The 254,049-nt window shown below is 41.6% G+C and overlaps 1 protein-coding gene across 6 annotated transcripts; it reads right to left on the bottom strand.

The window, feature by feature from the left end:
* Positions 1 to 25,615: 25,615 nt before the first annotated feature.
* On the bottom strand, positions 25,616 to 245,301 carry DGKI (diacylglycerol kinase iota). 6 transcript variants are annotated; one of them, XM_075755694.1, is made up of 34 exons: positions 244,916 to 245,301; positions 164,034 to 164,142; positions 153,131 to 153,226; positions 149,800 to 149,874; positions 147,355 to 147,411; positions 146,048 to 146,113; positions 139,294 to 139,365; positions 138,769 to 138,885; positions 132,355 to 132,450; positions 131,979 to 132,053; positions 130,667 to 130,762; positions 128,749 to 128,831; positions 127,232 to 127,292; positions 123,557 to 123,670; positions 122,843 to 122,980; positions 121,531 to 121,609; positions 117,770 to 117,825; positions 116,860 to 116,922; positions 116,561 to 116,634; positions 114,948 to 115,059; positions 112,103 to 112,302; positions 94,760 to 94,860; positions 84,940 to 85,019; positions 83,077 to 83,121; positions 77,663 to 77,732; positions 76,111 to 76,151; positions 74,386 to 74,513; positions 73,687 to 73,812; positions 54,953 to 54,978; positions 38,560 to 38,597; positions 36,901 to 37,021; positions 29,454 to 29,490; positions 27,476 to 27,575; positions 25,616 to 26,056 (listed from the first exon to the last, which is right to left on the bottom strand). In XM_075755694.1, the coding sequence occupies exons 1-34, from the start codon at positions 245,299 to 245,301 to the stop codon at positions 25,940 to 25,942; spliced, it is 3,255 nt and encodes a 1,084-aa protein (XP_075611809.1). In that variant the 3' UTR covers positions 25,616 to 25,939. The 6 variants fall into 6 exon arrangements, with proteins under 6 accessions (XP_075611809.1, XP_075611849.1, XP_075611815.1 ...); XM_075755700.1 differs by having other exon boundaries at positions 25,800 to 26,056; positions 138,784 to 138,885; positions 244,916 to 245,233; XM_075755734.1 differs by lacking the exon at positions 164,034 to 164,142 and having other exon boundaries at positions 244,916 to 245,038.
* Positions 245,302 to 254,049: the final 8,748 nt, after the last annotated feature.

The following is a 254,049-nucleotide window of genomic DNA, read 5'->3' as shown; positions in this document are numbered from 1 at the left end:
CAAAGGTGTGCATGACGTTAGAAGCCTCATTTGTCCACTAAATTTTAGAAGCAATGTCAATAGACAACTTTTGACCAAATTTGCTCACAGCTTTTCTCCATACCTAGTTTTCCATAGCTCGGAAATTCATTTCCTGAAACTGAGTTTCCATGCACAGAAACTAGTTTTGTGCAATACGCCTTGGGTTTTGATTCAGAAAGTCCAAAATAAAACTGTGGACGGGGTTAACATAGATGCTCAGAGGACAAATTATGGTCTGAAGCAGCTATGACTGAAAAAGAAAGCATCTCAGCTTTCGACTGACAAAAAGTAAGTCTGTTTTAATGTTAATATTATTTCTGTCTCAATGGCACCTGAGGCTTAACTGAGGTTTCCATTGCAATAAACACTGTACTAATACAGAAGGATATTCTTTGCCCCATATTGCCCGCTGTGTTTGACGCCATTGATCATTAATGGAGTATAACACTTGAATTTCTTGACTGAACCTTTGCTATTGAGATGGAACTTGTAAAGACATAGAAGGAGGTGAGATGGTGAATACAGCAATCTTGGGTGGACCAACGTAACTTCTCTTGACAAGAAAAAGCCATCAACTATATATTAATCACAGCCTCAAAGGTGCCTATCGTGCTGGTTCCCGGTCAGAAAGAGCAGGACAGTATGGAGAAAAGGGATTGATGGAAGGTAAGCTATGACCATTTACTTGTCACAGGGATATTTTCCTTATTAAAAGAACTGTGAAGTTGGAGAGGTTTATCTCAAGAAATTCTCTGCTCTTTTGTCTGTCCTGACTTTGTTTTCTAGCCAATGCTTTAATTCCTACACGATCTCTGGAACTACAGCCTAATCTACATTTCTTGTGACATACAGAAAAACACATACTGAAAAAATAGTCTTTGGCTATTACTTTTCTAGGCTGGACACTTGGATAACCTAGAAAGGAGAATTTGCTTGCAGATTGCCAGTGATACCTATTTTTAAAATCCTTGACATTTGTTTACAGCTGCTGGTTCCACTCCAATCAAAAAACAGAGATGAGGATTGGACCGGCAGATGTAGAAGTCCAATTTCTACTTTCATGCATCCTCTTTACTACCCAAACCAAAGACTGGCAACCTAATGAAAGACAGAGATGGGGCTGAATTTTCTTTTAAGAAGGAAAAGTGAGGGTTAGGGCTATAAGAAGTTATAAAAGGACAAGGCTTTATGCAATTTGCTCCCAAGAAGCGCTTCACTGTTTTTGGTCCCACTGCTGAGTAGAATGAGGCTGTACTTTTCAAAAAGAAAACAGCACCCCTTGTGCACCAGTTAAAAGGTCAGCTCAAGCTGAGTTTGCTTTGTTTGTTTCAGATACACTGTAAATATCAATTTCTTTTTCTCGCCCTCCCTAGCCATCAGCAACAGCAGCTCCAGGAAGATGTAACGTGATTACAGGAAAGCAAAGAAGAGAACTCGACAATAGTTTAAAGATTTTTTCACCTTTTGCTCCATTGTTGTTCCCAAGCCATTGAGCTGCCAAATCCTGGCGACTGAGTGCCTCGCATCCCCACTCCTGTGCTAAGATCAGATTTCCATTAGTGATACTGAATTATTTAGTGAATGCATCGAAGATTGAAATCAACTACTTCTGAGCTGTGTACCTTCTCGCTCTATCTTTCAAGTCCACACAGTGCCAGGTGTATTGTCACAGAGACCATCAATCCTATAATTAGAATAGAAAAATCCATGGACTTCAAAAATAATAATTCATACCTCACTTTCTAGTATTAAAGTAATCCAGTATATAAAAAATCAGATTTCCCAGATGTATGCAGAAGGCAAAAAGAGATCATGAACCCAGAAGAGTTATTCTTTCATGCACATATGCTAAAAAACTTAAGATACTTGAAAATAAACTCAGTGTCCCAGAACTTGGTCTTAAGCTTCAGTCACCAAACCATGAATACATGTTGTAACTTTACACATTTGACTGATTCTATTTTCTACACGGGGATTAAAGCTCTTGTGCTCAAAATTATTCATGTGCATACATCTGAATGTTGCAGTTTGAAATCCACAAATATAATGTGACACAGCAGGCCTTTCCAGATCCCCAGCATTTAAAAGACTGCCATTCATATGTTGGCTTCTCTCACTATTTTCATCTTTTGTGCTGGCAATCCTGGGAATGGAAGTTCTACATATCTAGAATTTGAAGTCTATTATATTTTTTTTAAAAAAAAAAAACCTTAGCTATGGTAAAAAAAATTATCCTTTGAGTACACTATCACTTTTTTTTTTTTTCCTGTTTAAATAAACATGTTCATTTCACTCCAGTTTTACTGGTTTGGGGTGAAGTACAAACCAAAACAAAACGTCATTTTATTTTGAAGGGCTGAGTAAAAGCTACCATTTTTGTTCTGGGTTTTTTTGTCACTATATATTTCTAGGTAAAAATCAAAGCAAAATGCAGAAACAAAATGTTCTTCCATTGAAACAGAACCAATACAATTGACATTTTGATTTGGTTTCAAACTTCTGGCAGAAAATTACTGAACAAACAGAATACAAATTTCCTTTTCAGTTTCAGGAAGAAATTGATTTGCTAATATCTATTTTTTCTCAAGGGACTATACCCACATGCCTAACTACTCTATGAAAGGACTGGCTTGAGAAGCAGAGAAGGTAGTGTTTATAATCCCACTGAATCAGTCCTTGATACTTCATTAAGATGGTCAGCTATTATCAGTCGTAGTACTAAATAGCTTTCCCCTAGGCACTGAACTGAAATGGTCAATTTTATTCTCAGTGACAAGCCAGCGATAACAAATTTGAGGCGCTAACTACATTGCGTGCAAGTGATTGGAGAATGAAAAGCATTCTGATCTTTTGCCTATGAGCTGAATCGTAACACACAATCATTTTCCAGTTAAAACTATGATAACCACGTTTTGAAATACATAATCAGTACCTTTCATTCTAATGATGCTTATATAATTAAATAAATATTTCTTAAGATATTCCCTTAAGAATGAATTGCTACTATTGTGGGGAGCAACCATTAGGACACTCTCTGCATCCACAGTATGATGCAACCAGCACAACTCTGAGCTGACTGTACGAACAAAGAAGAAATTCCACTTATCCAAATGTTCTCTTACCTTTTAAAATGATTTGTTTGTCAACTTGTAAAGGGTTCACCTGTGTAATTATGATGATGCTAAACTTCACGTTTAAAGACAAATATAAGTGGTTTTGACAAGTGTTCCTTACGTGCAATCAAATGATGAGATGTTCTTCTCAGTGCAGAACAGACAGCTAAATCCTTGATTATGAATTTTAGTGAAATCACAGCAATAAAAGGAACACTGAGAATATAATATTGACAAGTAATTATCAAACATGCTCAGAAATACCATTACCAAGACTTATGTATAGCGGGCTCTTCCAAGACATCGGTGGCTTAGCCTCAGTCCACACCGTTTTGCTCAGCAGCTGACTGTTTCAGTGGTTACAGTACAAGCTTGCATATACTAAAGGAGGGGTTTTTCTTTACTTTAGCTAGTAGCACTCGCTGCAGTAAAGTCAAGCCTGCACTGAGACTGACAGTTGCTGAAGTAACAGCAACTCATCCATAAAGTAGGACATAATAAAATTCAGGCCCTAAAAATGGTCGCTCCCGAGGATGATAGGGTTGCACAGCTCTTCAGGTGATAGCTTGCTAGCTAGCTATTTTCAGAAGAGCATAAAATAAAAAGTGAAATTGTATTAAAGCAGTAACCTTTCCCTGCTACTTTTTTTTAGAAATAACTATGGCAAATGGGAAATTTAGGAGATATATAATGTATCGATACAGTCACACACACATATCATGAGAAACCAACATAAAGGTCTGTTGTTAGAAACGTAGGAACTGCAAGACGAATAGCTGCGCATGTGCAATGCCTCATTAGTTAATGTAATGGCCAAGATTTTACCCCCATAAGAACAAAATTAGGTACATCTGTTCTTAACTTACTGGCAATTTCTTGCTTGAGATTTGAGCCAGTTGCATGGCCCTCATAAAGCACAATACATCTTTGATGGAAATTCCTGTGGGATGCTGTTGGCTTCAACGTCAGCTTGATCTAGGTTTTCACACTCAGGAGTTTAACAAAACGTGGCATCATCATTCACAGACCTAGACCTGGACTGGTTGTTATTAAAAAAAAAAAAATGAACACATTAAAACGCTTTAACATTCACATTAAAGATTTCGTACTGATGTCGAAGTATGGGGGTGACTGTGGGCAATGCTAGCAGTTCTTGCTAAATTATATGAGTTTTTCCCCAAAGACCAAGTTCCCAGCATTATGTGATTGCATTAGACACGCAGTTTTCAATAGCAAAAAGTGAACAAGCAAACAATGGGGAGAATATCCTGATTCTTCCACTTCTGCTTTTTTACGGGAAAAGAACAGAATATAAATGTTAAAGGCTGTTAAAAAAATCCAAAGTTAATAAAAACATTCAGAATATGTGTTAAAATCTATAACATAAACTTATATATTATCATATATAATACATATAAAGGTTTGAAATTTGGAGCCTGAGATTTTTTTTTTTCACATTTTTAAATCTTGGAACTGTCAATATAGTGAGAAAGACTTAAGAAAATAGCCATACTTACATTACATGATTTTTCTTTTGTTTTCTCCTCCAGCCCAATCTTCACTTCTGCACATCAGGAATTTGAAGGGGGTAGAACACAGGTGAAGATATCTTCCCGTGCAGAATAAATTCTGATATCACTCAAACAATCCTAATTTTAGGCTCATTTTGACAAAACCACTATAGCTATTGCTGGTAGTCATTTTGCCTATATCATTCATTTTTAGAGTGAAATTATGGAGATTTTAAAAGGAGGTGGGTCTGATCCAACATACTTGGTTCTACTTTGAGGAGCAGGATCAGTCGGGGTAACTGTACAATCCACAGCTCTTTTGGTCTTTGGGCTTATTATTTCTACTGAGAAATGGCTAGGAAGCAGGGTCTCATCCTCCATCTTCTGAGATCCATCAGGAACTTTATAACTTTTGAAGATCCCGTGATCTTTTAGTATTATATATGCAATGTTTAAAACAAAGGAACACAGTCATAGCTAAGGTCTGTAGTCCCTTTTGTCCTAATTTTAGTATTAACGCTAATTAGTGTACACCATTATTGATGAAATTATATTAATGGGCTTGCAGAACCTAAGAGGGCAGATGAACTTGTACTTCGGTAGCAATATTCTTGTTTTTTCAATTTGTTTTTCAACACTACGAGAGATTGCATATACTTCTACTTACAGTTCTTCAGAATTGTTTTTGCCACCTGAGGCTACTCCTTTTCCAATTATTCGGGCTAAACACTAAGGTATTGCAAAGTAGACCTTTCCAGTTAGACTGAGCTCTGCCTCCCTCTCTGCATCTCCAGCCTCTTCAGCACCCTCTCTTTGTCTAAATGATGCTAATATAAGATCCTATTCGGACAGCGTAAATAATGCATATCTAGAAATTGCAGCATCGTCAAGGAGTTGAAAGCAGCAACACCACAAGATTTGTTTTAGGAACCACAGTTAACTGCCTAAAGGCAGTATGATATTTAATGAAATGTTTGCAATATTTAACAAAATGCTCATGCTCCTGGTAAAATTTGCCTATTTATGTTTCCTCCATCATATTTTTTCAGGAGGTAGAATACATGAGTCTTTAACAAGGAGTTTGTATGAGTCTATGGCCCTGCATCACTACTGCTATCTGAACTTTTTCTTTAATGACATGGTTTAGACTTTTTTTTTTTTTTTTTTTTGGTGCGACATCTGTTTTGTTTCAGCTGTCTGGGGTAGGAAATGAGGAGCACTTTCATAGTTGGATTGCCTGTCTTTACTCTAGCATCTACAGGTACCATTCATTTTCCAGCTGAAATATTGTTTTGGAATGTTGTAAAATGATACTCCCTTTATGTCTCAAATTATTCCTACAGTGTTGGTCAAAAAACTGAGAAACACCTAATTTTGAGGCATAGTCATAGGACCAGATCTCAAGTGTAATTCAATGCTCTTATTATAATGTTTTTCCCTTGGTTGTTCTGATGATGAAAGAAGTGCTGGGAATTTATGAACTTGTTTAGCAAGCATGGTTTTTGTGTTTTATTTTATTCATGAAATTGAAAAGTGAAGATGGGAGAAGTCCCTGCAAACTGATACACTACCTGATCTGGCCAGGAAAAAGTCATCCTTCGTGGAGTCCTGGTTTATTAACAGGAATAACATTTTTATTCAATCCTATATGAACCCACACAGCTGGATTTTTCCTCACAGCCTGTCATACTCAGATTCATTCTGTAAGGAATGTCTAGATCAGACTGTAGGCAGACATGCATTCAAACTCTCCTCTCTGTGGCACCTTTTCTCACCTATGATTTTCCCCAGTAACATAATAAACCAGCCATGTTAGCGAGTCAGAAAAATTACCGAGCATTTTGCTAGAAGATCTAGGAAGGGGGTTTAAGGCAAATTTTGCTGGATTTACTGTTATTAAAGAAAAAAACCAAAACACAACAGGTAAATTCATTCAAATTTACACCCTCTCAGGCTCTGATAACGTGTTCAGAAAACTTCAAGACCGCAGGTACTTGGATTCACTGAACATCAAGCTATCGCTCAAGATGTCACAAAACTGTTATTGACTCAAACTGTTCTCTGATTACAACTTTTCAAAATTAAAATCTCACCCACTAAGATTATTGAACAGAATTTGAGAAAGTCCAACAATACCATTTTAACATTCAGGTGCTTTGTTATTTGGGACAGTTTGAGAAGAGGAAGAGCATTGAATCTGGAACCACTTCAGAATACAGACCACTGTTAAGCTCAGGCTGTCTAAAAAATGAAGACAAATTTAAGAAAATGGAAAGTGATTTCCTGTTCCCTGTGTGCAGAATTACTTGACCAACATTGTGAAAACTCTAACATTCATAACTGTAAAAGTTATTAACCAAATGTCCTCCAGCTTGAAGGTCTTGTTTCCTACATCTCATCCATACTTAAGATGTGGGGCAATACTGAACTGCTATTTTTGACCACCATTCTTATGCCAAATTTTGCACTATGATCTCTGAAAAGCATTTGCTTAAATAACATATGAAGCAGATTAAATTAGTCACTTGTACTCAAGGTTTGTTTCTTTGTGGTAGAGAACAGTTTTTCATGTTTTTTTACTGGTGGTAAAACTGATGGTTAAGAAAAGTTAAATCCAGCATTTTTTTTTTTTTTTTTTTTTTTTTTTTTTTTTTTTAAGATTAGTAAGTGAAATAAGGATAGTAAGTGGATAAGGAATTGCTTGGGTGGTCACACTCCAACACTTGTGGTCAATGACTCGATGTCCAAGTGGAGACCAGTGACAAGTGACATTCCTCACCAGTTGGTACTGGAACCAGTACTGTTTAACTTCTTTGTTGGCGACGAGGACAGTGGGATGGAGTGGATCCTCAGCAAGTTTGCCAATGACACCAAGCTGTGTGGAAGAGCCAACACACTGGAGGGAAGGGATGCCATCCAGAGGGACCTTGACAGGCTGGAGAGGTGGGCCTGTGCAAACCACATGAAGTTCAACAAGGCCAAATGCAAGGTCCTGCACGTGAATCAGAGCAATCCCAAGCACAGCTACAGGCTGGGTGGAGAATTGATTGAGAACAGCACTGAGAAGAAGGACTTAGGGGTGTTGGTGGACGAGAAGCTAAACATGACCTGACAATGTGCGCCTGCAGCCCAGAAAGCCAACCATATCCTGGGCTTCATCAAAAGAACCATGACCAGCAGGTCAAGGGAGGGGACTGTCCCCCTCTAGTCTGCTCTTCTGAGACCCTACCTGAAGTACTGCATTCAGCTCTGGGGCCCCCAACATAAGAAGGACATGGAGCTGTTGGAGCCAGTCCAGAGGAGGGCCACAAAGATGATCAGAGGGCTGGAGCACCTCTCCTATGAAGACAGGCTGAGAGAATCAGGATTGTTCGGCCTGGAGAAGAGAAGGCTCCAGGGAGACCTTAGAGTAGCCTTCCAGTACCTGAAAGGGGCCTACAAAGAAAGCTGGAGAGGGACTGTTTACAAAGGCATGTAGCGATAGGACAAGGGGTAGCAGGTTTAAGCTGAAGGAGGCTAGATTTACATTAGATATTAGAAAGAAATTCTTCACTGTGAGGGTGGTGAGGCACTGGAACAGGTTGCTCAGAGAAGTTGTGAATGTCCCTTCCCTGGAAGTGTTCAAGGCCAGGTTGGATGGGGCTTTGGGCAACCTGGTCTAGTGGAGGGTGTCCCTGCCCATAGCAGGTGGGTTGGAACCAGATGATCTTTAAGGTCCCTTCCAACCCAAACCACTCTATGATTCTACGAAATAAACGCTGAGTCTAAGTTCAAGCCTCTGGATGCTAAATGGCTTCTGTGTGTGTATGTGTAGGACATGAACTGGACACTCCCTGCCACCAGAGTTTCAGCCTATGTATTATGCCCACTCCCATCCCATGACAAACAGCAGCAGCACAGCTTGCTCTTCTGTCTTGTGGCTACACCAGACCTCATTAGACTCCTTTGTTCCATGGTTACACAAGAAAATGATGACATGAACATGACTGAAAGATAGTGGTGGTTGAGGCCTGAGTCAGATTGCTGAACTGTACCTACAGCATGACACCTGCATAGGAACCTACACCTAATACACTTGTGGCAGGAAAATGAGGACTGACTTACCTGCTTGCCTGGAAATTGCATTTGCTTCTTCCAGTCAATCACATTACTTCTCCATGGCCACATTTAGGTAAGCATGAGCACAGCTTTACCCTGGAGCAGATAATTTTTGAACTGTTACACTTAGTTCACACTGAGATAAAATCATTATTTTGTTGTTGTTGGCCAGTACACTGGTATTTGAACTTGTGGGGGAAGCAACTCTGTCTTATTCTATGGACTAACAGAGGACATGAGCCCCGGACCAGGCTCTGTAGTGCTTTTCAACACTATGCTTGCTTTAAAAGGGACAGAAGAAAAACAAAACAAAAGAGAAAACATTTCGATATCTATTGTTTTAGGGGCTCAGAATCAGACTTTTGCCTGGTGTCATATGTGTCAATGGAAAGAATGTGGCAGGGCTGCAGGCTGTCTCCTCCTTCTCCTCCCAGTTTCCATTTAAAGGCCCAACACATTTAAGAAGAACAAATCTGTTTCCTATTTTCTGCACAATAGGGATGCAACTTTTAGCTTCAGGGGACAAAAAAACCCCCAACAACTCAAAGCAAAGTGCATAAGTTCATGGAACAAGCCTCAGCACAAGAGACACTGCAGAAACTAGAAAATTCAACAGGTGACACAGTGCAATTAAATTTGCCAGGTGTGAAGTTAACATAGTGGGAGCCAGGAGACTTGCAAGTCTGTTCTTTTTTCTAGCAGTGGGTGCTTTTTTTTCCTGTTTCCTGGGTGTCTTTGAGTGAGAGAAACCTCTCTTTAGCTGGCTGTGGTGTGTTCAATCCCTGACTCTAGAAGTCACACACATTTTGTGTTGCCTCATACTACCAAAGTGGGGGCAGTAACAGTCCATTCATGCTCCCAGTTCCTTATAGCAAGTACTTCTTTCTTTCTTTCTGTTTTTATATAAGCCCAAGACCTTGATAAGACACACATAATGGTCCTAAACACAAGGATCTGACTCTGAGCACCCTGACCTAACTTCAAAGCTGACTCTTGTTTGAGCGTGGGGTTGGACCAGTTGTCACCACCAACCTAAATCAGCCTATGTTTATATTTCACAGCAGCAGAAATTCAACATGTGTTTTAATAAGCAGACAAGTTTGTCATGAAAGTCTACACATTGCCAGACTGCAGCTTTGGGATCCAGACAGCTTTCTACAGTTCCTAAAGTCTTCTTGTGGGAGGTTACTCGTGGTGACTCCCAAATCCATCTTGGGTTCAGCAGGCTCATAGATCTCTGTACAGTTGATGAGCCATAACCCATCTCTCACATTATCAGGAGATGCAGTTAAGCCTATTTCTGAGGTGAGATATATAGGAACAGCAAAGAATTTGTGAAGGCAATCAGTTACGCAGTGAGAGCTAGCCCCTTCCTTCCCACCCAGATAACTGCAGGTAGAGTAACTAGAGATTCTCTGACTTGGAAAGGCTTTGAGCAAGTCTCCAGTGGTGGCAGACCTGGAAACCTTGAGCAAAAAAACTTACTCCCTACAATCAAGAAGCTCATCTGTACTCAGCAGAAGATGCTACATGCATTGCCTGTGAGCAGCCACCAGACAATATACTCAATTTGTAGCCTCCATCTCCCCTCCCCGTGAAACAATCCATCAAGTGTTGACTAAATGCTGTGGCTGCAGAACCTAAGTGAGCTTTTCTTCCACTTGAGTAGAAAAAGCATTTCTTGCTATGTGTCCAAAGGAAGCCCATAGTCACCTGCTTTTTTTTGCTTGCGTTGTTTCTGTGATCTAGTGAGGACACATAGCAAAGAGATGCAAAAACCTCTCATATTGATTGGGAAAGAAGTGAAGCAGCAACAGGGAGGTTCAATATGTCTGGGTAAGATAAAAGTGCAGATCTGAGACAATTACAACTAAGCATTGCAGTCTGGAAGCAGAAAGTTCATTTCTGACATCAAAAAGCTTCCTCTCCCCATGGTAAGCAAGAAAGAATCTAAAGCAGAAAAGCTACATCACAATGATGTTTCTGAATTATTCACCATTCCCAGGTCCTTATATCCGACGCCTTCTATAGTCATAGAATAGTTTAGGCTGGAAAAGACCTTTAAGATCATCAAGTCCAACCGTTAACCTAACACTGCCAAGTCCACCACTAAACCATGTCCCTAAGTGCCGCATCTACACGTCTTTTAAATACCTCCAGGGATGGTGACTCAACCACTTCCCTGGGCAGCCTGTTCCAACGCTTGACAACCCTTCTGTGAACAATTTTTCCCCCTCAGCCTCCTTTTCTCCAGACTAAACAACCCCAGTTCCCTCAGCCACTTCTCATAAGACTTGTGCTCTAGACCCTTCACCTTACACATACATATAGTAATTTTTACAGATGTCTTTTTTTTTTTGGATGACTGAGTTGAGACACTGAAAAAAGCTGTAATTTAGAAGCATCTGTGAATCTATATTCTGGAAAGATTAATATCAGTGTTTGCTAATAATTTTTTTTTAAAAGGATAATCTAGATACTGTATTGCTGGCTTTTCAAAATCAGAATACAGAAAGTTATAGAAACTCTAAAAAAAAATCTTAAATGTGAGAAGGTTGGAGAGTATTAATATTCCAAATTAACCAGCGCCTTGTAATCCCAATTAGCCCTTATTCTCTTTCCTCCACATATGCACACAGATGCTTAACTTCCAGCTACAGATCTGACCTCCTTCATTATTAAAGGGTGAAAAAAAAGTCTCAAATGATCCGCAGAGAACTGCAATACTGAACTAGGTCTCCCAGGAGGAGATGACTTTTTAGAGATGGACACTACAAATAGAATTCAGCTTGACTAGAAATCCAGTGTAAAAATTTCACAGTCACTTGTGGAGTCATGCGCTCATGCGGCTACAGACATACTGCTCACATGAGTTTGAATTAGGGGAAACTTCAAACTACAAGCTTCAATCTACAAGCTGTCCATTGGTTTACCATAACATTAATTCTGGTCATGTCTGTGACTAGATACCAAATTCAGACCCACATTAGGTGGCACATAACTGAAAATTAAAATGGAAAACCTTAAGTGACTGGAAAGACTATGGAGAACTTTTAATAGCTGTGTTGCACTGAGAAACCATTAGTTATCAAGTGACCCCTTATTCTGCAATCATCTGATTCAACTGGACACAACTGATTATACCTGCCCTTCTACCATATATTTGGTAAAAGGCAGAAGGGAGAAACATGGAAAAAGAATGGACAGCCAGAAAAATGACCTCTTGTATTTATATGGAGCCTTGCATCCCAATATTACCTACTTCAGGGATGATACTGAGACCCATTAACAAAAGTCAGATACTCTTGGAGCTAAATATGTATTCATAAATGGAGTGAGAAAGACCAGAGCTTGTTAGAATATCATCAGTTCTGTCAGCAAAGAAATTTATGTGATACATACATGCATTAACAGAAGCAGGCAGGTAATCACACCCTATTTCTAGCAAACACAATGCTCAGCCTGCTGGCTAATTATGTCAGCAACAAACCCCCCCCAAATTCTAGCCACCAAACACTAGTCTGAATCACATAACAGCATTGTTTGACTCACGATGGTTCAGGCTAGATGGAGCATCAGGATCCAAAATACCATTTACAGCTACCTTTGTAATCTTACTATCTCATTTTAAAATCTCTTCTTCATTCTCCTATCACCCTTAAAAAAACCAACCAACCAACAACAACCCCTCCAACTGCTCTGTGCCCTCCACCTTTTGTCCAGCATAACAGAACATCCACCTGAGCTGACCTACACCCACTCCTTGGTGAGAAGCCTCCTGCTTTCCTCTACCTTCTGCAGAACGCTGCATCCAACAGCCAAAAACTCTCAAACAAGGGTGAATTACTCTGTGCAGTTTCTTGCCAAGCCATTAGGCGCTTTGGTGACAAATGTAGAACAAACAAGGGTGCAGTCAAAAGTTCTTCTGACAGCAGTGCTACTGCTTTTTGTTAGCTCCCTGATTAGATAGCAAATTGATTACAGCTATTAACGAGGCAGTGCTTCACCTGGCTTCCTATCACACTACAGGTTGTCCATCTGAGTTTAACTCCCAGCAGGTAGCTCCTGTTTCACATCTGTGGGACACAAAAATCTTTATTTTTCTGGGTTTCGGGATTCACAGCTCACCTTCCTACCTGTGGGATTGCTTGCCTTTCTGAATGAGAGCAGCAGGATCCACGCAGTTGACACACTCATACTTTAACTCCACGTTCACTTAAGATCGGTTCCTGACAAACACACGCACTCACACATCGCTAGTGCCACTTAAGATTATGGACAGATGGGGCAGAAGAAGAGAGGGAGCAGCTCTGAAAGTTTCCTTGTCCTGTGGTATGCTGCTGTGAGCTAATACGGCTGCAAATATAATACTCATGTATCAATATCAACCCTTGAATGTGAAAATAGGAGACCCAACACCTTGAAATTATGGGACCTCTTCCAATATTTACCTATTTTTAAACTTAACAACCTTGGCAACATCTCTTACAAGCATCGCTACCTAGTTTAAAAGATCCCTTGTGAGACAGAACCACATTTTAACTGCAGGGAAATACTGAAGTCACTTGGCTGCAGTGAAACTGCAGGGGTTTTGTGGGGTTTTTTTCCAAAGCAAATGATTCCTGTCAGGATTTTTTTTTTTTCTCCCAAGAATGGATTTTTTTCATTGTAGTTACACTCCCACTATGAAAGGCTTAGCTTTTTAAAGAAACAGTTAAAAGTTATTACATTTCATATGTAAAGAAAGATTGCATGAAAAAGGGAATTCCCTAGCCTATGAGAAAGATATTTATATAAATGTATGTGTGTTTATATATGTATATATGAATTTCACCAGCTTTATGAACGATTTTTGTCGCATAAGTTGGCTAGAAATCAGCCCTGAAGCAGCTAACATAGCTGAAAAGCTGAGGAACAAGGGCAAATTACAACGGATGAGCGAAGCAACAGTTGGACTCTCCAGAACTACATACACGTGCAAAGCCACACACATTCAAGAATTTGGGGTGCAAAACCAGTAGGATGCAAAGCTGTACTCTCTTTTTTTTTTTTTTTAAATGCACCACCGAGCAGCTCGGCCTGCAGGTGGTGGAACACCTCCAGATGTTGCTGTGAGGGCAGCTCTGAGCACATCAAAATCATCTCTTCCCCACGGACGTTCCCAGAGAGCAGCTGGCAGCCATTTGGTGCAGCTTGTTACTGCGAAGGACCCCAGAGGAGTTAGTGCTTTGTACCACAGTGCTGATGAGCGTCAAAGCTGTGCTTGGTAGTGCTTTCTCGCTGTGCAGAAAGCTCCAGTGTACCTCATTACTAGGTTACATCCTCATCCAGCTCCAGCCAGTCCTGCACAGGCAGAACAGTTAGTCTTTTTAGCACTATTATTAGTAATAATAATATTCCTAGGCTGTCTGAGGCAGCAGGAAAAGGGGGCTTAATATATCCTTTAAAAGAGACAAGCACACAGCTGGCTGCTGGCAGCAGCGCTGAGCATCAAAGGGCTTGGAGTGGAGGGGGTAGCCAGGACCATGTGCGAGGGAGGTGGTTTGGTGGCAGGCGCTGTCCCAGAGAGACAGGGCAAAGGAAACATGGCAAAATGATTCAGAAATATGATTTCAGGATGGTAGAGCAGAAGCAAGGGAACTGTTAGGAAATATCGACTTGCATGGGAAAGAGGTCACGAAAACTTGGTGTCAGAAATGGTGCAGAAGCTCCCGAGTGGGGCAGGGAGGGCAGCTGCTGAAGACAAGAAAGCAAGCAATGGCCGTGACAGAAATTTCTTCAATCACACACAGCTGGGCAGAAACAAACAGAGCCATTATATGCTCATGGGTTAGTCTAAAACAGTGCTAAACTGAGAACCTAAGATAATTGGGGAGTGAATCGGAGAGTGTGCTGGAGAAACGGTCCTGAGATGCATAGCTAAGACCCTGAGGTGACCTATATGCCTACGTTACAGTCCTGTTAATCTCTGCTGGATCTCTCCTGCACACGCTGTGCTGTGCTGACAATCAGCTTACTGAGGGACCGAGATTTCCCTGGAAATATTAAGGGTATCATTAACCTTTTTGGTTACCATGAGCTTGAATTCAGCTTGTCCAGAAGCCTTACACTCCTTTCCCATCCCTCCCCTGCCCTGCCACGCACGCAGAATTTTGAGCCTTGCATCCCTGTCCTCTGCTCCCCCTAACTCTTCACAGCTTTCGAGTCACACCAGTCTTTTCACTCTGCCAGAAGCAGCAACCCAGCTCCACTGGCAAATAACACAAGGAAACTCAGCCCAGCCAAGGCATGCGCTTCTTCACGTTTATTCTGTACATTTCCACACAAGTCACAATACAGAAAAAGTGTCCAAAAGGAACAGTAACCAGCTCTTTCACTGTATACACATTTCCTCCTTCCCCCAGTTTAAAATCTCCTTGTTTAGCAACACAGTGATCAAGATACTTTGTATAAATAGGAAATGCAAGAAAATCAGGGAAGAAAATACTTTCTCACTTTGTTACAAAAAAAACCCCTCCCCCTTCCCGTATCCCCCTTCACTGCTGATTACCTGGACCCTGATTCTCTGTTAAACATATAGCTTCATTTCATGGGTGCTGCTGCATGCCTCGGATTCCTTTTGCCAGCTGGCAGCCTCATGATGCACAGCTCCGGGGCATTATGCACGGGGTCAGGCAGCATAAAAGAGCCCTTTGTGATGTTATTACAACTCCTGGAACAGATGTGGGTTCAGATAATAGGATATGTACAAATACTGGAACTCTGGATGCCCATGAAATGTTGGCTGAATATGTGCATTTGTTGTTTGGCTTTACTGCTCTGTTCAGGAGACTAAGCACATTATGGTGAGGTCCAGATTCTGACCTCTATCACACCTTGCTTCACCAGGAGTGAATTCAGTGCAGAGGAGATCAGGATCTGTCCTTTATCCTTCCTCCACCATCACCACGAAGCAGTAAGTGAATATCCACTATACAGCCCAAAGCAAACAGCCTTTCCATCCTGAGCCTGTTCATCACCATCCCATGTGATGGACGACTCCATCTTAGCCTTGTTCTTTGCAGGCGACACTTCCAGTTCCCTAACTCTTTGCTAACTGTTTTCCTCGCTGGTTGATAAAGATCAATTTTCATCTCTCATTTGCCAAACGGCCAGAGGAGATGCTAAAGTGCCAGAGAGTCTGCTCCCTCAGATGTTTGGCTTTGTTCCCCAGAAACCTTTCGCATCAACAAACTCCAGTGGTGATTTCTGGGCAAAAGATTCTGTGATACCTCTATGGTAGGACAGAGCTGAGAAAAAGAGGTGTTTCTGAGATGGGCTCTCCCAAATGAAACACTCTGTCTCAATTAACTCAATATGATGGAATACAACTGCTCTAAAATTCAGCAAAATATTATCCTCTGGAGGGAGGGCAACCACCTGAATGCTTTCACTGACTGGAAAAATCACCTGACTTAAAATTTTTAATACAAGATAGCTCAAACATGGAAATGAAGCATTAGAACGGCAAACTAGCTCATTAGAAACTTGTCATCCTCCAGCACTCTTTACTATCTCAATTTAAGCCAGCTAAACTGAAAAGCATGGGACAAGGCTACTCCCACTGCCCTTCAAAAAATGGTTCCAAAAGAAGCAGGATACTGTATGGAAGCAACATTATAAGGCATGACAAAAACCTCATAAATAGTTATTATACAGCAATTTTTGGCCTCGCCTCACAAAGCACCTTACCTGTGTGTGTATGGGAAGGTGATATTATCCTCATTTTACAAATAAGGACACTGAAGCACAGGAAGGTTAAATGACTTACCCAAACTGACTCAATGACAGTGGCAGGAATAAAACCTCAATCCCTTGATTTGCTGCCTTCTGCTCTATCCCTTTGACCACAGGACCTCCAGAGAGACATGCTGATGAATTCTAACACACAGCACATGCTCTCCCTATTCTGTCACACAACCATGTAACACACAGTTAGACTTGTAAACTGTCATAAGACAGAAGCGTATCATTAAACAGAGTGATCATTTTTTGCATAACCTTTATGTTTTGCAATAAAACAACAGGTCAGTTCTTGCTCATAATAAATCCCCTCTAAGCTAGCAGTGACAGTCTCATAAACCAGGTTCGGTCCTTATATACAGTGCAATTTTATCAGCACACACTTGCAGCTTGATGAATATTTGTGTCCATAGGAGAGTCACGTTTCCCCAGAATGCGTCCTCATTTTTCCCAGTGCAAGCGTGCAAAGCCATAGCTGTTGTAAAAGCTGTGCAGAAGCAGAGTAGCAGTAACAGTGGCACAAAGGCAGGCCTGTAGTTTGTAGCAAAATGTTCTGCTCACTGACTCAGAGAGGACACTGAAACCTCCACAGACTGCCAGAAGGTTTGTGTGGGAGATGCAGAACACGAGTCCTCAGCGATATCATTGGCTAGACTTTCCAAAATCTTTCAAAAGCCTCCTGCTTCCAAAAAGCCGGCTGCATCCAAAAAGACTGTCACAGGGTTTTCAGCGCAAAATAATAGCGGCAGAAGAAAAATAACCTTCGTTTCACACTGTGAAAGCACATTTTATCTTGCTGAGATTTGTACAGAGCAGTCATATTCCACGTTCCCCTCCCCAATGTGCTGCACCCTGACAGGCCAGCGGTCAAGGCTGGCAGCTCCCAAGTCCGTTTGGAAAGGGATTTTAACCCTTGATTCTTTTATTTTCCAACAGAGTTACAGGACACAGAGCATATGCAACCCACGGTGTGAGGGCAGCTAGACAGCACCCATTACAAAGGGCATTCCCACACGGACGCAGGAATCCCCATCCTGGGGCTGCCCCCTGCCCCGCACCTGGAAAAGAAACAAAAAGAGCTTGGAAGAGCCCTTAAGAAAGGAAGGCAGCTCCTAAGGGCTTACTGATGTCTGTATGTATTTTACACTCCACTTGGCACACGGTGGAGTGTCTGGAATAGGTAGCCTCCAAAGAGACGTTACTTTTATCGCCAGTAAGGCGATAGTTGGATCTTTCTGCACATAAAGCATCCCCCCCTTTCCCTTTCCCCAGATCTGTGAGGTGCAGCAGTAAGCTAGAGAGAGACAAAGCTCCCAAGGGCTGCTCAGTGCTTTGAAGGCTCAGCCGCTTATTTTCTTTTCTCCCAAAGCTGTTGTATGATCAAAGGAGGCAGATGGAGGAGAATCACTCTGGAGTGACATGTAAACGGAATAAAAAAACCTGATAAGCCTCTGCTATCGCCCTGTGATTTTTCTGAGATACGTACTGAGCAGAAAGCCATGTGGTAGCAGGGCCAGACATTTTGCACAAGAGACCAGCACACTCACTCTCCAATTGGAAGCAGCTGACACTTCTTACAAGCACATCGTGGAGCAACACAATCACATTTGCCCAGGCAAAGATTATTAAACAGGAAAAGCATAGAGGGAAGGAACATGAGAATAGACCCCTCAAAAAATATTTTTTTCCTATTGATATTAAAACTACACCTGAAAGGGTTGAAATCAGCCCCTCAGGTATGAAATATCCAAGTCCATTATGTTTCTCATCTGCTTAATCCTGAGACATTACAGCTACCCTCAGAGGTGCCTTTAGTGCTGCAGGTCCAACTCACCCCTAGTACAGCAGAATTTCAACATTCCCTACCCATGTCTGGGCATGGCCAGAGGAGATCCAGACATGTATAACTGATCAAGCAGAAGTGTCCCAGAGGCAACCACATGAGCAGGATTTCGACCTTTCCAGTCAAAAATGAAGGTAGCATGAGCTAAGGAAAGTAGATGTGATCAAAGAATGAAGACTTCAGTAAAGAAGGTCTGAAAAGGACAGAGAAAAAAAAAAGGAAAAGCAAAGAGCATGGAAGATTTTTAAAATCAAATTTAAATAAAATTATGTTTCATTTCCTTCCTGCCATTAGCTGCCAGCAAGCTCACTTTTTTCTTAGCTTTGAAATGAATGTAATGCTCCCACATGCCATGGAGGTAAGGACGCTATTAAAACAGAGGCAAGACCGCAGGAGAGAACAACACACAACTGCACCCATCTCCTATTAAAACAGGCACATCAACAACAGTTTTCCTGTTCTGATCAAGAAAAGAGCCCCTGGGAAAAGGGCTGAAGCAGGGGACAGGAGAGGAGAGACACCTATTCACTTTGTCGCCTATAGCAATCATTTCTTTTGATGTGGCATGGTTTCCATTCATTTGGAGTGAAAACCTCCAGTATGGCTAAGGAACAAGGAGGGTCATTGCACAGCTCAGGGCTCATCTCTCTTCACGAAGCCTCATGATTTTCAAATAGAAGGGTGTGCCCCAGCAGCCTGTGTGGTGATCCCCTCAGGAGCAGGAACGGGATGCCCCCTGCAGATGGATTAGATAAATATTGGGAGCAGTGAGCTTGGAGAAGAAATGCACCCATATAACTTTGTTTAAAGTGGATACATCTAATTATGGTACATAATTACTCATTACAGTGATATTCAATAGCTAGCCAGAAAATAGCAATGCTTATGGAAACCATTCTGTAGGGTCCCCATTCCCAGGGCCCAGCTTAGCTTTGCTTTTCTAATTTTGCCTTCTTTCGGTTTTTGTGTGAATGGCATACAGGAAAAAAGTCCTAGAAAAGTGGGACTATGTATTAGAGCCTAATTAGCCAAGTGGAAATCACTCATGTCTGCTGCATCAAGCTCAAGAGCTTCTTGAGCTTTTTCTCCATACCTAAAAACCTAACTGGTTCCCACAGTTCCTAGATTTAGGACCTGGATTCCTGAATACATGTAGGAACAGGGACTGCCTTCTTCCTCTGCTTGGCCACAGGCTGAGGAAAAAATTATAACTGAAGGTCATTAAGTCACTTGGAACCAGAAGGCCATTTTTCTCATTAAAATAAAGTGCAACACTAAGAAATGAATTGCTACTGTGGTTCATGCATTAGTAGTTAGATAATTGCTGCAGCACTTGTCATAACGGAGCACCGGATTGCCACCGCGCACACTTCGCTGAGTAGTAGGTTACACATCAAGCAGCCTCCTAGACAGGGACTAATTGAAGAGCCAGGTGTTACACTTTGCCAGCAAAAGGAGGCTGGCTCTAGATGAAGCAATTATATATGTAGTACTATATTGCTAAAAGAAGGAGTGCTTATTTCCTGCATGTCAAAATACCGCAGCTTCTACATACTTTGTATATGAATGCTGGAGCTGTTAACATATTGGTGAACTCTGAAATAGCATTCTGAAATCAGACTTCTGTTTCTAGTGGATAAGGACAAAATAATACAAAGAAATTTCCAAAGAAAGCATATCTTTTGCTTTCTTAGATATTCACCTTCTTGTGTATGTATGCAAAGAGAATCACTGCCTTCTTAGGTTCACAAAGTCTCCTCCATGTAGGGAATCCAGGAGCATAAGCTGACTGCTTTTAAAGGGCTGAGCATCAAATTATTTCCTGAATTATAGATGTGTTTATGTTGAAACAATTGCTTTTGTTGCAAGGCATCCCCCTGCTTAGACTCTAGAAGTCGTCACGTGCCACATCAGAATGAGGAGTTTTTAAAACGAGCTGCCTGTCTTCCCCACTCTCTGGGTAACTAGATACATGTGTACTGCATAGAATAGATTGTCCTTTTTTTTTTTTTTTTTAAAAAAAAAGCAGTCTGAGAAACAAGAAACTGCAGCTGAGACTGGAATGTGGCACCTTATAAATAAGGCAGGAGACAAGATGCACTCTGATGGCTGAATACAGTAAGGTTATTCAGCTCTAAGCCTGCCTAATCACTGAAGTCAAATGTAATGAATTTACTGGTGTGATCAAGGCCTGCGGGAGGGAATTTTCCCCTTTTGCAGGAATGGCACCATACATGGCCAGGAAATCCCTTGTCCAAGGTGGGGGCCATTGCTCCAGCGCACACGTACAGGGAACGAGAGAATGCCGCTCTCTGTGGGCACCACGATGGGCAGCGGTGCTGGAAACATGCTGGGGAAGGAGAGGGAGGCCCCTGAGCTCTGGTACCTACAGAGGATCTCGGGTAGGCAGCCTGGAGAAGCATGGGGCCATGGCACAACTTAGCCACGGTCACTGCTTGGACCGCTGGGTAGGCCATCCCTCCCAAGCCAGCTTTTAAATAGAATTAGAAGTGAGAAACTGCCCAAGTACTTGGCTTACTTTTGGGCAGCCCAAGCCAAGTGCTGAGCTGCTACAGTCTGTCTGCAACTGTAACTCCTCAGCAAAGGCTGAGACATCCTGACCCCTCTGTAGTCTGTTCGCCCCAAGAGCTGGGTGCTGGGCTGGGTTATAGCTCCACTTGAGGCATTTCCAGAGTGCAGCCATGATCTGCGCCCTGCACTTCCGAAGGGAGTTAAAGCACTGAAGCTCAAGACACATACTCCACATAAAATTCTGGTCTTCATCGATATGCTAGCAAGTCACTTTTAGCACATTACTGAGTCGCCGTTGCAATCAACAGATTTGGACAGGCAACTCACGGGATTTTAAAGCTGTAGCTATCCATTATTAAGAAAAATAATTGCCTGCATTGTTGTTAAGAAAGCAAAATGAAAAGATGAGTACCACAGCGAACCCTGTAATACTGTGTCCTATAGCTTCACAGGTATCCAGAAAGGCACAGGTATATGATAAGCTGTTTCTAGGACTACTGAAATGACCGAAGATGCAATGTCGCTTTGGCTCAGATTCACTGAGGAAAAGAGAGGAAATAATATATGGAAATGCATAGATGTAACGGAGATAGAAATGATACTTTCAACAAGCTTAAACACCATTCTTATAGAATACTTCTCCATGGATATTAGTCTGGTGCAAAAGAAGCAAGAAATGGGGGAAAGAAAATGACAGACTTCAAATGGATCAGCACGAGGAACTGCTTCCTTCTCGGAGTACATGGAGTGCAAGTACCATTAAACCCCCAGCAAGCTTAAGGCTACCAATGCAGCTTGCCCATTCCATAGCTTTTGCCCAGAGTCACATCATCTCAACATGGTCTTGATATACTGAAAGGGTCAACACATAAACACACCCCACAGAAGGCATCTGAGATGGCTGAAAGGAAATAGCCACCTTCTAGGTGAGGTTGTGTGTTAGTGACTTTTACTGCCATGTGTGTCACCATCACAGCAAAAACAAAGACAAAAATGAGCAAAAGAGGCCACTAAATGCTACTCAAACAAACTTCCCATGGCCACACCACCAGAAAAAACATGTGCCCCATCTATTCATCCACAACATCACCAGCTCTGCAAATATAACTGGGAAGATCAATGGCAACAAAACATCAGTTTTGTTCTATTTTCTTTATCTCTCTGGTGCTTCTATATGACAGTCCTCATGTAGCAGGGGACATTTCCTGCAGTCCTAATCCAGGCTACAGCACCATGAGTTGAGATTCAGCAATTCTACTGCTGCTGGGGAAAAGCAAGGGTGACGGGTGTCAGTAAAAAAAATCTAGAGAAATCCAAAAGTGCTAAAACACAGAAAAGCCATCACGTGAAACAGCGAAAGAGCCACTGGAGTCTAAGGCCTGTTTTGTAATGGGTAAAATTTGCCTTGAACTCCTGTCTTACATGGGTCACAGCCTCACACCTCACAATACCAAGGGATGCTACAATTAGTGAGAAATGTATAACATCGCCATGTCTTTCATTTCATTGAAACATGAAATAAGAGTAATTGATGCTATTAAATAACAAAAGTAAGTTTATTTTATCAACATTATAAATATTTTCTTTCCCTCCATTTAACTCCAAAATGAGATAGTAAAATCAGTACAATGGAACAATTTAGGAGCTCCTCAGTTCTACCGAAAAGGGTCCCCTTTAATAACAAATTAAAATGGAAAATGACATTTCGTCAGTCCAGCAACCCCAGTAGCTGAGCAACCCTAGGTACTTTGTCATTCAAATGGCACAGCTCTAAAAGCGTGTGCGTGTATGTGTGTGTGAGTCTATATATATGCATACTGATAATTATAAATATACATATATATAGTAATATACACACATAAATAGACACAGCCACAGGACAGACACTTTTAGTACATCTAAATGTTTTACATGTAATTTAAGTGGGTTGTCAGCTGCACTGAAATTTGGAACTGGTCAGCACAGTGCCGACACAACGATACTGTTACTAAGCTAGACCCCAAGTGCTCAAGAGATTCAATACGTACGTGTCACCTTTAACTGCTGGAGAGTCTGCCTGCTTCTGGTGGCTGTCCAAAATCGAGAATCCCATGGCACTTGAAAAGGGGTAAGAAATAATCTTGCAGCATCCTGGCCCCAGATTCCTTCCTTCAGTGAACCAACTTCTGATACTCCTGGCTGTGTGTGAGCCATCGCAGAAAACAATATACATGCTCTGTTATCTACAAATACATCGCCAGTATCTAATGTATTATGTGTGCAGTGCTTTGGGACACCTTGAATATCAAAGGCACTACCTACAGCCAGCTCCTGTCCTATCTCCAACGCTGGGGTTTATTTTAAGCCTACAGTAACTGCCTCCTGCTGAACACACAGCACGGGCAGCTTTCCAGAGGCACAACAGGCTCACTCTGATCATAGCATCGTACTCCAGCTGCCAGGGAAAAAGGCAAGCCAGACTCTCTCGTGTTCTCTAAGCTCCTTTGAGCAGTCTGAATGGCACAAAGGAGCTCAGGAAATCTGCCCGTCCTGCCCAGCTGCTCCAGAGCCAGCCCCTGCTGCGGCTGCTCCCCGGGCACGAGGGATGTCTCACCGATGGGAGGACCGCTGGGGACAAAGAGGGACCAGACCCAGCTCCCTTGCCATAACTCACATCTGGCCTCTGGAAGCTACCTGTGATTAGGGCAAGCCTTCGCTGCTCCACCTGCTTCACGGGACTAAAGGACCAGGGAGCTGCAACGGGCTCACTGACCATCCTCTGGCCTCAGCACAGGACAGGACCCGGGCCCTGGTGTTATTGAAGCTCCCTCCGTTTCTCACTTCAGTAAATCAAAGCAGAAGGATATAATTCTTATTTTTCATCAAATATATAGAAATATTACAGCAATGTCTTTCCTCACAGCTGGGAAATGATGCAAGGCCTACAATGAAACCACAGCATGAGGATCTTCCTTGTGGAAATTTCACATACACCAAAATTATACTCTGATTTTTTATTTTAACAGTTGCCAAATTCTGTTCTAATATATACACATACTGATCTTCGCCACAAGCCCCTGGATGATTATCAAGGGAAGGAATTTGGCTTTTATATTTTATTTTTTAAACAAGAAAGGTAAAGACAGAAAATAAGACAAAATACATTTCATGTCGCCATTGATCTATAGATTACAAATATATATAGTTTCCTTCCAGAGGAAGAAATACTAAAGAAATATTTTGCTCATATCAAATGAACTTTTGAAAACAGAAAAAAATAAAAAGTATATTTTTCAGCTCCTCCCTCTCTGCCACAACAATTGCTCTTGTTTAACAACAAAAAAAAAAAAAAAAAAAGAAGAAGAAGAAAATAATTGCATTCATTTCATTTCCACAACTTCTACTAAGGAAGAAAAACTTATCTGAATAATGACCTGAGTTATTTTCATGGTTTCCAAACTGCTTGTAATCCCGATAATCACCATCTACCAGAGACCTACACCTAGCAAGGTGTGTGAAAACAAACACCAGTGGGTCTTTCAAAACAAACAACAAAGCAAAATTCAGAAATCTATTGCAAGAATTATGGCAAAAGTAGGCCGTGAGCGTCTTCATGGGAACTGGTCAGATAAAGTGGAAGCTCTGCTGTTTCTGGCAGCTGAGTTGTCTGCAGTGACTGAAAACCTGAAGATGAACATTTTATGTATGCCTGTGTGTATGTCTGCTTGCTTTCTCTTCTTTTGTGGTTATAATCTTTGAGGTAAGACAGGGAACAGATGAGTAGAGAAGACACAGCTGACCTTTACAGCGGCTAAGCAACTTTACGTTTCCAAGCCTACAGTGGGTAACGAGGCAAAAAGCTGCCGCTTGTCCTTCTCCAGTGGGATAGCCTCTCTGAAATTTTGTTCCCTTGGGGACTCAGATAGTTTACAAGTTCAGCCAAAGAAGGTTTTCCTATTCCCAATGCGACCGGGGCAGTGCTCGTTCATTTGTTGATGGCAGCAAGCCTAGGCTGACCACTGATGTTCTAGCGGTCTCCTTCCCACCTCTGGCTGTAATGCAAAGGGGACTGGGTCCAGAAGTCAGTCCATCAGAACACCCTCCATCTTGCACAGATCTCTCCCCATTGTTAACCCCATCTTTTCAAAAGTAAAAAATAATAGCTGTTAACTTTTAGGCAGGCTTGAAATCTGAGCAGAACCAGGTTGGCCTTATGCGCGCAATGACGGTGTGGAGAAACCTGACTGGTAACTTTCTGCTCTGCCATACAACATGGTGTATCCCATGTAACTCCTTTCCGTGCAAATGACTGTCTCATGAAGGTACCGTAACCGCATACCCAGCAACAATGAGGAGGCAAAGTTTTGTTACTGCCATAAATCTAACTGTGCCTCATACCCTAGGAAACAAGGCAATAGGCAGAGTCCTCTTCAAAAGTGAGAAAACTCCCCGGTGATCGAGCACTGAGGACACAGCTTCTGAGAGGACAGCAAGGGAGGGATAGGTGGTAAAAATGTTGGGTTTTTCCTAAGGGCATCCAGAGCTCCTCAAATTTTTTGCTACTGCCTGACCATTTGTGAAGACTTAACACAGAGATAACAGGTATTATTTAACTGATGAGAAGTGAGGGGAATGGGAGAATAAAAGGAATGCAGGAAACTATAGGGATGGAGGAGGGCCTGGGTGGGTGTTTTAATGTCCCAGTTTTGTTCCTCCACACCCTCTATTCTCTTTCCTTTTTTTTTTTTTTTAAATAAATTGTACAGATGAACATGGGAGAAGTTCATGCTACTTGCTGGAAGCAATAAAGGTAAATTTCCGTGGCCCATGGATTCCACAGACCTTTGAGTGTCTCGCCTCATCCATCATGGGCTAACTTATGGAACCTAACTGTTCCGTGGCAAGACTCAGTAGCCCTTAGAAACTGGTGGCATGTCCTCAGGTATTTTCCACGCGAGTGAGAGACACGTTGATTCCATCAGCTTCTTCTTCACATGATGCCCGAGTGCCTCAGGTGCAGCCTTGCGATTTCCGAGGATCCTCTTCGACATTTTCAGACATCAGACTGCTGTCTCCAAATCCTCGTGGGAAACCATTTGGTAGTTTTGTCGACTCTCCAGGTAGGAGGCCAGATCTGGGTCACCAGCTTGCTGAGCCCTGTCACGAGGGGTCTTACCCTACAATAAAGAAACATGAAGATAAAGTCTTATGCTAACATATGTAGAAAAACAGATGAAAGCATGACCCAGAGAATGAAGAATAGAAGCAAATTTGGAGAATTTACTTGTTTGTTCTACAAGTTGGTGTTAAGTCAAGATTTTCTACCACAGTCATGAGATTCTGAAGATTTTCAAAATCCTTGTATGGTTTAGGACAAATCATGCAGTTCTGCAACAACATGCTATTTGATATATCACGCAGAAAGGCTCACATGCTGGAAGGAAGTGATTTTTCATTCTAGGGTTACAATCCCTATGTGAATGAATACGACACACAGTACTGTAGCTAACACTTGAAAAGTGCACTTCACAGACTACACGCTTTGCTAAAGATGTGCAGAGAGATGCCCAACATTTGAGATGAGTTCAACGTGTCTCATTCTATCTCAAGTACAAATCATTCTTTAGTGCATCAGTTTGCTACTCCATTATCTGAGCTACCTTGTGAGTGCTGTTAAATTGGACCATAAGTGTTGAACCTAAACTATGAAAAAATATTGGAAACGCATTAATGTATCTCCAGAAAAACACTCCTGTGCCTTGGATTTCTGGACAGGTGAAGATTAACTAGAAGCCACTTGTCTGGATTTCAGCTGTTGCAGAAATTACCTTTTGCAATGTACAGTATCTCATCTGAAAAAGAGATGTTCTCTCTCCCCCTTATAGGCTACCCCATACAGTATAACATGGTAGGAATTGTTTTTAATTGTCTTGCTGCAGCAAAGGTGCTTCTGACTCTGGAACCCAGAGATCCAACCACCTCTCAGCTGCTGACTGCAGGTTGCTTATGTTCAGAAATGCCAGAGGGGCATCTTCTGGACCTGGTTCCCAAGTGATCAGATTGTTGTATTGACAGAATATCCCTAGGCTTTAATTTTGCCTAGACAACTTTCTCAGCCAAGCGTACACCGAGAGAGGGTTGTGGTTAGTGTCACACCAGTGAGCATAGGGGCAAGCGAGGGCAAAAGAAAATGGTTAGCCATCCTCACAAAGCAAGTCAGCCACAATAATGAAGCCTCACAGATGCTATGCAATCACAAACCAAGGCTCCCCCAGGTGGTCCTTGCCCACAGGCCTCTCTTTTGACCACACAGGAGAAGGAGGATGCTGTGCCATGGCGATGCCTCATTCACACCCAACACACCAAATAGTTTGAGGCCAAGCTCACTATGGTGAAGATGACCCACACTGGGGACTGAACTGAAGTTTCTTGTACTTTTTTAAATCAATACAGTTTTCTAAATAAAAATAGCTTGTTTAAAAAGAGCTGCTCTTGGCACACAAGAGGAAACCTCAATCATGCACACAGCGGGGACGGATGCTGATCGGTCTCGCTTGGCTGCAGCATTTTATAACTGGTTGACGGGGCTGGATTACCTTGGAGTCCGTCTTTCTCAGAGAGGCTCCCGCATCCACCAGGAGCTGGCAGACGGCACGGTGGCGCTGGCAGGCTGCCTTATGTAATGCTGTCTCACCCCTAGACCAAAGTACAGAAACCAGCAGTAAGACACATCACACCAATGTACATTTACGAAGTATGAGGTGCAGAGGACAGAGAGAGAAGGATGCTGTATTTCTGCAAGGTTGCCTCTTGCTGGCAGAGGTAGACTTCTGCACTCTCTCCCTGCATCTACATCCTTTGACTCAGTAGGAAAGCCCACAATGCACAAATAGCAGACGAAGAATTTCTGAGGGATGGGAAAGAAACACGCACTGGTTTTATGTATTCAAAGCACCGAATGTCACTTCCCCATCCAGCCACCAGTTCTGCTAACTGCTGCAAACTAGCCACCTTCTTATTTCACAGTAGGCAACACAGCAACAGTGTTTTTTTCTTCCTGCAATTTCTTTCCTCAACCTCATTCTTGGATGCATCCTAGAAAAATCCTGCCCATCAAAGCCGTGACTGGTGCACTTGCTGCCCTGGTTCTGATACCCTGCTCTCTTGGATGTATGAGAGCAAGAGCTGTGGTTTTGTTTTCCACCACTGGACTGGTGAGCTACTGGGGAAGCTTGAACACATGCTTTTTTAAAAGAGAAGGCTATGTAGTGGGAGCAGATTTATTGCAAAGCTCCTCACTCAGACTGGGGCTATGTGTAACAGGCTTCTGAGACTGACTGTAGTACCGAGGTTAAAGAAATCTATCTAGATTTGCCTATGAAGAGGAGGAAAGTATGCTTTGAGTGGGTTGAAGAGCTGTCCTTAATACTAGTGTCCAGCAAGTAAGGCCGCTACATAACCTCCAAAATAGCAAATCACAAGAAATATGTGTAGCAGGACAAATATTGCACCCACCTACCCAGAAAGTGAGAGTGCATAAAGGAATTTCAGCCTCAGTCCACGACAGGGCAAGTTGAAATATTAACAGACAACCTTGTAATGAATCTGCCTCTACTGCATGAGAACCAAATTCAGAATGGGATACTATCTGCTTTCCTCCTGAGGATCAAAAGACAAATTCATGCTGCCAGTTACGGCTTGAATCTTCCCTTTTCAAGAGTTAGTGGCAGAGGGACCTTTGTAAAGGGAAGCCCTCATAGCCATGTTCACTTGCACTTTATTTCAGTGGCTGTGCTGTGCTACTGGATGAAGAGAAACAGACAGTCCATCCAGGCTCCATCACCCCTGGACTGCACACATGTACCTTGTGCAGAACCCTTCTGTCATTCTCCATTCACAGAGGAGGACAATGTGGGATGAGGAATGGTAGCTTTAACCCCTATGAGAAAGGCTACTTTTGCTTCCTATATATTCCATGTACTTCCCAGGATTATTCATGTTCTCCTTATATACTCTTTGTGACACCTTGATTACATAACAAGATGTAGAGCAGTTGGTAATTAGAAAGTAAAGTCTTTTTTTTTTTATAACAGAGGTAATCGAGGTTCTAACTACTTGAGATAAATATTCAACTGTACAGGTTGTGGCCATTTGGGACACTTAAGGCAGAGCACTCTGGATGAATCAAGAAGGGACTGAAGAAAAGGTGTAGAACAAGAAAAGTAATTTCCTGATTTCTGGAATTTACCCTTCATGTGGCTTCCTCAATAACTGGATTCGGGAAACATCAAAGCACCTTGCAGGATTTGTATTCCTCTAGAAAGATTAAGGAAGTGTGGGAAGCAACAGAGAGGAAGTCCTTTTTGGAGTTCAAGAAATATTTGTTTTAGTTCAGAAAGCCACATATGAGGTGGTTGCTGTTTGGCTTTAGGGGGACTTTTGTTTGCTTATTTGTTTTTGAAGAGATGTGCCACTTTACCAGCTTTTTCATTTGAAAGTTTGCCCTTGAAAAAAACAAGAGAAGTCTGCTAGGGTGATGTATATGATGTGAAGGGCAGAGTAGATTGTACTTACGTTTCACTGTCTGTCATGTCCAGTAATTCAGATGGACCTGCAAAAGACAGGCAGGTATGTCATATAGCATTTGTCTGCATGACTAGAAGAATACGACTACCAGGAGAAGATTCCTGGTGCAAATATGTAAGAGAGGCCAACTGAAAGTTCAATTTGCACAAATACACCAAGCTTCAAGTTAATATTTGCTTGTGCAAGCCTTTGCACTAGCAAAATTCTGAATGCACAGTCACTGCTGGAGTGTCAGCACCAGGGAGTAGCTGCCTCTAAATTATACTGGGAATGAATATTCATGGAGTTTATTTTCTCACTCTTCACCTTGCTCAATTAAGTGGTTCACATAAGTACAGTGCATTGAAAATGCTGATATACTGGAAACCCTGATATATTGCAAGTTAAAATCTATTGTTAGTACTAGAGGGAAAATGTCATTAGGAAGTTGAAATTAGCCAAATTCCGTCCTGAATGACATCTCTGTGCTACTCCATTTAATAGCGTTATACAGAATGTAGATCAGGGTGGAATATTCCCAGCGGTCTTTATATTGATATGCAAATCCTGTACTCTACTGGTTAGCAATGATCAGGAAAGTAAGATTAAGAAAAAAAGAAAAGATTTTTGTTAAGTGGGACAAAATAATGCATTTATGCTAATGTTCTTTTGTCCTTGATATTCTCTACAGGCAGATGTTTATAGCAGCAAATTCCATCACTGAATTACAGTGATATGGAAAGGCTAGGATCTGGATAGCATTTGAAACGAGAAAAACTTTTCCCTTTGCAGTCTGGCTTATTATTCTTCTCTCCACTGCTCTGGAGCGTACTGCCAGATGGTATGGGGCAGTTAGCAAGGGGAACAGTGAAACTTTACAGGAATTTTCCTTCCTGTGCATGAATATTTCTCTTCAGCACACTTTGACTTTGAAATTCAAGAGTCCTCGAGAGCTTACAGCAAATCTCACCTGAAACTGAGGAATTTCACACTACTTGCTTACAAAGGCCTACACACAACCTCTCTACACTTCTTTCACTCTGAGCGTGTGTCAGAATGGATGAGAGCAGCCTGTACGTCCCTCACTGCTTTTACAACATACGCATGCAGTATCACCAGGGACAGCCAGCTGCCTTGGCTCCTGGAGCTGCAGGTAGCTCTTTCACTTCTGTCATCATGAGAAAGGGGTGGTCAAAAAAGTAGCATGCTTAGTCCCCAGTGCACACGGCATTGCATACCTATCATGGCAATTCTCCAAACTCATTAGCCACTGTCAATTTTTAATGCACAGCACCCTGACTCTGCCGCCACGCATCCTCATCTCCGCACTTGGCAGTCGTGTGTTCACTCCTCCCTATCAAAAAGAAGAAACACTCAAAGCCCCTGAGCTCCCATAAGCATGAAGAAGGATACAGGGGGCTAAGCAGGGCCCATTGTTGAGAGGAAAGGAAGATAATGCCTGAGAAACTAAAAAGAGAAGAAAAACAGATGAAGAAAAAGACTCCTTTACATCTCCCAGGAGAAAATCATGTTCTCTCAAAAATAGAGGCAATTCCCTATGGCTTGCTGCAATGCCACATCCCAGCGATAGTAACCAGGAATGGCCTGCAGTGTGTTAGAAAAGACACTGCCAAGTAAACTATGGATGGGATAAGGAAGGTTGTGATGCAAAGGTAGAACAGGACTGGCTGCATTGGACATAGAAGTACTTGCCCTGGTGAGCAGCAAAAGGTGTTAAAATATTAGGAGGAAGGATGGAGAGAAGTTAGAAGAATATGACCTGAGAGGAAGGAGAAGCTGGGGCAGAGCAGGTCTGGAGAGATGGGAAGCCAAGGGTGAAAGAAAACTGGTCTGGAACAGGAAGAAACAGCAAGGCTAGGACAGAGGAGCTGAGCCCTGAGGACTGAGCAGGCAGTCTGCAAGTACAGACCTGAGGAGGTGCCAGGTACATCCTGCCTGCATGCAAAGGATGGTCCCCTGGATGCTGTCCCAAATAAAGCATTTCATGGGACTGCCCTGACTCCATTCCAGTCATACATAAGGGCCAGATACTGGGGTTAATGGATTAGCAGCACAACGTGGTACCAGGATTCATTTGTTTCATTCTTTCTGGCCTATCTCTGAAGCTGGAATGTCCCAACTCACACACAGCCTGAGCTGTATCCTTTACTTCTTTATTTTATTTTCACTTGTGCTTCTCTTAAACCATCTCACGCCCTCCTCCTAATTCCCTTTCCCCTCTTTTTTGGACCTCATTTTTACATCAGTCTCCCTGGCGCTGCCAACCGACCATTCCAAATCCCCCTCTGCCCCGGGACAAAAGCTGCACAGATGTGGGAAGGGCTGGCACTGGGAAAGCTAACGGCACTGTCATCCTGGCCCAGCGGGGAGGCGGCTGTTTTACTCCGGGACAAGAGGCAGAGAAAGAAAAGGGGACCAAGGCGCAGAGAGAGAGAGGACAAAATAACCCAATAGAAATCCGGAAGGGAAATGCATGAGTGAGATTTCTATCAAGGAAAACAGCAGGGGGGGAAATAAAAACAAAAGATAGAAATGTGTGGAGAGGTGGAGGGAGGAAAAAAAAAAAGGAGAGAGAAAGAAAGAGAGCGACTTGGGGGCTAAAGAATGGCAGGATGGGGACCGGGGATGGGAGGGGGGGGAAGAAGTTCGCATGAAAGGAGCTGAAAAGCATGACGCACCGAGGGGAAGCCCAGCTGAGATCACTCTCTTTCCTTAACATCTCCGATAGACTGTCTGTGTAGAATTATTAACTTTTTTCCTTCTCTCCTTCTGCGCCCTTTCACTCCACCAAAGCCTCTCTCCAGTTTCTCAGGAGGCAAAGCAGCCTGAGCTGGGGATGGGAGGAGGGAAGGGAAGGAGACGCTCACAAGCAGCTGCCCTTTAGCTGAGCTCACTACAACATAAAAGAGAGACTAAATGACCATATTTCAGAGGCATTTCCAAAATATACAGCACCATGCAGTCCAAATGGCCTCCAGGCCCTCAGCACACCCTGCCTTCTCCAATGGACATGGTTACAGCTACCCACAGGAGACCCACAGCTATTAACCCCTGCCAGTCCCTTGTCCTGTCAGTCCTTCACAGAACTGGGGAAGGACAGCATTGCTTTAAGCAGTAATATCAGACATTATCAGCAATTCTGGGTGTTTATCTGTCAAAACCCTCTTGGTTTAACAACTTGATTGTTTTCTGGGGTACAAAATTGTAATTGGTTCCTTACCTTCAAAGAGGGAATATTTTTAAAATAATAGTAATCTGCAAAGTCAGAACTATTTCAAGCCTTCCCCCAACTCCACACTCCTCGTTTTTACCTGATGTGAAGATTAACAGTGTCTGTTTTTTACTGCTAGTGTCTTTTAGCTGAGAAGTTCCACTGTAAAACAGAGGGCAGTCACATTATGGGAGCATGCCTTCCATCGTAACTGTCTCTCAACCATGTTGACCTAAAATTTGGTAAAGTTGCTAATTAAAATAGATTATTTTATACCTTGTGCCTTCAAGGAAAACTGAGCTGTTTTCTGTTCACCCCTCACAAATGGCTGGTCTGGATGCAAATCCAAATGCATTGATAGATCTTCACTGTTTACTTTGCAGTGCTAAGAGTAATGAAAGCATCATCTTTTTTACCAGAGGATGCTATATTATGGACTGAGGGCATTGAGGTTCGAGGTCACAGAAATGTTCAGGATGGGATGCTCTACTGATTGTTCCATCAGAAGTTCTCACCACAAACTCCCAAGGCAACTGTAAACACCTTTCCTCTCTTCTGTTTAAAATTAAAATACTCTAAAAGAACTACTGAATTCTTGTTTGTCTTTTGAGTCTCTAGAGAAGAGGATAAGATGAGAAGGCGGCAAACCTTGGAATGTCTTGTTTAACAGTTATAAATTATAAATAGTTCAGAACTGCCAGATAAAGACTGCAAGCCAAGTTTGATTCCAAATACAGATGACGATTTAGGAGGACCTTTTCCTAACGGAGCTTCTTAAGCCTTCCTTAATTCTGTTTGTGTTAAGCACATAAACAGTTAACTCTTCTCTAATATGTATGCATTAGGGTATGAGACAGTTGCTGACTGCAGCAATAAGCAGATGTGGTTCTGATACCTACTGAGTTTGGCCCTCAGTTTCAAGCTAAGCGTTCCCTTAGCCCGGCTACAGACAGATCTTAAAAGGTGACCCTCCTACTACAAGCAAAAGACCGCTGGTTTACAAAGGCAGTCTTGAACAACAGATAGGTCTGTGTATCTGCCCTTCCTGCACAGGGGATAGAAAGAAACTGTTTTGCAGGAACAGCAGCCAACACAACTGTTCCTGCAGCAGTAAGCAGCTGTTGTCCTCACACCTACTACATTGGTGCTTCAGCTGCTATTCCAGGCTTGTGCTAGTCTACTGCTAAGTCTCTGGCACCACTGCACAGCAGTCTCCTTGTGTGACTCATCTCTGCTTTTTCTAATTTAGGAAGCGTCATTTTCCTCCCCTTAACATCTGAAATCATTCTGATCAAGATCACAGAGTAACCTCTTGCTTTAATGTCCCCTGCATGTTTGCAGAAAGCGTAAAGCCATCTCCACAAAGGACAGTCACAGCAAAACTACAAATTTTTCCCTCCTTCATAATCCCAGTGCTATGGGCAGGGAGGGATTCCTTACTCCTGTATTGCATTTGATTCACCCCACTAGTTTCACACTAGGCAGTTAAAATTCCTGGTATGGTGGGGTTTGTCTTGGTTGGTTGTTGTTGGTTTTTAAAGATATTCAGAAGATTTTCCCTGTGTGATTAATAATGGGTTTTTTGTGCTGTGTGCTGGAGGGTATTTTGCAGTGGAACTCTTGTTAATGTTAACTGTCTCCAGCCAAGTATGGGAGGCAGAAAAACTGCAGAGGACGTATGGCTGGGCAGAGGTAATTGCCAGAACAGGAGTAAGACTCATTTTTATCCAGGGTGGATATCAGCAGAAATAAGAAGCTAGGTAGAGGGAAAGCCTCAGATATTAGTAGCATTGGTCTTATACACTAATTAATGTTGAGAAGATGCCAGATGCCAGAGAACGCAACAGAAGAACAAGGACATTATGATGATGATGATTCAGCAAGAGAGCTCGTTTGTGACTGAGAAGTGCCCGGGGTAGAAATGAGTTTCATTAATTGCTTGGTGGGAGAAGAGAGGAGGCCTCTATTAGAGCATTGTCCCATGCACTCTCTGATCCCCAGAGAATGTTAAACAAACAATGCATTTGGAGAAGCCCAGAGGACATATGTCTGGAAAGCTGCAAAAGCTTCCTGCCATCCTTGGGGATAAAGAGGGGAGAGAGGAACTGAGCTGACATTTGCTCAACCTTCTGGTTTGTCTTTGTCTAACAGTCCGTAATCCCTCACATTTCTCTATTCACTTCAAAAATTCCCATGGATTCCCTGCTCACATCCTTACCAGCTTAAATGATCTCATTTTAAACCTTCACCAAAGGAATGGTAACTGGGTCAGACTGTAAGTTAAGCTGTATGTGCCCAGGAATAATCCTGGAGAGGCAGCCATGACAGTGAATTGGCACAGGTCACATGCACTGTGAGGTGAGACCAGAGGCAATAAGAAAATTAAGTGAAATTATGCCTGCCTACAGAATTCAGAGGCATGTATATGCACTGTGACTAATGAGATAATCCAGAGAAGTTAAATAGGAGGTAGAGTTAGCACTGGTAAGACTTTTTACAACTGGGGAGAAAACTAGCCAGCATTTGGATGTAAGGCCAACTGCACTTAGCTGCCCATATGTAGGTATCTATACATGAAAGACTAAAGGAGCAGTTCAGACCCCCTCAGTCAGGTACCTGGGGCACAGTTCAGCTACCCACACACAGATGTTTTGTGCCATTTGATATGACTACGGGCAGGCCTTAGGATGCATTTGGAATGGCAGGGATGCTTGCTTGGGCTCCAGCTGCCAGTCCAGTATGGGTCTCCTACAGGCCTCGTATGTTATCTTGTAGACCCATGCAGATGTCCTGGATATCCAAGGGTAAATTACATTAGATAATTATGTGTAGCTAAATGAATAAAGCGCACAGGTAACTGTCAGCTGAATCGCTCGCTGGGCTGCACTGACCACTTTGACTAGGGTGTCCCTTGAGCTAGTCATGCTAGAAGTCTGCTGCTATTAAAGATGCCCTCCTCACTTCCATCTGCCACCGAAAGAGGACAGGTCTCTAGTATCTCTGTCATACAGGAGCAAATGAATTGAGTCATGGATTGAGTCTGTTGACAGTACAGAAACTTAGACCCATAAATTACATGACATCTGTATGTAAACACCTAAACTTAGGAGTCAAGCTTGAGCTAAATCCCACTCCAATTAACACACAAATGTTAACAGATGGCTTATTGCCTCTTCCTTTCCTGAGTTGTGCTTTTTTCTTCTCTCTGTACAATTTCCGCAGTAACTTTTGAACATTATCTAACATTTATTTCAATTGCCAGTCAGCCTCTGTGTTTAGTCCTAATACTACTGCTGAAATAATATAGCTGATTTTGACATCCAGAGTCAAAATAGCCATTGATATTTTGAAGAGGGATCAGAGAAGAGTTACAAGAATGTTTAAAGGACTAGAAAACTTTTGCTATGGTGCAGGAGGCTGATCACTAGGGCTTTAGCTCTGCATGCAGAGCAGTGACAATATTACTGTACCACACTCCAGCAGCCAGTGAACAAGATTACGGTAGTTCAACAGACAGAAACTCCTAAATGTGACTGCCTCAAACGTACATAGACACAGAAATTGCTGCATAGCCTGAGTAAGCATGCCTACAATCACGTTACTGACAAAGATAAAAAGAGTTGAAAAGAAAAAAGGGAAATGGCATGATCACAGCCTATAAATATAAAATGGACATCATAAATTGTTGTTATTGTATGGTCTTACATCTAACAGAGACATAATACTGGAAGGTTGGAAGGGAAGCTAGGCAAATCCAGTCTAGAAATAAATGCACAGATTCTTAACCAGTGTGTTATTAGATACTGAAATACCACCAATGGTTGGATGGGCTCTCCATTGCTGTAAACATTTTAATGGAGATTAGATGCTTTCTACAACATATGCTGTAATTGAAAAACAAATTAGTTCAGAGGATTCCTATACCAGAGGTTCCAACTAGAGCATCACACTGCTTCTTCACAGTGCCCCCACTGATGCAACTGTGAAAACACCCATTCTTCTCAAAAGCCATCTTTATTTTTGTTTCCACACTTCCCTTTATCTGGAGCCATCACTGTCATTGCTACTGCATTCCTAGCCTCCTGCTTACACATGCTGCAGGTGGACATTCTGCTGAGGATGACCACAGATGAGCGAGGGCACTTCCAGCCGCACGGCGTGGTTTTACCTGACTGACGCTTGGCTGAAGTACAGCTGTCTGTGGCTTTGCCCACTGTGACTCACCATGCTCCAGGATGTATTTCACAATCTCGCCATGCCCAGTCTTGGCAGCATGGTGCAACAAGGAGCAGTGATCCGGTCCTTGCATTAACAAATTGGCTCCTTTTTTACAGCATTCTATGAACTGGAAAAAAAAGCACACAGAAAGATAAGATGGGAAGAGCAGAAAAACAAATATGCAAGCAAATTATTTACTAATCTTCATAGGAGGTCAGCACAAAAATGGAATAAAATGAAATAAAATATTACTTTAAAGCCATCTTTTAGGCCCCAGTGAAAAAATAGCTGAAACTAGAAGTATCAGCAATTCTATGGGTAAAGAAGAACAGTTGTATTTCCTAAACAATGAGACATTGCTACTCTACTGGCAATGAATTATTGCTTGCTAGCAATGCTTGCAAACCACTTCTGGTGAAACTGTTGGGATATTTTAAAATATATGTATTTGATAGAAAATCCGTGCTTCTCTACTGAAAATTCCAATTTTTCCTCAGCACATGAGACACACACTTTCTGACTAAGCCAGGTAACTCCACTCAAAAATCCACAGGGAGGTGGGCTTCAGCTGTCCCAGATCTCCCTTCCTACTCTCTGCCCCCTACCTGGGGATGACGGAGGGGAAAGCACTACATGGGGTAAGAACGGGCAGAGAAGAGCAACTGGCCAGGTCTCAGAAATGCTGCAAACTCTGGGGGGTTTGCAGTACAGATCACTGCAGAAAAGAGAGAGAGGATTGTGACAGTGAGGCATCATTTATGATGCAGTACATCTGAAGAAGGGCAAGAAGTTTCCCTGTCAAACTAAACAGGCAAAAAGTTTTCAAGAAGCAGAAAGGAAACAAAATTTTTATGACTGCTGGTTGAAGAACTGCTCCCTAGATGCTGCAGCCACAAGCGCAAGGGTGGAGGTTTAGAAGGGGCATCTGCAGGCAAAGAGCTGGCCTAACAGTACTGTCATTTTTACAAATGGCTCCAAGCTGGCTTCTCGCAGATAAAATTGCAATCATTAATCACAGTCCTCATCCAAATTTGAGGGCATATTTTCAAATCCTGGCTTGGCTACTGAAAAACGTAGCCTGAATAACTGTCAGACATGGAGCTTCAGACTTTGGGCACAAAACATTTTTTTGCATGGGTGCCTTTTCCTCCCAGTAACTAACAATACCAAGACACTACATGTTTTGAGACATCCATCAGATGATAAAACAACAAGCTGAGGTTTGTACTACCTGGTCTGGTGGTTGCCTAGGTAGAAAATAAGAAGTCTCTAGCAACTCTAGGGGCTTGGCCACCAACCGCAGTGCTGTAAAATATCCTTTACTGTGTAAGGCTGTGTCAGAACTACCCTGCTGTTCAGTGTTGCATTTGCCAGTATAGTAATTTCCCTGTTAGTACCTGACACATAGCTCTGTGCAGTGCGCTATGAATCCTCGGCTGAAAGGTGCTGTCTTAACACCAGGTCCTATTCACTTGAATTTCATATCTCACCTGACTGATGTGTTCCCCTAATACTCAGGGTTTCCTGGAAAGGCTGTAAAATGGCATTTGCCAGCAGTCCCTACAGCAGTCTATTTATGTTTTGAGCAGAGGTGTGATAAAATTTGCAGTATATCAGACCTGCAGAAAGCTGTGAAAAAGTGGACACACAGTGCTCTGTACTTACCTTCAGCAGATCACCAGCTATGACTGCCTGTAAAAGTGCTGCAAAAAACAACAGAAAACTAACGTTAGGCAGAAAGCATTACGCGTATAGCCTCACAGCTGCAAACACAGCTCACAGTATGTGCAAGTTAAGACCAATGCCTCAATCCACTTGCATTCTCATATACTATCAAAACCAATGCACACCCTGCACTGTCAGGCAGGTGGAAGACTGTCCATGTTGCACGAAAGCTCTAGGGACATCAAGTCAGCATTTCCAATGCTGCCCTGAGTCTACTCGAGTTTTTGCCTTGAGACACTTCAGGGACCTTTCAACAGTGTCCACAGGGTGGGCCCAAGTCTCTGGCACCTGAGCTGTCACTGAAGACATCAATGTCAAACAGAGAGAACCTGAAAGCATCCTCAGACCTCTCAGACTTTATTCGTATTGATGATGGAGTGGTCAGTTAGTGTCAAATACATTGAGAGTCTCAAGTTGCACATGATTAGGTAGCAAAATAGAAATTTCTTAATAATTATTTGTATTACAAAGTATTTTGACATGCCAGTGGGCAGCAAGTTCCCAGGTTTGGCAGGCAGGGTCAAACACAGAGCAGGAGCCAGTCCCCACCTTTTTAGCCTTTGTAATTTAAACAGACACAGAAGGAAAGAGACACAAAGACAGGCAAAGTGAACAAAGGCTCACAGCAAGGCAGAACACAGGTGTGCACAGAGCCAGGAGCTGTTCACTATCCACTACTGTCTACCTTGTGCCTATTAAAAAGAAGAAGGAAGACAAAAGCCTGGGACTGTATTGCCCTATGTATAGGCTGCATTCAGCTAAAAACATCATGGTGGCAATAATCACAAACATGAGAAGTTATTACAAATCTACTGCTATGCAGCTATTTCCTCCTCTTCTCCTCCTCCTCCTCCCCATCATGATATATAGTAAAAAACAATTATGAATAATCTTTCTGAGAAAGTACTTACGTGGTTTTCATCTTAGAAAGCATTAAACATCTGCCTCAGTTCATACTTTTTCAAGAGTGCCTAAGCCCATTTCTATCTTCGAGTCTAGGCAGTGCAATCAAGTTAAGCATTTGCTCAAGTGCCATCCTTGATAAAGATGCCAAAAGCTCACATAGGGAGGAACAAGAGGGAAGAAAACCATAGTATAGCTGTGCCTCTGAAAAATAACACAGAGGAAACTGCACAGTGTGAATCCCACCAGGAGCTTGTTACGGCTTCAGAAATGACAACACATCCAACCTAAACACTGCTAAGAGGAACGACATGCAAAGACGACTCAGCAAATGTCCCTGTCTTTGAAAACACCTGGGGTTGTACGTGGCTTCCTGGTCTCAGTAATGCCTCATGCTCTGGCCACACGGCAGCAGGAAAAGCAAAAACCCAGTCCAGCTAAGTTCTGACTTGGGAAAGCAGTAGCAGCAATTCTTGTGACATTGGATTTAGGGCAGTTTTACAGTGACCATGAGTTAAACTAAGTCATGCAAATCCCCCCTGGCATCCGTGGGAGGGAGGGTACATAGATTTGAGGAATGGAAAAACACCAGAAGGTAAGAGCTAGAACTGGAAAAATAACATGTACATCTTTTCTTCAGATTTCATTTTCAGGGGTTTATGTCCTTTTTTCCCCCAATAGTTCTAATAGTAGCTCAGCCCAAATTAATAGCAGAGCAGAATTTAACCCCTGTGTCATTCATTTTATCTTTTTCCTCCTTTTTTTGCCAATCTGGGCTACTACAGTCTGGACTTGTATAAATATTTTGCTCTCCTCACACACACGAAAAACAAATGAACTGGTGACACCAGCTTTTCATTGCCTTCTACATCCAGTGTTTTAAGACATGGCTTCCCTGAATTTACTTCCTAAGAGGCAGAGATCCATTTTCTTACGCAAACCATGCTTAAGATTATTACAGAATCACAGATTGGCAGGGGTTGGAAGGGACCTCTGGAGATCATCTAGTCCAACCCCCCTGCTAAAGCAGGATCACCTAGAGCAGGTTGCACAGGATCGCATCCAGGTGGGTTTTGAATATCTCCAGAGAAGGAGACTCCACAACCCCTCTGGGCAGCCTCTTTCAGTGCTCGGTCACCCTCACAGTGAAGACATTTTTCCTCATGTTCAGGTGGAACTTCCCGTGTTCCAGTTTGTGCCTGTTGCCCCTTGTCCTGTCGCTAGGCACCACTGAAAAGAGTCTGGCCCCATTGTCTTTACACCCACCCTCTAGATATTCATAAGTATTGATGAGATCCCCTCTCAGTCTTCTCAGGGCACGTTGCTGGCTCATGGATAACTTGTTGGCCATCAGGACTCCCAGGTCCTTCTCTGCAGAGTGGCTTTCCAGCAGGTCAACCCCTAACCTGTACAGGTGCATGGGGTTATTTCTCCCTAGGTGCAGGACCCTACACTTGCCCTTGTTGAATTTCATTAGGTTCCTCTCCTAATTATAGTTTAGAAAAGTCAGGAGAGAGATCTAGAAAAGTATGAAGTGAAAAGAAAAGCCTGGCAAGCCATGACAAATCTTCTACGTTGAGTATCCATTACCAGAGGTTGGTCTGGTGATAGGGCCATTAGGATAAAGCAGCTCTAAAACACATTCAACATAATTAGACCAATCTTTTCCTCTCTTTCCTAAGCCTCCAATCCAATAAAGCATTTAGGCAGGTGCTTAGCTTTGAGCTAATAACATTCTTTTCACCAAGTCTACCTGCACACTTAAAATGAAGTGCTTTGCTAGAGTAGAACCTATTGCATAAATGAATACATTACAGATCAGCAAAACCAGCTGGTATAACAAGCAGATTAGACTACAGTAAAATAATTCGGTGCTGTAAGCCAGGATGCTGGAAGACTTAGAAGCTATTGAACTAGAAATGGAGAAAGGTTCTTTAGAATAGGGAACACACTTACATAAACTTATGAATATTGCTTAGCACACTAACCCCATAAACACATATGGGACTCCTGGGCATATTGAGGAGGAGGGTGAAGACGGCAAAAATCACCTGGTTGTTAAAGAGGTGGTAAAACAGGCAAGCAGATGGCATTGACGAGAGAGCAGACTGAGAAATTGGACAAAAATGCTGTTAACATGCAATGCCAGGCTAGCTTAAAATTAAAAACATTAAAGTGAGAATGGTTTTATTTCTACTGAGCAACACTGCACTATTGGTGTAATATATAACATGAATTATGCAATTGTTTTATCATATCATAAAATACCTTCAGGTCTTAAAGATGCCTCAAAATTGCTTGATTTCATAAATATTTAAATCAAGTCATTATTTTCTCAACTTCTCCTAAGACAAGCATTTGTCATGACTAATAAAAATGTTTTATTACATTTTTCATTTATTTAGCAAGCAGATTCATTGCTGATGAAAGGTGACAGCTTGGCAAGACTGGAGACTGAAGTGCTCTGTCCATGTAACGAGGAAGCACTCAGTCTGCCGCAGCGGTAGACTCCCCAGGTTGCCTTCTCAGAGAAGCTCAACCCTCTCTACAAGTACACCCCTGCGGACAGCCCCTCCTCCATCACTGACCTTTCTGCTGAAACTGCCAGCAAATGTGTCAATCACTACCCAGGGTGATGGATACTGACAGAAACAATTACCTGCTAGGATATGGACTGCTAGAAATGAGGACTATGGATGTAACAGCTGCTAGAGAATTACGAATTTTTGTTTCCACTGGGTGAATTTTGAGATGAGGTTCTAACCATGCCTGTGGGCCAACTTACAAAAGAAACCTCATTTAAAACAAACAAACAAAAAAACCCACAAAAAACAACAACAAAACAAAAACCCACAAACAAACAAAAAACCCCACCCAAAAACCTCAAACACTTGACTTTTAAATATTGAACAGCTACAAGTGGATAATGCACTTACAGAAAAAAAAACACCATGTTAAAAAGGCTGCTAATTGAATTCAGGTAATGCTGCAAGTTATTGCAGCTTGAGACACAGAAATAATACCTAGTAGTACCTCCACACATGCCAAAACCAGCACCTTTCCTGTGGCCTGCGTCACTCATGTTATTTCTATGCCCACTCTTTCTATTGGAAACAGCTATTTTTATTTCATATTCTAAAAATATAAGTTAATGCTACTGAGTTACATTAAATATTTTTGTTTCTCAGCCATAGAATTAACCTACTAAATTACAATTGCTCTCTGGTTCTGCATGTGAAGTTCGCAGCATTAAAACAGCATTGTAAAATCAGTCGTTAAACACCAGGAAACAGATAACAAAGGAGTGAGGTATTTGTACCCAGTAACTTCAGAGGCTGCAAGATGCCTAGGAAGCCTCAAAGGGCTGTCTGGATGGTCAGAAGAGAAAATAACCCTGCACAGAAAGCAACCTGGTCTCCCTGCAATAGTTCCTGTTGCGCATCTCCCTCCACGGACTACAGAAGTTCCAGGGAAAATGGCATACCACTTGCAGTACCTAAATTAAGAGTCAAACTAAAACAGAGAGGGGATCCTTCAGAATGGCATGATGCCATGAGACATGTCTGATCACCTGCGAGAAGGACAACCAAACAAGGACAAAATGGGGAGGTTTCCAAGGTATGATACTCCTAAAGCCAGGCAACACTCATGGTCTCAGAAATTTTGGGAGCTATTTGTATAGCATACAGGTGCAACATGAGAACACTTCATAAACATAAGGGCTAACAAAGACAGACCCACGACTCCAATGCTTCAAAAGAAAACAGCAGGAGAGGGACAGAAGTCATCACTGCCATCTTGCTCACTTCAAAAGCAATGAAGATTCTCAGAAGCATTGCGAGTAAGGAAAACCTCAGCCAACAACTACCCGTTCCCATCTGCCCTGCAGGAAAATTCCCTCCTGGTGCCAAAGCTGCTGATCAGCAGCAACACCAAGGACATAAGCAGGGCTCAGCACCAGGCTACTATCATGCCAGAATTTTGCTGCTAAAACACTTTCAGAGAGAACATGGAGAAAGAAATTCTTATAAACCCTTGTAGGTAACATCTCAGGATCACAAGGTTCTTTGTTTAAAGTAGGTTGACATGGAAGGTATTTGGTAAATTAGTTAAATAATCATTAGTGAACCAGTGAGAGGAGTTGGCTTTCACTGGACAGAATCTCAAAGAACAGTACAGTTCTGCAGTCTGCCACTGTCAGTGGTACAGAAGTGTCTTTTTAATTGAGTAAAAGCTATCCATAAACCATAAATATCTTCTAGAATTTACCAGTCAGATTGCACACCTGATCTGACCCTTTCCACACCATATTTGCACCCACTGTTGCTATACAAACTAAGCCACAGTGAATGCTGATAAAAATATATGGCTATGTTGAAGCTTTCACCATCTGCAAGCAATTCTTTAGTGAGGGTCTAAGAACTGTCACTGGATGGAGCAGAATTATTTAAAACTATGTTTTAAAGTATAAGTACTATCCAAATGAGTTGTCACATCCATGATTAAAAAGCAGCCAATTTGAGAGCAATGAACGAAATGCAGTGTGAGAGCAAAGTACTATTTGAAATAATACATCTTACCATGGGTTAAAAAATACCAGGCTAACAATGCATCTGATCAGTGTATGACAATGTTTAAGTACATGGGAAATTATGGCAGAATTCAACTGCTATAACTCCAACAGAATTAGAGCTCCTAATATCTTTAGCTCTTTCAAAAGATACAATAAGACAGCTGATGATCTGAAGTGATAAGGACCTTGTAGAAACCTCATTTATCAGGCAATGCCCGAACTGTTCAGCCCTTTCTAAGACATAGCCGGTGCTCGGATTCAGCACTTGGAATTGGTATGCCATCCGCATTTCAGTGCTGGATGTTTCTTACTGGTTAGAGGAAGCTAAGAAAAAATATTAGTCATTAGAGCTTCGGCGTGGGGCCCCCAGAATGTGAGCCTCAGTGTCCAGCACCATCTCTTGCTAGATGTGCTCAGGGGAACTCTTAAGGAACACCTCATGAAATACTGCCTCACTCAAACCTTGCTGAGCTGATAATGAAGAAAAAACTGCAGCAGAAGGTGACATCATCAAATTTCTTGAGAGTTATTAAACTTAACTTGGCCTATCATTAACTTCCAGAACATTTCCAGCTCTTTACTGCTGTTGTAGACTTTGTGAGATTCATAGAGTCAGAAATTTAAAGTAATTACTGTTTTACACATTGAGAAGTTAAAAGCTGACCCTGACTAGAAGAGTGCTTTTACACAGCTGGAGTCTTCTCAGCTGTTAAAGATCAACATTACAGAAATTATAAGAAAACAAGCCCTCGTTCTTAATTTCCTGCTAAGTTTTATAGAAATCAGTAATAACTTCTATTTCAATCACTCAGAAAGCTATGCTGTCATATGAGTGTGAACTCCATATAGATTATCATTCAGAAATACATTCTTTTCTCTGTAAACAACAATTTGCTTGTCACAGCTTTGTACATTCTAGTAAAGATCAAATCTAATACGAAAAACTGACAGTAACATAACTTACCCAGAAATGTACAGAACTGACTTTTTTCTAGTCTAGCCATGATCTTCAACCTTGGCCTGCAATTGAAAGGGGTGGAGGGCACCACAGGGAATTGGTTTGTGGACTACTTCCTTTCCAAGATGACTATGAAAAACAAGCATCTAAGATACAGAGCAGCCCATACACTTGACATTTATGAAGGGTTTGCCAGTCCCATAGAAAAGTTTTAGGGATCCATGGTGAAGAAAGGTTGCAAATCTCTGCATTTGAGCTTTTGCCAACCCTTTTCCACTTCCCAATATTTAACCTGCTTTTAAAGTTACAGAAAAAAATCCCACCTTTAAAATACATACGGCCAAACTGTCTACATAACTGAGAAATTAAATTAAAAAATTAATAACGCTTTGTTGGAATGACTGTGAGCTCACATGTCTTTGATCTACAGACAATCTCAAGTCTCACCAAAGCTGATGATGCTTAAACATTTCTCTTTGAAGCTAAGCTGAGTGGAAGGAGCAATTAAATGTTTTTTCATGTATTTTATGCACCTGCAAGTACTGGAAGCAACTACTGAAGATGATGAAAAGAAAGTAAAAGGAAGTTAAGCCTTGTGGGTTGAGGGGTCTCCTAGATGCTGGCAAAAAAACCCCAAAATAAATGGTTAAATCTTTGTGTGGGTCTAAGAGAGGCAAAAGGCCAGCAAAAATAAAAACAACAAAAGCAAAAATGCCTACTACGCAGACTTGCTTGAACTTCTGCACAAGAAAAATCATGTCTTCTATGTTCACTGAAAAAGGGCTTTACATCAAACAGCTGTCTGACTCTTAAACCAAATTTTCCTCCTGACAGAATGGGGCAAAGGTCCTTGAATATAGGCTAACTGCTTGGGCCAAAGAACTGCACCAAGCAGCAACAGTGCACAACTTATGCCAAGATAAGGACACAAACATTTGTTCCCATCATAAGCATCAGGACTGAATTTTTCCCTACAGCTATGGACAGAAAAAGCTATGTTCAGACAAAAAAAATGTCCATTTTAATGAGAATACCTTGTAAATACAGCACATGTACAGATGGGCAATCTGCCCAATCCTAAAGCTTGGTAGTGCTATTTGACGGTAAGGCTCTTGAGTATATCTGTGTCAGGTGTTAACCTCCATCTTGTTTTCTTTTTATGCTGATTTTTACCTCCGCATTGAACTAAAGCTGACATAAAAGAAAAAAATTGTTGCACCAAGCAGAAGAATATTTTTGCACAATTTTTGAACTTGGGTGCTGAACAATCAAAATGGAACATCTTCAGCAAAAAGATGGCTAACAGACCAAGAGATTCAGTCTCACGTTTCAACACTCAAGAAAGAGGTTGCATTATAACTAAACAAGGGGCATTTTGACATGGAACTTGATTGCCTTAAGCCTGGGGACACATCAACTTTTAAATACAATTATAGCTTAAAAAGAAAAAAAATATCTCACTAGCTATTTTAGAAAGTCTGGCCCTATATGTCAGCGACATCTCTTTCTAATCTAACATCGGCCATGAGAAAAAAGATCCTGGTGGTCTACATCTGAAGCAGCTGTCTGGCGTGGGAATGGGGACAGGTTCTTGGACTTGCTAGAGGAGTTCTGCCTCAGCCTAATGACTGCATAAGAACCATGATGGAAATATGATAGCAAAACCAGAAGCAGTTTAGAGGCTTGCTGCCTAGAACATAGTATCTCTTGCGCTGGCTAAAGAAAAGGCTTATTGCTTTTTAACATTTTTCCAAAATACAACTGTCTGCTGCCATTACTCACTGTCCTAAAAAAACAGGTGGTAAACAAGATTTCCCCACAGGATTTCAGGTTTGGGAAAGGCTTGAGCTTCTTAGGGAATCCAAGAGCAATATCACCAGTCTAGGTAGCTCACGACAGCAGTGCTGTGAAGGACTACTTCCATGAAAGAAAACCAAATAAAGAGGCTGAGAGCTCAAAATGCTCCCAGGAGACGAAGGAAACCAACAGTGCGACAACCTGCTGCAACCAAAAGCTCAAAAGCACATCAGCTGAACAGCAGCCAGACACAGACATCTGATGACTATTCAGCCAGGGGAATATTATGAAGGCCTTCACATAGCATCTTGAGCTAATCCATCTGTACAGGAAAACGCGTGCACAAGCATACATTCTCCTGTGGTTTGAGAGACACTTTTGAAGCATGCTGGCCCTCTGAATAAGTCATACCTCAATAACATCTATTTCTAGGATTGCACAAAGAGGTAGAAAACCCTTCTAAACATTTGTGGGACGTGCTACAAAGGCACTGCATCCTGTGCAGATTCAAAGGAGAGAACTGACACAGTTTTGGCTGCATCTGTTTGCCTAACTTGGGAATAAAACAAAAATTTTAACATGCAAAAATTCATCCATTACTCAGGTGGTTATAAATATGCATTACAAACCTTTTCCTTTTAAGAATTTTAGATTCAAACAACACACAGCATCAAACCACTGTTTAGAGAGGGGAAAAAAAAGTAAAAATAACCACACAGCCTTGCTGAAGGGAAAGAAAGGCTAAATTCTCACTTACACAGAAGTCCCTTCATACAACTCTAGAAGGATAAAGAGGCTTTCAGGCAGATGTAAATTACACTCAAGCTGCCTTGAAGGCCCCATTTGCACTGTCAGACTAGTTTAAAGGTACTTTGATGCCAATTAGAGTCCACCCTGAATTGTGTATGTGGCACTGGTGCTGAGCTGAGAGTGCAGTTTATAGTTAGGAGTGGAAGTATTCAGACCCTAATGCCGAACTTTTCCTGCAAGACCGTTTAACTCAGATTTACAAAAGGAAGGGATGACCTTAAAGAAAAAAGACTTCCTTTGTAAATGGTCCAAAACCCCAAAGAACAGTTGCAGATAAACTATGTACCATCTGGCAGACATTGTCACTTTTTTTTCTTTCCTTTTTCCTTCCACCATTTTTATTTTTAAGCCAAGACAGGAACAATTAATGTCACTTTCAGGAGCTATGCGGGGGAGGAAAATGTCTCTGATCAAGCAACAACACAAGGCAGGGAAGACTTTGGCTGACTAATGCAGCCACGTTATCAATAGAGTGGCATTACTTTGGCAGGAGGAGAATTCCAGGTAAAATATTTAAGCAATGGTTTATTTTTTATTTAAAAATAAAAATAAAAAGGATAGCAAAACAAGGAGCATTGTGAGCCACCCTTTTCCTCCCCTTTCCTGACTCAGTGGACCATTACTATGACAGGCACTCCTACCATACTCCCTTCAGGTTTTTGCTGGCTGCAGTCCCTTTGCCTGGCAATATCTAATTAACTCTTCCCCAACAAGCTAGGGCTTCACAGTAGGACTAAATAATCTTAAAGTCAAGTTCAAGCATTTATTTGCTGGCCAGAGTCTTCAGTGGGTGGAGCACATTGTTTTCTTGTTTTACTTTAACAAGTTGCCACTCTTATCTGACCATGAGCAGCCTCCATCAGAAACAAAAAACAGGAACGAAGTAGGTTGCAAGGTTACCCAGGGCTTCTGCTTGAAAATAGGTGCCCTGATTCAGACAACACATTCCTTACTCCTCCTTCCTACTGAGGGGAAAGGAATAATGGAGGTGGCCATCTGGAAAAAAGCGTTTCCCAGTTTTCCTCTATGACTCATTCAGACGCCCACATCTGCCAGACCTCTCCCTCCCAGCTGCCTACTGACCCCTCAGCCTGCTTAGATATGATGAGAAGTGGGGTGTAGGCACCTTTTAAAGGTTTTGGGCAGAGAGGACCTTCCTCAGCCTTATCTAAAGTGCTTTGACAGAATGCTGTCTCTTGCTATGGGTACCATGGGTCTGCATCCATGTCAGCCTCTGCTGAGCTGAGAAGTAAATGAACAAACTCAGAGCAGATCCCCAAGCAACCGTTGGCTCAGCTTGCCACAGACGTACTTTCAAAACACTATCCAGGAGGGCTTTCTTCCCAAAGTGGCTAATTAATCAAAATAAATACCTGCAGTCAGGAGTCCCCCCATTGTACTGTCTTTGATTTGTTCAGTGAAAGCATTCCAAGACATCTCAATTTGTTGCTAGGTAAACGGCTGCAACATCACCCTGAAGAATACAGCTTCTCAGCTGGAGCTGCACAAAGCCATCACTCTCTCTTTTGAAGGAATGTAGTGTACAAAACAGAGGTGCCTTTTTTTTTCCCCCCCAAATTCTACCAGCACTGAGATGTTTGGGTTCATCTGTAGTACCCTGCTTGTCCTTTTATTCAGGATGGCAGGATGCTTAAAAAACTCTTGAAGAGAACGTCCCTTTGCAAACTATGACTAGCAAGACTAATGGGCAGTGGCTCCAGAAAGAAGAAAGGAGGTTGGGAGAGTGACGTCCATGTTCCCACAGGCAGCCAGGGACAACAGGAAATCTCATGTATTGGAGGTCCCAGGAAGTGTTCTCAGCATTTGTGGTATTTCTGGGGCTCCTACAGTTATCTTCCTCCTTGCATGGGTTCAGACCTCGTCTCTTTAATGGAGCAGACAGCACTGGAGCAAATACCATAATCCACAGGACATTCTGCCTCCAAGTCAGGAGCAGACACTGCATAGCAAAGCATTTTGCTGTAGGGGATGGAGCTGCCAATGCCTTCCACGCACACACTTGATCACTCCCTTCCTTATAATTAATACAGCAGCTCTCTCCATCTAGAGGGACATCTAGAGACAGAATTACACCTCCTGCCCCAAGCTTCCAGTTTGAACTTGGGACAAGCAATCTCTGTGGAAAACTCTTCTAATAGAGGCTAATTTGAAGGTCACCATTTAAATCTACTTCACTTCTAATGCACTCCTGGATCTGCACAAATCCCTCCTAAGGATAGGATATCCAGTGTGGATGACTCTAAGTATCATGAAACTAACATCTGCCAGAATCTGAAAGATCTTTGAGTGTTGCCATTCATCTTTCCAAGGAGAAATATCATCTTTCATCTTTACCCTTTGTATCATATTATGATGTTGTCATAACCAACTGTCTCAAAATTTTCTCTTTTTAATGTATTTGTCTCTTGTCTTAATTTCTCAGTTGTCCCCTATTCCCTCATGAATTTGGAATCTATTGCAGAAAAAAAAAAAATCAACTGAGTTCAATCAGAACAAAACGTGCTAGAAATTATGCTGATGCAGCAAAAACCCATGTCTGTTACAAGCAAATAAAGGAAAAAGCCCAGTTTCATGGATTTATAGAAAACCAAGAAGAGCAAGAGACCAGAGACATAAATATTTGGAACCTCCTGTCTCCAGATCAGGATGCAACTCAGATGTGTAAGGATTAAGCACCAGGGTAACTGCCACTTGAGGTGCATTAGTATAGCCACTTAAAACTTTGAGTAGTTCCATCAAAGGCAATGTTCCTCTGTTTGAGGTTAGGCAAACAAGTGTTGAGCTGCATCAGCTCTAAGTTGCCATTAGATAAATAACATGCCAATGTCCACGCACCATTCAAGCACCACTCAAGAATTTGCTGGTAGGTTGGTTTTTTTGGTTTTTTGTTGGGTTTTGGTTTTTTTTTCCCAGAAGACTGAAATGGAAACGCAACTCATTGTACTCTTTTTAAGAGCGTTTCCTTCAGTTGCTCAGGTGATGATGAAGAACAGCCAACTCAGTTACACAGGGTCACCAAATAATGGTAAAGATAACCCAGATGAAGCTAGACCAAGAGTGAAAATACAGCAGGTGCTACCATTCACTAACAGGAGAGCTGCCTGTCCTCTCCCTCATGACATCCACCAGGTCCTCTGTGGCCCTGCCAATTGCCCGTTGTTGACTCTCAGCTAGTGCCACACCCAAAGAAAGACCATTTTCCTCCAAGGTATGTAACTGCACCAGAGCCCGCGTGACTGAACAGCTAGCCCTTCCATTTCATTCTTCACAGCCCCCACTCTGATCCCCTGTCTAAACTACCATGCTTTGGTATTTACTTAGCTTGTTCCATTTTGTCAGTCAGTCAGGGAATTTCGGGGTTAGGGGTTCTGTCTGCTTTTTTTGTGGTTTGTTGGGGGTTTTCTTAAATTAAAAAAAAGTAAAGAAGATAGATTTCACTCTTCAGTTATGTATTTCCTAATTACCTGTACCAAGAACAAAGACACAAACCTTCTAAAAATCTTTAAGAGGTTTGGGTTTTTTCTTTTGAAGTTTGAGATTGTCTAGTAGTACTGTTTCCCTTTTTGTGCCAGTTAAAATGGCTCTGGTTTGTAACTGATAAAGGTGCCTTTAATACGTGTCCACAACAAGGAGCATTGTGTGCTTTTACAGTCATTCAGTAGATGCCCAGTCCCAGACAGATGGTGCTTTATCCTCACCCTCTCTTCAAGTCAGCATAATGCATTGTCCTGTCAGGGATTAATGGAAGTGCTACTCACATTAGATGCTAATTCTGGTAGCAACTCTTTTACTACACTGCAGATGCTACAGCTACTGTTGGCAACTAATGCTTGAAGCAGGCAATCCACACTGGAGGAGAAGTAGGACGTCCAGAAACCAAAGTGAGGAGCACAATGCAAGAATCTATGCAGAATGCAACCTCATGTTCAAGGGGAAAGAGACATTTGAAAAGGAAGACAAGGATGATGGAAAGAAAAAAACCCCGAGAAACAGTAGAAGAAAAAATGAGGACTGAAGATTAAAGCAGACAAAATCAATCAGGAACCAAATGGGAAGTTAAAACAGAAGTTCCAACACAACACAGAGAAAGTGTCTTTTCTCAGTAATGACAAACACATCCAGTCATCAGAAAATCAGCACTAGAAAGGTACCTCATAATAGGGAAGAGCAGCTGACACACTGGACACAGAGTGATGCCAGTGAGGGTATGTTATTCTACAGTTGGATCTTGCCCCAAAGCATTTTTGCCTTATAAAACTACAAATGAATGTTTAACTGTGCCTTGCATAGGCACACAGTTGAGTACTGATTATTAATGAAAATAAAAGTCTCAAAACTGGCTCCTGGATACCTACTCCAAGAAAAATATACCAGGAGAGGTCTGCATAAACACTATAAAAGACAGGCAATTCAGAAGTTTTCAGCTCTCTCCTGGATCCTCTCTTTTTTGTTTAAATAAGAGATTTCAGATCAAAGACTAATTTGAGATGCTTCCACATATACATAAAGTGGACTGAGAAGCACCTAGACTCAAAAAAGCTTGTGCTACAGCACTTTTGTCACATTTTCCTTCTAGTATTGTGTTCATTTACCATGGTCCGTATGTGGCATAGTGGGGAGAGGAAATCCAAGTATTGGACCTCTCTTTCTGAAAAGTCACCGGGGCATGGGAAATCTTTTGTGTTTGAGAGAAGCTCCTACATATTTACATGGATGACAAATCTAGTTAGATACTCCACGGTCATTAAACACAAAACTTCTAATAACTAGCACTATCACATCACTAATTGGTCAAGGGAACATAGGGCTTTCACTCTGCATTTCAGAGGAGGTTTCTTATGGGAGAAAGGGAAGAGAGGGAAGGAAGAGGCTATTCAGAGATGTTTATCAAACCTGAAAAGCCAGACCCTGGCAGCAGATGGTAGATGGAAAACAGGAAGATTTTGTGAAAAACTAGAACAGTATAAAAATAGTGGAAAGAAGGAAAGCATTATGACAGCAGGAAATACTGAAGTTTAAAGATTCACAAGGAAATACATTTACACTGTCTGTTGCTACATTAATAGATAAAAATGGAGCAATAGAAGAAATGCAAGGGAAATGAAAAAGCAAGAGCAGTCTTATGCACTGACAAGCAGCTTGGGTCCAGGACTTGAAATAGTATATTAGACCAGAATGTTTTCAAATTTCTTCTGAGGGCTGCAAAAATGGGGTATACTTTAAACTTCTCACAAGTCTCCACGACTTTATATTAAGAAGCTGTGTTCATGATAAAAAAGCAGATGAACTATTAAACAAGAAAACTACCTCTGGTTCACAAACTTAATGAGCTGTAAATCACAGGAAGTTGATAGGGTACTCCAGGAAATAAAAACTGTATACTTCTGCCACTTTCATGCTCTTGTCAGGGGATTCACTGCTACTGAACACTAGGAACGGACTAGATAGGCTAGATATATCTTTGGTCTGACATGTTCGACCATTTTTATGGCTTTCTTTATAACTTTCTTTACTAAGAAATGACATGTCAAGGAGATGGAAGAGAATTTATTAATGACAGTATGTTTGACAGCCACTATACTGGACTAAAAAGATCTTGGCTGGAGCCAAGGACAATGTGGGTTGATACCTAACTATTCACTCCACACTCCAAGCGAACATACTTCAGTGACACAATTCCAGAATCAGACCTCCTTACAACTCCATTTGTAACAGTCCTTACTATTCCCCATCTGGACCTTTCTTGAATAATACTTATTGTATTGTCCAGAAATTTTGCTGATTGTGTAACTTCATACAAATTGAATGCCAGAAGAAAATAGATATTTATTTCTTTTGTCGTCCAAAATAACATTCCCCATTCAGAGCTACATGATGAACTTTCTCCTCTCAGTAACAGGCTCCTTTTTTTTTCTTTTTTTTTTTTCTTTTCTCTCTCTCTCCATTCCTTGTGCAACTCTGCCACTGCAATTACCACCTCATTTGTAGTGTGCCTCTGGATTTCAGTACCAGTACAACCATACTTTAAAGTACTCTAGAGGGATATTTATACCACCTAGCTCTAAGCACCTAAGTTGGTCAAGTTATTAACCAGCTAGTCACTGCAAACTCCCTCTTTAGTCCATAGGGAAAGATCAGATCCTTCCGTCTCCTTCAGAGCAAGCATATTACCACAATCTGCAACTCTTGCTACTCAAGCTATGAGATTTTCACATGTAGAAGCTCCCAGCTGCTCTAAATTCCATGCCATGCTACTGTCCTGGTTTCAGCAGGGACAGAGTTCATTTTCTTCCTAGCAGCTGGTGTAACGCTGGGTTATGGATTTAGGATGAGAATAATGTTGATAACACGCTAATATTTTAGTTGTTGCCAAGCAGTCAAGGACTTTTCAGCTCCTCATGCTGCCCTGCCAATAAGAAGGCTGGAGGGGGTGCCCAAGAAGCTGGGAGGGGACACATCCAGGACAGCTGACCCAAATTGGCCACAGGGATATTCCATACTACATGACATCATGCTCAGTATCTAACTGGGGAGTGGGCCAGGAGGTGGGGCAGCTCAGGAACTAGCTGAGCATCAGCTTCGGGTGGTGAAAAATTGTGCTGTGGATCACTTGTTTTGTATATTCCTCTTATTATTATTATTTTCATCATAATCTTCTTCATTCTCTGTCCTATTAAGTTGTCTTTATCTCAACCCACAGGTTTTACTTTTTTTTTCCCCCCTTTTCTATTGTCTCCCCGGCCCACTGGGGAGTAAGCAAACGGCTGTGTGGTTGTTTTAGCTGCCTGCTGGGTTAAACCATGACAGCTACCAAACCAACTTTAGTGGTAACCCAAGATAGCATGGGTTCAAGCCTTTAAAGCACACTACACTTTCCTCTGCTGCAAAGGTGCTGTTCTATAAGGATCATAAGAGATCATCTCATCTTCACAAAAACCATATATCATCCTTGAAGCCCACACATAATGTTCCATAAGTAAAGCCTTGTGCAGTTGTGTGAATAAATTCCGAACACTTGCAATAGTTCCATTTGATTGAGCAAGATTCATTTTACAAATAACTCAACACAGGCTTAACTTCTGCCAGCCCCAACTAAATCAACTAAATGAACAAGCACTTGATGTCTAGGCGTGAACAACATTTGAGCAACATCAAAGTTTCATTTTTATAAAGTAATTTTTCTCCACCACAACTGTGTTAAAACAGAGCTTATTAGCTAATCTTTAGTCTCATTTTTAATATGCTATTAGTATCGATAAAACAGATCTTACCTTGATCTTCTGAAGAGACCGGTGACCTGGAATAAAACAATAAAGTCCAGTCAATCTTTGGTATGAAATGGCCACAAATAAGGTTCAGTGTCACTGCAGGGAATGGAATATGGACAAATGTGACGGTTTTATTCTTAAGTTTTATTCTTTATTCCTTAGAAGAGAGGGCTGAAAGGCATCTGACAAGAAAAAAGCAGAAAAGGGCAGAGACGTACTCTAGCAACAGGTTCTGCAGACCAGAGTGGCCATATGGAGTCATGTCCATAAGGCAGCTGTTAGCTGCACTGTTAAGCATTCATGCCAAGAGTTTCCACAGGTACTTGGCAAAAAACTTATCCACTACTGTTACTGTTGGAAATAGGTGACATATTACTGGTGAGAAAGTCCTGATCCTCCAGAGATTATTGAAGGGACTATAATTAAGTGTGGGCCAGAAGAAAATCTCACAGCTATGGGTGGTTGAGGAAATTACAGCTTCATGGGAACTCACAGTCATTAAGTTAGCCATTTTTCTTACCATCAGTCAAGGTAGTTGCTAGCATAAAACAGTGGTCATAATTAATAACAGTTCATGCCACCTTCACAAAAGCAACATAAACAGACCAAAACAAAAAAAAAAAAAAAGGTCTGGACGGATGCAAGTACAGTAAAAAGCAACATAACAACAGCAACACAAGAGTTAGATGATACCCTAACCAGTGGCTTGAGCCTCTGATCATACACTCCAAGAGACTGAGGTGTTATAAAACATAAAGGGACCTCTCAGTGCCCCTGCTGAATTCCAGAGATTTGTGTCACAGCTCCCATCACTAAGGATCACACTCCTCAACCTTTTGGTCAGCACCCACAACAAAGGCACATAAAGAGGTGTAAAGTGTTTTTCCTCCATTTTTCCCTTTGCTGCACTAGCGTGGCTTAGCAAACCTGGGGCTAACTGTACACCCAAATCTGGGATGTACCTTGGTTATTTAGACCACATTGACAGCACACAGTGGATTCAACCATTGCCTCAGCACTTCCCCAGCAAAGATTTTCAACTGCATATATTGCCTTCCCACCCAGGTAACAATGAGTTTGTTCCTGTGGTGAATGGGACAACCCACACTTCCTTTCCAAGATATATTTAATTTTGCTCCAATGTACAAAAATAACAAATTACTAAAGATTTAAAAATGTTAATGTTGCCAGCAAACAGATCAAAGCTGACATAAGAAAAGCAGCCACAGAGGGGTGAAGGGAAAAGAAGGAGCAAAGGGGAAAAGAGCACATGTGTATTTAACTGAGTCAGCAGGGGCTGAGGGTTGAAGGCGGGGGAAAGAAGGGTTAGAAACCCTGGATTTAGAGGAATAAAGGAGCTGAGGAAGGAGTCATGATCCCATTCCATAACAGGGGTCTGAAAATGAATGTTGAGGGATTATATGACATCAGAAGCAGATATGCAAATATGTAGATGCAAACAGGAAAGATGGAAAGAAAAGAAGGAAACTTTCCTAATGAGGTATGCAAATTTTTAGTTTTAAAAAAGAGATCTGCAAAGAAAGGAAAGAGTTACAGCACAGCTGGAGCAATGGTCACTGTGAAAGGAAAAAGTGTGATTGCCTAATTAAGATTCTGACTGTGCAAGAAGCCAATGTGTCTGTATGGATCAGAATTAATTAATCCTCTACTCCTGTTAAATCCTGCGATTGCTGCTGAACCTCCTAGGCATGTATCCTGCTCTGCTGCCAACCAGGCCAGCTGTGCCCTTGCACTTTAGCCATGTCTGCGGAAATACAGTAGGAATGCAGGTAACCCAGAGGGTTAGCAGGCATCACTAGGACTCTGTCCCACTGCTTTGACCAGTTCGTTACAGGCCTTTCTCCACAACCCCCAGCAGAACCTCTTCTGAAGGTCAAAACTGAACACAGTGTTTCCTACAAAGTGAAACAGTGCAGAACAGGCCATATCAAGAGGTGCAAATTTTTAGTTTTACATGCAGGAATCATGACAGGTTCCTTAGCTCCCATATTCTGATTCTCTAGCCATTGCTAACACCGTATCCCACAGCATCGGTAGGATTTATTCCTTTGTTTTGTTTCTTAATTACACAGTTTCATCACCTTTCAGATCTTTATTTGAAACAATAAAATAAACAGTAGAGATTATCCTATAATTTGGCTCTTCTTTATGCCTGGTAAAACAGATGTCATTAGTTCCTTAAAGCATCAACAACAGGAGAGACACTGTTGGAATACCACTGCCTTCTCAATTAAAACATTGAAGGAAGAAATGAAAAATCTGTCTGTGCATATTTAATGTGCCCAAAATTTTCAAAATACTTGCTTTGCTGCATGCCTTGAACACAGGGGTTGAACAGTAAGAAATGTAACAGGTTGCTACTAGCAGTGTTTTCATTTGAAAGGCTTCTTCAAGCATCTCTTGGAACTGTGTAGCCTGGTATCATGAGAAAATAAGGTTTATATAATCACAGCATCTTGAAGTGTACATATGCACCTCTCTGCCTCACCCTAATAAAGTTTGAGCTTGTTGGCTCATTTCGCCTATCATTAACGGGGGGTTGGACAGCCAATTCCTGTTTTCACAAGGAAATGCAATACCATTAGCTCAAACTTTCTGACATAGCTGCGAAGATACAAAGAGAGGTTTTGAATATCTCAGCCACAGGAAAGCCTCAATGAGAGCTTCTGCCATTGGAGATACCAAAGGTTCAACCACAATAAACTAGGCTTCTTTTCTTACACTACTGACATAAAGTATTTTGGCGAAGAGTGGAGACAGCTTTCAACATTCTCCTACAATTTCAGGCCATATGTTTTAGCAGGGGGAGGGATTTTTCCAACCTATTCAAGTACTGGCCTAACTACACCAAGGGGAGTCTTGCTTGTAACTATAATGTAAGGAAGTGAGGCTGCTGAAAAGACTGCACTAATAGCGTTGGGCATTTTATGCATTGTCTGGTCTACCCCATGCTTATGACAGGCTCTAAGGGAGGAAAGAAAGAAAGTCTAATGACCTGCTCTAAACCACATACACTCACTCTGCAGCCACAGGGGCCTTTCCTGACAGAAAAAAAGATCCAGTAGATGCTCATATTTCCGGTCACACAACTTTCTCTCGGGTCTGTAAGAAGTGTGAGGGATATACTGTGGCAGCACTGATCGCCAGACGGGTGTCCTGAGAAGGGAGGATTCTCAGCTGCTAATATCCACACAGCAACCATCTATCTAGCACCTCTCAGCTGCCCTCCGAGTGTGATTCTAGCTGTGTGTTCAACTGTCGTGAAGAAGCAAGTTATCATTCTCACAACCTCTATGACTTAAAAAAAAAGTAGAGACAAGTCAGAGATACTTCAGAAAAACTAATATACTGTCAAGATCTGTGGTCCCACCTGGGTCAAAACACTTTGCCAAATGACATCTTGAAGAGATTTTCATTTGGTTAAACAAAACAAAGCAAATCAACCCCCCCAAACCTTCAGGAAAAGGTTCAGGCACTGCAGTATCCTTTTCTTGGCCAACTCAGAATATAATTGCTTAATTTTTTTTTTATTTGTTTTTAATATCAACTGTTACTTTTTCCTGTTTTTATCTTGGTGTAAAATTAACTAGTAGAAAGAAAGGCTCATCACCCCCCCACACCTCCCCAAAAGAGTGAAGACAGGCCACATTGTCTACGACTGGCTACATTTCCAGAATCATGAGATTAAATTAGCTCTTCCACCAACAATGCTCTTTTCCCATGTGTAAGTGTGAAAGGGAAGCCAAATTTTAAATATTTTCACCAAAGGCGTTAATCTGACTTTTATCCTGCCCTGGTTTGACCGATGCTTTATGAAAATCTATTGCTGTAGTGAGTAGCTGAGGGGAAGACAAGTATTACTATGGCGATAGGAAAGGGATTCAGAAGGAAGGAAAAGGGGAAGTATGTTATCATCTCCGGTTTCTTTCCATGCTGTTTATACTCCTCCTTTCACTACAGGTCCTGCAGTAGCATTCTCCGGTTGCAGAGTGGCAAGCTCTCCTCAGAAGAGATAACAGCACTTGCAAGCCTCGGTCCACACGGGGAAGCTGCACATTGCCTGTTCCACCACTCCCTGCGCAAGCAAAGAAGTACCTTTTGTGCTTAACACAAAATGCAGAATGCTCTCCCAAGAAATGAAGTACAAATATTTAGAAATGCATAAAAAAGCCTGAATGATTATGTAAAAAGCCCCTACTCATACATTCACTAGATGCTTCCAGCAAATTGGAAGACTTATGATACTGAAGGCATGAGACATGCCCACCTAAAACACTGTGCCTCAGAGTTCATGGTGTGACCCAAAGCTCACTGGAATTTTTCCACTCACTCTTACAGGCTTTAGATCAATTGCTGGCAAAAATCTAATCCCCAGCATAGCCAAGACAGACTTCAATATCATACAAGCCTTTCCCAAACAGCCAAACACTCACAGCTATTTCCAAGTGCACTTGCCAATGTGCAAGCACTAGATTTATTCAGCACTGGAAGGGTGGAAGAGGGAATATTCATTTCTAAGGAGGGAAGGGCAGGGACTGTCACAACTTTGAGCCTACTCAACTGAGGCTTAGGAACCTAGAGAAATACAGCCAGCCGCCAGCAGATGAATTCTAACAAAATTTCAGCAAATGGGCACATTATTCATGAAGACAAAAGCCTCTGGAGAAACAAACACAGAGCTGATGTAAAGGAGCTATTTTAATCAATAAACCTGTAGCAGAAACCATCTGCACCAGGCCTATTTAAAACCACCCATTTACAATTTAAAGGCTAAATAACAATCTGTGTGCAGCAATTCTGCTGGTTTTTATGACCATTCCCCTTTTTCCCTGCTTAAGCAATGTATTTCTGCAAACTTTCTAATTCAGTCTGACAATAGCTGCCTCTGACGAGGAGAGGCAAAGAGCTTTCAGATTAAACCCATGCCTTCTCATTTTGTGTGTACATCTATTCATAACTGAAAGTGGCATTTCTATTGGGATTTATTTATATATTCTCTGATTGTAATCAAAGAAAATTTTTAGCGCATAAAGTATTTTTAAAATAAAGGTGAGGAAACCCCCTCATTCAGCAATCTGCACCAATACGTCTGGGACTGGTGAGTCCGCTGCACCCCAGCTGCAGACAGTGACTCCTATCTTACTGGCAGAAAGGCAGAACTGCTTGCTCTTCTGGTCCCTCAGCGTCTCCTGCTTAGAGGAGCCCAATCACAGTTAAAGATAATACTTAGCCTGGGCATTACCATTTTCCACTATGGCATTTCATTGGAAAGAAAAGAAAAAAAAAAGCCTAAGAATTACTGAGAGCTTCCCCACACTTCCGCTTTGACCCTATACATGCCCAATTCAGTGACCTTGACAGGCTGGAGAAGAGGGCTAGCAGCAACCTAGCATGTTCAACAAAGGCAAATGCAAAGTCCTGCATCTCAGGAGGAATAAATCCATGCAACAAGACAGGCTGGGGGCCTAACAGCTGGAAAGCAGCTTTGCAGAAAAGGATGTGAGGTGTTAGCAGAGTACAAGTTGAACATCAGTCAGCAGAGTTCCCTGCAAGAGCACAGCCGTATGGACGATGGAAGTGATTTTTACCCTCTACTCAGTACTTGTAAGACTTGAGAACAAGATGGACGTTGACAAACTGGACTGAGTTCCAGAAAGGGCCATGGAGATGGTGAGGGTATATGAGGAGAGACATATGAGGAGAGACTGAGGGAGCTGGGTTCGTTCAGTAAGAAAAGAAGGCTCAGGGAAAAATCTTATTGCCGCCTTCAGCTACCTAATGGGAAGATATAAAGAAGACAGAGCCAGGGTCTGCTTGAAGACAGAGGAGGAAGAAGCAATGGTCACAAGCTGGGATGTGAGAAATTCAGATTGGATATTAGGAAAAACATTTTCACTATGTGGATGACCAAACAGGGGAACAGATTGTACAGTGAGATTGTTGAATCTCCAGCTTTGCGGATATTCAGAACTCATCTGGACAAGACTCTTAACAACTTCATCTAACTGGACCTATTTTGAGTGAGGGTTTGGATTAGATGACCTTCAGAGGTCCTTCCCGACCTAAATTTTTCTGCAATTCTGTGAGTCTCTCTACAAAGTCTTCTGATTTTACTATCCCAGCTTTCCTGCCATTATCTCCTCTCAAATATTTCTCATGCATAACAGCCATACTATCTCACAAATGTGGGAAAATGCTGACTAGCAATGCTCCCTGAATCTAAAAAATTCCATTCAAGTTATTTATTAATTTGCAGAAATTCATTTGGACATGTTCTGTTAATCTGTGATGACAATCTGGAGAGTCTAATTTTTTTCTAATTCTGCTAAAGGCCAAGATCAATACTTTTTCTAGCATCTCTGTAACTTCCTTCTGCAGCCTCAGTCTTTACCTGCACATCAACCAATGCCTCAGGCTGTTCACAGCAACTCCAACATAGAGAAATGTAGCTTGGTGCTTCTTAGGAAAACAAGGGCAGCTCAGATGTATTCCTTGCTGTCTCAGGCATGTCTGTGTCCCTTATATTGTTCCATATCTTTTGTCATTAATGTCTAACTTATTATCTCTTACCATTTCTCTGTCCACTGTAGAATGCTTTGAATGCAGGCTTGGAACACCACAATACAGCTATACCTGACGTTGTACTGACACCCAGAGGAGTTGCCTGGGAATTGCTGCTTAACTAGGGAATAAAAGGTTTTATTGCAAAATCAGCTGTAAACCCAAATATGCTTAACCTTGATTTAAAAAAGAAGAAGAGAGATACACGTTCTAACACGTTCTATCTTGAAAAAGATAGTTCTACCTTGGAATCAAGGTCAAAACATGACCTAAGAAAGCTGGCTTGTTATTTCCTTGAAAAAGAAGGTATGTCCAAATGACCAGTAGGATCACTGTAGGGTGATTGTGGGTTGTTTGTTGGTGTTTCTTTTTTTTTTTTTTTTAATACTTGGCCTTTCTTTCTCATGTCACCATATGACACCACAATATTTCAGAGGAATGTAAAAGACATTCATTTTGAAGAGGGCCTGAGCCAAGCTTCTTTGAAATGCTATTCTTCCATTTCCAGATTTGAATTAAAATTTCAAAATCCTCACTGACCTACCTGCCAATTGCTTGACCAATTTGGAGGGTAAAAGGCAAAGCAAAGGCAGTAGCTGACGTGGTCTAACCTTAAAGGAAATAAAGCGAGGCCTAGCCACACCATGTAATACTTTGGCGAAACAGACTGGATGTCAAGGGACCAGATGCTGTTTGAAACTGCTCTTTATTAAAAAGACCTGGGACAGGAACGAAAGGGGCTAGGTATATGCACTGCTTTAACATCCTACATGAAAAAAAATAAATGTTAGGCACAATCAGGTAACAAATCATTTGACCTCTCTTCTCAACAACAGACCTGTGTACTTTTACTTTTTTCCAGAAAAAGATTAACGTAGAGATCGTTTTGCTCTGACTTTAACTTTTTATTTAACCCAGAGAAAGGAATCGTTTTGGTAACTGCAAAGCCATGACAGCCACACTGCAAGCACATCAGGTATACCCTGATTCAGAAGTCTCATCCCCACTTGGCCCTCAGGTTAGATGGAGATAAAGCACATCAGCTGCTTGGTATCTTGAGATACCACCCAAATAATCTTAAGTCAGTTTGGGTTTCTAAACAATCTAGAAGCTACCCTAAGTGGTGTGTTTGTTACCACAAAGCAAACCAGTCGCTACAGATAAATATCCTTTAGTGGTTTTGGGAGAAGAGAGACTGAAACATAGGAATCCCTCAGAAACAGATTCTTGCAATTATGTTCATAAATAAGTGGCCTGATTTTCACAAGTGCTATGCACTAAGCAATCCTCATTTGTTTCCCATCTTTCAAAAAAAAAAAAAAAAAAAAATCACCTCTGTTAGTGTGCATAACACACAGGTCTTTCTATAGTCCTAGGCAGAGCAGAATTGCTGAGCTCTTTACACCCCTGCTATAAGAGTAATTAATGAAGAATAAAACTTGTAATGGGAGTTTCAGATATAGTTCTGAGCTGCCCTTTTAGACGCATGGCACAGAAACAAGAATCTGGGAGTCAGGGTTATGCTGGCTCCAAGCCACCTCTGGCTCTCTGATTTCAGCTCTTGGCATAATTTAGCCAGGTCCATCTGTCCCTGCTTGCCCACGGGCATCAACACTGCCAGGAACCTCAGCAAGGCTCTGAGTTACGGCCCCGCTCCTCATGTATTTCCCTCCCTTGCACACACCTCTGTGCCAGAACTGCTAAACGCTCGTTCAGTCTCAGCTACCGAGACAAAGCTGTGGGTTTTGGTGCTCCTTTCCCAGTGCAAGGGAGCAGCAAAGCAGAGACAACTTTTCTCCCTCCCTATTTGAACGCTTTTAAGCTTTCAGGATTTTCTCCTCTCACTCGAGAAATCCTTTGGAAGGCATTTTAAGAAGAGACAGTACCTCCTACACCCTGACACATAAGCCCACATCCAGGGGACTAGGACGTGCACCCTAGACACAGTAAAGCAAGGGCAGCTCCCTGCAGAGCAGCCGTGCCAAGACGCACAACCTGGGGAACTTGTTCCCTGTCCCTCAGCAGTTCCCAGGTGAAATGGAGAATCTCTCCCCAGCCCAAACACAGTAAACCCAGCCCACAATCACAGGTACTTTCTATTTCAAGCAACATTTTCCAGAAAAAATAAACTTCTTCCATGCATGACTCCACCAAGCAAAAACAGCTCACCAATATATTTTTCAAGCAGCCCTAGTGAAAAACCTCACTTTTTTGTTTAATGAGTCAAGTGAAGGCTCATGTCAAAATATTGCTCCCAGCCACATCCAAACACTCTGAACTTTGTGGGTCTAAAATACTAAACTGTAAACTTCAAAAGATGACCTATTTTCACATGACTATGCTATGTCTCTGGCTTTTTGTTGCACGGTATATTGACACTTTCCAATTTCCAGCCACAGCTGAAATCCAAACATGCAGGTATCTGAAAAATTAGAGAAAGTTAGCAAAGATTTGACTTTTTGGAGTTTAATGCTGTCAACTCAGGCAAAGTAGTACTTCTGTGTGATAGTCTAGAGCAGTTATTTTACCAAACTACATTCTTCTTCTCCTAGCAAGCCTGTTAAACCAGAACTTAGGAATATGAACAGGGTATTGATAAATACAGTCTGAATGCATATTATGAGATATCCTAGTGTGAAAGCTTGGACGCACTAAGTGTGTGTTACATATGTACAGGACTGTTTCGTAGCCGTACCCTGAAGCATATTAGTTTTGGCTTTGATAAGACAGCTTGGTACTGAGTGACAGCACATTAAGAACCAGTCTCTTCTCTGAGCAGATGGCAGCCCCTTATGGCAGGGACAGAGCACATGGACACAGGCTTGCTATTGCTGTGCAATGCTCAGAAAACTAGCATTGGGAGGGTTTGGGGTGCTTTTTTCTTACTTCAACTCTTATAAATAAGTAATAAGTACACACAAATACAGACATACATATTACCTAAACCTACAAAGTTCACTTCTTTTCCAACTTTTATTGGACTGGAAGCCTGCTGTGCTGGAGGATATTCACCCTACATTTGTAACAGTGCTTAAAGCAAGCCCAGAAGAATGCATGCTTGCTTTCTGTCAATCATCCTATATCACCCGAGTAAACCCCGTTAGCCCATCTTCCAGTGCCTTTAATGTCACTGGGGGCCATAGGTCTGCTGTTTCCACTCCATAAAGCTGATGAGAGGGATATTCACATTCTACAGTGGGATCGTCGGCTCCACTCTCTCCTCTACCCTTCTCTTGCCCGGCACAGTTACCACATGCCTGATGCTTGCAGGAAAGCAGTAGGCCCTAAAGATCAAATTATCAAATGTCATTTTCTCTCACCCAGCCAAATGGAAAACAAGGGTACAAGAAGTGACTGTCTTGATATGTTCCCTGCCTTCTTTGCTGTAGAGCTGCTTTACTTCTCAGTACAGATTCTGCTTCTCAATCCAAGGACTAAAGTAAGCAAGCAAGGATGGAAGAAAAGGGAAAAAAGGGATAAGGAAAGAGTTGTAACAAGAAAAGAGAAAAAAGAAATAACTCTACTGCTTCAGCCTTGGCTATCAGCCATAGAGTGGAAAGTAGATTTATAGCTGTTACACCACTTAAAGAAAACCAAGGCACCCAGCTATCTGTACTCTGTCAACATCAATTTTATCCTTTAAACACATTCCAACAAAAAAAAAACAAACTTAGATTCCACGTGGAAATGTCTTTTTCATCCTCTTATCTACTGAAACTATTCAGAAATCATTTTCAAGCTCGGTGGTAGTTGACTTGTCAACATCCAAGTAGGAAGGTCCCTTTGTCAAGCACATGCAAATTCTGTTGCTTGAAATCACCCCAAGGAAAAGAGGAGAGCTGGACTGCTTGCATTTCCCTTTTGGAAAGCGGGATGTCAGTCAGAAGCAACATCTCTCTAAAGAAGCCAATTTGTAGTCTTATGATGTGTGGGAGTGTTTTGCATGTCACTGTCTGCCAAAATAATTTGTCAGCAGGGTGAATTTCCTCAGCTGTGCATCAGGTGTTGAGATGCTACAAAAATCATTAAGAGCTCTCATTTTGAGGGCTTGGGGGCAGGTTGGTGGGAAAAGAGGAAGCTAAAATCCCACCCAATCCCCTCTGGGGAGCTACATTCTGAATAATAAAATTATTTGGTAGTAAGTACTGATGAGAAAAAAAAAACATCCTACAGGATGTACTCTATTTCCGCCACATATTGAAGGGGCAGAAACACAAACCCACCTCATCAAATGTGCCTACTGTTGTTAAAATCCCTTAGCAATTCAGGACTTCAACAGCAAAGGCTGGAGACTTAATTCTGTAAGAAAACAAACACTATTTGCATTGCAGTCACATACACAAATAAGGCCATACACATGCAAATTTAAACCAAATTCTGATTTCTTCCTTTTCCAATTACAGTTACCAAGAGCAGAAGCAAAAGACGATGTCTTACAGCTCAGTATTACTGGAAAAGTGGTTGCCAGAAGGATGTGTAAGTACCAAATACTAACAACCGTTTCAGAAATTTTAATAAGTAAAACCCATTATTTTTCTACACCTCAGTTCTTTGTAGATAAGGCAGGAGTGACAGTAGTGACATAAAAATTCTACTAATTAACAGGGGAAGAGGTGATTAAATAAGGTTTTCCATGTATTCAGTCACTTCCAGGCAACACCAGAAGTTGCTGAAAGCTCATGTTAAACAGTTTCCAGAACCATCTGATTCTTGCCGTTTGCAAAGATCCCTCAGGTCTGGCAGGTGCAATCACCGTAGAGCTATGGCTCATCCCCTGACATAGCAAGGACGGTGCGTGGTAACACTTTCCCTAATCTGGCTTCCGTATCTTCAGATATTAGAGCAAAGTGCCAGGATCTTCCCATGCCCAGAAGAGCCCTGAGACGGTACCAACATGGCTGAAGTAACGCAAAGCCTCTTGAATCCTGAGTAGAGGACATCTGTTACTGTGTTTACCTCACGTGCACAGTCTGTAGGTGATTCACTCGGAATATACCAAAAACATATCTCATGCGGGCCAGTCTTTGAAGAGATATTTTGGTGCCAACATTCCTCTCCACCCTCTGTGATTTTAGCATTTTTTCCCTCTCTAAACTGTGTTCTGTTTTTCTGCAGTTGTGTCAAGGTGTGTCTACTAATCAGACATGTCCAGGAATCCCTTCTCCTGGCTGTGACAGAGATGAACATCACTAGAACTAAAGACATCGCTTGGGGAAAGTGGGCATGGATTAAGTGACAATGTGGGAGAGGCTCAAAACTAACTTGTGAATTAATGTTTGTCCAGGTAAAAGTCTTATTTCCAGTTTCATGAAAAATCATTTCTCAAATTCATGTATATTCTGTATCTACAGCTGTACTTGAGGTTGCTGTATAAGCAACAGAAGGAAACAGAAAACTTCTAGCAAAATTGTGAGAGCTGGACACTCAAATTAGCTTCCAAATAGTAACAGATACCAGCAGCAGTAGCTGTCCTTAAAGAAATTTTTGAAATCCCACAGGCTGCAAAGCAGCACTGGGCACTAAACGAGATTTTTCTTTGCTGTCAATCTGGAAAGAGCATGAATTTCACTGGGAAGTATTTCTGTCTGCAGTGCTACAGTCTCCAGATTGTTCTTGTATTCAATGATTGTACCACAAAATAAAAATAACTATCCTGGTTTTGAGTAGCCCTGTACTGAACTGACTATACAGACAAAATAAGAGATTCAAACCATTTCTGGAAGGGTTTGATTTTAAAAACATATGGATGTCACGGAGAAAACACGGTCCTTATTGTCAGCCAAATTCTACCATTTTTAAGAGGCCGAAATTGTTTTCTGGATGGCAAGAAATGAAGCTTCAAGACAAATTATTCAAGCAATGCCAAAATTTTGCTAGATTTTCATTGTTACATTTAAAGTCTTTAAGGGAATGAGAAAGGCCAGAAATATATCTTTTTAGAACTGTAGGCACATGTCTTCAAGGTAGAATTCCAAAGGAAACCAATAATTATTCCTTTTTTCCCCACTGAAAATATGCAAAAACAATGAAGGTGGCTAAAAACCTGAGGTATGTGGAGAGAATTAATATTCACCACAGGAACATAAAGTACATGATATTCATTATGTACCACATCTGGGCACTAGAGTGCAAAAAAAAAAAAATTAACAGGTGCCGCCTTTGTCAAGAAAGTCTCCAGAAATGGGGGTAGGGGCAGATTTACAACAGCAGCTGAAGAAAAGATCTCCTAATGGTGGATAAATTGTAGCTTCTAGCCAGAATGTGCACAAGATTGTAAGTGTTGTGACTGTATCATGCTGACAATAGTGAGAGCTTTCAAAATACAGAACCAGACCCCACACTGAGATGCATCACTTTTTCCCACTCAGTCTCACTCAGGGAACTTGCTTTCCTTCAAAACAATTTCTTATCCATTTGCTATATTCTTATAATTGTATTTGGCTTTTTTGCTTTCTCCAAAGTACTTTCCCTATTTAACCCATGTTTACCTTTTTCTGAATCATTCTCAGTTCACTTTACACCACTTTTCCTCTTCTTTGAGTCCAAATCTTTCCTTTCACTAACACCTCCTCCTTTTTAATATCACTTTCATAGCAAGAGATGGAGAACTGCTTTAGGCAAACCTTTCTCATGCTCCGCTTTAAGGTAGTAAGAGTGACGCCTTACAAGCTATTTGTAAAAGCACCTAAGACAACAGAAGGGAAAGAAAAGGGAGAGCTGAGCATAAACAGACACTGCATTTTGTTATGCTCTAACTCTATTGTAAGGACTACACAGGAGTGTACAGTGAAGGTGAGATGATGATTTATGCCTTCACTCAAATAAGATTTATTTGAAAGCAATCTGTACTCATGGAGCCTCATCTGGGATTTTAAACAATGGGAAGTAATTTGTACAGGTGTACAAATAGCTGGTTAAAACATACGCACTTCACTCTTGTGGCTTAATCTTATAAATGCAGCTTGAACTAAATCTGAACCAGAAAACTAATTCAGATTTTGCTATCGAAACACACCAGAGCGGACTACTTTGCCTATTTAAGAGCTGATGCGGAGTTTTCCAATGCAAGAGTTTTGGGGAAACACTTGAATTTTTCCATTCTTCACCAACCTTCACCAAAATTTTAAAGGTTCACTATCACTAGGCAGCTCCTGCCTGGCATGTTCAAATCCTAAGAGTGACCTCTCTATGTTTTCTTAACCTTCCCTAGAGGAACATTCTCTCTCCTTTCTATATGCAAACTTGCATCCCTGATGCTCTTCTCACCTTGTACCACACAAAGATTTCTCTTAAAAAAATAAAAAGAAAACAAAAAAACAAACCACCTTGTAACATCTGTACTGTCACACTGATTTCCTGGGCAATGATCTGATTCTCGTGTCTGAGTTAAAACGGTTGGCATTCAGCCTTTTTCTTCTTCCCTCACAGGAACTAGGTTATTATTGCCTCATAAAGCAGTGCCTGGGTGGTATTACTAGCTAATTAATGTCTATTTAGTGTAAAGGGCTGCAGCCACCTTCCAGGCCCTACAGGCATTTTTTTCCTTCCTCTCCCTGACAGGACCAGATGGCATTCTGGCCAACCTTCGCCCAGCCTTCACGAGCCATGCACTCAATTCAGACAATGCATCTAGCAGCTTTGGAAACACATTACCATCGCTGCTGGACAGATGCTAGAAGAGTGGTTGTTACTGGCCCAAACAATAGGAAAATTAATTACTTCAATTAAAAGATGTAGATTAAACCTCTACCAAGGTATAGTCACCTTTTCATTTTTGTATGCTGTTGTGGTTTTTATATTATTTAATTTTCCAGCTCTCATCACATAACAGATTTAACTTGGAAGAGAAATACACGCCCAACAATGAATGGTTATGGCAGGCTATGAGGCAATGGTCATCCCCATCTCACTGCACCATTTGATCATAGGATAAATCAGGATGATGAACCCACTCATGTTCAAAGGAAGAGTTCAATTACATGTTTCAGTGGAGTCAGCCCACAATACTTAGCTTTTTTCAAGATCAAGAACCAGTAGTCCAAGTAATTGTCTTCCTGTGGTTTTTGTATGCACCATTCTCACTAATTTGATGTTCCTATTAAGCTATGAACTGCCCCAGCTCCTGGTTACTGCATCAAGATGCTGTTTCATGTCCTGCCCACTCCACACATTGGTCACACATCAATGAGCCATCAGAAAGGGAGCAAAACATGAAATACCATCAATCAAAATCCATCTGAAAATTAACTAACATTAAGTTCACTTAATTAAAAACAAAAGCATAAGTAATTTTCTCTCAGAAAGACCCCTGCCTGAAAACCATTACATTCTAATTACTCTTTACCCCAACAGCTTGTCATCAAAAGTAACGCCAAACATCATAATTATTTTTAGATCACATATTCTCTACTTTCATCGACTGAAGTAATTTAAGGGATCTCTCTATTTTCATACTTCTTCTTTTTAGCTATACTCCTCACTTCTCAGAAATAATTACTTCATCTTAAATATTTTTTTTTTATGTATATATATATATAGCAATGCGAGAGACACTCTAAGCAGTCTGCTGCCATGCTATGACCAGCTCTGGTCTAATCTGCTCCCAACATCTGAGGAGGGTCACTACCAACCTCTGTTTGGGAGAAAAACGACCATTGCGAAAACAGCCCCCATGGATCAACTGATGATACTTTCTCTCGCAGCAAGTCCCCTGTCGTCCCCCCCAGCCCTAGTGGCAGGCTATAGGATATTGCACTTTGAGCTGGAAGTGCTGCACAGTATTTTGGACTAGATGTAAAACACTGGGGACTGATGACTCTGGGTGATATTACTAGCTAATAGTAATAAAGACCCATGAGAACTCCATGTGCAGGAGGAATCATCCCTTTTATGTTCTGCCACATTCCTTTTGGGGAGTTTTCCTAAAATCCTTTCTGCAAGTTTTATGCAGAAAAATAATTTCTGAAGGGAGAAACCTCTGTAAAGAACCTGTGAGCTACTTCAGCTGCCAAAATATAATAGTGCTTTCTAAGATTTTCTTTAAAGTGCCAAGTTAGAAAGATTTTTTAGGTTGCAAAATCAAGCACCCAGAAGCTTGGAAATGCTAGAGCTCATGTCACCTGAGCATCATACTCCAACCCTGTTGCACTGAAGCATTTTGACAACCTTTAATCACATTGCCACCTGCTACTTTCTTCTACTGGACTCTTGCCTCAGTGTTTAAGTAGAGACCTGCTTGATATCTTTTTGTATTTTGTATATGCAGTGCACAGCTTCAAGATTTATTTATTCCACACTACCAAAACTGTGAACAGAATGCAAAGTGATTAATTTTCTCCTAAGCATCTCTGACAGAGCTTCCCCATAGTATCCAAGTTTCTTGTGAGCATGAAATTAACCCTCACTGTGCTCCTCTAAGGTGAGCTTGCAATATTATCTGTATTCTGCAACTGGGCAAATGAGAGTCAGAAGGCAGGCAGGCACAAATTTTCCATTAATTTTAGTAATACAACCTGAGGCACACAGAAAGCCTATTTCTCAGTTTACAGCCCTTCACTCTCTTTCAAAGTCTCCTTGTAATGGCCTCCCAGGAACCCATCCTACTTCACAGCAGACATGCGTAGAATGAGGAGCCCATTGTTACCGGCCATTTGTGAAAAGTTTGTTGTAAACCTGCATCATTCAGAAATTCTGTCAGGGAAATTAAGGGGAGAAGCCAGTCCTCCAGAGTAGCATTTAACTGCCTTACCTGTAAAAATATCTTGCTTTCTCCACTGCAATTCCCTGCCTCATTTACTATATACCTTCCAGCTTGGCAGCAAATGAGGCAGCGTCTAAACATACTTCAGAGCTTACCCACCAGTATAATGAATAACCTGTATCAGCCCGCAACTCCAGATTCTGGAGAGAAACAGCCACAGACCATTTCCCCCATGCCCCTAACCCGTCTCACTCATCTTTTACCTATCTGCACCCCACGTCCTCCTCCTTTTTGTTACTCCCGTTCTGATTTCCCAGACATCTGTATGTCCCCTGTGCTAATAATTGCCAACTCTCACCCCCTCACCCTGCTCCCCAAGTTCCTGCACACACTCTCTTTTGCTTCTACTCCTTTGGCTCTTGCAACCTCTTTTCCTTCTTCCTCCATACACCTTTTCCTGACCCATCTTCATTTGATGAGGACGGCTGCTTCCTTTTTCTCCTTGCTACTGGAGAGCAGCTGGAGAGCAACACAGGCCCCCTTCCCTCAGCCCGTTGGGAGGCGTGCAAGCAGGATTAAGCGTAGAAGGGCATAACTCCTCTGTGACCATATGCGGACAGAAACTTTTGAAAGCAAAGCTGTCGAATCTGAGTTATCTGCAAAGTGCACGAACAACCTCATCAGCAAGGCAAACTCAGGAGTACTTTTCTCAAGACAGCAAAAGGCATCTGCCCTGTATTATGGTGACACTTCATTAAATGTCAAGCCTCCAAAACTTCATTCCACTGAAGTTCATTCCACTACCAGTACTAAAATGTCTCAGGAAACAGCTACTGGATTTATTTATTTTAAATGAGGTAATTTAAAGCAGCACATTCCTCACATATCTTGTCTTCAGAAACAACGGACTTTTTTGTTAAAGTTTTTCTCTTACTTAAAAGACAGAGAATCAGTCAAAGACTGAGTCTTACCATGAAAAATCTCAGCCAAAACAATTAAAGTTTAGAGAAGCAATAAAGAAAACAATTCCTTCTAGCAGGCAGTGACAGGTACACTTTACTCTGGGCAGTGCTACTTGACTTTGGTTGTAATTAATAAATCTACCAAACATAATTGTTCCAGTTAAGCAAACATTTCCAGTCACACTCATGTAAACAAAATCATTCTTCATATCAATTAGAAGTTAGTCCACATGTTGTCACCATCCCTCCACAGTACTTAAAAATGTCTAAAAGCATCATTTTTTCCCCAGTTCTGCCAGCTCCAAATTTCAAGCCCTTCCATTCCAGTCTGTGGAAAACTGAACCTGCATTCACCATCCTTCACATTGCAAAGAGCATAAAAACAAGAACTGATCCAGAAGCCCTCAGGGTAATGTGAGAAAACCAGGTGAGTGTCTCCTGGCAGTGCTACCCACGTCACCCTTTCTTACCATGGCATCTCCTCCTCCTGCCAGCAGTTTCCAGTTTGCTGGAAAGTTTCCAATTTGTAGCCACAGGGCTAGACAGCCTCCAATCTATACTGCATCTGCCCTGGAGCTGTACTCAGCAGGCACCTTGCAGCCCCCTTCCACACACATCCAAGAGCGAAAGACAAACTGAAACAAGGACCACATAGTCACTATTTCTAATTTTTCTGTACTAAGTTTTAAAACCCATCCATAGGGATCCAGATACAGTAGAACTACAAACATAAAGCAGAAGTGATATACACAATTATACATTATGTACTTGGGTGGGGGGGAACAACCCCAAAACACTAGAATTTTTCAAAGCCAGCAACAAGGTTTAGACAGGTACTTCCCATCTAAACTTTGGTAGCGATTATGGATCTACTGCTGGTTTTGAAAAGCTAAAGTGAAAGAACCAAAAAGCTGAGAACCACTTCTAAGTGGGAAGAAGAATAAGAGATGCTCTTACACAAATCTGAACGTGGTAAACAGGATTGCAATGGTAGAAATCTCCTACGTGGGGCAATTATCAGCAACAAAACCACTGTTTAGTCATCCTACACTGACAACCATATCTCTGGTTCAAGATTATATGAAAACAATTCCTTACATCTTTGAAAGTAATAGCAGAGGTTTCTGCTTTGTCACGTTGCTTCAGAGCTACCATAAGTGCGAGTGCTTCGGTCTTTCACATAACCAGTTGCCATGAAGGTTCCTTTAGCTGGAACTTCAGGCATCCAAAATACTGTATTTACTTTTGGAAACTTGGATCTAGGTTTATTAAGAGTGCAGGGTGCCCCAGAGAAAAAAAATAATAAAAGCAAGAACATATGATAATGGAGAAAGAGGAAGAAACAGAAGGGAGGAACAAAAGAGAAGAAGTAAAAGGATTTCTGTAATTTCAGCACATCAGCACAATTCATTAAGCTTAGAGGAGCCACTAGGAGTTGTCTGTGGTGATGGTGACAGTGCATCGTCAAGCAGAGAAATGCAGAGGGCTCTTACTGCAGCATATGTGTCTGGCTGGCGTCCTTTTGTTTGTCAGGTACCTCGTAGTGTGGGGAAATCTTGCCGAGGCCGCTGTCGCTCAGCATCCTCTTTCGAACTGCAGGGTTCCACCGATCTGATATTCTAGGGAGGGGAGAAGGAAGAGAAAGGCATTCACCCCTCAGAAATTTCCTCGTGTGCTCCACTTTGAAGCTGTCCTATACTTACTGGTTCCCAGCATTTTTCAGCACATAACAAGCTAAATTAGCTTATTTCACTATAAGTACCAGACTGTTCCTGAGAATGAATAGGAGCATTTCTCGTCTGCCCAGAGGATGAGAAGAAACGTAGACACTTCACCATCATTCTTAGGCACAAAAGACTTCAGGGCCTTATACAGTGGTATCAGAGCCCTGACCATGCAGAGAAGGGTTTGTAACTCCATCAATACAGACTTATGGCGGGGCAAATACAGTCAGGGGGTGTGAGGAGGTTAACAGGTGCTGAAGTCCATTAGCCCTGCTGTGTGTTCCAGGATGCCTAACAGAGCAGATGTCATTCCACTGTTCTTCTATCATTACTACGGCTGCATGTGATCCCCAGCTCCTCATCTAAGATCTGCCCTCCCACATCTTCCAATCCTTCAGAAAAGCAAACCAGAAAAGAGATGCCCAACTCTAATACGGCAGCTGAAAGCCAGATCCCAGCACCACTCACCCAGAGGCCTGCTCCACTACCAGATCAGGCATTCCTGGTGGCGTCCCCACCTGCTGTGACATTACCAGCTCTGGGTCCAGAATAAAAATCTCGTCCTGCGAAATTTCCGTCACAAAGTGCAAATGTTCCTGTTGGAGTGATACAAGGAACAAATAATGAACCTGCGGCATCACTGGTCTCTGAGAGCACCCAGCTGGCCATAGGAAACATTCATGAGACTCTTGTCTGTGTATTTAAGTGCACACATGCACACACACTAAAACCAATGCCACTGAAGTCACCAACAAATACTCATCAATTTCAAGCAAAACAAGATTTCCAACCTGCAAGCTTCACATTCACACAACACTTAAAAAGGCTGCTACTCAGTGACTACGCCATTCATCTGAAAAGTGGAAGTCTACCCCAAAAGCCAAGGCTTGCATTTCAAAATGTGGACCAACATCTATGGTCTGCCCTCCAATGATGGCTGGCAGAAGTTTTCATTGTTTGGGGGTACTCTCCCAGACATCCATTGCTTGTGCATTCTGGTTTCACATCTCCGTTACCAAAGCTCTTTCTCAGTCCTGCTTTTTTGTAATTGACACTGAAGGTTCATTGTCCGTCAAAAAAGGCAGAGTGTGAGTAGGCCTGTCTATGTAGGTGAACGAGCAGGAAACTTCCCATAGTTTATGCGCTGGGACCATCACACAGTATTGATCTTTTCCCCACAGAAACACAGGGCAAAGGAGTCGGAGGGAAAGATGACCGTTTGTATGAGTCAAGTATTAAAGAAATGCAGAATAAGCCAAACAGAGTCACATTACTCAGTTCAACCTGTAGCAGCATCTTCTTCACCCTTGCTTTGCAAATATTAAAGTATAACTTCATCAAAGCATTTATATGACCGTGCGCAAAGAAGTCCCATGGTGGCTACATGCAGATGCTGAACGTGGGACCTCTGAACTAAAGCCACAGCTCCTTCCGCTTTAACTAAACCACCAGCTGCTTTTGCTAGGAAACAGTCATATGTTCATGTGATTCAGAAACAGCTTACACAGTTCTCAGGGGGATCAGATACAAATCACCACCATGTGAAATCAACAGTTTGCACTTAATGTTGAGCCACTAATTGGCCTGTTCTGGCCACAAATCAGAAACACCAAAAGCTCTGTAAAATTTTCAAAGCGTCTTTTAGAAAATATATTCAGATTGTCAAATCTGTACCACAAGTTTGAATCCCATGGAGCTACACGCTGGTTTGGGGTTCCTTGGGAATATTTGATACCAACTTCTAACATCACTTTAATTTCCATAGCTATTCCATGTCACACACACAGGATCAAGACTTCTGGTGACTAAAAGCATCGGTGAAAAGATAAACTCAAATACTCTGGTGCCACACAGATGCCCTTAGACTTGATAAGGATGACAAATGTAGAAAATTCTGATCTGTACATCAGATTGGTAGTAAACAGAAGGGCAGATAGTCAGCAGATATAAAACTTCAGTGAAACAATGTGAATTGCATCAACTAAAAAACAGCCCAGAGTTTTTTGTCTACTTTTCATGAAACATCAGTAGCATTTTAGAATACACATGAGAAATGGCAGATAATTCATTTTAACCTGCATCTGACATAGCTTTAAAAAAAAACCCAAAACAACAACAAAACCACCACACCACCCCACCCCCCAAAAAAAAAACCCCAAAACCTATAGAAATAGTAACCAAATAAAGATTTACCTGAGATCTGTCAATGCGGTAAAAACGATCAGCAGAAGTTGCTGCAGGACAGAGAAAAAACAGAGCCGCAGTGAAGAAAACGGTCTGAGCAGAACTGCATGGATAAGATGGGCTGACCTAACATCACTACCATGTAAGACAACCTCTGTGTCAGTGAAGTCACAGTGGTTTCACAAGAACATAATCCGATTCATTCATTATGTCCATATTGCTATCCCATTATATGGTGAATGTAAAGGTGAGGCTTAACAAAACAATATTCACTGAAATTATTAACTTGAAATAAATATTATAAAAAGTATAAAATGGTTTTCAGGCTCATAAAAAGAATTGATTACATTAAAATATGTGACAGGAAAAGCTGCATTGTTCTGATGAGAGTATAGCAAGCATATAATGAAATTGATAGGTCTAATAGGATTAATTCACATTTTGAATCTAAAGAACAATAACATGCTTGGGAGCTCTTTGTAAATCAAATGCATGGCCACAGATATTCACCCTGAATTACCAATACACTCAAGGAAAATTTATGCTACTCATGAAAAACATATGAAAATAGGGGGATTGACTAAATAAAGCACCTAATATGAATCTTGTCACTGCCAAATAATTTATATTACTAAACCCAGAAGTATTTTATCACCTACAATGTGCTTCATCAGCTGTGATTTTTTTGTTTCGGCTTTGCATTTAGTTTGGCCAGGGAAATCAGATTTGTTCATTCTGGATTTTTGACACAAGAGCAGAGTGATGTAGCATTGTAGGTTTTGGCACTGCAAGGGAATATCAAATCCCTAAAGACAAAAACTGACTGCATCTACCCACCCAGCTTTCTCCAAAAAGCAAACAGATTCTCAATATGTTTTTTAATCAATTTCCCTCATGAGAGACAAGGAAGAGTGATTAGAAATTGCCAAGGAGAAATTGTTTTTGTTTAGAACAATATAAATTTCAGTCTCTCCATGGTGAAGCTTTTGTAAAAGCAGATGCCATCCATTTTAGCTGCTAATTCCAGTGCTCTGGAGTCTGATGTAAAGCCCAGATAAGCCACCTGCTTTGACAAAGCCTGGGTCAAATACGAGTGCAGCTCTCCAGGGAGTTACATGAAGTGCAGTCTTACAGGGAAAGGGAGGTACACTCCCATCACCTAAACACTATACTACCTAAACACTATAGTACTTAAAGAGAAACCAGAGTGAAGAACACAGTTTACCAAGAGCAGAGCATTGCCACCACCAGCTGCACTCTGTGTCCAGGCAATGCCATGCAGCAAATGCTACTCATCACAGCATAGACAAAACAAAACTCTAACCACCCTTAACATGTCCCCTTGGGGTGACAAATCTACATCAGACATTTTGATTGCTAGATGAAGGGCCTGTTTCATTTTTCAGGGGGAAAGGGGGGCACGCAGCTCCTTTTTTACCTGCTCAGTGTAATTAGAAGGAACAGTTGCCCCTCCATAGTAATACTCTCAGATGCACTATCCCTCACATGCACACCAGAAGCAAGCAGCATGCTAGGCACAAGAGAAGGGAGATGCACTTACCATCTAGGAAGCACCATCTAGGAGAGAGCTTCTGAACAGAAAGTACTCTGGGGAAAGAGCTTTCCTGGTCCTGGATAGGGCAGGGAAATGACATTAAAAAAATAACAAACTTTTTTCTCTAAAAAGGAGTATTTTCGAGTCTCTGTTTTTTTCATTTTGCTCTACTGACATTGCACAATGTGCAAAACCTGCGTAACTCTCTTCACTGTGAGGGAGGTGAGGCACTGGAACAGGTTGCCCAGAGAAGTTGTGGATGCCCCATCCCTGGAAGTGTTGAAGGCCAGGTTGGATGGGGCTTTGGTCTAGAGGAGGGTGTCCCTGCCCATGGAACTGGATGATCTTTAAGGTCCCTTCCAACCCAAACCATTCCATGATTCTATACCCCAAACCCACTGGATTAGCTTCTCACTGACAATGTTTGACTGAAATATAGAAAAGAGTAAACTGATATGGTTAGCTTCAGCTACATCCTCAGCTATCCCCTTCCCTTCAGCTCAGCAATACTAAAAAGCTTTGCATCAAAACCAGCTTTCTCAGCTATCTACAGCCCCTCTTATTTGTGGGGACATAGAAACAGAGAGAGGTGAAAGAGGTCAAAGATACACATCAGTATCAAACAACAGCCATGAACTCTATGTTTGTTTCTTGTGTGCCTGTCACCTTCCTTTATTCTAGCTCAGTATTTTTACACTCGTTCCCTTATCTACCAATCTGCCACTCAAAACAATCGCCCACTTTGCCTGTCTCTGGTGTGTGCCAAATGCACGAGGGTAAAAAAAGTGTTATCCTCTGCACCCAGAAAATGGAGTGCAGACCTGGAGAACGCCACCAGCCAAGCAAATGGACCTCCTACATCAACATGTTCCTATTCTGGCTAAAAAGGCCTGCTCCTTGAGAGTCGACAGACGTTACTTCAGGAACCAAATCAAATGACTGGGGAGGAATGAAGACCTTCTTCCTGAACCTGTACTCTACCAAGGAACTGAACAGGCTGCCCCTCACTTTTTCAGCTCTCACTGAGCTGGAGAGGCAAAAGGGATCTCAGAAAGCAGAGGGTGGTCATGGCTGTGCTCCGTGCTGCCAGTGGGTGGCTATCCAACTTCCTAAAGCCACTGGGACGCAATGTTTAAACACAATAGATTTGCACAGGACAAAATGCAACAGCATGGATCTCGGGCACACACCCAAAGTTTGTAGATAGCCAGATTCTATCCTTATTTACATCTTAAGCAGTAAAATCAGCACATCTGCAAATGATGTAAATTCAGGCACATGCTAGTTCAAGATTAAACTTTATTCATCCTTCACAACAGAGTGGTATACCAAATCACAAGGCAAGAAAAGAAAAAGTAGAAGCAATGGGGAGGAAAGGTACTTTTGAGAAAAGTATTGCTCTGCACAGAAAGCACAGAATGTGAATAATGTGTATGTACATATATTCATAACATGGGCATAGATTGGTGAAAGCAGACCAGGATACAATGATACCTCATTGGGACTTCTCAGAATATCACACAGGAGCCCAGCACCTTTCCTGACAGCAGGACACAGGACCAATGACTGTTGTATTGGGAATTGTGCAGCTATATCAGGTCAGTAGTTGTTTGAAGGTCCAACACCAGAAAGTAAAGGCTGGCATAACATTCCAAAAAGAAATTTCAGCAATCATGGGTTTTCAGCCAGAAGGGACAACAGAGCTATGAACGCTTGACCCCTAGCATAACACAGAAATCCACCACTCCAGCCTGAGCTACAGAAGACTTTTAGAAAGGCACCCAGCCTAAGTGAGAGACTCCAGCTGGCACCATGTGCATGGTTTGAAGGAGGAAAGTGAGGCTGCTTTGTATGCAAGAGAATAAGTGCAGAACACCAACACAAAATGAAAGTTTACGGTGTATCATCAGACATGTCCAACACATCTGGAACATTCATACAGAGTCTCAAAGGTTCATAGTTTCCTATTTATTTTCCTCTGTTTATACTGCCTAGCGTTTATATCATTAAGAAAACCTGGAAGTAATGTATATTTCTTAGCAATTTATATTACTGTTTTGCAAATCTGACATATTTCTAAAATACTTACCCGAGTAGACATGTGTGAGAAAAAGTTATGAAAAAAATAAAGAATATATTGACAGAAAAATGGGAGTTTCATCAGTTCAGTTCCCCAGACTGCCCAGACATGTGTCAGTAAGACCATAACGAAGAAGCAGTTTGCTTTCTTCAACTGGGGAAAATCTCAGAATGCTGAAGGAAGTTGTCATTTCAGTCTAACAGGGTAAAACAATTTCCAAACTGGTTACAGAGCAAATAATGCCCTCATACGTTAAGATGCAGACATTGCCCTTCAATTTACACAAAGCTATCTGACACTTTTTTAGCCACCTGAGAAAAAATGAGGTCATGCTGATGTTGTTCAGATACCCACAAGTTCTTAGCTTCCCCAGCTTCCTGGTCAGCAGGGCACCTGCATGCACTATGGGTTGTTTTCAAGCAGTTCTGATGATGATTAGCATTTTGATGGACACTCATTTCTCAGCCAGGTGAGTGCATATCAGTGCCTGGCATGATGCTCCTACAATATGTTATTAATTTCATTTGGTATCATGACAGCTTTTGCAAGACTCATCAGCCTCTGCCTCTGGGATTGACTGGAACCATCTATTGTTGCCTTTCCTTTCTGGTTATGTGGGACAGAAAAGCAAAGACAGCTCCAGAAAACTCATCTGCTGTCTCCTCAGTGCCCTAGAGTTTGGCTATAGTTCTGGCAACAGATCTTGTCTGAAATGTTACTTTGGCAACTTACAGACTTTGATTGACTAAAATGTATATATACACACATATATGTCTTCTGATGCATGATACCTACAGCTACCCTGACAAAAATAAAGCAGCCTCAATTCTCTCATGTTTAGATTTTACTTGATCCCATAAACCTTGCTCTCATGTACAGATTTTTGTCTCCAACCTCTGTACATTGCGGGAGAGATGAAGACAACGACAGCATAACATTCCATAAAGTGAACTATTTCTGCACATGGGGACCAAATTACATATCTCTATGGTTTAAGCATCAGATTTAAAATACACCTATGTCTTTCTCTGATATGGACTTATGGACTTGTGGGATGCTTAGGTTTGCTTGTATCGTAACTGAGGTGTATGTGGGAGAGTCAAGGTTTTTCCGAAATCCACTAGGTTTGCTAATGTCTAGGTATCTACATGCACAAAGCTTTGTGTATCGTAATATTTAGCCTACTCTTTATGGAAAGGTGAGGACTGGGATACAAAGGACAAAAGGAAGGAAACATCCAAAGGTAACAGTGAGTACTAAAAACGTAGATAATACAAAGAGGAGAAATAAGTAAAAATTCACAGATCTAGCAGAGTACATAATGCTGGGAAAATGAAGATAGGGATAACGCTGGTAAATGTAAATTCAAGTCACAAATTGCATATTGTGATATGGTCCTTCCAAGACTTCATTATAGTTCAATGGCAGAACTACCTTGGGAAGTCTCAAGCCCATGAGAATGACATTTTATGAGCATTAAACTCATTAGAGAAACGAAACAGGAATGAAAAAGAACTTTAGCATAATTTTTCTCATTTGCACCTGGGCTTGCTGATGTTTCTGCTGACTCCCCATGTTTTGAGCTGCAGAGGAATCATGCAAGGAACTGCATTAATGAGACCTAAAAGTACCCGTAACACCTTATTAGTGAGGTAAAAAGACAGTTCCATCAACTCAAGTACCTTATCCATGTCCTTTAACCACTGCTTTTCCCCCTTTCTGTAATACATAGAGGGATACCAACAAACATGGAACAAACCTCAAATTAACCTAACAGGAAAGTTTGTAGAAATGACCCACTGAGAATAAACCAATGTTTGAAGAATCCAGGATAAACAAGTATTGAAGACAAAACACAGAGGGGGACGCATTCAAAATGTAGCATCATAAAAAATTGATAGTATGTTAGGGATTTCACACTGATGTGCACTAAAGAAGATGGCTAGGCAATTAATTTATATACTGCTATAACTGCAGAGGTTAGAGCCAAGTATGGGGCCGATTTCCAACAATTCATACTCTCTTTTGGTCCTCCTCATACACACAGATTCAGTTCTTCATTTCACCTCAGGCAGTTTCCTATGCGTGGAGCAGTCAGCAGCCACTTAGGTTAACTTATAATGAATGGAACAGAATAATACATGCTGTTTTATTAGCCAATTCGCTAGACACTAACATTGCTCTAAAACTGAGTTCCAGGGCAATGATTGATACAAATGTCAAAAATATGAGGTTAAAATTGGACAGGGAAATACAGAAACAAAGGCAGCTCCAGGAAAACATGCCAAATGTCATTTTCTCATAGCGTCTCCCTGCATTCAGCGCGCTTACAGGCATTCTTGCCAAACTGGAATTCTGTCTCACCCAGGTAATCATTAAGCCCCAAGAAATATCTGCAATTTCACCGCAGTGGGTTTCCATCAGCTGCATCTCTGTACGCTTTCTCAGTGAACCCGTTCCTGCTGATCCCAACAAGGCTTGTATTGTTAAATCTAGGAAAAGGCTATCAACACCATGCAAACTTGTCTTATAATCCTAGGTGTTGTGTCGGCTGACCATGGTTTGTGTCAAGTCCCTCCCATATTTAGCGCAAGTCTCTGCGATAATTACAGATCAGCTCAGTAGTCAGTAGAGGTAGTCTGAGTTAGTTTACTCCCAATTTAAAGACTGTGCAGCACAACATTTTACTGAAAGAAATATGCATTCTTGAACAGTACTTCCAACTGTAAAGGCAAAATCTGTATTGTATAAGTTGTAGAATAAAGCTGTAAAATGCACAGAGAGACCAATTTTAAAAATTAGCCACCTAAAACTAGAACCTGTTTGTCACATGTAAAAGACACATTTGTGCCCAGGTTGGATTAAAAAACTACTCTGAAGATTATGTTAAACTAAAGGTAGATGACTGTTGTGCACACAATTATTAAGAGGTTAGGCTTGCTAGCACACCTTTTTTCTCAGTGATAGAGTTTAGTGCTACAGCTGTGCAGTATAACATGTTATTGTTCAGTTTCTCAGACAGAGAAACGATTTTCCTGTCGTCATTTGTCCTACAGGACACATTCTCTCATTCATTTCAATATGCAAGACACTGCTATTGCCATACCACTCACATCATCATGCTGTGCTAATTTTAAGGAGGATTCCATGAGGTTTGCAAGGAAAAGTATTGTACGAGGGTAAGCAGAATGAACCTCCAACATTTGAGGGTAATGGTAATCAGAAATTCAGCTAACATATGGGTATCTAACAAAAGAAAACCTGAGTTCAAATGAAAAGAGTGCAGTCCACATTGTAAAGCCTCTTGTTGTTCTGATACTAAAAAGAAAGCTTATCTTACCTGGTAATGAACTCTCTGTGTAGTAGAAGTTACCGACTGTAGGTCCTAGCAGTGAAAGACACAGCAGTGATGAAAAAAATTAAAGCAACAAGAACTGTTTGCAGTTGTACTATCTGAAGTGGCTGGGCAAACACAAATAATTTTGCCAGTATTTCTCACTGGTTTTAAGTGTAGGAAACAAGCACGACAGAATAGTCATGAAAGCTCACTTGAAGTTTAGATTTACAGGCATTTGGTCAAAAACACAGTTTTAAAAATATAGAGATCGTGTTATTGGATCTTTACCATATCACAAACCTATTGTTCCATGAAAACTATCTAAATTTAGAATATCATCAACAAAATGAAAGGAAAGATGCTAAAATATATAAATCTTTTTTGCAAATATTTCTGAGTAATTAATGCACTAAAGAAAACCACTGGCAGTTCTCCCTGTTTTAAGACAATCATCTCACATCAGGGAGGTCATATCAGAATGACCCTGGTATTTAGCAGGGTTCAGGAATCTAATTTATTTTAATAGAGATTTTGTCAAATAGTTTTAGCTCATGACATAGCCTACCAAAAAGCCTGGCCTACAAACTATAGCTCCCCCGTTGGCATGCAAGTTGGCAGAATGCAGAAAACCTTGGCACCTCCATTCCCAGCAAATGGATCTGAGCCAAATCAAGCACACAAAAAAAAGTACTATAAACCCTGCAAAAGGTTGGAGAAACACAGTTCCTTCGCAACCACTATGAGTAATGCAATCAGAACTTCTAGCTGTGTTTCCTCCAGGAGTGTACAAGTACTCGTCACCCAATACGGGACATTAAGTTGCCCAAGCTCAGTATGAGATCACATTTATAATCTGCTGAGAACGTCATCACAATTATTTCATTGTAATTTTCCATCACCGGATACTTCAAATATGCATCATCTTATAACATGGCTTTATGTCTAATAATAATAGCCACACCTCAGGTGTGAAAGTTCAGAAATGCATTTGATGAAGGGAATCCTGGCTGACATACAAGAAAGTGAAAGCCTGTAGTGAGAGACTAAGGCCCGTATTCAGGCTGCAGGTGCACAGTTTCAAAACCACAGGGAAGTCAGTGGCTCCCAAAGAGTTCAATGGGAAGGATGAGGTTCATAGCTCCTATGTAAATTGGACCATATATTTAGAAACCTACGGAATGTCCTCACACTTGTAAATGTTGTTGAAAGAAATCAGTAAAAGATTAAAAACAGTCAGAGACAGCATATTAATGAAAGTCCATTAGTTTTGTCACTAAAGGCATACACACTTAAAATTATTCATGTAATGGGGCATTTGGAGTCCCCATTTCCCAGGCTGTATTGTAGAATGAACTCTCCTGAGGCAAGGTGTTCAAGACAACAAGAGCAACATTATTATTAGCTGCATGAACATACATTTCTGTGTATTTGGAAATATCTAGTTGATATTTGTAGTGTTTATTGGTGTCTCAGATTACTCCACGACAGTATTAGAGAATGGTATTTGCATAATTAGACCCACTCAAATACCACAATGTTTATCCTTACGTAACACACTTTCTAATCAGTAAGTTATGTGATTTCAGCAAGGTATGTGGAGAGGCCTGCTATTCCATTCCAATTCAAGGAGAAGTAAACACATCCATCCACATCAATTCTGTTATCATTTAAAAGGAGTCAGTATGACTTTTCATTTCCTGTTTAGAAAACATTTTTCAGTGCTACTCCTGATTTTATTACCATATCATAACTATAAAGTTTTGTTTTCAGTGATAGACAAACTGCAACTATTAGACTTCTGCACTCAGAACTGAAAGAAGCATAATATGTATTCATAAATGATAGCTGAATTCACAAAAAACTCACCTCTTGTAGACGATCAATGTACATACGACAGGTCTCCAAGTCACAATCTCCTCGTATAACTATAATTCCTAGAGGAATGGCTGGAAAATCAAAAACAAAGAAAAACCTCTTTAACTGAAGTCCCTTGAACTTTAAAAGATTTGCAATATGCTTCAGGGTTAGTTGGTTTATTGGTTGGTTTATTGGTTGGTTTTTTGGTGTTTGTTTTCTAATGTCCTCACAAAAGCTTTCTACTATCATCTAAATCATTTAAATGACGATCAGTCATTTAAAAGCAGGAACATATTATCCATCATTAGTTTCACTCATTTATAATTATCAAAGATTTCAGTTTTCAACTGTCTTTCGTACCGAAGAAGCTAAACCAGATACAGTTAAACTATGTACTTCATTCTCTGATGTCAATATGCATTATTAAATTCAGAGAAAGGAACATACCCCAGAACAAGAGTTTAGGGGGGTGCTCTTATACATTGAAATAAGAGAGTGATATTTCATTTTCAGAACTCTTAAAAGTATACAAAAATGATTTAAAGTAATGAAAGTCATAGCCTGATTTCAGAGAAAACTGTCCAGTGCCATGTTATTTTGATGTAAGGCTGCTTTCAAATCAAAACAGACATTACTCCATCTACACAGAAAATTGACACCTTATCTCCATATTTTCTCAGAGAAGAAACAAAAACTTGTAAAAATGTAGCAAATAATTCCCCTCAGTTGATGGCAGCATTTTTAATAACAGGGGATTTAGGTTTCCACAGTGATTCTGTTCTTGCAGCCAAAAATATCCAAAACTAACCCACAAAGAGAACAAAAGAGGAAAAAAAAGTAAAATTGAGTCCATAAGGAAGGTACCAAGAGAACTACCTGCTAAGATCTCATTAAATATAAAGAAAATAAGTGAAAATTTTTGAGTATCTGATTTTCTAAAACTGAATCAGTGAATGAAGTTCTTTTTTTCTCCCTGGAGGGTCTTTAATCAAACAATGGCCCAAAAAAGTAGGGGAGCAGCAGCAAAGAGATTTAAATCCTCATATGAAGTGTTCCAGAAGGAGAGCAGAATAGCAACTCATAAACAATTTTGGTAACTGGATAACAAGAAGCAACATAATGTCACTGACAGTTCTGAGATAAATAGAAAAAACAATTGTGCTGCAGCCCCTCCTGCCATTCAAAAGAAGTTGATTCAGAGGGAGAGATACTTATCTACTGAGAGATACTTATCTACTGGAAAGCTCTTCATTCTGGAAAGAGAACAAGGCAGCACTGAAAGTTAATGGGGAACATGGCTCATATTTTCGTGACCCACCAAGGCTAGAAGCACAAAGAGAAGCTCAGTGGTTTCAGGGAGGAGAGTAGGAGAGCACCTACAGCAGTCGAGGTCATCACGAGCCACAGCGGCCAGTGCAGGGCTCTGGGCACAATCAGCAATGCTGCCAGCATCGTGTTTGGAAAGCAATTTGAACAGCAGAACAGCTATGAACCCAGGAAAACTAGAAATGGGAAAAAATGGTGGGGAGAAACAAGAACATAAAGAAGGGATAGGCAGTAAGACTAGAGAAAAAGGGAAGAGCTTGCACTTCCCCTGAAGCAACACTGACATCTGATAGTGATGCCAATCCACCTGCACATTTTCAGAAAGGCCAGAAGGGAACAGCACTCATTGTGACCTCCCAGATTTTTTCATTACAGAACAGATGAGACACAAGCAAGTGGAAGAAAGGTCAGTCGCAAGGTTTGCTTTACGCGCTCCAATGCTCTAGGTTACAGAGTGATTCTCTTTGCTTAATGCTTATTATTGCTTAACCTGCTCTGACAGGAGACCCTTAAGCTCTTTGTAGAGAGTACTTAATGCTATCTAGTTTCAATTCAGCAGATCCCTCTGCAGCCCTTACTGAAAGAAGCGTTTGTTAAATTCATTTATAGCTCTAAAAAGTGAATTGCATCAGACACGACTACACTTCCAACAGCTACAGAGCACCAGGGAGCTACAGCACTGGCTTATAAACTGTCACCATAGATTTTGTCTCTTTTCTATTGAATTGCTTCCTTCGTGGAGGAGTATATGCACTTAACGGGGACCAGAGCTTTGACCTGCCAAAACACCACAGATAACCCAGAACTAAATGCTTAACTATCACTATTCATGACAGCCCAAAGGAGAAGGACCTTACAAACATTTGGAATTCTAAAGAAATCCACCAAAATGTCTGAAAACACTAATATGCAATAGATAGCTTAGTGGTGGCATATATGGACCTCATCTAATGAGTGAAGAAGATAGTCATGACTCACAGATTTAGTTAAATTATATCCCTTCTATTCTTGGTGGTCATAGAACAATTCTGGAATTCTGGGCTGAGTGACTTCATCCTTAAAAAGAAATGTACAGCTTTTGCTGCCTGGAAATCGTGAATTATCGTGACGTATGGCTTTTTGGGTCAATGGCTAGCTAAGGGACAAGGTGCATGAGGTAAGTCTCAAATGGTTCAATTCCATATGGTTCATACTTATTTGAAAAACCTTTTAAGTCCTTACAGGATAACACTATAGTATATGCTATAGTGTTGCTTGCCAAAGGCTTTTTTTTTTGTTTGGAATTTTTTGTGGAGGTTTTTTTATTATTATTTGGTTTGGGTTTTTGCAAGACCCATTTGGCTTTCAGCAAGGAAAATGTTCACAGCCCTCATTTTTTGTCATAAACTACAGTAAGTATGTACAATGCACCATGCAGCCAAGATTTTCAAAGTGCTTCACAATAGCTGCTGTTTAAAAACAAAAGGAAATCCTTAATGATTGATAATGGGGTTGAAACTATGGGATTGTTGCTAATTCTAAATATAGGGCAATGCTGTGCAATAGGGACAAAATTAGTTAAGTTATGATAAATCAGTTAAAGGCGTAAAGTTAAACATGCATGGCATTCAATATTATTGTGGACACTTTCATCCAGTAATAAAGGAGCTTCTACTTTTTCTGAATAGCCCTGTGTGGATGAGGACGTGGACAGTACAGAACAGTGCTGTGGGACACAGTGATTGCTAGATATGCCAGATGAGAGATGGGAGGACAATGTTTTACGTTGAGAGCACAGGCACTGCAGAGCAACTTTCTCGTTCACCCACACGCTGTCTGCTCCTGCGAATATATGGATATATCCATACATGGGAATATGCCAAAAATAAGGCATGGTCTCAGATCATGAGCCAAGCCACAGCATTCAAGTGCCAGACATTTTTCTCCTGAGGCGCCTGCTCTTCTGGCCACTTGCATCCAGCTCCCAGTTTCTTTGTGCTCCCTGAATGATGAAAAGGACTTTGTCCAGGGAGCTGTGGATCCAGGCTCTAATGCTGCAGTGATGAGCAGCAGTGCAAGAACCCCAGGAGATGAGACAGGCAGACAGTTGCTTCATAAACCAGTACTGCAGAAAGCTTTTTGTTCCTAGCAACGCTAACCAAAATTGAGTATCAGCAGGAGGAGGGTTGGGTAGATGCAGCAGTATGGCTGGCACGATGCTGTAATTAACTGTAAGATTTGTAGCAATTTCCTAAGTCCTCATGAAATTAGCTATGGAATTTATAAACAAAGAATAAATCTCTCACCTATTAACTGCCCATTATATTGAATACCTAAAGCTAGTGAACTCTTTAATAGTACTGAGGACACAAATGGAAGAGGCCTGAATATACTGCATATGGCATCATGAAGAAAAAAAAAAATCAGTTAACTTCCCCATTTGTTGTTATGAAAGGATTCAATTTATGATCTAAACACCATGATTAACCCACTCAAATCCCAAACAAAACAGCCTCAAGACAGATCATTAAGGTAGATGTGAATGCCAGGAAAACTCATTCTGAGTCTGACATACCTCAGGGGACTGGGGAGATTAGACATTGGGCTGTAAATGTTTAATGTAGCAAATAAAGGATTCTCACTACTGAAGATGTTATAAGAATGTCATTTTCCTGAGGGGTTTCCACTGATAGGAGAAACGTGACGGACCAAGTAAATTCTTGGGAGAAAATTCTAAAATATTCAGACATTTATATTAAGAGGTTTGGCCTTCCCAGTATGGTTTTAATACAACTGAGTTTGTACAAAAGGATTTTCTTACCACACAAATCTAAGCCATGTGTCTCATCAGATCCCTTTTTTTTTAATTATACTGACAAAAACCTAAGCTTCCTTAGGTTCATTGGTTGCTAGCACTAGTGGTCCACTTTTAAAATCCTCACATGTCAGGAGATAAAACACAGTAGTTATCAGACTAAACCAGACCATGTTTGAGAAGGCAGTCATCCCCTCCAGGCTCTCAGTGACATCTTCAATACCATGCCACAAAGAGGAAGAAGCTGTCCAAGTCAAATGAAGAGAGAACTTGTCCCAAACACCACACAAAAGGGAACAGGTCATAGAAAGAAAACTATAAAGAGTTGGGAGTTGAAACTCCAGGGAATGGATATTGGGACTAAGAAATGAAAAAAGAGGTCTGGCTGAACAGTGAATAAGGATTTAGGATTAGGAGAAAGAACAGGAAGCTGAGCTGTGAGATCTGCAGAAACAGATTAAGACATGCAGTAAGGATGTGTGTGGGATGTGATAGCCAAAGGGGACAACCAGGACTGAAAAGGTAAGATGAAATCAAATTGGAACAGCGATAAGAAAAGGAAATGGGAGAAATAGAATATGCACAGAAAAATCTCATGGAAAAGTCTATACCAGAAAGACAAACTATAGCATGATTTCCTGGAAAGTATGAAATGGAATTTAATATTATTGTGTCTCTCTGCTCCTCTAGGGTAAATCTATATTTATATCTATTTGGAATACTGTCCGTCTCTTCTAGTTGAAAGGAGATGGCAAACTTACAGGTGACAGTTTCCCCGCTAGCTCAAAAGGCAGAGGACTGTGTTGAATGTAGATATGCCCCATGTGGTGTCAAAAGAGGGTAGATTTAGATTAGATATAAGGAAGAAATTCTTTACAATGAGGGTGGTGAGACACTGGAACAGGTTGCCCATGGAAGTTGTGGATGTCCCATCCGTGGAAGTGTTCAAGGTCAGGGGCTTTGAGCAATCTAATCTAGCAGAGGGTGTTCCTGCCCATGGCAGGGGTGTTGGAACTAGATGAACTTTAAAGGTCCCTTCCAGCCCAAACCATCTGTGATTCTATAACTCAATGATATGATATGAGATTTCAATGGTTTGGATTTACCCCTTCCCCCAAACCCAGGCAATGACATACCCTGTTAAAGAAATGTTACTATGACTACAAAATCAAGAGCTCAAAGTTAGAAAAAAGCCAAGATGAAAGTTGCCTATTCGAGCACCTGTGTGTATATTCATTGTGCCACTGCCTTTAATTATCTGACCAAAGCCTGTGTTTTCTTCTGTTGGACTCTTGTGTCTTTCTAATCTTTGAATATGTATGTGTGTGTGTGTGTGTGTGTGTGTATGGGTGTGTGTGTATGGGTGTCAGTCAAAAGCGAGAAATGTAATTCACTGTGCTGTCTGGACAAAGCCCACGAGGTCTCAGCCATCAAAAGGCAAACTGAGCTATTTTCCCTGACACAAGCAATGCCTTTGGGAACTTCCTCTTTGTTTCTGTCATTTCTGTTTCAGTTACAAACATTTATCAGTGGTTTGCATCTGTATACACCAGCATGAGAATCTGTGAGCTCAGTGGCAGCAGTTTCCAATATTTAACTCACTACTGACTTCTAACCCCCTTGGTTTCATCTTGCTGGGTTACTTTAAGCAACCCATCCAACCCTCTCAGTTTCAGATCCTATTAAATCACTGTGACAGAGAAATGCATGAATTAGCTAATGCCTACACAACACATATTGAGAAAACAAAGCTATTAGAGCAAGGCAGTGACCTTTAAGCAGGGTGAGATTTAGCACACAGTCTGTAGGTAATGCTGCCTTTTACAGAGCTTCTACAGATAAGCCACCATGTGCCCTAAGAGTCCTCCTGAAAAATAAATGGTCATTGGTGCTTGCTTTACAGGACGGAAGAGAAGGTTTATAGCTACACAACCCATCTCACCTAAATCCACCCAGATCAAAGTTGCTTCCCAACATGAGTACCTTTCCTTCAGTGGCTAATCATCTCCCCTGTCCTGACTCCATCTGCTAATTCAGGTTTCCCTCATCATACCACCTAGCAGGAAGTCCTCTGCTACCCTCTGCCCTTTACATTATGGATATTCATGATGTAAATACAAAGTCCTCAGTGCTGATCTTTTCCTCTTTTCCTAGTTGCTCAGAATCACGTGGAATAGTCTCCAAATTAACCTCACCTGCCATATCCTTGAGTTTTAAAGAGTCAGAATACATTTCATAGATCAAGGATTCTCAAACTGTGGTAAGTGCATTGCTGGTATGAGGAAGCTACAGTATCTCTGTACATGTGCACATCCCACATGACTCACAAGCTTGTCACTCCATGTACCTGATAAGAGCTCCTCGGATGACCCCAAAACCCTCAGATAACCCACAGAAATTAAAGGCAGGGACAGACGCATTATAGACATCTGGCTAGATATAATCAGAGACAGACAAGAATCCGAGGTTAACGTCATATCATGTTACACCAGCCCCCACTCCCCCCCCACACACACACAAAGCAAGGAGGCTGCAGAGAAAAGGATTGTTAGATTACAGATGGTTCAACTGTTATATATATGGAACTAAATTTTCTTCAAAAATTGCTTTTTAATCTAGTGTGCCATTTTATTCAAGAGGAGATAAGGAACGACTGCCTCTGTATAAAAGACAGTGTGGGAGATCCAGAGCTGTTACAGTGCTGAGTTATGTTTGATACTGCCACCACGGCAGCCGGGTATGAATCCTCCTTAATCTTAGTGGTATTGAGCAAAGTAAGATTGTTCACCATGGCTAGGGCATACAAAACAACAAGTTAAGAGTGGTAAGAACTGAGGTATTCTATTTAAAAAAAACCAAACTGTGCAGTTACTGCTGATGGTGAGCTATTTCACCACTCCATCTTCATGGTGCAAATTTACAATAGTGTTGGCAAGGACTAAGAAGGTTTGAAGACCACTTGGTCACTAACTAGTTTGTGGTTGGTTGGTTTGTTGTTGATTTACTTTTTTTTAAATATAATTAATTTCTGCATATCCATCCATTGTCAGGAATTTGTTAGTAACATGAAAAGGGGAAAATAGGGTGTCATAAACAGAAGGATTTTGCTATTTTAAAAATAACTCAATTGTTCCCCCACAATGCTGCTTTGGATCACACTTTTCTGCAATAACAGGAAACCAGAGAGATTGCACAGAAGATATGCAGGCAAGAGACAGAATTAAGGTCTGTTCATCTAGAAACATCAATCCAACTTACTTTTTGAATATGATAGTCTTGTTTATGGTCATGTAATGTACAACTATCTTACTGGGCAGAAGGTGGTGAAGCTGGTGACTAGGGTGACAAGTGCATGGGGCATGTACAGGGAGGTGTTAGAGAAGACAACTACATTTGCAGCAAAGAATATTGCAACATAAATAAAATGCCAACATAAATCCCTTTTTTAAGAGTGCATGGAAGCATTCATCCCTCCTCACTGAAGGATCAATAAGCATCCTCTGTACAATCATCAATCATGCCACAGACAATACTGAGATGCTGACAGAAGAAAGAATGAAGAAGAAAAGAAGGAGCATGGGGAAGGAAGAAAGGCACAATTCAGAAACAGCATCTTGGTTAAATGCCAGCTGCAGTGACAAGAAAAGTAGAAAGCAACAGAAGGAGAATGGGCTAAGAACGGTCATGCCCTTCAGAGGACAGAATGACATTCTTTAATTTCTCAGGAGGTTTTCAAAATGAGGTGTCTACCTCCAGCAGAGTGAAGATTAATCTCCATGCAACAGTTTGTATGGCGAGTTGTTATATGTTGGGAAGTGCAATTTTAGGTGAAGTAGTTGATAGAATCAAATCAGTATTTCAAGCAAACAAGGCGAGTGAAATGTATTTACTGTGAGTTAAAATGATCCAGATTATTACACTGATGCCAGAGCTTTCAAAACTCTATTATGGAGACATGTAACAGGCAAAAAAACCGTAACAGCTTCTTTGCTATTTTTCCTACAGGGATAACAGCATGACTCGTTATTAACTGGCTTCCTTCTCCTGTTCTGATTGCTGTGAGATTCTGGTTGGGTTTTCAAATGATTTAGGGAGGTAAAAATGCTTTTAAATCCTTGTGGGCAGGGAATGGATATTTAGTATAGTATTATGGAATTAAGTTGTAGGTATTCTGCCAAAGCCTGGACAGATATGTAAATTGAGTCTCTTGCAAGCGTCTAGTGAGACACACATGCGCCTGAGAGCTACAGTCATGCTGAAGGAAGCTAACCTCACGCACAGCAACAGGCCTTGTAGAAACAGGGCCCAATACAAGTGCTCTTGTATTTTGTTAGTGCACAAGTATTATCTGCATTTAAATTTTTCATTCAGACAGACAAAATTTCAGCTATTCACCTGCCATGGAAATTTATTTATTTCCACTCCCCTCCTCCCTATAATCACTTTCTTTGGTAAAGAAAGAAGAGGCACTTCTCCTCCTTCAGCACTTCCCTCCTTCCCCAAGTAACTTTTAGTGGCAATGCTCCATAAAATGATGTGGTGATGAGGACATAGTCTCAATTTAAACATGAAGCAAATTCTTCTCCGGCAAGCCATAATCCTCATCCTGTTAAAATTCTTCTCAGTCCAGTGATGAAGGCTTTGATTTCTTAAACTATGACCAAAATCCACTAACAAAAACTTCAGAGAAGGCTGTCAGGACCAATAATAAAATTTAAACCATTTCAGTTCTTTTGTTGCAATGAGAGCTGGTGAATTGGGAGAATAAGGAGGGGTGGGACTAGAGGAATGAGAGTGAAACAGTTTCACTATCTTCCAACAGTAAGATAAGCAAACCAATTAAAAGCATTGTCATCCTGTAATTACCAGGGCACTCTGTATTACAGAGGGAGCTGAAGCTTTGTTGCACAACAAACAGTCATGCTTGTAATTTAATATGAATAATGAGCCAGATGCATGAACAAGACTATTAAATTATCACAAGCAGCCATGTCCCTCATTGAATAACGACTCCGTGTGTCACCAAGGAAAGGAACTCCATTTTTAAGTGTGGATTGTCATCATCAATGTTGCCAAAGCAACCACTGTCTCCTTTTGACTTCCCCCCTGAACATGGCAATTAAACCATTACACGAGGAAACAAAACAGTGATTATTCTCTTATGTGGAAAACTGAAGGCTGTTAAAGAATAAGGGACTGGGGAAGCCAGATTCCTTTCCCCAAGATAAATGCACCTGTGCAAGAACCACGTTCAAGGTCAGAGCACATTCTCAATATGAAATTTATCATGGTGCCCCACTCAGTTTCAAATTTGATAGTAATCATAAAATCTGAAATATCTTCATGCACTAGTAGAAACCAAGCAGAATCAACAGAAAGACATGAATAAAAAAAAAAACCAACTAGTGTGACAAGCACTTATCTTACAGCAAATAAAATCAACTTGCAGAAGGCATAGTTAAATAAGAAAACAGGTGAATTCTCTATATATGCTCTTTATGGAGAGAGTATTTATATATATAGAATATGTATGTGCATATGCACAGATAGATGAATATACACTCCACATGACTCATCCAAAAATGCATGCTTGATCCTATGTTTGAGTGTTGTTATTGTTGTCTTGGTTTTGGAGGGTTTTTTGTTAATGTAAGATTCATACAGAATGTTCTACCAAAAGCAGAAACATCCTGGCTTCTTCCAACTTACAAGCTTCCCGGAGTTTTTCTTTGTCGTAATGTAGCCCCTCATATTCTTGTAAATTAATCCTGTTCACTCTGATCCGCAGGCGATCTGGGATGGAATGAGGGCTGCAAAAAAAGAAGAAACCTTCTTAGATGAAGCGTTCCATGGAAGAATAAATTGAAAACAGGATATGAAGTAATTTTAATCTTCTCTGAAAGAAGAAAAAGAGCCAGCCTCTTCAAAACTGGGCCGACTCCTCACAGGCCCAGCACTGCATTTACAATTATGACTACCCACTGCACAACAACATAGACATTACACCTTAAATGATAAGCAGGATCAAGAAGCCCATTTTCTGGCTGTGTGGTCTGGAATTGCAAAGGTTTTTCTGTTTTCTAACTACCCCTCCTCTCTGCAGTTTGCCTTTTTGTACATCCCTAGGGCCCTATCACAGCCTGTTGGTCTGCCAAGCTGTGGTTCAAGACACGGATGCTTTCTTGGGAAGTCTCTCATGACAACCAGTCCTCTGCCCATGACAGCACGACCCTCATTCCTGGAGGATCCTCATTCAGCATCTCTGTTCTGGGAACCAGGCAACAGGAATGTGGCTAAGAACTGGATTTCCAAAGTAGTGAGTCCAATACACAGAACCCAGGAGGACTTTCAAAAGCAAGTGGCAGTACAGGAACCTAATTTCTACAGATTTCATCCAGATTTAGAAACCTCAACCATCTATATAATTTTGAAACACTCAGTGTGTCCTTATCTATAAATTTAAGTGTCCATAATTAATAGAAAGTTGCCCTGAAAAGCGTTGTTTTGTTTTCATGCCTACTTCCACCTTACCATAACCTAATATTTGATTTTGTAAGTTTAACTGAATGCTATGTTAATTAACGTGGCCACGTTTGCATTTTCCACTTTTAAAGAAAGATAGATAACCTGTGTTATTATAATGCACAGAGCAAATGTCTGTCCTCTAGGAACTGGCCCCTGGGTCAGTTAAAAGTAAATTCTTCATCCTGTGCTTCCACCAAAAGACCATCTTTTTTCTCTGTTTTAATCTAGTTAGTAACAGAATTCTGCCAGTGGTATTATTGCCTAATACACACACTGTCTTTTAAAAGTTAAAATACTGTCCACTGCCATAAATATACAGTTTTGCTTCTTTCTTTGTCTCATTTTTAAAATATTTGACCTACAGCATTTGTACTGCTAGTGCTGACAAACCACATCTCGCAAATGCAAACTTTTTTTTTTTTTTTTTTTTACACTTTTTAAAAAAGCAAGCAACTTTCTTTTTGGCTAGAAAATACTACAGACCTAACAAAACACATGGTTTGTGGCCACCTCTTTGTAGAGCCACTGGGTGTGCAATTAGCAGTTGTTTCAGTGTTAGCTTATTGCATGCTTTCTCTCCGTTAGTATAAACGGCTCTGTCACATCTGGACAGATGAAAATAAAGATTGAAAATCAAGTCCCAGTTTAAAAAAGTTCTATTGGCACAAGTACTCTTTGCCTAAAAAGTGATAAAGGATAATGAATTGAGGGTGCCTCCAAAACTGGAGTGTAAGACAACATGCTAGATGGAGTTGCACTGAAGAAATTCACATTCTGAACAGGAGTTTCTACGTTATTGATGAAAATGAGCCTAAGATACATGAAGAATAGCTTTGAAGAAATCATAAATGATTAATAGCAGCAGTGAGACTGACACACTCAGAAGCATATAGGCTACCCAATGTTTTCCCTGTGCTAAGTGCCCCAAGATATCATCAAACTGCCCCTATTTAAGATAAGTTTTTGCAGTTTGATGACAGACACCTGGGATGGTAACTTCCAGCACAGCTTCAGGAGACAGGTTTCTAAATCAGGTGCCATTATATCATCCTACAGAACAGCACTTTCCACCTGCAGGCTCTACAGCTGGCTCAGCAACCTGGAGAAGATGAGTGCCTGCAAATGGAGGGGAAAGGTGCATAGATGGAACAAGAACATAATTGCACTGAGTCTGACACTTTTTTTTTTTCTTTCTTTGCCTTTTAAAACAAGTTTAAATGTCACATCACTAGCTGAGAAATGAACATAGTCTAAGGAACTATGTTCCCTTCCAAATTCTATAAGACGCAAGTTTCAAAAATGAAAATCATAGGAGATTTTATTTTTAGCCAGGAAAATAGAAGAAAACGTTTAAGTCAGAAAACATAGGAATTTAAATGCGTAGTCTTTGTCTGAGGGGAGAAAAGAAATAATTCACTGCATGTAGTAGGGTTCATGAAAATGACAGACTGACAGCTCTGAAAAGTGAAGTCTTTTATGCATCAGTACAATACAGGAAGAAGCTATGTTGCTTTTCTCATAATGTTCTGCCACTGCACATTTTGGTGAAGGTAGCTCAGTCTTCCAGCTGATCTGTTCACAACCTGGGGATTGTTGGAATGTTTCAGGGAGGAATGCTTGTGAATTATCTCTACTTTGAACTCAGCTGGGAGAGAAAGGGATGGGGAGACGGGAGAATTCAGCTATTTATTTCTGTTCTAACACTCAACCATGCTACAAAGACAGCCATCCTTGCTATGGCCTGAATTAAGCTCAGTGTAAATCCAACCCAAACTGTCTCAAACTGTTGCTTGTCCTGAAACCAGAACCAAATCTGTACTGTTCCGTTGAAATCTTTGAGCAACCCAGGATGGAACTTTATAAAAAGTATGCTTTGCAATCCCCAGTTCGAAATAACCACTTGAACAAAAGCTGATACTCCTGTGCAGGAATTACTCAGCCCAGCACAGGGGATGTTTGCCCTCCAAAGCAGAACCACACCATTGCCTCTCTCTACTTGCTGTTTTCCATTTCTTCCTTGCTACAGAGCTTATCCATGATGCATGATGCTCAGACTCTCCTCTTCCACTCTGTGACCCTGTGCTGTGGTGACCAGTGCTGCTCTCCATACTGAGGGAAAACAGTTTAGTACAGGAACTTTGCATCTTCCCATGGTAAACTGTAATTTTAACTCCTAACAGAAGTTTACCAACTCCTTTTTCTCCTTAATTTGTCCTTTTAGATCTTCTGTAGCAGATATCTGAGTGATACTTGTCTTTCAACCACCCATTGCATCCCATCAGTCTGGCTCCCTCCCACCAGCAACCTACTTGTGTCCTTCACTGTAAGAGATGAATGTGTTTATGTATTTTTGTAGCTCTGCACTGTCTGTGCAGAATTTACTACAGCTACAAGGTGTTTAATACTTCCCACTCACAATTTCACTTCCACACACTGGCCTTTGTCATGTTTGTTAGTCAGGGACAGGGCAGGTAACGCTCTCTCCAGCTTCCATATCTCCCTGTGAGCTTGTCTCAGTCATACAATTGTTTCCACCAATTGTTGAGGTGAAACAACTCCATTAAGCCTGGGATCACTAAAAAAACATGGTTAATGAATTATTTTTTGTCCAATCCAGAACAATCATAATTGAATCAGAGGCAATTTTAAAAGCTGTTGTTTCAAGATTTCTGTTCGATACTTATCCATAACTACCATGTTTGAATTTTCAGAAATTATAATTATTTCTAGAGTACTTGGTTTAGACAAGAGAGGAAGGAAAAAAAAAAAAAGGCAAAGGAGTGATGTAACCAAGTTCACACATCTAATCTTTGACAGAGATAAGAATTCAATAGGACTCCAGCCCAAAATTCAGTCCCCTATTCCCAATGTCATGTACCCATTCCTCCCCAAGGCTACCTTCTTTAAGGTAAAAGTTAGGTTTTCCATAATAGTACAGTGATTTTTTATGTTGCTTAACCCCCCCTCCCCCCCCCCCCCCCCCAAGTCCCACCAAGATATTTTACTTGCAGCTGAAAACTGAATGCCTGAAAATATTTGGATGATTGTCTGAATAGTTATTATTACAAATAATTCTAATAACTGTCTATATTATATACAAAGATTTTTTTTAAATTATCATCCAAACCCAAGACTTTTTAGTTCTCTGGGAAGATAACATAGGAAAAATCAGAAGAACTGTCCTCCTTTTATAGTGTTTTGCTCATAACAACTCATTTGGCATAAAAATACTAGGAAAGCTGTGTAAAAGCAATTATGGTAGGGCTTTTTGCTTCTCAGTTTCTAAGCACTAATAATTCAAGTGTGAACTTTCTTGGCAAACATTATCAATGAATTAGTGGTAGACTTATGTCCTACCATACAACTGGCCTCATTTCAAACACATCATTGCAATGGATAATCTGGATATCTCATGAAATGGGGAGAGGAAAGAAAGACAGGGAAACAGAACAACTTCTCCAAGTTTATGTTTGGAGCCTTTATGTCAAGGTGAAGGGATGGTCACGTTGACCCTATATATTCAGTGCTTGAGATAACCTGAAAAAGGGGGGGGGGGGGATGGATGTTAAGATTCATGCCAACATCTGTCAATCCTTGGTTAATTGCCATCTATCTCCCTACAACCTCCCTGTGAGGACAGGATAGTATTTGGACACCAAGGGGAGAGAAGGACAACACTGACTTCGGCAGCTATGCTGACTCACTAATGCCACGTAAGAAAGAAAAACGTGCACCTTCTCTTTACAAATATTATTTCCTGGCTTGAAGCTGGTGGCAACCTATTGCATTTGCAGCATCACCTTTTTGAATCAAATTAGTCCTTTCACCTGAAAAGGAGAAGTGAGCAAGCCCTTTTTATTTGCTTGGATCTAGAGGAGGAAAAAGATCTAAAAATCAACAGCAAATCTAAAATATTTTTGTTGCTCCAGGAGCCATACACACACTCTCCAAAAGCACATTTTAACTAGAAAATATCTGAGAGAATTCTTCCCATGCTTTTGTAAAAAGTATAATTTTTTTGGTACATCAGTGCACTGTATATCTCCAAATTTGCTTCTGTGGAAAAAACAAGCACACCATCTTAAATGTAATGTATTACCTGAGGAGAAATAGTTCCGTTCCGGGTCAAGTGTGAGAGAGAATTAAACGGCAAGTGTCACTTTCCTGTTCTCCTATTTCTCCCTCATGTTCACCCCCTTTTTATAAAGACAGGGCACTACTACTACACAAGCAAGCTGTGTATGTTAAAACATACAACTGGAGAGAAACAGAACTTAGCCTTTTGTCCATTGGAACAGTTTAGCTTAGTCATAAAAATGTAACCTTAGAAACAGCAGCTTTCTATAGAAAATAAACTATCAGAAATAGGAACACTAAGAAGTCCTTTCTACAGGGCAGAGCTTTTGTGTACTTAGCTAAATCCAGCCACAGGTAATATATTCATAACTCAAATACATATATACGTATATGCATATATACACGCCTATAAATATGTGCATATATACACACACACACTAAAAAAAACCCCATTTCTTCAGTGACTGAAGTTCAATGGTTTTGTTCATGATTTATTTGCAAATACTCTTTTCTCTGTCAGAATACAGTTGTTGGCTGACATTATATTGTGTCTCACTAAATTTTATTACCTATTCAATATAGCTTTGGCTCTAAAATTCACTATGTGAATATTCATCCCTTGTGCTATCAGACTGGCAACTGACACCAGGGGATATTGTCTTCATCATCCAACTAATTAACTCGTTCACTCACAGAACTCATGAGCTCCATACAGAGCCCTATTTAATGCAGCTGAGCAAAACACTTCTACTATTGATACTTCTGTAGTAATAATCCATATTATTATACAAATCACACAATTCATCTTGTTCAGACAAACAGCATATTCAGAAACCACAAAGACTAAGTACATAAGCATGTCTATGTAAAAGCTAATAATAGGGTGATAAATGTCACTGAAAGCAAACATTACTACAGCATTACTAGAAATGGAGGTTTATAACCACTGTATAAAACAACTTGCTCAGCTGTAAGGAAAGGAAGAAAAGCTCTCCAGATAGAGCAGCAGACAATTTATAAATAAATTTAGGGAGATTGCTGCACTGCAATTCAACCTAAAATATTAAAATTTCTTACACCTATTATTCTTCGAAATGGTGTATTACATAGTCAATGAAAAGTAATTTAAAGTACAGATGAATGAATTCCATTACTTCCTAAAGAATCTAATTAAGAACCTCATTCCCCAAACACACCAATCCACAGAATTACATGCTAAAGGTCATATGCCCCATGGGACTATAAATGCAGATTCAGGTCAACTGAAACATTCTGTTCATTCATGTTGATTAGCTATAATGGTTTCATTTAAATACAAACCTAAATATCAATCTTCTCAAATCAGGAGCATAGATAGGCTAGTTTACCATATTGAATTTTATCTGATGAACTTTTGATTAGCATGGACCAGACGTGCACATTCAGGGCACTATTAAATAGCAATCTAAATGAGCCTTGTAGAAAAGCTATGAACATTATTGAGTTGCAACAAACTATGAAAGAGTCTGCAGAGATGTTATGAGGTCCTCTCAAAATTATTCCACTCATATAACAAAAAAAAGTAATTTCAGTAATAGAGAATTATTTTATTTCCTTTTTTAGCTGCAAAATGGCTGAACAGTACAAGGAAATTGCATTACTTTCTATCAGACAAGCAGCATTTGACTTTTCTACCAGAATACAGATGATCACCTAGATATTAAATAATTCCTGTTGTAAAGAATAGGGTATGCTTTCTGGAAATTTTTAAAACTTTTAGACATTCATTAACATAAATAATTAATTTATTATGTTCTTACGTCTACTCTTCTGTGAGAAGATATCCATCTGATGATACACCAGGTTACACATCAGAATCAGAACCACTCTTTTTCATGGAATCATAGAATGGTTTGGTTGGGAAGGAACCTTAAAGATCATCTAGTTCCAACCTCCCTGCCATGGGCAGGAACACCCTCCACTAGACCAGATTGCCCAAAGCCCCATCCAACCTGGCCCTGAACAATTACAGGGAGGGGGCATCCACAACTTCTCTAGGCAACCTGTTCCAGTGTCTCACCACCCTCATCATAAAAAAAATATTCTTTATATCTAATCAAATTCTACCCTCCTTCAACTTAAGACCATTACCCCGTGACCTATTACTACCTGCCCTTGTAAATAGTCCCTCTCCATCTTTCCTGTTGGCTCCCTTTAGGTACTGGAAAGCTGCTATATGGTCTCCCCAGACCCTTCTCTTCTTATCCATGCTGAACAACCCCAACTCTCTCAGCCTGTCCTCATAGGAAATGTGCTCCAGCCCTCTGATCATCTTCGTGGCCCTCCTCTGGACTCACTCCAACAGCTCAATGTCTTTCTCGTACTGGAGACCCCAGGGCTGGATGCAGTACTCCAGGTGGGGTCTCACTAGAGTGGGTAGAGGGATAGAATCACCTCCCTTGACCTGCTGGTCACACATCTTTTGCTGCAGCCTAGGATACAGTTGGCTTTCTGAGCTGCAAACACACATTGCCAGCTCATGTTGAGCTTCTCATCCACCAACACCCCAAGTCCTTCTCCTCAGGGCTGCTCTCAATCAAGCCTGTAGTTGTGCTTGGGATTGCCCTGACCCACGTGCAGGAAATTGCATGTGGCCTTGTTGAACTTAATGAGGTGTGCATGGGCCCACCTCTCAACCCCGTGCAGGGATAGGTCTTAGAAAGTCAACATCATGCTAGATAAACTGTTTATAAGGTAAAAGCCATTTTTAACACCACCCACCCCACTGCTGGAAGTTGCTTACCAAAGAAAAGGTATGCATTTGTTTCCCTCCTATGCCTGAACTATAGCATGTTTGGGATTCTGGAAGTGTTACCACCACCCCCACACACAAAAAAACCACCAAAACGTAAAAACGCAGAGCTTTGACAGGAAAGAATGAGAAGGGCTTTTTTTTTTTTAAATCCCTTTTATTCCACCACTTGTTCAAACCCACAGAAGCAATTCCACACATACCTATTCTGAAACTACCAGCAGAACCTGATCTACTTCCATTCACCAAGAAAACACTTTTGATGAAGCTGTGACTTCCTCTTCTCACCCCTATTAATCATCCAGCAACAGGCAAGAGGATGCCAGCCAACTCACTTGGAGCACCAGCTGTTTTTCCTAAGAAACATGCTCCTACCTCCAGTCATCCCGGAAAGAAAACAGGCAGAGCAAGCTTAGGTCCTGCCCTTGGCGCTCCTGCAGAGCAACCTGATAACACTTCTGCCATGCCATCAGGTTTGATTCAACTAAGACAGACTTCTAAATCATATATGCCCTAATCCCTATTTCAATTATTTATGAACCCTATGAACCATTTCTTATGCTTTGTGTCTGCATAGAGAAAGGAAATAATAACAATAAACAGTCCAACAACTCTACAAAATCCAGATGCAAATTTCTGATTGATCTTCCAGAATACAGCCCACACCAGCCTGCACGCATACAGATTTTACTGATTCAGTAAACAGAAAAGGAAGAGGAAATCTTCTACTGTCCCTCCCTTGCAAAAAATAAACTTTAGGAAAAAAGCATGCTCCTCTGGGGCATATTTGCAGTGACAGATTAATGAATTACCTATCTCCTAGAGAAGAAATAAACATGCAAAATTAATTAAATGTTCCAGTGTTTAGAACAATTGCAAAAAGGAAAGCAGCAACCAGAGGAGAAAGAAATTAACCTTTTGAGATCTTATTGGTAGGGCTTGGAAACGATACATTAAAAATAAGTGTGTTTTTCACAGCATTTATCTACTTAAAACATAAGAACTGCCACAACAGAGCAGAATCATCCAGCCTCTTCTGATGGACAAATTTCAGTGCTTCACAAAAGTCCTCTGCTATTTTAAGGCAAAGCTCTTGCTAAGCTCTTTACCTAAAAAACCACCATTAAAAATATAAGCTCCACCACATGTTTTTTTTTTCCATTTGATGAGTGTTACCCCAGATAAGCCAGGTTAACCCAACCACACTAAACTCTTTTGCACTTTCTTACTTCACACTTGCTTCAGCAAGTGCTTGAGCATTTTCCTTTATAAAGGCTAGAGCCACTCATACACTTAAACACGTGCCAAAGCGCGAGGTAGAATCCTGATCATCGTTTTCTTTCTCCTTCACCATGCTAGCTGTAGTTCTCTCGCACTTTACGCTTCCAAGCACAGTGGATTCTCCAACAGTAATGATCTCACTAAACAGAAGCCCACATGCTAAACAGGACAAACTGACAAAGAAAAGATGAGATTCAATTACCTATAATTCATGTAATGGAGAAAAGGGAAAAAATATATATAAGCATTTTCATCCTTACCTATGCATTTGGAGAATAGCTCACTAACACTTTCTCCCTTATGCCTTGTCTCCTACAATTCTTTATTAGAATCTCCTCCTACAGACAACACTCATATTCAACCTAACCCACAAAGCTGCTTCTGTTTGGCATTTGGATAAAATCAAAAAATTATTTCCTATTACTCCTTTGCTATTCACACAGGTTTTATATGCATACCTTGCTGCAATCATTACTCTGTAAACTGTATAAAAGAGTATAAACTATTTACCAATAAGGTGATACTTGAATTTTCATTTATGTAGACTCTGTAATTAAAAAAATAAAAATCACAGTATATCCACAGTGCTTATTTCACTTGTAAGAGGATGGTAAGGGCTACATAAGTCAATTATGTTTTATTTTCCAAATGGTATTTTTTTTTCAGAACTCCTTTGCATCAACCACACAATGCAAATGTACTCTGACATGTACATCCTTCTCATCTCAACTGAACAGCCAGCTGGAAAATGCAAGCCTTTACCTTCCTTTTAAAAGAGCCTCAATTAAAAATATAACACTTGTATTTACTTATGCACCCTGTATAAACATTTGAAATGGATCACACTACAGTTCTACTGTCTCTGCAACAAAGACCATATGTGCCTAACAATTTTGGCTGCCTCAAATTCCCACTCATATCCTGCTGCAGAAAACCTGAAATTTGTCTAAGACAGGCTGCATCCATCATCAGGTCTTGGCAGAATCTGCCCTGCTGTTCAGTACTAACTAGAAGTCAGGCTCACTCTTTGTTGTTCAACACAAAAAAAAAAAAAAAAAAAAAAAAAAAAAAAAAAAGAACATTTGAATCTCAAAGCCATCACAGTCCAAATCAAATTTCCCTAATACCTCATGGGTTCTTATTTTAATTTGCCAGACACATTAATTGGCAGCCACAGTGCAGCAGCATGTTTAATCTATTTTTACAGATTTTAAGATACAGAACATCTTTGACTTACAAATTAGTTTGGGGCTCACGAGTCTCTCTCTCCCTGCCTTATCCTGACAGCTGATATCAAGTGAGACATTCAAATGAACAGTATCAAAACTTGAAGGTCATTTTCCAAGGGATCTCCCTCAACTTGGAAACAATACCCATTCTCCCAGACCCACAGCTTGCTTAATGTTCTGTCTAAGTAATAACGCTTCAACTTTTTTCTAGAAGCTTGCTTAGCTACTGAATCAGTGAGACAAGTTATCTGTATTACTTTCTCTGCTCCTCAGCAGAGTACAGCAAATATGATCCGGGGGGAAGGCACACTGAATTGGAATCTTTTCTTGTTTGCAAAATAACAATGAGGAACTTGCAGCTTTCTGAAATTTCACAGAATTACAGAATGGTTGAGGTTGGAAGAGACCTCTGAAGGTCATCTAGTCCAACCCCTGCTCAAGCAGGCCACCTAGAGCAGGCTACCCAGGACCAAGTCCAGGCAGCTTTTGAGTATCTCCAAAGATAGACTCCACAGCCTCTCTGGGCAACCTGTGCCAGTGCTCAATCACCCTTACAGTAAGAACATTTTTCCTGGTGTTCACAGAGAACCTCCTGTGTTTCAGTTTGTGCCCATTGTGTTTTGTCCTGTCACTGGGCACCACTGAAAAGAGCCTGATTCAGTCTTCTTTAGACTCTTTCTTGAGATACCTATAGACATTGATGTAATCACACCTGAGCCTTCTCTTCCCCAGGCTAAACAGACCCAGCTCTCTCAGCCTTTCCTTATAGGAGGAATGCTCCTTAGTAATCTTCATTGCCCATCACTGGACTGTCTCAAGTAGCTCCATACCTCTCTTGTACCGGGGAGCCCAGAACTGGATCCAGCACTCCAGGTGTGGCCTCACCAGTGCTGAGTAGAGAGTAAGGATCACCTCCCTTGATCTGCTGGCAACACTCCTGATGCAGCCCAGGATACGATTAGCCTTCTTTGCCACAAGTGCACATTGCTGGCTCATGGTCAAGTGGGTGTCTACCAGGACTCCCAGGTCCTTTTCTATAAAGCTGCCATTTGCTCTTAAAATTATTCAATCAGTTTTCCCAATTAACTCTTAGTATGTAGAACATTTTATACACCATCTATTGCACATGCTCAGTCTTCAGAACAGAGGAGTTTTGGTGGGTTTTCTTTTAGCATATACCATTGACTTTCTTCTATGGTAGAATAGGAATCATTCTTGGAATCAAGTTTCTGCTCTGAATACCTGGATTTATAGCTCTGAAATTTGCTATTTTCCAACATGTCTTTCAAATTCCTTTCTTTGATAGTCCTAACCTGTTTGAAAAGATATCCATCATAAGAGAGGCAAAGCAAGAAGACAAAAGGGATGTCAACACAGAGCAAAACATGTTCTTTTTGACTGAATAGTAAAAAAGCGTTTCTGAAGACAAACGACACTGCCTGAGATGACACGTTATATTAAGCTGGGGTTTGTTTTTTTGTTTGGGTTGGGGGGGTGATGGGGTTTTTGTTTGGGTTTTTTGGGGGGTTTTGTTGTGTGCGTTTGTTTTTTTTTTAAATGTGAACACACACAGGTTTTCAAAATACGGCATGTTTCCATAAATGGGATGAATAAGAAGATACCAACATACAATGGTATAAGTATTCTTAAGTGCCAGTTCACCGCATTTTAAAAAAGATGTTAGACTTTTGAATAATTTAGCTATTATCTAGCAAGTTAGTACAGTGGAGTTGCTGACAATCAAGATACTGCTAAAGTGTGTGTGTGGGTCCTCCATCTTCAACACAGCTGCAGACAACATCATGCTACTCCTCTGGGGAACTAGTTTCCTGTTTTGGTCAGCTCTATCTGAAAAAATGGCTGAGAGATCAGCTCTATCTGGAGATATGGCTTATGACTGAGTTTGTTCACAGTATATTTTTGATTAAAACCAAAGGATGGAAAGCTCTCATCTCAACTGATTCCAGGGATGGTGCCTGGTGCTTAACTTCAGAACTGCCTGCTTCTATGGATTTGACTGGCGAGCAGGACTCTTGGCTGAACCTGGTCACCACCACCAGACATGCCCGGCTCACCTTACTTGGGTATTGTGGAACTGTGCCTTTGCTGGTGAGGCCACTGCCCTATGCCTGCCATGCTGTCACCTGAGCTCCTGCTTCCCACTTGTCACTGGATTTTACTGCCTCATCTCCTGGTTGAATGACACACAGGGTAACAGCAAAAAAAACCAAAACAAACTATGGAACTTCGAAAGTAGAAAAAAGCCAGATACTCACACAGTGAAGGAATCGGGGGGAGCTGAAACTCTCCTCAGGTCAGCAGACTGCACTTTATGGATACTATAGGCAGCAGGAAATGAGTGGCCAGGAGAAAGGCAGGGCACAGTGTGGACAGACAAGGAAAAAGGCAGGGGAGAGAGAGAGAAAGAGTGGAAGAGAAGAAAGAAAAAGACATACAACATTTAAACAGAAACAAAAGGAATGTGTCACATAAAAGTTGAATGAAGAGACATGCAGAGCTCCAAGTTCACACTAGGAAGCCAAAAGCGACAGAAGACATGCAAATGGAGAAAATCACTGCTACATGGCACACAGGAGCTTTCTAAAGACATGAGTGAGGAGTATCAATGACAAGCTAGGCACACAGCTATACGAGGAAGACGAGGAGCCCCAGGACTTGTTCCACAGGCACTGAAAAATTTCAAGGCAGCAGACTTTGGAAGCAGGTCCAGAAATGCAAACAAACATCAAAGCCAAGATCTGAATGGATGGAATTGTCTCCAAAGGTTGGTCAACTTTAGTTAAAGTTTAAGAAGAAAAATACCCTTACTGGAGATTTTGTATCCACAATGACAAATTGCTGTCTCCATTCTTCTGTCATGTACCTTAGGGAAACACGCATTTTATATATAGTGACTCCCAAGACTGACTGTCTTTTAGTGTTTATACTCAGATGGTCCCTCTGTTTCTCTAAAGTGTATGGAATATGTTTTATCTATAAACTCTTGCCTCTTCTTTCTCTTCCATCATGCAGGACATTATTCCTCAACCCAAACTAAAAGCCAGTGAAAGCAAAATACTGTCTTTTGAGGTTCAGAAAGTGATCATTAACTGAAACTTACTGAGCAGCATACTAAAATGTAGTTTCTAATTAGAAAATGATTCCTGGAAAATGGAACCACAGCTTCTCTTCTTATTCCACACACATTTTGCTTATAGCTCACAAGAACCATATTCTTGGCTTGATCACAGAAAACCAGTATGTTGTCTCTTTCACATGTTACCAGGATCAATAGTGGAAAATAGGAATGAGAACTTAGCCAGCAAGTCTCTTAAGGGAAGGAGAATAAGAACATAATTCAATCTTTTCCAGAAAAACTGAGTCTGCTGATCTGGCTGCAGCAAAAATTTGATTTGCTTGTACAAACAGAAAAGACATATGAAAAGAAAATAAACCCACCTTTTTTTTTCTCCCAACCCTGCTATCTGCCATGTTTCAAATCCATAACCAAGAGTAAATAGCATCACCCTATCCTGAACATTCCTTGCACCTAAAAAGTTGCTTCTGGCTTGAAACACTTGATTGGATTGTTACTTATCTCCATTGTAGAGCAATGCATTGTAGCATGAGGAAGAGATTATGCCTGTGTTTGGACAGCCTCCATTAGAAACAAATTAGAAGCACTGTAACTGTATTCACCAAGTAATGATTTTCCTCCACTATGCTTCAAATCAAAATTTTAAAGTTATATCAGAAGAGTACAAACCATAAGCAGATCATCCTCATCTGCTCAAGAGTAGTCATATAATCTGTGTGTCACATCAAAACAGCTTAGCTTTTAAGGAAAAATTAAAAAAAATGAATGCTTGATGAACAGTAAGAAAAAAGATCACTAGCTGCATCAACTAGTTCATGAATAGTTCAGGATAATTAATACACTGAGAATCTTATTTAAAGGCAATTCAGTAGTGAAAGATGAAATAACTGAATAAAATATTAATTGCCAGTACTTTGCCCAGTTATGACAAAATGCAGCACATATTATATTTACTTGTTCCCTAATAGCTTTGATGAAGCTTTTCATGCTGCTGCTGTCAACAGGGAAGGGAGGCTCCTTCAGTTTAAGCAGCCCCACAGAAACACTAGATTTTTATTCCTTAATTCGATTCCATGGCCAACCTTTTTTTTTCCTTGTTTGTTTGTTTTTTAAGACTAGGAAAGACTAGGAACTTTTACACTGTCAAAAATGCTGCTGAATTTTTTCCCCACACCGTGAAAAAGGCGAATTATTCAGTAACAAATAAAACAAGGACTCTCAATATACAGGAGTTTCAACCTTGAAGGTCTGCATAGAACCACATGAGGCACCTCATGCAATTGGAAGGTGCTGGATGCACAAGAGCGGGAAAATGGAAGGAAAAACACGTCAAACAAGGTCAGATCCCTTTTTCTCATATATGTGTGTCCTCTCAGAGCATCTACAGGTTTTAAAGGAGAACAGTTGCAATCAGGAAGATGGGCAATTCTTTCAGCCAGAAGAGAATCATGTTTCTAAAGCTCTCCCACTCCCAAGTGAGAGAAGCATGAAATGTTTGTTCTTCTCACCCAGCTACATTACATATGGGCTCTTCAATTTTAGAATACTATTACTCCCTGGAAACTCAAGTGTATCCACAAGGCAAACAACAAACTCACTATCCTCTCTAAACCCCCTCTCCTTAAAACCTGCAGAACAAAGGAGAACAGAGTAAGAAAACACAAACACAGTATAAGACTTGTTCAGATTAAGTCTTTTTCTATCTATGACACTGGACTAGCTAAAACTCCAAAGAGCATTCCTATTGCTCTTCTTATCTAGCAATAATAGCAAAGCCAAAAATAATAGCAACTCTGCATTACTGTGATGTGAGATAATTTTTTAATCACTTTCCTGGCAAGGAGCTCAAGAACAGCTGTCTAAAAATTAGTGGGATAGCTCCAGACCCACTTACTTATCTCACACATCTAACATTCAGACGACAGTCATAAGAGAACAATCTATCGTGTTCAATCAAATATAAGGCTTTCTGGGAGATTTCAATGGAATAAGGAGATATATTCCAGATATCCAGTTAAGAAATGTAGATAAACATATTTAATTGAAAATTTTCTCTCTTGTGAAATACTGCAAATCAGCATCATATTGAATGAACTTCTTATAATACTAAATACTTCCTAGAGTTTAACCCTTAAATTGCCATTTACTTTTTATCACATCAGGGGATTCAACTCCTGTCTCTCATTCTCCTTCAACACTTGAAAGCAAAGTACACACACACACACAGATATATAGGTATAGAAGTAGATATAAATATATGCACACACCATTTCTGATATGTGAGGCTGAGACTAGAGTCCCTGACAGATCATTTGTATTTTCCCAAGATATGGGTCTGCAGGCAAATATCTCAGCCAAATCAAAGTACTGACAGCAATGTAGTCTACCATAGCACACTGAAATCAAACTAAACCACAAACAAGATCCTCTTGACAACTGACATCATAGACTATGAATCTATATTTCCCTACCACAGTTTAAATTCAGATCTCAAAATCCAAGCCTAACCATGCTAATTATGAGATCAAAATACCAGGAATTTTCATTTTACATTTGCATTAGCCTCTCTCAGTGTAGAAAAAGATGCCCCAGGATTGCTCTCTGCTCGATTCTAGCTTTCGCAAATGGTTGAGTTGTGGCTGGATGAAATCGGGCATTGCTGCCCACAGGCAAGAGTCTGCTATTCTTCACTGCACACAAGAGATGAGTATACCATATGTATTTTCCAGGCAAATAGTAATTGCACATTACAGATATGGGTTTCTACTGAAGCTTCAAGCATTAGTCTCAGTAAGAGAACACAGAGTGCTAAATTGAACAGGAAGATGTGGAAAAGAACCAGGGAGGCTTTGATTACATGAACAGATTGACAACCAGTGGATGACAAGAAGCTCTAAAGGGCTGGAGTCAAAGTTTGAAGTGAAGCAATGTCTGCCACTAGATGATACAGTTGAAAGACACAGGCAACCTTTAAGATACCTGAGGAGAAAAGGTGTGCCTGAGAGCTTGTCTGTTTTTTCCAGTTGTATGGGTTAGTCTAATGAAAGATATTGCATCTCTTCATAAACCTTGCCTCACGTTACAACTGCAACAGCAAAATCCCCCATCCACCTCCCCAGAAAAAATGAAATCCTCAGTACATGGATGTTTGAATGAAATGTGGATCCTTGATAACTTTAGGCTTGGTATCTTTGTAGAAGGGACAGACTGTTTGGCTTCACTTTAAGAATACTTGATGAAAAACAGCAAAGGCACTTACTATGTCACTCACTTTAGCAGCGATGAAGGCCTTCTATATGAGAAATACAATAATCAGCTCTACAAAATAATCTAAATTATTTTATTAGCAGACATTTTCACAGGACAAAATTTGATAGTGTGTATGTGTGCGTGTTAAAATATCTCTGCAGTGCTTACAAATGAGGTTTAATTATGAAAAAGAATGTTAGCCCTGTCTTTTCTTCTTCACATGTTCCTGGTTTCCAGTTATCTTAGCTTTTCTCTATTCATCTTTAGACTACTCATTTCTCATTTGGTTTTTTATACTGGAGCAGAATTCCCTGCAAAGTGAAAACAGCCCTTTGTGGGCCTCCAGGTCCTTCTCCATAAACGGTCCAACAACAGAGACTACAAGATGTCCTGAGTAATTCTTGATTATTGGAATTTGTTACAGGATCTCCATCAGAGGTTAAAAAGCAGCTCAATAACGTTGAGAAAATGAACCAAAAGAACTTCAAAGGCAAATGGCATACACATGCAGAACTGTCAGAATCCAAGAGGCACACTACTAAGCCTGCACAAACTTCTCTAAATAACTGAAAGATACAACACCTTTCTAAAAGCAAGATAGAGGGTAACCCACAAGATAAAAGAATAAAACAAAATCAGGTAAGTATTTACAATATGGTGGAAAGGGAGTTTAGGAGGAGTGAATTTTTTTTTTTTTTTTTTTTGGTAAATGCGCTGCAGGTCCAGTACATGCAAAATCCATGACTGAATATGCTGCCCCAAACAGGCCTCCTGCCATTAGGACATGCACCTATCCAACTCACTCATTCAGCAAAGGCATGGATGTTCTCCTCTTGCTCTTCTGCACCATGTTGGCTTGGTTCCTTAAGGAGATTCGAATGAGTGAGGGAGCCAATCGACATGGTTCACCATCCACTTGCATGGGAATAGACTTGTATGTTAAAAGTGTCACCTCACGGCACTGATGCAATCTCTCTCCGTGACCACCCACCTGGAGAGCAGCCTGAAAAAAAAAAAATCAACAAAACCAAAAAAACAAACATAACAGCCAAAAAAAAAACCAAACCCATAAACAGGAAAGCCAAAGAAAAGACACCTCAGAACAGATAGTTGAGGCAGTTGAATCCGAAATGCAGTTTTAGTGACAGCATCCATTACACAGCATTCCATTTGTAAGGCATTCTAATGAGTGACAGTGAATGTATTTTCACTCCAAAATTGCAACGCAGGACTTAAAATTTCACAAAGAAAAGTGGTGGGCAACAATATCTAACCATATGCCTTGCATGTCTCATCACCTTTGTATATGTCAAGCATATTACACACACATACAAATATGTACACACACATATGTGTATGCACAAATGAATACCTGTGTTTATTCTTAAAGTTTTCAATCTGTTTCGGTTGGTTTGTTTTTACATTAACAGTAATGCTACTAATTATTTCCTCTTTAGAACAACCACCCTAATTGGGTACATCTGTGAGACAGGAAAATGATTTCCCCTTCCTGAACAGAATACAGTCCTTAATCCTTATTATGAAAGTTTACACAGCAATTCAACCTCAAGACTAGACAGGCTGAAAAGAGCAAGCAGAACCACCTTGTTAAAAACAGTTAAATATCATGTTCAAGAATTCATTTCAGAGACATGAAACAAGGAGGGCAATAAGCAAATCCTTCAAGTTCTAAGGAGACATGTTTGGGCAGAAATGTATTTTTTTAATTTCTAGTGTGACTATTAACTCTCAACTATCAGATGCAGAAAAAATCCTATATTAATGCACTACTAACAGAAAGCAGCCTAAACACAAGTCAAGACCTTAATCCTGCTCTGTGCACTCAATATTATGGATCAACTGATAATATCACAGAATCACAGACTGGTAGATGTTGAAAGGCACCCTCTGTAGATTATCTAGCCCAACCCCCCTGCTAAAACAGGATCACCTAGAGCAGGTTGCTCTATATGGTTTAATATGGCCAATAATATTCATAATAACACTTCTTATGAAGTACTTCTCTTCCTCAGTCTCACAGACTTTCTTGGGTATGATCAAGCACATCTGGGAGACATATAGAGCAAGCTAGGTTTATATCAACACAGTCTAGGGTTACAACAATTCCTCAGCATCACAACCAATGTAGAGTTGTAGACCCTCAGTTCTGAACTAGGCTTCCTTTAAAGAGAAATAGCTGCTGAAAGGGACCTACTACTTAAATTCAGTCCTAACTGAAATTGTTGGTAGCTTTGAGATCACTCTAGCTACTGTGAGTGGCTAGAGACACATTAGTGGCAAACCCAAAAAAGATTCCAGCTGAAAATTGCCAATTGGTACATGCTAAATAGACTTTTGACAGCATTTTCAGAAACACACCCTAAAATCTTCAGAGATAAAGTAACAAATGTTCATTCCACGAGATCTACTAGGCTAACACAGAAGTCTACTTACTTGTAGGTTTTTTCCCTAATCCACTAGATCAATTTAAAAAAAAAAAAAAAAAAAAAGACCAAAAAAGAATCCTTAACCCAGACTTCTAAAGAAATAATTGCTGATCAAGGTGACCTTTTGCTTACTTTGAAGAATAAATTTGTCCAAATTTCTCTTTGAGGAAACAAACACCGTTATCATGGGTATTCACTGAATGTGATATGCACTGAGGGCAGGTCACACAACAAATAAATGTGTGAGTTTAGGGAAAAAAGGCTTATCCATGTTAGTTTTAACCTAGTCCACACAGCAGCAAACAAAGGCCTAAGAGTGTAGACTTAAGCATGACCTAAACAAACGTGCCAGGAAGCCCTGATACGTGCCTTCTGTTGGCCAAATTGTTCAAGCTGCAGTGCTGTAGGTAGATTAACACTAGCACGGGGATAACTACCAACTCTCTGATTGCATTTAATCATCCTCTGAAGAGACTATCATTGTGTTTAACCACTGTGATAGTAGGACACTAGGGTATTTACAGTGAGATTGATTTTATAGTAACTCAGCTTTAGTTCACTTTAAGGAAAGCATTGACAGAAAGTGCACTGCCAAATTAAAATTGCTGGTGGAATTTTCTTTCCCTAGCAGAAGAAAAAGAGAGATAACATTTGTTCCAGAAATATTACTAAATTTTCCACAACTATTACTAAATTTTCACAAAGTTTTTAGTGGGCATATGGAAAGTGTTTGGGCATATAATTTTATATAATATTCCATATTTGTTTCCAGTAGCCAGCTTTAAAAAAAAAAAAAAAAAAAAAACCAAACCAAAAAACCCAAACTTTTATATGCCATGGACTGAAATACGCAAAAGCTAAAAAAGAAACAGCAGTAATTTTTTGACCATAGAACATTCCCACAGAAAAAATGTGCATACATGCTGTTTTTACTGTAATAATCTTACTGTTTAACTTGGGAGCACTGCACATGCAAATTAGCCATATTTTGCAGAGAGTACATTTTTATTATCAAATAACACTTATTAGAAATCTATAATTTGTCCCCCTCATTTAAAACCTAATAACAGAGCATGTTTTGACCTTAGCTGACTGAATATATGGAATCACGGTGGTTCAGTAATGAGGACAACTTTGCACTCTCTAACGCCACCCGCAGAATTCACCACATCTGGTAGGGGAGCACCTGCAATGTACTCACCAGTGAGGCCATGGTGAACCCAATGACTTCAATGTAGCCATCATCATGGCGCTGAGGCTCAAAGTCTCTGTGATCTCCAGGGTTTCCCCAGGGCATTGTGCCAGCACAATACCTATAGAAAGAGGTTTGGAAAGCAAGCTTTGAGAAAGCAGTTTGCCCTGATGGTTCCTGACTAGTAGCCTGACTACTAGCCTGTTCTGCTGTCCTCCAGAAGTACCCAGATATCCATTCCAGGATTCAATTCAGGGACAATTAAAAGTTATGCTGGCAAGGACTGGACAAAAGGGAAAATCTGTCTCTTGTTTCCAAGCTGGTCCACCATCCATAAATGTATCCATCATAATCTTTAGCAGGTTCCTTTGTGAGAGGAAAATGGGGAAACACCAGGAAATAGATAACAGAGCAGCAGCACTTTGTTCTCCCCACTTGCTTTGCTTTCTGCAGATGAGCTGTTGAGCCAGAAAGCTGCTTAGCCCCTTTGCTAGGCAGGCATGGGGCTGCAGCAGACACTCCAGCATTGGAGCTCCATTTCCTCTCTTCCCTGCTGGCTCAGAAGCTCTAACAGCATAAGGAATGCAAAACGTTTCGCAGCTTGAGGAGGCAGGGAGAAATAAGAAGCAGGAACAGATGCAGCTGTGGCATCTATCTTTCCCACCATTAAAGACTGGATGTAAAAGTGATCCAAGAGTGATAGAAGGGGGAACTCTGGAGAGGTGACACCAAGTAGAAGCTCACAGCAAGGGCAGTGCAGGACTCTAAAGATCAAGTGCTTGGGACTGCATGTGGAGCAAAGTGGGTAGGCTGTCTAAAGCAGAGATCTCCACAGTGGGGTGCGTGCATCACAGGGAGTGTGCAAGGAAAATCCGCAACTGACAAGACACTTAGGGTGTGTGAAGAAAATATTTTTGTACTTTTAAAAAATAAATTAAAAAACCCATTAAAATAGTGTTTGTTTCATCTTTATCACATCTTTTCTTAATTTCTATTTTTCTGTGTGTTTTATAATGTATGCAATGTATTAGTACAGTAGTAGTACATGTATATAATTTATAAATATGCATATATTGGGGTGATTTTTTTTTTTTAATTGATAGGGATGCACAATCAAAAAAAGTTTGAAGACTACTATTCTAGAGAGCAGGACATAAACAACTTTTAAGAATACAGCTGGATTTCTATTTGGGACACCTTCTAACATATTAAAAACCAGCACTTCTTTCAACTTTTGGTGTTCCTTTACTGGAAAAATATTGATCCTTTTCCCCTCTCCCTTTTTTTCCCCACACTCTGCTTCTAAATAAGTGAAAGACTAGGCATCTGTTTCTTTACTATCTCGTTTGCAGCTTAGGTGCACAACTTTTGAAAGCGTGTTTGATAATCATTTCTACTATCTCTGTATCAGGATACTCAATATTTTAAAGGATAGTTTAGCTGCACCCTGAACTCTGATCCCATTCCATATTGCTAATTATTATAAGCACCTAGCTCCCAAGAAGGCAACACAGTGGCAATACTCTTCCTGCACATCCACCCAGTCTAGGACAACTTGGAGGGTTTTGGTTGGGTTTGGGTTTTTTTTCTTTTATTACTCCAAGCATCTGTCTTGAGCTTACCTGGGTATGTTTAAAAACACTATACACTGGAACTTCAGCTCCTGGATCTTTGGAGTCAGGTCTGTACCATCACACTACAAAGCCAAAGTGACAGAGCACAGAGAAATTGCTGAATGGAGCCACAGACAAGAGAAGTGTTGCTGCTTTGTAACAACTTTCCCAAGACTTTCCTTGGAATGTGTTGCAAATGTCATGCTCAAAACTGAAAAGTAACAGAGCCATTAAACTCTCACCTTACTCTCTCTCCATTCCCCCCTCTTCCCACAATACTTATTTCTTACACAATTTCTTATACTTACCACAACTTTAACATGCTTGGATAAATCTCTTGAGCTTCTTTGCAGAAAGTCTGTAAAGGCTGCCTGCAACAGAAATAAGTGCAGGAAGTCATCAGTGCTTCTTCTCTTCTCTTTTCTCATTTCTTATCTCAACACAGAGCTAATTACCAAAACACCATCCTTTTGTCAAACCTATTCTTTTTTGCTCTCGGAAGATATGATTTATTTTTTTTTTTTAAATCACGATACTTCTCCTTTTTTGAGGTTAAGCAAAGAAGGTCCTTGGGCACCCAAAGATTTAAATACAAATTCTTGCTTGCATATTTGTTCCCGTGTTTAAGGCACACAGGTACAGTGGGAGTCATCATCCAGAATGTCACACATTACCGATTTAGTATTTCCCTCTTAATGACTGCATTTTAGAATAAAAGATTATCCATGTACCTCCAGAATGCAGAATGCAGAATTGGGTAATGAAAATGAATCACTCCAAATAGTTGATCTCTGCCCCCACTCCCTGTGACCCTATATCCAAGACTACTCCTCAAAGCTGCAAAGATACAGGTTAACACTTGGGGAATATCTCTGGGAAAGTCAAAATTAATGTGCTGCCCAAACCCTGAAAGAAGCAGAGCAATTTGTTGAGAAGCCTGTGAGCCAGAAGCAGGGGGAGCAAGACATCACCAGTTCTATGTCTAAAGGAGTATCATTTCTCTCGCCTGCTAAGCACTGCAAAACAACAGTGCCTCGGGCACTTTCCAAGAGACACCTGTGTGTGGCATTACCAGAAATAGTGCATGTGCACTTTAAATTGCAACAGGCAAAATGAACTGGCACGAGCTCCTGATGTGAGAAAGTGAGGGGGAAGGTATTTAAGAAAACATTAAAACATCTAAGTTTGCATCATTCTGTAAGATGAATCACAACTCACCCCTGCATAAAACATTTTATTTCTAAATCGGCTGTTGAATTTCTCTGGATTTGCTTCTGTGAAAGGATAAAAAAGAAAATTATGAACACCTGAATAAAACAAGTAGACTCCATTGTACTTTCACATTCCCTGCTAGCACTATAGTGCTTTTAGCACACATCACTCAGTGAAAATGTTAACGTAAATACAGTTTTCCTGTGTGAGTGCCCCATCTGTGCCATTATCTGCTGTGAGATTTCAAACATTGATATTGAATTCTTCCCCTTTCCTGTAGAGTGAAAATAGATGGAAACATGAGCAAAGAGGTAACAAGAATACAATCAGTTAATTTAGCACCTCTCAGACTATTTATCTTATGATCCCTCAGTACCATTTGTGAGACTCCTATTTCTACCAACGCAGAACAGACCTCTAAGAATTATTAGAAATCCATGAAATACTAACTCATGCGTTGAAGCAGTAGTAAAGCATTAGTAAATTACAAGATGAAACAGATGCTTAAATTCTGATGTGTTACAGAGGTACTGAGGAATAAACATCTCTACCCAAATATTCCTGTAGCAAAAAAAAAGGGGGGGGAGTTATTCTAAAACTAGAGAGCTGTTTCATTTTGATTAGACTGTGTGATGGAAAATTGTAATAGTCCAGAAGTAATGCACATTTAATAGTTAATTATTCTCACTGTTAAAATAAATGTGGGTTTTTTTCCTATTTTGAACTTTTCAGACTTCAGCTGTCAACTGCTAAATCTTATTATACTTCTCTGTTAGATTAAAGAGCCCGCAACTATCAGATATCTTCTTCTTGAGTAAATACTTACAGGCAGTGATTAAATCGCCTCTTAACCTTCTTTCCAATAAGCTAAATGGAGCTCCTTTAATCTCCCAGTATAAGGCATGCTTCCCAGAATACAGGTCATTCTCGTGCTTCCCTGAGAACTGCTTTCCTAGCCTGTGGCATCCAGAAATTTCAGAAGCAGCCCTTCTGACACTGTATTCAGTGGTAGTACCAACCACCTATCCTTGCTCAGTAATGCTCTAGTGAAAGCATCCAAGTATCAAGACAGCCCTGTGGCTAAAGCATCACACTGGTGTGAACACTTCCAGATTGCTTCTTCTCAAATAACCACTTAAAACAATGTTTCTAGTTGTCTTTGAAGTCACTGCTCTCACAATATAATGCTCCATTTTGTAAGAATTAGCTACTTGGTGTTTCTTGTTTGATTGTTTGCCCAGCTACTGATTAATGATTAATTTAACTGCATAAGTGAATCCACCTCCCTCACTGAGCTGCCAGCTCTTTACAGAAAGTCTCAACACGCCATGCAAAGAAGCAGGAGGCTCCTGAAGGCCCAGTGCCTGTGCCGCGCGTTCTTTGATGTGGCTATCCCCTATGGCTCCGGGCAGCAGCCACCAGGGCACTGGCTCTTATGAAAAACACTGACTGGAACCAAAGCACCAGTTTAGAACAGAAAAGGAGCTTTTCTGGGGTCAGAGACTCAGCAGTTCTTCAACATACTGAACTGCTCCTATTTCTGACATAGCAGATGAGCATGAGTAGGGAGGAAGGACTCTTTCTGTGATCTGGAATACAGGCTAAAGTTGATTAGAGTGCAACTCTGATTGTAGAAGTAAATCACTGACTGCATGTCCAAGGCTCACTCCATCCTCACCATTCTCAAGCCGTCAAGGGAGTAGGAAATGGAATGCATTAGACTGGGGTGGGGGGGGGGGGGGGGGGGGGGGTGGGGATGGTGGCATCCTGCAAATGAATAGTCCTGTTCATCTGCTGAGGGATCAAACAGTATGTCAACAGGGATAAAGTAAATTGCATCTCTCTTGATCCACCAAAGCATAAGGATAACAAGGGAGGAAACTATGACTCTGGAAAGAGTTGCTACCCAGAGCACTTCCTGAAGAAGGAGAGCTAAATACATTTGTCTTGGAGCCAACCCTCAAGGCTCAATCTGATTAGTCACAAGAAAACTGTAGAGGTTGTCGTGGAAAAGGCCACGTTCATGTATAGGTTCCTCTGAGACATTGCAATCACTGCTGATTCTAAATATAACAGTTGACCAATTCCTATTGCATAAAAATCCCCTGATAGGCTGAGAATTCAAATTAATCTAATTTATTGGTGGGGGGAAGAGTGGCGGGCATGGTGTTTGTTTGTTTCAGTACTGTATGTAATTACAATAGCTCCACATAAGCAACTGCATGCAACCACTTGTCTTAATGGACCAAGTGCAACAGCCATGAAAGCGCTTTAAGTTTTGCTACGAGTTTCTCTCGATTGACATCAATTATAAATGAGATGAGAATCTGTTTTGCAATGCTTAATTCCACATGAGAAACACAATAAAACTCACACACCAGCAACACCACCAAGGCTACAAGCTTTTCCCTCCTGAAACACACAGGACTCATTTTGTGTATTTTAGCATTTGAGAGGGTAAGGAAGACACCAGCAGTAATGCCTTGTAAGAGCAGACACTTGCCCTATGAAAAGCTCTCCTGGCCACACATACCCACTCACAGACACACAGCTTGCTCTGCCAAGTATTTTTTCACCGATGTAAATTTTTAAAACACTGGCATCTCTGGAATAACATCCACTCTTTATAGGGCTCCATTACTTCATTATTAAGTAATGCCTCCATTATTAAGTAATGCCTCCATTAAGTGAGAAAGTAGCCATGCATTTCATCTATACAGCATATTCACAGTCACATTAGCAATGCATAGTGATATGCATTCATAAAAAAATTCATACAGCTGTCATCGTTTCATTCCTGTGCCCTTTTGTGGCCCCTCATTATTATTCCTAAAGCTTGAAGCAGTCTTAAACTTTATTAAATATGCATTAGCTCATTCCACCATGCATCCTGCTCTTTATTTAGCATGGCATTGCAGTGCTATCTTTCCATCTTGAAATGACACTCTGATAGTATGAAAGTGAAGATAAGGGAGGCTATCATTCAGAAAAAATACCTGCGTATGAAGCTGAAATGACCAAAAGCAGAACACAGATAATTGAACAAGGTTTGTTTATACAAGCATGCTTGCCTAAACCATATAAATAGAGCAGCTGACATCAGTCCTAAGCCCACCTGTTAAGCCATGTTTGGATCTATATGGGGTGGTATAACTGCCATCAGCAAAGGGACAAACAAGATGCTACAACAGCTCAAATTCCTGACAGTTTTGTGGACTTCATTAAAACCTTTCACTGGCACAAAGACACTCTGGGTGTGTACAAAGTCCAATGATATTATGCTATACTCATCCATAGGTAACAGCTGTTCAGTTTGAGAAGACAATTATTCTCCTGCTACCCTGCTACTTCCACAACCTCACAGCTTTTCTCTTCCCTCCACTTCCACACTGGAGGGAAAACTGGCACCTGACTTATATTTGTTTTTCTTCCTGCTCTTATTCTGACACCTCAACGTCAGCATAAATTTCCTTTATATCTGTACTTGGTATCTCCTTTAGAAGATCAAAAACCTTGAAAAGCTCCCCTTTTAGCCCTTTTCCTCCAGTGAATGCCATGTCCCATGTACTTTTTTCATTTCTAAATCATTAAGCCCTTTGGAAACTCATGATACTATCACTTCCTTCCTACTTGTGTCTGTATCTTGGGGTTTTATGTTCCAGCTTTCCTTCCGAATTATAAGAACAAGATGTTAAATCCAACTCCATTTGTAATTCGTAAAACAACAGTCCATTCCCAAGGCTAAGGAAATAAAACATTCCCATTACCTCTAGATTCATGGAACTCCAGCGTAACATGTGCATCAAATCCAAGGCTGAAGTAATTATTGAAGACACTGAGTGGAAGCTGTAATTGGATAATAAAAAGACATGTAAAAATAACACGAATTAAACATTCCATGTCAGACCAAGAATTAACTACTTTAAATTTGGCATCTCATGAAAACCTAAGAAGGAAGTGGAATATATTAGGGAAATGTATGCAGAAGGTTGCTCTGAAGGTTAGTAATAGCTTGTGGAACATGATCAGATATCAGAATAAAGAACACAAACATATCTACAGTGCTTTATGATTATATATGTATCTTTGTAAACACATCAAAGGGTTCCTTATGTTGTCATTGAAATTTCCCATAATGCTGGCACTTTCCCATAATGACATTTCCCATAATGACTTAACATGTCAATACAAAGGTTTTCCTAATTGCTGGCACTTCAAGCTCAGCATGGCGAATGAAACTCAAGCTGTTTTCTTCCTGCTTCAATATATATATTCAATATATAACCGGGAGCAATAGAAGCCCCAGACAAGAAGCCCTAATTCTATTGAGGATGCATGAGGCAGGGAAGCATACATCTGACCTCTTCATCGTTACACACGCCCAGCAGGGTTGTGGAGAGACAACAGTAGCATCTGATAGATAAGCTGGAAATTATAACTGAGAACAGGAAAGTGGTTCACAATATTTATTTTTTTTATGATTGTAACACTTTCAACATTTCGAGTCCAAATGACATATCACGATAAACGTATTCCCCTCACAAAGATTTTCCCATTCCTCAACTATCAAGATCATATGGAGACCCACACACAAAGAAGTTAAATACAAAAATACACTACTCCTTGCTGTAAAGTAGGAAACGGTTGGTATCCATTAGCAAAATCAAAGGAATAAAATTCTACATCCTGTTTTTCAGATTTATATCTCTAATTTAGAAATGGATGGTGGTCACAAGGTTGCTTCTCCTGCCACCCCAGGTTAACTAGAGGAAAAAATAAAGAAAACAACAACAAAAAACCCAACAATGACCTTTCAGATAAGATGCCAGGGTTTTTTGCCAGGACTTGGTTCTTGAGGTAAAAGCTCAATGTCTGAGATTTACAAACAACAAATAAATGGCTGGTATGTATTACGTATCATACACCCCTGGAAGCACTGACACAGGAAAAGAGCAGAAGGAAGAGATGCAAATAGAGAATTTAAAAATTTTAGAGATTCCTCACTCATGCATCTTATGATGTAACCCAAAGACACTCTTAAGCATCCTATAGTCTCCCTGGGAAAAAGAAGGCTCTAACCTTACGTGCCCCATCCTCCAGCTCATCCTGTGGCAAATCAGGGTTGCGCTCAACCTGGAGATTCCAGCGGTCCAGCTGGACAATGGTACCATCTTCTACATGGCACAGGATCTTGGACACTGGCTCATCTGTGTAACCCTGACAGCAGAGGGAGTGTCACCACAGTGTCAGCCGCGGACAGTGAAAGCAAAGCAAGTCACTCCCCAATTACCTGGCAGACTTCCCTCCTTTCATAGAGGCCAGATCAAACGTTCCCAAGAATATCTCAAAATATTGCTAAATTTTGATATATCAAGCATTTTAACAAGCTGTTGCTGAGGTACACAAGTCTTGGGCAGGCAAAGTAAGATCATAAGGAGAGGAACTCTTAAGTGTATTTTCCTTGCCTGGAGTAACTCCAGTAGTGTAGTCAAGGATAAATACAGAGAAATAAAGTTTAAACTATGCTTAAATTAGAAGCCTGCATATCCTCATTACTTGGCCTGAGATACCAGGCAGATACATCTATATACACTTTTATTACAACAACTACATCGTTAGTAATTCAAGATCCCAGACTAGAAATGGAAACAAACCATTCTGCCTAACTGAGGCAGACCTTGGACACAGCCCTGCCTGCTATTTTAGCCAAAATGAAGTTTCACCCTACTAGACCACTAAATCAGACCAGTGAATTGAGAGCCTGAACATAAGGGTACCCCAGCCAGTGCTTACCCCACCCCAGTTGAGGGTGCGGGCAAGGTCATTCCCAGTGCCAAGCGGAAGAACAGCCACAGGAGGCGGGGGGCTGAGTTGCAGCTCATCAAGGATGGAGAGGATCCAGCCCACCTATAAAACAGGAAATGCAGAGAACTGTTAGTCAGGAGGATGAGAAGGGATGGAAAAATGGAAAGAGACATATTTTGATGGTATACCCTTTACAGAGAGGATCAAGTAAAACAAAAGGAAGAAGGAAAAATGAAGATATCGGAAATTTAACTCTACAACTGCCCCATCTGAGGTTTCACCTTTTGGAGAACAGGTTCATGAAGCTCCTGTGCAAGCAGCAGCAGTGGAATGTAAACACTGGCTATTTTTAACAGCACACAGAGTTACTGAGGAAAGAGAGAACGTAAGTTGCTGTTCTTTAAGCAGAAAATGAAAAAGCATAGAATTACACCTGGCTAAGGCTGCCTAACTATTGCTCTGAAAAATACTATATGTAAAAATGAGTGAAGAATAATATGGACAATTTGAGATAATTTTTTAAGTGCCCTTATGCTCAAAGAAACTAAATCTTTGACAACTGTCATGGAAGAATACACACATTAAAACAGCATGGTACCTCAGAACATCCTGGAACTGGAACAGAGGGCCCAGATCAAGTCAAGCATGGACTTACCCACAGGTCTCCCATTCCCCAGAAAAGAGACCTTAGTGCTGAATTATTTCACTCAGTGAAAAGCATAGAATATATATAGTCACACGCACACAGAGATATAAATAGAAGACTAAAAGACTAGAATAAAAGACAAACTCTAATACTCAGGGTTGAAGACTTTGGGTTTGAACAATGAATCTGGCTCTCTTCTATCGTAAACAGATATTTTAGAGAGCTGTTTCTCTCTTCTGTCCCTATTCTAGACTAGATAAAACTTTTAAATAGAAATCTAGCCAGAAGGAACAAATTACTGTAAAATATTTTGTTTTCATTAAATGGTAATTTCCAAGGAGGCAAAAAAGAGTTGCTGAAAATATTCTGAAACTTTTTATGACTGAAATTCTTACTATAAGAGGACTATTTCTTAAACTATTTCTCACCTTTACAAAAAGAAAAACCCTAATTAAAATCTGTGAAAGAACCCACGCTGCATTTTTAAATAAAAAAATAAGAGAAAATAAACATAAGATAAAGTTTGACTTTTTTTTTCCTGATACCAGTGTTCAAAGATGCAGTCTCTACTGGAAATGTGAGCTTTTAAATAAGACATAAAAATGAAATTCTGACTGCAGCTGGACAGGATTTTTCCTCCCCCAAATATGGTGGCAGGAAAAATCCCCAACTCCCCATTACTATGATTTCAAATAGATTCTTACCCCAAACTGGGATGAAACTGGAGCTTCACAAAAGGCACCCAACATAACATGGGTATTGGGAACCACAGTTGGAATCTGAAGGACTGGAGAGGGGGTGGCCTGATAAATAGATCAGCCACCACTCTATTTAGTATTCCAGGGTATGTCTTTCTCCAAGTCTCCTGAAGAACTTTAATTAAGTACAAATAGCATTTATCAGACACTTATTTATCATAACCAATTGTACAATTATTAAAGCATTCATCTGGGATGTGAACCCACATTAGAGCTCATTGTCTGAAAACAGTCATCTGAATCACTTACAACTCTGAACTTGGATGTCATCAAAGGTACTTAGGTCTATCACAGGCATCATGGTAGGATTAAGTACAGTCCTTAAGACATTTTCAGACATAAGTAATCGTCTACCTTTCAAAAATCTATCCTTCAGTATTGATAACAGGAGACAGAATAGAGTCCCAGTAACTTCACTGGGACCAGGACTTCTTAGAAAGTCTTTTGCCATTGGCCCTTTGTCATTGCCACTGACTCAATCCATACATCTGCACCTCAGCCTCCCACTGGTGCAAGCTGCATTACAACACCTACCACTTTTGTAAATGCTTTTAACTTATAAACATAAACTTCAAATTACTAATTTATTAGTACAACATTGCTATTTAACTTGAGGTCATTTCTAAATCTTGCACATTAGTTTTACAATCAAGGATGACAAAGACTTTTATTTCCCTGTAAACAGAAAGCTCCTGACTGCTTTGCAAGCAAAGCTTTCCACTTATGCCCTGGAAAGGAACAGCAAGCAGCGATGATGGGAAAGTTACAATAAGTTCTGATTCACCTCAATAATGCAAGGTAACATCTGGTCTCATTGAATATTCACCAAGTCCGTTTGAACCAGATTTTTCATTTCTAGATGTAATGGCTTTGGGAATAACTAGGTATTAATTTGCTTCAAACTGAGCAGCAGCAAAGGCAATAGCAGAGTGCTGCTCATACTAATGAGCAGGTGCTGCCACCTGTCGCTTGCACTGCTCAAAGGGAAAACAAAAGATGGTCAGACTAAAATGTAGTCGCATTCATTTCTATTTTAATATTTTCAGGATAAAGATTTAATTTTCCCCCTATTAAAATATTGCCTTCCTCAGATGGAAGCTGCAAAGAATTTCAGAAACAGATTGAAACTCTTTCTGGCAGTCATGTCTTCTGCTAAAGCAATGCCTTGCAGGTTTCTGAAGGAACATTCACAATTCAGTAGTACCTTACTGTCCCAGGTACCAGCAAGACAGTAGTCAAATCATGTATTTTCTTCACTCTTGCAGAGAAAGCATTGGAATTAATAACCCCTACAGCTGGTGTTTTAAAAGGACCCACAGAAGCTGAACAGAAAATTCCCCCAGAAATTCAAGCAGAGATGGGTTGAGAGTTGGTTCAGCTCACTACAAAAACAAACAACAAAAAACCTCTCCCTGTGCCCTAAATATCTACGTATATCTATCCTGGCCAGCCGTTGCACCTTGCAACCAGTAATGCATTTTCCTTACCGTACTTCTGGTTACAACTATTATCAAGTGCGTGTTTGGGGAACTGATCTTCAGAGTTAAAGGTCAGTTTTTCAACTATATTTTAAGCACTCAGTAGCACAGACTGAGATTTACCTAATCACTGGAAAGAGTAACACAGTTGTAATGCCTCCATTACCAACTCTTGGCCTCCAGGCCCTGAACCACAAAAATCTGTCTCCAACTGAGGGTGCCTAAATCCTTTAAAGATCTGACCCTTTTCGCTTGTCCAAGAACACCCAGAAATTCAGTAGCAAAGAAGAATACTGACCCTGTATCTGCCAGATCCCAGGCTAGTAGTATGATGAATGCAATAGCCTTCCTTCCAGATGCTTTGTAAATAAAGTGGGGAAACTCACTTTTCTTTAGGCACAGAGGACACCCTATTTGACTGTACTCAAACCATCATGGAGACGATAGCAGGAAGGAACAGAATTAAGATATAATGGCTCCCAGACACTGACTTAACTTAGTAGACTCTCAGATCTGTGTAAATAGTGAGGAGGCCAAAGTTAATCTTTAGGTTTTTATTAAGCTGTACCAAATCTTTAGGCATAAAGCAGATAGGACATTAGCATCTGACCCCATCACTACACAGGCCAGGCCATGCACAGAAAATCTTGAAAAAAGTAGATTTCACAGGCATAAGATACATTATCTGGCTCTGCGGGCATCGCAAGGTAGGGAATCCACAACTGCAAGGAATTTAATCTCTCGACAATGGCCGCGGGGCTGCCAGGCGCCAGCCACCTACCGTCCCGTCCCCGCCGCAGGCCAGGATCCGCAGGTTTGGCACTTTCCTGTACAGCTCCAGCCTGGCCAAGGGAAAAAAGGAGGGGAAAAAAGGTCAGAACTATGGTGCAGGCACTTCTTTTGCATTTTGCTGAGTGACAGTTTAACCTGACACTTATTGCATTTTCAGATATTCATTACTAAGGGTGTGGGTTGAGGCAGAAAAAAATAAAAAACAAATAAAAAATAAAACCAATCACAGTGTTACTGAAAGCCTCGTCAGTGAGGAGGCATCAGCCCTAGCAGCTCCAGGCAGCATCAGCCCCAACACAACCTGAGCCCTGTGGCTCACTTCACATCTTCACACACACACAAAACCAGGAGGATGTGAAATGGGGCCTTCCTCCGTGGCTGGGCAGCACCTCCTGATTGGTTTTGTGTGTTCCCTTGTTAAATCTGAAAGGCCCAGATTCTCATGTTTGCTCTGGAGATGACAAAAATATTTCATTTTTCTATTATCCTAAAGCAAACAAATATAAACATAGAGATTTTTAAGCAAAATGTAATGTTCCTCATCAGGATTTGCTGCGCCACCATCTCTGAAGCGTGTAGAACATGACGGCTCCTTCAGCTGGTAACTGTATTTCTTTAACACCACAGAAGGCAATAACATCTAACAGAGCTCTTTCTCTGGATACCTCATCTAAGACACCAACAAGAGAGCCAAAAAAAGCACCCGTTAAAAACTTGTTCCTTCAGTTGCATGAAAGAGGCATAATGAAATATCTCCCAATGGAGGAGGTACATTCACACTTAGAGACCTGAGTGACCAGAGGATCTAATGCTCCTTTAACTCCATTGCACAGCTCTGAAAATTCTATGTACACTTTAAAACTTCTATACATCATGAAGGGAGCAGCAGTGGAGGTGTTTCAGCAGGGAAAAAGGCTTGTGTGCTCTAGAAGTATGTATAGCAAATACTTGGACTGTTCTTACACAGGTAAATATTTGATTATCCATGATTACTATATTTTTGTGCTGCCTAACTTGTGAAAGTAGAGCTGAACAGATGGTTGACTAAAGCAAGTATCCCTATTTCCAATACCATAGAAGGATGGTCTCTTAACCCTTAGCAGTAAGAATCATCCCTTTTTAAAGACAGGACCTCCATCCTCTGCAAGACGCTTCAGAACTATTGCCCAGAGAAGCTGGGTTAGTACTCAGCAGAGTATGCTGCTCTCATGTATGGAAATCTGAAGACAGCCTCACCCCATTGCAATGCTCAGCCACTAGGGAATGGTCAGGCACTGTGGGACCTGCACTGGGTCCGTCTTGGAGCCATCTGGAACTGTCTGTCTGGGAGCAGCTCCTGAGCTCTTCTCACAGAAGGCACCACTGCAGCCCACCCCACCACCACTACCAAAACCTGGACACGTAAACCCAATGTGCAGTCTACCAATCTATCCACGCTAGACCTTTGACTGCTTTCCTGATAAGAAAAGAATCATGGTCTGCAGCACTGAAAGCTCAAGAACTTACGCATCTCTTGGCCCTTCCTGAGAGAGATCAAAGACCTGGCGTGGATTCAAATACCACATAAACATTTGGAGAACCTTGGTGCCCTGGGAAAAGAGAAAAATCAGAGAAAGGGAAATTATTAATAACTTTATGATTATTAGAAGTAATAGTATTCAATATTCACTATATTTGGACTGCTTTTCTTTCTTCTGTGCTTTACAAAGTAAACAAACCAAGAAAAAGACAAACTAGAAAGCAGCATAGCAGATGACTGCTCTATAGAATAGCGACCCACCAATCTAGGCAGGGTGCATATAAATACATAGAGACAGAGAGAGTAAATTTAACAACACAAATCATTAATGGTTCATAAGAATAGGTATTCAGGGTGAGACCAAAGGTTCAGCTCCCACAGCAACCTATTCTCCTACTTCTCACCAACTGCAACAAGAAACCTCTGTTATTCCACACCACCCTCTGCCATCCATGACAGCAAGAAGTTGAACAAGCTTGTGGGAAAAATCACCATCACATTGAAAAGTGTCCTGCACAACATTCAAGCAACAACATGGCTTTGACTTCCACCATCACCACCATGAAGACTCATAACTGTAGCCCTCTACCATCTAATGAAGCAGAATCAAGGACTCTGGACTACAGCTGTCCCAGTACTGCCTCACTCAGTGCAGCATGGCCAGCCCATCATCTAAAGATATTATTTCTGCCTTCTCAAGCTCTTGGGTCCATATTCCAGATGCTTGATTCCCTTCCTTCACGTTCTGCCCAGACAGAAAATGGCAGGACCTCCTACTAGCAGAAGAGGCCTACGAACCCCATGGGGCAAGTTTGTACTTCTAAGTAATTCAAGAATACATTTCCAACATAGCCTGGGGGTGCAAGCCAGGAATTTTCGATAGCTCCCCCTTCTGAGGGATGGCTCTTCTGTCTGACACCTTCCCCTAAGTGGAGAACCAAGAATAGTAGTCAAAGTGCCTAGGAAAATGTATAAGAACAGAGAAAATAAATAGGATGTTTGCTGTAGTTATTCTCCCAGACTCAGCTATTTGCAGTTTATAGAACTCTTGAGCCAGATCAGAGTCCAGGACTTTAGTAACTTTCATGGTTTCCTCTTCCAAATCTCTCCTTTAGCCCATGTAAATTTTTAGCATTGACAACATCCCGTGGCAAGGAGTGTGAGAAGGACCAACTTTTTTCTTTGTTTTAAATCACTCTCAGCAGTGTCACTTGATATCCTCCCTAATTCTTCTAACAGAGGACAAAGCAAGCAGCAGCTATGTTATTCTCCATGCTCTATAGGCCTCTGCTATATCTTACATCAGTCTTTTCTTTTCAACTAGAAGACCTTGTTTATCAAAAGGCATTCAAATTATTTGATATTCAAAAAGTGGGAGAACTAATCCGCAACAATTTCACTTGGATAAGTTTTAATTTCAAGAACCCTAAGAAAGAAGTCTGATGCATGATAATGTTAGTCATTGAAACTTGGCTCTCTGTGGTACAGCACAAGACTAGTAATGATTCTTTTAAATGACATAGGAATGTGTCATTTCACATTCACTAATTTCACTAGGCTTTCCTAATAAAATTCAAACACTTTTTTGATAAAAGTCTAAGACTTCATTGGCAATCTAAATTTTCTGTGGAGAGATGAAGTCTTCTGAAAACCTCTAACTACCATTTTAGACTCCTTTCAAGTATCTGAAGATAGGAATACAACTGCTTAAATGCTCAAGCATTCATTCTACCCATTCAATTCCACTGAAGTGGACAGGGCATTCAACAGCAAGGACTTCTTTTAAGGACCGCGGTTCAGTTGCATAGAGTTCTTCCCACCTGACTCACCAAAAGCTATTCTCATTTGCAGAAATATTGCTATTAAACTAAAACTTTGTGACCTGGATCCAGATGATGTTCTTACCTGATTCCCTCCACTTTTTGGATTGACAAAGACCAGCAGAGGCTTCATGAGTGGAGAGGAGATAGGCTTTATCACAAATGGCCGCCCCTTGTTATCCTGAGAAACAGAAGCAAGAAACAGCTCTAGCAAAAGCTATGTATGTTTCCCTGGCATAATATGTGCAGGAGACCCAACCTAGCTCTGACAAAACTTCCTCAGGTACTGGAAACAGTATGGCCATGTTAATGGCGTACTCAGCTAAGACTAATTTATGCAGCTGAAACAATTGAATAACATGATGAGAGGGGAAAAAATTATTTCAGGCCAGCACAAAACTATTTTACTCAATACTATTGCCAAAAACCCAATTATTCACAGAGCGCTAATAATGTGTCAGATAAAGTCCTATTTCTAATATGAACAATTTTCCAATGGAAAATAGAATGAGACAAACTACTTATTTCATGAATTCCATCTAACAGACAAGTTGCATCAACACTTACTTGCAGATGGTCTGCTCTTGAATGCTTGGCCTTGCCAGCCCTCTCACTTTTGAACAAATGTCACAGATCAAACATGACATGTCAATGAGGAAGCTATTTGCCTCCCTAACCCTGCAGGACACCAGAGACCCCACTAGTGAGGGCACTCTTCTGGGCTGTGGCAGACACAGATACAAGTTTCTGGTCTGCAGTTCTCCCAACACCCAAGTGAGGACCTTAATAAGAGAGCTCTGGCAATGCAGAGGCACATCTCCTTCCACCTCTCCCCATGAGGCTGTTGTTCATCCATATAACTAAACAACTAAGCAGGGTCTGGAAACAAGGTCTTCTATAAGCTGTGTGGTAAATCAAACCATCAGATCATTCATCTGTTTTCTCTCTCTCTCTGGCCCAATGTCAATTTTCACAGAAACAGAATATTTCCAATATGAGATTTCCTGAGGGAGGGAGACACCCTCAAACTGGACCAGATCCTTGCATCAGTGCACTCACCGTGGATTTCACAACCCCAGTTTCACACCCCTGCTCTGCCTAGTGGAAACCAAGGGTCTGAGCTGAGTCTCTTACATCCCAAGGGAATGCTGTTTCACTAGGCTGCTGACCTTCTGGAGTCTGGTATGTTGTTTCTTGAAAAAAACCCAACTCAGCAAATAAAACTTCTCATACAAGTTTTATCAAAACTAATCTCTTCTCACAACAAATTCAATAGCTTGGAATTTTCCAGTGGGAAAAAAATATATTAAACACTGCAGAAAAAATATTAAACTTTAAAGTCTACATTAGACATTTAGACAAAAGGAGCCTGATTTCCAAAGCACTTGAATACCTACTTCATTGCCTCTTTTGCTGGCTTTTCTTTTAAAAGACGTTCTCTTCTTTCGGCGTGTTGAAGTCTTTAATGAGTTCTACATCAAAAGAAAAAAGAATACATGAAAAGCAAAACAAAATTTAGAAGACAGGCCCAGACAGAGCCCCTTTACGAAGCTCTTCCATGCATGTCCACTTGGAGAATGATAAGAGTATCTGGCACATGCTCGAGATTTAAATTACATGCGCTGCATGCTTTACACTTCCACACCACCGTTTATGGAGAAAGCCACACACGGAGACCAGACTGGTGCTTTGGAACTGGAAACTTTCCCACGCTGTGAGGGGGGCAAAAAGATCAGATGCTCCCATAGACTCACATAACACCACATGTTGTACCTGCCAACCCTCCCAATAGGGGTAGGAGACGCCCGTTTCCCCTTCGGGGCTCCAGTCTCCTGCCCAATCAGGCTCGTCTCCTGGTATGGAGACCACCTGCATAAAGATGTAATAAAAAACATGATAAATGAGATATTTTTCATGTTTTTTTTAGGAAAGAAAACAACAAGTTTTAGCTCTGGCAACCATTATGACTCAACATAACGCAGGCCACCATGTCGTATGATGCTGGCACTGTGGAGTCAGTTCCAGCCTATCAAGAAACTTGTGTAATCATCTGCTAAGGAACAAACTGAATTGTTAACATTTAAGGATTTGGGTGAGGAGAGTGCTTGTGGGAGTTTTGTTTGCTTTGTTTTTAAATAACAATATCACTTAACTACAGGGGAAAAAAACCATAAAACTGCTTGTATTTTTGCAGAACCTATTAAAATAGAACTTGCATAAATCTATTCTCCAGGCTGGCAATAGCCTGCTCAGTGATACTGAATCAAAAGGTGTGATAAGAACAGTCAAAAAAGAGGAATTTTATTTTATTTTTTAAATTATTTTAACAACTAAAAGTCATACCTGCAGGAAACCCTTTCCATATGATTGAAATTTTGTATTATAGGAAATACTGTAAATATTTTCTCAGTATTTCAACTCTTAGTCTAGCCATCACCAGGAAATAAAGTAAGACAGGCAATTAGAAGAAAGTTTATTGATTTTTTTCTGGCTTCAAGAGGGGAGCAACATTCACTCAGCTCATCCAGAAGTTCATTTATGTCCTGACCCTATTCAAAAGTATACCACTACTGAAAGAAGTCAATGACCAGAGATCATCAAATCTGTAAGCAGTAACACCTGTCCTTAATCCTGCTTGTTAATCAACATTTACAAGAACAGCTACTAGATTCTGTTTAATACCCAACCACCTCATCCAGAATTTCAAGTTTTCAGTATGGCACACCAGATATGGAAGGTAAGGTTTCCGCATCTCTGAGAAGTTAAGCTAAACTAACAGCTCTCTAACTCAAATGAGTAAAGACACTGTCCTCTTTCACAGAGACCAAAAGAAGCCTGCTGTAGAGCACAAGGTCCCAAGCTTTTTGTCACCTCTCAACAGTCCATGTGCTTACTGAAAATACTCAAGACAAGACAGCTCTGTGGAGCAATTACAGAACATTTGCCCTTTTAGACTATATTTTGAAAGACCATCTAAAGAAGTGTTTGTACTCTTCCCTACTCTGATACAAAGTGATCTTGAAAGCACGATAAACCACAAAGACTGCACTGACTATGGAAGTGCATCAGCATTATCATCTGCATGGTCTTTCATTGTCTTACCTCAGTAGTCAGACTGACTGCAGACAGAAGTCTTCATCTCAATATAAAGGCACAGGACATTACTCTCAAAGCTGCCTGAGAGTGGGGGCCTTAGCCTAGTTTCTCAGCCATTCTCTACTGAAGGATTCTCCCTGGAGTGGGGCAAAACACATGACAGAGAGAGGAGATCTAGTCTATCTGCAGTCTTGCCAGTTGTCTGCTGAAAGGACACAGGCATATCAAGCCTTCTCCCTGTGCTTCACTCTCTTCAGGTATAAAACTGAAAATACTTATCCTATTGGTAAAGTGCAGTGAATTCAGCTGGTAAATCACAGTCTGTAACCCAAGTTAGGTATTGTACTAGGTAAGTACTTAATTGTACCATTGGAAGAAGAACTGTACTTGTTTTTCTACCTCCACAATGGATGGACCTAAGCCCAGTAAAATTCTTCTGGAAAGGGCAAAGACAGTTAGTAAAAACCTGACTAATTTAAAATAATAATAATAATAATAATTATTATTATTATTATTTAAAGAAGGTTTAAAAGTAGTTGTCATTAAATCCTATTATTTTTTATATATATATTACATATATCTCTTTTATATATATACATATCTCTTTTCTTGCTTATGGGTGGAGTGGGAAGAGGCATATAACTATATTAGGGAAACAGTTTTAGTCTAAGCCTCCATTCATTATTATTACATTTTTCATTTCCACACTTAAAAAGGCAATAAAATATACTATGTCATGACTATGTTATTTCACTTTTTTTTTTAAACATGACTGCACCTATAGTGTTAAGAGAAGTTAAAGCTTTGCTACGATGATTGCAACTGTACGTCCATAGCAGATGAAAGGCAAAAAAGCTGCTTAAACATATGTAGGTTGTCTTTGCAAACATGCAGAAGAATAACAGCCAAGAGTAATCATCAGTCTTTGCACATTAAACTGGAGAAATGGATGCATACTACCTTGTCCACATAACAAGGTGGTAAGTATTTTGTAAACATATAGTGTTATTTAGCGAAGTACCTGATAGCAAAGCATACCTTTAGATGGGCACCATATGTAAATCCTAACTTGCCTCTAGAGAGGAAAGCTTTCCTTTGTGGATGTCAGTTTGGCCATCTTAAAGAGAGATTTTTGGTGTTATTGCACGGTCACTATAATTCTAAGCAAGCTTAGATAGATGAACAGAAGAATTGGAGTCCTTTTTCTATGGTGCTGGGTGGTTTGAGGGCCACAGACTCTCTTGAGCAAATCCAAGGTACCCTTTCAACCTTTTCATTTACAACATTTCAGCCTTCATTTTCAAAGGCTTTTAGCATGCTGGGCTTCAAATGACATAAATAATGAACAGCCTCTGGGAAAGCCAATCTTGACCATCTTCTAGCTGTTCACAAACCACAATCAGACAAGCCAGCCGCACTCAGCAATTGAGGAAATAAAGAAGTAAACTCAGAAGTATAAACATTCTCTAGCACTTTTTCAAGGTCCTCAAAGGAGGAGAAGAAAACACCATGTTTACTCACCTTGAACAGAAAAAAACCCCTGGAATTTTACAGTTACTGCCTTTGCCTTCCCAAACAGAAAACAGACTGAATCAGCCAGATCCTCCTTATTGTCTACTTTTCTCCCATAACATAAGCATAGCAAGTCCATTCTGGAGCTAACACCACTTGGGCTAACAAACCTCACCTATAACAAACCACCACCAGTCAACAGGGGTGATCTACTTCACAAACTAGGAGGTGGAATGGATTTGAACTCCAAGAAATCAGAGCTGGTATCAAAATGCAGCTAACACAGTACAGAAACACTGGAAATCAGTAAAGAAGTAACAGAAGTGGCTCACATTATGAATAACATGGAATAGATACTGGGAGTTTTCCATTCATGTAAATGGGTCATTGCATACAGGGCTACCACCGATCCCAAAGCTATTTGAAACATTCTGAATATCCTTCATCTTGCAATCAATTTCTTGCAAGAAGCGAAAGCTCCTCATTTAGAATGTAGGTTGTCAGCAGAGATTTGTCTTTAACGAATTACACAATAATGTTTCATTACCACAACGTTGCTGGCAATCAGAGGGGGAGCGTTCTCTTTATTCAAGCCCAATATTTGAAAGGTGGTGACCCACGTTGTACAAACTAAGCATGGAAAACCATTTTTGTAGCAATAAAAAGAAATAAAAATTAAAAATCAGGGCAAGGTTTTGCTACAAAAAGCCATCTTATTTGCTTGAAAGAAACAACCAGCAAACAGGATGAAGGCACCACTAAAATCAATTTCATATGAGTAGGGAATTCAGTTCAGGAGTTGCCTGTGACCAATGTAAGTAGTTAATTAGAGCTGAGGAAATAATTTATAACAAAAAGGCTTCCAGTCAAACTTATTCTGATTGTGGAATATGTAAAACAGATTGCTGGCAAGACATTTATTTGCTATCTGAATTAACAAAAATTTCTGAATATTTTGTTTGTATTCTGTGGATTGAATGCAGTCAATATTTGATAGTGTTTACCAAACATGCGTATAGGGTGAAGAGGGTCAAAATACACAGAAGCAGAGCTGGCCAGAAACAGCAGGAGGGGAGAAAATATTTCTAAAAACAAACAAGCAACAACAACAACAAAAAAAAAGCAACAAGACTTCTGCCAAAAATCTGAAAACACATCTGAAAGATGGACTGGTATTTTCTACAGCAATAAGGATGCATTCCCCAGAACTAACACTGTAATGGGTGCTGTTAAGAAGTTTCATGGAAATATGCCCATTGTCTGTGCTAAATATCATTTTGATCTATCTAATGCTTCAATTAGTATAATTTTTTTGCATGCTACTAACCTCAAATTTCAGGGACTTGAGTCATGATGGAAAGGGAATATTAGATTTAAGTACTTCCTCTCCACTCATGACTCAGGCACACAAAGCTAACATTTTCTTAAATTGTAACATTTTAAACCTTTATTTAAAAGCATTTTTGCTATGAATTATAATCAACTGGATCAGATTTATTTTTTTATTTGAACTTTTCTGAAAAATTAATGCACACAAAAATTCTCTAAAAATATTATAAAGAAGGTACCCTGCTTTTACAAAATGCCAAATCAAAAGAAAATTACAAGTGTCAATTTTTAAAATTTTTTTTTACTAAAAATTAAGTTAAATAGACATTAAAAAGCTCAAAGAAAGGCTTCTTTTAGTAAGGTTGGACATGCATACATCTATCTTACCTTAATATATTTTCTTTTTATTAAAATTAGCATTTTTGGTTTTAATATTCTTTTCCTGATTTTGGTTAAGAGTATGGTGACTACAGTGTACTGCCGGCTCACAAAAAGGGATTTGGTAAGCAATAAAATTATATAACTGATACAATAATCTTTCTTTTTTGTAAGAAAATATACTCAATAGCATATGAAAGGGGGGTTGGTTGATTTTTTTAAATTTATTTTTTTTAAAATCATGATTTAAAACAATTTGAATGATAAATAAATTGGAAATGTACTGGGTGAAAAAAAGATTTCATTTTCTTATCAGACCTAGGAAGAGGGTAGCACCTCTGGCCACAGGAAGCTGGTTCTCCTATCAGCAATCTCCCTTCTCCCATGGAGAGTGTGGGGTTAGCTCTAGTTAAATGTTTAGGGTACAGGATGCCCAAGGACCCTAGCAGTACCCAGTTTCCAAGTCTGGATTGCAACAGTTAGGAAGTCCTTCCTAGTGGTTCCCAGCCCAAGAATCTCTACCTCATGGATCCACCTCCAGACCACGAACCCTTAAAGTTACCAATTCTATGGCTAATGCCCAAAGCAGAGCTTCCAGGCAGTCTGCTGTGAAGCCCAGGGACCAAAAGACTTAAGACTAATGGGCCGTACGGTCTCTTTAAGGACACAGAAAAGGCACCAGCCTCATTTATGTGCCAAATACCACAGAGGTGCTGAAAATTAGCCAAGAAGATTAAGTCCCTGCCAAGGACTCAACAAGAGAGGAAAAAAAAAAAAAAAAAAGATTTCGCTAGAGGAGGCTGGAGTAAAACTAACAGTGAAAGAAGAGTGTGAGGGGAAAATGCAAATGCCAAAGAAACCTTTTTTGTCAGGGGAGAGGTGGACAGAGATCTTGCCACTTGCTAGAAGTGCCACTCACAAACTTGAGTCATATCCCTAGACTGTAACTACAGACAGACCAGTGTCCCAACTCAGACCTTTTTCTAGTTCTGAGGGACTATTCGTGTTTTAGTACTTTGCTTACAGCCTGAACTTCTCTGCTTCTTGTTGCCAACCAGGACACAGAGCCAGAAAGCCCTGGGTTACTTCCCAAGGAAGTAGTTGATAAAACCAGCATTGCTGTCAATGCAGAAGAATTGCAAGAAAATGGGAGTGGGGCATTTCAATGTCCCAGACACTATTCATTTCAGAAAGAAAAAAAAAAAAAAAAAAACAAAAAACCACAAAGACGACAACAACAACAAAAACTCAACTTCCATCAGTGCTTCTGAAATAAAATTTTTACCAGCATTTCTGGCTCCCTGGTATGTTCAGAGTGTGTTTTTTTCTTTCAGTTCAACCTGGAGTGAAAACACACTTTCAAAGAACAACATACTTCTTACATGATAGGAATCCCCTTTTAATTTTTGGCCAGCTCTCTTTTGGATACCTTCTCTCCGTGTTGTGTTCACCACAAGAAAGGATACTATCTAAAACTTATGACATCCATTACCAAAACTTCAAGTGAATGTTTTTGAATAGTTTTCCCCATATTTGCTCAGCTCTATTTAATGAAACATGCTTGACTGCCTACAACACGGGATTTCTTGCAGTATGCTCGCTGAAGTCACAGTTAGAGTCACAAACCTGAGCTGGATTTGCTCAGAACAAAGTCATGTTTGGTGCTAATTGTCCCAAACAGGGAAACCTACTGAAGGACTGGATGGAGGGGCAGGAGGATTCAGGTTCATAATCACCATGGATGTATGCTGGGTTTCAGGGATAGAGACGGGGTTGAATGAGCATGCCTTAGGGAAGGAGTACCGAGCGGCAAAGCCAGGCTGGCCCTGCGCAGCCATACAGCTTCAGAAACAGACATCAGCATGCAGTTACCTGAGGTTTCTTCACCTTAATGATCCAGGTGGGAGGCACAATGACAGCAGCGTGAGCCCCCAGGGAACATGGCTCCTCAATGTGATGTAACATGAAACAGGTGACTTTATTATGAAACTGGAAGAGAGGCAAAGAGTAGAGTCAATAAGGAAGCCAAGAAAGACATAGACAAAGGAGAAGGATAGAGAGGAAGAAAAGGGTGAAAACCAGTCACCCTTACTTAAAAACAGATCACAGACTGAAGACCACAGCCTAGTTTGATGCAGCTAAGTGTACTGAGAGCCCTTTGGCTCTCTGAGCTAGCAGTGGCAGGGCATTGATGGGAGGTAGCCAGCGACTACGTTGTGCAGAAACACTCTTCTCCTAGAGAACTTGTGTCAGCCAGGTCAAGTTACAGTGTCTTTGAGCAAAAGAAACAGAAATGGCAAAACCGGGAATGATTCACAGAGAGGGAACCCTGAGAGCCAGGAGAAATGAAATTGCTTGCAGTTTGGTCAGCAGTGATACTGAATATTGTTCACTTACCGCCAGCTTGCACCAGGAACAACTGATGGCCACAATCTCTTTACTATGGAAGGAGAATTTCTGCTGAAAGCCCTAGAACAAGCAGGAAAAATTATTAAATTCCTCCTGACTACAAGAAAATTTACACCTTTAACTCTTGCTAGGTGACTGTGCTAGGTTAAATGAGTTCATTGCAGTCAGATACATTAGTTCAGCCTCAAAGCTCTTAGATACCAAACATTTTGAGGGGCACAAAATAATGACAGAATTCAGAGAAGGTTCAGCTAGGGCATTTTTACACACACATTTTAAACACACTTTTCCAAATTTTTATGCTTTTTCTTAATTTTTGTAGTTAAAAAGAAGGAAAGGGAGAAGCAGCAGAGAAGGTATGCCTATTTCAATAGATTTCTACAGACCTGAAGAAGATTCAGAATTTTCAGTTGAACAGAACATTCTCTCATTGCAGTATTTTTTTACTCTAAATATGAACAATTTGAATTTTCCTTTTTCTTGTCTTTGTTTTTTTGTTGTTTGTTGTTTTAGTTTGATGGTTTTTGTGGGTTTTTTTCTGTTGGTTTTGGGGTTTTTTTGTTTTTTTTTTTAAATACAGAGTGGAATCAACTACAATGTCTGTGTGGAAATGTTCTGATTGGGAAATTGTTTATTGTTTTATTGAGCTGACTCAAATAAAATCTTTTTAGTAAGTTCCAAAAAACCAAGATGGTCTGATTAAAATTTAACAGATATAAAAGCAAATTTTTTTTATAGTTTTAAAGAGAAAAAACACCATTACCAGCAGATATGAGATTTTATTCTCCTATAGAAGAGTTTAGTGTTTGTAGAATGCAATTTCAGCAGACTTATCACTTTGCTCTAAATTCTAAGGCTGGGAAAAACCACTGGGTCATATACATCCTTCCTGCATATAGCACAGGCAACAACTGGTAATTGGAGTTATAGCCTGAAAAATTGTGTTCAGTTAAAGCTTATTTTAGCCAGAGAAAAAATTTAGTTGGGTTAATGCCTGCAGAGATGGAAAGTCCAGAACTCCATTGAACAGGTTGTCATAGTCACCTTCACTGCTTAGATTTCAGATTTGCGGTTGTCTAGATCCTTTATTCATTGGCTTCTATCAAGCCTCTCTACTTGTTCTGATTTCAGCTTCGAGAGAGTTAATTTTTCTTTCTAGCAGCTGGTATAGTGCTGTGCTTTGGATTTAGTATAAGAATAATGTTGATAATGCACTGATGGTTTTAGTTGTTGCTAGGTAGTTGTAGGGTCTACCCCAAGTCAAGGACTTCTCAGCTTCTCATGCTCTGCCTGGTGCACAAGAAGCTGGGAGAGCACAGCCAGGACAGCTGACCCAGACTGGCCAAAGGGATATTCCATACCATAGAATGTCAGGCTCTGTATATAACTGGGGAAGTCAGCCAGGAGGCAGATTTGCTGCTCAGAAACAGACTGGGCAACAGATTGTTTTATTTTCCTTTTGCATGTGGTGGACAATTGCATTTGTGCATCACTTATAGTAGTATTATTATTGTTGTTGTTACCATTATTATTATCATTACTATTCTCTTCCTTTGTTATCCTATTAAACTGTCTTTATCTCAATCCATGAGGGTTTGGGGTTTTTTCATTCTCCTCCCCATCCCCTTGGCAGGATGGGCTGGGGGGGAGGCATGAGCGAGTGGCTGCGTGACGCTTAGCTGCCAGCAGGGACTAAACCACGACACTACCACATTAAGTAGCCCATCACCAACCCAGTGTTTTCTAATTGAAAGTCTCTCTACTGAGTAATGAACTTGTGAGTCAGTTTTCTTTTCAACAAGCTGAGTTCTACCTAAATCTCCTACATGTGGGCAATGCACAAGACCCAGTGCACAGAGTTATAATAATCTGATTTAGTAATATCTAACAGGACATTTCCTCAAAGCTTCTGTAATTAATGTCTTCCTTATCCTAGTTGCTGTGGAAGATGGACATCTGCAGGAAAAAAATGAGCCTATTAGTGCTCAGTGGAATGACAATATCAAGCACACCAAGAAGAAGAATTAAATGAACAACAAAAAACCCATCCAGAGATGCACTGGTTAAGTGAGGGACTGAGCTACAACCTATCCATACATGGCAGTTGAGGAGAACCCTATCAATACTCTGAAGAGGAGGAGACTCTCCCTGTCTGCCCGCCATTCACACCGCAGCTACCCTTTCAGGTGTCCCCAGCACATATTCAAACCAGCTTGCCAGAGGGACCACACCACCAACTAAGGCCTACTCCTAAAGAAACTTGTGTCACCTCTGCCTACAATTTTATATATATTTTTTTTTTTAAATTCTTCCCCTAATGCCTCAGGTTTTACATTCAGAGAAATGCAAAGAGTAGATTCTTCACAATGATGGCGATCTGGCGTACTCAGGTTTAGTAATGGAGCATGGTCAAGTGGCTTCACAAAGGCAAGCTGGCCAGCTGCTTCTGGCTGGGCAGATCTAGTCTGCCATTCGGTGTGAGCACAAGAACAGAGTGACAGGATGATGATATGAGTACTGGAACGGAGGTCTGACGCTGGACAAAACGCTCTATTCTCATTCACTTAGACTAGTGCTGCTTAATGTTTCTCACAAATCTTACTCTTTCTTGTCCCAAAGTATATTAAAAAAAATTATTCCAGCTGCTGATGGGCATGAAATGTTCTGTTTTGTTCTGCTTTGTAACAAGCAGGGGAGAAATTCTGCTTTCCCAAAACCTCCACTAATAAAACCTAAAATTCAGTACATTGATTCCACGGCCCACCAGTGGTGTTTTTTAAACATATGGACTGAGCAGCTTGTCTGGTTCTGGATGGACCATTTTTCATTTATTCAGTAAGCCATTTGGCTGTTAGGGAGTCATTAGAGAAAATGATACAGCAATAAAAACTTATTAATGATAAGTAGCAATAAAACACCACTTTTGTTCCTCAAATTGCTTTAGAAATGTGAGCTAATTCTTCCTAAGGATACGTGTTTGAGGTATGATAGCAATTATTTGAAAGCTAGCTTTACAAATAAAGGAACTGATGAAATAAAGTCATGTACTGCAGGTCACAGTGAGATTTGATGGGGACTATCAGGTTGAAACACCAGAGCCCCCCAAATTCTACCAGAAATCACCTCTTTTGCCTTCTCTCAATGAGAAGGAAAACTAAAATTCATCTATCTTGTTCCTAGGTCATACAAGGAGGTCTTGTGCACAAATTTAGAAATTTTGGGATAGAAAATTAATTTCACCTTTGTGAGAATATCAGCCTAACAGTACCTGATTAGCCCTGATTCACTGGCACGCAATTCCTGTACAACACATGAAATCCCATGCTGGGAGCTACTCCTGTGGAAATAAACAGTTGTGCATACCAGAGAAAATATATTTGAAGGAAAAGAGCACCTGCATCCCCAGCTTGTGTTGGCGATTACAATCTGTCTAAATAATTGGGATCAAAGACCATATTACTGTAGATAACCACTCACACGAACAGAGGACATGGGGATTACTACCTCCAACACGTTTTGGTTATATTCTCAAATGTACTTATTAAAGAGTATTTTTACATCAGTGTTAGGGCTACTAATAATTTATCTTTCCATGTATTTTCCTATGATATTTACTCCCTTTTTAATGCTCTCAGAGAGATTCCAATGTAACATTACTTTTGGAGAACGAGGTGTTATTACAACTTGAATACAAATAGCAACAGAAGCACTTGGATGGCGATCTCTGCTAAAATAGCGAAGAACTAGAATTGCCTTTCAACTACTAGAAATTTCGATCCTGCCATTGTACGCAGGGAAAACATCCAGGTTTGCATCAATCCACAGGCCTTTAAAGAGACCAGTAAGAGGAAGAGATAGACACCGTAGCTGCACGCTGCATGTGTGTAGTGGACACCATAGAAAGTAGAAAGAAGTAAAGTGTCTGTTTAGCATGATGGTCCAGATGCATTCTTAGTCTCAGAAAATCCCTAAGATGCTGGTAACTGGAAGTATATGAAGAAAAGATCACTCTGCATTCATCCTTAAGCTTCTATTACTGCACACAGTCACGGACTGGATGCTGGGCCACATGGTCTGAACGTTCTTATGTTGTATTATGTAAAGAAAAAAAAAAATAATCCCAATTTCACTGATGATCCCAGGTAACAAACATCTAATAACAGCTAAAAGCTACAAAACTGCAAGAGGAAGAAATGAGTTCTTAAATATCATGAATAGTATAGAGAATGTGGTTTGGAAGCTTTTATTTACCACTGCTTCCAACAAAATAGCTATGGAGCATTAGAAAAAACCAGTAACAGATTTGAAACAATCAAAACGTGGTTCTTCTCACAGTATGTATGTAGTTAAGTTTGGGAATTCCTCGCTAAGGGATGTTGTAAATGCTACAACTTTACAGGAACTCAGGGAGAGACTAGACAAGATCACAGGAGAGAAAGTTATCATAGGCTGTTAAATATAAAGGCACCATTCCTGGAAATTCATGAGACAGAAATCGTTAGAGGCCAGGAGACTCTTTTGGAGATGCATCGGTAAACACCTGCCCCTACTTATGCTTTTCCATAATAAGCCACTACTGAATACTGGGCTCAATGGTATTTTGTCTTAAGAGATATGGCCATCCTTCTATTACAATCTCCAGTTTCAAAAATGGGGAAGCATCACAGCAAGTAGAGAGAAACGGATCGTTTGGTTCCGCTGCACTCAGCAAGATTTTGAACAAGACTTTCCAGCCCCCCTCCCCCAGCACTGATTTCTGCATATGGTACTTTTGCAGTACAGTAGTGAAAAAATCCCTGGGGAGGAGAAGAGAACTGAAGTCTGGATGAGATCATGTAAGTTGTATTTGTGCTAGCAAGTAACATGTAACAGTGGGGCACTGTTGGTACTGAGGACGCTATACACAAAGATTTTCAGAGAATTTTATTTTTGACTAGCTATAGTCTGGTCCTCTGAACTGAATGCTCATTAGTAGCCACAGACTTAACTTTCAATGAAGTTTAATCTAAAAGGAATTCAGTTCATTTACTGCACGACTGCTCCACAAGTGAACCATGGTAAGTGATGACAATCAGGAACATTTCTTCCAAACTGCACTTCAGATCTGAGCTGAAACACTGACAGACACCTCCGTTCTCTAGCTCTCAGGAAGTGTCAATGGTGGCACAGAAGGCACACAAAATGTAAAGCCACGCTAAAGATATTGGGGACCATTAATTCCTTTCCACTGGCTTATGACTTGAAGCATGAGATAGAAATTAACATTTAGGATATACCCACTTTCTTTGCTCAAACTATTATTAATGGTTATTAAATATTTAACCACCCAATTCCAGACATGGGATAGGACTAATATTACACAACAAGATCCACCAGAATCATTAGGTATTCCATGAATAATACTTTATTGCTTTAAATTTACTGCCATTCCATTTCAATGATAGTTCCCTTTTTCTTGCATGACAAGAAAATATAAAAGACGGTTCTCACTCAGAGGCATAAGAAATGCAACAGCAGAGCATGAGACAGACAAGTATTTTGCTGTAATAGGAGACTGCTTGGCTAATAAATATAATGGAATTTTTTTCTTGTTATAATTTTCCCTAATCCTTTCTGTTTCTTGACAAGAACTACTCTACTACAATACACCCATGTTAGTCTTAACTGAATATTTCTTATTTAAGGGGAAAACTATTATTTCCTCTGAACTTCTCCTTATCAGTCAGGGCTGAGAGGAATTTTAGGATGGATTGATCATGTTGCCCACATGAACATACCCAGCACAGGTTTTGATATGATAGGCAGTAAATACTACCATTGCAAAATCCACTTGTAATGCCTCTAGGGGAGACCCAGGCCAAAATGGCAGAGGAGCAAGGCAATATGACTGCAAAGTCACACCATAAGAACACTGCATGTAAAGCGCCTTGCTGCACTGTTAGCACGCCACTTGCTATAAAAGGGTATCACATATTTATTGCATGCCTTGTTGCAGCTGGTAGCTGGTGATCTACATCAGTATTCAGATACAAATCTGATTTTCCTCTGACTTAAGTGCTGTGCCATGGAGACAAGACAGTCTTTCTTACTAGTTGATGCTAAGAGGAAGGCAAAAGTAGAATATAGTGCTAGAGAAAGGAAGTTGAACCCCTGTGTTAATTTAATTTTTGAATACCTCTCAACAGATTTCAGAGGCTCCTAGTATTTCAGAAAAAGGGCCTTCAATAGCTAAGGTACTTCTTACCCCTTTTAATAGCTTTTTAGAATTAAACTTTTACAACCTATGCAGCACAGGAAATGTGAAACATTCTCACAAATCTTAGAGTCTGCTGGGACAGAAATAAAGCAACAGCCTTTCTTTTCTCAGATGTCTGAAAAAACAGGCCATCACAATGTTGGCACAGGGGACAGCACTGTGAGAACACCACGTTGGCACAGGGTTAGCTTAACGAAGAAAAAAGCTCAAGGAGCCACAGCCTTCCTCCTCCTCGTTTTCACCAGCCAGTGCAGCGCAATGACCCAGGCCACATGATGTGCTCATTCCTGCAGAGGCAGCTGCCTTTTCTCTGCCCACGTGGGAATCAGGGCCATTACCACTCTGCATATCAGGTTTGTCATTTTCTGCTTTAAGAAACACTCCGAGTGTTTAGGATAGAAAAATTTCAGTGACTAGAAGGACCTGCTGGCTACCCTGAATTCGTAAGTGCCCAGTGTTGTGCTTGTGCTGCACTGGAAGTCTTACCTTTCCACATTGCTTACATTTCCCCTCCTGCCTCCGCCTGTGCACCCAGTGGTGTCGGACAAAGTTCTGCAAAAGGAGGACAAAAAAGTATGTTATAGGAAACAATGACAACTTGAACTCAAAGGTACCATCTGCGTGAAACTGGTTTACAGGCACCAAAGAAAAGGTCCCTTCAGCCAATGCAATCATTTCTGGATCAAAATGCAGCAGTCCCTGTGGGAAACCCCAGACACAACCAAAACTTGCAGGAGGAATAAGGACGAGATGATGTTCTTTATCCACGTTGAAATGTGGCCAGAACTACTCTCTCAGTACTCTTCTACAAAAAGAGGAAAGTTCATTACGTGATGCAGAGATAATCATCACCTAAATACAGAGCACAGAAGTGCCCAAACATTGCTGTGTCCAGCCACAATGCAGGGCCCCGCTCTGTTCTGCTTGCAAATACAGCCTCGTAATGCAAAAAATCACAAGTCTGTGCAGGAGGGACGGGGGGGAAGGAAGGAGCAGGCACTGAAGCAGTCTTTTATCTTTGGACTACTTACACCCTGGATGGCAGCAAGCGGTGGGCAAGAGACGAGAGGGTGAGCAGGACTGCTGCCTCCCTTTCTGCGCAGGCAAGGGGGTCAGAGAGGGTCTGCCTGCACCATGCTATTACACCAGCCAGCTCCAAAGCGCCCATGTGGCAGGGAGTTGAGCTACCTCTGCTAAGAGCAAGCCGGACGCGAAATCAACTATAAAAGTTAAAAGGTGTTTTTGAAACACTGGCTTCTAACTATGTAAGACAGATATCTAAATATATCAATAATAACAATAAATACCCAGCATCTTCAAAGGAGCTGAATTCATATAGTAGCTGGAAGAAAACCATAAGGTTTTTGAATGTTTGGGTTTTTTTTTTTTTCCTCAAAAAATCTTAGGATACTAGAGATACTTGTAGGAAAAAAAAAATAGGAGAGAGGCAAGTGGAAGGGAGGGAAATAGAGAAAAATAAAAAATATTAATTCAAAGGTCAGGAAGAAAAAAAAAGAAATGCTACCACAAAAAAAAAAAAAAAAAAAGACAGAATAGCTGAATGAATGAATGGGAAAAGAGACAACAGAGAGATGAAATGGTTTCTGTCTGTGTAAGTAATGGAGTGCTTCAGCTAGAATTCATTTTACATTTATTCTGGGGAGAAGAACATGTCCCACTGGGAACCAATACTCTAAGACTGCTCTGAATTTAAAAGCACTGCTGCAGCTCCACACCAGGTGGATCAGCACACAAATCAAATGAAAAGCAATCGTTGTTTGTCCATTACTTACTTCTCTTGGAGATCTGGAGCCTCCTTCTCGGAAAGTCGGTTTGCAGCGAAAATTAATCTGGCATTAAAATAAAGCTGTTAGAACTGAAAGTGAGCTGAGAGAGAATTTACTCCAATATGTTGACTTCCAAAATATTCATTATCTATTAAATAAACTTCACTAGCCAAACAAAGTAACTTACCTGGATGCCAAAAAATCTCTTTTCATGTGCCATAATAATTCTCCTTGCTAGATCTCTACGCAGCCTTCATCTTCACTAATGCTATTGCTGCCTGTTCAGTTCAACTATTTAAACTGTCTTCCCCTTGCCTAGAAGGAAACTGCTTCATCTGTTGCAATCAAAGCGGACTTAAGCTGAGGTCTCAAAAGTTAATAGGAGCTGGAAATCTAACTCTGTGAGACCTTTTTGCACATCCCGGCTTTATGTCTTCATAAACAAAATCTGTGGAGAAATCTTCCTTCACATGAGGAACGGTGTGAGTTACCCTAAATTTCTACCTTTTTGCTTAGGTCAGGCTGCTTTTATCCATCTCCCCAGTCACAAACCATTTGGGGAGCATTGAACTGCCTCATGCAGTGCATTTCCAAGTGGGAGAGGAAAGGCAGAAAGAGGACAACAGGAACTTCCATGAACGCAAAACATTTTTAGGAAAATGAAGAGAAAAAAGCATTTAACAAACAACAAGGGAATTCTATGAGAAAAACCCCAAAATCTTTTGAGAAAAGAAAAGCAACAGAAATAAGAGCAGAGGGGATGTAGAGAAAAAAAATATACTGAAGAAGAGAGAGGCATGGGAAAAGACCAAAGGGTATGTGAAGTAAGGATATACAAAATGAAATTAATTCAAGCTTAAGCTGACTATCCTTGAAAGAATAAAATGCTTAAGGATACTGCGCAGCTACGATTTTGTCATGAAGGTGGAAGGATTGAGCTTCCCCAAATTTAAATACGACTCTTCCCATATACGTTCTTCCCTTGTTTAATAACGGCCTTCAAATAAGAGCTCAAGGGAGGGAGGGAGATTTAAAAAAAAAAAAAAAAGAGTAAAAAGTAAACAAAATACTTATTACTTAAGAAGAAATAAAAGCCATAGCAATATTAGTCTTTCTCCATTGCCCTTCACCTGGAATTGCAATTTGTTGTTTCACTGCTGAGTTGTGCCAGGCTGGAAAGACCCCAACTAATATTTATTTTACTTACACCTTTGCAGAGAGGGCCAAACAAAAGACTTATGTACCAGTTTTAAACTCCACAGGGTTTAAGAGGGATGCAGGCTTCATAACAACCCTCTGCCAAGAGGTGAATTTCATGGTCTCCAGAATGGCATAAACAAGCTCGACAGAATGGGTTTTATCTAAGTGCTTATTTGCTTCAGCTGGTAACGCCACTGGCTCGCTGGGCTATGGGGAGTCGGCACTGCTGCTGATGAAGGAAGTCATGAAAAATTCACTGGTAACATTTTGTGCTGAAAGCATGTGCTAATGCTAATTTCACTGTGGGTAAAAGCATCAGGGGTGGAAATGGTACCTCTCCAACTTGGTATTATGGCAATCACTGTGACATTTGTCAACACAAGTCCAAATACTTGGAAAGGAAAAACTCTTTCCAAAGTGTTGCTGCTATAAATTTGTTATGCATCAACTTCTTTTATGGAGAACAACATTGCAAAACATATAGGAGTGAAAGTGAAGCTCTAATGAAATCAATGGGGAAATTCCCACTCATATTTCTTTACACATATCCCAACATGAAAGAAAAACAGTGGGGAGAAATTTCTTTAACACATTAACAGTTAGGCATATTGAAGAAAAATCACTTATGGGAAGAGAACTCAGTGACAGATATTCTATAGGCACTTGGGGGTAAGGAGGACTCCTTGAAGGAACTGCGAAGCAGGACAGATGCTCACAGAAATAATGGTAATATAAAGGAAAAGTTTGATATTTTCCATTTTAAAAACAAGAACTTAATTTCTGAGTTTTGAGGCTAAACCATATAGTCTAGAGTAAACACAGTGAAAAATGTTCATAGTAGTATCTTATGCTGCATTGCTTATAATAAATAGAGCTGTCATAAGATGGATTATGCTGGGTTTAGTTGAGGAATTTTGAAAGGCCAATTTTGTACATGAAAGGATACTGTATTTTCTAGCTTTAATTTTCAATCTAGAAGTAGAAGGAAATTATTTTTTTAATCATAAAAATTGTGAAAGCATTCACTGGTTTTTTGTTGTTGGGTTGGGTTTTTTTAATGGTTCACAGGGTTTGAAGAAATCTATTTTTTAAAAAATGAGCTGCGATTTTAAATCAACTTTTTAACAAATATATTGTCAAAACAGCTATGAAAACCTGCTTTGGCATATGGTGTTTTCCAGACTGAAACCTCAGTACAAGAATTAAAGGAGTGTTGTCTGCATCAGGCTCCAGAAGATGGCAATGTCTTACCTTCTCTAACTGCTCCATGCACGCATTGTGGACCACAATCTTGCAGGCAGCACACTTCCTCCGCAGAGCAGATTTCTGTAAGAGGAAAGGGTGACGTGTGTGCATGGAGGTGCTCTGTTCCCAAGAGGAAAAGAGTTAGCTGTGAAACAGAAGATGTTTCTCTCCTTATGCAACTTCCCCCCCCCCCCCCCGCCCCGTCTTCGTGCTCTCAACTGTTCTGTATATTGAAAAAAGGTCTGAAGCTCTTCCAGTTAAGAATTGAACTTTATGAAAGACAGAGCGCCACAGGCTCCCTTTAGGTAGCAGATAAGGCTGTTACAAGTGAAGATCATGGCTCTAAAAGGGAGCAGCCTATGAAAAGGATGAGCAGAGTCAGTGAAGAGAGAAGAAGAACCGTACGTGCAAATCAGACCAGTTTGGAAGAGTATGTTGTTTCATGCTTATCATATAATATTTAATTTGATGGGCCTGACCATTGCCTTGCAGAAAAACACGTGGGCCATTTAGCAGAGAATGATAACCTTCTCACAGAATGTTGTTATACGCTTATGAAATGTTACAGCAGGGATAAAATTCTCAGCCTAATTATGCTGGTTAGTTTTATTAATTTCAGTAGGATTTTAAAAATAATTTCCACTGAATCCCCTGGGCCAAAGCATATCAAAGGCAAGAGAATGCATCCAGGAGAGAGAGAATATATTTACTTTTTTTCTTGCATATACTCAATTTAATAAACCAGATGGAATTAATTTTCATAGAAGTTTAACTTATAGACCTGTGCTTGAGGGACAGTAAATTTATGAAGACACAGTAAACTGAGATTGATTTGTCTCAGATTTTTACATTCAATTTACTCATGTTTGTTTAAATCTCTAATAAATTATTTCATTAGAATTTTCAATGAATTGTAAATAAACTCAAGAAGAAATTGGGAACACAGCTTCAGCTCACATTATACAATAATTATTATAATTTTACTGAGTCTCATAATTATGTCTCATAATTATCTAAATATACCCTAATTGTGCATGTTCACATGTATATAGAGTGTTGTTCTAATGTTTCATCTGAAGAATCCTGACATTGTATAACAGAGTAAGCTTTCATGTGTTTTGTGACTTGTTAACTTTAAGTATGTTTTTGGTCTCTGTGTTTACCAAGAGGAGTGAGACAACATAAAGGAATTGATCCCTAAGATGAAAAACTGCAAAAGTAAACAAAGGTAATGCCTTACAAGCAACTATTTTTTTTAATATCTTGCTTTTTAAGCTGCTCTAATGATTTTTGAATGCTGGTGGTAGTTACAACCATCTATAGTGAGAGACTAGTAAAAATTCAGACTATCTTTTCCATTACTTCTAACTTCTTTAATTTCTCATGAGAGGTCAGCTCCATATTCCAGAGACTACGAGTTCATGTTCTGTACAGGCTAACATTTTATGCGAAGTCTGTGCAGCTACAGGTTAATTATTTCTCACCACTTCTCCACTGCAAACATTCAGTCTTAAATAGTCTACATGTAAAAGAGCTAAGTCAAAGGAAGATCACACAGGCATAGAAAGATGCTGTGTCTTCAAAAGATTCAAACTGGAGAAGCATTATCCTTTTGACAGATCAGGTTAAACTAACCACAACTAAAGTTAACTGATTTCCATTTCCATCTCTAGTTCTTAAGCTAATGAAACCCCCCATAAACAGTGACGTGTTGTAAACACAGATATCGCTTTCCCCAAAGGGAACCAATACTCTAGTACCTAAAAGTACAAGCAAAGGCCAGGCAATTAAGAACTGAGCAACTTTAAACTCTGCTGCTTCCTAAACATAACTCAACATCTCCAGGTCTATTGGCTGGAAAAGTTTGTCACCATATAAGATGTGTCCCTACATTCCCAGATAGAAGTGTAAGTCAGTCAGTGGGTCGAATTCACCAGCTACTGCAAACAGTCCTTGAACTCCTAGAGAGATACACCTCTAAAGCTAAGACACAGCCATGCAAATCGTATGCAAAAATATTACTAAATTTCCATGCTCCTTTCAACAAGCTAAATCATGAGGAAGTATTTACTCATTTTTAGAAAGGCGAACTTCTATTAAGAACATAAGAACAGTCGTACTGGGTCAGCCCACTCAGCCACACAAATCCTGTCTCAAGCTTTTGCCAAAACCCAGTGCATCAGGACCGATGGAAGTGCAGGGCAAACACACAATGACGCTTCTCTTAAACATCATCCCACAATCAGCAGCCTGTTACTGCTGGGACTTCGCTTCAGTACTCTTTGCAAGCAGGGATAGACCTTCCCAGGCCTGGCCTTAACTTATAATACATAAATTAACCGATTTGCTTGAGAAGTTATGGGGGATGGATATTAAATTGGAGCTATTGAAAGCACTAGTATTTTGGATCAAAGTGCCCCAGATACTAGGGGTGATTAGTGAATTAGCTTTGATTTGGATCAAATGATTATTTTTTTTTTAATAAAAGCAAAAAGGTGGTATTGCTAAAAGTCACGGGCAGTACCCACAAACGCCCCAGAGAAGAGGGACTCCCCTTACACTTTGCAGTCCGAGGGCCAGGATGTTCCCTTGAGCATTGATTCAAAGCAAGGGCTTGAACACAGGATCCCTGCTTTCTCACCAGAGTTCCTGAATATCAAGATAAGAGGGGTTTTTTTCTTCTCTTCTGCTGAAGCAGTTTAACTGAAATTCTATGTGAAGAGTTACTGAAGCAAACTGGAAGTGACTCCCCAGTTAAAGAAGAGACATACACAGGTTAGAGATCTATCTAATGAAACTTTTTCATGCACAGCAGAAAAAGTTTCAATAGAAGGCAAACCTTGAATATGCTCAAACAGGAGAAGGCAAACACTGAAATATGAGTGCACTTGTTGGTGAGTGCATTCAGGAGTTTGGAAAATACAGTTCAAATCCCTGCAGTGATTAAAATCAGAAAAACTTGATCAGACCCTACTCTCAGAGACCCCAGAAAGTGATATATTTGTGTATGTAAATAAAATAGGCTACTTTATTTGAACATTTCTGAAATATCTCAATGTTCTAACCTTTTTTTTCCTTTACCATGTTAATAAAGCTACTCGTTACATCCATTCTCACTGTGTAAATAATCTGCATCACTCAAAATTGTTTGGGCTTTTTTTTCCCAAGCAATAAAGTATTTAACCAGCAGCCTTTTGCCCTTTTTGCATTCCTTCTGGAACACAAGCATCAACAACAGCAGCAAACAATTCAAGCTCGCAAGCGTCTGAGCACTATATCAATCTGAAGACAGGCTTGTTACCTCAGAAAGAGAGAAGGAAATCTGAAAATAACTCACTGAGAATTTGACTTGGCAGCTTTCCTCCCCCAGGTAGCAGAGGTCCCCAGAAACATTTGTCTCCAGCCACAGATGCTCTCCGTTCACAGCATTTTCCTGAGAAAAGATGATTGTCAATATGGTATGTGAAATTCAGCCATGTGAGTACAGAGAAAAAAAAAAGATCTGATATTCACCACAAATTTAGAAGAAAAAAACCAGCAAACAACAACCAAAAAATCCCCACCACACAATCACATGTTGTTTTATTTTTTTACAACGCAAAGCCATAGCAGTATTACCCTGGCTGACCACACCTGCTTAAAGGATGCTGATGACACAATGAATGATGTGTTGCCAATCAGAACCAAATTATTTTTGCGTACTGTTCAGTGAAACTTTGCCCATGTTCTTCCCCCATGCTGGCTAGTTTAACTGGGACTCTAGATTTCATAAGCATGAGATGTACACAGAATTTTAAAGAAACAGAAAATCAAGAGAGATGAAACAAAAACATAACTACTGAACTTTCAACTAGAGAAGCCCAAAAATTTGAGAACCAGGCCCAGAAGTGCAAAATAACACACTCACTATGGCTTTAGAATGATGGGTTAGTTTAAACAAGGAAAAATGCTTTCTTTAAATTGGCTGGATCAACACTGTATGTTTATGAAAACATCTACAAAACATTAAGTGGCCAGGAGAGATCAGACTTTAATTTTATACCTGAAAGAATGATACATTCAACTGAGAACACTCCCAACCTTCCCCCCCCCCCAAAAAAAAACACCCTACCTAGAACACTGACAATTAGTAAAATTAGAATTAACAGGGTAACATCTGATTTTTCTTTGACAGCTTCATTTGACTAAATATGTACCTTAATTCTATAAAAACACTTGTTCTGAGGAAATTCGGTTGTGGAAAGACTACAGTTTTCACTTGATTGTAATCCTGGCTCAACTAAAAAGTCTAAGAAGTCTACTGTACACTGTTCGAGCAAAGTGAATAAACAGGACTTCTGTTCAGCCAGAATTAGAGCATGATGGAAAATGCTCTGACAGTCTCTGACATTTGGTTCCCACACTGCAGAAGTCACAAATGATGACGTTTACCAAACAGATGGCGTCCGACAGCAGGATGCTCTGAAATAGCCATCTTGGTTAAAATAATTTATTTAAAATACCACTGACAGTTTCAAAGTGATGAAATGAGAAAGCTTCTCTTGCCATGCAGATTTCTGAGGTAATACAGAGAAGCAGAAGTGGCAAAATCCTTTGCCTTCTGGAGTATGAGCTCATCCACGATAGCCAAGACCTATGCAAGTCTGCACATGGTGCCTACCACAACTATGGTTCTCACTTCAAATAAACCAAAAGAACAAGAACAACAGGTTGGGTTGTTTCTGGTCAGAGGTCTACCTGTTCACAGGTCTTCTAACTTCATCAGAAACCTTCCCATTGATGTCAGACTCCATATTATCCCCCAAATCAAGGGGCTGGTTAAGATTGAGACTTGGATTCCAGTCTACTGCCATTATACTCTGATTAAACATCGTTTAGTGGCACACCATTCTATACCTCCATTTCTTCTCATCCTTTTGTCTGCCTGTCCACTTGAACTGTAGAGTCCCTGGGACAGAGATTTGCCTAAACTGTACGGTTCAGTGCGTGATAGTTTAGGTGAGGCTTTTCAGCACTTTTATAATGCAAAATAGCTTTTAAGGACTTGAATTAGCTTTAAGAAATTCTTCAAGCCTCACTCAGATGGTAAATTATTCAGATTGTAAATTCTTTCCCTTCAAGTTTATCCTGATATTAAAGCAATTTTCTCTGACAAGAACTTTATCAGTTTTACAGCGCTTCATGGAAGCCTAGTCACATCATACTAATAAAATGACTATGCTTCCAGTATTGCCCAACATATTAACTTCCTGTCTAGTTTATGAGGAGCCAGACAAGAGGACCAAAGCGGAAGGATATAAGCTCATCAAAACGTGTTTGACCTGAGCACATTCTCTGCTAACGAAATGGTGCAAATTCAACATTATAACCCAGAGCTAAATTTTATAGATTATAAAAGATGTTTAGGAAGGATCAACTATGAAAGCTAAGTAAAAAAACCAGACGGCTCCTGGGACATAATTTTTAATGAGGAATCAAAATTACATTAAAGAATAGATTAAACACCCCTTCATTCAGACCATGTCCACATAACTTGCCATCCAAGATTTCTCAAGATGAAGCGGCCTATTTCTATAACCTAGTTGAGACTGATTGAGTTTGTACTCTGTTGTTCCAGACCGGATCACAGATTCATATATCTGACTTTACATCACAGTGTAAATAAAATCAGTAAGTAGTCTACAAGGATGACCTTTGTAGCTCATGGTATGATAGAGTTCTGACAAGACTAGATAATAAAAATGTAAATAACCTGATCTGGTATAAGTGGCACACCTCCAGATACCTACTGCCATGAACAATTTCACAGCACCATGTGTGAAAACTCACAATTTCAATTCCAGCAAACTGACATGTGAAAAATCTTCTTTCATCCTGAATCAGAGCAAAGAGCTAAGACTTCCCAAGATGAAATGCCCTTCCTCAAAAAGCTTTGTCTGTTGATTACTTTGTTTCAATAAGATCAAAAGGGAATTATTTGAACATCACTGTTTTAAATTTTACAGGGCACCATCATTTATATGATGAGACATTCAGTTGCAGCTTATGAAAATATATCAAGATGATACAGTCAAAGGAAAATGTTTTGCCCTTTTCCAAGCCCAATTCTAATAAGAAATTTTGACAAAAATCAATACATTTCTATGAATAATTTTGACTTCAGCAAATCAGTATTTTCTACTCCAAAATTTACAGGCAGTATTCCACAATGTACTGGACAAAAGGGTACTCCATCTACCAACACACAAGCTGACAGAGGTCACTGGGACCACCTCTAGTATGAGCTCCTGTTTAACACAAAACTAAAGCACAGTAAAGGCTACATCATCACTTGTGTATTTAAACACAGATATTTTTCCACAAGAGTTTTGAGTTCAGCAACCTTTTCATAAATAATTTGCCAGTTTGGTTAATTTTGCACTAGATGTCTTTATGTTGGCTTTAGGAGTAAATGGCTACTAAAGAGGCAGTTGTCCTTTTTCTGTCCCTGACCCCTTAAGATCCCAGTCTCATGCTCTTGCCATCTCCCTCGTCCCAGATCTAGTGGCTGTGAAGCTACACATGAAACAGTCAGCTGCTGGAAAAAAATAGATAACTTTTATCTACCAAATCAGCTAGACAAAATGACTCACCCCATGACCGCATAACTGCTGGATCTGACACAAGGAGGGATGGGTTAAAGGTGGGTTCAGCGGGACCGATGCTTTGGTACCAACTCAGTGTCAGAGCAGCTTAGCTGATCTGTCAAATCATGCTTTTAGGCTGATGTGCTTTGCCTTCACTTGCTGTGTAGAAAAGGGATAGTGTCCGTCATCGTGGATAAAACAGTGATGACTGAGGCCTAATATTCTGCAGTTAGAATTGGGAACTAACTCTGTTTCCTTGCCTGGCTTCGCAGCTCTTGTAAGTGTGTGAACTCAGTGTCCTGTGAAGAGAAAGAGCCCCTGCTCACTGAGGCGGAGGCAGCAGTGCTTTCCTGGCAGATGCAGCCTGCCTCACAGGGGACACACAAACTCAATATGCTCTCCCAGATGGAGACCTCCCATTTGATTGCTCCTGATCCGTTACCACCTTAATAGCAAACAAAAATAATTTCAGTATTGCAAACATTCCTTGCATATAAAACAAAAACCACACACGGTCCCCCCTGAAGTGAAAGAGAAATAGGAATTCAAGGACTAGGAGTTTGGGAACAATGTAATTACATGTACGTGATCATAACTTGCTGTGCATATTTCACTAATTCAAGTAGGTTTCTTCTCTTAAGAGCCCCAGCATGGTTAAATGACAGAGCAAGTATTACCATTTTTCTAAAGCCCTTAAGCATCTCCATACCTCACTGTTCTTCAGGCTGCAGTCAGCATGGTTTCAAAAACAATGCAGATAAACCTGGGTAGTTTAATTTGCTGTGCCAAGTCAGCCCGACTTTCTAGTTCAAAGCAGCTGTAACTCCGATTGTAATAGGAGGAAAGGAGTTCTCCTCCATTCCTGCCATGACTGGCGTTCTGCAAAAAATTATGCAAGCCAGACTTCTGAAATAAGCCATTTAGAAATTTTTCCTTTTGTTAACACTCCAGTGAGAAAGATGACTCTTTTTACAAATAGGCATTTGGGTGATAAACTGTGATTAGTGTAAAATGAGTGCTCATCAATCTAATTTTAATTTAATGCATTTGTAAGCAAAAATTATTAGCTTTAGCCCTTTTCTTTATGAGGTCACTATCAAACAGAAACAAGTTAGTTTGGATGTCTTTTCCCCAAATGTCTTTCTCTCATGTTTGGCTTGTGTTTTACCCTTAACTCTGAAATTCCAGAGTTTATAATGCTCATGTTGCAAAAAATAGCAATGTCCCGAATGTTTTTCTGTTGATATATATTCTCAATTTTAACTCCACCTTAGCACATTTTAATTTGGGAATATTCTTCATGTAGAAGTCACCTTTTCTTTAATTATTACAAATCTAATATGTGGACACAAAACAAAACATCACGGAGATATGGTACTACATCATTGCTTTAAAAAAAACCAAACTTTAAGATATGTACGCTCTGATGTTCAGAACTATTTTGGGGTGTTCAACTTTAGGTCTAAGTTCGCCACATTCTCTAGCATTTTCTGCCATTTCTCTAGCATTTTCTGCCATTCTCCTCTCCATGCTTGCCAAGATCCCAGCATCAGTTGCCTACTTCTGTAGTCTCTGCTGAGCTTTTGAAATTGTTGTTACCATCATCTGAAAGATCATCTGTATGCAGAAGCAGAATAACAATGCTTGTCTTCATGAAGGAGCAATGTCCAGATGCTATCAACTGAGATGATGATTCCCTATGTTCTCATGAACCATTATTTTGGCTGACAACAGCTTAAATTCAGTCCTTTTGGCAGTGAGAAGGGCACATTCTGTAATATCACTGCATCCTCTGTACTGCTGGGGAAAAAAAAAAAAAAAAAAGAGATGGCCACCATTTTGAAATATGACAGACCTGCTTTTTCTCTTTAGATTTCTCTGGAAAGAACATTATTCTCAAACCTCGATGAAAAAGAAACAGCAAAGTAGGACTACTGATCCTGAACACATTGCTTCAAGTGCCATCTACACACAACATTTCAGCAATTTTTTAGGATGCATGGGTTTGCATTCATCACCACTTTAGTGGGACTAAAGCTCCCAGCACCTCTACATGTTTTCATGTGACTAATGGGATACCCACACCCCAAGGTTCTCCTTTCTCATGTGAGCATCTGATAATGTACATCTCTTTTCAACTGAATACTCAGTTTCCAATTACAAAACAAAGTCTGGCAGACGCTCTAATATCATTCAGTGTAGTATAGTTTTTAGGAAATGATGATACAGAAGCCAAACTGTTCACATGGAAAAAAAAATATCTATCTAGATGGGAAATATTTCATCATATGTAGAACATGTATTAGCATATTAACATGCATGTTAATTATATAAAGTGTAATGTATCTCTAGGCACTTACTGTCCATGAAAGTAAGTGGACAGCACTGCTGATTAATGCCAAAAAGACACAGAATTCATTGCAAAGTCATATTCACTGTGACATTATAAAAACTTCTCATAGGCCACCTCACTGTCTATTTATACATACTCCATCAGTTTGTGTACAAGGATGTTACGGAAGACAGTGTTGAAAGCCTTGCAAAAGTCAACATAACAGCCATTGCTCTCCCCTCATCTACCAAGCCAGTCACCTCATTACAGAAGGTTGTCAGGTTGGTCAGGCACGATGTCCCCTCCATAAGGCCATGCTGACTACTCTCAATCACTTTCTTATCCTTAATATTTTTGGAAATGGCTTCCAGAAGGGTTTCCTCCATCACCTTCCTAGGAATCAAGGTGAGGCTGATCAGTGGATCCTCCTCTTTGCACTTCTTGAAGACAGGATTGACATCTGCTTTCTTGCAGTCCTCATGAACCTCCTCTGATGATTATGACCTTTCAAAGACCACAGTCTGGCCTTGCAATGATATCAGCATGCATCTCATCAGGTCCCATGGACTTCTGTATGTTCAGTCTGTTTAAATGTTCCCTAACCTGATCATCCTCTACAAAAGGTAAGTCTTTCTTGCTTCAGCCACTGGTGTCAGGGGCCTGGGATTCCTGAAGGTGCATCTTACCAGTAAAAATGGAAGTAAAACAGGCATTAGGCACATTGATTTTTCCGTGTCCTCTGCCACCAAATCCCCTGCCCCTTTCAGCAGTCACCTAACATTTTTCCTAGTGCTCCTACTGCTGTTGATATGCCTACATAAACCATTCTTGCTGCCCTTCATGTTCATGTCAGATTCAACTCCAGATTGGCTCTGGCTTTCCTTACCCCATCCCTGTGAAATTAGGTAGTGCCCTCTACAATCCTCCTGGCTGGCCTGACCCTGCTTCCACCTGTTGTATTGGCGGGGGGGATTTGTTTGGGTTTGGGTGTGAGGGTTTTGGGTTTTTATTTGGAGGGGGAGGGTGTGTTAAAATATTTGAGTTTTGTCTGGAGCTACTTATGCATCCATGCAGACTTCCGGATGCTTTTGCTTGACGTACTGCATGTGATAATGGACTGTTCTCAAATACTGAAGAGGTGATCTTTGATTATCAACTAGTTGTCCTGGAGCCCTTTTCTCTTCAGAGGCATATCACATGTTACGTTCCCAAACAGTCCCTTGAACAGGTCAAAGTCTGCTCTCTTGAAGTCCAGGGATATAATCCTGCTGTTTGCCTCATCATTACTGTGGGCAAGTCTGCCCTGATCTTCACGTTCCCCACCAGTTCTTCCTTGTTCATAAGCATGAGATCCAGCAGAGCATCTCCCCTCATCAGCTCCTCGATCACTTGCCAGGAAGTTCTCATCAATGCATTCCAGAAGTCCCCTGGGTTGATTGTGCCCAGTTGTTCCTTCAGCGGATATCAGGATGGTTCATGTTGTCCACATAAATATCAGGGCCAGCAAACACAAGGCTGCTTCCAGTTGTCTGAATAAGGCCTCATCTTCTACCTCTTCCTGAACAAAGTATCCGTAGCAGACACCCACAACAATGTTGCCTATGTTGGTTTGCCCTCTGATCTTGATCCATAGCTCTTCATAGGCTCATTGTCCATTCCACAGCAGACCTTCAAGCATTCCTGCTTCTCTCATATATGAAGGATAACTCCCCCTCCCTCCTCACCATCCTGGCCTTGCCCTTTCTAAAAAGTCCATATCTATCCATTGTGCCACTCCAGCCACATGTGCTATTGTACTATGTCTCTGTGATCTCAGTGAGATCATAGCCCTGCAATCTTCTGATATTTAGTAGAAAGTATAAAGAACAACTTTTTCCTGCATGCTAAAATATCCTATGCAACTGAATAGGTCCTCTCAACCAACTAATTTTATAGCAGCAGGTAAAAGTAAAACCTATGAAACTGGCACCACATATTGCCAAATGCCAGTTTTCAACATCTACTCAAATGCATAGTTTTCTATTCTTATAAGATCCATAAGATTTTTTTGTGTCTTTAATACATATCATTTATGTTATAAAGTTGTAATATTTCTCCTCTGAAGAACATTCATCTTGCACCCAGAGTACTCTGTGCATTCACAGAACACAAAGCACAGATCAGTCCCAAGTTTTTTCACTGAACTCCAAGAATGGAAGCTGTGTGTCTTCAAATGCTTCTTAATGGACATAATCAGAGTTCTAAAGCTTGTAGTCATGGGCCATAAATGCCTACTAATGAGAAGGCAAGTAAGTGGCATCAACAGACAAATGCATGATGGACAAATAAAATAATGAGAGAATTTTGGCCAGTGGGAAGCTCAACACACTAATATCCTAGGTGGCTGTCAGGATTTTTGTAGGCACCAAAGAAAGCAAAAGCTAGAAGGCAATACTTAAAAGGAAATTACAGGATGACTTTGCACAAAAGCTTATGGTTGTTTTCCTTGGGAGCAAATGGCAATATGAAAATATACAAAGAGCTAGACCCATAATGGTATGCAGGCACTGTATGAGGTGGCTCTGTACTTTAGAATCTGGGCTAGAATTGCTTACTTTATCTTTTAACTTGTAAGAGTGGCAGAAGAGGCTATGCATAAACATATCACAGGGACAAGCAGTTAAGGTGATTCCTTTTTGGTAAGGCATATTCTGCGTTGCCCTCTGGCTATAGTATCACCTACTCCAGAGGATATATTCTGTATGGCCCTGCTGTGAAAAGATAGCATTAAATTAGATAAAGCTACTAGTTAATTTGAATTTGTAGCAAATGTGATGAAACTGGGTATTTGTAAGAACGTGAGAGAAAAGAAACCTCAGGGGTGGTAGATAGTAACAACAACATTAATAAAGCAATACTGTTTCTTATGTAAAGGGTCTTAAGAGACATCAGAATCATCAGCTCCATTTTACAGCTAGAGCAGCTAACGTACTGAGTAGCAAAACAATTTATCTGAGCTTGCTCACAAGGTAAGTGGCAGAGCAGGGAATGGAAATCCCACTCCCCAAATCAGTGTCCTGTTCACAAGATCATCTGATAATGGCAAATCACCTGCAAGGAGTTATCAAAAGTGGAGACTATAGCCAGGGAATTCTCTCCAGTTATTACTGTGAAGATAACAAGGAGGAAACATTTTCTACTGCAAAGTCAAGTGACAACTTATGTTCGTGTCACTTAGACTTTGGAAAGGTCTCCCGTCATGAGTCCTTGGAGAATCAACCTCAGAAACACTGAAGAGCGGGATGATATAGATGGGGATGCGACATGCACTGATTAATGCTGCCTTCTAGTGGTTAAATATGGAGACTTTCTGTCTGGCTCCAATACATCTTAATCCAAACTACCAAATACACCTCTGGAATTAAACATCAGTATTCAAAACTTCAGGGTTTTTTAATTGACCTTCACTACCTATTATAAACTTTGGTCTGTTTCAGCTTCTGCACACCTCCAAATCACCTCCCTTATTATCTCATTTACTTATACTGTGCCGCAGATTTGAGAAATCCCTTTCTCCCCCACATTCACCAGTTATTACAGCTGGTCAGTTCAGGCTCCTCCCAGACACATATGTCTTCCACTCACTATCCTGCCCCTTCCCCACATGCCATGGCATTGCCTCCTTCTCCAATCAAAGGAGAAGAGCAACAAGCAGTAAATCAGCAACACCAATCTGAGAGTGTGAAACTGATCAAAAATCTAAACCATAAGCCAGGAAGTGCAAAGAAACCACACACACAATTAAAACCCAAAATCTATAATCAATATTCACCAACCTATAAAGTCCTGCAGTATTTATGTCCTGGAATCACGTGAGCAACCACATGATAAAATGAGCAGCAATTAACTTTGAAGAAGGGTAAGCTGTGGTTGTTGGGTTTGGGGTTTAAGTTTTTTGTTTTGGGGTTTTGTTGCTGCTGTTGTTGTTTTCTAAGTACAATTTTGAAAAGTGTTTAATTTAGCCTGTGTCTAACCCCTGACGTAGTTGACTGATCCTTCAGATTTCTACTAAACAACATTGATGACTCAAAGCAGACGTGTTTTAATACCGTGCCGAATCAGGACCTGAGTTTTCCTGGAGGGAAAGATCAAGGTATTCTACAAAGCTCCTCCAAGAGGATTCCATGTAAGATTTCAAACTCATTTTAACACTCTTTGTTAAAATACAATACTGTAGAAGAACATAGTAAATCTAATCCAGCTTCCTGCAGCACAGCCTGTAACATTTCATCCCCTTGAACTTTAAATGCAATAGCTGGGGTTGAAGCAGAGCATGCCATATAGAAAATCAGAGATAAACATAAGCCTTATTCATCAAAATGTAAGTTACCTTCACCTAAAAGCCAATTGGGTGGCTGGTGCCTTGATACTTCTTTAAATGGGATGTTAATGTGACCTGCTGGCTTAAAGCTTGAGTCCTTAGCACATACCAGTGCGTAACCACATGGAACATGCACGGGAATGGTTCAAAGCTGTGTCAGCGGAGTTCAGACTTGACATTATGAAACATTTCTATACAGAGAAGGTGGTCAAACACTGGAACAGGCTTCTTATAAAGGTGGTCAATGCCCCAAGCCTGTCAGCATTTAAGAGGCATTTGGACAATGCTCTTAATAACATGCTTTAACTTTTGGTCAGCCCTGAAGTGGTCAGGCGGTTGGACTAGATGATCGTTGTAGGTCCCTTCCAACTGATATAGTCTAGTCTATTCTAGACAGTCCTAAACTGACCACTTCTGAGTCAGCCCAGAAACATAAGTAGGAGAAGCAAGATGGAGGGGATGGAAACATATGCTCTCTGTGTCTACAACCCAGTTTGGGCTCAGAAGAAACCTACCCATAGCTACAAAGCATTGCGACCAGAGATTTCTACTACCTACTCTACAGATCCAGCCAGCTCAACATGTGTCTTCAGCCTTAAATTTTGGCCCATCAAGCAGAGGTACAAAACTGTGCTGTGCTAGAATCAGATCACCTTTGAATAGCAGACCTTGTCAAGAAGGCAGGAAAAAATGTAACCAGGTGGTTCCCAAGCTGGAAAATCCGAACAGTTCTGTCCTGTTCTGCTCAAGTCTCCACAAGTTTTCATGTCTCTGCCTTGTGCTTTTTTTCATAATAGAAGCATGTTCCTATTGACCAGCACTAATTCTGATAGCAATGCAATGTCTTACGTTGAGTTCAGGATGGAAAGAGCACTAGCCAGAGATACTGCTCAAATTAACTGCCAAAAAACCAAACACCTACAGTCCACTCTAAGGCCGCCCTTGGTTCCTTCACAGGTCCATTGGAGACTGCAATGTTGAGGGAATGCACAGGAGCCAAGTGCTGGAGGCCTGACCTGGAGATTGCTTTCCTGCAAATTGAAAAGAAAAAAAAAAAAACAAAAACAAAAACAAAAAACAAAAACAAACAAAAAACAAACAAATAAATGGAGTGTATATCCAATATAATTACCCAAAATAATTATCCACCCCACCCTTCTCCAGAAATCAGAAGAAGCAGTACAGCATCTAATTTCATCTTGGGTGAAACGGTGCTCAAATGCCATCTCCTGCTAAAGCAGTTTAGGAAAAGAATAAAGTAATCTGATCACTGAAAATTACTGTTTAATGAAGATCAGTTACTCATCTGGCACTAAGCTGAAATATCAAATCCAGTGGACTACATATGGTTCCATTTGCCAGTTTCAGTGGAGTCCTCATTTGTTACACCTATTCCTTACATTCCAGCTGAACTACTGAATCAATTTATGCATAATTCCAAATGGCCTTTATTGGAGGAATGAAATATGACTTTATATAAAAAGCACAACATCTGTTGCTTTTACTTCATTTATAGGCTGGGAAAAGTCATCCATTCAGCATCAGACTACATAAAAGAAGACATGGGGACACCACTTAGAAAGGGAAGTCATACACTACTACCTTTTTTGATCATATCAGCATCCCTCAAGGTATTACAGCTTCTTTCCACTTGTATTTCAAATCTATCTCTTTGGTCCAAAATCATTCTTACAGCTCTTGAGGCATAGATACGGCCTCCTTCAAAAGTCACAGATGGTGACCAGAAACACTCCTGGAGCTCCACAAGTGCCAACAGCATATCCACTGCCCGTTTCCCCAGCAGCACCCAGCCCTGCCAGAGCAGCCTCGAACAGTGAGGTATGAGGTGGAAGGAAGCGGAGTACACTGCTGATGCAACGCTCAGCTGCACTTGGACAGTAGGTTTCATAAAGTTTCATAACATTATTGCTTTCGTCATGGTTTAACCTGGCAGGCAGCTAAAACAACCACGCAGCTGTTTGGTCACTCCCCCGCCCCCACAGTGGGATGGGGGAGAGAATCAAAAAGAAATAAAGGTAAAACTCATGGGTTGAGATAAAGACAGTTTACTAGGACAGAAGAGGAAGATTAATAATAGTGACAAAAGAATATACAACAAGTGATGCACAGCACAATTGTTCATCACTCAGAGCTAATGCTCAGCTAGTTCCTGAGCCAAACCTCCTGGCCAGCCTTCAGTTATACACTGGACATGACATCGTATGGTATGGCATAACCCTTTGGCCAGTTTGGGTCAGCTGCCCTGGATGTGTCCCCTCCCAGCTTCTTGGGTGCTTCCTGCCTTCTCGTTGGCAGGGCAGTACAAGAAACCGAAAAGTCCTTGACTGCTTGTCAACAACTAAAATATCAGTGTGTTATCAACATTATTCTCATCCTAAATCCAAAACCCAGCACTATACCAGCTACTAGGAAGAAAATTAACTCCATCCCAGCTGAAACCAGGAGAACATTGTATATTTAACACCTGATGGTGGTGGCCAAAACAATCTCACAGCTTCAGCTGCAGTGATTCAGAAGAGGACAAAACCATCTCAAGGAGACATCTCCTTTTGTAAGCCAAATATACTCATCCCCCATAAAGTGAAATGACAGTCTGTTTGTGTAAAGTGCATTTTTGTGATACCACTCCCACAGTGCAACAGCTATTTATAGCATCTCCTAATCTTACCACTCTCCCAAGGCAATAAAGGTCAATTGAGCCAGTGATGACAATCTAGGTCAGCCATATGCTAAATAAATCTTTTCATTGCCCTGAAAATATACAGTGCAATATATATTCATAGTAAAGGAGCTTGGAAGCCTCATTGCTCCCAGTGCACACCCAGAAAAATCGAGTGGGCTGAATCAGAATCTCTTTAATTCCCTTTCCTGTGGGTAGCATGAACAACTCAGCACATTAACATCAGCCTCTGATCATCCAGTGCCCCCTTTCCACTTAACAACGTGGGGAAGACATTGACATTAAGGGTTTTTTGCAAAATATTTTGCATTTGACTAAAATCTACTAGAGGGAAGGAGCCCAAGGAAAAGACTTTCACTACCTTGCAATCTATCAGGAGAGAAGAATTTAGCTAGAAAGATTTTACGCCATATATGCCAGTACAACATAAGCTACACATCTTCTCAATGAGTGGATTAAGGCCTTAAAGAAATAAACAATGAGAAATAAATTTTAAATTTATTTTTTTTCCCAGAAAACAGTGTCCAATATTTCGCAGTCTCCTTCCATGCTGTTTTGGGTATCAATTCAGTTATTAGTGCTTCTTAAACACAAGAGTACATTCTTGTGTCTATTCATGGTTTATAACACGGTAATTTGTTTTGGTGGAAATGGGGCAGTATCACGTTTACCACTCTGCATCGCTGACAGTCATAAAGCAAACCTACTTAGTCCTGCCCTCATAACAGAGCAAGGTAGCATCCACTTTGTGCAAAGTAATACTTGAGCAAAGGTGGCTGAATAATAAAGCTTTAGCAATTAATTATTATTTGATGAAAAATGCCAACGTTTTCAGCCAACAGGGCTTACAACCCATTACTTGTCAAGCAATACAGCCTGTGAAGTTGGAGGCATCCACTAAGCAAATTCACTAAAGGAAAGTCTGCGATGAATATTCCTAGGAACAAATTTATCTGACCAGTCTGAGGACAAGGCTTCCAGCTGGAAGGCAAGTTCAGCAGAGACTTAAAAGGTAAACATGCCTAATGAACAGCCACAGATATCCCAGCCTCAAGCCTTGGATACTGTTTCAAGCCAGAACGAGATGTGCAAGCCTCCTGCAGCAGAACCTGAGACTTGGCCCATGTCCTTTTAAAAGTGAGCCGAGGTTGACGAGCCTTTTGCGGGAGACTTGGCAGAGTTTTGTGCCAGCAGCCTGCCCTTCCTCTGCACGCCAAGCTGGATTTACGGCTTTGTCTGGAAAGCACACAAAACACAGGCATGACAAGAATGCCTTTTTTTTTCAGGTTTGTTTTAACATAAAAGCCTTAAAATGATCTCAGGAACTGCAAATTGACATCAACTAGTCAGAAATTACCCTTGGGCCCAGGGTCAAGCTAAAAATGCCTACTCTTACACAGCTTCTTATCAGAACTTTATCTCAGAACAAAGAGAGACACAGCATCAAAACACACTACATGCACCGCAGAAGACTTTTCCATGTTTTTTTTTTTTTAAAAAAAAAAGAAAGGAGATCAGGCTAAAGAGCAAACACATGGCCTTCTAACAAGTGTAAGGCAGACAAGAGAGGGGAAAATGGGGGGAAAGGGAAGGTAACACAATTCTGAGAACAGAGCAGATGCTGAGTATCCAGGTGATCTGATCTCATATTACTTTAGCAGATTACATCATCTGGCATTTTTCCAATAGTAAGGTAACACAAGTGGCTTTTAGTTATCTTTCCCAGCAATTTCATCTCCACTGTGCTGAGTGCATGAATGAAAACACAGGCTCGACAGGCAGCCTTTCCCATAGAAGCAAAAGTAATCACTGTTCCCCTGATAAGATAGAGACAGAAAAAATGAATCTGTGCTTTCATGACATATTCCATTCTTCAAACTATAAAGCCTACAACTTAGTTAAAATGGGCACACCAGCCACCTTGCTGACGTAGCAAGCAACAGCAAGGAAATGCTGCATCCTAAGTAGTGACCTATATTTTGATAATTATTTTTTCATATCCAGTAATCAGTAATTTGTAGTAGATGCTATTATCAACTTAGCTAACACACCACCATTGAGAACAAGTATGGGTGCACATACATGTGTATGTCATTAAATATACAACAAACAAAAATATCTGATACTAATTCCATAGTTGATACCATTAAGAAAATTTTTTAGCAAAGCAGTTGACTGTCTTGGAAACCAAAAGCAATCAGACATCCAAGTTATTCAAGTATAACAACTCATTTAAAAAAAAAAAAAAAAAGCATTACATTTTCTTTTTCATTTTGCTGAAAAGTCAGGCGAGACTCAACCTACTTATTAGATCAAAGGATACATATTTGATTAGGGAGGATTTGAGTTTATATCCCAGGCTTTGGCTTTACTGAGCCTTTTCGTCCACCTAAGGCATATAAAAATCCTCCAATGAGTTGTTTAGATGGAATAGTTATGCCTGAATCCTCAAAGACCACAAAAGACAATTAGTCAATAGTATGCAGCTCATTTAAGTGTTAGAAAAATCTATTTGGAGAAGAAAGAGCAAGTTAGTGCTGCACATGGTTAACAGATTTGAGTGTCATTTTAGTTGTCACTGGTGTTGAAGTTGCTGCCTTTCCAGGCTGGGGTTATTACTCTCCTTTCCATAGGGGCGTGAGTTACTATTGGGGTAGTTTCCCAGATGAAAGGTTGAGAGATCATAAAAGTGCAGAGACTGGCTTCCACAGATCCCATCTGCCAGGAGAGAGATTTTTGGGAGTCTTTTCTCCAAGTTGATCCAGATATTTACCAAGAAAAGGACAGTCATTTGTATGACAATGTTTAAGTTACAATAGCTCTGCTTTTCTTTGAATAGGTAGATAAACCTTATGCCTACCAGCCCTCAGCTTTACCGACCACAACTTGAAAATCCCTGTGCAAGGCCAGACAGTACCTGCACACTGTATGAACAATTCATACGCACCCGAGTTTGTTTGGAGGTGGTTTCCACTCCTGCAGTTTGGTGCTTATGAAAATCATGAACAAAATGTACTGGCTAAACTCTGGCATTATTATTTAAGTTTTCCCCACACATCTCTGCTGACTGCACAGCGCTCCTGTGACCTGCTGTTCCCACCTTGCCTTCCAGGCATGTAATGTTCTCCTTTCAAGCTGACCCATGGGGCAATGACTATTTCACTGCAACATCAAGATTCCCAAATTTTTTGCATTCAATACAAAAGGAGTCAACTTCAGTCAAATCGAAACAATCTGTCTGGTCCAGTATCCCATTTCTGACAATGGCCAGTGGCAGGTGTTTAGAGGAGCACTGGCACAAATTGGGTGATCCTTCCCCTGACATACTCCAGCCCCAGTTTCCAGTAATCAGTAGTTTAAGGACTTCCTGAGCTGGAGGCTGCTTCCAGACCTTTGTGCCTAATAGCTTGTAATGTTACTCTAGGAATGTGTTGGTTCTTCCCTGAACCCATTTATACTCTTGGTCTCCATTTATACTCTTGGTCTCCACAGCAGCCTGTATAATGAGCTCCACAATTTAATTATGGGCAGTGTAAAGTACTTCCTTCTGTCTGTTTTAAAAATTCTGCTTGATAATTCAATTTCTATATCATATTGTGAGGAACAGCAAGTAATCATTTGCCTCTCTACACCTTCTGTGATTTTATGAATCTGTATTCATATGCCTCTTCATTCACCCTTCCCCCAACAAGTAGAAGCACCCTAGATGGTATAGGCTTCTGCCGATACTGAAGCTGTTTTATTGTTGTCAATGCTTTCTAGCTCGATTATATCTTTTTTTTGAGGTAGGATTGCCAGAACTAGAACAAACATTCAAGATCTGGCTGCTCCAGAGGTTTATGAGTGATGTCACCTTACTTTCTGCATTGTTCTCTCTTTTTTTTCCTTCCCTCATTCTGAGCCCTTTACTTGCCTTTTTATCACTGTGAGCACTGAACTGATCATTTCATAGCAGTAGTCACAATTATCCAAAGTTCCCTATCCTGAGTGCTAAATGCTAATATAAAGTCCAAACTTTAAAGCTTTTTTTCCCCCATGTGCATTATTTTGCCTTCATCAATCTCACATTTCAACTGCAATTTGCTGCAGAGTCATTCAGCATCATAAGATCATTCTGTAAATTTTCCACAGTCAGCCTGTGCCCACCCCGACTAATTGTGCAGAACAGCAGCAAGCTTTGCCCCTCACGCTTTGCTCCCTGTGAGCAGCACTACTCCCATCACAGATCCCCGGTGGTCCCCCTCGGTACACTCCTAGGTAAAATTAGGAAAACCCCTCACCGATTGCTAACCCCCCCGTTGCTTGTTACATTTAAACTGTTGTTTAACGACATGAAGATCATCCATTTAGCCCTAGTTCCTGTACCAAAATCTTTCTTCCTACCTCACTGGAAGCTTTCTGGAAGCCCGTGTGTGCTCCCATGGCCAGAGCACCCCGGTTCATGGGCCTCATGTCTCTGTCAGCAATTTCTGCAAGACACACAAGTCCTGGCTTCCTTCGGAAAAAGTGTGCTGGCTCTCCTCCAGCACATCACATCCAGCTGTGTATTTACCAACCCTACATTTTATCAGCAGATCTACCAGTTTCTCTGATTAAAACTTGCTGCTGGGTTACCCCATCCGCACTCTGTGAGCCCCTGTGTGACCACCCCACTCCTTCAGGACTGGAGCTGGTTTAAGGGAGCTATTATAAAGCCCTCTTAGCAAATTCTTATTTGAATTCTATCAGAATACTTAGCAAAAATCAAACCCTAGAGATCAGTTATTGGCCCTTTTGTCAATGCGATCTTTAGCCTCTTACATTAACCTTCCCATTTTCCTCAGGTTTATCCACACAAATAGCAGCTCAGCCTAGGACACTCTCAGGCACCCTCAGCAGTAAACACTGATGCAAGAAGTTCAATTAGCACTAAAAGAAACAGACCTTTCAAAACTCCTTGTGAAATACTTGCTTATGCATCTGCTATTGCCTGCTGTTGAAGGAATCAGGGTATGGAAAAACAAAGATTTGGGCAGCTTCCCAGCCACTCAACATCACCACCTCCAAGATCCCAGCAGACCTTTCCTCTCTCTCTCTCAACCCCTCATCACAGACCAGTTTGATAAAAGCTACATGGAAATCGGTACACCTCCACAAAACACTGCAACACTGGCCAGCTTTGCTTTCAGCCTCAAGCCCATCCTCCTGCACCTAATAGGCAGCTCAGAGACCCACCTGAAGACAATGAAACAAATTTCCACTAACAATCTTCCCAAGTACTTCAAACAGCAACCCAAGAACTGAGAAGTAACTACAGTACTTCAACTCTCTGAGTAAGTTCTGGTAGGAGCATTCAGATCTATCACATAAAATACCATATTCAGCTTGTATTCAGGTGCAAGACCAGAGTCGCTTAGACTTTCTGTGACCATCACCTTGAGTAAAGTAACAAATCCAATAGAGACACAAGATCCTCTACCACATGATGTTGTCTTTTCTGAGTCAAAGAAAAAGTCAAAGTCATGTGGAATTCTCTCTGATCTCCTGTAAGAGCTCAGACTTACACATATCACTGGGTATCACTCAGTTCTTGGTCTTACTTCTGCTTGCTTGAGTTTGGGGGGTTTTCCCCTGCTTTACTCTTAATTTATTCCCTAGATTTCTTTCCAAATAGGTTTAAATATCAAGGAGCATTTATGGTAGACGGTAACTAAATTTTAGGACTAACAGGGTCCCTCCCAATCTTTTGTTTCAATGTGTTATTTCCGAAAATATGTATATAAATGTGGTGATTACTCTTACCACAGAAAGTGACAGACCTTGGAGGACTCATTGCAGTAACAGAAATGTCAGCATTAATTTGTGTGAAGAGGAAAGGAATAAAGTGATAGTTGGTGATGTAATAAAGATGAAGAGTATCCTTTATCCCTGTAATTCACCAAGAAAGAGACTAACAAAGGAGCCTAGGAAAGCAGGGAAAAAAATACAAATCCTTTCTTGAACTGTATTATTTTGCTTTATTTTTGCTGCAGTCAAAAATAGTTTGTTTTAGGAGAGGATTTTTATTTTTTTTCTTTTAGCCTTTAGCTTTCAAAGCTATGAATGCCAAGTCTGGAAGAGACCTTCTAGGTCATGAAATCTAGTCTTCTTTCAGGCAAACTTATACATTTGAATTTATAAAGTTATCAAGACCCATCTCAAATTTAGGCTGGTTGTTCCCTCTCTCTCATTCCTACTGAGAAGCTATGCCAGATCTCCACTCTTCTCATCATTAAAATCTTTTTTTTTGTAATGTCCGTCTGATATGCATCCCCTGCACAATCTTCCTTAAGTTCCTATTATTCAGATTTTTTACACTTCCTCCAAAGAGTTAAAATTGAACCTACAACCTATGATTTTTTTTTATTGTCCTTCTACAGAATAGAAGGCACCTGAAAGCCTTGATCTCAAAATCTTTAAGCCTTTGGGTCAAACCCCATTGAGTGAGGTCATGTTAGGACAGAGATGTGCATAGAAGCTCACATTTCAAAGATTCTGGAATCAATTGAGTAACTGGGATGATAAAATTTAATCACTGTCTTTCCAAGTAAACAGCAAGAAATGCTCTAGGGAACTTTGAGCATAAATGATTTCCAGCTGCATCATAGACTGGACATTGGCATTACAGAAGATTGATATGTTTTCACTATTTCAGAAAGCAAAGAAAGTCTAAATGTGAAATATTTTCATGACAATACATTTGATCCAGACAAAATCATAGGATATGCAGAACCTGTATTCTGTAGTTCAAGTGTAGACAAAAAATGATGACAGCAAATTGGATGGACATGACTACAGTATGATCATGCTATTTATTTTTTTTAATCATATACTAAAATACTGATTTTCAAAAGGGGTGCAGATAGTCTATGTTTCTCTGCCAACCAGAGGAAAATAAGAGAAGATCGAGGTGTTTTTTGTTTTTTGTTTTGTTTTGTTTTTTTTTTTTTTGGGGGGGGGGGGGTGTACTTCTCGGTGGCATCAAATAATTTTCATGTGATCTGGAAGATAAAGAAAGGGAAAATATACAATAAAAGACCAGGTGGAAGGTCTTTTAGAAGGAAGCAATTTAGAACAGCAGAGAAAAGATTAAGAGGTATTTTTATTTTTTAACATTAGTCTTGAAATGTCTTCTTGCTTCTCAGATGCTAGCACATTGCTTTCAAAAATAACCTAATTTAAGGTAATTTCTCTATCAGACTAGGATCCTCCATTGGCATAAGCTGTTTACACAAGCTGAAATGTCATTATGACTCAAGAACTATATGGCCTCACACAAACTATATAATGAATTCTTCTGATTTTCGTCTTTTCTACAAATCAAATACATGCCTCACAGTTTTGCACCATAAGCTTCAGAGAGTTGTTTCAAATGTGGATTTTTGGAACCTACTTCCATGCTCCTGAATTGTTAAGTGTCTTGTCTTTGTTTGTGTAGTCTCTCCTGCTTGAAAATGGAAACAGTCAGAAATTCTCACCATCCAGCTCCACATTTTTTTCCCCTTTATAAGCTTCCATTTAGCAAATAAGGGTCTCCCAGAGGTTAAAAATAAAAGCCTTCCATTGCTGAGCATACAAACAAAAATTGAAAAAGGTAATGAAGATCCATACTCACTAGTCAAGTGAAAAATACTTCAAGAGTTTTTTTTTAACTAAAGTTTAAAAAAAAAAGGAATATTATATTTTATACCTGAAGAATTTTTTTTACCACGTATTGATACAAGAATCAAATTCTCTTCTTCCAAGATGCACAAATACCTACGACTCAAGGAATGACCCAGAACAAAACCAAGCTTTTAAACAATCCAAAATAAACAAATTTTTCTAACAAAAAATTTTGAAAGCACACAGGACAGAAAAATACTCTCTTTTGAAAAGGAAGTTAGACTTTCAAATTCCAAACAGAATTTTTACAGGAGGAAGAGATTCCAGATAACAGAGCAGTGAAGGGAGTTCAGGCTTTGCTTGCATAGTTCTTGGCAGGGGAGGCCATGGATGTGTGGAACCTACATTTACTTTTCGTTAGGGTGACACTTGAGAAAGGCGGATAAAAAGTAAAACTACCATTCAATAACCAAATAAATTCTATTTTCTCTCTAAGGAAGGAAGACAGCAACTGCGATAAGACAAAGCTTTTGTCCCCTAACTTCCCTCCCCAGGACTGTGTGAGATACAAAAACAGACCAAAAAAAATTCAACAGGTGCCTTTTTCTTCTTATTCCTCACCACAAAGACTATACAGTTCAATGGTGTATACTGCTGTGCTTGGAAAATCTTGTTTTGAGCACCTGGAAAACAACAGGTCCCTAATTCCTAGCAGGGCTGGAGGCGGCTAGGCTGGAGGAGCACTAACGTGCTCCAACCACTACCATGCTCCAACCACCTGCGCCTTTGTCCCCTCCGTACCATTGCTGACTTTCTTCCATTTCCTCTGGCACGGTTCGTACGCACCAGACTAAGCACGTCCACCGGTTCCAACTCCTCTGTTTGAAACAACCTGAAAGAGTTCAGCAGAGGGTGGAGAAAGAGGACGTATTGCGGTAAGTGAACAGCAGATGAAGAAAACAGAAAGCAAGTGACAATTCCCCAGCAAGTCTGTGCAGCAACCTGTTCCTGCACCATCCCCATCCAAAGCTCAAATTCAATGATAAGGTTTTGATTACTTTTAACAAGTTTTAGGAGCAAAGATTGGGGGGCTTAGGATAAACTTTCAGATCACTATATAAGCCAAAAAAATAAACAAGGAATGAGGGCCTGGGTAGAAAATATAAATCATAACAAATCACCACCTTCTGTCCCCATCACTAACAACTGCCTGGCAATTCAGAAACAAGGAAATAAGTACACCTGATGTGACAATATTCCCTCTTCCTTCAATGCACCAAAAGCAGAAAACTTAACCGCTTAAAATAAACTTCCAGAACTGGAGGAGAAACAGAGCAGGGCTTGAGTCAGAGGCGTTAACCTCAGGATACCCAGTGTGTTTATAAAACATGAATTCATACTCATTTAGCCCTGAATAAAACATGAGTTGTCTACCAAAAATACTTATGTTCGAAGCTTATTCTTGTTAATCAACTTTGGAGTTACGCGTAACCATTCAAAAAAATCAGTCTGTCTGTACCGAACCTTAACATTTCTGCCTGGAAGAGTGTTTCACATCAGATTAAGACGACAACATCGCCTGTGTCACGCAACATTACAAATCTCACTGGCATCGCGTTGAGGGCCTGCTGCCTTCAGCCCCCAGCAGCCACTAAAACGGTGCTGCGGGGAGGGTCCGAGGCGCTCTCAGTCAGGAGGGAGACGATTGCGCTCCCTCCTGACCCCAAGGGACAGCTATCGCAGGGTCGTGCCTAGGTCTGAGCCTTGGAGTAGGAAAGCTTTCAGGGGGACACAGAGGCAGAAAAGTGCAGGCAGTACATCAGCTAGAGCAGTGATCTTCGTGACTGAGAAGAAAGCGGAGATCTTCGGTACCTATTAGCAGCTCTGCTGGATCTAATTAAAGAGATGCTGTAACTGGAGTCTTTTCTTCTTTTTTTCCTTTTGGAACTAATTTCAAAAATGCTCATTTTTCTTATGATCTGCCCTTTAAACAGTTTCTCTTTTTTCCATCTAAATTCTGTTAAAATATACATATGGGGTTTTTCTTCCTCCCTGTTGACTCACCAGTTGTATACAAGCAGGCTAAAAAAACACCCACAATACAAAACACCGTCAAATGCACATAACAAGCAAACAGCAGGGAGGAAGGTTTATTTTTCCTCTAATTTCTTCTTGGCTACAGCAATGCTGGGTTCTGCTTCTGTAGTGCCTATACAGCTTCAGGAAAAGGCATGGCAAGTTGCTGGTGCTCCTTCAGGGTGAGGTAAAACCTCAGACAGCATGACCTAACAGCAGCCTGCTCACTTCAGCCCACCTAGAGCTAGAAGAGATCTGGACATTAACCTCATGCAGGACATGTCACACTACTTGGACATTATTTTAATCTGAAAGAGATTTTGAGACTATAAAAGGGACTTGTAACACCACGCTGTTAGGTCTTGTGCTGGTGTGTTATTTATTTGCTGGAGTCATTGGGAGAAAACAGTAATTTGAAATGAAGTCACTGAACAAGACCACCATGGGATCAAAGGAAAATATTATCTGTTTATGCACTGGTTTTGTTATGACAGACAACGACCAGCTTCTGAGGGTTCTTTCTATCAGTGAGCATTAAGATGTGAAGATGACTGACAGCATGAGAGATTAAAATCTTTTACCGCAAAATCACCAGAGCAAAAGGTATCAACTGTACAAACATCCTGCCCACTCCTAGCCTGGAGCACCTCACCCTCTGCCCAGAAGTAACACTTGTAGTGGGGAGAAATTCAATCCAACTTTGACCTCATCTTTTCTTGGGGCTTTCAACAAGGGAGCCAAATGTCTTTTTCCTCCTGCACACAATAAAAATACATATCTCCTAAGATTTGACCTGTGTGGGAATGCTGCCTCATTTTATGGTGATACACAACTAAATAGTCATTAAATTATGGTGTTTTCAACTAGAACTAATTCTTGCTGGATTAAAATCAACAAGAGAAAGTGGACTGCTCATCATGCCTTGAACTGTCACTCTCTCCAGATACAGCATTATTAAAAGAAAAAATCCAACTCCTCTGAATTAAAACTAAGTAGCATTTTTCTTGAAAACTTGTTTCATTACATCAGCAACACCAGAAGCACCGTAAGGTACAGAAATAAACGCACTGTATTTTTCTCTCCACTTATTTTAATGTCACATCACCTATTCAAAAAGACACACACAGAGGGAAACCATTTCTTTAGATAGTAACCATCTGATGGATGAGATCACACCTTGACAACAAAATGACCATTGCTATAACAAACAGGAGCAAAAAATACCCCAAGTGCTTTTTGTTGCTGACAGCTACAGGAGATGCCAGGCCAGGCTACCCACTGTGAGCTCGCTGCACGTGGGTAACGCAGGAGAGAGAAAACCAGACCTTTTCTTAGCACGGAAATCCAAACTCCTTCAGAACATCTGACCCACTGAGATCATAATATATATGTGGAAAACATGCAAGAGCAGGATGACTAGGTTACTTATGGTTACTTTTTATGCTACTTTCCCAGCACTCAAAAATGCACTGAATCACTAGGTGTTATGCTGATTTTGGTATTAAATCTACTTTAAAAAGAGAAGTAAATTCTCCCTTCAAACTCCATTCTATATATCCCTTGAATAAATAAAGCCTTCACAAAATACTAACGGACAGCGAAGAGAGGTGGGAGAAGAAATATTTTGAATAGGGTGTACTGAAATAGTATTGTTGCCCATCGTCGCCCTCCTTCTAATGATACTCCTCTGCAGAGGTAACAGCAGAGCTCGACCAAACCAACCTGCGTGCCTGGGGACCTGACCCACAGCGTATGAGTCACCGAGGAGGAGAAGATGACTACATGCACACACGCCCTGCATGCCACCGCATCGAGCCGTTCCAGCTTTATTCTTGTAGCTGCCTTTACCAGAGCAGGACAGAGCGAACACAGTGAAGAAGATGAGAGAACATGAACAAACGCCACGTAGCAAAAGATAAATAAATAATGAAATGTTAAGGGGAGCATGCCCAATTTCTGCTCTAGCTAGGATTAAAATTTACTTCTTAGTATTGACTTTTGCTGCCCTTGAGGTGAACATAAACAGTCACTGCTAGTGATAGGGGGTGCCCACAGAGGAACCGGACTGCTGGTACGGACTGGGGAACTGCAGACCAGAACCACTGACAGCCGAAGTGCGTTGCTGTGTGTAGAGCTGGCTAAGAGTTCATGTACCGACACAGCTACATCAGCAATGGGGGAAGAAAGGGGTAATCCAGTGCTTACAAATTTTGCAAAAAAGTACCTAACTGGCAAATTAAATACAACCACAAGACCCATCCTTGCCGGCCGCCCTCACAGCAGGTTGTTATGACAACTCCGCAGGCGATGCTACTTCCTAACAGCCGTGTTCAGGCTTTCAAACCATGAAGTGATACTGAAAGGTTACAAAAAGTTCTTACAGAGAAAAATCCTCCGGGGAGACAATTGCAACTACCCTGTAGGATCCTCACAATTACAGGCTGATAACAGTCTGGGCAGCAAAAGAGGAAAAAAAATTATCTCTTATGTGGGAAAGCAAAACAATCAGACAGAAATACAAAAATAAAGTGAAATACTCTTGCCGTCCTTTCACCCCAGATTTTCTTCAGTACCTTCTCTGTTCCCTGAAATGAACTGGGATGCCCATTCCTCCCTGACGCTTGGAGCCAAGCAGCAGCCTTGCAAGGAGCAAGAGACCAGATCCTCCACTGGCAAACAGGGTGTAACTCTGGACTGCAGTGCAGCAATGCCACTTTGTATCACTGGAGGCATTATCCTCAAAGTAGTCGTTCTTAACTGACTAACAGTAACATACTAAATCAATTATTTAAAAGTAATACCAAGTGAGGATTGCATAAAAAATTTTAAGCACTTTCAGGGAGGATTAAAAAGAACAAGAAACCTCTCCAAGGAAGCACAGAAACAGATAACTTCTATATATGGTGAGAGCTAATAAGACATTATGACCCACACCAAAAAAAAAAAAAAAAAAAAGGCACAGAACACAAAGACATTTTGTTTACCTGAGAAAATTGCACTAGTTCAACTTAAATGAATTTTTAAACTACTTCAGTCTTACTAGTGCAAATCAGAATGTGGAAATTACTTCCTCTTAATAATACCTTATTGTGATTGAGGTCAAATTGTGCCCCTGGGACTTAAGGTAACCTAAAAAACCCCAACCAAACCAACCTGCTAAAGGAGTGCCTACAGAAGAAGTTGTAGGTCACCTGTGGCCATTCAGTTCACACCGATATACAAATCAAGTGTAAACTTCCCACTTAGTAAAGCTCTAAGCAAAACATAATAGTAAATTGGATACAATAATAAAATTCACACAATCCACCATACAATGAATGCTAAATCAGATCCTCATAGGTCCTCCGGAGCCTCCATCTATTTTGTTATTCTGACTGCTTTGGTTTTTAAGGCATCTGGTTGCAAAGAACAAATACTGAAACCACAGCCCATCCATAATGCAGCAATGCCTGCCTGAATTTGCAGAGAAACTGATGCAGTAATTTTGATTATAAAAGGGTCATGATTCAAATGCCAATGACATTACTTCAACACTGTTGACAATGCACTGCTAATCAAAGCATATGATAATAGAGATGAGGATGAATACCTACACGGTCTGTTTGAGTTACTGCTCATGTTGGGTAGGCTTTTAAAACAACATTGCTGGTAGCAGCAATACTGTAAGCTTCATTTTCTTGACAGGTCAAGATCCAACTTTCCAAAGTTAGATAAATGCTGCATTAACTGATGAAGACTGCAATTCTATCTAGGGGAACACGATAAACTTGAGCTTTGTTCTTGTGGTCTATCATGTCACCAGAAACCTTTGCTAGAGTTACAGAAGTACTACATGCAGATGAGAATGCATTACCTCATCAATAAAGTGTTTCAGGAATTTTTCCAGAAGCAGCAGCAGAAAAGCAAAGAATAATTGAGCCTTGAGAGAAACTATTTGTTCTACCTTATGAGTTAATTTATAATGCCAAAATATACCATTAACTAAAGCAACAATTTGTTTGTAACTTCTTTTTAAGCTCATCAGTAACAAAAATGTCTTTACAGCACTATAAATTGTAAAATTTCATTTCTACAGAGTTGTTCATATTGCAGATTTTAAAATGCATTATAAAGCAGGGAGGAAGCCAGCACTATGTAGATATGACCAAGAGATACTTTCCTTGCCCATAATTTGTTTCCATAGAGGTCTGGATTTCAGAATCTGCTTTGGTCAGAGCAGCTAATATTTTCATCAGGTGCTGAGGATAAGGATTTTTTTTTTTCTTTTAAAACAGAAACAAAAGGAATTTGTCATCATATCTCATGCAAATGACTACATCCTAAATTTAGAGCAGTATCTTAACCTTCTAATCTATACGAGGCCTTGTTCTGGGATCGTGTTCACTTTAGTGTGTCCATCTTCACTAGCTTGAAATTGAAATGAGAAGGGAAAGCACTAACAATAGTTTTCTGATAAATACTTCTAGGGAGTATCTATGGGGAGAAGGGAGGATATTTTTATTCAACACTATCATACACATGATCTGTATCACTAACATTACCTTCTTCCAAAAGCCACCTGAAAACAGACTTACTATTGAGCTAATCACCCCTAACTGCAGAGCTCGCCAACCTCATCTCTCCCCATAATTTCATCTGACAGAGACACTCTCAACAAAATGAGGCCAGAGTCTCTACAGAGGGAACCAGACTAACTAGAAACTTGCAGAAAAAGTAGGTTGCCCAGAAGTAAGAGGTCTGTCGCAGGTGCCCTGAGCTTCTCCCTGCAATCCTCACATTTAGGAATTTCCTCTGTCACGCTGAAGATCAAGTGTCAAGTCTGGTGCTAGTCCCCCTCCAGATGGAATATTTTCCCCCCCAGACACCTACACACCCCCTATGTTCTCATAATTTTTAAGAGCTGCCTGACATTGAAGTAAATAAAAATATGCTTGCCATCTTTGGTTCAGCTCCATATGTGATGTCCTATATTCAGGGAGCTCAAAGTGAAATTACGTTACCTCTCTTCACCAGCAAGGTTCAGAGAGGCAAAACATGACTTTATCAGGGTTGCAGTATAAGAGGAGGAATCAGAGGGAGAAAAAAAAAAATTAAAGCCACTGGTGAATCCAAAGCCCTTTCTGTGTTCTCATTTTACTATTTATAGGTGATATATCATGCAGGTATCTTGTCACATTTTAGGTTTAATTATCTGTGCTGCTCCTTTGACACTCTGGCAAGGGACATTTATACATTCACTTCTCATTTTTCCAAATAGGTTTTAATATTTGCAGTTAATATTTAATATTGAGTTTTCTGAAGGTTGTGACAGAACTGAACAAAGTTCAGATGCAGAATAAACAGGAACACCTTCTATGCAAGTGTAGAGAGAAAGAGAGGACATTCTTTAAATCAGAACAGGGATTTGACTTAGATGTGGAAACGATTTGGTAATTTGTAAGAGGAAGCAAGGGGATGTATAATGTTAAAAATCTTTAGTTGAAACAGGTTTCACGTAAGACAATAGGAACATTACCATTGACCTTGATTGGATCAGTATTTTATCCCTCAACTTCAGTAACTGTGTTAAAAACTGTAGTTTCCTATGCCACTAGTTAAGCCTTTTAAACCATATTCTTCGCCTTTTGTGCATTCCATCTTTCCATGCACTGGTCATAGCAACAAGTATGTTATAAAGTATTTTATTAGTCTTTTGCAGTAAACATACTGTAAATACTTAAAATCTAAAATATATATCAAGCCTGAGCATTCACAGTTTTAGAATTATATGTAATTATATGTATGTATGTATTCACTTACAATACCATGTGTCACATACTAAATGGCTACCAATATTGACCTACAGGGAAAAAAAATATCTGCACAGTTACTGGCTTCCGTTGACACTAAACAGTGCCAAAAAAAAAAATAATTAAGTTATTTAGACATAAATAAATCTTGCATCAGGAAATCTGTGAGCATAATAATGAATTAGAAAAAATATTTTAGATGACCTTGTTCATCTAGCAGCTGAAGTAGAACTAATACTTCCAATACATGTTCAGGGATTTATCTTGCCTAGCTATGGCTTTCAAGTGGTGAGCCTCCTGTCTCTTCCCTTGGGAATCTATCCCACAGACTACCAGACCTCCGGGACAAATTCCTGGCTGTTGTAAACTGGTCTAGTTCCATTGGCTTCAGGGTAACTAGGCTGATTTTTTTCACCAGCTGATACATTGTTACAGGATTGCAGAGCAGAGCAAAGTTAAATGTCATTTTTATAACTGTCCACCTCATTTAACACAATATCTTTTAAAAAATTTCAGCACTGTAGGCTTCTTTGTTTTAAATGCTTAAACAAGAGAGAAAATGTTACCCAATAAATAAAGAACCTTTAAGATTCCAAAGCCATTTCCCCATGTTTCCATGGAAATGGGGACCTCACTCCTTAACCAAGATGACATTAATGATCAGGTGCCTGGAGTCACACAAAAGAGGGAAAGAGGACAGAAATTACCAGCTACTCAACAGCGCATCAATCTGGAGCACAACCTCCCCGGTTAGGGGTAGGACTTGATGCCCCTTTTGCAATCTCAAAGCTTCAGCAGAAACAGTTCTCACAGTGTTAGAACAGAGGAGGGTTGCTGCTTTATTTTTAATCTGGCTTGCTAACTAAGTTTGCTAACTATAGAAGTAAAACAAATAAAACAATGTCATCATCGTCTGAGGGAGGAGGAGGAGGAGGAAGAAAGGGCAGCTTTAATAAAAGCAACACTATAAATGTGTTGCTGCGCTCCAGCCCCCTCGCAATGTGTCTATATCTCGGTTTTATCTAGCCCTGCCACCCATGGCTAACTGCCAGGGACTGGAAAGGATCACTCTAGATTGCCGTGTTTGGGATTATCACCATTACAGCACAAGTTGAAACCAAAAATCAAGCTAGGAAAGTATACTGTAAATGAAAGACCCTGCCGTTAAGACCTATTGGTCTAACAGCGAGTGGAAAGGAAAGGAAGGGGAGATGTGAAATTATTTGTTCGGGTTCAATCTTTGCCATGGCCAAGACAAGAGATGCCAGGTTTCCCCGAGACCCTCATCGCATCCCTCAGCCACTGGACAGCACTGCCTCTGTGCTGCGCTGAGAAGACTCAACCCGGCAGATCTGCACTGCAGATGACCAAAGTCATATCCCTTTCTTCGTTCATTTGTGTCAGTGTCCTGACTCCCCAGTTGTCCTAACTGCAACATCATCATTTTTCACTGAGCAGAGCTAGAGCTTTTAAAAGGCTTCAATCGAAGAATGTGCAAGATCAGTTTTCACAGCGCCCACACAAAGGAGAGGACCTGGGCAAAGAAACATCACCACACAAGTGCTAAAGTGTCAAGGAAACAATCTTCCATACTTTGACCAGAGAAATCCTTCAGCGTGTCTTGAGATGCAAAAGAGGAAAAAAGCACTATGCAGGACTAATAAAATCTACGTGTCACACACACGGGTGTACATTTGGCAGAAATTATCTGCCAAATTACTGTTTTTCATTGCATTAAAAAAGGATACCAAAATCCAGTATTTTCTGGTTATTCCTACCTACCTAAGTATTTCTGCTTTGGATCCTCCTGTTCAATGTTGCTCAGAACATGGATCTCTTGAGGTGTCACTGGGACCAATCTCTTGGGAACTGCTGCTGAACTTTGATTTCTAACACAGAATTAATACCAATAAAGTGAAATTAAGTTTGGATCTGTAAGCAGGCTCGCCAAACAGAAGTCACATTGTGGAAATGAAAATCAGACCTCATTTATTAGTATGCTTTTCCAGGCATGCAAAGCCATAGAGAGACTGTACAAAGAAAAAAGCGTTCCCTTTGTCCTCCCAAATTTAGATCCCTAAAAGAGAGTGGCTCCAGTTAGTCTACAAAGCAGACTAGCCTAGGGTCCTTCGCACCATGACAACCCATGAAGTCAAATGCTGAAGGTCTAGGGTAGTAGATCTAGAAGTCTTGGATTTTTTTTTATCAATTCTGTGCCAAATGTGGGTCCTGCCTCAGATGATCTCAGGGTACCACAAGGTAGAAGGAATACCAAAGGTGATTCTTTTGCATAGATTACAATAAAAGACTAGCAAACATTCAAGAGTGTTTAGGCTTGTTTGAACATGAAACTCTCAATAGATTTCACTGTGAACCAGAAACAGAAAATATATGCAGAAGAAATATCTTATATACAGAATATCTCAAATGCTACAGTGATTCTACACATTAATCTGGAAACAATTACCATTTTTCAGAATGCATATATTTACAGTATGTTGTAAAGAGGTAGAACTCTGAGAAAAAGAATAATTTTCAGAGTAATATGCATTGCATATGCATACAGTGCTACCTCCAACAAAAATATTCTGGCAAAAAAGTAAAATTTGGGGGACTCATGGTACAGTTGTGGTGTTTTCTTTTTATTTGAAATATGGTCAAGTCAAAAACCTCCACAGAGGTCCAACCACCAATTGGATTCTGAATCAACCATCATGCAAGTGATCAGCTTGAAGCCTAGTCACAATGAGAGTAAACTAACTCTATGACATTGAAATAAAATTCTCACGACAATGTGATGAAATGGAGTTCTTAATGCAGAGGAAAAGAGCAGTTGTTTTGTTTTAGACTGTACTAATCAAATCAGCAGTGCTTTGCCAACTTGGACTTCAAAACTCAGCTTTGCATAAAGACCAGGACTAGAAATAACTTTATGTTTTGGGTAAACTCAGCGATGATACAAAATGTAAACACTAAACACAATCTGTGATATTGATTACAGTAAATGTATGAATCATGGTGCTATATCTACATGTCAATATATTGTATGCTGTGATTGCCTTTGAAGCTAATATACCTGTAAATCAATTAAAATGTATCAGCTGAGTATAACAACAATCAACTTATTTGGCTTTTGCTGCATTTAGTATTTCAGCATCCTCCGGCATCTATTGATTTTTCTAATAGTACCACTGTGATAGAGAAACAATAATATTTTGACTTTTAGAAATTAAAATGGAAACAAGATTATACTGGTGGCTTGTTCAACCCCCTATGAAAATTCAAGAGCACCGAAGGAAATCAAAGCTAGGCTCTCAGACCATTACGCGAAGCCAGAAGACCCACACATTCTTTTCCACATCTATTACTGCTCACTGGTAACAGAGCGCTGTGCTAACCTACCAATTTAAAGAAAGCTGTTGGATGGTGTTTGCATGTTCTCAAAGCACTACTTAAAGGCAACAAATGGAGAAATTTCACTAAGCAGGCAAGACCAAACACAATGTGAAAAGAGATGGAAAGTGGGTATAAAAACAACTTTCCCTTTCCTGTTCTTTAAGTTTTCTCTCCCCTGTGGTTCTGGAAGCATTAATTTTAGTAGAGACTTGGGGGTCTATTCCGGTACAGGATACCTCCAGAGAGGATTTTAAAACCACGTATAGGTAATGAAACAAAAAATTTACCATATCAATTTACTTTAAAAAACAAGTAAAAGCAAAATGAGCATTAGTCTAGAATGGTGTACAGTTTTGGGGGTAAAAATTAGAAACATGCAGTCCATTACAGTAATCAGATACCATAGTTATGAATGTTGAGGGGTAAAGTAATAAAAGAGACCAAGCTGCTAATGACATTCTTGTCAATTGTGTTTGGAAGACAGGATTTGAGCTACCAGAGCAAGAGTCCGAATAGCAAAGCAGTAAAGGCTTTTTTTTTTTTTTTTTTCAAAATAATCTACTCTTCTTTGCATTCAAACTTAGTTTAGCTAACTATTTTTGTAAGCCACTGGACAAGTACCTCTCAAACATTCAGTTTAAGTCTACACTGCAGCATGCCGTTCCCTATCGAGGACATACAGACGTGTCAGCATGACGCTCTGGCTGACATAACCCATCGTTGCCAAGAAGCCCAGAGCTGCTCTGTGGTAACACAGGCGTGCTGCACCCGGTACCAGCTGCTCATGCCTCTGCATCGCACCGTGCCACGTGGCGTACACACACCAGCCACGTTGCGCCTACCTGCTGAGTAACCTCAGCACGGCCAGCAGAAACGGACACTCCATTTACTGCCCTAGTCCCCAAAGAGACAAATCCTTGCTGTGAAGGCAGCTCTCTTGAAAGGGTGCAGAAAGCACCTCCTTCCCTGCCCAAGCTCACTCAAGTGCATCTAGTGGGAGAGCAGGGATGGTAATCAGGAACAGAAATAGGATGCTACAGCATTGGGCAGACCCAAAAGAGACCTCTTCTGGCTGCTGTGATATGTGCCACTGTTATAAAATGGCTGGAGAAAAAAAAAAAATTAAAAATGTTTAACTTCAATGACACTACTGCAATGTAAAAAGAGATAAAACCAAATCAGAACCCATCAAACAGCCATACTGAGAAAAACTACAGCATTTACTATATCAAATGAAACTGTTTATAGGCCAGACAAAAATTCCCAGTCTAAGGCTCTGGTTTTATTCGCATGTGGGCTGCACTATCCTTTAAACACACAGGTTGAATTTTCCTATAATAAGTTGCTGCCTCAGGATGATGAAGTTTTTTCAATTTTAACAGAAATACTTTAGCTTTAACCCAAAACAAATCCAGTAGAATACATATTGTTTATTTGGTGTTTAAAACATTTACAGACCTTTTCTTTGACCTATTTTTTGCAGCTGTAACTTAAATTTGGCAGAGGACAGGGGACTCTGACAGTTCCTTTGCACCTTTTGTCGTCCTTATGAAAATCCACTTGAACTTGCCCAACGGATAAGCCTTTGAAATTGCATACGTCTCTCACACCTTCTAAAGTTTGGTCTGAACTAAAGAGCTAAACTGACCAAAGACCTGCACTGAGGTTCAACATGCCTTTCCCTACAGTTGCCACTCTGGGCTGCTAAATCCAGGTCCAGATGAAATGAAATTAAGGAGCCAGTCTCTGCTCTGCTGCCCACAATCCTAGCCACATCCAAACGGCATGAAAGACAAAGATCGTTTATGAAGACGTGATGAGACACCAAAATCAACTTGGGCATACCAAGAACTAAAGCCATGCAGGAGAGGAGGAAAAATCTAGAACTGGGGTAATAAAGCAGGACACGAGGAATGGAGGTAAGAAAATCAGAAACACTTGGTAAGGCTGCTTATCCGAGGCAGACACTCAATGTTCTTGTATTCCCAGTTCATGAATGGGGCCAGCACAGCAGCCAGGATCAGACAGGGCCACTGCAAAGAGAGTTCATGAATCACTGGCCACTTATGCTGTGGTGAAGACGAGCAAGAAAACAAAACCATAAGGCCATCAGTAATTCCTCCCTCATTGCATGACCTGAATAATGTCACGAGAAACAATAAGGAGAAAACAAATATTGAATAGCTTCTCATTCAAACAGCAGTGGATGTCCTGTGCACAGAAGGAAGCAGGAATTCTGCGTAAAAACAGCGTGCAACTGTGTAATTAAAGACTGAATCATAATGCATATGCGCAAGCGGGTGGGAAAATTAACGTCCCGGCATTTCCTATTTTTTGCATGTTTGATTTTGCAGTCCTGATAGCACTTTTTCCATAGGGCATGAATGTGTGTCCAGTACGTAAACAAACACTCAAGGCTGTACTTCAGCCTTGTGCTCCCCAAATCGAACGGTTGCACCTCGCTGAACCACTTCCCTGCAGGTGCAGCCCTCAGCTGGCGCACCTGCATCACAGCAAGGATGGCAGTCACCTGGACTACTGCTACTGGGGAGAGACACCAAACCCACACCAATTTTATCCTCACTCTGTAGAAATACCCTGAAACCGAATTATAACAGGTCCATTTCTACAAGCGAAGGATTGACTAGAAAGGTAATAAATACAATGCAAACAGTAGGTAGAGCAAAAATAGCCTTTAAAAGAAGATTGTAGCTAGTGCACAAAGACTAGCACTCACAAGCAACTTGCAGTAACTCAGAAGAAGGGAACCCAGAGGAGAAGTCAGTCACTAAGGGAATAGGTTCCAACATCAAGCCGTCAAAGGGTTGTTGCAGCATCAGTGAGGGGGTTAAGGAAGAAAAAAGGAAAAATCTCAACACTGTCTCTTTTTTAATGGACTTAAATTGGCTGCAGTCACCTATCTCAGCTCACAGGCCATACTTCAGTTCAGGCAAGTTCTCCATCTTCCTCCTGTAACTCCTGCCTGCCAAGAAAACATGTGATAATGAATAATTGGATTCCGATAGTCTGGGGTTTGTCACTTGAAGCACTATGTGAGCAGTTCAGAGGCTGTTGATAGGCATTGTTTCCTTCTTTTCCACCTCAAAGCCAACACAGTGACTCGAGGACTCCAGGGGCTGACTGTACTGTATTCACTTCCAGAAGAAAGGAAGGAGGAAGGTCACATTCTACATTTGGATTACCTATAGAAAAGCTTGCAATTCTTCCAGTCGTTTGATATTAAGCATTATTTAACAATAAGTGAACAATGAATTTATTATATAGCAAGTTTTGTAATTTTCACCTCCTCTGCCTGTGCACTGAATGCATGCGGAGGAGCAGGGAGAACAGAAAATAAGTATCAAGAAACGGAACACCAGCAAATCCTACAAATAGCTGCATTTCTGCTCCCACTCCCAGCTCCTCATGTTTCTGACCAATCTTCCTCAGGCAGCATGTCTCGTCCCCATTTGTCTCAATGACAACCCATCCTCAAACCAAGTTTTGGGGTACAGCGCACCATTCCAACACCCCTACCTTGCTGGTTCAACTAGGACTAGCTAGCAATCTCTCCTTTGGGGAAACTGAGCTGTGGACCACATCAAAACAGAGCATTGGTTAAGATCAGTCTTAGGAACAGAGCAGAGCAAAAAGTACCAGGAGAGGGGAAGGGAAATGACACACAACACAAAATGTCTGGCTAGCACGATCTCTTTACATTGTCATAGGTGGATGTGCTTTAGTATCTAGATAATAGGGGCATCTGTCTGTTCTCCCTCCTCCCTGTGCTTTAAAGCTTGTCTTAAATGCACCCATAATGCTGCCAAAACCACCCTGTGAAATTCAGCAGGTCAAACTAGATCACCAAAATAGATGCACCTCTAGGGCTTTAGGTGTACCATGCATCCATTTCCTCCTTCCAACACACATTTTATGACATTATCTTATTACCTTAACACATACACACAGCAATATGTGCAATAGGCCAGCCAAGACTCCAGTTTAATAGATCACAGTCTGGTCTAAATCAAGTAATTACACATATTTTGCTCAGTACATTCCCAGCTAGTTTTTCCGTATCTCCTAGTATGCAGGATGAAGCGAAGAGTTTGCAGCCTCGTTGCCAAAGCTAATCAATCCTCCATACTACAATAAAAAATATAATGAGCAGCATACTAAGGAATGACAAAATATGTTCAGCAAGAATAAGAGCATCTCCGTGTTGCAAGTCAATTTTGTCTGAGATTATCTTAAGAAAAACGTATTTTTTTCCTTTGCTGCAGGAGCTATCAATTCACATTGGGGCATCAATTCTGACGCAACAGTTTGGCTGGGTCTCCCCAGAAACGTGCCTCTGTTGCTGGTCTGTGTAGACTGCTTCAGAGGAAACACAAAACAGCAGTAATAGCGGATCTGATTCTTTGGGACAGCTCTGTTACAGGTGGAAAAATCCCAGCACAACTAGAACATTCCCATCCCAGTTCCCTGCACTAGCCAATGTATGCCCTCATTGCTGAGATTTCCTTTCCTTCAGCATTAATTCAACCTGCTGCAGTTAACTGCTTTTGGGCTAGTGCCCTCAGCTGTATTTATTTATACAACCACATCCTATCACTAACAATTCATGCTAAACAGTTGAACTCAATACACAAGTGACTGGCAGTCAATGCCACAAAATACTTTCTAGCAATACTTAATCTATTACCAGTTGGTTTCAGTGAGGGAAGTGTGGTTCTACTGGAGTAGAGTCCTGGTGAACAATTTGGTTCTTTTTCAAATAAAAGGCACTATTTTGAAAGAGGTGTACAGTACAGTTTTCAAAAATGCCTAATTACTTGAAAACCTAAAAATAGCCTTAGGAATTTAGTGTAATCACCATGATTTGGCAGTCAAGCCTAGAGTTAGACCTTCAGATTGAGGGCAGATGCAAGAGCCAAAGAGGGCGCAAGTCAAGACAAAGGGAGTCAAACAGGAACACGCAGGGTGAGAGAGGAGGACAGGCTGTGCCACGGGCTCGAGCCCAGCAGTGACCAGACAGCAGTATGACCTCACAGCCACTGTATGTCCATGTCCTGGAGAACCTGCTCTGGGGACAACCCAGGACAGCTCCTAACAGCTCCCAGCACCTCCACGAACCGCTGCGGAGTGTGCTAGGGAGATGCCAGCTCCTTGCCCACACTGAGACAGTGCATGGGGAGACCCAGTTTTAACAAAGAAAGTGAGACCTCTTAAGTCATCTAGTCATTTTTTTTAATTATTTTTTTTTTTAAGCTCTTACCTGTGTCCACCTGGGAAAGCGCCGTTCATCTAGAAGTCACAGGAGAACACATCTCCTGTGTGAAGCCCTGGCTTTGGATTTAAAGTGTTTCATTTAAGCCTGATCCTTATCAGCTAAAGTTACACTAAGAAACATAATGTCAGTAGAAATATTAGTGTCCAGATTAATACTGTGAGTTTAAATTTATCTCAGAAGTTAAAGTGCTACAACCTCCCCTCTCAGCATAACCTTACTTTGCCAAACAATTTGTCTCCTTAATCATCTCTACTTCCTCTTTTCTTTGGAGCTTCCAGAAAAAAAAAATTTAAAACCTCCAAAACTGCCTTATATAAAGCCTTTCCTACTGCATTTAGAAAAGAAGAAGAGCAAAGAACTCAAGTATTTGCAATGGTAATGTGAATGAGAGAGAAACTATAAGAGCTACTTTGACATGTAAGATCTGTTGGAGTCCTAGCTGGTTCCTTTGGGCAGTTTCAGACAAATGAAGTTAATTCCATACAGGTTTGGTAGGAGAAGGGGGAGGATATTCTCACTGAAGAGACCTGGGAAAAAAGAGAGTTTTGATTTTCCACCTAGGCACTTTGAGCTCTAATGAATTTTTCACACACAAAAATGTACCAAATACAGATATCACATAAGAGGTATGAAGTGCCTTTTCTCCCTCCCAAGAAAAGGTTTCTCATCTTTAACAGAGATACGTATGGAATATCTGACCTGTCAAGTTGATTTAAATTGAAATTAAACGCATTATTGACAATAGAATATTTCTTGTATGTGATGTGTTCTTCCATGTCAAAAGTGCTTTATAAAGCATGACTTAGTTTCCTTATAAGCCTCTTTACCAGCGCTCCCTCCAAAAAGACGAGCAACTTGAATATTCCCCTTATTTTCATTACTTCACTCTCCTCGTTATCCACCACAAAGATTAGATTCTGTATCCCCTTATTTTACTTCCTGCACCAGTTTAAATCATTATCCTCTTCCCTGTTAAATCCCCTCTGAAGGCCTACTTCTCCGCTCTTACTTATAGAAAAGTAGGTAAACATAGCTTTTGTTCTCTTTACCTAATTATCATGTGGGCCAAGAGTCAAAGCAGGGGAAACAGGGAGCTGAAGTATGAACAGTGTTGGAAAAAGGGGAACCGAGCACTTTAACAAAAATAAATCAAACGAGGCAATAGCTACAGAACCACACGCCTATCACTTGCTGCCATTGCTAACAAACCACACTGCTTGTACCGGCTTTCACCCCTCCCAGACCTTTCAAATTCAAAACAATGATTACATTTCCCCTTTTTGCCTGGTACCGCATTAGCAATAAATTGCTTTTGTGGGAAAATATTTTTTTAAATACCTAACCAAAAAGATTGGAAGCAAGGAGGTATGTTGCTTTTTTAAGGACAGAACTTTCTGTCAAAGTATCTATTTTCTCTCGGTTTGATGCATTACCTTATGATACATAATGTGCTGGGAGGCTGCTTTATGCGCTGGGTACACCTCAGAAGGGTTCTGAAAATGAGCAGCCAGAAGGCCAGGTCCTTGTGTGAACTTACAGACTTTAAACAGAAAAGAGGGAACCCCATGTAATCAATCTTTCATGTAATTTTCCCAGGTTGCTCATTTCAGGCAAATCAGAATATCCTTATTACTTGCATTACACTAATGACTAACAAATCCCACTCAGCTGGCACCCCCACTGTGAAGAAAAGAATTAAACTCCTCCAAAACTTTGTTTTCATATATATTAGATGAGAGTGATATTTAACAAGACCTACAGCTTTTCTTTTTCTAGGCTGAGGTAGCTGGGAGGAAAACATCTCTCCAGCCAGCTAGAGCAACAAACCGCTCATTCTCCGAGCCCTCGCTGCTAGAGGCCGAGAGGGGAGAGGTGCCAGACAGATGTATGAGATACCTGAGAGCAGGCGAAGGACACTGCCTGCTCCTTTGGCTGGTAGTTACATCCACGGATGTGTCGAGACCTGTTATATTAACCAAGTGCCACCCACTCCATTCCTCAGCTGCTCTCAGGACGGGACAGAGACAGCTCGTGTAGCTCCGGCCTCCACTGACCCAACGCTCCTCGCTCCATACCACACATTACTCGCACCTCCAAAGGCCCCGTGTTCAGCAGGAGTCACCAAGCTAAGGGGGGATGTTCCAAGTCCAACAATCCTGGTCTGCGCAGAGGGTGAGGGACCACTTGTTCCAGGTTAGAAAGGTCAGCCCTGGAGCCCACGGGGAGTGGGGGTGGCAGCCTTCCCCCAACACGCCAGTGCCAGGAAAGGCTGTGTTCCATGGACAAAGATAACCCTCAAAAGACCAGCACAAGAGTGCAGAATACCTCCTTGAAATGAACAATGAATCAGAGACAATATAATCTGATCCCATGCACCTTAGTTTTGGTACTTTATACACAGCTATGAATGAATTCTGTTCTTCAGATACCTTGTTTTCTTCTCTCTCCCACATTTCTTCTTGTAAGGCCTGTTTTCCCTATACTTTGGTGGGGGTTGTTTTGTTTTGCTTTTTATTTTGGGATGGGTTGGGGGAGGGAGTGTTTAGATTTTTCCCTTCCCCATAAACAGCTTTGCATGGGCAAAGCAAAGTATTTTTTCTTTCTAGTTTGGAAGACAATGAGATTCTTGAGATCAGAAGTAGATAGACTAAGGTACCTGGAAAATCACCTGAACCTCTCAAAACTTTCATTTTCTTTATAAGAGCCATATACATCTTGTCGTAGGACTGAGGGGACCACTTTGACTTCTCCTTCAACCCCAGCTAGAACCAGTCAGAGATGTTCACACACACACAAAAAAAAAAAAAAAAAAAAAAGCCAAAAGTCTTCTGAACTGGAAACTGTAGGAAAGAGATGAGGTTTACAACAAGCCAATGTTTTCTTTCTTTAAACCGCATTACCGTTCCTTAATGTAGCAGTCAAACCTCAGAGGACTGGTGGAGGGCACTGTGTACACATATACCGGAACTGGAAAGTACTTTTCATTGTTTTTCCTGGAAACTATGTGCCAGCTTCTATAGAGAATCTCTTTTTGGCACAGATCTCTAGGATGCCACATGCTGAAGGACAAGTGGATATAAACTGAGCTCACTGAAGTCAATGATACTGCCTTGCAACAAAACCTTCACTACAACTTTGACCAAAAAGCAACTGCTGAACGCCTCACAGATCAGGTTTTCAGCTGGTATAAACTTCAACCACAGAACAGAGCAACATTAGAGCGCAGTGACCTGCATCGTTCCACACAGCTCTGCAATGAACACTAGAGCATTAGGAAACTGGGGGCGGGGGGGGGCAGAATCCCAACTTCCATTCTTGTTCTCTTGCTTTTCAAACACAGCAGAAATCTGACAGATGTAACCATTTCTCTGCCTGGCAGGTCAGCAAAATTCCTCCTTTTGCACTGATCTTTATGAAGTTTGAGGCATTTTCTGAGCATGGGCTACATGCTTCAACTGCAAAACTAGAAGCATTTGGGTAACATGGATTATGTCAAGCTTAGTGAACTTTCTTTGCAGTTGCTAACTGGTTTTAGACTATTAAACCATACACAGGCACAGCTAAAATTTCAGCTTTCAGCACAAATTGAAACACTGAAACATAGCAGGAACCATCCGAAAAAAGGCTCGAGCCAGAAGCGGATTCATGTGTTTTGATGCAGAGTTTTGTAACGCATATACATTTTTAGATAACTGGCCCCCACATAGTATATTATGGAGAGGAAAGGAATTAGGTTCTTCCAAGTACCATATCAACTAAGCTAGCTAGTAGGGAAATGCTAGGAGAGCGTGGCAAGGGTGGTTTCCATCTCAGCTCAAAATCCACACACAGTCCTGACTCCTCTGCGACAGCAAGCACCTCCACGTCTGTACCACCTCATGTGGATGGACGTCAGCTCACTCAGCACGCTGAGCCACTCTGAGCCAGCGCAACCCAGCAATCCTGCTAGTAGGGTTTTTGGATCAGTCCCCGTATCATGTCAACATGGTGAGCTGGTTTTCAAGCTCACAGCCTGTACTAGCTCAGGGCAAAGGGTACAATACCATACCCTACTGTAGATAGACACTAAAATAACAATCTTACTGAGAGAGACCAAATGTTTAACTAAGCCAGCAGCTTTTGTCTGCAGCCAACTGGTAATGGATGCTTAAAGACAGAGAACAAGAACATGGCAAGCACAAAGGTGTATTGCTTTCCACATCTCCATCTTGCCTTTAGCAAAGCAAAGCAGAGCTTCGGTCTCCTTGAGATGAGTTGCTTCAAATCCTCCCACTTCATGCTCAACAATGGATTCATTTATTTGGTCTTTTAATACAAGTATGTTTGTCTCCATGACAAATGGGACAATATGTGGTAATGAGATCCACCACATAATATTGAATCGTGAGCAAAAATAATTCCCATTCTTTTAAACCTGTTTGACAAGTTTATTTGATGCTCTCTGGCTCTTACGTCATAGGAAAGAATAAATTTGCATTCCCTACCTGCCTTCTGCTTGCTCCTCATGCCATTCAAGCTGGTATAACTTTTTCTATCGAGTCTTTTCTCATCCATAAACTGTTCTGTTTCACTGATCAAATTACTATTGCTCTATTTGCCTTCTCTGACTCCTATTTGCTTCTCTGAGCAGTAAGCAGAAATATTCATAGAATTATCTACAGTGACTACTAAATCTCTCTCTAAATGGGTAAAAACTAATACACAGTCCATCCTTGCCTGAGATAACTGCAAAGTAATGCAGATGGAGAAAAGCAGCCCTATCAACACAGAATTGCAACCTCCATTTTATAGTCCATTCATTCACTGCAAGTGATCCTTTTGCAACTCGGCAATTAATTCTCATTTTAAATAGCCTAGAGACAAGTTTCATCACCCCACAGTTTATTTCCTGTTTCCAAACAATTTCTAAGAATACATTTAGCAACAACTGTTCTAGCTCCACCTGAATACCTGATGACATCCTTCTAGACCAAAAACTGATCACTTGCCTCTAGTCTTACTCTTTAATCAGTTATTAGACCGAGAATCTTCACCCACAGACCAATGCAATTTAGTTTCCTTTAGACTAAGAACGACGCCCTTCAGGAAAAGAAAAACAAAACCAAATGCAGATACAGTGTGTCACTCAGATCATAAAATAAACAGCTTTGGCAGAGGAACCAGAGGTAGTGTGACTAAATACTGCCACTTCAGCCCATCTCCAGCCTTGAGCAGTTTTCCAGTCAGGCTTAGGGATTTGTCTGCCTATCAATATTAAATCCAAATCCCTAGAAGATTCACAGTTATCTCAAAGCTCACATGTATTGGAAATAAAGCACTAGCTGCTCGCCCTTAAAGCTGTAACATACCACAGCTCTTGCTCACGGGTTAGTTATTGGTGGTCCAAAGAAGGTGGCTGTAAGCGTTTTCATAATTCCTGGAACGTTTCTGGAGGTTAAGGTGTGAGGGAATGACATGCCTTAGCTACATGCAAAATAAGTATCTCCTTTTCTCACAGATGCAACGTAAATACTGTACAAAAACATAGAGGTAGCAAGCATTGCTCAAAGTTTTCTCTGTGTATATTTAGATTAAATAAATTTAAATATACTTAGATTAAATGCAATTAAAGTGTGCCTCAATAGCTGCTTCCACCAGACTGCTCAGACACTTATGCTGTCTTCTAGCTGCCAGTTAATTCTGACACAGTAACTGCCCCGCACCACCTCCCCAGTGAGGCCAGCATGTCCCAGGTGTCTGCAGGAGACTGGGAATGGCTGCACAAATGAGAAAAGAAGTGAAGATGCTCACAGCCCCTACAGCATGAAACTGGGTTGCTACGGAAGATCCACCAAAGAGACTTAAATTATTTTAGCCCACTAGTAAGGCTTCACGAGAAGCACTCACAATGAAGAAAAGAGTCAGGGAACTCAGCTGCATATATATTTTTTTTTATTATTCCTGCAATTCCCCGCAGTTCACTGGGCTGTGCAGACAATCATTTTCTATACAGCCCAATAGCTCCATTTGTTGTCTCAGACTTCTTCCAATTTCAAGCCCTGTAGACTTCAGTTCTGCATTGTTTTAAGAGAAGCATTGTAAATCTATTCAAATTCACACGCATCTCTAAATTAAAGTGCACTTCTGAAGCCTTTCTCACCTTCTCCCCTTAAAAGTATCGGAATCTCTGATCTGAGAGGAAGAGTACAACTACAGTTCTTCTGTGTCGATGATTTTGATCATAGAAAGGATAATACAGACTGAAATTTCTTTTCCATAGAAAGATATTTAAACAGAAATGCAACATAGTTATGAAACAAAAAGGTCCCTCTCCTATAGATGAAAGGCAAAAATTGTTGCTAGGACAGTTTTTCTAGTGCAAACAGCACAGACATGAAGCATTTCCTGGAAATTGCAAATAGGATGTGACTGCAATAAAAAACCAAACCAAACAAACAAAACCAAAACAAACAAAAAAAACCGGACCATTGTGCTAAATAAAACAGCTATAACCTGGGTACACCTCATGGAACAGAAAGTACCATGGTTAACTACGTTTGAATCCTACCCCTCTGCAGCGCTGAGGTAAAATTGAGAAAGAGGTCCAAATGTATGCCAAATAATTTTTAAGAGAACCGAGCCTCATATTGACCAGGACCAAGAAGTGCTGGCTATAACTGATGCCCAGAACATTTGGATTTGTTCTGTGTTTAGGAATACCAAAGTTTATATCAGCAGAAATATTTTCTGAAAATCATGTCCTTCCCACACAGGGAATGGCAGAAGAGGATGCAACCTGGAGAAATGTCGGTATAGATCAATTCAAGAATTTATTGACTCTATAATGACAACAGTTTTGTATTTTCCTGTAGAATGTAATCCTAAACTGCTAAAGGTCTTACTTTGTTCAGGTAAGGCACTATACAGGAAATAATCACATATTTACAAGTTCACCAAATATGAACTGATCCCTAACGTCAATGAGCTTTTAAGTAATAAATAGCAGAGAATCAATTTTGTTCTGTAATTAACTTTAGGCACATCTTTCATGGAAGTCACATCCCAATGCAAGGCCTGCTGGCACAGGGTGATTTATATGAAGACCCAAGGAAGAAACAAAAAACCCCCACAATTCTTTATAATACCATTATGTTAACAATTTTACATGCTAATTTTCTCACCTAAAATATCCTGTAGAGTGCATAGTCCATATTAGGTGAAGCAGCTATACAGAAAGGTCGTCTGTCTACTTTGCTTTGAAGCAGATGAGATCCACCTGGAAATGTACGCAGAAGCATATAGGAAAGTGAACTGAAATATGTCAGGCAGCACATAAGTACTGCAGTGAGATGGCCTCCTTTTCTGTCAAGAGAAGGGAAACCCCAGTGACATGCCTAGACCCAACAGCCTTCCTGAGACAGACCGGCGAATTGCCAATATTGTTAATGAGTCATCAAACCCATCCGTTTGATGGGTTTTTATAACAATAAATAACAAGAGCTTCCCCAGCTTCTCACATTGCTCACCTCCCTGCCTTCACTCACCCCAGCTCACTGGAGTTTGTTCCCAGCCTCATCTCCAGGCAGGCGAGGAGGATGCTGCTCCTACGTAGCATTTTTTCCCTTCGGGCTGAAATTTTTGCCATCAGGAACTGCTGAGTGCTTTTTAGTACTAATTTGTACTAGTCGCACTCATTTTGACACCACCTGCTGAATACAACAACGTGAGACATATTTCTGTTGTAAGCATAATCTCAGCCCCTACACTCATGGGGAGAAATTAAGTCGTGCATCGTCTGCTCCGCCTCTGTATCTTCCCAAAACATCCAGTCTTCCCAAAACATCCAGATGCCTGGCTATTTCTCTCCTGGCAAGAGGCCTATATCCCAACCTAGAACGCAGTAAAGGGTTAAATATATCAATCCCTACACTTTCTCCATGCCCCCACACCTCCAATGCTTTTGCTAAGGGCACAATCTTTGGGTTTAAAATAATCTTTTCAAACCTGATTTAAAATAGCAGTTTCCACTCAAACACAGGGCCACGTGAGCTGCTCTCAGTTCTTCACAATTGCCTACATATTCACCAGAAACGAGAGCACAGGAGTGACAAAATAAAGCATTTCAGATGTTTTCTTTAAATCAAGGTAACAAATAAAGACCTTTGGCAGTAGAGCACTGCAGTCCTTGTAGGAGCTCCTCTCTAGCCAAAGGACTCCAGTGATTCATTCACAATTCAGAATTCTTAGACCAACATTTTCTACCCTGAAGCCGAGGGAAAACCTTGAGTTAAGGGAATTTCAGTAAATATGGAAACACCTGGTGAGTTTCATTCAAGATCTGTGCAGGCGAGGCAAGAGTAGGAGTTAGGCAAAGGTTTCCTACCTCGGTGCTCCTTTTGATTAATTACAGTGGAAGTACATGCTTTCATTGACTATTTTAAAGTAGAATAAGATTATTACAGGACAGACTGATCCCTGAGAAATTACAGAAGAAATGGATGAACCCAGATATCCACTTAAACACAGATTTCTTGTTTGTCCTCTGTGTTCCTCAGAAATCCCTCCTCCTCTCTTTTTCTCCCCCCCCCCCCCCTTTTTTTTTTTCTTTTTCAACTGCAGTAACACTCTCTTTAGATATCCTCACCAAAATACCCATAGTGACTTTTATTCCTTGGAGAACCCCACAGCTTCAGAGCACAAGACTATACATGAATTTAGACCATTTTTGCCAGCACGCATTACTTGACATTTAGAGAACGTCGCCATGATACATAGTCCCTCATGCACTGAAATCTATTTGGAAATTTTTGTTGTCCTTTACAGTCTCTACCAAATACTTTTTCCTCTCCCTTTTTTCAAATACGAATTTACTGCAAGTGAAAACTGCCCTGCTGACAGGCCTATGAAATACCCTGCTTCTTCAAAGAACACACAGGCTGGCAAACAGGTGGAAATCTCCACATTGAGCTTTATCTCTGAACGTGATACCATCATGCAAAGGAATCAACCCCTAAAGGAAGGGGGTGCTCAGAGCCTAAAGCCCATGGAGTTCTTCATCTCCCTTGTTCAGCTGGATTTCCATTTAGCGTCAGCGCTGAGAGCAGGGGGCTACGATGGCATCCAGAGCTGTGAGCTACCCAGCGGCTCCCAGGCTCCTTTAAACGAAGCCACAGCGCTCTGCGTACACATGCTTTCGCGTGCTTGCAGCATCCTGCACGGGCGCAAATATTCATCTGGAGCTTTAAGAGAACAAGTCCTGACTACACTCATCTTTGAGGATTTAATTGCATTGGGATTTTTTGAGATTATTCAAGTGTTAGGAACATTTGATGATGCAGCCCACTGCACACAGATCTCCTAGAAATCAAAGTCTAAGGATACCCTGGTGAGCTATGTTCATCCACCTCCAGGGTGAGATATAAAACATATGTACTACTTCAGACCAAAACAAACAGGAATTTAAGAACCTACTGTCTAAAATGAGCATTTCGTTGGCAGGACAGAGATGAGAGCTGGCAGAAATTATACTCACTTTCTAATTGTTATTGTCACCATTTCATGATACGTATTCCAAGTCCTGACACGTAACTTACTCAAAGGAAAAGTCTTCTGAAAGACCTAGTTACTCAAGTCTACTACACTACACAGTCCTTATTCTGTGTTCATGTGTAATCACACGCCTGTGCAACTTCATTTTACAAAGTCTAACAGGTGTAAGATTCCTCCTTTCAAATGAAATGGTAATTTGACCCTGGACTTACACGCAGCCAGCCATTGCACTACGCTATCCCGAGATTCTCATTCAGCGTCCCTGCACCGACAAGGCAGCTTGCCCATCTCCTAATTTCCGGAACGTTGCTGCTCCATTTTGGAGGCACATCCTACACTGGTGCTTTGTCAATCGTCATGAACAGCTGCTAATTTTTCAGGATATATCACATGTCCTCATCGGTACCTCTGCTATTTCACACGTTACTCCCTGCAGCAACCTGAGATGAGTATCATCCGGTCTAGGTGATCTGTCACCCCTCGGGCTCTCAAGTTGCTTTATATAAACCAGGCACATGCAGATCAAAACCCAGAGTAGTAAGAGTAAGTAACACGGAGTAATGTTTTGTTTCTGATGTAACAAGTTTGCTTGTAACAAGTATTTCCATATGAGGTTTAAAAACTTGATTTTAAATGTGATCGTACTGGAAAACTGAAGTTTGCCTTGAGATCACCACAAAGGCACACAAATCAGTGCTTGCCATCCGAACCTGACTGCAAATTTTGAAATATGAAAATAGAATTAAGCTATGCTTCTCATAGATTAAAGATTTTCATCAGGCTTCAAGCTTCTTCACTGGTATTTCTGATCACTTCTCCTCATTTAAAACAAACAAACCAAAACTAAACAAAATAAAAAAAATTTAAAAATCCAACCAACAGTAGCATGAATCTAGGTTTTGGGCAACCAATGACTGACACAAGTTTCCAGTGCAGAGCACTTACTACCACCATCTTTAAGGAGTTATGGCAAATTAGACTTTCAGTTACAGACCAAGTGGAAAAAAAAGCCTTCCAATTGCCTATACAGTTGCAGTTAATAATTTCACCTGTGATATTACCTTTGGTCAGAGGACACTAAACTTTTTAAACGTATTCAGCCTAAAAACAATTTATGAAATGTTGACCATAATTAACATATACGTGCATTTTAAAGATGAGGAAACAAGTAAACTTCCACTATATATACCATTTCCAAAACAGGGGAAATGAAACTGTCATTTCCCGTTACTTATATTTTCAAAGTTAATTTGAAGTTAAAAGTTCAGCAAATGCACTGACTTGAAAGGGACGCCATTTTCAAAAATGACTACGCATGCAGGCTCAGCAAATTAGCTTATTGGTCTCAACACAGGTATCCAACATGATTGCTGCTTTTTTTTTTTTTTAATATGCAGCATACTCAATTTTAAACTTCATGCACATTCAGAAATTACTTTATTTTCACTAATTAAATCAATAGCAGCAGTGAAGCGTTTATCTCCACAGGGAATAGCACACCTAGCTGTAGTCATCCAAACAGGTGATACAGGTAACACAGCCAGACTTATTCCAAACTGCCAGACCCAGGAGCATGTTCAGCATCCCCCGTTGCCCCTTTTCCCCAACAGTTACTCCCAGTGGTGCAAGGGGAGAGGGAGTCTCAGTTCTCTTTTTTTTGTTTGGGCTTTTCTTTTTTCTTAAGGTTTCAGCTTATCAATAGTGCTGGACAAGCTTGACTGCAATAAGCTGACTAAAGAGCCTTCTGAAATCATGCATTCAGACAACATTGCTCTGCTGACACGCACGAAATCTTTCTGGAAATTGAATCCCAAAATGTCTGGATTTCGTTCCAAACATTCATGCTTTTCCAGGAGTTTATTCAGAATTTTCCAAGCTTTCGACTGCAAGATCAGTCTGTACGTCCCACGAGGACCAGCTTTCCTCCTGGGCTCCTTGCTGCTTGGCTAGAGGCACAAAGGGAATACCTATGCCCAAGGGAATTCCTCATCCCTGCCTGCGTGGGTCTGTCAAAGCCTCAAGGGAAGGTTGGCAAAGGTCTGTGCTTACTAGACACAGTCCCCATGCTGAGGGAGAACAGTAGAGGCACAGAAGCAGAGATGAAACTGGAAAACAACAAATCACTAAACTTTCTAGTACTGAAGGGAGTGATTTCTAATTCCCTAGAGATGTTTTGGCAGCGGAAGGAGTTTGGGGTTTATCTTAGATGACCAATATATCAGTATTAATTGGTAGTCATTAGAAGATATTTTCTACTGGAAAACAAGTGTACTAGGAAAGGAAAGACTTTCTAAACACTATGAATCCAAAATGAGGCACAATTAACACATTACAATTTTTCCATTGCCTTGTAGATACGTATTAGATACATATTTCACTGAAAAATGACTGAATGTTCAAACAAAAAACGTGACTTCAGAAGTCCAGTTCCTCCATGTGCGCACTGCTATTTTCCCTACACGGACAAGTACAAAATGTGAAGGACAACATCCTCTAAACGAAACCACAGCATCACACAGTTCTGCCAGTTCAACTATTACTGTGCCCTGGAGAACCTGTTTTCAAAAATAACCTGAAGCTTGTACGTGTCTTCTTGCAAACAGGATGCGAGCCTACACAAGAGCTGAAACTAGGGTTGGAAGATAAGTTCTTTAATTGATTGTCTTCATCAGATCAATCTTAAATTGCTGGCTGAGGGTGGAGAATTATTCCCCTGCCTCCTTTAGAAGTGGGAAATGAAAGGGATTTTCTGCAGTGGGGAAGGGAGAAAAAATTTTGGGTTTCATCAATACATGCCACTACGGTATTAATATAAACCCCTCTTTGAATATTTCCACAAGTAATCTTAAAGAGTCAAAAAGTCATTTTTCTGTTACAAGAAGAATAAAACGTACTTAGCAAAGAGTGCTGATTAACTAGTTTTTGTATAGAAATCTATCTCCAATTAACATGATGAAGTTCCTTTGCTTTCCTAATTAATGAGCATTATTCAGTACGAAACTCCTTTTTTTTTTTTTTTTTAAGTGTGATTGATGAAACCAAGTGCATCTGAACAGCAGGATTCCTCTGGTCCATACTCTCAGTACAATGCAGAAATTGTTGTGAAGGTCACACGGGCAAATAACTTCCTGCCATTAGTATGTGCCTGGAAAATGAGGGAGAGGATCTACAAAGGCAGATGGAGGGGGGAAAAAATCCAACCACAAAGCAAAGCAGAACGTCACAGGAACTAGCGAGACCTATAACTGAGCCTGATCTAAAGCCCCCTGCAGATGATGACAGTCTTTCCAGATCCACCAGGAAGCTCTGGGTCAAACCCTCTGCATCACACAGCAAAACTCTGTTTGGCTTTAGAGCCTGCAACAAACACACGACTTGAATTCCTGGTCCCTTGCTCGGCAGAGGCAGGGATGTCTTTCCAAAGGCTGTGTTAACTTTTGAAGGGAGTCCTACCCCTTCCTTCTCAGCCGGGAAAGACTCCCAGTCTTTGCAACAGAGACCCTTTCAAATGGGGAGGAAAAGGTTATTCGTGGGCACCCAAAAGGAAGAAATCGCAACGCTCAGGTGTTAGAGCCACCCAGCAGTAAAGAGTGCTACTGTTTTCCAGAAGCTAATTCAAACGTTCATTACCATAGCCTAGAAAAATAGCATAGCTGATGACTACAAGCAAAACGACTGGCATTTCTGAATGCATACTGTGCCATCTGTCCATCCTTCCCAAGGCCCTTCCTCTCTCCCCATCTCAATTCTCACGCCATTTTCCACAGCACTGCATGCACAGAACTGAATGCCACGAGCGAACGTGATCCAGCACAATCAGTGAACTGTGTTGAATACGGTGCATCTAAAAAAGCATCAGCAGATACAGCATCACGCACGATAACTGTCATTCTTCTTGTATTATTAGAGGAAGGAGATATGGAAAGGTTGAAACACATTCAGTGCTTGCAGACAGCAGTCAAACAAGACTGGTCATTATGTCACTGAAAAGCTTAAAATTCAACAGTTCCTGCAAGAGCCCACTTACCAGCTATCCAAGGAGCCTGGCACGCACAATTTACACCTGTTCTGTTTCCTGCTGCTTTTGCTAAAGAAATCCATGCATCCCACACTCATCACTTCCAGGAAAAGTCAAAAAAAAAATAAAATCTGAAAGTCCAGCACCTCAGAGAGGCAGGCTGGGCAGGAAAAGAGAGATGTGTTCAATTTCTGAAGAAATTTTCTCCAGTTTCAACTCATAAGCCCCCTCCCCTCCCTCCCACGACAGTATGTCAAAATGAATCAGGGAAATCTAAAGCAGGAGGAAGAAAAGAAGAAGTATCAAAGGCCAATTCTTGTAAGAGAAATGGCGCTTGTGAGCTGGTCAGCATGAGTCTGCTGAAATGATGTATGGCTAGGTGGGGAGGGTATATGTGCACACACATGCACACAGACGTCAGACCCTTCCTTGGAAGTGGATTAGGTGGCAGATGGTGTCAGAACCTGAGCTGCTGTCAAGAGCAGAGTTCATGCTGTCCTGCTCCCCTGCACTTAGAGAGGAAAGCAGCAAAGACAAGCCATAAAAAAAGAAAAAAAAAAAAAAGGCTGATAAATGGCTGACAGTCAGCTTTGTCATTGGTAATGGGTGGAACCACATCCCTTCACTTGCTCCCTTCTCCCCGCAGAGTCCTTAACAGGCAAAATCCTCTCTGAAATGGAGACAAAAGAGGAAACAAATGTAGACCTGCAACCTCCAAGCTTAAGAAATACCGCAGGCTCAGTTTTTCACGGGGAAACTAGATCCTGCTATTACCAACCCAAATATCAGAACCCGGGACTGAGAAGGGGGAGAACACCCAGCTTAACATCTAGTAAAAGCAAAGGGGTGGGGGGGACCGGGGGGGGGAAGAGAAAAACCCACTGCCTTTGATTGCCAACACAATGAAAATAAATGAGGGAAATAACATTTGGGAGGGACGTAGCAGCTGAAAGCAGTCACAATGACTTTGTGCAGGCACCCCTATTATTAATAATTATTACAGATAATAAGGGTTTTCAGGCTGAGCAAAAGGATCTTTTCCAGTTCCTAAGACCTCATCTCTCCCTCTCCTGTCACCTACCTCCCCTCTGAGCACCTGCTTTACATAGCTTTCCTTCTATTATCATTAGCTTCATGGATAACTGATAGCTGAGCTCGTCCAGCTGCTGCTAAGAAAAGAACTACAAGGTGGTTAGACACACGCTTACTATAAATAGACACACAACATGGCCAGCGTTTGCCAACATCTGATGACGCCTTCCCTCCTGGGTCCTAAAGTTAGCTAGTTTCTGAAAGTCAGGGAAGCAAAGGAGAGCAAGGTAAAATACTTTCAATTAATTTTGCAGAGATTGAAGGGATAAAAATAAGAGTGGGGCTTTATATTTTTATGACATGCTAAAAATACCTATTTTATGAAACCTTTGGCATAGTTTGCACAGCACAGTTTAAAAGCCTTTACTTCTGGTTTGGTTTTTTGGTTTTTTTTTAGCAGCAACCCCTGATGCTCAAAATATTTAGCTGGTGCTGGGGTCTTTGCCGATAGGGCTGAAAGGGGTCACGAGAAGATCTCTTGTCTCTGAGCACAGCATGTGGGAGCTAGACAGAGAATAAAGCAAAACTCCCAATTGCACTAAGCCCCAAGGTATCTCTGCAAAGCACAAGTGCTCATGCTCGGGAGCTCAGAGGGCAAAGGCTGTCGGTCGGTGAGCGCTGAGCAACCACAGCACGGCTGGCAGGAGGCACGGGCTGCCTCGGGCACTGAGTCAGCAGCAAAACCTCCAGCCTCATCACTGGCTGGTTCTGGACACTTCTAGGGCAACCTCCTGAACTGTCCTTGGTCGGATATGCCAGAGGTAGGCTTCCAGCTGGAAAATCCTTGGCCTTGCTTGGCTCATACACCAAAGGCCGGGGGAGGTACGCTAGTCCGCCATGCAGCTGCCTTTTGCCTACGCCTTCCTGCCGATGACCCTCCCCAGCGCCCCTTCCAGTCCTGCATATAGAAATTACCTTTGTGTGATTCGCCCAGACTGACCGGCACGGTCACCCCACCTCTCGACTCAGTCTGCAGAGCACGTGTAAAGAACAACCCGCCTTTCAGAGCAACCTGCCTTGCAGGAGCCAGGTGGTATTTTCTGCCTTTGATCAGGGGAGAAGTGCTGTTAGAAAGGATCCCTCGAGCATTTCTACCTCTGGCTGTGCAAGTCAAGCACAAGTTGCTCTCAGGGCATTTTGTCTTCCTTTTGCAAAAAGCTACTCCAACACAGCGTAGGATCCAAAATTACTTGCTTCTGGATTGGGGCAATTGTTTCTCTCTTTGTCTTAGTCATTGTGTCCAGTTGCACTCTGCAGATCAGATCGATTTTTTTTTTCCTAATGTAAAATGCTTACTTCTGGAAATTCTTAGTGCCTTCCCTCTACAAACACTAATATAGGCTGTTTCTGTTTGCCAGATCTCACTCACCAACAGCCAACTAAGCTTCATCAGTACAAATAAGGCAAGCACTATTTTAAAATTCATCTTGCCTAAGGAAAACAGCTGCAGCTAAGTATTTGCCCAGGCACATGCTGAGGTATCAGCACTGGTTTTGTCCTCTCAGTAGCCACCTTCCTTTTCAGAGCTGATGAACTTGTGCACGCACTCAGGTCTTTCTCATATTTTTTTTCTTGGTGGTAATCTCAGACTGAAAGCCATTTTAGACTGCAGGAGTAGAGCTATGCAAAAACAAACAACTGTTTGTTCTAATTCTCAATCAAAGATTAAGATGGGGAAAATCTGGCACTTCCAATAGGAGAAACCATTTGTCTCTCAATTTACCACAGCAGAGCTGTCATCACACATGGACAGTGCGCAGTCATGACACAAGAGCAGTATCTCAGACCACAGAGAAGGGGAAGAAGAAGAGAACCTAAGTCAAGCCTCCGTGCAGCTCTCTGACAGGCAGCAGGCACACAGCAGGAATGGTGGTACAAAGCCACACAAGTTTGAGGAGTGGGAGGAGGACTTTTTCTTTAAAAAGCTCCAGAGATCTGCATAAGGTGGAGATTTCATCTCGAGAAACTTGTAGCTCAAAGCTACCAAGAAAAGCTGCATAAGGAGCAAAAGAAAAAACCTCCCTTTTATAAAATTGCTTACCTAGCCAGTGCTGGAGGGCAAGCACACTACAGGGGAAACAAAGAAGAAAAGCATTCAAACAGTTTTTCCTCTCACAAAAAATACACACCAAAATGGAAGTTTTAAATATTTAATGTCCAAAACAAACAATAGAATTTCCCAAAACAAGACTGCTGGTTCAACACAAACCAGCAGCACTCACAATTAAGACAACAGAGGTTTTACACGCAGCTGTACTAATACCAGTTGGGGACAGGTAAAACCCATGTAGTGATTAAAAGATGCAAGTTCACTTTACAGTAGCAGAGCACCAGAGATCAGGTAGAGAACGACTGACCTTCCCCATCTTTGTTATGCCTGCACGAAGCGGTTAACGCCACCGAAAGAGTGGGAGGCAGTTTAGCAGGGATCGGTGCTGGGAGTCTCAATAGATTATGCTATTATTTTGAGATTCTGTAAAAGAACAAATTAACCTTCTTTATAACTCTTGGCTTACTTTAATAGATTTAATGGATGTCATAGGCTGGAAATATCATCTTGCATTCCTTTAATTTCTGTACTGCTTGTCCTCCTTACAATGAAAAGACACTATGTGAGACCCGGGGCGGGGGGGTGGTGTGTGTGCTGGTGCTGTTAACCACACGGTCAAACCCTCAGCTGCTTGACTGGTGTCTTGCTCATGCACCCATGACTGAAGCAATCACCACCCCGGGATCAGGAACGCCTTTCCCACAAGCTTAGATCAACAGAAGCCATTGGGATTTTTCCACCTTTCCTTATAGCAGATGGTATCGTACGTTTCCCCAAGATCATCTGGGTATTTTCACCTCCAGATTCCCACTCCTGCAGGGACCCAGGAGGCTGGCAATGTCTAACATCTCTCTTGGTGGCTCCTTGTGGCACAGAATAGTTTTTCAAACGTTGTGCTGAAGGGCTTAATCTTGCTACAGGGATATAAGAGTTCCTTACAATTTGTGATACAAGAAAATTTAGAAATTTTTTTCTCTACAAATCCAGACTGTGCATCTGTTATACGCTCACAGGGACAGGACCCAATGGCCAGCACAGTCCCATCCAAGCCTTTATTTACCCCCCACTTTGTTTTTACATCTCTGTTGTTTCTCACCATCCTTTCAAAAATTTAGAAAAGGGGTTTTTGACAGGCACACAACCCTGCACAACTCACACAAGCAGAAAAGCATTTTTTTCTATAGATTAGCCAAAGGTGTGATTGATTTCCACTCACATTCAGCCCACTACTGAAATTCTGCATTTCAGATGCAGGTCTCATATAACACCTTATTTTACTTCAAATAGGCCGAACACCCAGATGTTACTACTAATACAGAATCCTGGTGCAGAGTACACAGAGAAAACAGGAGTGGAAGGTTTCCAGACGAAGGGAAAAATCATTTCCCAAGGAAAGGGTAAGTCAGAGGAACGATGCACTAAAACTTGCTCCTGATGGTGACAATTGCAGAAGGAAATCTTCTGACTGGAGATCAGAAAGGGCAAGGTGAGCGATCAGGTAGGCTGAAACCAAGCCTGGGAAAGGGAAGCCTCACTTAGAAACTTAGTCATGCCAGTATTAAACACAAACTGCTCAGTCTGCCAGACTCTGTTTAGCTGAAGACCACAGAGGCCTCACCTCATCCACCACTTGCTCTGTCAACTCAATCTTCAACTATAAATACTATAAATGGGAAATTTATAAAAGGTCTGGTAGGCAGAGGGGTTGAATGGCTGCAACCCCCTCTAGAAGAATTCTTTCTCGGAGCTTTCAAACCGGAGCATGTATTTGGCACTTCCCTCTCTCTTGACAGAGTTTAGCCACAAGTGAGTGCCTTAGGTAGGTACCACGGCTTTCCTGAATACGCTCTTTTGCGGGCAGACCAGAATAAGGAAGAAATAATATGCCACAGGCTATATTCATGAATTTATTCAGGCTGCAGGATGCAGTGATGTCTGGCACAAATGGTGGCATTCCTAGGCACATCACTATTGCTGCAAGAACTCTTACGGATTTGAGGGACAATCTCATACACCCTCCTGTGTTTTGCCATTACTGGCTGGGCAGCCCAAGCTAACAGGCATTTCCCTATAGCTCTGCCTGCCACAACTTGTCACGGCTGCCCTGGGGCAGTCAAGACAAGCAAAAGAGAATGACAACAGGCTCCCTCCCAAGATAGTTTGGTCATTCACAGGACAAATTTTGAGCATTATAGGGTCATGTACTGTATGGTTCAGTCTGTCTGCCACTCAAGATACACAGATCACATCTGCTCCTTGAGGACAGCATCAGCTCCTACCACCAAATTCAAGGCTTTAAAGTCAGGCCTTTGTACAAATTACTCAAAAACATGTATGCTACCCAGTTCTATGTACACTAAGGGTATTCTCTGAACAGCAGCAAGGACTTAAAAACTGAAATTAAAATGTGCCCTGACCCTAAATTTATGTAGGAAATGTACGGGCAAAGGCAGTGTGGAGGGCATTTTTCTTAGCTTGTCAAGATAGGCATACACTGTAGCTGTGGCCGTTTCATTTCCTTTGGGAAGGCCATTTGTGCACTGTTGGAGATAGGGCTTTTTACAAGGAAAAGCTGGTATGGGAGCTCACAGGAACATGTCTATCTGAGGAGCTCCTGGTGGCCCAGTGCCTGCAAAGTAACACACTGTCTCTCTTGGCTTTTGTTTCTTTTTTGTCTGTCTCCTTTTATTTTCCCACATTTTTTTCTTTTCTAGCTTTTTTTTTTGGTTGAGACTTTTGATGTCCACAACTCTCCAATTAACCTCGGCTCACACACACACACTTTAAAATGAACACTATGTATTTCTAAAACCCTTTGCTTTCCCTAGGTAATAGGACATGTTCTCCTCCTTTCCCTGCTCCTACCTTTTGCTATCCTCCCCCCACGCCTCTCTAATTCAGTATTCTCATTACACTTATTTTCTTTGCCTACCTTCCTTCTTCTACCTTCTCCATTAAGCCTCCTCCCTCCCATTGCCTTACAAATCTCTCCCTTTCTTATCCAGTTCATTTTCTCCACTAACCATTCCTCCCTTCCCCTTTTATCCTGTTCAGTTCCTACTCCCCCATTTCTTTCCTACCCACACAGTATGCATTGTGCCTTTCTCCCCCCGCCCCAGTTTCAAACCTCCTCATTATACTTCATTTTCCTGAATTCTATTCAGGTTCTTTTATCAGCCTTCTCTAGGCTCAAATGCTCCCTTCATCAAGTTACTGCATATTTCCCATCTCCTACACTTTTCCCTTCCCCATTCATTCCCCATCCACCCTATACACTTTTAAGTATGCTTAAAGGATAGGTCCGCTTTTTAACACCTATGACCTATCAAAATGTTCTGATCAGGAATAAAGACCTTCCATCCCCTGTGCTATTTAGGTGCCTATAAGCTCCACGCATACCTCAGTCCTGCTATGTGCAGTCTTCTCTTGTCACTTGCTCTCCATGTACTTTCCTAACCTGGGATGAACCATATAGCTTAACCCTGGAGAGCCAATGCTCATGAAATGAGGCACACATTATACCATGCAACTCAAACACAACAGCTTTTTCTGGTGGGACAAGCTCACAACTTCTTATTTACTCCATAAATACCAAAATCAGCCCAATTCCAGATTTGATCAGCAAATATATTGACAGACTCCCTCTCACATCCTTGCCAGCATGAGCTGTTGCGTGTCTGTGCGTGTGCATACCCCAGGATGAGCAGGGAACGCTGCCCTGCGTTTCCACCGCTCAGCGGTAACGTGAGCTCTGATGGAAGCTACGCCAACCACCAGTGCCAAAGGACAAATACAATTCTTTCTCAGCTTGAGGTGTTTTTTTCCAGGAGACAGAAGGGCATGGTTATAATGAGTTATTAAAAAAAAATATCAAGAAAGTGAGATCAACAAACAAAATCCAATTAAGAAAATCACTCAATCAACCTCCCAGGGCTGGGGTTCATCAGGGAGCCATTCAGTAGGACCTCCAATACAGAGCCTTGAGGCTGTACAAAGATGGTTATTTTCCATGCTGTACTGATCTAAACAAAAGCTATACTTAACCTCCTTCAGCCTCCTCTCACTCCCAGAATTAAATGACTACATGCTTTGGCATTTTAACTCCAAATGGAAAAACCACAATACCTGGTAAGAGGAGATGTTTTCAGCAGGAGGGCTGGCATCAAGCAGAGAACAAACACATTCACCAAGCACCCAGGCTCTTGGAGCTACTACAGCACTGTAGCCAAAAATACAACCCCAAACAAAATTGATGTTTTACGTTTTCTGCTGAAAGAGTAAGCCTGTACATGCACTTATCCCCTCTGATTTTGAGATGAGATGATCTGAAGGCCAGAGAAGAAAGCTGCTCTCCAGGCTTCAGATCTGGGAGGAAATGTGGCTCCTAGGACCTCACAGAGCAGGGGTGACAACTAGACATCACATCCACAAGCCTTAACTAATGCCCCTTCTGCACTTGCCACTCAGCATCTAAGGTCCCTCCATTTCCCCCTCACCATCTGCCATCTCCCACTCCTCTCCTTCAAACCACACAGAGAGGGAACATAACTGAGGACCATCTGTAAAATACTCTGTCTCATGACTTTAAGGGCTAGCTAAACCAACATGGAGAATTCATCCTTTGCCTTTGGTGCTGGTTATACAGAAACATTGTTCTTCAGCAAAGGAGCTGCTGCTGCTGCTGCAGCTGGGAAGAGGTCTTTTTAATCCAAAGTGGTGGGGCCTTGTGCTAACCATTTCATCCCCCCCCCAAATCCTTGAGGTGCATCTGCTGGTAGCCAGTTGCCATAGGAACCCTAATCTTTCTCTGTTTTGCTTGTTAAATAAGCTGGCATCAATACTCTCTTTTATGGGCTGCTCAGTCCTCCCTTTAACCCTCCCTCCCTCCAAAAGAGATAAAAAAGAGAAGATGTTTGACAACCCTCCTTCTTCCCCTCTCCCTTCCTCCACAGCTCCTATGAGCTTTTAAAGTCCAAAATCCGGAATTTGGCAGAAGCAGCCACCATGATGCAGAGGGAGGGGGGCGTCAGGCCTGTGTGTTCCCTGGATTCGGCAGACAGGAGAGGCAGCAGAGCCAAGACAGAGAGCAACAGGTAGGGTGACACAGCTCAGGTGCCAAATGCTACAATGACAGGGACACCTAACCCCAATTATTTTAGATTAAAGCTTTCCAACACTTCCCATAACACCTGCAGTCCCCATCATCAGCCTTGTCCTACCTCACTACATTTAAGCAGTGCGATCTTAACGCCATTAGTGAGGGGACAGCCCTGAAAAGATGTTTCAAAGCTGTGAACTGAAAATGGAAAGCAAAGCAAGCTAAACATACAAGAAACACCTCAAAGACAAGGTGTCTGCAGTGGCCTAGAGCTTTTTGACATGACGTATAGTTTTTTTCCCCTTCTATGGACCAGAGATCTAGGCCAGAATTATGTAGGTCACAAGCAAACCTTGTTTCAGCTGGTCTTAACCCAGTCCTTAGAAGGTGATAACTCCCACTCAGAAACACCTTTTTTTTCTCCCTCTTATGTATTTGCTTGAAAGAGCAACAAAGAACTTAAGTGGCAAGGGATGCTGAGTAAAGGAATAAAGCTGTCTGGCTTTGTGTGCACGTGAAATAGAATCACAGAATGGTTGGGGTTGGAAGGGACCTCAAAGATCATCTAGTTCCAACACCCCCTGCCATGGGCAGGGACACCCTCCACTAGACCACGTTGCCCAAAGCCCCATCCAGCCTGGCCTTGAACACTTCCAGGGATGGAGCCTCCACAACCTCTCTGGGCAACCTGTTCCAGTGCCTCACCGCCCTCAGAATGAAGATTTTTTTCCTTATATCTAATCTAAATCTACTGTCTTTTAGTTTAAAGCCATTACCCCTTGTCCTATCACTCCATGCCCTTGTAAACAGTCCCTCTCCAGCTTTCCTGTAGGCCCCTTCAGGTACTGGAAGGCCGCCATAAGGTCTCCCAGAGCCTTCTCTTCTCCAGGCTGAATAGTCTAACCATTCTTTCCATCTCAGCAGGTGTATACATACACTAAATGCACAGATTCTGGAGCTGTTCTTCCCCTCATAATGCTTTCTAGTAAGACAAATACCATCCGGAGAAAAAGTGATCCTATCATCTCGTTCATTCGCATGGAAGAGAAGACCTAGAAAATTAATAGCGTCAAGATGGGAAAGAACAGGCAGAAGGGGAATCTCAAGAGGCTGAATTCCTTCTGCGTGCAACACTGAAGCAGGCTAGCAAACCAGGATCTTGTTTACCTGAATCTGAACTAACTAGGTAATCCTTCATTCACACCACAACAAATAAACCCTTACTCCATAGCAGAGGATCATTTGGGCATACCCAGGGATCTTCAGCAGCTGTTGACTGGCATATCATGGTCCTCATGGAAGACTTTGCAGTGCTCAGGCTGTCTCCAGAGGATAAGGGCACAACTCTGAAAGCAGCTGGACTGATGATTTCTAGCTAAACCAAGACTGGGGCTGGCCTGCGTTTAGCTGAAGGATCCAGCAGCTCCGTCAAGTCAGGGCCAGAGAAGCAGCTGCTGTTACAGCGTGTTTTACTATTAGTTGCTTTATTGCTGCAGTTTGCACGTAGGTCCCCTGCTTGTCCAGCACGCGTGGATGCTCTTACATCTCTGTTTAGCAGAACTGCAGCTAGGCTTTCCTCTACTCTTTTAGAGATATACCTTCTTAAATTAGCATCCCTTTAATTTAAATGCAGAGTTCAGGTATAATTCAGATGAAGACTCAAATATCCAACTCTACTAATGCAAACTTTACCCACATTAGTCCATACTCTGCCAAACTGTAATCTCTTAGGATCTGGGCCCCCTTGACATTCCTGCTACTTCTCACTCCCAGGAGGCTTAGAAATAGCACTCAAGCAGCACTCTCTGGGGATATTTATGAATGTGTGGTCAGGCCCACAAATAGAAAGAAGAGACAAGTGAATAAAATAACATGAAGTAAAAGTTCGGCTAAGGTTCATCCATATTCTGGATGAAGATGTTGCAAATTCCTACTTTAAATGAATCTGTCCTTTGTCAGAAGTCCCTTTTCCTTGATAAACATGGTCCTTGTTCTTCAGGAAAGCAATTTTTAAATTCAACCTAAGTTTCCTCTCCCCCTCTACTTTGCTTTTTCCATTTCTCCATGAGGGCTGCTTTTTTGAAGAAGTGCACACAGGAATCCCAAGTGGCTTTGCTAGCCCCTTTTTATAATGTATATTCCAGGCTGACAGAGTGCACAAATCAGCAGTAAAACCTTGTGGGGGTTATTTCTTCTGCTTCTATCCCCATGAGCCTCCCACCTCCAGTTTTGCTGGGAGATTCATAGCTGAACAACTTTAAAAAGAAACTAAGTTAAAACAATCAAGTTTCCTCTGAGTTTGTATCTGAACTAGAAAGAGGTGGCCAGGGGCTGAGGGGAAAATTGCGCAAGATTCATCCAGTAAGCGTTAATCATTTGCTGTTTATTTGAAATTAGACTTCCAGTCACTCAGAAGGTTTGCATGGTCTATTTTCACAAACTTCGTGAGGCAAGCACCGTAATGAAATAAGTGGGCATTGCAAAGAGCTTGAGGGCTTCTTCGCAAGAGCTCGGCACAGCAATTTTCATTGCTTTCCTCTCCCAGCTCAGCCCATGCAAAATTTTCACAGGGTCCTCCTCAGTTTATGAATCCCTGCTGCGCTAAGACTTCTCTGCCACCACCCCCACTCCCTCAGTGACTCAGACTTATTAAGATAACTTCTCTTTTTCTAGTTCCTCACCTCCAACACACTCAATGCATTAAGCCACACACACCTGCACATATGTAAATTCCTCCCCCAAGCACCCTCTCTCCTCCAACTTTCCTCCTACAGTTCTTATACTCCCCCATCCTAGGATGACAGAGCCAGTCAAAACCCACCCAAATGAGCTCAACCTTTACGTGCACCTCTGACTTCTCTCGGGCATGTCGTTGTGAGCTGACACTTGTAGACACCAGGACAAACAGGTCTGGGGTAGGAGTAAAGATCTCTTCCCCCAGCACAGCTTTCAGCAAAGTCAAGGTTTGTCCAATACAGAAGAACAGTCATGTCCAGGCACGTAGTGGCAAGAGGCCACAGTGCTGTGCTGCAGCTAAGTGTATGTGCTACCTAAGAGGTCTGGGTCTGACCACAGTCATGGTGTGTATGGAACCTACTGGTTCCTTAGCAGGACAAAGCTTTGCCCCATGCAAGAAGAGAGATTTGTGTATCACTATTCACCCCTGCTTTAAGAGATTTCAGGTAACAAAAGCTTCTCATCAGGTTTTAGGACCAGCAGGTACCCTAATTTCCCACCAGACTATGGGTGCTGTGTAGGCAGCGGTACTTGGGTGGTCACTGTACGCGACCTATGGTGGAAGAGAGAGTCCTTCCAGCCCTTGGGTCCCATCGCCTGTGATGGCAGTAGAAGGACCATGAGTTGAAAGAAACACTGGCACTGAAGGGGAAAACGGGCTTTGGCCAAAGGCAGGGATTTGCTCAGATTAACGTCTCTGTTGCTGTTCAGGGCTCTGCACGCACGCTTGCGCTTGCTTTTGTTCCTGCTTTTCCATGGCCAGCAACAGGTGGGGAGGAGTGGGATGTGCACGCAGAAGGGGGATGGGGTGGGAGCGAAGAACACGTTCCTGACATTCAGGGATACATGTAGGGAGAGTTGTCTGGCTGGATCATAAAGGGCTTTGGGACTGGGGAGGTAGAGGGCTTGCTAAGCTGTGGGTCGCCTTGGTAGGAACAGGGACAGACTTCTAATTCTGGCAGCATCAGGTGGGAGTAGGGAAAACGGCTGAGAAGGTTGAAGCAGAAGGAGTGTACAGATCAGATTTAAAGAGGGAATCTGCATCCTTTGTACCAAATGTAGTCGCTCTTAAAAATCATCTTCTGTCACACTTTTGTACTGATTAAGAGACAGTGTTCACTTCTGAGGCATACTTCTCAGCGGCTTCATTTCATAACCACTGGCAAACTGCTGGAAACACCTGGAGTAAGGCAAACTGCTTCACTTTGTGTGCAAATGTGCTGTTTTGCTGATTTGTACAGCTGTTTGACATGCACCACTTCTACTGCAGCATTACAGGCTTTCTTAAGCAAAGACTTCCAGGTCTAACTGATCTGTGATATACATAAGTGAGCAACCCCGCTGGAGACCTAGGAGAAAATTCAAACTGTGGCTGTCTCAGGTGAAAGATCCTTCATAAATTGTACTGCAACCCTTCCAACCATCTCCTCCACTTGAACGGGTTTCCGATTTGCCCTGCACTATTCTGCTTTTTTGGAAAACAGGAGTCAGATTCACTTTGTTCCTCACTCAGAGACAGACATGCAGCATATTATCATCTTCTCAGTGTCCTAATGTGCAGCATAAGCCTCACACATAAAACACCATCAGAGGGAAACAGAGCTATGGAGAAGAGACATAGGAGAAAGTCGCACTCTACTTCAGGTTTTTTTGTTGGGTTGCATATTTCAGAGTCTGGAAAGTTGCTGGATTACTTTGCTCAAAGTAACGTTTAATGACTAGAATTATGGGTCCTGATAACTGGACAGAACTGCACATTCACTATTCAGAGAGCAGTTAAGACATCAGCAGTAACAGAGAGGCAGCAGCTAAGACAAGACGCCTCATCTTTGAGCTTGAAGGTATCATTCCTGCAAGAGGAGATATCAACATCTGGACATATACTAACCTAGACCTCTCTCTGTGATATGTGCCAATAAGTGCTTCAGCTCCTGTTAATTACGGTGGTGTTTCTACAATGATGAGATTACTTCTCATGGAGAAAAGCTCTCATCAGGAAATTGGTTCTATTGCAATTAACATCTTTGAATATCCAAATTTAACATCCTCCTTGAGCCTTCTCCTTTATTTCAGGAAGTTTGTGATCAATCAAGTCCTGAAATAGAGCTGGAGAGCTGGGATTCAGAGAGTGGGGAAGAATTGTATGTTTGGGGGCAGGAGGGTTAAGTACACAGCAGCTTCAAAATCAGCTAGTTGGTATCTCTAGCAGCATTTCAACCTCCCATCCCCATAGGCATTATTTCCAAGAAAGCTACTATAATCACCGTCACCACTATTTACAGTCAGAATAGGTGACACATCCATTTCTGTGCCTCAGTCCTGTCTTCACGTTCAGCTGTAGAGCAGGATCTGAGACACAGACAGCCAAAACCACAGAAAATATCCTTGTCCTCAGGAGGTTCAAACATCACATCCCAGAACAATTAATGCAGCATGCCACACAACACACCTTTCCTCTCTCCCCACCTCTCCCCCCAAAAAAAAATCCCACAAACTCATCTACCCAGCCCCCTGAGCTGAAAGACAGGGATGGGGAGCAGAACAAAGCCCCCGTAATCCAAGAGCAAATGGTTAGTGACCTGCTACACCACTTAGATACACACAAGTCTATCGGGCCAGATGAGATCTCCAAGGGTACTGAGGGAGCTGGTGGAAGTGGTCACCAAGCCACTTTCCATCATTTATCAGCAGTCCTGGCTAACTAGGGAGGTCTCAGTTGACTGGAGGTTAGCAAATGTGACATCCATCTACAAGAAGGGCCAGAAGAAGGATCTGGGGAACTTATAGGCCTGTCAGTCTAACCTTGGTGCCAGGGAAGATTATGAAGATCATCTTGAGTGCCATCACACAGCACATACAGGACAACAAGGCAATCATGCCCAGTCAGCATGGGTTTATGAAAGGCAGGTCCCGCTTGACTAACCTGATCTCATTCTATGACAAGGTGACACTCTTAGTGGATGAGGAAAAGGCTGTGGATGTTGTCTACCTAGGCTTTAGTAAAGCCTTTGACACCATTTCCCACAGCATTCTCCTGGAGAAGCTGGCTACTTATGCCTTGGACAGGCATATGCTTCGCTGGGTAAAAAACTGGCTGGATGGCTGGGCCAAAAGAGTTGTGAACGGAGTTAAATCAAGTAGGTGGTCAGTCACAAGTGGTGTTCCCCAGGGCTCAGTCCTGGGGCCAGTTCTCTTGACTATCAATGAACTGGATGAAGGAATCGAGTGCACCCTCAGTAAGTTTGCAGACGACACCAAGTTGTGTGGGAGTGTCGATCTGCTTGAGGGTAGGAAGGCTCTACAGAGGGATCTGGACAGGCTGGATCGATGGGCTGATGAGACCAACTGTATGAGGTTCAACAAGGCTCAGTGCTGGGTCCTGCACTTGGGTCATAGCAACTCCAGGGAACGCTACAGGCTGGGGGAAAAGTGGCTGGAAAGCTGCCCAGAGATAAAGGACCTGGGGTCGTTGGTTGACAGCCAGCTGAATATGAGCCAGCAGTGTGCCCAGGTGGCCAAGAAGGCCAACAGCATCCTGGCTTGTATCAGGAATAGTGTGGGCAGCAGGACTAGGGAAGTGATCGTCCCCCTGTACTCGGCACTGGTGAGGCTGCACCTCGGGTACTGTGTTCAGTTTTGGGCCCCTCACTACAAGAAGGACATTGAGGTGCTGGAGCATGCCCAGAAAAGGGCAATGAAGCTGGTGAGGAGTGGCTGAAGGAACTGGGGTTGTTTAGCCTGGAAAAGAGGACGCTGAGGGGAGAGCTTATTGCTCTCTACAGCTACCTGAAATGAAAAATTTCTTCACTGAAGGGATTGTCAAGCATTGGAACAGGCTGCCCAGGGAAGTGGTTGAGTCACCATCCCTGGAGGTACTTAAAAGATGTGTAGATGTGGTGCTTAGGGACATGGTTTAGTGGTGGACTTGGCAGTGTTAGGTTAATGGTTGGACTTGATGATCTTAAAGGTCTTTTCCAGCCAAAACGATTCTATGATCAATTTTCACTTTCTATGGCGCTCTGTCACCCCGTCAGTCCCTACCTACTGCAGCTCCTCACAGAGCCAAGGGGAGATGCCAAAGGAGAAAACAAAACCAGCAACGCATCTTGCTGTTCTTGCTCTGGACCACATTGCATCTGAAACATCCGGTACTTCCAGCAGCAGCCCTGCCATAACCTAACTCACAGGAAGACAGCAAAAAGGTATTTCCAATATATGTACCTTCTGGGATGAAGGAAAATGGGTTTTCTGTCTCAGGCACACTTGAAGAAAAGCTTATAGACCTAGCCAACAACAGATTTATCTCATCTTGTACCACAACAAGAAACCTGAACAGTAAATGCACTTACTTAATATCACTGACAACTGGGGGAAAAGCAGCCATACACAGAAAGGACCTAGCAAAAACTTCACTGCTAGCTAGCTATTAAGCTTTAAAAATAAAGTTCACGTCCAATGCCATAAGAAGGCTAAATTTTAGCCTTAGGTCATAAGGTTCTTAGGTCATAACCATGAAATAGGATTTTTTTTAATAGTATGAGAAAGACTCAAACCGACTTTTGCTGTATTATATTCAGTTATATAAAATTTGATTTCCTGGTAGATTATATTACACCTTCCCCAACTTTAAAAAAAACTAACAAATACTGAGTGCTTATATATTTAGCTAGGCAAATCACTTTAACATAGAGAAATGCTATATTTGGTGAAATTAAAATAAAACATAATACCACTTTGGTATTCCACACTGCCATCTCTTGTCATAAGTGTCCAGAAAAAGCAAAAAACTTTCAGTGAAACTTTAAAAATAAGTATAAGAGGCGCATGCGTAAGGTGCAGAGTCTTGGACCACAGCTACAGCTGCTCTTACAGACATTTACATCTATTCAAAAATCAACAAAACACTTTACAAAAAAATCACAGTTGGGCAGTAGAGACCAATGCAGCGATAGCAGGAATCACTGGGAATCTGTTCTAATGGACACCAAATCAGACATGATATGAGCACAAAACTGAATAAATTAGTCCTATAGGCTTTAATACTGAGTCAATCTTTGTTTTCAGTGGGGCATACTGCCGAGACAGAGACAGGGAAAGGCCTGGATAAAGGTGTCTTTAAAGAAATCTGAGAGGTAGAACAAGAGAAGTGGGAACTGGTGAGCTGATGAGTTAGAAAACCAGTGCACAGCATCAGGGCTTAATAGCTGAGAACGCAGGGCAGAGGGGGCTTGTGATGTTCAGCCTGCCTGTGAGTGGGCCCTCAGGCAACTGAAGAGCAGCACCCAGCCTACTGCAGGGCTGCATCTTTCAGCTGAGCAGGCGAGAGAAGACAATGAAGTTATCAACTAAGTAACATTTATGAAGAGCTAACCCCAATATTATGACTCGTTAGTGAAAATTAGGAACTAATAATTGGGGTTCCCTTGTCCAAAATGATTCTGTGCAATGATTTAATACCCTCTGTGCAATGGCTGTTGCCAGCTCATCACCCTGTCTTCCAAATCACTGTGGTGTGTCTGCATTCAGTGAAAAACATCTTGACCGTGAGAAGTTACAAATAAAATTTTGAGGGGTTCTGAAACTACTAATTTTGGGGCTATCAAAAACCAGGTTCACTTCAACAAAAGGAGGAGGATAACAGGAAAGCCAGCTCTAGGGAATCCCATAAGAATTCCACTTACTGGTGGAAACCAAGTGGGGAATAGCCATCAGACATGAGCACCTGCTCATTACTCAGGTAACCAAAGGGGCAGGCGTAGAGGAAAGGTGGCTTTGGTGCGCTGGCAGTCAGAAAGTAGCCCAGGTTTCCATGCCTGCTGCCAGTGGGTCGGCAGCAGAGAGTGCTTGCCGCGTTCAGAACACTACACCGTAACTGCAGGGGGAATGAGAACTGCAGAGATCACAAGCATTAAGCAAACTTTATTCTCAGGGCAGGTCAAATTTGGGTCCTCTCACCCTTGACAAAACCACTCTAAAATTTTTGCACTTGAAGGCATAAATTCACAAGAGGTTATTAACAGTGTAACATTATTCAGAGCCTGCGAAGTCCTCTGTCACACCCCAGCACTTCTAGTGTTCCACACCATCCATCTAAAGCCACTTAGTCCTTGTCGACATTCAAGGAGAAAATTCCCCTTTAGCTCCTCACTCAAACTGCCACGACAGAAACCAACAGTGTGAGCCCTTTAACCTTAAACAGCATCTTTTGTTTCTCTACTACATAAGGTCTCTTATTTTACACCTATGGACAACATGCTCACACACACATTACAACTTGGACCACATAGACATGTGCACACAAGCATATATAAAAGCTTCCAACCTCCGTGTATTCCAAGGATGCTTGTCTTTCCACCGGTCCCACATCCCTGAGAAGTTCTGCCAGCTCCCTCACCTCCTGCTCCCAGCACGTAGTACTTGTCTTTCTTGCCAACTGCAGGAGCTGCCCAGCACAATGGCAGGACAGCAGTAGACCCAGGGAGGCTTGAGGAGTGCCCTGCGACTGCCCCAGGGTACTTGAGAGGGAAAAAGACAGAGGCGGGGGAGGGGGAAGAGGTGGTCCGGAGATGTCACTGGAACCACTGTCACATCAGTAGGCTCCACTTCCCTTCCCATTTTTTTATATTTAGGTCAAAACATGAGTAGTTACTTATAAAAGGAAAAAAAAAAAAAAAACCAAAAAAACCAAACCAAAAACCAAACCCTAACCTCCTTGCCTTATTTTTTCCATGGAGGACCTGGCAACGTTTGAACATCAGGACAGCAAGTACAACAGAGCAACCAAATCCCGTACAATTTCCAGATCCTCCTGAAATCTTACTTTAAATTCAGGGACCATGAGCAGCAAGAGTTAGAGCAGGAAATAGTCCTTTGCCTTTGCCTCAAACAGATAACAGCCGCTGTGGCTTTGCTAAAAGCTTCAAGTGTTGTAGCCTTTCATAATGAGTAACAATGTCAGGCAAAGCACATAGCACTCACCTTTGTAATACAGTATAATAATAATACACTACCACAGTTTGCTGGTACATCTTTACACGAGTAGGAAGAAGCTACTATATTCATCATGGAAACATTAGGAGCTTTGCTTACAGCTACACAAGAAGTCAGAGTGGATTCAGGAATAAATTTACTTAATTTACAATGCACAGCTATAGTCCATCCCATGCTAATAGCAATTCTTCTGCTTTTTGTCAATATGTTATTTCTATAGGGAATTTGGACGGCTGTTTAGCTGGTTCATTTGCTATTTTGTGTCACACATCATCAGCTCTTCTCTGTTGGTGTTTTCCAGCTTTACAGCTGAGGATTATCCCTTTGGGCTGATCGTTCTTTTTTCCAAAAAGGTAATGCTGTGCAATATGGGAAGCAAGTATAACAAATCTAGAGAGGAAAAACCTTTCATAGATGTCTTTCAACTCTTTAATCTTTCCATTCCCTAAATGCATGCTTCTCCTTAACACTTACTGATCTCCTACCAAAATGGCTGAGCTTCTGGTGCACACAAAAAGAAGTCTCCTCCCCACGAGGTGGTCACAGCATCCCACCTTCTTGCAGCTTGCCTGGGGCCTCACCACCCAAGGGGCAATAACAAGCCTCCACGGTCTCAACTCTCAAGCTCAGCTCCCAAGGCCGCTAAGCCAGCTCAGCCAGGGAGCAGTTCAGTCTTTCTCCTTCCTGGGACATCCCATCACTCCCGTTTCTCGGGCACCCAGTCAATCAAGGGACTCACTAACCTGGGCTTGCATCACTGACCTTCACCTTGAGTAACTTCACCTTGAATAACTGCTGCTTCCACTATAAGTGACCAACCCAGGACACTGGGCACGATACTGCCAAAGAAGCACCTTTAATTTAGAGTGATCTCATCGTTACTACTCCTTTTAACGCTTGCTATCATTTCTGCATGGAGATAAATAAATCCCCATCTTCTCTCAGAGACTGAGAGACTCTTCTGAAATATTTCCATTCAGCATTTTTTCCAAACAGCTTCTTTAAAATGTCTTTTTTTAAAACCAAAGCTGACTCACCCTCTAATGCAAGATAGTCTGACTCACATTTAACACTTTGATCACCACGGCTCATTTTGGTCAGCAACTGGCTTAGCCACATCCATGTACTACATGTAAGGGGAAAGAAAGGAGAAAGCACAATGTACTTTAAACATCCATTCAGTTCCAGACCATTGAGAAATGCTCGGGATAAATCTGCAGAGAAAGGAAAATTGTTTCAGCACCCAGAGACCTATTGCAAATTAGAACAGAAATGAAATTTTTCAGCAAGAGACAGATTTACACTTTCATGTTCCCAGATTCAGATGAAAAGGGGGCCCCTGTACAAGAGGTAATTTGCTAGAAGGGTTTCTTTTTCTCGTTTAGCTTCATCAAAATCCTCATGATAAAACTGAACAGCACCACTTCAGATATGAAATAACAATCCAGAAATAATTTCCCTTTTACATATAACTTGCAGTGGAATTTATTACTTAATACTCCTTAAGTATCTAAAAAAGGGACCTCTAAGAAGTGAGGCCCAAATTTAGGTCCAATGTAAACTGCTACAGCTTCACCCATGGAAGTCCCCCGTTCAAAGAGCAAGGGCAGCGTCAACATCCCTGTTAGAGCCACACAACCCCGACCTAGGGAAGGCTCCTGTGAGGTGCATCCAGTTAAACCATCTACAGCAATTTTCCAGAGGAATCCAAGAAGCTGGGGAGCAGATCTTAGTGACATTAATGGGATCTGGGAGATGCTTGCCTTTAGCTAGCTTTAAAAGATCTCCAGGTTAGCCTCAGAGCCTTTGCCCGCTTGTAGCGGACTCGTCTCGCATACACACAGGCTTCTGGGTAACTTACAAGTGGTAATAGACTTTGGTCCCAACTAAAGTGAAAAAATATGAACTCACAATCTAGAATTTAAGAAGTTGTTTACTAGGTTTGAATGGGTTTTTTAAAAAATCATCTTCTGATTAAATAGGATGAAAGGGGGATAAGAGACTGGGGGATAAGAGGAGGGAGATTTTGACATAGCAACTGGAAATTGATTTTAAGTGCTAGAAGGCAAAACAGGCTTGGCTTATGGCCATGTTTTGGAAAGCAGGGTGCAGGGACCTCAAGACACCCATATAAACACATATAATAAGGCATTCTTGCTCATGATTCTTACCTACTTATCAACAGACAGAAAAATTCTCCTTGCTTCACGTACTTCCTCTCTGCTCTGGCAGATGTTAGCACCCAGACCCACTGCACCCACATATTTTTGAGTTCAGCCTATGTTTAACATCTCATGAGATCACGAAGACCAGCACTTTCAGTGGACACTTTTGCAGGCCCAGCAGGCAGAACCAGTCTCCTGAAAGCCCTCAGCCCGGAGGCAGAAAGCACTGCCGGCGTCCGTCCCTGCAGCGTCTGAGCTCTGCACGGGCAAGGTGACTTTGAGAGAAGTGGTGCCAGTCTACGGGTACTTCACATCCCGTTTGAAAGGAGCAACAGCCTTATCCTGTTCCCCATGCAGAGTGGGGGCACATTCTAAGCTCTCCCGTCACAAGGGGCACCTCCATCACCAGCCCCAGCAGCACAGCAAGGGCTTGGTGGAGACCCAGGCTCAGTTTTACTCCGGTATGAGGTAGCCAAAGGTCCAATTTATCATATGCCTCCACAGCTTGTCAGCTGCGTGTGATCACTCATGAATAATGTTCTCCTGCCCAGCTCAGAGGCACGTACCCATGCCCTCTCACTGACCACGTGTCATACGCAGACAGGCACACGTCTCCAAGCCGCAAGCGAGATAGATACACTTATCCAGTGCTTTACATGTACAGCAGTTACAGTTAATGTATAAAAAGCGGTATCTATCAGACCCGTCAACCCTCTTTATCTCAGGAATACTTACACGCCCCCTCCTTAGCACACAACATTAGCAATAGTCTGCATAATACATCTGCCAGGCAACAAAGGAGCAAACCTGGTTGAATTGCACCACCAGGACAACACATCATCCATCCCCTCCTGCTCTCGCCAGGACACTTTTCCTTCCAGCTGCACAGCTTGCCTTTGCTGTAACTGAAAAGGGAGCAACGTGGTGCAGCCTGTTGAAAACAAACAAAATCCCTCTGGTTTCACAAGGGCAAGGTCTCTAAAGCCACATAGGGTTTAAGGGGAAAAAAAACTGCATCTGAGAAGAAGCCGGGGCAGAGCTTGCTCCCAGATGCACCTCCTGAGCTCCCAGCAGGTGCCCACGAGCAGACATCACTGCACAGGTGGCACCAGGTCCCTGGTGCAAACCTCAGGGAAGCCTGGCACTGATCTGAGGTGTTCCCGGGGCGGCCACAGCCCCACACCTCCATACGGGTAGGGAGGAGCTTGTCAACCACTGGATAAGTATAGATGGAAAAAAGAATGAAGTAGTTCCTTGGGCATCACAGTCTCAAATTAACTGAAGGTGCATACCCAATGGTGGGCACGCCTCCTCGATCTGGAGGAGCTGATAAAACTGTTAGTGCTGTCTTATAGCTATACCCCAAGGAATTACTATTGTGATCTGGCGAGAGACTCAACTACATCATCTATTTCTGAAGAGAACCACCCAGGTCTAAGCAGCAGAGGGTTTTAGCTCCCTGCCGAAGCCCAGGTTGTAGCAGCCGTGCTGGCACCAGCCATCCACCCTGCTCTGAGCTTGTCATGCCCCCCTGCCCACCATTTACTGCCCCAGGACTTGGGAGCACAGAGGTCCCCAATGTGCCTGCACAGCTTGGAGCGGCAGTGTTCCTACTTTGTAAAATACCTACCTTAGAGGGTAGAACTAGCCAGAGGACTAGCTGCTCTCCCCAAAGCACAACAGCAGAGTAGGATCCTTGGCAAGCAGATCCTTTCCCTGAGGGCGCAAGGGCAGATTGAGAAGAAACACTGTATATTGGGCTGCTTCAGTTGGGAGGAATGAAGGTCAAGGGCTTTGGGAGAGAAAAAAATAGCTGAAAAACTGTACTAGGAAGGCAGCAGCCAGTGAAAGAGCATCCAAACCTACCTGCACTCAACCCACTGAAGTCCTCTATAATGCTGGAAAGATCCTCAGTGTGGCTAAAAATCAGAGAAAATCCCTTGGGTGTCCCAAGCTCATGTGTCCCCAAGTAGGTACCCCAAGGTACCCCAAAAGGGCTCTAGCAAACTTTTGGAAAATTTGTAGTTTACCCTTTATTCCTGAATTTTATCTCCTGCAGTAACACAACAGCTTGCCCTCTGCCATCCCAGTGATACTGCAGGGATTAATGTATTTCTGTACAGGGTTTTAAAAACTGCTTTAGAAGTCCCCAGAATTTGTCATTCTTCCCAGAAAATGTGTTGGAGGGAGGCTTGTGCTCAGCACGCAGAGGCCAAGAGCAGGGCTGGGGCCACGAGCAGAGACCCAACCTCAGCTGCCACCAGCGCCCCGAGGCAGAGGGTGACTCCGGCCCAGCATCACGGGGATACCTGGCGTACAGGTCACTGTCTGCAAGCCAGCGCGCTCCGGTAAGGATTCCCATGCACTGTGACAGCGGGTACAGGAGTAGCTATGCTTACTCAGCAGCAATAACCAGACGGTGCTATTCTCACTTCTCTTCGTAAATCACAGCAAGGACCAACATCAGGGCAATGAGCAAGACATCTGGATCCCCCCAAAACATCAGGAGCCCTGTGTTTCTGCTCCCATGTGGGCAGAAACACACATTCCTCTCTGGCTTATAAAAGAGGTACCAAGAAGAGCGAGAAGGAGGGAGACAAAGAGAATTAAGGAAATGTCACAAGAGCCAAAACAAAAGCACTGACACCCACACACAAGTCCTCAGGCAGTTTCTTGCCAGTGAGTCCATCCCCAGAGCTACCTGCAGCTATTCACACTACTTTCTGTCCCCCGTTATGTATTAATAATTCTTGTCGATGGCCCTTCTGCTAATACATCACTGCGGGAGCGGTTCAGGTCAGAGCAGTAAACAGCAGCAAGAACAGTTGTGCCAAGCAGAGCCTGCCTGGCTTGGAGGGAGCAAGAGTGCCCGAGAGGGCAAAGCAGCCAGCACCGCTATTAACGTTGCAGGAATAATTCAGCATTTTTCAAAATTTTGCTTTACAAACTGCATATAGTCAGCAGCATTGAAAAATTGTATAAGCTGATCATTTAATACAGTAGTTCAGATCCCATCAGCCTGGGCACAAGAACCCTGTTTGCCTGATTTAGTTTGCTCACTGCTAAGCAGCCTTCCTAGCCCTTACAGCACAAGCAAGAGGTAAGCATCAGATGACCTATCCTGAATATTTTAGCTCCAGGAATCCCAATTTTCTTTACACAACCAATTCCAAACAGACAAGCCACTATATTTGGAAGCATTCTCAAAAAGGCATCAGTTAAGTTCCTCCAAAGTTCATTTCTCCTTTATATATCACTATCACCATGTTTCCCCATATTTATTTTTTATACCAGTTGCAGGGGAACGTTAACTCTATTTGCACATAGTTTTCCATGCTTAAAAACACAACAAAAAAGATTCATGGAAGGAAAAAGTGTGGCTTCACACCTAGAAAAGTCCACATGAGACAGGAGATCTGTTGCTCGTTCTAGCATCTCTATATAAATGAGATTTCCTTTACACTGTAGCATCCTGATAGACCCCAGAAGCTTAGAGCAATATCCTTTTGGATGCACAACTGTTCCTTCAGTGCGTATTTACTGGATTTATTCTAGCCCATCAGTCTTTATTTGGAGCTATATTTTTATGCACAATACGGTAGCTTTCAGAGGAGGCAGGAGTTATTAAAAAGTTCATCTGTTCCAGCTGCTTATTCCTCACTTAAACTCATCATTAATCCTCTTTTTATGACACCATAATTGTCCCTATGGCAACCAGTTATGACATCACAAACAAGATTAGAATTTTAGATAGGGGAACAGAATTAGCGTCTTCGTTATTTATTTAGGTCCCCAGCGGCTGTCACGCCTGATCAAATCGCTGGCCCTTGAGTTCAAGAACTCTTCTCAATATCCCACCAGCACCTGGTATTTTAAGGGAAGGCAGCCCGAAATGCAAGCAGTGGCGTGTGCCCAGCGAAGGATGGAAAGTTGTATTGCACGGAGAGAATCCCCTTCCAGCCCCTGCGGGTCATTCTCTTGCCCCTGAAGGAAGAAAGCATTGGCAACTGTGGTGACATTCTGGGTACTCGGGAGTCAGATTTGCTACGAATGTGATTCATTTTCCCGTAAAAGCCTAATCCTTCTTTGAATCCCACTAAGTATTTCCCTTCAATGATTCGCTGCAGCAGTGAAGTCCCTATTAAATACACACAAACCAATCATGTATGGCAAGTAAAGGAAAAGCCCCTGAGCTCACTTATTTCTTCATATTTTCTTCTACTCATAAACTAAATAACTACAGTCTATCATCTCTCTTCCTGCAGAATAATCACAAATACACTTGAATGCCTGAAGTGATTTACATTACCCTTCTCTAGTCTTTTTCTTCCCCATTTAATCTGTACTTTTGCAAGCTCCCAACAAATCAAAGAAAAAAAAGAAAAAGAACAAAGAGGTGAAATATCAGCCACCTAGGTACCATTCAGCACATCATCAACAATTGGAGGTGTCGCATATTCACGATAAAGATGATTTGGCCCCATTCCTCCCCCCCTGCAGGTTTAGTTTGCGCCATTCTAGCGTGGTGAATGAGTTAGCTTAACTCTTGCTGCTCCCCTAAGAGCAAAGCTCATCAAAAAAGGGGGCTGGCCCATGGAATAACATCGGGACCTGCACGGAGGCACCAGCTCCCCCACCTCTAATAGACACTCCTTTCACCAACCAGGCCTGGCTTTGAACCATTAAGGAATGATCCTCAGAGATGAAAATAGCCGTGGGCAACCCATGCATTTTACTTTTCAGGTAAAACTACTTTACGGTAGTTCATGGAAAAGAGAACAAGTGTGCCCAGATTCCATAGAAAAAGAGGTGGAGAAGGCAAGAGATTTACTTTCGTGTCCTGCATTGGGACTGAATCACAAAACAACTGCGTCCCAGCTGCCCCTGCAGCTGGCAGAGGAGTTCTTTTTAAAGATGCAGTTCACAGCAGGCAAAATGGCAACATCTCTATTTGGCTGTAGAGCTACTGCAGCGCTTTTAAAAATTTACATACTTGCCAGCATCCACTAAAAGAAGTCACCACCTCCACTTCAAACTAGATTTATCTCTTGCCAAAAAAAAAAATTTAAAAAAAAAATCACCAAAAGCCTCCCCCTGAAAAAAAATAAATGCTTTTTCTGTAAAAAGTTCCCATGTTTTCCTTCCACCACCACCCCCCCTTAATTTGGAGACATTTGTCAAACACTAACAAGCACATACATCTATTCATCCTATTTGTAGGAAGGGTCTACATAAAAACTAATTTTAGCTTTGTAAGACTGCTCTCCACAGATTGTCTGCAGTCGATAGAGATGGGCTCTTCCAGAGGACAATTTGGAGCCAGAGCCTAAATTAGGCTGGTAAAATGGTCCTCTGGAGAAGACTCTCTCACTTGCTAATGAGGATATCAAGGGAAGGTAGCCTCCCCAGCCCAAAATTATCCTTCAAGAATAATTCTTCTTCTCATCATATTGACTTCTTCACACGTATCAGTACTCACAATTTTTCCAGAGCCAGTAAGAAGTGACACCCACCATCAAGGCGTGCACGCAGGGACTGATTCATCACAGCAGAGCCATTAGAAGGAAATGCATTAGTCTTAATGGCAAGAACTGCACACTTACATGGTCTCTTCCCAAGAAAGTTCTTAAATCCTGTGGGAGTCAGATGTCGGGAACAGCAAAACCAGTACAAGCAGACACTGTTCTTTGACTAGTCAGCAATCCGTTGCCCAGACATAATTTCTTACAACAAATGCTGGCTCGCTATTTTGTCTATTATTTATATCCCTTTCGGGGCTGTAGTTACCAACGCCCTGCGGCCTTGAACAGAAGATGGCCATCAACGCTCCACATGTAGCCATGAAAAATACACTGGCTCCATCTTTCTCCACTGCCCAGATTAGTTGGATGGGAGCGCCTCAGTCCTGAGAGCCAAATCTCATGGAAATTTGACTTCTACAAAACTCTCATCCTGTTGGCCCAAGCACACTGTGGTGCAAACCCAACGACCAGAGCATGGTGGGAGAGACCACCATCCAGCCGAGATCCACCACCTTGGTACCCCTCCATGAGAGAGGGTAAATGCTGATCTGACTGCTCCATGGGTCAGAAAGGAGCAGCAGAAACAGCTAAAGAGCGGGTCAACACTTCCTGAGAACAGATGCCTTTTCAGCCCTAACATCAGAGGTCACTTTCATTCTCTGTGTAAGACAAGAGTCAGTGTCCAATAAGTGACTACTTGGGTTTTCATTAACCAGGTGCATTCTGCCAGTAACTGCAGAGGTACAATCCCAGGAGTAGAATATTCTCAGAGAGAAAAAGAAAGGAAAAAAACCCACCACCATTAACCATACACTTGATGTACATTCAGCTTTCAGACATCCCTGGAGAATGACCTCCCTATTTAGCTATAAAAACATGGATGGCCATCCACTACCCAATATTACCCTGATAATATACTTTAATCACGACATCAAGCAGCTCCTGCTAGCAGTCAGGGGACAATTCATCTTCCACGTTCAGTCTCTGATCCTTCAGAAGAGGCTAAGTATCATAGGGCTGATTAACACTAAACGGGGTTATTACAACACATTTCTGTCATGGAAAATTAATCATGACCAAGATAGTTTCACAGATGCTACTAAATAACAACTTTCACTTGCTAGAACTCCGCATTTCCATGCTTTGAGAAATTCTCGTATTTCTAATCAAAACAAAGTAACTTTTCTCTTCTGAATCAGAGTTAAAAAAAAAAAAAAAGAATACAGCATGAAAAGATTCCAAGGAATTATAGTGTCATAATTGTTCTACATTCATATTATTCATATTATTCTACATCAGAGTTAAAATGAATATATGTTGCTTATCTAGTTTTTTAGAAAAAAAAAAATCAGCATCTTCCCCAGAATATTTCAGTCGGAAAATATTATGCCAAAATTCTAAAAATAAAAACGTTCCACTGGAGATTTTCCAGCCACCCTCCTCCACTGTAGAAGACTGGAATTACAAGGAAACGCATATGTTGTAGTCCCTTCACAAGTATTACCTCATAGTTTCGAATGAGAGAAAGGTCACTTTATCTTAAGGAACAATCATGTATTTTCCTATTGCTGCTCTGTTTGAGCAGCCCCTCCACAGAACGTTTTTGAGATCTTCCTCGTGTTTTTGCACGCACCCACAGCCCAGCCTCGTCAGGCACGAGCCCCCCAGGCATACCATACCTGCTTGTTCCCACCACCGCCTTGTTTGTACACCTCTGTCGCTCGAGTCAGACGCTGACGCGCACTGTTGTGCCTGCGACCGCCTAACGCTAAGACGTTCTCATTTTGCATTTATCCTCCTATTATTTGTGTTTTCACACATAATAGAAGCTGCTTTGTCTGCCTGCGTAGTAAATTCGCCTCATTGTCTTACAACCTTGCTGCGAAAAGCTGTTTGGATTGATTCACAATAGGGCCAACATTTCCATCAAGCAACTATCACTCTCGGCACCTGACAAATTGTGACACCGTTTGCAGAGTGTCTGAATCAGAAACAAAAAGCTCCCACTGGATGCTCGAGCGGGGGCGGCTGGGGAAGGGGCTACCATGCAGGGAGCAGGGGCAACTGCCCGGGCAGGGCTCGGCCACAGTGAGACCTGGGAGAGCCCCACGCTTCCCAGCCGCGATCCCGACGTTGCCAGCAGGAGTAGGTGGTAGAGCTGACTTGCCAGGGAACAGCCCTTTGAAAGAGCAGGCTGCTTCTCCAACCGGAGGGGACTTCACATCTTTCCTTTTTCAGCCTTTGGATCAAATTGAGGGAAAGTTGGGTTACGATTTTCCACTCCAGCTTATTTCTTCCTCTTTTTCTTTCTCTCATGTTTCACATCCCTAATGGTCCCTTTCGAGCTTGGAAAAATTACTGTTATAAAGCATAACCTAGTGCACCCTAAGCAATTCCCACCTTCCCTTCCTTTCCTCATCTCATAATTGCTGGTGACCCACTGGAAACATCTGGTCATCTGAAGGGTCCAAAAGCCTGACTGGGGCCGAAATGATCAAAACTTCTTTTTATGACCTCCAACTCCCTCAAACACAAGCAGATGGGAGAAGCAGGCACACACCAGAGCTTCCAGACCCAACTGCAGGCCCACATACACATCCTCCAGGAGACAGTCAGCTGCAGCTTTCATCTAGGAAGATGCACAGCTGCAGGGGATAGCAAAATAAGGTCAATGGTGGCAGAAAAGCAAGGCCATCTGGTATCTTGGCACTTCAAGTGTGAAAGAGGATGATCTCCGATTTTCAGGAAGCAAAAGACATGAGTAATCTCAGGATAAAGGCCAAAGACTGAAAAGAAAGTGAATTACCTTCTTTTTCTGCTAAGTCAGGAGAGAAGCATAATCAGCGTGATGAAAGCTTTCCCTGCCGCTGCCTGCGCTGCAACTCTCCCTGAGCAAACAACAGCCCTTAGCGATTAGGAAGCGAGGAGGAATGAACCCAGCACTTTCACAGCCACAGTTCAGCTCCCCCCCTTCCTTCCATCCCCCACCAAAATCAGCCATTGTATCCTCTGTTCCCACAGAGGGACAGCAGGAGCTGTGAAAAGGAGGAGCCCCCACACCGGGGTTCAGCAGCTGTGCCTTATTCTTTGTATTCACTTTGTATGCTTGTTTTATTTGTATTCAGTACAAGACCAGGTACTAGTATGAACACCAAGCTCAAAGTCTTTCTTCCCTCCCCCCCCAAAAGAAAAAAAAAGGGAATTGGAAATGCAAGCAGCTATCATATGGGCAGATTGAGGATATTTTCACAGGCCCATCAGAGCTGATAGCAGAATTACATTTGGTTGGTTTCCTTTCGGCACTATGGAGGTAGGGGTAGGGAGAGAAGAGTTTATTGCGCAATCCAAAGATTAGGGAGAACAGACCATATTGCTCAACCAAAGGATTAGAGGAGGCTTTTCTTTTAAATTCCCTGTTATCTGATCTCTCACATTTTCACCAGATGTGAGGTGCAAATTGGGAAGAATGCATTACTTGATCTTGAATAGGTGACTCGGTGACTACATATGAGGAAATTAAAAATATTTGTGTCATACTAAAGATATCTTCCAGCTACAGCCATCAGAGGTAGCTTAGCCTTGTGTCTTTCAAAAAAATAATTAAAAAAAAGAGCAGAATTTAATCCATTCAAAATAAAAAGAAAAGGGAGATCATTACAGGTGAGGCTTTTCTGAAGCACATTCATTAAAAGGAAAGTTTACACACAAGCTCTCTGGGTCCATCCTGCCCTGGAGAGCATTTCTCTGAGCGCTTCCAGCTTGAAACTGCCCACAGGCTTGAACGAACCAACATGTGTAATGCTTGGCTTATGTTGCTGATGGCCATCACATCCCCAAGAGGTGTCTGGACAGAAGCTTGCTGTCAGCTGGGAGAGCCCAGGCTGTTCCCAGAGGAAAAGACACGCAGTATCCTCTCTGGAAAGCAGAAAAGCTGTGCTCCAGCCAGCCCTCCCTTTGGAGGGCACCAAAGTCTTCCAGGCCAGACTGTCCACAGCCATTCCTGCTAAAAGTTATGGGTTTTCTCCCTTTCAAATGGAGAATTGTTAGAATGCCAAACACGTTAGCAGTTTCTAAACACCACGTATAAGCTTTGCGAGGAGGCATCTTAACTGCTATGTTGGTCTCAGTCCAGTTCGCAACTGCCCCAGCATCACAGCCAACATTGGTCATCCCTCCCACGGGCTGCTGAAAGAAGAGAAATGAAGAGCTGACAAGGCAGAGATCAAGTAACCCAGCCCTCAGTAATTTCGCTGTTCACCCTGGATCATAACACATTTGTCAAACGATGACATGGCCCACATAAGACTCAAGGAAATGAAAAACATTGTTTTGCCATTTGCCATCCAGTTTAAGTCAAGATTCGCAAGGCCAAAAGAGAATCTGCACAAGCATCACGACACTACTTTGTATCCAAGCCACTGTGACTGTACTCCAGCACTGTTTGTTACGCACCAGCAGGGCTTGTCGAGCACTTTTCAGCATTCCTTCAACACCTGAAAAAGCTGGAAAAAAAGAAAAGCTGAAAAACTGAAGGCAGCAACTGGTGCCTTCTCCTTTTTGCCAAAGGTTTACATTACATTGACAGGAGAAGTCCAAAACCGGTCTCCATTTTTATATCCAATTGCACATAAAACACATACATAACAACTTTGCAACCGCTGCAACATAGTCTACCACCGCAGGGCTTGAAAGACTCCAGTGCCGCAAATCTAAAGGAAGCAGCTTAACGAAAACATATTGATAGTAAAGAATCAGAGATGCAGCAATGGACTATAAAGCTCACACTAGCCTTGGAGGCAGGAAAAAACTGTTGGAGCAAGCTCAATAACTTAAACCTAACCTTGTAGAACGTGACACCCAGTGTTTATGTACTTGTGTGTTCTTTGTTCGTTGCACCGTGCACCACATGGCCCCAGATACGTAAACCCACACAGAGCACTGGTGTCTTGGCAGGAAGGTAGGGTGACAAAGGCAAAATACAGAATGAAAGGGGAGAGAGCACAACTCAGATAGAATTTCTGGGTTTCTTTATCACAGTAAAAAGTGGCCAGGGACAAAACAAAGAAACTACTGGCTCCAAAGCCAAATATACTCCCCTGCAAGCAAAGTGACAGTTGCAACTGTTGGCTACCTGCAGAGACAAAAATGAAAAATAAAGAACAGCTAAGTTGTTCTCACTAATGAAAGACCACCCACAACCAAACATGACAGCTGCATTGGTACTGCTGCTAATTCCTTCTTCAATGTCATTTAAAATCAGGCTAAAACCTGGAGGTGACTAGAGTGCAAGCAGCAAAGGATCCTACAAGCACAAAAAGCCGGCAAGACACTGGTACTGGATATCCCTTAAGGCAATAGCATCAAAGGCACTTTTCTTTTGTTTCCTATCTGCACAGGTTTTTAACATGTCTCAATGTCTCAACTTACAGCTAACCTCAAAACTCATAACGAAACTTTATTCACATCTTTGGCATTTCACTTACTTTCACAGGAGAGTCCATTGCCCTCTAGGGCATCATCTCAAAACCGTAAATCAGGCTAACATCAGCAATTAATAACCGAGGACCTGGCCTAGCATGCACCTACACATGGCATTTCATTGCCTTCAGAGAACCTACAGGATGCAGTGCTTGAGTTAGAATGAAACTCTACGTGTTTCCACAACAAAAGGATATACTCCTGGGATCATTCACTAATTGGATAAAAGCATAAGAACTACCCCATTACCATCCCTAGAGGAAACTCATTAGCAACCTAATGAAATAAAGTGATGACAGGAAGGTATTTTCTCATCATCTTTTAATGCTAACAGGCTTCAAAGCCATTTTGCTTCCTCACCCTCTCCTATGGTGCCCAGAAACCCCATGGCACTTCTCAGAGCATCATAGGCAGTCCCTTCTCCTGCACATTACACAGCATCAGGGAGCAGTTTTAGAGCACAGAGGGATTCTAAGATGTTCAGCTCATCATCTTTGATGAATCTGTGCAATTGAAGCTTAATCCCTGCCCCACTTGGAAAATGTTCCCCAGTGGGTCAAGCTTCCTGATGAGTCATACAATTTGGAAGGCACATAATCCCGCTATTAGGGGTTTCACTGTTTGTTTTTATGAAAAGCTAAACTCAGAAACACTTCAAAGAAATTAGAAATATTGAAACAAATTTTACAAATTTGAAATATTTTGAAGTTAATGAAACTACAAATATTGATGTGAGTACTACATAAGCGTAATGCTTCTTATGTCTAGATTACATACGAGAATTTCTTTCACCCCCTGTAAAAAATGTCAGATCATACCCCCAAACACTTGTGTATCATATAGCCCTGATCAGACATACTTTAGGCCTACATATTAAACATACATTCCTTAGTAATGGCACGGGAGTAATGGAGAATGTCGTATCCATCTGAAGAGGATAACATAAAGCAAGACAAGGTATTCACCCACCACATTCCCACCATGCACAACTACATCTCTCACCACTAAATACCTTCCTCCTTGAAGGAAGGACATCCTTTGAATGTCCTTGGACATTCAAAGACAACCGGCATCTCTCCACCAAGGGCTCTTATACACAGACAGCCAAAGCCACCAATATTATTTATGTCTGCAATGCATCTACAGCCTAGCTGAGGCTACAGGGCAGCCAACACCACCATTCCCCAATGCCGATGAGTAAACTCATTGCTGGTGGCATATTGCTCGGCAGCCTGAGAGTAGCATCCTACATCTTCTCATATCTCATGTTTATCCACAAAGGTACACAGGAGGAGCAACGATGCGTTAAGTTACTATGCCTCAAACCTAAGTACAATTAGACACCTCCATTCTCTCCGACTACATGGCCATTTGTCTACAATAACGGGGATTAGTGTTTGGGAGTCTGTAGGGCCAGTGAGCTGGAAAACTTTCTAGGTAGAAAAGGAAGCCATAACCCCTCAAAAAAAGGGTAGACAGACCAGATGATAAAATAGCAGCTTCCCACTATGAACTGTAAATTTTGAAGTTAGCTAAGCTTTCAAACAGCTGTTAAATGGAAGTGGATTCTGGCAGTGCCATTCAGAGCTCCATTTGAAGGGAAATCCAAGACTGAAGAGTTCAGGACCTCATCACCAAGCCTTTTTCTAGCATAAACGTTTCAAACCACCAAGCTTCCTCAAAAAATGCAGTATAAGAAAGTATTGCGGAAATAGCAGGCTCAGTCCCAGAGTACAGACAGACTCAGCCCTGCACCAGCTTACTTTGCCAAGAGTATAGTAGTTACTGACCATCAGTTCCTCAGATCTTTCAGTTCCCCCTCAATCCCTTACCTACCTTTATGCTGAGCCATTTTGGTAAGGTAGTTGGAGGTGCCGAGGCATTCAGAAGAACCACTTAATGCCCTGTGCCAGCCTCAGGTTACCATAGCTCTTTAAAAACAAACCCTCCCATTTGCTCAATGTACAAATAATTGAGAGGCAAAACTTGGGTATATTGTACTCTAAACAATATCAAATTATAATATTCATGCATAGCTGTCCTCTGCTTCTCCCTCAACTTTCAGGTTTTCTTTGAAAGTTGCAGTTTCGATTCTCTTCTGTTCCCCTCCTTTTAAGCTGGATGAGAGGCCTTGCTCTTACAGCTAGGTTTGAGGATCCAGTCCCACTTTGTCACACAGACTCCGTCTGCCATCTTAAATAAGTCGCTTTATCTTCCTTTGTCTCTGTTTCTCAAAGAGGATTTACAAACGATCAGGTCCTCCACCGCCTGCATTAGGTAGATATTGTCACTTACAGATTACAGCCTTACAGGTGGAAAAAGCTGAGACAAAGTATAATGGACAAGTATTAGACTTTTTTGTTTTGTGTTAAAAAAAACAAACAGCCCCTTCCTTGACACAACACTGTCTCCAACTCCCTTTGTGGGTCTCCTCTGCAGATGAAGATAGGTCTTTTGTAACTAAGAAATAATTCTAGTGAAATTTAAAGTGAAAAACACCACTTTCCTTTCTAACCACAGCTACCCCAAGCTCAGTGTTATCTTCAGAGAAGGATTCAGGCAGAGTCTGGACAGGGGAGGCTGTGCAGGATCACGGCCAACCTGTGGCACGTGACAGCCAGCACATATTAGACAAGGTGGTGCTGGTGTGAGCACCACATGCATCTTAATCTTCACCAACAAAATCCTCCCTGAATTTGTTTGTAGGCAAAATGCAAAAGACAAGTTTCCAGGCAAAAAAAAAAAAAAAGCCTTTATGAGCTGGCTGAGATGCTATCAACTTCCCTGTTGGTAGCATAAAGTGGGTTGCATGTGCATCAGCGATGGCCTCACCAGAAGCTCAGCACCCCGAGAGACAGGGTTACAGGAGAATTCAAGGGCTGGCACAACATGGGCACCAGGGAAGCAGTTCTACCCACAGGCCAGCACATCCACACCGAGAGAAGCAGGAAAAGGGAAATAAAGAGTACAGTACAGTCAGAAATGAGAAATGAAACCAGAGAGACCTGGTGGCTTTAGATGGGCCTGCAAGCTCAGCTCTTGGCACAGCACTTTCCGTCAGACCTAAGACCTTCAGCAATGAACAAACACATTAATATTTTATATGCATAAATATGTATTACGTCCAAAGAAAGGACAGTTAAAGGGAGAGAAACCACACGCCATACACTAGCATTATCAACATGATGGCATCCCTTCATCTCACATTCCCGGGCATTTCTACAGAGCATGCACCGAGGCTCCCGAACACTCAGCCCATCCTGGTACACTTTCCTCAGCCCACACAGGTACAGCAATAATTTAGTAGAAAATACAGATGGTTTTCCCACATAGCTGCAACCTGCAAGACACACAGAGTCCTCCATGCCCATGTCCTGTCATACACCTTCCCTCACCCTGAAGTTACTCACCGTGATGTCACCTTATGCATACACAGCTATCACATACCCATGTGGAGGCTTCTATAGACTCCGTACACATGCATACGCATGTACACGGTCTTCTCTTAATGCACTCTCACACGTTTTTTTTTCCATATACACCCAATCCCACACAGCTTTTCTCTGTTAAGAGTGACAAATGGTCAAGTCATTCAAAAAACCACAAGGTGGAGGGGAAGTTCAGACACTGGGGTCATACAGGTGAACAGTATCATTGATTTAATGCATCACTCCCACATACAGAGATTTTTTCTTTTAAAAAAAAGAAAACAACTTTTCAGAGAGTGAGACATAAAAAGGAGCTCAAACTTCCCACATCCGTTTTATTCCAAGGCAAAGTTCCTCATCGTCACTTCTGTAACTAGAAGAAGTTGCCACAAAGCTGCGAGCCCCTCGTGCCTGATTATTGTTGTCTTCTTTCCCTTTCCCTTTTTTCCCTAATATCTGGGAAATCCTTTGGCTGATAGTCAGTGTTTCATGCACAGGCTGCGCTGGATTTACTAATAAAGAAGCAGGAAGAGCACAGAAGACTGTGGCACATATGCATCACCTTCCCAACATCTTGGACAAGTTGCCAAATAAAAACCGAACCTATCAAAAGCCTGATGAAGCGTCAAGTAAATTATTTTTTTCAGCCCCATGACTGACCCAGGTAAGAAGAGCTGACACCTGCTCATTTATCCTAGAGGACTACCCAGAACAATAGTGGTTTTCCACCCCATCAAAATTACATGGCATCTGATTCAGCGTTTATCACCCGATGAAATTTTCCACCTGCAACAGTCCCAGGACAATCTGAGTGTACAAGTCTGCGCTACACAACAACTTTACTATGCACTCACACAGGCTCCCACTTTCAAATCACCGGTGCATTTATCTCCTTCTGAGTATGTATGTAATTCCGCTGCAGCTCATACGTATCTTTATCCAGAGTTATCATTCACAATGTGTCTTTTGTAAAGTACTGCTAACCTGAGGTACAAAAGAGAGAACATAAGACATGTTCTAAACTCAAAGACATGTTCTAAACTCAAAGACAGACCTTTTACTTTGTGTGACCTAGATGCGTCGGTGGCCAGACTTACAGCCGCATCTCAAAGTCAGGAGGGAGCTTTAACTGTCAACCTGGCTGTCCCATGGTATTATTCTTGTTTCTGAACTATCCTAGCCTTTTTCTGCATTGTGCTCCAACACGGAACTGCCACCTCAAAGCCTTATAAATGAAAAAGCTTCATGAAGGCCCCTTCATGTACCAAATCGTCCAGTGACATCCTTTGGGAGAAAAGGATAAAATGGTGACGGATGTTTTGGGTGGCAAAGTAACTTAAGTCACTGTCACGCAAGTGGGTGGTAACTCTGTACAGTATATACCCGAAACTCTTAACGAAGACAGTTGCAAGCAGATCTTCTGAGATTAGGCTGGAGAGCAAGAATTATTTTCTTGACATTTGGTAGAAGATAAAAATCCATCCATCATTTTCATGCAGAACCACATCACTCATTTATAGAAATAGGATATATTAAGATTCGAGGAAACTTAAGTAAAAGAAATCAACACAATCAAAAAAATCAAAGGCTTGTGTTGGGTGTTTTCATTTTTACAAATGTCATTTGGCTTTATTTATAATGCTTCACAGTACACTAGTAAATGCTGTCATATTTCATAAAATAATTAAGTCTTAGTAATAGGAGACACCTCTACCATCCTGTCTCTATTTAATATTTACTGAGAAGTGATGCGTGTTTAATGATCATTATCATGTCTGTAAATAACGGAAGCAAAAAAAATGAGGATGTTTCCTATCCTTAAATTTCTATTTTGGTCTAAGGCCCCATCTGTAGCGCCAGGTACTTATGTCCTCATCAAAAGTGACGAGACTTGTGTAATCAGGGATTTCCCTGCCATAACTTTTTCCCCTTCAAATGCAGTAACAAAACCCACTCATAATTATAACTCCAGCTACTTTTTGCCACAACACATAAGCAGTTGCTGCTGATGGTGCAGGAGGAGAAGCCAGCTTGATTCTTCACTTCTGCTCGCGGAGGAAGCGCACAAGGCATGTCCCAAACAGATTCGTTTGGCAAGTTGGAAACGACAGCAAAGGAAACTTAGGTCACCTGTTTTAGACAGCGACATTTCTGAGCAGAACTGGACGGCCGATGGACACGGTGAGTTAAGAAAACCAGCGCCTCCAGCCTCTTCCATTACTAGAAGCGAAACGCGTGGTTTCCCGCTCAGCCAAGCCACCTCACCCAAAGGTTAACCAAGCCGCCAACCCGCTGCCTGTTAGCGGCACGGGACTCCGAGATGATTCGTTATGGCCCCGCTTTTGGAAATCCCTGAGCCACGTACAAGCAAGAATCCTAAAGCCTGCCACCCGCCGCATCGGGCAGGATTTCTCCACTTGGTCAAAATGAAACTACATTTCTCTACACTACTATTTCTCTAACTATTCCCTAGTGACAAGCGTTTGCCAGACGCCACTTGAGCTCTCACAACAGGGCCATTAAAACTTACAACTATATTTTTATTTCCAGTGCCACTAATCAAGATTCCCTGGATTTCTAAATACTAATTAATAAGAAATTAAAAATCATTTGGATTCTTGCTTGGTTTAGTTGGTTTGATTTTTGTTGTGTTTGTTGTTGGGGGTTTTTGGGGGAGGAGGGGGGATGTTTGGTTGTGGGGTTTTTTTTTTTAATCTTTTACTATTTCTCTGAGCTTAAACAATTAAATGACAAGACTGCATTTCAGATAAGTTTCCAGAGCTGCAAAAACCTGCAGGAAACAGCTTTATTTGCACGGTTTTCTCTAGCTGTAGTTTTTTGTTGCAGAAATATTCTTACTGAGAGTCTCTTTGGTATAGTCTGAATTTCTCTTTATTTCAAGAATTACTTCGGGAAAGCTACTTTAATCTCTACTTTAGCTAAAAGAGACCATTAGGTTCCTCACAGAACTTTGCAGTGACAAAATAATAAAAATTAAAAGGAAAGAAAAATTTACCCAGTAGCTTTGTGTCACCACATCTTATAAATATTCTGCTGGGTCTAGAGTAGTATTTACCCCTTACATTTCTAAGAACCAATCCATAGAGAGCATTTCTCTCTAGCAGGGGTACATATTCAATTTACCTTTTTTTTTTTTCTCTCCTATTTGCCAATTTCTTCACAGTGGGGTGGGAAACTGAACTTTTGGTTCTATCGGTTTATTTAAAAAAAAAGAAAGAATGTTTTTACATTTTTCATTTTGTGAGCCCATAGTTCAGCTTTTAAGCAGAGAAAACCCAAACCAACTTTAAGAAACTTAGTTCCATATTTGTAGGGTAAAAAAAATGAGCCCTAAAAACTACTGCTTATCTGTTGGCATTCTGATGCGAGCATCCAACTACTGCGTGGGCTGGCCTCGTTTAAGTGCACGAGGCTGAAGAGGGAGACCATTTCTCTGACCTCTCGTTCAGTCTGCACGGGGACTGGCTCTGCAAGGCACCCCTCCTCAAGGGACCCACGCTTCCCATTGCGGGGCGACCCTTCCCTCCCCGGCCAGCCCCGCATCGCTGGCGGGACCAGCGGTACCCACCGCCTGGGCGCCGGCGGCAGCACCCCGAGTACATCAGGCAGGGCAGGCGCCCCGTCTGCAAATTAAGATCCACTTAAGGGATGTGTGTTGGCAGCACGTGTACACACACACAGAAACAGACACACTTTAAACCCATTAGCTCACGCACGAGCACGGATAAGTGGCATATCCCCACTGTGTACGTATAGATAATTACGGCATATTACTAGAAAGAAAACGGCAAGCAAACATCTACTCTTAACGGAATGACGAGCTTTCGGTGCAGACAACGAGCTTCGTGAACATCGGGTGCAAGGTGGGTACGGCTGGGAACACGGCAAGGTCAAGGGGGTTGCGGGGCTCCCTATGAGACACACCGGTGTTATTTAAAGCAAGCTTTTCCTCCTGATGGTTCAATATGAGACAAACATGCCCACATAGGTATTTACCACACAAATTCGCTACGTATTTAATACAACAGTTCCTGCATTGGAAGCCACTGGCCACATCAGTACAAAACATCGTTTTCTGAACTACGTTCCTTGTGGTTTTGGTACAATTCTAGAGAAGCCAACACATTATTTGTATGCAACAACTATGTCATCACCTAATCAGACGTGCATTACGATGAAAACAGTTGCTCTTTAGCCACAAAGAAAGAGAGGGGAAAAAAAGATAATACTTAAGTCAGATTCAGGCAAACCACAGTTTCATAATAGGGAGTGACTAACATAAAATTGTTACAGGAAATATTTTTCTTCTTCCTTTTTTCCTTGGTGACAATACCTTGGCCTCTCTTTCAGCCACCCGTTTCCATTCCTTCAGTTGCCACCAATGGAATTTTTTACAGGCATTTTCATGAATCTTTATTATTTTAAGTAAGTTCCAACTGTGGTGCTCTTTTCTGCTTGTATAAATACAGATATACGGGTGTATGTCAGTGTAATGCACCTGCATAGGGACTCCTAAACGAGCTGTTTGAAAGTCTGTATGATGCCTTGAATAACTTCTATCATACTAGTGGATAAGGGAGTCCAAGTGCCAGCATAAATAGATTTTCCTGTATATAATATAGTCATTTACATTTACAAAGGTATTTCAGCACCATAATTTACTGAGAGAAATGGTAGCAATTTAAGGAGCCTGGGGGGTATGGGGTGTGGAGAGCACAGTGGAGGTCCTTTGTGGAAGTTTTCTACTCTATCTACTCAGATTGTTCTCATTATGGATAAATGAGGGAGTGCGCATTACCTGTAGGAATCCAGCTCCCAAAGAAGAAAAGGTGTGGAAATCCAAGGATGCAAAGAAAATGTACTTTCTCGCACATATCCTAAGTCACATAGAATGAGTAATATGCATCGAGAGATGCTTAGGAAAGGCTTTTATATCTAGAAGTTCAACACTCGCTATACGCTTGCCTAGACAAAGGAAAGGAGAAGCAGGAGGAAGAAGAGAAATAAACCCAACTTTTCCTCCTATGAGCGTTTATTATGAAACCCTCACAAACATACACCATGTAGAAAGCTTCAAGAATAGCCACGTCTTTAACACACTTCTAGACGATCTAGAAAACAGGACCTTATAAACAGATTTTAATATCCCTCCCCAAAAGGGGAAAATGCCAAAACTAATGCAATAAAAATGAAAACGTATAGCCTGATTAGAAGCACCTCCAAGATTTATTGCAAGCCCCATGCCTTCTGTACCAAGAGCAGATGCGTTATCAAACCTGTCCCATTAGCAGTTACTTCAACAGCCCACCTACAGAATCTGCCTTTACCTGCAGTAGACAACTTGCCCCTAAATGGCACGCGCTGGGAAAACTGTCAGGGTAGAGATGCAAAAGTACCGAGTGACGACTGATGTAACGCTCTTTAGGTGTCCGGTAAGATCTCCTTTTCACATCACTCACCTTACTGAATGTAGTATGAATCATCCCAAACTTCACACTCACCAGCGAGACCATCAGCCCTTGTGGGGAAGTCTCCCTGCATACATGAAGTCATGTAAAACTTCAGCTATGAAGAGCGTTTAATTACACCAGTTTTAAGCCCTACCGCATGCAGAGACTCAAACCATTACTAAACTATCTCAGATGTAAACTGACATCAGGTTAAAAAAAAAAAAAGTATTACCATGTCTGGGGAGATTCTGCAGCTAATTTACCTAGAGCTCGAGGCACTCTTTCCTTGCAGGGACGAAACAAATAGCAGCTCTGTGTTTTCTGCCCTCCCGGTTACGAGGGCTCATCCCTAAGCAGGCTAGCGTACTAGTTACTGATGGTGTGCTGCCTCCACCGGGGCTTTGCAGCCAGAAAAAAGCCAGAATTAGGTAAGACTCAAGAACTTTTTGGCATGAAGCTTCTCAGACAGCAACTGCTTTCAGCAGCTGCTGATCGTTAGCGGATCCTAGGTGGTAACAGAACAGCAGAGAAGCCCCACCACCAGCCCCTTCACACAGCCGTATTTACAGAAAGAAGAAATCCATTTATTTGCCATCAGAGATGTGGGATAAATGCACGGCCATAAAAATACAAGACCCTGGTTATGAAAGTAACACCCTGCTTTAGTTACGGCATGTCATGTGGCACCCCGGCAGCTGCCCACTCACGGCCCTCAGCCACGCGTGGGGGCGTCGGGCACAGCAGCCCACCTATCTTGTCAACCGCTGGGGCTTACGCAACGGCTGCCGGCACGGGTGGGGAGCGGGTAGGGAGAGGAGACCCGCACTCCGTGAGACTTCTCACAGAGAAATCCCTCTCGGGAGCAGCGATGCCACCAGAAGGGTTTTTCCGATGCCTTTGGCGAGCGTTTGGAGGCGCCGGGAACACGGGCGGCCGTGCTTTTATGGGAAGGGCAAAGGGTAAAGTCAGACCTATTCCTCCGGCAGCCGGGCACGATCCCTGGTTGTCTCTCCGAGTAACTCTGAAGTTCACCCACGTACACCGTCCCCCTCCCAACCTCCCCTGGCGCTACCGTGCCGGAGGAACACCGCAAACCTGACGGTAGCGGCGGGGCTAGGGGCAGGTCGCTGGCTTAACAGAATGCCGATCTGGCGGGGGGCTCTTTTAGCCTTCGGGGTGAAGGAAAAGCCCCCTCAAGCTCCAGGGTGCTGCCCTCACGCCGCTGCCCGGCCGCGCCGCCGCCGGACCCCGCCTGACGCCTTCCCACCCGCGGGCATCCCGTGCCCGAAAAGTTCCCCTGAGACGGGCACCGAGGGCGCCCGGAGCCGGCCCCGCCCGCCCGGCACCCACCTGTAGGACACCTGCTTCCTGAAGGTGAGGCTCCGCAGCTTCTCCTCCAGCGACTCCTCCGCCGCCGATAGCCCCGGCTCCTCCGGGACCCCGGCGGCACCCGCCCCCTCCCCACCACCCTCGGCTCCCCGGCAGCCGCCACCACCGGCCGCCCCCGTCTCCTCCCCGCTGGCTGCGGCGGGGGGGTTCATTGCGGCGGGGCAGCGGGGCCGAGAAGGAGGAGGGGGCAGACGGGGGGTGGCCAGCGGTTGGAGGCGCTGGGGGGCGGCGGCGGCCGGGGGGCCGCTGCTCCCGGGGCCGCGGGACGCGCTACGAGCCGCGGCGGCGGCTGCAAATGGCAGCGCGACCGCGCAGCATCCATCAGCGGCCGCACTGCAGCGGGGCATTGTGGGAAACTCCCGGCCGCCCCCCCCGCCCCCCGCCCCGCCCCGCCGCCCGCCCGCCAATCGTCGCGCCGCACCCGCCGCCACGCCCCCCTCCCGCCGCCACGCCCTGCCGCGCCACGCCCCCGCCCCCGCGTCCTGGGCACCGTCGGGCCCCCGCGGAGACCCGGGGCTGCCGGGCCGGGGTCTGGCCTCAGCCGTGCCCCGCTCCCTCCTCGTGTCACGTTGAAAATACCCCTGAGAGCGAGCTCAAGAGCCCCCCCAGCGCCCAGCCGTGGCCTCGGCTTCTTACGCCTGGTCATCTCTCCCAAATTTTTTTGTCCCCGGGCGATCTCAGTGCCGCACGCTCAGAAGCAAAGCGCCCAACGCCAGCGCGACAGCTTTTGACACGAGCATCGTGGCGCATCTTAGTACAATAAATCGGCCTCCCGCCTTCTGCCCCCCCCCCCCCCTTTCTCCCTTTTGGTCGCCGGGGGGAGGCTAAGGAAAACTTTCCGGGGACGCATCAGCGGGGGACTACTTAAGCGCACGAGCTGACGACGACAATAAGATTAAAAAGCACAGAACAGGTCAAGGTCCGGGACTACGCAGAAATTATAGCAGGAACTACGGTCAGCCAGCGCTTTATTTTCTGCGTGCAAAGCTTCTCCAAGACAACGCGATCCAAAACAGAAAGGCTTCGGGAAAAAAAAGCGGAGAAACATGAACGACGACGCTCTGCAGAGAAGGCAAACCCTACAGGAAGGGATTTCAGAACCACCCCTCCTCCACAGATGACTTCCCTCCGTGGCCTTGCCCTTCCTTCACCATCCTCGTGCCACAGCAGGGCCGGCAGCCCAACAGAAAGTCCCACAGGTGCCCAGCATGCAAATGTTGCCAAATTTTGGGTGTGAATCAGCCTTCGAAGAGTCAATGGGTTCTTTACACCTAATTCTTGCTCCTTCTCCAACCCCGTTTACAGATTCAGGTTCTCCATGCTCAGCATGCATCGCGTTCCCACCTTCGGACTTCAGCAATGACAGGCTCTCTGAGCCAGCCAATTCACGTTTTCCTGCCCCTTCTCGGCAGTGGAGAAGGGGGATGAAAAGTGGATCTTTTTACTACAGTTCAAGCATTTAAAAATTTAACCAGCTTTCAAAATTATATTCTATCCTTATGCATAAATGGTGCATATATTATCTACGTGCCCATATGCTTCCTCCAATACATATATACATTTTTCTCCCCCAAAAAAGCGTAATTGACCCATGTAATACATGGCTTATTAGAAGCAAGACTAAAGCTCGTACGCAGAACCGTTAGAAGAAGGTCTGGATCCTGCTCTGAGCTGTGCGCAGAGAGATCTGCAAACCCGCACGGAGCTCTACGGAAACCCATCGACGCTCTTTCCATGCAGAGCTGGGACATCAGTCGGAAAGGCTCCAGATGAACTTCCAGGGAAATTAGCAGCTGATACTGCCAGTCAAAGCATCCAATTTAAGAACTTCCCCCCCCCCCCCCCCCGAAAGAAACTAAACAATTTTGAGGTGGAACTGTCAAAGACCAGTTCAACTGTAACCCAACAGGCAGCTTCAAGGATGAGGAGCAGCGCCGTAAGCCCCCCTCCAGCCATCAGAGGTATCTTTGAGGTTTTGTTGTTGGTGAAAACCATATGTTCTGTTGCTATGAGAAGATGCCAATGGCACGTGCAAAAAAATGCTTTAATTGCAAATTAATTTTGCGCTCGGAGAGCAGAACAGTATGCATCATCTCTCAGTTTTATTCTTTTAGCCTTTGGCCTGCATGAGAACAGCCCTATGGCCTGTGCCCCAGCAAACCGCTCCACCTCCCCCAGAGCATCTGGAGCAAAGCCTGACAACAAATCGGAATTTCCTACCCCCGCCTCCAGTGAACATCCACGCCACTGAGCCCCGTCCTCCTCCTCCAGCATGAGCCCCGTTGTAGCTCCTGCTTGTCAATAACCATTTTGCCCACATGACCACATCTACACTCTGCTCCAGGATTACCTGTTCTTCCTCTGACTGCTACAATTCGCATGACTCATTTGCAACATGAAGTGCTAAATTGACTTCCTATGCCTTTTTCTGAATATGAGCAATTATGAGAGAATCCGAGGCTCGTGAAGGAAAGCCCTGCTTACACAATTACACCTGTGGCGTAGCTGACAATTCCTGCGGTTCGAGAAAGGCAGCAACAGCAGAAACTTTGCCAGAGCATCGCGTTTGCTCCAAGGCGTGGCTGCAGACATACCGCTGGATTAGGAGGGAAAGGATGAGCACAAAAATAGATTTTTTTTTTTTTTTTAGCAGGTTTTGCCAGTATCTGGGGATCATCATGCTGGCAAAAGATGGAATTCCCATGGCCGGGATCTCATTTCTTAAGCTGGCAACTCGGCCAAGGGCTGGGTTGTCAGGTTAAGAGGAGCACCTCGCATCGCTCCGCGGTGACTCCCCTGCTCATCTGGGAGAGCTGACAAGCTTCATGAGGTGGGGAGCTCTTTTTCCTGGGTGGAAACGTCTCGCCGTACTGCATACCTTGAATAGCACGGTGGATGGTGGGAATGAAAGAGGAAATGAGGAGAAAGGAAGGAATTCAGCCTTTTGGAGTAAAGCCAAGGGAAGGAGGTTTATTCCATTACTCACATGCCTGTTAAATCCCATTCTGAACGCTCCAGTGCGCACAGGCTGTGCGCGCTGTTGTAAGTTTTATTCAGAGTGGGAGGGACTAAGAATCCTGTTCCTAATGGTAGAGAGATGGATATATGAGAACAGAGAGTGGGGAAGAAAGGGGTGAGGTAACCCTACTTGTTCTGTGTGCCAGGCTAGCCAGCGAGACGCCAGTCTACTTTGGATGGTCTATAGTCCTTAAGGTCATACAAAATTCACCCTCCAGGAAAACATGCAAAAATACATATATTTATACACACGCACATGTGTATGTATGTATTTGCATCCCCCTTCCCCCCCCAATTTTATTTATTTATTTTTTTAGACAGGACCGAACCTGCAGCCAGCTTCCCTTCCCAGATCCAATGCCGATAGATACGCCCACAACAACATTCCCTTTTGGTCAGCGTTTGAAGTTCAAGCAGAGCGCCACTTATCCATCGGGTGACTGAGGGATGCTGAGGCTTGACACGGAGCGACCTCAGCAGATCACCCCGTTGGGCAGAACAGCTTCCCCCTACAGCTCTGCCAGCGTTGGCTCCGATGAGCTCTCCGGCAACTTACTGCTTTCTGCTACGTTCTTTTTTTTACCATTTTCTAGCTATTTCGCAGCGCCGCTCCCCTTTCTGTGCGTAGGCTGCCACAGCTAGAAATATGCCCTGATTCCTGTTGCCAAGGTGCTCAGTGGAGGTGACAACCAGGGCCTGATCCTGGCTTGGAAGTGCCTGGGTGCTGCCCCGTCACAAATGCCACAGATCAAACCCAAGTTTTTACCAAACAGGTTTATAAAAAGAGGGCTAACCGGAACATAAGCATTTCTTTCGACAGTGGAAGTGAGACAACCCAATAGACGTGGACTTAAACAGGTTATACAGCAAAGATAAGGGCCAGAACTTGTTAGTTCCCCCCGTAGTGGAGATCCACAAAAAAGTAATTTTATAGCAATGTATAGAACTTGTGTAAATACAAATGAAGATTAATTTGATTATAAAAAGTTAAACAAGTTATTCCTGGCTTCTGTGGGGACCATTTGAAGCCTACAGGAGGCAGCACCATGAAAATGAGAAATCAAATCAATCACTTTTTGAAGCACAAACTGGAGGGAGACAATACACACATGCGTCATTCATTCAACACCAAGTGAAACATGCTTTTATTTCTAATTACTACCTCCTCTGGATCACCTTGTTTTGGTTAACAGAGAGGAGGAAGCCACCGCTGGCCCCATTTCCCAGACCAGGAATCTGAAGCATGGAGAAGGGTCAGCCAAATTCACCAGCACGCCATGAGCAGGACTAGACCCAGAAACTCATTTCCTCAGTCCCTATCCTGTGCTCTCTCTCTACAGGACACCTGCGGAATGATTTTATTTATGGCAAAGGTACAAGCTTTTACTCACCACTTCTAAACTCCAAACTAATGAGGTCCATATTTTGAAAAAAAAACCCAAACCAGGAAAGGAAGCACCAGTAATGAATCTGCCATGAAATACCTGCAAGGGTGGCAAAGTCTGTGCTGTCGTAAAATAGGTGCAAGCAATAGCTAACAGCAAAGGGCGAAACACCGTGCCGTGAGAGGCATTGCAAGCTGCGTTCGGACACTCTTCCTCCTGCCCTGCAATAGGAATCAGCCTCAGAAAATTCAAAAATTCAGTGTTGAATTCAAACAGTAACATGCTTTTCGAAGAACAGCACCTACCAGAGGGTGACAGGTAGCAAGGCTGACAGCTCATCTCCCAGCATTTCTCCATTGTATGTGGGTTTCTTTTTTAATCGCAGACTCCCTGCAGCATCGCCCGCTGTACGATGCTTTAAGGGGAATACTGAGAGGCGAGGAGATTCTTACCCAATCGTTTATCACCAGTCGGTGTTTTGTACGCTCGGAGGAACTGAGCTTAGCTAAAACTAAGGGTAACTTTCCCAATCGGTCACAGTCTAATGATTTTCATCTAAAAACGTTATGTATGGCTTGGTGCTGCTAATGAGTGCCCTGGATCAATAGTTCTGGCACGTGAAATTGCCTGTGCAGAAAGCAAGGGGCACCCAGCAGCAGGAGGAGAAAGACGGTGGCTGTGATAACCTCTGAAACGATGAGAGCAAAGGAGCAGGATGAGGAACTTCAAGGACAAAGTAAGGCCCTTTTCCCCCCACCTTCCAAGAAAAAGCATCACAGACCTTCGTTCAAGCACAGAAACCGAATTTTGTGAGAAAGAGCTGCTTTGTCATCTGCTGTGACCGAGGCGGGGTTAGAGAGTACGTTCTGGCGCTGGAACCGGGCTCTGCCTGGCAGAGCTGCTCTGCTACAGCACTGCACGGGGGCTGTGTGCGCGATGGGACAGACCACAAAGACCGGATAGGGAAAAAATAAACCTCTCATTCCAATTTCCTTTTCTTGTGATAGTGAATGGTAGTGGGCAGCAAAGACAATCCTTGGGTTAAAAGCACCAGGGTAGAGCTTAGGAGAGAAGAGCTGGGTTGGGTTTTTTTTCCCCCTTCTGCTAATTTGTTTTTTGCTTTAACCTCTTTAGCCCACACCCAAGGCATTTCTGAAAATCCACATTAGCCACAAATTTAGTGCAGGCCAGGGTGTTCTGATTTTCATGGTACACTGCCTTCCACAACCTCTAAAGCAGCCTTCTTTAAGAGGCCTTGAAAAGGAGGCACCAAACCCATCTGTCATGCTCCCATTTTCAGTAAAGCTGGAACTATTACTTCCATCGCTGGCATTTCCTGCGGAGGATAAGCTCTTGGTTCCTATTATATGGATGCATGGGACTCATATACGAGTAGAAAACTGGTGTAATACAAATGACTATACCATTGCACAGGGTAATTTTCACATCTGTACGAAGCCATCCATCACCCGATGGCCAGCAAAGCCAGAGCCCCCAAACTGGGGGGGGGCATATTTTCTTTTCCATGTCTACTCAAAGTAGCAAAGGTCAATTCTGTCCCCGGGGTGGATGCTAATACTGGGCTGCTGGGCATAATCTCGACTGTTCACAGAGGCAAAGGAGCAGCTTCTGAACCGCTGGAGAAAGCGCCTGCGCTCTCTTAGGGGTGAGTCGGGGTAAGGGAAGGAGCCGAGGCCAGCAAAGGACCCAACCCCTAAAAGCCAAGGCAGAAACAGATCTTTCAAGAGTTCTGATTAAGCAATGAGTTGTCCAGCGTAAAGTCAGCGCAAGGAAAGACCTTACCTTCCGGAGGGCTATTTGGCCCACACAACTCAAGCTCCAGCATGCTCTAGCAGGCTGGTATCACTCGGCTGAAGCGAGTGCCCCCCACCCCCCGCCCCGCTTAAGCACCAGCCTTCCTGGATCCCGCTTTTATAGAGAGAAAATTTAATACTAATGGGGCTGTATTGCCCAATTGCACTCAAGGGCTGTTATTATTATTAAATGCCATCAGCCTTCACCTAATTTCCACCCATTATTACAGATATAATTCTCCACTAACACACCCCCCCCCCAAAAAAAAAAAAAAAGAGGGGGGCAGCCAGCTTCAGTAAAAACCCACACCATTGCTTTTAACCTTCTCTGTCTAGCAGTGTGTTAAATTACCAGGGTTCTGCCGTGTTGAATACGGAAACATTGTGCTCAGTACTGCTCTTGGGAAGCCAAGGGATCAGATCTCTTCCAAGCATCAAGAAAGCAAACAAGTTGTACTTGCTTTTTCTACAGAAAATATTTATTTGCAAGAAATGAAAAGCATAACATACTTAGCTACATACATGTTTAGGCTACAAAAGCAGGTAGTCTGTTCTCTCATAGAATCAAGCAGACAATTTTAGAAGGAAAAACAGCAATTTCTTCCCACCCGATGGACATGTTTGCACAGTGTATACAATCAAGTGGGACCATATCCAGATGACAGCACTTGTACAAAAACAGAGGCCATTGAACATACATACACAAAGTTAAACAGACTTATAGCAAAAGAACAGAGATATCTGCAGTCAGAAGAGGCTCCAATGCAGTTCACCAAGGAGTTTGGGGGGGGGGTGCTTTTGCACTAGTATCACTGTCCTTTTCATCTTAGATTGTTGTAAGAGTTTGCGCAGACCCATACCGTATCCACATGCACAGAGGGAAAGATCAGCTGAAATGCCATAGGGGTGTCACATGCAGAGCGACTCAGAGTCACACGGTATTGTTTTGCATGGCCCCAGGCAATGGCTTTGGCCCTGGATACATATTTCTCTTCCAGAGGGTAACTCCAGGTAATGTATCCTTGGAAGGCCCCGTGAATCTCAGGGAAGCTGTGATGATGTACGTGGCCTCTGAGAACAAACTGCTTCCCCTCGCTGGCATCTTACTGCGGCCGTGGGGCAGTGAGGGAAGTAGTGCTCCAGGGGAAGGGGGGATCTTTAAGGTCCTCTCCCAGAAGTCCAGCTCAACAAATTGTGTTCCTAGAGCTGCTGGCTCCCGGGGGCCACTTTTTAAGGCTAACTTACACTATTAAAAAAAAAAAGCGTTCAAAGCCGTAATTCTGCAGAACAAAAACGACACCAGAAGATACAATAAAGCCCAGTAACTATTTTTTTGTACCAAGCCAGAGCTGTCCTACAGAAAGGCCAGGCAGCCTATGCATACCCACAAAATGACACAGTGCAACAACTTTCAGTTGACAATTGCTAATAGGACACACTTCAGACAGCAATTCACACGACAGATTTACGAGTGCTCGGTGATGTGGAATGTGAACAGGTTTCAGAGAGAAACGCCTGGACTTTCAGTTGCACCAAGTGGAATGTGCACTGTGTGTTCAGGTAGATGCCTTTATTTAGTGATGCTTACTACATTAAAAAAACAACTCCGCGATTTTGGGATTTTTTTAATTGCTCACCATGCACACGTGCTCAGATACACACATGCTTGCACTCGTTCTTGCTAACTGTACAAATGAAGAAAGCAAGATGCCATTACATCAGCACCATTGAATTAAAATCTGATATGGCAAAGTCCGATACGAGCAAAGTTCTGTTAAAAGAAATTGATTACCTGCCTCTGCTTCCCGCTCTCTCCCTTCCACTCCCCTTAATTACAGGCTGCTAAAGTTCAAAAAGATTTTTACCTGCTGGTTGGAAGGGAAAGCGGCATGTACCATAAAGGTCAGATATGCATAAACAGGACTACACAATATTAAAGAGCAAAGGGAAGAGTAAAGCTAAAACACGAGGGGAACCAATGAAAAAGACTGTCATTGCTGATTTATGGAATCAAGCACTAGACCTGTGATGTCACAGGAGTCCCTTCACCTGCCATTTCTTTCATCTTTTCTGCAAGACAAGTCTACAAATCCAGGTTTCCTGTGTTTAGTTCTCACCTGTTCAGTTCCAACTCTTGGAAGAAGAGTATGGAGATGGGCTTTAGGGCAGAGAAGAGACTACTGGTAATAAAGAATACCCAAACTCCATCTCAGCATCACAAATGAGAGTTTCCTGTGAGATGCACTCTTTTCTACGTAGGAACTCAATTCAGGCGTCTACCTTGGCAAAGCAGAAAGAGGCCTGACATGAAAACCGCAAAAACAAATGGCAATTTCCCTCTCAGTCCTGGAGTCTCCAACGGATGCTGATGACCTAAGCAATGCGGTACGAACCGGGATCACACCCTCAACATATCCCGGAACGCCCACTGTCATTTTATTGGCCATGAGAAAGCTACAATATCCTGGCCCATTGATTGAGTCCTTACACCTTATTTGTAAAGACCTTAACACAAAAGCCAGCTCAGTCATCTTCGCAACCCCTAAAGTTGTTTATCCTTAACACTACTGTGCAAAGCAGCAACAACATCATAGCGCTACACTACTTATATAGGCTAGTATAACTTTTGTAGTTACAAAGTACTGACCTACCATTTCACCTTCAGCATATGAAATGTTCCCTTTCTAATTAGTGACTTGAGAAAGAAATATTTTAGTCACCAAGAGTATAAAAATACTCCGTATACTTCTGTTCTTAGCTGCGTTGGGTTTGTACAACGGCCTCTTGGCATTAGCTAGAATCTAGAGCCCAAATACTCAGTGGAAATCCCTCCCAACGTAGCAATTAGTATCATTCATTTACTTGACCTACATTCTAA

Source organism: Balearica regulorum, chromosome 1 (assembly GCF_011004875.1).
Source record: "Balearica regulorum gibbericeps isolate bBalReg1 chromosome 1, bBalReg1.pri, whole genome shotgun sequence".
In the NCBI taxonomy this organism is placed as follows: Eukaryota; Metazoa; Chordata; class Aves; order Gruiformes; family Gruidae; genus Balearica; species Balearica regulorum.
Note: the sequence above shows the minus strand (reverse complement) of the source record. Positions and strands in the feature narration are given on the sequence as shown.

Bases quoted from the DNA above. Each gene is read 5' to 3' on its own strand.
- DGKI (XM_075755694.1), bottom strand. From the start codon at position 245,301: ATGCCCCGCTGCAGTGCGGCCGCTGATGGATGCTGCGCGGTCGCGCTG. The intron at 132,054-132,354 runs GTACAACATGTG...CTTTTGATGTAG, and splicing joins CCTATTGGGAGGGTTGGCAG to AACTCATTAAAGACTTCAAC. The intron at 54,979-73,686 runs GTAAGAGCCCTC...GTTTTATTCCAG, and splicing joins AGCCAGACACATATGCTGCA to GTCACCGGTCTCTTCAGAAG.